We start from the raw sequence: 264,619 nt of genomic DNA, 5'->3' as shown, positions 1-264,619 counted from the left end.
TTTAGTGCTTTGTTTACAATTAAAAGATGTTTTAATCTTTTTGTTGGTAAACTCCTGTTTTATGACTGTGCTTTGTTTTTAGTGCTTTGTTTTTTACAATTAAAATATGTTTTAATCTTTTTGTTGGTAAACTCCTCATTTCAATAAGACAATTCTCTATCCAAGACTTGTTTTCGCTCAAATGTCCTACGCTTATTCTTATTTTCGCTCAAATGTCCTAAAATTTAGGCGCTCAAATGTCCTATACTTTGGCGCTCAAACGTCCTTTTTTTTTCGCTCAAATGTCCTGTCAATGCGCTCAAATGTCCATTGCCGTTGTAGACATAGGTTGAATATATTTTTATCAAATGTTGGCATAGGTTGAAGACATCCGCTATTGTATAACTGAGTTTAGCCTTAGGACAATAATCCGATGATTATATTACATAAGATTGGTCAATAATACATATTTTATGAGAACCTTTTATAATGTTTTAATACCCTTAATTAACTTTAAATTAATGTATGTTTTGTAAAATGTTGTTTGGGCAGTCTTCTCCTGGCTTTCAAACAGTACACTTGTGAATAATTTTATATATACTGTATATGTTCCGGACCGTATGAGTATTTGGACCGTACGCGTACGGTCTGGACCGTATGCGTATATTTTCAAAATACGCATACGGTCGGACCGTACGCGTACGGTCTGACTAATATTAAGAAGTTGGTCACGTTTATCAGATACAAATGTATATAACAGATCAACATAGCTTACATCTCAAATTAATGTAAAAAGTTCAATAGTAATTGAAATAAAACAAAATAATGTTATAACTATTTAAAAAAATCACGTTTATTTAATCTGTTAATCTCCTGTATTTAGCATGTCAGTAATTCATATAAGTATGCTAATTAAAATTGAAGTTATCGGAAGTAAACTTAGAGTGGGAGGACAATCGTTTTAGAATATTAAGGAACTTTACAAAAAAAATGCAAAGCAACGTGCATGAACAAATTATGTTACTGTAAAAAAGTCAGTGTCACCTTAAGTACCAAAATAGGAATCACGGATATAAAAATAAACACATATTTAATTTCAATTGTTCGCTTAATCATTTCATCCATATACATGTAATAAAATCAATTTGTATAACTAAAAATAATGATTTTGATAAATATTTGTTTAAATTTAACCAATATGATCCCAAAACATCAGCTGGACCGTACGCGTATACTCATACGGTCCGACCGTACGCGTATGGTCGGACCGTACGAGTATACGTATACGGTCCGGACCGTACGCGTACGGTCCAAATACTCATATGGTCTGGAACATATACATACGGTCTTGCGTTAAAAGCAGCCAAAGTGTCGATTATAGACCAACTTATGTATTCACAAACCTCGACAGAGGCTTATATCTAAAACTATACGGGCATACACAATAAGTTTTAAAAACTATAGCGATTTGTAAACACCCAACATCAACGTTAAATTTTTCACTTTTTTAGAGGATGGACGGATAGTGTAATGGATAGATGGATGGATACATTGATTAATGGATCATATATCCAACAATAGCAGTTATCACGTGACTTTGATGACGTCACACATCACAAGCCCAAGTAAAATGTATAGAAATGCACAGGGGCTTTCAAGGATCGATAAAATAAAGTACTTTAAGTTCATGATACAAAAAGTGTGGGAATATATAGTAATTCCTCATATATTAATAAATATATTTATGCCTTCTGAAAAAGTTTAAATTTTGGTCTTCTCCCTTCCAAATGCTTTTGAAAATTCGTCTTGCTGCCTCGATAATTTCACACTGTTAATCATCCAACTCCGATAAATATTGGATTTTCTGTCGTGTTAAACCTAAAATTGCGACTTAAACAAAACAGATGGAATAATTGTGGAAATATGTGCTTATTACTTTATTCATAAATATTTGAAATATCGTATATGCAATAGTTTAATTTTTTATTATGTCTCTTCCAAATTGATTTGAAAATCAGTCATTTTCAGAAAATCTGATATTATTTTTCAAGATGGCGACCTCATTGACAGCGTGGGACGACTTGGTAAAAATATATTTTGTAAGATTGTTACATTGAAAATCAAATAACCGTTGGATGCTCGCGTTTTCAGTCATTGTCTTACCTTAAAGCAGCATAGAATCAAACATTGGTTCTTTTTGATAAAGCTGTTACATGCTGTTTATTTTATAAAATTTAGAAAAAAATGGCGACCAAATAATTTTCAAACGTGGACGATGTTCGACACTTATTTTGTACATGCACATAATTCAAAATTTCACTGTTTATATTGCAATTAAATATGACATGTTATAGTCACTATAATGATAGCCAAGGGCATAGCTAGATAAAGGAGATACTAATTAATTAAGTCATAACATCAACGTCATTAAAGATCGAATGGTCTTCTCCCGACCGGCAGTAAAACGCTGGCCGAAGTGGGGCGTCCGTTTGGCTGTGCGGGATGTATCAAGTTGTCAGAAGGGGACGTTAAATCCGATGCCTCGTGTAAAGAGAGTGCTACGCTCTTTGCACGTTAAGAACCCTTGCAACAACTCTTTGAGGGGTCCGTAGGTGGCCTGTTGCAAGGCAAAATTTCTGTCCCTATCCAATATACCCTCCTTTTCCAGTGGCAGTCCAAATTTCTCCGACCATCATCCCAGCTGGCCTCTATTGTATCAACCTACCTATTGTATTTATTGTGAACTTGTTCTCGTCCTGAATATGCATGACATATTTGCCACTGGACGTTAAGCAACCAACAATCAATCAATCTGTAAATCCCAAAATATGGATATATATATTATTGGTAGATCCAAAAGGGGGGGGGGGGTTCCGGTGGTTGGGCCCCCTTTTTTTGGCCGATCAATGCATTTTACGTTGACGTATCCGTACTGTTTTATTAAATGTACATGTATTTAATTGACATCTGATATCTGAAGACAACTCGTGTTTCTATTACTGGCCTCTTATGATAACATCGCAAAGGAACAATATTCAAAGTTCCTTACATGTATGTATATATAAGTAGTACATTTGATTTGTGTGTGTGTGTGTTTATGCATGTAAGATCTTGAAATATTTTTTAACTAGATTATTAAAGGATTGTGTACGATATTCGTGTACCTACCCTACATTGGCTTCTTTTTAAGTGCATGTAAAAGTAGTTGATAGAACCCCTTATTTATTATTTCTACAAAACACCACTTTTGCTAATTATGAAAGTGAATGTTTGATTGTTTCAAACGTAAAGTGTTCTTAAGCTTGGGATAACATAGTTTTTTTTTTAATAAATCTGCAGATGCGGATACGTCAACGTATACGACACGGTTGATACGTTTTAAAATGACCGACCTCTATTGGGAGCATATAGTTGGACCCCCCCCCCCTTTTACTCTGGATTGGGAACCCCCTTTTTAAAATGGCTGGATCCGCCCCTGTATATATCACTATCATATGTCTACATATTATCACACAAAACGCTTTTTTGAAATTTTATTTATAAAAGTTAAACTTTTATTATTAAGTTAAACCTTAAATTTTGGTTACTTAGTATTGGGAAAAGGGAACAGTATACAATTATCGTGCTGCTCAGTTTTTTGTTTTCTATGTTGTGTTTTGTAAACACTTGTTTGTTTGTTATCTATGTTGTGTTTTGTAAACACTTGTTTGTTAGTTATCTATGCTGTGTTTTGTAAACACTTGTTTGTTTGTTTTCTATGTTGTGTTTTGTAAACACTTGTTTGTTTGTTATCTGTGTTGTGTTTTGTAAACACTTGTTTGTTATCTATGTTGTGTTTTGTAAACACTTGTTTGTTTGTTATCTATGTTGTGTTTTGTAAACACTTGTTTGTTTGTTATCTATGTTGTGTTTTGTAAACACTTGTTTGTTTGTTATCTATGTTGTGTTTTGTAAACACTTGTTTGTCTTTTGATTTTTTTCTTTTTAACATGTATGGTGTTTACTTATGAGTTTGAATAAACTCATAGATACCAGGACTAAATTTTATATATACGCCAGACGCGCGTTTCGTCTACAAAAGACTCATCAGCGACGCTCGAATGAATGTCTCTTTGGAATCTTAGCCTCTCTTTTGTAGAAACTATGAATCCAATCTAAACAAATACCGTAGTTTCCAAATGGTGACAAAGGGTTAGTACTTTTGAGAACTTTGTATAAATCCCTTTCTGCAACGTAGTTTCCAAATGGTGACAAAGGGTTAGTTCTTTCGAGAACTTAGTATAAATCCCTTTCTGCAATAAGCTTTATGTTTAGTGATCAGATTACGCGTTGTGGGGATGAACCCGCGCCAGAATAGATCCCCAATCGCAAATTGTGACAACTTATGAGGATTATGTGTTTGCACAATATCAGATGAAAATGCTTTATATATAACTCGAATAATTCTGCGCCCTCTAGCGGCTATAGTGTAGCAATCGGAGATTAGACGGAGATCAGCGGAATATAACGACTGACATTATTTGGGTTACTTTATATATGGATGTAGTATGAAAATAATAAGAGAAGTTGATATGATTGCTTAAAAGACAACTGTCTTAAGTGTAGCAATCAATTTCTAAAAATCTAAAACAAATGTTATACTAGAATTAAAGAACAACGTTATATGTCATCTTAAAGTTAACTGTTACATGATGCCATGAAATATTGTCCCTGAGGAGAGGTTTTGATTGTTTCCCTTATGTGGTGCATAAGAGACTTTCCCAAAAAGAAAGAGACAACAAACGGCCTGCATTCTGATGGAAACAAAACAAAATAACATCAAACAGCAACTATCTTCAACCACTGCATTGCAGGTTCCCGATTTGGGACAGACCTAAAAAAGAATGTGTTGGTTTAAATATGTTAATGAGCACACAACCCCTTTATTATGGGACATCGATATATCAGCACATAGGACAGTGGTGTATCAACACACCATTGAAATGGAACAGTAGTGTATCAGCACAAACTCCTTAACATGGGACAGCTGTGTACCATCAATCAACATTAACCTTGGGTAGTAGTGTTACAGGGGCAGTGGCGTATCAGCATATCATTAGCATAGAACAGTAATAGTGTATCAGTACAACCGCCTACACCTGGGACAGTAGTGTATCAACATAACATTAACCTTGGTCAGTAGTGTATCAATCAGGGACAGTGGTGTATCAGCACATCATTAACATAGGGCAGTAGTGAAACATCACAACCTCGTTAACCTGGGACTGTGGTGTATCATCACAACATTTACCTTAGGCAGTAGTGTATCAGGGGCAGTGGCATATCAGCACACCATTTACATAGGATAATAGTGTATCAGTACAACCGCCTACACCTGGGACAGTAGAGTATCAACACAACGTTAACCTTGGTCAGTAGTGTATCAGCGTAACATTAACATAGGACAATAGTGTATAAGCATAACCTCCTTAATCTGGGACAGTGGTGTATCAACACAACCTTAATCTTGGACAGTAGTGTATCAGCATAACATTAACATAGAACAGTAGTGTATCAGAACAATCTTCTTAACCAGGTTCTTAACAGTGGTGTAACATACAACATTAACCTTGGACAGTAGTGTACCAGGGGCAGTGGCATATCAGCACAACATTAACATATGACAGGAGTGTAGCAGCACAACATTAACAAATGACAGTGTTGTATATATATCACAACATAAACCATGGGCAGTATTGTACCAGGGGCAGTGGTGTATCAGCACACCATTTACATAGGACAGTAGTGTATCAGCACAAACTCGTTAATCTTAGACTGTGGAGTATCATTACAACATTAACCTTGGGCAGTAGTGTATCAGGGGTAGTGGCGTATCAGCACAACATTAACATAAGACATTAGTGTATCAGCGTAGCTTCGTACAGTATTGTATCAGCACAAACACTATTTTTTAACCGGAGGCAATGGTTTACAAGCACAACAATAATCTTGGGCAGTAGTACTAGTGTATCTAAAAAAATCCCTACAACATTGGACAGCGTTGTTTCAGCACAAAATTAACCGTGACCAATAGTTTATCAGCAGAGCCCCTTTGAACATTGGGCAGTCTTAACTGTCAGTACAACCTGAACATCGGGCAGTAGTGTATTAGTAGAGCCCTCCCCCCTTTTAACTAAAAATAATGACGTATCAGCACAATCCCCTTAATCTGGAACAGTGGTGTATCAGCCAACCCTCTTTTATTTGATCGCAAGCAAATGAAATTTTCAGTTTACCGGATCGTGACATTGATAAACAATAAAAATAGCACATGGAAAGTGTGTCAGTTAAGTGAATTGAAACAGCCATCATGACATTTTTTTTCTTCATATTTTTCATGTGTTCCCATTTGTGACAAAATACTCTACTAAGGTTAAATGCCATTTTTTAATTCCCCTCATTCATTATTATATTGATTATTGATATATACACATTTATAGTATTAATTCATTACGTTAAAGTACACCTCTTTGTATATCTTCAAACTTCTATTTCCTCCTAACACGTCTCTATTGTTTTCGATACATTTTCTTCGCTTTTAACATAGATTTTCTATTCTCTTTTTTTATTTATCTTTAGCAAATTTAAACTAACAGCTAACATTGTTATTTGAGTCGGTAAACACATTCTAAAACAAATCTAAGCGGACAATATGGATACGCATATAACTTCTTTGTTTAAAATGTCATACCTTCATCCTGCTACAGAAAACAAAACCATTCAAAGATTTATAAGTACACACAATCAACATGATTAGAGGTCTTTACTACCTAAAATAGATTGGAAAATCAAATATCCTAACACTTTCATAAAGATATATGAGGAAGTCACAGCTAGAGCATCAAATTATAGTAAATCCCTGTTAATAAGTATTTCAAAAGTCACTAAATAACCCTGCCACATTCTGTAGGAATGCCTATCCCAACCCAGGAGCCTTTCAGGGGTTGTCGTTTGGTTATGTGTAACATATTTGTTTTTTGTTCTTTTTTTGTACCTAAATTAGGCCGTCAAGTATAACATTTTGTCTGAAAAACCCTGTTGGACATGTTCATATTACTCAACACAAGTTTAAAGCTATCATTACGGATATTGGCAGTCGTAGACATTTCAGACTTCTTATCAGTGAAACGATCATATACAGATAATCGTTCCTCCATTAATCTTTCTTTAAACTTCGAAGGTTTCAGTTGGAAACGGGGGATATAATATATCAATACAACATTAATTTAATAGAATTATAAATGTTGCAAATTATTGTATTTACCCATTTCACGAATTATGCAACCATAATTTCAACTACAGGCCCATAAAGAGGAGACAGCAAGCGAGGGATCCAATAACAGCAAAAAAGCAAATTGATTTGGCTTAAAACAGATAACAAGGAATTTTAAAAAGGATAAACACAGATAACAGTTGTCATATCTATCATCATGTCTATAAACATGGTCAATATAATCTAACAGTTCTCACGGTACTCTGACCACACACAGAATCTTAACTGCTTTACACGCGTTTTCTGAATTAGTAATGTTTACTGTTGTAATATAATATCTTCATGTGTAGCTAGTTGCTTGCAATAAAAGAGGGACGAAAGATACCAAAGGGACAGTCAAACTCATAAATCTAAAACAAACTGACAACGCCATGGCTAAAAATGAAAAAGACAAACAAACAACAGCACACACGACACAACATAGAAAACTAAAGAATAAACAACACGAACCCCACCAAAAAACTAGGGGCGATCTCAGGTGCTCCGGAAGGGTAAGCAGATCCTGCTCCACATGCGGCAACCGTCGTGTTGCTTATGTGATAACAAATCCGGTAAATAGTCTAATTCGGTAGGTCACATTCATGAAAGGGAAGGGGATTGTAGTTACGACGTAAGGAACATATCCGATATCATTTGTGAAACGGTTATTCCATAACGGTCAACCAACTCGTGATGGCGTCCGTAAAATTTACGGAGTGATGATTTCAACTTCACCATTTTGAACTCTTGGTTTAATAGCTTCCTTGTGAGCAGCAACCCTCTATCAAGAAATTCATGATAGGAAATGCAAGCACGGGAATAAAGTGTAGTTTGAAATAAGTCTTTAATGAATACAGACCTATATATATGCCCATGGTATAACAATATAACAAGGTGCCAGATTAAAAAAACAATTGGATTAACTACCAAAATGGGTCAACTGAACCACCCATAGTCTTAAATACAGAGGGGAATGTATCCGAGAATTGGAGAAAGTGGAAACAAAAATTCCAGTTTACCTAGACGCTAAGTTCAACGAAAAAGCAGAAAAATTGCTATTTTCGCTGTTACTTCATTGTAATGGAGCAGATGCTGTAGACGATTTTAACACGTTTAATATCGTGGAAGTTGATTAACCAAATTGCACCATTGCTTTTGAAATTTGAACAATGGTGCAATCCAACAAAGAACCAGACACATGAACATTATAAGTTTCATACGTGTTCACAAAGTGAAGGAGAAAACATAGACCACTATGCCACAGACTCGAGCCACAGAGCTAAAAAACAGAGCCAATAGTTATTAAAGGTACCAGGATTATAATTTAATACGCCAGACGTACGTTTCGTCTACATAAGACTCATCAGTGACGCTCAGATCAAAATAGTTATAAAGCCAAACAATTGCAAGTACAACGTTGAAAAGCATTATGGACCCAAAATTCCAAAAAATTGTGTCAACAGGAAATTTATTAAAATGAGCCAAAACATGTGAATTTGGACAGTTATGCGACAGTTTTGTAAGAGACAGGATAGTGGTATACTAAGTTACAATGTTCGTGAAAGATTACTAAGAATTCCAGACTTGACACTTGCAAAGTCAATAGACATATGCCGCGCATCGGAAGTTTCAAAACAACAATAAAATCTATAACAGAAGATGAAAACACAGTAAATGCAATGAGGAAAGACTACAAATCATAAAATAAACCTAAAGTGAAACATCAATACAAAGATCTAGAAAAGACAACCCGAAAGAGCAGAAATACGATTCCAAGAAATGCAGAATGCAACATCTACCTACATCAAAAGTTGTCCAGCTTACGAAATAAAAATGTAACCAGTGCAAAAAGCCGAATCATTTAAAGAAGATGTTCAAAACAGAAGAAGGCATGCTATTGAAGAAGAAGGCGACAGCGGTGACGAATTATACACTGGATGTATCGAAAATCAGAAGAAAAGTGAAAATTCTTGGATGGTAATTTTGAATTTGAATGGAAAAAATCAGAAGGTTCAAATTGGATACGGGTGCGCAGGCAAATGTAATTCCGTACAAGGTATTGCAATTAGTGAAAGGAGATATTAAAATTATTCCAAGCAAAACAAGATTAGTCAAATATTCAGGTGAAAAATGGAAGTGCTAGGAAAATGTTACATTAGTGTATCTAATAAAGATAAAATTGAAAGAATGGAATTCGAAGTTGTTAATTTCAATGCTCAATGTATCCATGGTATTTTAGGATTAAGTGCTTGTGATAAATTAAATCTAATTAATAGAGTTATGTCAGTTGAGAAAAGAGCCGAATCTATTTTGAAGGAAATTAGCGATTTATTTGATGGAATAAGTAAATTAGAATGATATAATGATATTTAATGGGATAAATCAATCAATCCTGTTATTCATCCACCATTTAGAGTACCGGTTGCTCTGCAAGAAAAATTAAAATCAGAAATAGTTAGAATGGAAAAATTAACCATTTAGGAAAAAGTTGAACATCCTACTGTAAGGGTTAGTTCAATATTAATTGTAGAAAAGGCAGATGGTAAATTAAGGATAAATTTGGATCACAGGGATCTTATTCGAACAATAAAGAGAGAACATTTCATATTGCCTAGACAGGAAGAAAATACCGCTAAGCTAGCAGGAGCAAAACATTTTAGTAAGCGTGATGCATCGATCCAGTGGATTCTGGAACATAAAATTGGATTTAGAAAGTTCCAACCTATGTGCGTTCAACACCCCATTCGGAAGATTTAAGTTTTTACACGCCCGTTTACGAGACGAATGATTGATACCGTTGTCCGTCTGTCCGTCCACCGTCAACTTGTCGGAGATTAGCTAAAAAATGCTTTAGGAACTAATTTGCATAAAACTTTGGTGAATTGTTTATATATATGGACTTGAGCTCCCTTTCGTTTTTTTTTTTTTTTTTTTTTTTTTATAAATTTGAGATTTTACGTTTATGAGTTATGGGGTTTTATTCATTAAAAAAGGGGTGATTTTCCAGTTTTCGGACCGAAACTTTGGTAAATTGTTTATATCTATTGATATAAGCTCCCTTTTGATTTTCATAAATTTCTAATATGACATTGAGAATTAATTGAACTTTATTGGTTTATAGTCTAACAACAGATTTACTAAGTATTGCACAACAGCACAGTGTATTACACAACAGCACAGTGTATTACACAACAGCACAGTGTGTTGCACAACAGCAAGAAATCTTTAATTGAAAATAAATTCAATTCATAATACTAATTTCAAGTTCATTGAATACATTTATTCAGAAACCTACAATATGTCAAATATTTAATTACAATCCAAATTCAGACCTGTTCAAGTTTGAATGATGTGTCTATTTTAGCCCCAACTGTCCAGGGTTGGACCTCTAAGAGCGTATCCAGCTGCGCTCAGCGAAGCAGTTTATTGAGACTACCATTTGAAATTAAATCTGCTAGCGCCAACTTGCAAGAAGAAATTGTGGTGAATTGTTCATATCTATTGTCATGAGCTCCCTTTCGATTTTTATAAATTTTAGATTTTACGTTTCCGTAACAGAAAAACAGTTACAACCCTTGCCACCTCCATAATGCAGGATCTTGACCTTCTGAAAACACCCATGAAAATCAATCACAATGTAACTCGTCTATGAAGTCTATAACCAATCAATAAAGACAACAGTAGTATACCGGTGTTCAAAAGTGATTAATCGTTTAATTTGGAGAAACAAATCCGGTTTACAAATAACCTTAACATTGTCAATAACATTTCTCTCGAAATGTGGTAAGTTATAGACCGAAATACTATCAGCCTAAATCCATCAAATGGAAACACAACCGTAGTACACAAATGGCTCGTGTCCTGAGGGATAAAATAGAAATTAAACATGCAAAAGGCCACATACGAAGCCTAAATAGTTGTTGCATGTGTTTACATCTCGCTCAGGCAAACGGATACCTCACTTAAGCAATTTGGTAACTTGTAACTGCAGAAAAAATTCATTATAGATACCAGTATTGAGATTTTGTACGATATACACTCGTTTCTTTCTAAAAGAATCATCAGTGACACTCAAATCAAAGGAGGTAAACAGAAATTTGATGGGAAATCATGTGCTCTGGAAGGGTTTGCAGATCCTGCTCTACATGTAACACCCGGCTTACTCATGTAATTAATCCAAATAGGTGACAAGTCTATCTTGGGGATGTTCAATACAAGTAAATTATGATCAACTGTTGATGGCGTCCGTAAAATGTTCGAAGAGATAGCTTTAACTTCAACACTTGAAACACTCTTGGTTTATAAGCTGCAATGGCAAGTTAAGGAATTCCTTATAACAAATGCAACCTCTGGAATATCATATCAGATGGAAAGAATACTTTATGACAATTATGCAGGCTGTGTAAGATTTTTACAAAACATAACACCGGAAGAGATTCCTAGCGAGTAACAGTAATATGTGTATTGTACACTGAATTATCGCCAGACATAACAACTAACAATCAATAAATACACAAATAAAAAACCCAGGCAATCATAATAGGTATTAACTGTACCAAGTCGGAAATATGACAGTTGTTATCCATTCGTTTGCTGTGTCTGAGCTTTTGATTTTGTTATTTGACTTACCGTTTTAAATTTCCCGCTGGGTTCGGTATTTTTGAGATTTTTTTTTCTCGTTTGAATGGTTTTACATTAGTAATTTTAATTGTTCAAACATTCTGTTACCGTATATGTCTCACCGTTTTGTGCAATTCTATTTGTCCTGTACCAAGTCAGGAAATGGCAGTTAATTGTAATCAAATATTAAGTTTCTATGTATGCTGACGTTTGGTTGCACTTCAATGATTCTGTTTGTCTATTGTTTTCATCTTATAGTTGATGTCTTTCCCTCGGTTTTAGTTTGTCACACGGATTTGTTTTCTCTCAATCGATTTATGACTTTTGAAGAGCGGTGTATTACAGTTGGCTTTATTTATTGAACTTTAATTAGTACTAGTAGTTATACTGTAGTGATGGTCAACGTAACAGGGATAACATCATAGTTCCGCAATGGGCATTTCAGTGATACATTTGGTCATTATTTATAATGGTGTTTTATCTACAGCATCGCAAAGGTTTACCATGAAATTAAATAAAAACTATTTTGATCAAAATGAGATGACTTTTACAGCATTTTCAGTCATTAAATGTGCCTTAAAGTGTAATGAATTAAAATCCTGTACTTATTACAGATACAATGCCATTGACGAATTGTGCCTAATTCATTCAGCAGAGATCTTTTAAATCAAATACTACCTGGCGAACATATGAACCTGTTTCAAAAGGTATTAGCATATCTTTTCTGAATAATAATAATAATAATAATAATAATAATAATAATAATAATAATAATAATAATAATAATAATAATAATAATAAATAAATGAAATTGAAAATAATTCGATATATTAATAATTATTATTACACTGTTTGATTTACGATAATCTATAATAAGATTTCTTAAATTTTTGTGCTTTTTTCACATTTTCGAGCGGTGGGATAAATATAGATTCTACAACTGCAACAAGTATATTATATAATATTTCTCCACTCGAGACAGTTAAATTTTAGTATTTAAAGCGCGAGGCTTGCCCAGCTTTTTAAATAATTTAAATTTAACTGTTGAGAGTGGAGAAATATCGTAATACACGAGTTACAGTGGTGGAATATGTTTCTCTAATGACTTTATCCTTCCTTTTTAAAGATTTGAGGAAAGTTGTGTACTTTAAATGTGACGTGATCAGGCATGGTCGCCTTTTTCATGACGTCACAATCAGAAAATTCAAAGGAAAACAAGAAAATTTAACGTCACAATTAAATTTCAACCAATCATTTGCCGAGAACAGATTTTTCACTAGTGAGGAGAAATATTTTTCTCACACCGGTCAGGAATGTGAAAATAGCACAAAAGTTAGAGAAAAATAATTCTCATCACTAGTAAAAAATCTCAGCAAATGATTGGTTGACATTTTTAAATTATGACATTAGATTTTCTTGATTTCTACTGAATAAAAAGAACACAAATTTCTGCAAATGTTTTATTCGGACGGATGAAAATCATAGAGAAACAGATGAAAGGGCCACTATATATAGCTCTATCTTATATTTCTCCACAGTTAAATTGTAGTTATTCAAAAAGCTCGGCTTCAACAGTTAAATGTTAGTTTTTTAAAAAGCTCGGCACGCCTCGCGTTTTAGAAATCAAAACTTTAACTGTCTCGAGTAGAGATATTGTAACACACTTGTTGCAGTGATGGAAACTATATGTAATAACCAGGTTATCACTGATGAATACAAATAGAAGAAATAGGAATTTATTTTAATATTTCCTTTCTTTTATACAAAGTTAACAAATGGGGGACATTAGTCTACAATGCTGTCGCTGGTTCAGGGATAAAAGTGTACGAGTCTTTTACAAACGGAATGTTTGAACCAGAAAAGTATGACAATACAGGAAATTTCCGTTCATCTGCTATAGATACCTGGAACAGTTTGAACATTAACACAGTGAGTTAATATATTCCAAGGTATTTCTTTTAACGATTCTGTAACTATGTACGTATGTTTTCGAAAAAATTAAATATTTCAGGACGTGTGATGTAGGATGCCATTCTAGAAAAGAACGTTGCTCTTGAATGCAACTGCGAATATTGTCTCACGTAAATCATTTTTATTAAGGAATTAATTGCTGTAATGCATGACGTTGATTTCCTGTCCGGGTTAATGTTGCGGTCCTTTTTGTTTCTTTCAGCCTTTTCTTCAAAATCTAGGTGAGAAATTTCTAAATTTTGTCCTTGAATATGCATTTGGTACCTTAATTGTTAATACTTTATGAAGTTTAATTGTATTTTTTGTTGGAAACAGGAAAAAGTATGACTCTAACAATTTTGCAACACTACAGCCATAAAAAAAATCAATCAGGATATGGTCAGGATTTGCATTGATTTGAAATCACATAATGTGTATAATTATCTTGACTTATTTTGCATTTTATATACTTCGTCTTAGTTCTTCTGTTTATTAAAAGAAAATAGTGCAATAAAAGAAATAGAAAAAAAGCTAGAGAGTTATATATAACCGACTTGAATATGAAAAAAAGCAAAACCAGGCAAAAGAAAACGCATCTTGCCAAAGGGACATTTAAACTCATTGGTCAGAAGAGATATTTGATTTTTTTTTTAAATTTGCTGAATTAAGTGTATTTGGAAGTGAAATTGAAGCATACGGGCTGTAAGAGTTTTATACGTAAATACGTAAATGATTTTCCAATAGCCAGATATCAGGAATATTGTTATTACTATTTAAATTTCCATTTTTATCAACTGTAATTTCAATAAAACAATATCCATACATTTTCTTGCCCGGTCATAAGTACAAAAGAACTCATCATAGATACCAGGATTAATTAATATATTTACGCTAGACGCGCGTTTTGTCTTCAAAAGACTCATCAGTGACGCTCGAATAAAAAAAAATGTTTACATGGTATGTTCGGAAATGATTTTTTTTGGGATTTTAAATAATATCTTCTGAAATTTCCGTTTATTGATTTTCAATTTATAAAAGGTTATACGATTCATTTTTTAAGTACAAATATTTGATATCAATGAAATAAGTTTTGATAATAATTTTCAAACAAATTTCGTTTGACAGTTTTTGTTTCAATTCAAATTATTATTTATTTTATTAATATTTACGTACGTTCTATCATCTGCACGTATTTCTACGGACTATTCAATTTGCTTTATCTCCAAATGTAGGAATAAACTCACCATAGTTACCAGGATACCAGGATGAAACGTTGTATATGCGCCATAGGCGTGTTTCGTCCTCAAGAGACTCATCAGTGACGCTCAAATAAAAAGTTAAACATAGCTATATATGCTACGAAATCATTCTGATATATGCTATTGACTGTAACGTACCTTTTCCGATAGTCTAATATGAATTAATGTGACTGCAGTATACCTTACCTGATTATCCAGAAACAAATTGAAATATCATATAAGTAGACTTTTTTTTGGAGATTATGTATCAACTATGACACCATTTCAAAAGTTCTGAAATTCGACGAAGAATCATCGAATACACAAGAAAATTGCTTAAATCTTACATGGTTGCATTTTTTGTTTTTGTTTTAATCCCTTTTGCAATAATGTATAACTGAAAGGGAAAATATTTTAGATAACATCGCAAGTAGCATTTTGTGTAATATCTAATAATTATAAGTATAATAATTATTGGGAGACGGATTTATATAAGTTTTTCCAAACGTGTTTTCGAATCCCATATTTGAACTTCATGTAACATTGAAATATTTTATTCTTGTAAATATTTCATTAACAAATACTGTTTAAACTAATTATAATATAGCTATAAAGTACAGGGCATGGAAAAAAAATAAAGGCGATCTTTACATTTTTTGTAAGGTTGCTTAAACATAGACACATTTTCTTTTCTTCATAAAATAAATACATGTTTACTTAAAATGCAGGTGATTGAAAACATTAAAAAAGAATTAGGGTCAATATATAGTGAAATTATTTCATACAATTTTCATAATGTCTTTCAATCTGTATTTAAATTCACAGCATTTGCTTATTTCAAAACAGATCAGCAAAGTATGTACGCCACAAGAAAGCCTGATACATCAATATTAAAAATGTAAAAGAAGGCCGTCGTTAACCAAAACCAAACATACGTTTGAAGTAAAGATAACCGGTATATATGTTCTTTCGGATACAAATTTATTTTTATAGTGATAACTGACGTTCTTTAATGTAAATTTTAACAAAAACATGCACTATCCACATGTAATTCCTTTCATAGCAATATGAAGCTCTGAATAATATTATGGTTTTATTGAAATTTGTTAAATTGCAAAAAATTAAGTATAATTCAAATACTTTCTGGTATCTACGATGAATTTATTAAAGCATAATTCAAAGCCTGTTATGTATGACGAGTTTGATTAAGTATGATTTGTACTCTTTGATATTAAATTTCATGTAGGAGTCGACAACCTTTATGCTTTGATCCCTTTGAGTGAGATAAATACAAAGGGAAATTGACACTACCTCTTTGAGTTAGTTTTAAACTAACTCTCTGTTTTTTAACTTTTGTTGATTGAAAAAACAAAACTATCTTTCTCCTCATTATTTATTGCGATTCCTCAGTGTTTTACTCTTCCTAATCGTTTGACGAGTGTTGAACATAGGTTACTTATAGACGACTGAATTCATTGTTAAATATTAAAGTCTACCCATAACATGTATTAATAATTTATTTAAGGTTTACATAGTTATCCATACAAATAGCTTACCAGTTGTTGAAATGCGGTTTGACATTCCACCAGGCACCAGTAACACTGACTGGTTCTCCCCAACGTATGTTACGACCAATGCATGGAATGACTTACCTAATTATTTATACGACTACTTGTACTTCTCTGTTCAAGGGTAAGCATATTAGTTAATCATATAAGTACATTTAGTGGTGAACATGGCTCAGAAGATAACAATGTAATAGTTATGATACCAAAAGAGGGGCGACAGATAACAGAGGAACAACCAAACGCATTGATCGAAAATAAACCGACAACGCCATGCCTTGAAATGAAAAATACAAACAGACAAATAATAGTACACAAGAATATGCAAAATATGCTGATTAGTACACAAGAATAACCAAAATATGCGAATTATTTACATTACATAGTTATTTTCGCAGATTGTTCAATGAAAAGGAAATAGAAGAGTGACATTTTCAGACAGTCATGTTCACGACACTGTATGGTCACAGTATAATACGTCAATAGCGATACAATAAAATATACATTTACTATTTTGTTTAATATTAGATTAAGAAACATTTAAAACGAAAAAAAGATTTTATAGAGGTAACAGAGAAAAGGGAATTTAAGAAAGAAAATGTTATAAGCCATATACAAGATTATGTCTGAACAGTCAATTAATCAATTATATCAAATTTTTATTCTAAAGGAAATGATATAAGATAAAAAAAAAAATTCTGTCTCATTTGCAAAGGATGAACACCACCTCATTAGTATCCTGACTTAAAGGGAAAGGGTTGTGTTGTGTACAATACAACAAAAGAAGATAGTTTGTTTCAAGTTTAAGGATGATGCATGCATAAATGAAAGAAAAAACGAACTCTAAGGAAAATTCAAAACGGAAAGTCGGTAATCAAATGGCAAAATCAAAAGCTAAAACACATCAAACGGATAGATTACAACTGTCACCATCCTTAATTGGTACAGACATTTTCTTATGTAGAAAATGATATATTAAACCTGGGTTTTATAGCTAGATAAACCTCTCACTTGTAAGAAAGTCGCATAAAATTTCATTATATTGACAACGATGTGTTAACAAAACAAACAGACATAATAAGTAAAAATGTCAAAATTAGGGGTACAGAAGTCAACAAAAAAAAGGCATATATATAAATATAAAAAAGAAAATGTGGTATGATTGCCAATGAGACAACTGCCCACAAAAGACCATAACAGACATTAACAACTATAGGTCACCGTATGGCCTTCAACAATGAGCAAAGCCCATACCGCATAGTCAGCTATAAAAGGTCCCGATAAGACAATGTAAAATAATTCAAACGAGAAAACTAACGGCCTTATTTGTATAAAACTATAAAGCACATTAGCAACGTCTGTTGTGTCGTAGTTCTCCTCTTATAATTGATGTGCTTCCCTCAGTTTTAGTTTGTTATCCGAATTTGCTCTTTTTTCAATCGATTTATGAATTTCGAACAGCGGTATACTACTGTTACTTTTATTTACGCTGTCTATGCTCCTATTCTCGCTATGAAAGAGGGACGAAAGAAACCAAAGGGACAGTCAAACTCATAAATCGAAAATAAACTGACAACGCCTTGGCTAAAAATGAACAAGACAAACAGACAAACAATAGTACACATGACACAACATGGAAAACTAAAGAATAAACAACACGAACCCCACCAAAAACTAGGGGTGATATCAGGTGCTCCGGAAGGGTAAGCAGATCCTGATCCACATGTGGCACCCGTCGTGTTGCTTAGGTAGCAATAAACAGTAAGGAAAAAGTATTAAGATTTCCCCTCATATATTTTACCATCCCCTTTTCATTGCTTTCTGGCAATATTAAGCTTACTGTTTGTGTCATATATGTGCATATATATGTAATCAGAATCTTCCATAGATTTTATATCCAGTATATAAAATGGTAAAATATAGTTTCAGTTGGGTGTATCCATAGCAACAATTTGCATTATTTGTTATAAAATATTGCAAAAAGGGGGGAAAAGATGTCACATATTTCCCCAAAATTTGGCTAAAAGTAGAATTTTAATCCCTTGAAATAATACCTTTTCTGAAACTGTGTACATATATCATTCAGTAACTCCAATGAAAATCATATGTCTTTCATCACATTTTTTTTTTGTAAAATTGCGTCAAAAACTGCGTGTAGAAAAAAAGTGTTTGTAAACATTACATTAATTTCTGGACCGATGGCTGGTCTAGCTATGAAAATTCGGATTAGCAAACAAAAAATGGCCCATAAAACATGTAAAAAATAATCTTGATGCTCTTATAAATCATCTTTGAAAGCGAAATTAGTAGTCAGCTGTCTAAAAATCAATTTTATTACACAATAACTTCCCTATTTAAAAAAATCCACCGGGGCCAAAATGCGAAACTTAACTCCTAACTGTGTATTGTTACCTTATGTGATAACAAATCCGGTAAATAGTCTAATTCGGTAGGTCACGTTCATGAAAGGGAAGTTGATTGTAGTTACGACGTAAAGAACATATCCGATATCATTTGTGTAACGGTTATGAAGTAGCAAATTATTATGAAATTTGAACTGTGATAAACTATAGCTATTCAAATTTAAACAATAAAACAGAATTGACTCTTGCCTTGAAATTGTCCTCTACAATACAACATTGTGTGCAATTTTATTATTTACCTTGTATTAGTTAATTGATTAATGAAACTAATTAGATAATATTGATTGATTATCTGTTGCTTTACGTCGAGGGAAAAATATTTTATACAAGTTCAAAACGAAAACTTATCAACAATAAACACAAAAGGTAGACACTTCCATGGAGGTCGTCGAGGTCTTAGGACGGAACATTCGACTGCAATTGGAAAATGAGGGTATATTGGATAATAAAAGGTGTTTTTGCCTTACAACAGTCTACATACCAACCCCTCAAAGGGTTGATGCAATGTTTCCTAACGCAAAAATCCTGGCACTCTCTTTACACAGGGCATCAGATTAAATTTTATTCTAAACCGGCTGATCTTGAGCAAGAGTTATTAAGTAACGAAATGCTTTTAAAACGCATAAGCAAGTCTATCATTTAGAACAATTTGATAATAAAACATATTAAACAAAGCGAAATTGTTTCAATTGTGGGGATGTTTAGCTTCGTCAAATACACATTAATTTCGTATTTTAATAAAACTTTAAAGTCATATCATTTCAAATTTCAAATATTGTCTTCCCGTACTCTAAATTACCGACACCTTTTTCATATGCAGTGACCTTAACTTATCAGCTCTAGTTAAAATTTAGCAACCCCATAGTGGTGTGCGAAAGGGAAAGAAAAGTTTAAAAAATGTGGAAAGATGATTTTATAAATTGACTCTGATTTAAAAAAAAATAGTAGATACACCAAAGTATTTTACAACTGTTATAACAAGGTTTTATTACCTAATTGGATCGTATGAACAATACCTATAAAAATTGTGATTCTATGAAGACTGCTTATGCAAGTCACAACGATAAACGACCTGGTCCTAACCGGGAGCCTGTAGTTGAGTGGTTGCCGTCGGTTCATAAATGTCATATTTATTTTTCGTAATTTTTATTGTTATAAATTAAGTTTTTATTTTTTTCTCAATTGAATTGTTTCATATTAATTCATGTTTTGGCTTTGGCCGACTATACGCTATGATTTTTTCTCTCATCGATTAAGGCCGCATATGATTGCCTATAATTGCTTACATCCACTTTCGTAATTTGATGGATAGTAATCTCATTGGAAATCATACCTCAACTCCGTAGTTTTCATATTAAAAAGAATATAAATAACAGGCAAACGTTTCGATAAATGTTCATTGAATAGCATTTTTTGTATATTACATGTTACGAATTCGTACTTAAGCCGTATGCTATGAGTATATTTTATTAACACTTTAATCGCAAGAAACTGTTGTCATATGATTTAAGCACATGTAGGATTGAATACCTTCCAGAATATTTAAAGAATATTTCGATACCTTTTCAGGGATAACTCAAGGAGGTTTTTCATATATAAGAACTACAATTTGTGTTCAGCAACTGAATTAGGATGGTTTGTCGTGGTGGACTTCTATGGTTACACCTGCAATTTTGACACTGCAAATAATTACCCAGTGTTTAGATACACAGAAAACACGGTCGGTAGTTTCGACTATGATGGTACTTATGTAACGAGTGTATACGATATAATTTATATACTTATGTAACGCGTGTATACGATGTAATTTATATACTTATGTAACGAGTGTATACGATGTATTTTATATACTTATGTAGCTAGTATATACCATTTATTTAACAATTAAGTCAAACTAGCAATTGGATATCTGGTGCCTTTTTGTCTGTTCAAAATAATGTTCTTCATCGATACGTTTCTTAAATGGTTTAAATAAATGGAGGTGTATTTTACGTAATTTAGAATGCAAAAGCTTCACGCTCCTAAGTAAATATAAAAAAAAGTATTTATCGAGAAACATGAGTTCAATTATTTCTTATAAAATTGTCGAATAAAGACAAATGTACATGATTTTCAAATTATTATTTTATGAGTAGTCAGATCGTTGGTTTGGTATGACGTCGCTAAAGATGATAAGATGTCCCAAAACTAAACTGCCACCTTTAAAAGTAATTGTTTCTGTCTTGATATATAAATACGATACTAGAACCTATTCATGAGTACATTAACACTAATACTTGCACGATACGCTTTTCTAGTTACCAATGATATTTAAACAAATCACCTGCAATTGTAACGAACAGCTCAACTGTAAATCAGCTTACATTTTTCGAATAAGATAGATACTTTTGCCACTATTGAAACAAATGTGCTTAAATCGATAAGATATCAATAGTATTCAGAACCTACATGAGGATTTTTGTAATCTAAAACATAGCGCAACAATTCAATGCTATGTATCATTTCTTAAAGTCCGTGTAAATGATCTGATAACAAGGAAACTATAATGACAAGGGCCAAAAGTTAAGCAAAAGTTAACAAATTTCATAGACACAATTCACCGTTTCAAATTCTAATGCACCCTGGGAAACATTTTCAAAAGCGTACACCGAAACGTCGTGATTGGTTAATAATTTCATAATCAATGTCAATTCAACCATTGACGTGACGTTATTTTAATTTTGAGGTACGAACGATGAAATTACCCATAATTTTTAAGATTCTGAATTAAGTTGACCACAGATATATCTTTAACTGATGTCATGTCATTTTCATCAGTGGTCTTGACACCACCAACTTCTTATCTTTACAAGACATTATGTGTAGAGCGGGTTCCTTTCGAGCATACCATACCTTTTAAGTTTTAGAAATGAGCCAAAAAGATTTTTTTTAAGAACATATCGTCAGTCAATAAAGAAAACTGCAATAAGCCGCTGAAGTATACGACATTTGCTCATATCTAATTTTACACAAAGCTATGTTTTTGACAAAGTTCAAGCGCCACAAAGAAATTAGTCCGAAAATGTATAGATAATGATATACTATTCATTTATGAAAATAACCAATCTGAAATTTAAAGGTTTGAAGATATTTGTTTTTTTTTTGCAACTCAAGGAGTAAAGTCATTTATTTCGTCATTCCTTCTCCATTTGAAAGAAAAATAAATGGAGCGAAGACAATTGATACACACACGGTTACTTTCAAAGACAACACAGATAAAGTAAAACCGCACACTATTCAACACTGAAGCCATTCCATCCACTGTGAAACAAGAGTACGAATGAAGGGATAAGGAAGTATCAGCAGTTGATGCTCGGCCATCAACATTCATTTTCATTAATAAAATATAAAATTAATACCTTTTATTTCTTTTATTAATTGTAATTGTATTTTTTCACTGGTTACCAAGATGGAGACGTATTTTCGATTTTCATTTCGTGACTATCAAGACATTTGTTATAAAGAAGAAACACATATTATTGATGACAAAAGAATCTACTTACCTTTCTGGAAAAATCGAGATTACACTCAGCTTTTGATTGCGTTCGTGTTGCTTTGTTTTTGGTTTTATATGTTGTTTTGTTTAGAGTTGTTTGTCTGTTTATCTTTTTTTTAACCATGACAATGTCAGTTTATTTTCGACTTATGATTTAAAATCTTTCTTTGGTATCCTTTGCCTTACTTTTAGTATATATATATCACCATTTCGTTATATTTTCAATTCGTCGAACTTAAATCTTAATTATGATATTAAGATTTCATAGACAAATTTAAGGATCTGCTATGATATTTTTTCTATTTTTGGCTTGCTCATGAAGACATATTTAAAAAAAAAATGTTTACTTGTTATTAGCACTTTATATTTTAATAAATATTTATCCCATCACAATATCCTTTCGAGTCATAATAATAGATAGAGGAAGATGTGGTATGAGTGCCAATGAGACAACTCTCCATCCAAGAATCAATTTATAAAAGTTAACCATTATAGGTCAATATACGGCCTTCAACACGGAGCCTTGGCTCACACCGAACAGTAAAGCTATAAAGGGCCCCAATAACTACTAGTATAAAACAATTCAAACGGGAAAACCAATAGAGCATTTTCCATAATACAATTTACAACGATACTTGAGTGTTTGTTGCACCAGAGTTTCATATCCAGAGTTCAAGGCAGTAAGTTACCTTATCGGTCAATGTCATTTAAAGCATTCGTACATTCTATGCCCAGGAACATCACAAAGTGTCAGTAATAAGCAGCTATTCAGTCAAGCTCTTGTTACATGAACCTATACAAGTCATTATTAATCCCTTGTAATTGATTTATCAATCGCTAGGCGAACCTTGACGTAGAAAATCTAAATCGCATGTATCATTTAAGTTACAATTTGATTTATGAAAGCGAATAAAAGCAATCAGCCTGATCTAAGCGATTACTTTTAGAAATCAAAAGTTTTAACAATAAAACATATCTCATTGATGTCATTGGTATTGCAGGATCGTGATGTCGTTCTTTTTTTTTTACCAAATCAACGCCTGAATAAAGAGTAAAATGATAGTAATTAGTACATCCACCTGTAAGATAGTGTTTGTTGGATGTTTGTCGGCCACTGAAAGCTTTATTTTTGTAGAGCCCAGGTGGTCGTGTGGTCTAGCGGGACGGCTGCAGTGCAGGTAATTTGGTGTCACGATATCACAGTAGCATGGGTTCGAATCCTGCGAGGGACGAACAAAAAATTTGCGAAAGCAAATTTACAGATCTAAAATTGTTGGGTTGATGTTTAGACGAGTTATATATATATATATATATATATATATATATATATATATATATATATATATATATATAAGCTAATGTGACATGATTGCTATTGGTACGTTTATTAATACGACACCGAACGACATAGATATGTGTTAGCAACCACAGTACTTTTTTTTAAATACAAGATTGCAAGCGGACAAAAACCCGGGTATGGCAAGATTTAAAACAATTTAATATAGAAAAACTAACGCCTGAATTCTTCTGTAGTAATTAAAGGAAAGAAAATATTACAGACATCAACCAACAACAACAACTAAATTTCAGGTTTCTGATTATATACATGCTCATGTTAAACACTCTAAAAAAAACCGGGACACTAGTGTAAAAACAAAAATAACTGTAATGTTTAAAGGGCTTAACTCGTCAAATCTAGTACTCACTAGTATTCATTTATGACGTTTTCTGTTATGGTTTCGGTTGGATAATCTGTTATGTCTTATTGATTTGAGTCCATATAATTATAATGTTGCCTTTCCATGACATCATTGTAATGAAATTCTTTGGACAAGTATTGTGAAAATAATTAAATAAAGTTCGAAAATGCATGTAAGTTACGTAAGCGCGTGACTGTTTTTTATATCCTGTTGTGTTTGTCGTTGATTAATATGTTCGTTGTTGTTCTACAGTTTGCATGTTGTGCCGACTATAATATTATTTGTTTCTGCATTTCTCTGGAATGAATGTTCTTGCGTTGTTTCTGCTGTATTTCTATCACGTAGTGTTGCCATTTCCGCGATATTTTTTAACATTGTTATAAAGCTAAAGCTATTTAACCAGGTTCAACCCATATTTTGTTCTTAAAATGTCCAAGTCAGGAATATAACAATTGTTATCAAATAGTTCGTTTCTATGTATGTTGGCGTTTGTTTTTGTTGCACTTCTGTATTCCTGTTGTTTCTTTGTTTTCCTCTTAAAGTTAATGTGTGTCCCTTGGTTTTAGTTTGTAACCCGGATTAGTTTTTTCTCAATCGTTTTTATTTACTTTTAAAAACCGGTATACTACTGTTGCCTTTATTCGTATGATTTGGATATAACCGACGTCAGATAAAGACAACATTCAAAGATCGTACTTCAGTGTTCAATTGATAACTTTTTATAAGGATTATATAATACCAATATAAGAACGTTTAATCATTCACTTCGATATTCAAATTTTATAGACTGTTTTGTTATGTTAATATATGAAACTTAATCTGATAGAGATAATGCTTTACAGATTATAATATTAACGTATATTTCGGTCAACAGTGTGCTGACCGGTGTCTATTTTTGTAATGAGTATTCTCGATGTATTAATTATGAAATCCCATTTATACATCAATCGCTTTTAGATATCAAATCAAATAGAACACGTAAAAACGGTCTTAACTCGTCTATGTTGGCATAAATTGCTAAAGCAATATTTCTAGACTCAAAAGTTAAAATTGAATTATATTCACATTGAAACAATTGAAAAAAAAACAGTGTAAAATGAAATGGAAATAGTAAAGTTATATATATGGTCTACAAATATAAAAATAAGATAAGAATTACCAAAAACCTCATACTACGACAGCAATTGACAAACACACATTTTAGATCCCCAAAAGGGAAAGAAAAAATAGAAGAATTGTTTTAGCAACAATGTAGTCTATTAGATAAAGCATCTTGTTCATCTAAAAACCTATGGAACGGTAGTTAATCGATGTAAATAAAGTAAACGGTAGTATACCGCTGTTCGAAATTCATAAATCGATTAAGAAAAAAATCCTGGTTGGAAACTGAAACTGAGGGAAAAAGTATCATTTATCGATTAAGAAGATACAGCAAGATAAAAAAAAACCCAGAGGGAATCGCATTTTTAACAAAAATGGAACGAGACCAGGGGCATATACAGGTTTAACATTGCTTGCTATTCATAAAATAAAATTGAGAATGGAAATGGGGAATGTGCCAAAGAGACAACAACCCGACCATAAAGCAGACAACAGCAGAAGGTCTTCAATGCAACGAGAAATTCTCGCACCCGGAGGCGTCCTTCAGCTGGCCCATAAACAAATATATACTGGTTTAGTGATAATGAACACCATACTAAACTCCAAATTGTACACAAGAAACTAAAAGTTAAAATAATACAAGACTAACAAAGGCTAGAGGCTCTTGACTTGTGACAGGCGCAAAAATGCGGTGGGTTAAACATGTTTGTGAGATCTCAACCTTCCCCCTATACCTCTAGCCAATGCAGAAAAGTAAACGCATAACAATACGCACATTAAAATTCAGTTCAAGAGAAGTCCGAGTCTGATGTCAGAAGATGTAACCAAAGAAAATAAACAAAATGACAATAATACATAAATAACATCAGACTACTAGCAGTTAACTGAAATGCCAGCTCCAGACTTCAATTAAACTGATTGAAAAATTATGTTTTCATCATATGAATATCAGGCACAATCCTCCCCGTGAGGGGTTTAGTATCATACCATCATAACATATATGAGAAGAACATAACCCGTGTCATGCCAACAACTGGTTTATTAATAATAAATGTGTTTAGTTCCGATGCAAAAACCCTATAAGTGAATCAATATTAACGCCAAAATATGCAATCTTTAATGACCTGACAACAGTATCGTAACTATATCCCTTCTTAATAAGTCTATTTAAAGGTTTTGTTAGCTTCTGAGGTGAATACTGACATTTTTGTGCTTTATAAAGAATATTTCCATAAAAGATTGGATGTGAAATACCTGAACGTATAAGAAGTCTGCATGTTGAGCTATATTTACGAATGATGTCCTTATACCGATGATAAAATTTAATAAATGTTTTGACTAGTTTGTGATATCGAAAACCCTGTTGTAATATTTTTTCAGTAATACTTAATTTTCTCTCGTTAAAATCTAAAACATTGTTACATACACGAGCGAATCGTACAAGTTGAGATATATAAATACCGTAAGATGGTGACAAGGGAACGTCACCATCTAAAAATGGATAATTAACGTTAGGAAATGAGAAATCATCTCTTTTATCATAAATTTTAGTATTAAGCTTTCCGTTAATGATATATATATCAAGATCGAGGAAAGGGCAGTGGTCATTGTTTATATTAGCTTTATTTAAAGTAAGTTCAACAGGATAAATTTCTTCAGTATACATACTGAAGTCATGCGAATCCACTAAGTCGAACTGATATCGATAATGAATTCGGATAAACACATATCGGATTGTTTGACCAAATCCAAATGGTGACCGTAAAACTTATATGGGATCAGTTTTGTTTTTTCTACCCCATGTTAAAGTACAAACATGAACTATGTTCATGCAATAAATCGGGTTCATATTGTATATATGAAAACACCTTTTTTTGACGAACTGATCCTTTTTTTTTGTTGTTCTTTACAAAAGAGGGACGAAAGACACAAGAAGGACAGTCAAACCCATATGTTTTATATCCGTTGTTTGTTTTTTATTTAACAGAGTCCGAAATTCCGTCATTTTACATATTTTTTTATTTGGTCTGTATGATTTTTTTCTACATTATAAATATGCGCGGAGATGTGATATCAATGCAATTGAGATATCTATCCACAAGAGTTATAATGAAGTGGAAGTAAATAAAGGCAACAATAGTATAACTAAAATCATAAAAAACTGGAAAATTCAAAATGGAAAATCCTTAATCAAATAGAAAAATCAATAGCTTTGAGTTTTGAGTTTGTCAGTTGATTAAGGAGTTTCCGTTTGACATTTTCGGAGTTAAATATTTTTGTGATTTTACATTCTATAAATTTGTGAACATTTGTTTTTCATTTTTGCTAATGTGCTTTGTCTTTCTGCCTTTTTGTGCTTCTTTTTTTTAAAATTTGGGTTTTTTTGATATAGTGATAAAGATTATAACACGATGTTTACTGCTGTAACCCTATTTTTGACATTTTTACCTTTTATGTCTGTTTGTTTTGTTCACACAACGTTGTCAATGTAATGGAATTTGATGCGACTGTCATACAAGTGAGAGGTTCATCTAGCTATTAAACCAAGTTTAATCCACCTTTTTTACATAGGAAAATGCCTCTACCAAGTCAGGAATATATGGTGGCACCATTCGGCCATTTCGCCTTTTCGCGTTTTCGTGTTTTCTCCTTTCAATTCGCAAACGCGAAATCGGGAAATCGAGAAAGCAAGAAAGCGAAATCGAGAAATTGAAAAATCGGGAAATTCGGAAATCGGGAAAAAGGGAAATGAGGAAATCGAGAAATCGGGAAATCGAGAAATCGAGAATCCAAGAAAGCAAAAACGCAAAAACACGATAGTAAAACGCGAAAACGCGAAATGAATTTCTCGATATCGCATTTTCGCTTTCTCGACTTCCTAATTTCCCTATTTCTCACTTTCTCGATTTCTCGATTTCCCGATTTTCCGATTTTCGCTTTCTCGATTTCGCATTCTCGATTTTCCGATTTCGCGTTGGAAAAGTGAAAGGAGAAAACGCAAAAACACGAAAAGAGGAAATGGCCGCATCCGGCCACCATAGGAATATGACAGTTGTTATCCATTCGTTTGATGTGTTTGAGTTATTGATTTTGCCATTTGATCACGTGTTTTCCGAATATTAAGTCAGTCAGTATTTTTGTGGTTTTACTTTTTCGTCATAGATAGTAAACAATTATAAGCCACCATAAGACGTTCAAGAATGCAAAATCTGCGATAATCGGCAATGAAAGGTCCCAGCACGAAAAATGTTAAAATGAAAACTTACGACGTTAGGTATAACAAAACAATTTCCGAAACATAAATATTGCAGACTTGACCCTCTTCGGTGAATTTTTGCTTACTATTTTTCAAAAGCAAACGTACTATTCATCCATTATACATTCTCTGTAATAGATTTCAATTCATTGATTATTTTTCTGTGATCTATAGACTATAAAGTAATCGTTGATCATAACATCACATGGCATAAGTATAACCATCACATGTTATAGGTTTTAAACTATCGAAAGAGTGTGAAGATTGCACAGTTGTCACGGAAATTTGGAAACAATGAGATGTCTAATTTGTATTTCGTTCGCATTTTATATCTGTGTTCTGTGTACAGCGTTGCAGAAATTCGTTATGAAATATGACCAGAGTTATTTAGAAAAATATATTTCAACCATTCGAGTATCCTCGGTTGTTCAATGTGCTGTCAAATGTTATGAACATGACTTGTGTACTTACTACAGCTACAGTTCTGTTGACGAATCGTGTTTAATTCATTCACAAGAAGTTCATGAAGGAAAATTTACCTATGGATCAGATTCTAAATGGAAAATATATGAAAAATATCCAAAAGGTATAAGTATTCTATTTTTTTTTTTAATTTAAATGTAACCAGTGCTAATTGATGAACGAATGAACAGTAATTTACACAACAATAGAGATAATTTTAAATAAAGAATATCAAATCATATATACAGTGTATGTGTATATATATATATATATAAGAAAAAGTTAAATAAAGTCCAGTGAAAGTTCTAGTAAAAAAGTGATGCATTGAAACCGTTATTATCTTTTAATAATTTTCTTACGAGAACTAGTATGTATGTATTTTTGGATATTTACGTCTTTCCTTTTTTCTCCGAAGTCAACAGATGGGGAAAACTTGTCTTCAATGCTGTTGCAGGCTCAGGGATTGACACATATCGAGCATACATCGATAAATTGTATGAACCAGGAAAGTATGATAATACTGGCAATTTCCGATCATCGGATATAGACAACTGGAACAGTTTGAATATCAACAAAGTGAGTATTGAAGTAATCATATGAATAAATAAATATATGCTGTTTTAAGTATAAGGGAAAAAATATTTATTATATTGGTTGCAATGAATTATATTGATTTCCCAGTGAAATAAAAACCGAAAAGTTTGAGCCTATTTGATTTCTGTGAGGTTTATGATGCTCAAGTTTTTATTTCTATTTCTAGTAATAACATTGACGGTATCAATTTTCCTGCACAAGATGCGCATTTCGACAATAAATTTCTCTTCAGTGATGCTCGTGGTCAAAATATTTGAAATCCAAATGTTCTGTAGACTACTGTTTGTATTTTCGGTGTATTTCGGTTGCATGTCGTTGTCGGTTTCGTTACTGTTTTTACTAAGTCTGTAGATTCAGATAAGCATTTACGACGTTGATCATCTGCCTCTTATTGAGGTAGAATAATATAAAAGGAACAGTCCGACCGAAGATTTTGATTTGAATATTTTTAAAACATATGTGACGCTGTAATTGTTTTTGTTGATGTGTATGTCTGATTTGTTCGAGGAGGATCAAAACAGTAAGGCAGATTAAGCAAAAGACGAGTGGCATATGGAAATAACTGAAAATATACATCTTTTAAAAAAAGGGGGGACTGACGACGATTCTGCTACCTACATCATAGACGATGAAGATAGGCATTGCTCCAATTCCCATTCGTCTTACTAAAGAGAGTAATGTACATCAGACATCTGAATCGAGATCCGTTTATTACTCAATTATAAACTTAGTATATAATAATAATAAAAAAAAGATAAATCAAATACCCTGCATAATTCGATTGTGATAATAATATTTGAAACAGAAGAATGAATAACCTAGGTTCTTTGATTGTAACCATTATATTTGAAAACTGATGGCTTACAAGCTACATCTAATTAAAAAATAGATGCAAAGCAAAAGAAAAAGACAAAAAGTGGAGGAATCGGTTTCTCGATTATTCTCAGACGATTTATTAAAAAGACTGCATTAAATTCTTTTAATGAAATCTGCAAAATTATTTTCTTTTGTGTGATGTCATTAGGCCTTTTTACATACTGTCATTTTATATTTGATTATGATAAAGTTAATTTATTTGAATAGATGGTAGAGCAGTTATATTTATTTAATATAATACTTTGTATATATTATCATTCTTCAGGTTTTTGTTGTTATTCATGCAAACAATAAACCGACTGCCGAGATAAGGTTTGATATACCACCAGGAACAAACAACGTAAACTGGTTCTCTCCATCATATGTTTCGACAAATACATGGAATGACCTGACTTATTCCATTAGTGACTACCGGAAGTTCTCCATCATAGGGTAAGCTTAATAACAGATATTAAAAAAAAATGTTTTTATAAAACATATTTCACGATGGAACATTATCAAAGGAGCAGTTAACTTATTGTTGTTTTTTTTAAATGAAAGAGTTTGCTCTTTTCGATTTTTTTTATAGAATAATTTGAATATGAATTAAGTTTAAAGTACTTCCAATTATTAGTTTTTCTTTTGTGTGTTTATCTTTTCAAATTTGTATATATGGTTTATGGTTATGCATTAATATACTGTATTGGTATCACTATCTCTCCTAAGGGAGGCTAATAGAGATATATATAATTGAAAAAGATAAGGAAAATTGCTAGCATAATGATCGTAGAGTTATAATGAATAATCAGAATATATCGGCTATATCTCACAAACATGTATCGTCTACTTTTTGAAGTTTTGTTTTAAGGTCTTCTATATTGAAGTGTCATCTAAAGATTGTATTCTTTTTTGTTCTTTTAATGCTTCAAATACGGAAATATATAGACACTCTGTAGGGTTTCCCTTGTATACTAGTAGTTAAGTAACAGTGAAAGGACAATATAAGCTGAAGAATAAAAGAGCAATCAAAATGGGTTTTTATGATCATCAAGTTCTTTTTAAACATTTTACAGGTCATTTTCTGTTTGACAGTCCGTATTTTCACATCGGTATCACCCGTAGGTTCCGAGACTATTGTAGTATTATTAAAATAATTTCATTTGATGTATGTTTCATTATTGTACGTTATTTTGATTGGTTAACAGCAATCTCGCGTCATTTTTCATTTCAAAATTAATTGCATGAATTGAAATATGCATGATAGCACATCTCTCCACAATAAAGTGTACAGATAAATAAAAGATAAAAACTTGATGGTTATCGTGCTTTCTTGATCATAGCGAAACAATGTAATTATAAGTATTGAATGCTTCTTTTAATAACTTCATAGGGTTGTCAAAGAGTTGACCGTGTGTTGATTTTAAAAAATGAAGCGCTTTTGCGCTTCATGCAAAATGTTCTTCGGTCAACGAAATTACAAAAAGAAGCATTCAATTCTTGAATATTATATTAATGCTAGCGAACTGTTTAGTTCAATTTTATAGAAAATGATGCGAAATGCTTATGATCACTTTGAATCTCTTGATAGATAAATTTTAATGTCTTCAGAAAAAAAATATCACTCTAATGGATTATAATTCTACCTTTGACAACATTTGGTGAACTTTTGTGACATTTCTATTCTCTTTTTTGCAATATTTTGTATCAAATAATTGCAAACTGTTGCTAAGTTGACGCTGAAAAGAAATTATATTTCGCCATTTTAACTATCGGAAATAAAATCTAGGAAAGATGATGTTGCCATTCATATGCACATAAATAGCACAAATATTAAGCCTTATTTATTAGAAAGCAAGGAGTAAAGGGTAATAAAAATTATGAGTGTCAGTTTCAAGTTTTTGTATATTTCTATTCAAATAGATTTAGATTCAAAACAAACCGGACATAGTTTTATAATATAGTTAATTGCTACCCTAATTTGATATTAATAAGTATTAAAATGTGCTTTGTTATTAAATGCAATATCAGTTTTAGTTCTAATATATAATCTTAAATCAATCCTAATTCTATCTTATTCATTCTTATGTGACGTCATTTTTCATTTTTTGATGATCTGTTTTACAAATTCAAATGACGTCATTTTTTCGTCATTTTTCAGTTTCAAATAGGACGTCACTTGGCGTAGAGGTTTAAACTTATTCGGATGTGTCTACTTTTGTGTTTAAAATGTCTGGTTATGTAAATGTATTTCAGTTGTTTCCTGTAATTAGTTAATACTTCAGTTTTATCATGTACATCTTTTGAATATTCATTTTATAAAATTTACTGTTTGCAAAAGTATAAATTATTCTAAATTATAGGGATCTTCTGGTAACTAACAGAAAACCCTTGCCGTTTTTGGCACAACCTTTTTGATCTTTTGGTCCTCGATGCTGTTCATCTTTGTACTCGTTTCGGCTTTTAAACTTTTGTATCTGGGCGTCACACGTAGGTCTTGTGTGGACAAAATACACTTCTGGCGTATTAAAATTTTGAACTTGTTGCCTTTTGTTGGCTGTTCGTGTGATTCTTTGTCAATTGTGTTCTCCAATTTATTTATATTGTAGTCCTGTGTTGTCATTTTGATGTTATATTCCACATGGCCATAAAAGTGTGAGGTTTGGCATGCCACAAAACCAGGTTCAAACCACCATTTTTTCCTTTAAAAATGCCCTGTACCAAGTCAGGAATATGGCCATTGTTATAATATAGTTCGTTTCTGTGTGTATTAGATTATAACGTTGTGTCGTTTGTTTTCTTTTATTTTTGAGTGTAAATTCACATTGCGATAAGACGTGTCACGGTACTTGTCTATCCCAAATTCATGTATTTGGTTTTGATGTTATATATATATGTTGTATTTGTTATTCTCGTGGGATTTTGTCTATGTGTGTTACATTTTAGTGTTATGTCGTTGTTCTCCTCTTATATTTAATGCGTTTCCCTCGGTTTTAGTTTGTTACCACGATTTAGTTTTTTGTCCATGGATTTATGAGTTTTGAACAGCGGTATACTACTGTTGCCTTTATCTACCTTAATGATCATTACGGCTGTTTGGAAGATTGTTGAAATCAAATTTGTTCACACCTATATGCATGCTGTTTTGTGCAGTATTAGTCAGATGCAATAGCGCATGCATACGAAAATGTTTATTTTGTTTTCAACAAACTTATGCCGTGTTCCAACTGTTAGGGATTATGTTTACATGCACGAAGTTTCATTTGATAAACACTATTTTCACATTAACTTCTTTATCCTCTATACATTGCTTTTAATTACCTGTATATGGGAATAATTCACATGAGTTAACTAAAAGTAATTTCAATGTTATTGAATTTCAAATAACGAAAAAATATATGCTATAGCAATTATAAAAACCTTTTATTCTGATTTGGATTAGTTGTATAGATTTAAAATGTCACGACAACAAAAACAGGAAGTCTACATCACGTCCATGTGAACTATTGATAAATTAACAGGAACGGTTAAGGCAAGTGCATAAATGCCATTTGTGATGTCTCGGAAATATCAGTTACATGAAAAACCAATACACACATATCCATTGGTTGACAACCAATACGATGTACACTGATACAAAAAAGAGGTGAACATTCGATTGGTTATCTTCCAGTGATGGTTACTGCAATGAAATGTTATGTAACATTTTGTTCTGGACATGACTTTATTCATGCCAAGTATTTCGTTATTTGAAACAAAGAAAAATTTTGCAAGTTTTTTGAAAAGTGCAAATTTAACAAAAACCTATATCGGTATTCGACATTTTCATAAAAATAATTTAAAATGTAGGCCGCTAGATGTTTGTGAACAAACAGTAATCAATCAAAGCGTAAGTATGCAAATAATATACTTTTCATGAGAACGCGTTTATTTTGTTTCTCCATGACCAATATCTCAGTATATACGTAGTCTGTGTCTCAGTGTGCTTGAAATCTAAATAACGTCTGGCTTGTTTGCACGAAGGCAACGACCTGCGCGAAACATGACGAAATATCAATTGTGTTTTTTTGTAATTCAGATGTAGATACGATTTAAAACAAACATTTCTCTTTTACCGTGTTTACTGTCTTAGTGCATGTTTTTTTATTTATTGCTGTTTTTTTATTTATTGCTGTTTGTTTTTTATTTATTGCTGTTTTTTTTTATTTATTGCTGTTTTTTATTTATATTTTATATTTATTAGTTTCATAACCTTTCTAGTTTTACAGAACATTTATATGATAAGATATATAAATCTAGCTCAGGCTGTTCGTCACTGCAGTCATTGTTATCAAGACCATGACACTTGGCAGCAGTTAAAGAGATTGCACATTATTTAGAGTTTTATGTATATCTGCACAGTCAGTAGTAATTTATGCCACAGTCAATAGTAAATTATGCCACAGGAGAGGTGGGTTAATTAACATGGCAATGAATCAAGCAATACCAAGGCAACTTCCGCCAGATTTGACAATTCTGAAATGGAATATATAGGTTAAAATTGCTGCTCACAATATCAGTTTTTCCGGAATCTGTATATGTTCTCGTTGGTTAAGTGACGCTACATAATTATCTATGTCAAAGTATGAATTTATCGGACTATTACATCGATAAATTTACATAAGAGTAGTGTTAAAGCGATACTGACATTTCATTTAATTTAAGCACATTTCTATTCCAAATTAAACAATTTCTATTCCAAATTAAACAATTCTATTACAAATAAAAGCAGAAAATTTGTTTTTTACAAGTTTTTATGTAATTTTTCGACTGATTGTATTGACACAAATCGTTCCATCTTAAAGTACCTACACAGTCCATGGCTTAATGCAAGAGTATTGAATAAAAAATGAAATGATTTTTCTGCTCTAACAAACAACTATTCCTCTTTATTCTGAATTAAAGAAAGATCGAACGAAAAAGTCTAGATATGCTTTATCAAAAGACTTACGAGGTAAAGACACAAAGCCTTATGTTTAGAAAGGAAATATCATAAAACGGGTAACAATTTTCGCGGATTGAAAGAAACAATTCGTGGATATTTTCATTTCGTGAATTTGCCAAAGTCTCCATAAGAGTTTTTTATTTTTAGTCATGGCGCTGTCGATATATTTTCAATCCATGAGTTTGACTATCCCTCTGATATCTTTCGTTCCTCTCGTTCCTTTACAATATTGTACTTCAGTGAATATCTAAATTTGTAGATACACTCATCATAGATACCAGGATTTAAATTTCATATTTACGCCAGACGTGCGTTTCTTATCGTAAAGACTCATCAGTGACGCTCCAATAAAAAAATGTTAAATGCCAAAGAATGTACGAAGTTGAAGAGCATTGAGAATAAAAAATTCCAAAAAGTGTTGTCAAATACAGCTAAGTTAATCCATTCCTGAGGAAAAAGTTCACCTTTACAAAAAAATCCCCCTTTACGAAAATGAGTATATACGAATATAAATGAATCCACTTTAACTAAGATGTTTTTAAAATGGACAACATATTTTCGATGTTTGCTGAGTTTCCGTATATCTTCAAATTCAATATTCATGAGTTTAAAGTGACGTCTGTCTCGGATTTCAAAGAACAATTAAATATTCAAATACTTAACATTTGTTTACGGAATATATAATTATCATCAATTGATAAAGATAAAATTTATTAATTTCTATCCGAACTATCAACTTTTTCTCCATAAGGAAATGTCTGTAGAAATGTCAGGAATATAACAATTGTTTTCCATTTGTTTGATATATTTGAACTTTAATTTTGCCATTTAATAAGGGACTTTCTGTTTTGAATTTTCCTCTGAATTCGGTATTTTTTTTATTGCGGTTCAACTGGTAGGAAGGTATTGTTAATGTTGAGTTTCGTTCAAGCGATTACCAATGATAATCTGTTAATCGCTATACATGTATTACCTATGACGATGTTGTCATTTTCATTGTCAATTCGTGTGCCAATTGTTTTTAGCGATATTTTTTTTAACAGTCTACTGTGCTGAAAATGGAAATTATCAGTCAATAAGATCAATCTAAAAATTCGTAAAACAGTGATAAAGATAGTTATCTAGAATTTATTATATATCTTTAGAGGAAAGAAGGTAAACCAAAACGCGACTTACGTTATTCAGGGAGTGTACAGCTTGTAATATGGTAAATACACTTTTCTTTAAGCCCGTCTGAATTTGCAGTGTAATTAGTTTTCTATCCATGTTGTGGTCTTTATTTGGATCGATATGAAAAGCAGCAATAAAAGCGTTGTTGTTTTTTGCTTTTTTCATTTACGCGTTATAAAATTGTGTCATGAACTTTTTATACACAATATATACTATTTTATTTCCATAAGCTTAATAAGTTAATATATGTACAGCATCCTTTGTTATGAATAAAAAGCGGACAAGAGTTCTCAATTTTTTTGAAATATCAAATATCCACTCAATCATGATTCAAGCTTGGCCGCACGCATTTGATCAGGCATAAAAGAAATAAGTGAATGCAGATTTAATTTGATTAGTTAGAAGTTATTTCTTCCTTCTTAGTCATTTGATCTCCGCATACTTAGAATAATGGAATTGTTAGACTCGTCAAATTGACAATTAGATTGTATGTATATCAAAATTGAAAAGGTATTTCAGTCATTCTCATGAACAAGAGCAGAGATCTGAATTTGAATATTAATTTTATATACTACTATGCTAAAAAAAATCCTATCTACATAAAATCAGATTTCAACAAAACGTAACGTGTTGTTGATAAAAAATTTTAAATGTATCTCAATATTGCACTTAGAAAGACATGCATGATACATTTTGTATAAGAAAATAAAATCTAAAATGACTCCCAATAGAACGTTGGTTTTGATTTTGGATATACTGGCACATATTGTTGCGAAATAAAGAATAAGAATATACCAAACTTTATCAAAATTTGCTGTCTGCAGGCCCTAATAATATGGTCCTTCATTTAAAAATAAGTCATTCAATAAAAAAAAAATACTATTTCCAACAAAAAATAATGAAAGTCAGCGTATGATATCCTAATGACAAAATAAATTCAAATTACCAAAGCTATGAATAGAGAACTGGTATTATGATATGAGTATTGAGTGAAAGATTCAGTTGTTGATTTGTTTTGTTGAATTTTACTTCATATGAAAAGAAATTTATCCAGCAAGGGTACATACTGTGTCTACATTGGAGTAGGAATTTTCTGATTGGAGGACGAATCATTCAAACGTCATATATTTTGTCGACCACCTCCAACTCTTGATAATTTAGTAATATATTGTGTTGAGTAATTCTTTACGTTTTTAGAATTATGTTGACTGAAAACCAGCAGCTATATCCAGTGAGTTTGTATTAAGGTTTATGACCTCTTCTGTAGCCATTTTGTACAAACTTTTCAAACTTAAATAGTATCAAAACTACAGATATAATGAATAAAAGAGATAGGCCATTTTGTACATACACCAAGGGGAAACTTGATGCAAAGCATTATTATTTACTGTTTCATTGCATTTAATAGAAAAAGTGGACTTTGTGGCAAATAAACCAAGATTTTTATAGAAAATCCACAGCCTTTAATACAGAGATTTCTGTTATAAAATTTGAAACATAGATTACTCACTTGCTTTTCTATGGTGTGCAAGAATTAATTGTTTACTAAAAGTTCTAAGCAACCTGTAAATTCCAAAACACCTCGTGCTGAGTCACTAAAGTCAAGCGCACCCTAAAAGGTGTACTTGATTTGGTCCATATTTATATTTGTTTTCTTCTTCTTCTTCCGAATACGGGAGTAGACTCCTAGGTAGGAGTGTAAAACTTCCCGGAACTTGTGTGCTATGTACATATGGACTTAATTTAAAAATAATATGACAAGAAAAATCGTTATCAATAACATATATACATTATGTACAGTGGCTTTAAAGTTTAATAAGTTGCTGTGGATCCTTCAAATGTTAGAGTGGATATGCCACTTTTGAAGGATTCCAGGGTGTCTGACATACCTATTGCTTCAGGTAGTGAGTTCCAGTCCGAAATAGTTCGAGGATAAAATGAAAATTTATAGAAATCTTTATTTGTTGATATTTGCCTAAATTTATGTTTCCCCCTAGTGCGTCTATCAGATATTGTTAAGTTGTCCTTAGGAACTTCAACTAACCCCCAATTTATTTTATACAGCATAGTTAATCTAGCCTTTTTCCTTCTTAATTCTAAATTTTCCCATTCCAACGATTTTATTAAATTTGAAACTGCTCCAGGTGATCTGTCTTTATAATCATTGAAGACAAACATGGCTGCCTTACGCTGTACCTGCTCAACCTGAGTGATGTGTTGTTTTTTGTACGGATCCCAGACAGGAGAAGAGTATTCGACGACCGGACGGACAAGTGATGTGTACGTAAGGTTTTTAACCTTACGTGTGCAGTTTTTTAAGTTCCTACGAAGAAAACCTAAGGTTTTATTTGCCTTACAAGTAATATTGTTTATATGTGTTCCCCAATCAAGATCATGGCTTATAGTTACACCTAAATATTTACTGTCTTTTACTGCTTCTAAAATATGATTATGCAATATATAATCAAAAGTGGAAGGTTTACTTTTTTTAGAAATATGAATAACATAACACTTCTCAGGATTAAAATTCATTTGCCAATCCTCTTCCCATTTTACTAAACTAGACAAATCTTTTTGAAGTAATTGTGCATCAGAACTATTATTTACATTTCTATACAATAAACAGTCATCTGCAAAAAGTCTTGCATTGCAAGTTACATGTTCGGGTAGGTCATTTATAAAGAGTAAAAATAATGTTGGGCCTAAAACTGTTCCCTGAGGGACACCAGAATCAACTGCTAATTTTGAAGATTTTACACCGTTTAGTAGTACTTGCTGTTGCCTGTCAGCTAAAAAGTCATTTATCCAATTTAAATTTTGATTTCTTATACCATAAAATTCTAATTTCTGGGCTAATCTTTTATGGGGGACTTTATCGAAAGCTTTGGAAAAATCTAAAAGTATGACATCTATTTGGTTACCATAACCCAATGATTTAGCAAGGTCTTGTATGCTGATGATAAGTTGGGTCTCACAAGACCTTTTGCTTCTAAACCCATGCTGACTATCATTTAATATGTTATTAATTGCAAGGTGTTTCCTTATGTTGCTTGTTAAAATATGTTCTAAAATTTTGCAACATATTGCAGTTAATGAAACTGGTCTATAATAAATAGCGTTATGCTTGTCACCTTTTTTAAATATAGGTACAACATTAGCCTGCTTCCAATCATTTGGGATTTTACCAGTATCAATAGATTTTTGGAAAAAGAATGTCAAAAATGGAGACAATTCTTCTGCAAAATTATGTAAAAAATATGCTGGCAGATTATCAGGGCCAGTGGCTTTATGTGGATTTAAGTTTTTAAGTAACTTTAATAAGCCATTATTACTAATAAATATGTCTGGCATAGTGGGGTGGGGACTTGTACCTTTATTTGGCATAGAGGATGTATCTTCGGTAGTAAAAGCCTTTTTAAATTGTTCATTTAGGATGTTAGCTTGTGTATTTGGCTCACTATACAATAAACCATCCTTTCCTCTTAATGGTGATACTCCAGATGTTTTAACCAATAACTACATTAATAAACTTGTTTAAAGGAAATAAATGCTAGCACTGCATGCAAAAAGACTATATCTTTCAGTCACCAAATTACCAAATATGAGAGTACAAGGATAAAGGCTGTGGATTTTCTATAAAAAAAATCCATATGTTTAGCATTGAATCAACACAAGGGTATATAATCCTTAAGCTTGTATACATATACATGTTATGCAAAATGAAGTATTGTACCAGGGGGGAAACAACTATCAGTTAATCAATGTGTTAATTTGATTTTTTAAATTATTTTTAGGGACAGACAAAGGAGATTTTACATATATAAAAACTATGACTTTTGTTCAAAATTAGAAAAAGGGTGGTTGGTTGTGGTAGATGCTTACACCTTCGATTGTAAATTTGACGAAGCTGACAATTATCCAGTGTTCAGACACTCTATCGACACAATGTGCGCCTTCAACTTTGATGGTGAGTATCAATTATCCAGTTCAGACGCTCTGTAGACACAATGTGCGCCTTAAACTTTGATGGTGAATATCAATTATCCAGTGTTCACACACTCTGTAGACACAATGTCTACCTTCAACTTTGATGGTAATTAGTTATCAAAGGTACCAGGATTATAATCAATGTCCGCCTTCAACTTTGATGGTCAGTTTCAATTATCCAGTGTTCAGACACTCTGTAGACACAATGTGCGCCTTCATCTTTGATGGTCAGTTTCAATTATCCAGTGTTCAGACACTCAGTAGACACAATGCGCCTTCAACTTTGATGGTCAGTTTTGATAACAAACTTATCAAAGAGATTGGGCTTATGCTTTTATGAAACAGGCGTGTTTCGTCATTAACGACTCGTCAGTGATGCTTCCATAAAAACGTTTAAAGAAAAATTAAGTACTAAGTTGAAAATTTAATCAAGAGCAAAATTTCATTTTCTCTGAAGTGTTGAACAGACAGTGGATATTTTTACCACAGATTTGTGTAGTACATATCATATCGTTAGAAGGACCAACTTTGTCGTATTATTTGATAAAGCAGATATTGTATATTGTCATACCTCACGTTAAAATGCAAGATTGTAATTGGCTAATACGAGAGAGACAATTTACTCTGTCGGCTTAACGGGAGACAATTTCTTGAATGTCGCACTCTCATGCAGACCAATGAAAAATCGATAATTTAAAGGACAATTAATTAGTACTATTAATTAAAAACAATGCTCAAGTTCTACGTTTTGTTCTCAGAACTTTTTCATAGACTGTTGAATAGTAAATACAATTTGCTTCACTTATTACTAATAACTGTAATGTTGTTTTGTACGTGACGTCAAAGTTGAGTACTTTTATCCCTCTTGCTGCCGGAGGGACACATAAGTCCACACGGGCAGTGCATGGTTAAATTTATACGAGCTTCTCGTCAATGCTGTATCTGTTTTAATTAAAAGGCCGAAGATTAAACAGTGTTATCTTTTTCTCCAACGGGTCTTAAATGTAACGGTCATTATGTCGTGACGTCATAAATCAAAAGACGTCGTTGTTTAGCATGTCACGTCACAGACGTCGAGCTGCTGTATCTACGGCATATGTAATGCAACCTTGAAAACGTTCGGCAGCAAGAGGGTTTAGCTAAAATATAACTGTAAACAACTATAATGATAGAACATTTAGTATTATAAATTAATTGAATAACACATAGCTGAGAGGGTGATAGAGCAGATTTGACAATGTTTTTCTCGGAATAAAAATCTGATCGATCACCCTCTCATCTAAGTGTTAGTCATTTAGTTACACTCGTGAATACTGTACATTTCTGTACGACAATTATAAAAAAAAATAATTACTAACTCCATTACCTATTATTGAAAAGTTTAGTCAATAAGGATTTATTTTCTCTTTTTTCTTTGCAGATTATGTAGAAGGAGAAACATTTTCGATATTTATATCGTGAGCGAAATATTAAAACATTGACACTTTGAAGACTATGTGGAAAAGGAGACCGAATGAAAATTATACAGAGTGCAAAACCCCACGTATTTTTTTTATTTGAAATTTGAAATATAAAGATGACATAGTTTTCTCCACCTTTCTTTCTATGTTTCTTTGATACATATATGACGTTGCTCTTACCTTAAACATCCTGTCATTGTGTTATTGTTCTATGATAATTTTGTATTTTTGTCTTTAATTTTTGTTAATCTGCTTGGTCTAAATGCCGTTTTATTACATATTTGTTTTTTTAGTGATTGCGATTGTTACACATTGTTGACTGCTGCATTTTTGACACTTTTACCTATTATGTCTGTTTGTTTTGTTCACTCATTGTTGTCAATATAACGGAATTTGATGCGACTGTCATAAAAGTGGAGGGCTTAGCTAGCTATAAAACCAGGTTCAAACTACCATTTTCTACATCAGAAAATGCCTGTACCAAGTTTCCGTTTTGAAATTTTCTCGGAGTTTTTGTGATTTTACCTTTTTCTTTGTTATTTGGTGATTGAAATAATATGAACATAAAACATTGGAGGATGATACATAAATGAAGATATAAAATGAAAATAACAATATCGATACCTTGTCTACGTTCCAAGGGATTCATTTAGTAATTGGATCATTTGCATTCTTTTAATAATATATGGAAATCGATCATATATGTCACTGATGAGTCGTATGTAGACGAAACGCGCGTCTGGCGTACTAAATTATAATCCTGGTACCTTTGATAACTATTTATATGTGATTGATTCAGTACATAGAATGCAGAAAACATTTTGTATGGAACTTTGAATTGAAAGGATTATATTCAAATTATTTATCATACGTTGGTAAATTTTCTTACAATAACTGTTTTACACTTGATAGCAAAATGTAGAACATAGTTTCTATTATACCTCATTGGTGTTGTCCCTTGAATTATTCGAAAATCAGAAGAATTTAAAATGTATCAAATGGCAACCTTGAGACAACAGTCTGTCAGACATCATTGCTTTTTTTTTAATTTTTAAATTTTCTTAGATATTGTCATTAGGTAGCCACACTTCTTGAATTCTTGTATTTATTTTTTTAGTGCAAATCAGCATCATTTTGAGATCCTAACATTAATTATTAAATACGAGCAAGAAATTTATCCCAACAGATAATGTACGTGCTTAAAATGATTAATACAACATGTTTTTTTAGGGGTAAAACTATGCGTTAAATTGCCATTTCAGACCAAGTATGTAAATTTTGACAGTGTATGACGTCAAAGTAACATCGTAATTGACCTTTGTGTATATTAATTCCATTACAAAAGTCTTCTCCTGAAACAACTGTGACAAATTTAACCATATTTGGCCACAATCAGCAGTAGGGCATCTAGTTTAAAAAAAATTGTCGGATGACCCTGACTGTCAACCAGACAAGGCTTTTAATACAACATAGGGGGAAATGCAGTTTTTGACTTATATCTCTGAGACTAAGGCAAAAGTACAATGGTTGCATTATTTCATGCATGAATTGTAAATAAAAATATCACATGAGCGACACAGGCTCCTTGGAGTCTCTAGTTATTTTATTAAAATGAAATTATGTTTACACTCGTATGTATTAGAATAGTTTTATATTGAATTTATTTTACAGTCTCTCATAATCCTTCATAGAATAGTACTGGCATTTTATATTTGTAAATTGTCTGTTTTATATTGTGTATATACTCTGCCTGTACTGTATATGAATGTATTGCAAGTAGTGCGACTATAATAAAATATTAAATACGATGTTTTTTGATGAATCATTAATGAAAATGATATAGTGAAATTATAAATCGCTTTTAGCAGCCAATTTGGTTCAATTTTGTCAAAATAAGCTAAGAAACATGGCTGAAGTGTTATTCGCGTGCAAGTGAATAAATCGACCTCAATGAATCCTTCTTCTATGTGACCTTCAATTCATCCCTTAAGATGGAGATGGGTTACGCATCTATTCAGAATGTCAACTTTGAAATTAAAACGAAAGGGATGAAACACATGGTTGAATGATTCGTTCCACAAAAAGATCATTTGTATACAGGTAAAAACAACTGTAAACATAAACTTGTATATATTTGTTTAGGGGCCAGCTGAAGGACGCCTCCGGGTGCGGGAATTTCTCGTTACATTGAAGACCTGTTGGTGACCTTCTGCTGTTGTCTGCTCTATGGTCGGGTTGTTGTCCCTTTGGCACATTCCCCATTTCCATTCTAAATTTTAATCTAACCTTAAAAGTTGTTCAAATTGTACAATGTCAAATGTGTTTGAGTCCTAATGCCAAAGAAGAGCTTAACATTATAATCCGCAGATTTAAATTTTTGTTTGAAAATGAGAAAAAAACATTGAGAGGATTACAATAACAAAAGTAAGTAAGTAATGGCTTTCTTGACATTTCTGTTGTATTTCAAATTATTCAACCTAAACATGCTGTTTAACAGTCCTGTTTAAAGGCTGCAGTAAAAGAGGGCAGAGGGTTGAGTTGATACATATGAACACCTTACAAAATACAGTTTTGTTGCAGGTATATAAGCTTGAATAGAGAGGTCTTGAAAATCTCATAAAAAAGAGAAACACAGAAATATGATAATGTGAATCTAAACATCATCAATTTTTATAGTTTTAGCTGTTTTGTCAATGGAATTTTATTAATGTCATAGGGCAAGTTGATCTGATTGATATTGCAAAGGATACATGATGGAGATTTTAATTAAAATATGCAATATCAAGATCATTAAATTAAATGAGTTAGTTCGGCAAGAGCCATATTTTGCCGGATTATAAAATTATAAAAGCTATAAAAAAAAGTGGTGTTTTTTTATAAGGCTTAATTAAATGTCTATCCTCAAAAAGAGCTGGCGAGGTGGCTAATCAACTTCTAACAAGTGTATTTCAAAAATTTTCATTTATATCATTGTCTTGCATGCATATATGATTTTTGGCGAGTTTCAAAAATAATAAAACAACAATTTTCTAGTTCCAATTCACAAACAAACTAGAGACCACGAAGTCTTGCAGGATATCTGATTCCTTAACACTTAAGTAAAGCCTTCAACCCTATCCACTTACTTTCTTATTTTGTTTCTTGAATTATGTCTTAAATTTAAAAAAAAAAAAACAAAAAAAATCTCTAGCTAGTAAATAGCTTTAAAAATGACAAAAAACAAGTATGTGTCCGTAGTACACAGATGCCCCAATCGCACTATCATTTCTATGTTCAGTGGACCGTGAAATTGTGGTCAAAACTCTAACTTTGCATGGAAATTAGAAAGATCAAATTATAGGGAATATGTCTATTAAGTTTCAAGTTGATTGAACTTCAACTTCATTAAAAACTACCTTTGACCATAAACTTTACCCTGAAGCAGGACAGACAGACAAACAAACAAACAGACAGACAAACAAATGGATGCACAGACCAGAATACATAATGCACATAAATGGGGCATAAAGAAATCAGTGAATACCTGTAATCACAGAAACAAACATTAAATACATGTAATTATTAAATTGATTAGCAATTACAGGTATTTACTTAATAGTTTAGTAATTATGTGTAATTTCTAATTCCAACTATTTACTGTTACATATATATACATTATCAGAATCTTATGTGCTAATTTAGAGCAAAAGATATAATTTTTTTCAGAACAAAATACAATTTGTACAATTTAAATACTTAGAAACATCCTTTTAACAAATTAAGGATGTCTGCTTGTCATGTTTTGGAATTTTTGTCAGATTTTCGACATCCTCTGGTTTTATCCATTTGAATGCCTTAAAAAAATTTCCCCATGAACCCCCATTTTTCTTTTTATAAATCTTTTACATGTATAATTATAAGTCATTTGTAAAAGTCTTTTAAAATTTTATTTATTTTTTAATAGTATTTGAGAACTTTAACTGGTCAATGATAAAGCTATGAAAAATCAAGAGAGAACATTTTCCCGCCAAAATTCCAATGGCTAATATCTCGAAAACAAGCACATGGACCCCTATATTTGTTTTGCTATTTTGATTCCTTAATTTATTCCCTATTAATACATACTAATTTTATGAATAGACTCTTGAATTTTAAGAGTAAATAGGATGAACGGATCATATAAACCGGAGGGAAAATATGATACAAGCCATATATATACACCAAAATTCAAACTTGATCTGTGTATTGTGGTAATAAGCATTGTGTACAGGTTTCATAACATTTGGTTGAGGTAAACTTAAGTTAGAGAAGGGAAAGGAGCATAATTATAGAACGGTAAAAGTGATGCCACCAAAATTCCGACTTGTTCTGTGTTTTTGTGGTAAAAAGCATTGTGTATAAGTTTCATAACATTTGGTTGAGGCAACTAAAATTAGAGAACAGAAACCAATTTTGGGACGTACGTACAGCTCGACAAGGGTTAAACTTAATGCCCCTTCCACTATGGCAGGCGCATAACAACACAGACTGACATGGCAGGGTATTTGTACATCCTTAACAACAAAAGACACAAGGTACAGATCTGAGAGTTCTCGCAATTACTGACAGCTAGCACAAAGCCAAATAATAAATTTATTTATTTAATAAGGGAATGCATGAACTGAGACACAATAGTGTATTGAAATTAACTTTTATTGTATTCATATCATACAGTAGTTCTAATTATAAACTTATATAAAAATAATGAATATTCAGATAACATAACAACTGAGTATTACATGTAACAAAACATGTGTAAAAATTAAAATAATGCCGTCTGATATTGTATGTTTCTGTGGAATACAAATAAAAGATATGCCCTGCTCAAACAGTCCATGTTTGAAAATCTGCAAAGTCTTGGTCAAATTTATTTTAAAACTTATATCAAAACGAACATGTGTATTGAATTTCTAGTTCATGTGAGCATAACTTCATGGTAAAATAACTTGAACTATAACTATTACCTGAAAAAAAATTGTAAGGGTTCTGCAGAACCCAGTGTCTCGACTACTTTATGAATCTAACAAATGTTTTAATAACTACAACTGCAGACTGTAAGTTATGTTAACTGAAAGAAAAAGTCAATTTATAAGTAACATACAAAAAAACATAAAATATATTTTACAAAATTTCCTTCTAGACACTAGCTTTTGATCACAAAACAAGTTTCTGTTGTGTTTGGTAGAAATCCATGATAGTTTCAGAAAATTATTAAAATTTAAAAAAACTTTAACCACAGAGTGAATATTTGTGGACGCCACGGACGACAGAATGTAGTAACCCTATGTCTCGCTTTTTCGACAAAAGTCAAAGGCTCGGCAGCAACATAGAACAGGAAAGAAATATAGATTCCACCACTCAACAAGTGTATTCAATAAACGTATTTACACGTTTGGTATAAAGATATATTTTGCCTCCGAATGACCTTATATCACCTCCGAATAACCTTTTGACGTCAAGCAACAATCACTTTTTAGTTATGACGTCAAATGTTTTGAATTATGATGTCAAAGTTTACGGGAACCTGTGTGATTATATGTAATGGCCGACAAATTTGCATACAAGTGTAAATACGTCTATTTTTCTCCACTCTCAACAGTGAAATTTTAATATTTAAAGCGTGAGGCTTGCTGAGTTAATCAAAATTTAACTGTTGTGAGTGGAGAAATATTGTAATACAAGAGTTAGAGCGGTAGAATCTGTTTCTCTAATGATTTTTTGAAAGTTGTGTTCTATATAAGTGATGTCATCAGGCATGGTCATCTTTTTTTAAATATCCATTGTCACGAGAGGAAATTCAGGAAAAAAAATTATGTCATAATTAAATTTTGACCAATCATTTGCTAGTGAGGAGAACAATTTTTTGCACAATTTGTTGGGAAATGTGAAAATAGAGAAAATGAGCTGTACAATTAAGGCAGGGTAGATGCAATACAAACTCAAACATATAACATATGTATTCTATTGTAATTTAAGAAATGTATTTTCTAGCTATCAGCTTATAAAAGCTTATCTTAATTAGTAGATTTCCAGAAAAAATGTGTTGCACTTAAAAAAAATTGAAACAAATTGTTGTTTTTAGTGATGTGCATTAATGAAGATCAAGTCTATTATGCTTGGTTTATTGTCTGAATCATAACTTTTTCTTATATGAAATTGTTTGTAACTTCTGCATATTTTATACATAAAGGCATGCAACAATTGCTACACATATAGATAAATCTATTTACAAAGGATAATGACACATAACACAACACATGTCAATCGGCAGTAAAACAGAACACAACCATGACAAGTTACTTTGCCGTGAAAAGAAAAATAATGTATATGTAAAAAGTAGATAAAAATCTAGGGGAAGGCTTTTCTGAATAATGTCAAAACATTAATATTGACTAGATAACAAAAAATGATTTTCATTACAATGGTAATTCACAAACTTTTAATACATTGTGACTTGGAAAGAGAGTTGTCTCATTGGCACTCGCACCACATCTTCTTATTTATATAAATTAATCTGCCTCATATTTTAGTAGAGTTTTGAATTAGTATAACTAATATACATTTGGTTTTCATGAAACTGGAGAAAAACATTTGTTTCAATAGTCTCATAGGGTTCATTACATTAGTAATTGACTAGAAACAACACAAGATTGCAATGCAACTTTAAATATATTTCATGTAATTTTGACAACAGAATTATTATCATATATTATATGATAACTATGACCTTTAAATGTCTTTTGGTTATTTGTATCGTTGGGTTTCTGACATTGATATATACCCAATATTTTAACTTTCAAGACAAAAACCAGAAAAAAAGCCAATTAACATGTTATAGTTTACCCATTAGTGACCCGCTGTTTTCTGCTCTTTGGTTGGGTTATTGTCTCTTTGACATACCTCCCATTTCCATTCTCAATATTGCAAAGATAAACTTGTGATTTTGAATAAAACAAGTCTATTTATGGACCCTTTTGGTTTTCAACTGAAGAATAATGGCAATAAATTTACACCTCTTAAGTCTGGTAACATCAAAATATATATGAAGTCTCTGATTAACAGCTAGCCACACATGTTTTCTAAGCCTTAATTTACAAAATAAAGATCAAAGTAAACTCCAATCCCTTATATATAGGTAGACTTTTGGTCTCAATCACGATCATATCTTATTAAAATTATTGCAAAACATACGACTGCACATTGAAATATACAAAATTTACATTCATTTAACAGCATATAAAATATGTTCTTATCATTTCATCTCTTATATGCTTTGATTTGTTTTACCATTTTGATGTTCATTTTCATTTTTGAGCTGTTCTGATTACAAATATCACATGTGACAATCACATAAGTCACATGACAATCACACAAATCACATGATGATAACATAATAATAAGTCACAAGACAATCACATATTAAGTTACATGACAATCAGCTGTTTATCCTTTCTGTATTAATGATAATTGGTGAGTCACTGTTTTTTCTTGACGGTTCAGATGACACTTGGTAAATTTCACTGTCATAACTAAAACTGACTGTATCTCCCCTTATGTTGATTAAACACTGAGCCTACAATACAATAAAAAGTAAATAGTTTTTAACAATTTTCTAAGCTTTTGCTGTATTTCACAGAGTTTCAGCCTCTTGAGCTCTACCACTTTTTATTTGATTTGATCTTAAAACTGTTTTACCAACCGGTCTTATGAAGACATAAACATATTTGGGTACAAAATTTAGGCTGCAATGATTTTTTCTATGAACAAGAAGAGGAGAGGAAAGTTGCTTGTTACATAATTCAAACATATTTCAATAGTTGTTCTTCCATCTTATTAAATGCAATAGCTTTCAAAAGAGAAGATACATAAACTCTAAAACTGCTTGTAGCAAAAAAATATTTTGTCAACTTTGTGTTAGTTTTTCTATACCTACTAATAACAATAAAAACAGTTTGTGTAATGTAATAATATTGTTCAAATGTCTGCAGCCAGGCTTTATATGTTACAATTGTAATAATAAATCCGTTATAAGCAATGGATTGAAAGAAAAAAAATGCATTTTATCAGATCCTTTGACAAAAAAATATTGGACTATTTCAAATGTTTACCTGATTTTTATGTGGATTACACATCAGGACACATTCTGTCATCCTATATGCAACCATACCATTGCCACCCAATCCTGCCACTGTGGCTCTGACATTGGCTAGCACTTCAGCTATAAAGCTTTGCATGAATCCACCAAGGCCACCAATCTAAAATACATTACAAAGCAACTAATCAAAAAGTTTAAAATCAAACAATTATATTGAGAGAGGCTGTGCTTATTCTCATGCTTAGCATACCCTTACTCTAAATCAAAGTATTGGTGAATAGAAAGAAGGAGTAAAAGTCAAACAAAATCTTAACATAGGTTCATTGTAAAAATACACATACAGAATATTCATTTTTATTAAAGCTGCCTACCAGATAAAAAAAATCTATTATTCTCCCCCTGTTTATTTAGAAATGACATTTCTCTACAATACAAAGTTGCTACATACCTCTCTAAGGGAACCAGTTTCTCTGATAAAGAAGAAGTTATAGTGCCCTAAGTATCTTTCAATTCTTCCTCTAGGAATATATGGCAGAGGTGTCAATTCAATACCCACTCGATGTTTTGGAAATACCTGTAAATCATCAGTAAATGAATGTGACAAATTATCCCAACTACTTGAAATACTTGTCTATGTTTTTACTGGAATTCATATTTTCCAAGTCAGTTTTAAGATTTGAAATGATCTGCAGCTGCATGCATCCTTCTTGTTTTTTTTTATACACCAATCTCATTCATTTATTTTGGCTTTTATTCATTAACACTGGGACTGATTCATATATCTTAATAGGTACTAATGAATCATACTTTTATGGTTTAACTATTTTGCACAGAAGATTCTTAGCAATAACCAATTAAGTGTAAATCTGCATAAAGAATCAGACAGTGACATACATGTGATTCTTCCGGCGGGAGTTAAAATCTCCCGCTTTTCAGACCCTCTTCCGTCATTCCCGTTAAAATTTGAAATCTTCCGCTTTTTGAAAATGTCAATCTCGAAAAAATTTCAGTAGACATTTCTGTTTACAAAATAGATACGGACAGGGAAAAAGTCAGAGAAACTCTAAATTGATATGGGAAAAGTCCGAGAAAAACGAAAGTTTCCTGTACCGGAATTTGTGTCAAAAAGGTAAATAGGAAAATAGCCTCAAGTAATCAATGAAAGTGTTAAGGATTATAGACTGTATATACAACAATAAAAGATGATTGGCATTTACCTAGTAATCAACTAGCTAGTTAAATATACATGTCTGGATGATTAAAAGTGATACTGACAATGGAACAGTTGTATAAACATCGACTTTAATAAATTGTGATGCTGTTGAAAAAATGGAACAGACTTAGTTTATACTTAACCTCAAAGACAATAAAATCAACTCAAATATGATGTTTATGTCTTGTCTTCTATCTAGGCCAATGGAATACCTATATAAGTGTGTTTGTCTTATAATTTGACAAAATACAAACTATCATGTTATCACCAAATACATGTACCCAAGCATAATATTAAAGAAGACACAGTATCTAGCCAAATTTAAAAATGATGCAAGTCCAGTGCCAAGGGTCAAGACAATGCTTACTACACTTCATGCAAAGCTGACTATGGGGCCCTTATTACTTCACCAAAAATATGGAGACAGTTACCCACCAGAAAGCCCACAACTCTATCAATTCAACACCTTCTTTTACAAACATGTTCAGTAGTGGTACTAAAGTTGACAATGTGGTTAAAGCAGAAGTACTTTTTGCCAACTATGTATGATGGCTGATCACTTTATCTTTGAACTATATGTGATGGCTGATCACTTTAACTTTGAACTATATATGATGAATAAATATTTGACCCCCCCCCTTTTATCTTCTATTTTACTTAGTAAAAATGGCTATGCAGGTGCTTGAAGGTATGAAATCATTGGGTTTTTTTTAACAAAAAAGGAAGATATGCAGTTTAAACACACACGAAAAAACCATTGCGTACGTCGATAAAAAATCTCCAGTTATGAGGCCCAAACTCCAGCTGAAAATTTTCAAATCTCCAGTTGTGGCTTGACAAATCTGTCACATGTATGCAGTGATGAAAACATAACTAACATAATCACACTCCAGTTTACACTAATCAAAGTTCTAAATGTATAATGATACAAATAAAACATTGGTTTCTCTTTCCTTATCTAGTATTACAAGATATAATTAGGTTAAAATGCACTAGAAATTATCAATTAAGGGGAGATAATTCTGTAATGGGCTATAGTTCTGACAAAAAGTTATCTGGAGAGTGTAATGTGCTATAGTTCTGACAAAAAGTTATCTGGAGAGTGTAATGTGATATAGTTCTGACAAAAAATTATCTGGAGAGTGTAATGTGCTATAGTTCTGCCAAAAAGTTATCTGGAGATTTCTCAGATTACAAAACATGCAAAAACAAAAGACATTAATCAGATTCTTAAAAAGACAAGAACTTTAATAATATTCAAATCTATTAACATACAAACATTATTTATGTATGTGCCTGTCCCAAGTGAGGAGCCTGTAATTCAGTGGTTGTCGTTTGTTTATGTGTTACATATTTGTTTATTGTTCATTTTTTTTATATAAATAAGGCCGTTAGTTTTCTCGTTTGAATTGTTTTACATTGTCATATCAGGGCCTTTTATAGCTTACTATGCGGTATGGGCTTTGCTCATTGTTGAAGGATGTACGGTGACCTATAGTTGTTAATGTCTGTGACATTTTTGTCTCTTATGGACAGTTGTCTCATTGGCAATCATACCACATCTTCTTTTTTAAATTATATACATTAATACCATTTTAATTAATAAGAGTGAACTATCTTACCACAGGAAAAAGTCTTGTTTGTTCTGACTTTGTCTGTTTTGGTCCTGAAAAAAGCAAACAATATTTACCAATCTTTTTTTCTCAAACTGTTTTGTAAAATACTTAGAAACTATTTTGATTAAATAACTTCTTGACAATAAACACACTAATAATTTATAGATGTTTTAACATCTATCTAATATTATAGTGATATTAACTGGCTGTTTCTGTACTGGCCCTGTTATAGATTCAAGGTTAAATGTATTGTGCCTGGAAATCAATAGTCAAGGGCCAATTCAATTTATCAAGAATATATACTATGTTGCTGATAATAGTAATATTTACCCTTCAGAAGCCCCTGTATACTACACGATGAACTGTCTCACCCTAGGAATATTTACCCTTCAGAAGCCCCTGTATACTACACGATGAACTGTCTCACCCTAGGGATATTTACCCTTCAGAAGCCCCTGTATACTACACGATGAACTGTCTCACCATAGGAATATTTACCCTTCAGAAGCCCCTGTATACTACACGATGAACTGTCTCACCCTAGGAATATTTACCCTTCAGAAGCCCCTGTATACTACACGATGAACTGTCTGACTCTGGGAATATTTACCCTTCAGAAGCCCCTGTATACTACACGATGAACTGTCTCACCCTAGGAATATTTACCCTTCAGAAGCCCCTGTATACTACACGATGAACTGTCTGACCCTAGGAATATTTACCCTTCAGAAGCCCCTGTATACTACACGATGAACTGTCTGACCCAAGGAATATTTACCCTTCAGAAGCCCCTGTATACTACACGATGAACTGTCTGACCCTAGGAATATTTACCCTTCAGAAGGCCCTGTATACTACACAATGAACTGTCTGACCCTAGGAATATTTACCCTTCAGAAGCCCCTGTATACTACACGATGAACTGTCTGACCCTAGGAATATTTACCCTTCAGAAGCCCCTGTATACTACACGATGAACTGTCTGACCTTAGGAATATTTACCCTTCAGAAGCCCCTGTATACTACAGGATGAACTGTCTGACCATAGGAATATTTACCCTTCAGAAGCCCCTGTATACTACACGATGAACTGTCTGACCATAGGAATATTTATCCTTCAGAAGCCCCTGTATACTACAAGATGAACTGTCTGACCCTAGGAATATTTACCCTTCAGAAGCCCCTGTATACTACACGATGAACTGTCTGACCATAGGGATATTTACCCTTCAGAAGCCCCTGTATACTACACGATGAACTGTCTCACCATAGTAATATTTACCCTTCAGAAGCGCCTGTATACTACACGATGAACTGTCTCACCCTAGGGATATTTACCCTTCAGAAGCCCCTGTATACTACACAATGAACTGTCTGACCATAGTAATATTTACCCTTCAGAAGTCCCTGTATACTACACGATGAACTGTCTGACCCTAGGAATATTTACCCTTCAGAAGCCCCTGTATACTACACGATGAACTGTCTGACCCTAGGAATATTTACCCTTCAGAAGCCCCTGTATACTACACGATGAACTGTCTCACCCTAGGAATATTTACCCTTCAGAAGCCCCTGTATACTACACGATGAACTGTCTGACCATAGGAATATTTACCCTTCAGAAGCCCCTGTATACTACACGATGAACTGTCTCACCATAGTAATATTTACCCTTCAGAAGCGCCTGTATACTACACGATGAACTGTCTCACCCTAGGAATATTTACCCTTCAGAAGCCCCTGTATACTACACGATGAACTGTCTGACCATAGGAATATTTACCCTTCAGAAGCCCCTGTATACTACACGATGAACTGTCTGACCCTAGGAATATTTATCCTTCAGAAGCCCCTGTATACTACAAGATGAACTGTCTGACCCTAGGAATATTTACCCTTCAGAAGCCCCTGTATACTACACGATGAACTGTCTGACCATAGGGATATTTACCCTTCAGAAGCCCCTGTATACTACACGATGAACTGTCTCACCATAGTAATATTTACCCTTCAGAAGCGCCTGTATACTACACGATGAACTGTCTCACCATAGTAATATTTACCCTTCAGAAGCCCCTGTATACTACACGATGAACTGTCTCACCCTAGGAATATTTACCCTTCAGAAGCCCCTGTATACTACACGATGAACTGTCTGACCCTAGGAATATTTACCCTTCAGAAGCCCCTGTATACTACACGATGAACTGTCTCACCCTAGGAATATTTACCCTTCAGAAGCCCCTGTATACTACACGATGAACTGTCTCACCCTAGGAATATTTACCCTTCAGAAGCCCCTGTATACTACACGATGAACTGTCTGACCATAGGAATATTTACCCTTCAGAAGCCCCTGTATACTACACGATGAACTGTCTCACCCTAGGAATATTTACCTTTCAGAAGCCCCTGTATACTACACGATGAACTGTCTGACCCTAGGAATATTTACCCTTCAGAAGCCCCTGTATACTACACGATGAACTGTCTCACCCTAGGAATATTTACCCTTCAGAAGCCCCTGTATACTACACGATGAACTGTCTGAAACTAGGAATATTTACCCTTCAGAAGCCCCTGTATACTACACGATGAACTGTCTGACCCTAGGAATATTTACCCTTCAGAAGCCCCTGTATACTACACGATGAACTGTCTGACCCTAGGAATATTTACCCTTCAGAAGCCCCTGTATACTACACGATGAACTGTCTGACCCTAGGAATATTTACCCTTCAGAAGCCCCTGTATACTACACGATGAACTGTCTCACCCTAGGAATATTTACCCTTCAGAAGCCCCTGTATACTACACGATGAACTGTCTGACTCTGGGAATATTTACCCTTCAGAAGCCCCTGTATACTACACGATGAACTGTCTGACCCTAGGGATATTTACCCTTCAGAAGCCCCTGTATACTACACGATGAACTGTCTCACCATAGGAATATTTACCCTTCAGAAGCCCCTGTATACTACACGATGAACTGTCTGACTCTGGGAATATTTACCCTTCAGAAGCCCCTGTATACTACACGATGAACTGTCTGACCCTAGGAATATTTACCCTTCAGAAGCCCCTGTATACTACACGAAGAACTGTCTCACCCTAGGGATATTTACCCTTCAGAAGCCCCTGTATACTACACGATGAACTGTCTGACCCTAGGAATATTTACCCTTCAGAAGCCCCTGTATACTACACGATGAACTGTCTCACCATAGGAATATTTACCCTTCAGAAGCCCCTGTATACTACACGATGAACTGTCTGACCATAGGAATATTTACCCTTCAGAAGCCCCTGTATACTACACGATGAACTAGGAATATTTACCCTTTAGAAGCCCCTGTATACTACACGATGAACTGTCTGACCATAGGAATATTTACCCTTGAGAAGCCCCTGTATACTACACGATGAACTGTCTGACTCTGGGAATATTTACCCTTCAGAAGCCCCTGTATACTACACGATGAACTGTCTGACCCTAGGAATATTTACCCTTCAGAAGCCCCTGTATACTACACGAAGAACTGTCTCACCCTAGGGATATTTACCCTTCAGAAGCCCCTGTATACTACACGATGAACTGTCTGACCCTAGGAATATTTACCCTTCAGAAGCCCCTGTATACTACACGATGAACTGTCTCACCATAGGAATATTTACCCTTCAGAAGCCCCTGTATACTACACGATGAACTGTCTGACCATAGGAATATTTACCCTTCAGAAGCCCCTGTATACTACACGATGAACTGTCTGACCCTAGGAATATTTACCCTTCAGAAGCACCTGTATACTACACGATGAACTGTCTCACCCTAGGAATATTTACCCTTCAGAAGCCCCTGTATACTACACGATGAACTGTCTGAAACTAGGAATATTTACCCTTCAGAAGCCCCTGTATACTACACGATGAACTGTCTGACCCTAGGAATATTTACCCTTCAGAAGCCCCTGTATACTACACGAAGAACTGTCTCACCCTAGGGATATTTACCCTTCAGAAGCCCCTGTATACTACACGATGAACTGTCTGACCCTAGGAATATTTACCCTTCAGAAGCCCCTGTATACTACACGATGAACTGTCTCACCCTAGGAATATTTACCCTTCAGAAGCCCCTGTATACTACACGATGAACTGTCTGACTCTGGGAATATTTACCCTTCAGAAGCCCCTGTATACTACACGATGAACTGTCTGACCCTAGGGATATTTACCCTTCAGAAGCCCCTGTATACTACACGATGAACTGTCTCACCATAGGAATATTTACCCTTCAGAAGCCCCTGTATACTACACGATGAACTGTCTGACTCTGGGAATATTTACCCTTCAGAAGCCCCTGTATACTACACGATGAACTGTCTGACCCTAGGAATATTTACCCTTCAGAAGCCCCTGTATACTACACGAAGAACTGTCTCACCCTAGGGATATTTACCCTTCAGAAGCCCCTGTATACTACACGATGAACTGTCTGACCCTAGGAATATTTACCCTTCAGAAGCCCCTGTATACTACACGATGAACTGTCTCACCATAGGAATATTTACCCTTCAGAAGCCCCTGTATACTACACGATGAACTGTCTGACCCTAGGAATATTTACCCTTCAGAAGCCCCTGTATACTACACGATGAACTGTCTGACCCTAGGAATATTTACCCTTCAGAAGCACCTGTATACTACACGAAGAACTGTCTCACCCTAGGGATATTTACCCTTCAGAAGCCCCTGTATACTGAATCCGGGTCTGTTCGCGCCCAATCACGTTCGCACCCTTCCACATTCGCCCCCATTCACTTTCGCACCCCACATGTTCGCACCCAAATTTTGCGAAAAGTTCGTTCGCACCCAATTTTACCAATTTTTTGGAGGTGTATTGGTATAAATATATATGCCATTGTTTCTAAATAATTCGAGATACTGACAAGTTTTTTTGTGTCATGACAAGTTTATAAAAAAAAAGTCCTTGTTTTTAAGTCAGATTATGTTATTCTGACAACAACTATTTCATTTGTGTGTTGAATAATTCTTAATCGTGTTTTGGTTAGTGTATTGAAATAATTTGTTTTTCACTGTTTCTAGTCAATTAAGTGCGAATCTGACAACATGTTGAACAACCATGACAACTGGTATGCATGGTAAGTGTATTGCTATAATTAATATTTATTTTATTAGTATTTACATCAAAGCAATTTAAAACAACAATCATGATTTATAAACAACAGTAAACAATAACACCAAGTTAGGCTGTTTATAAATACCAATTAGCAATAATCATACATAATCAACATTTAATAATTAATCATCAGATTGATAAAAAAAAATCTATTCAATAAATTCTCAAATTTTATTCAAAAAGAATACAATTATTTGTTATATTCATATGAATAATTTCTAACAATTTAACTTAAATTTTATTAAAAATTGGGCGCGAACATGTAGGGTGCGAACGGACGTGGGGGGCGAAAATGTGAGGTGCGAACGTGTAGGGTGCGAAAGTATATTGGGCGCGAACGGACCTGATACCCTGTATACTACACGATGAACTGTCTGACCCTAGGAATATTTACCCTTCAGAAGCCCCTGTATACTACACGATGAACTGTCTCACCATAGGAATATTTACCCTTCAGAAGCCCCTGTATACTACACGATGAACTGTCTGACCATAGGAATATTTACCCCTCAGAAGCCCCTGTATACTACACGATGAACTGTCTGACCCTAGGAATATTTACCCTTCAGAAGCCCCTGTATACTACACGATGAACTGTCTCACCCTAGGGATATTTACCCTTCAGAAGCCCATGTATACTACACGATGAACTGTCTCACCCTAGGAATATTTACCCTTCAGAAGCCCCTGTATACTACACGATGAACTGTCTGACCCTGGGAATATTTACCCTTCAGAAGCCCCTGTATACTACACGATGAACTGTCTCACCCTAGGAATATTTACCCTTCAGAAGCCCCTGTATACTACACGATGAACTGTCTGACCCTAGGAATATTTACCCTTCAGAAGCCCCTGTATACTACACGATGAACTGTCTCACCCTAGGAATATTTACCCTTCAGAAGCCCCTGTATACTACACGATGAACTGTCTGACCCTAGGAATATTTACCCTTCAGAAGCCCCTGTATACTACACGATGAACTGTCTGACCCTAGGAATATTTACCCTTCAGAAGCCCCTGTATACTACACGATGAACTGTCTGACCATAGGAATATTTACCCTTCAGAAGCCCCTGTATACTACACGATGAACTGTCTGACCCTAGGAATATTTACCCTTCAGAAGCCCCTGTATACTACACGATGAACTGTCTGACCCTAGGAATATTTACCCTTCAGAAGCCCCTGTATACTACACGATGATCTGTCTCACCCTAGGAATATTTACCCTTCAGAAGCCCCTGTATACTACATGATGAACTTTCTCACCATAGGAATATTTACCCTTCAGAAGCCCCTGTATACTACACGATGAACTGTCTGACTCTGGGAATATTTACCCTTCAGAAGCCCCTGTATACTACACGATGAACTGTCTCACCCTAGGAATATTTACCCTTCAGAAGCCCATGTATACTACACGATGAACTGTCTCACCCTAGGAATATTTACCCTTCAGAAGCCCCTGTATACTACACGATGAACTGTCTGACCCTGGGAATATTTACCCTTCAGAAGCCCCTGTATACTACACGATGAACTGTCTCACCCTAGGAATATTTACCCTTCAGAAGCCCCTGTATACTACACGATGAACTGTCTGACCCTAGGAATATTTACCCTTCAGAAGCCCCTGTATACTACACGATGAACTGTCTCACCCTAGGAATATTTACCCTTCAGAAGCCCCTGTATACTACACGATGAACTGTCTGACCCTAGGAATATTTACCCTTCAGAAGCCCCTGTATACTACACGATGAACTGTCTGACCCTAGGAATATTTACCCTTCAGAAGCCCCTGTATACTACACGATGAACTGTCTGACCATAGGAATATTTACCCTTCAGAAGCCCCTGTATACTACACGATGAACTGTCTGACACTAGGAATATTTACCCTTCAGAAGCCCCTGTATACTACACGATGAACTGTCTGACCCTAGGAATATTTACCCTTCAGAAGCCCCTGTATACTACACGATGATCTGTCTCACCCTAGGAATATTTACCCTTCAGAAGCCCCTGTATACTACATGATGAACTTTCTCACCATAGGAATATTTACCCTTCAGAAGCCCCTGTATACTACACGATGAACTGTCTGACTCTGGGAATATTTACCCTTCAGAAGCCCCTGTATACTACACGATGAACTGTCTCACCCTAGGAATATTTACCCTTCAGAAGCCCCTGTATACTACACGATGAACTGTCTGACCATAGGAATATTTATCCTTCAGAAGCCCCTGTATACTACACGATGAACTGTCTCACCCTAGGAATATTTACCCTTCAGAAGCCCCTGTATACTACACGATGAACTGTCTGACCCTAGGAATATTTACCCTTCAGAAGCCCCTGTATACTACACGATAAACTGTCTGACTCTGAGAATATTTACCCTTCAGAAGCCCCTGTATACTACACGATGAACTGTCTCACCATAGGAATATTTACCCTTCAGAAGCCCCTGTATACTACACGATGAACTGTCTGACCATAGTAATATTTACCCTTCAGAAGCCCCTGTATACTACACCATGAACTGTCTCACCTAGGAATATTTACCCTTCAGAAGCCCCTGTATACTACACGATGAACTGTCTGACCCTAGGAATATTTACCCTTCAGAAGCCCCTGTATACTACACGATGAACTGTCTCACCTAGGAATATTTACCCTTCAGAAGCCCCTGTATACTACACGATGAACTGTCTCACCCTAGGAATATTTACCCTTCAGAAGCCCCTGTATACTACACGATGAACTGTCTCACCCTAGGAATATTTACCCTTCAGAAGCCCCTGTATACTACACGATGAACTGTCTCACCATAGGAATATTTACCCTTCAGAAGCCCCTGTATACTACACGATGAACTGTCTGACTCTGGGAATATTTACCCTTCAGAAGCCCCTGTATACTACACGATGAACTGTCTCACCCTAGGAATATTTACCCTTCAGAAGCCCCTGTATACTACACGATGAACTGTCTGACCATAGGAATATTTATCCTTCAGAAGCCCCTGTATACTACACGATGAACTGTCTCACCCTAGGAATATTTACCCTTCAGAAGCCCCTGTATACTACATGATGAACTGTCTGACCCTAGGAATATTTACCCTTCAGAAGCCCCTGTATACTACACGATGAACTGTCTGACTCTGAGAATATTTACCCTTCAGAAGCCCCTGTATACTACACGATGAACTGTCTCACCATAGGAATATTTACCCTTCAGAAGCCCCTGTACACTACACGATGAACTGTCTGACCATAGTAATATTTACCCTTCAGAAGCCCCTGTATACTACACCATGAACTGTCTCACCTAGGAATATTTACCCTTCAGAAGCCCCTGTATACTACACGATGAACTGTCTGACCCTAGGAATATTTACCCTTCAGAAGCCCCTGTATACTACACCATGAACTGTCTCACCTAGGAATATTTACCCTTCAGAAGCCCCTGTATACTACACGATGAACTGTCTCACCCTAGGAATATTTACCCTTCAGAAGCCCCTGTATACTACACGATGAACTGTCTCACCCTAGGAATATTTACCCTTCAGAAGCCCCTGTATACTACACGATGAACTGTCTCACCATAGGAATATTTACCCTTCAGAAGCCCCTGTATACTACACGATGAACTGTCTGACTCTGGGAATATTTACCCTTCAGAAGCCCCTGTATACTACACGATGATCTGTCTGACCCTAGGAATATTTACCCTTCAGAAGCCCATGTATACTACACGATGAACTGTCTGACCCTAGGAATATTTACCCTTCAGAAGCCCCTGTATACTACACGATGAACTGTCAGACCCTAGGAATATTTACCCTTCAGAAGCCCCTGTATACTACACGATGAACTGTCTCACCCTAGGAATATTTACCCTTCAGAAGCCCCTGTATACTACACGATGAACTGTCTGACCCTAGGAATATTTACCCTTCAGAAGCCCCTGTATACTACACGATGAACTGTCTCACCATAGGAATATTTACCCTTCAGAAGCCCCTGTATACTACACGATGAACTGTCTGACTCTGGGAATATTTACCCTTCAGAAGCCCCTGTATACTACACGATGAACTGTCTGACCCTAGGAATATTTACCCTTCAGAAGCCCCTGTATACTACACGATGAACTGTCTCACCATAGGAATATTTACCCTTCAGAAGCCCCTGTATACTACACGATGAACTGTCTGACTCTGGGAATATTTACCCTTCAGAAGCCCCTGTATACTACACGATGAACTGTCTCACCATAGGAATATTTACCCTTCAGAAGCCCCTGTATACTACACGATGAACTGTCTGACCCTAGGAATATTTACCCTTCAGAAGCCCCTGTATACTACACGATGAACTGTCTGACCCTAGGAATATTTACCCTTCAGAAGCCCCTGTATACTACACGATGAACTGTCTCACCCTAGGAATATTTACCCTTCAGAAGCCCCTCTATACTACACGATGAACTGTCTGACCATAGGAATATTTACCCTTCAGAAGCCCCTGTATACTACACGATGAACTGTCTGACCCTAGGAATATTTACCCTTCAGAAGCCCCTGTATACTACACGATGAACTGTCTCACCCTAGGAATATTTACCCTTCAGAAGCGCCTGTATACTACACGATGAACTGTCTGACCCTAGGAATATTTACCCTTCAGAAGCCCCTGTATACTACACGATGAACTGTCTGACCCTAGGAATATTTACCCTTCAGAAGCCCCTGTATACTACACGATGAACTGTCTCACCCTAGGAATATTTACCCTTCAGAAGCCCCTGTATACTACACGATGAACTGTCTGACCATAGGAATATTTACCCTTCAGAAGCCCCTGTATACTACACGATGAACTGTCTGACCCTAGGAATATTTACCCTTCAGAAGCCCCTGTATACTACACGATGAACTGTCTCACCCTAGGAATATTTACCCTTCAGAAGCCCCTGTATACTACACGATGAACTGTCTGACCCTAGGAATATTTACCCTTCAGAAGCCCCTGTATACTACACGATGAAGTGTCTGACCCTAGGAATATTTACCCTTCAGAAGCCCCTGTATACTACACGATGAACTGTCTCACCCTAGGGATATTTACCCTTCAGAAGCCCCTGTATACTACACGATGAACTGTCTGACCCTAGGGATATTTACCCTTCAGAAGCCCCTGTATACTACACGATGAACTGTCTGACCCTAGGAATATTTACCCTTCAGAAGCCCCTGTATACTACACGATGAAGTGTCTGACCCTAGGAATATTTACCCTTCAGAAGCCCCTGTATACTACACCATGAACTGTCTCACCTAGGAATATTTACCCTTCAGAAGCCCCTGTATACTACACGATGAACTGTCTCACCCTACGAATATTTACCCTTCAGAAGCGCCTGTATACTACACGATGAACTGTCTCACCATAGGAATATTTACCCTTCAGAAGCCCCTCTATACTACACGATGAACTGTCTCACCCTAGGAATATTTACCCTTCAGAAGCCCTGTATACTACACGATGAACTGTCTCACCATAGGAATATTTACCCTTCTGAAGCCCCTCTATACTACACGATGAACTGTCTCACCATAGGAATATTTACCCTTCAGAAGCCCCTGTATACTACACGATGAACTGTCTCACCATAGGAATATTTACCCTTCAGAAGCCCCTGTATACTACACGATGAACTGTCTGACCCTAGGAATATTTACCCTTCAGAAGCCCCTGTATACTACACGATGAACTGTCTGACCCTAGGAATATTTACCCTTCAGAAGCCCCTGTATACTACACGATGAACTGTCTGACCCTAGGAATATTTACCCTTCAGAAGCCCCTGTATACTACACGATGAACTGTCTCACCCTAGGGATATTTACCCTTCAGAAGCCCCTGTATACTACACGATGAACTGTCTGACCCTAGGAATATTTACCCTTCAGAAGCCCCTGTATACTACACCATGAACTGTCTCACCCTAGGAATATTTACCCTTCAGAAGCCCCTGTATACTACACGATGAACTGTCTGACCCTAGGAATATTTACCCTTCAGAAGGCCCTGTATACTACACGATGAACTGTCTCACCCTAGGAATATTTACCCTTCAGAAGCCCCTGTATACTACACGATGAACTGTCTGACCATAGGAATATTTACCCTTCAGAAGCCCCTGTATACTACACGATGAACTGTCTCACCATAGGAATATTTACCCTTCAGAAGCCCCTGTATACTACACGATGAACTGTCTGACCATAGGAATATTTACCCTTCAGAAGCCCCTGTATACTACACGATGAACTGTCTGACCCTAGGAATATTTACCCTTCAGAAGCCCCTGTATACTACACGATGAACTGTCTGACCCTAGGAATATTTACCCTTCAGAAGCCCCTGTATACTACACTATGAACTGTCTCACCCTAGGAATATTTACCCTTCAGAAGCCCCTGTATACTACACGATGAACTGTCTGACCCTAGGAATATTTACCCTTCAGAAGCCCCTGTATACTACACGATGAACTGTCTCACCATAGGAATATTTACCCTTCAGAAGCCCCTGTATACTACACGATGAACTGTCTGACCCTAGGAATATTTACCCTTCAGAAGCCCCTGTATACTACACGATGAACTGTCTGACCCTAGGAATATTTACCCTTCAGAAGCCCCTGTATACTACACGATGAACTGTCTCACCCTAGGAATATTTACCCTTCAGAAGCCCCTGTATACTACACGATGAACTGTCTGACCCAAGGAATATTTACCCTTCAGAAGCCCCTGTATACTACACGATGAACTGTCTGACCCTAGGAATATTTACCCTTCAGAAGCCCCTGTATACTACACGATGAACTGTCTGACCCTAGGAATATTTACCCTTCAGAAGCCCCTGTATACTACACGATGAACTGTCTGACCATAGGAATATTTACCCTTCAGAAGCCCCTGTATACTACACGATGAACTGTCTCACCATAGGAATATTTACCCTTCAGAAGCCCCTGTATACTACACGATGAACTGTCTGACCCTAGGAATATTTACCCTTCAGAAGCCCCTGTATACTACACGATGAACTGTCTGACCCTAGGAATATTTACCCTTCAGAAGCCCCTGTATGCTACACTATGAACTGTCTCACCCTAGGAATATTTACCCTTCAGAAGCCCCTGTATACTACACGATGAACTGTCTGACCCTAGGAATATTTACCCTTCAGAAGCCCCTGTATACTACACGATGAACTGTCTGACCCTAGGAATATTTACCCTTCAGAAGCCCCTGTATACTACACGATGAACTGTCTGACCCTAGGAATATTTACCCTTCAGAAGCCCCTGTATACTACACGATGAACTGTCTGACCATAGGAATATTTACCCTTCAGAAGCCCCTGTATACTACACGATGAACTGTCTGACCCTAGGAATATTTACCCTTCAGAAGCCCCTGTATACTACACGATGATCTGTCTGACCCTAGGAATATTTACCCTTCAGAAGCCCCTGTATACTACACGATGAACTGTCTGACCCTAGGAATATTTACCCTTCAGAAGCCCCTGTATACTACACGATGAACTGTCTCACCCTAGGAATATTTACCCTTCAGAAGCCCCTGTATACTACACGATGAACTGTCTCACCATAGTAATATTTACCCTTCAGAAGCCCCTGTATACTACACGATGAACTGTCTGACCCTAGGAATATTTACCCTTCAGAAGCCCCTGTATACTACACCATGAACTGTCTCACCCTAGGAATATTTACCCTTCAGAAGCCCCTGTATACTACACGATGAACTGTCTCACCTAGGAATATTTACCCTTCAGAAGCCCCTGTATACTACACGATGAACTGTCTGACCATAGGAATATTTACCCTTCAGAAGCCCCTGTATACTACACGATGAACTGTCTCACCATAGGAATATTTACCCTTCTTAAGCCCCTGTATACTACACGATGAACTGTCTGACCCTAGGAATATTTACCCTTCAGAAGCCCCTGTATACTACACGATGAACTGTCTCACCCTAGGAATATTTACCCTTCAGAAGCCCCTGTATACTACACGATGAACTGTCTCACCCTAGGAATATTTACCCTTCAGAAGCCCCTGTATACTACACGATGAACTGTCTCACCCTAGGAATATTTACCCTTCAGAAGCCCCTGTATACTACACGATGAACTGTCTCACCCTAGGGATATTTACCCTTCAGAAGCCCCTGTATACTACACGATGAACTGTCTCACCTTAGGAATATTTACCCTTCAGAAGCCCCTGTATACTACACGATGAACTGTCTGACCCTAGGAATATTTACCCTTCAGAAGCCCCTGTATACTACACGATGAACTGTCTCACCATAGGAATATTTACCCTTCAGAAGCCCCTGTATACTACACGATGAACTGTCTGACCCTAGGAATATTTACCCTTCAGAAGCCCCTGTATACTACACGATGAACTGTCTGACTCTGGGAATATTTACCCTTCAGAAGCCCCTGTATACTACACGATGAACTGTCTGACCATAGGAATATTTACCCTTCAGAAGCCCCTGTATACTACACGATGAACTGTCTGACCATAGTAATATTTACCCTTCAGAAGCCCCTGTATACTACACGATGAACTGTCTGACTCTGGGAATATTTACCCTTCAGAAGCCCCTGTATACTACACGATGAACTGTCTGACCATAGGAATATTTACCCTTCAGAAGCCCCTGTATACTACACGATGAACTGTCTCACCATAGGAATATTTACCCTTCAGAAGCCCCTGTATACTACACGATGAACTGTCTGACCCTAGGAATATTTACCCTTCAGAAGCCCCTGTATACTACACGATGAACTGTCTGACTCTGGGAATATTTACCCTTCAGAAGCCCCTGTATACTACACGATGAACTGTCTGACCCTAGGAATATTTACCCTTCAGAAGCCCCTGTATACTACACGATGAACTGTCTGACCCTAGGAATATTTACCCTTCAGAAGCCCCTGTATACTACACGATGAACTGTCTCACCATAGGAATATTTACCCTTCAGAAGCCCCTGTATACTACACGATGAACTGTCTCACCATAGGAATATTTACCCTTCAGAAGCCCCTGTATACTACACGATGAACTGTCTGACCCTAGGAATATTTACCCTTCAGAAGCCCCTGTATACTACACGATGAACTGTCTGACTCTGGGAATATTTACCCTTCAGAAGCCCCTGTATACTACACGATGATCTGTCTCACCCTAGGAATATTTACCCTTCAGAAGCCCCTGTTGACTACACGATGAACTGTCTGACCCTAGGAATATTTACCCTTCAGAAGCCCCTGTATACTACACGATGAACTGTCTGACCCTAGGAATATTTACCCTTCAGAAGCCCCTGTATACTACACGATGATCTGTCTCACCCTAGGAATATTTACCCTTCAGAAGCCCCTGTATACTACACGATGATCTGTCTCACCCTAGGAATATTTACCCTTCAGAAGCCCCTGTATACTACACAATGAACTGTCTCACCCTAGGAATATTTACCCTTCAGAAGCCCCTGTATACTACACAATGAACTGTCTCACCTAGGAATATTTACCCTTCAGAAGCCCCTGTATACTACACCATGAACTGTCTCACCCTAGGAATATTTACCCTTCAGAAGCCCCTGTATACTACACGATGATCTGTCTCACCCTAGGAATATTTACCCTTCAGAAGCCCCTGTATACTACACAATGAACTGTCTCACCCTAGGAATATTTACCCTTCAGAAGCCCCTGTATACTACACCATGAACTGTCTGACCCTAGGAATATTTACCCTTCAGAAGCCCCTGTATACTACACGATGAACTGTCTCACCCTAGGAATATTTACCCTTCAGAAGGCCCTGTATACTACACGATGATCTGTCTCACCCTAGGAATATTTACCCTTCAGAAGCCCCTGTATACTACACGATGAACTGTCTGACCCTAGGAATATTTACCCTTCAGAAGCCCCTGTATACTACACAATGAACTGTCTCACCCTAGGAATATTTACCCTTCAGAAGCCCCTGTATACTACAAGATGAACTGTCTGACCCTAGGAATATTTACCCTTCAGAAGCCCCTGTATACTACACGATGAACTGTCTCACCCTAGGGATATTTACCCTTCAGAAGCCCCTGTATACTACACGATGAACTGTCTGACTCTGGGAATATTTACCCTTCAGAAGCCCCTGTATACTACACGATGAACTGTCTGACTCTGGGAATATTTACCCTTCAGAAGCCCCTGTATACTACACGATGATCTGTCTGACCCTAGGAATATTTACCCTTCAGAAGCCCCTGTATACTACACGATGAACTGTCTGACCCTAGGAATATTTACCCTTCAGAAGCCCCTGTATACTACACGATGAACTGTCTCACCCTAGGAATATTTACCCTTCAGAAGCCCCTGTATACTACACGATGAACTGTCTCACCATAGTAATATTTACCCTTCAGAAGCCCCTGTATACTACACGATGAACTGTCTGACCCTAGGAATATTTACCCTTCAGAAGCCCCTGTATACTACACCATGAACTGTCTCACCCTAGGAATATTTACCCTTCAGAAGCCCCTGTATACTACACGATGAACTGTCTCACCTAGGAATATTTACCCTTCAGAAGCCCCTGTATACTACACGATGAACTGTCTGACCATAGGAATATTTACCCTTCAGAAGCCCCTGTATACTACACGATGAACTGTCTCACCATAGGAATATTTACCCTTCAGAAGCCCCTGTATACTACACGATGAACTGTCTGACCCTAGGAATATTTACCCTTCAGAAGCCCCTGTATACTACACGATGAACTGTCTCACCCTAGGAATATTTACCCTTCAGAAGCCCCTGTATACTACACGATGAACTGTCTCACCCTAGGAATATTTACCCTTCAGAAGGCCCTGTATACTACACGATGATCTGTCTCACCCTAGGAATATTTACCCTTCAGAAGCCCCTGTATACTACACGATGAACTGTCTGACCCTAGGAATATTTACCCTTCAGAAGCCCCTGTATACTACACAATGAACTGTCTCACCCTAGGAATATTTACCCTTCAGAAGCCCCTGTATACTACAAGATGAACTGTCTGACCCTAGGAATATTTACCCTTCAGAAGCCCCTGTATACTACACGATGAACTGTCTCACCCTAGGGATATTTACCCTTCAGAAGCCCCTGTATACTACACGATGAACTGTCTGACCCTAGGGATATTTACCCTTCAGAAGCCCCTGTATACTACATGATGAACTGTCTGACCCTAGGAATATTTACCCTTCAGAAGCCCCTGTATACTACACGATGAACTGTCTGACCCTAGGGATATTTACCCTTCAGAAGCCCCTGTATACTACATGATGAACTGTCTGACCCTAGGAATATTTACCCTTCAGAAGCCCCTGTATACTACACGATGAACTGTCTCACCCTAGGAATATTTACCCTTCAGAAGCCCCTGTATACTACACGATGAACTGTCTGACCCTAGGAATATTTACCCTTCAGAAGCCCCTGTATACTACACGATGAACTGTCTGACCCTAGGAATATTTACCCTTCAGAAGCCCCTGTATACTACACGATGAACTGTCTGACCCTAGGAATATTTACCCTTCAGAAGCCCCTGTATACTACACGATGAACTGTCTCACCCTAGGGATATTTACCCTTCAGAAGCCCCTGTATACTACACGATGAACTGTCTGACCCTAGGAATATTTACCCTTCAGAAGCCCCTGTATACTACACGAAGAACTGTCTCACCCTAGGGATATTTACCCTTCAGAAGCCCCTGTATACTACACGATGAACTGTCTGACCCTAGGAATATTTACCCTTCAGAAGCCCCTGTATACTACACGATGAACTGTCTCACCATAGGAATATTTACCCTTCAGAAGCCCATGTATACTACACGATGAACTGTCTGACCATAGGAATATTTACCCTTCAGAAGCCCCTGTATACTACACGATGAACTGTCTGACCCTAGGAATATTTACCCTTCAGAAGCCCCTGTATACTACACGATGAACTGTCTCACCATAGGAATATTTACCCTTCAGAAGCCCCTCTATACTACACGATGAACTGTCTGACCCTAGGAATATTTACCCTTCAGAAGCCCCTGTATACTACACGATGAACTGTCTGACCATAGGAATATTTACCCTTCAGAAGCCCCTGTATACTACACGATGAACTGTCTCACCATAGTCATATTTACCCTTCAGAAGCCCCTGTATACTACACGATGAACTGTCTGACCCTAGGGATATTTACCCTTCAGAAGCCCCTGTATACTACACGATGAACTGTCTGACCATAGGAATATTTATCCTTCAGAAGCCCCTGTATACTACACGATGAACTGTCTGACCCTAGGAATATTTACCCTTCAGAAGCGCCTGTATACTACACGATGAACTGTCTCACCATAGGAATATTTACCCTTCAGAAGCCCCTCTATACTACACGATGAACTGTCTGACCCTAGGAATATTTACCCTTCAGAAGCCCCTGTATACTACACGATGAACTGTCTCACCCTAGGAATATTTACCCTTCAGAAGCCCCTGTATACTACACGATGAACTGTCTGACCCTAGGAATATTTACCCTTCAGAAGCCCCTGTATACTACACCATGAACTGTCTCACCTAGGAATATTTACCCTTCAGAAGCCCCTGTATACTACACGATGAACTGTCTCACCCTAGGAATATTTACCCTTCAGAAGCCCCTGTATACTACACGATGAACTGTCTCACCATAGGAATATTTACCCTTCAGAAGCCCATGTATACTACACGATGAACTGTCTCACCCTAGGAATATTTACCCTTCAGAAGCCCCTGTATACTACACGATGAACTGTCTGACTCTGGGAATATTTACCCTTCAGAAGCCCCTGTATACTACATGATGAACTGTCTGACCCTAGGAATATTTACCCTTCAGAAGCCCCTGTATACTACACGATGAACTGTCTGACCCTAGGGATATTTACCCTTCAGAAGCCCCTGTATACTACATGATGAACTGTCTGACCCTAGGAATATTTACCCTTCAGAAGCCCCTGTATACTACACGATGAACTGTCTGACCCTAGGAATATTTACCCTTCAGAAGCCCCTGTATACTACACGATGAACTGTCTCACCCTAGGGATATTTACCCTTCAGAAGCCCCTGTATACTACACGATGAACTGTCTGACCCTAGGAATATTTACCCTTCAGAAGCCCCTGTATACTACACGAAGAACTGTCTCACCCTAGGGATATTTACCCTTCAGAAGCCCCTGTATACTACACGATGAACTGTCTGACCCTAGGAATATTTACCCTTCAGAAGCCCCTGTATACTACACGATGAACTGTCTCACCATAGGAATATTTACCCTTCAGAAGCCCATGTATACTACACGATGAACTGTCTGACCATAGGAATATTTACCCTTCAGAAGCCCCTGTATACTACACGATGAACTGTCTGACCCTAGGAATATTTACCCTTCAGAAGCCCCTGTATACTACACGATGAACTGTCTCACCATAGGAATATTTACCCTTCAGAAGCCCCTCTATACTACACGATGAACTGTCTGACCCTAGGAATATTTACCCTTCAGAAGCCCCTGTATACTACACGATGAACTGTCTGACCATAGGAATATTTACCCTTCAGAAGCCCCTGTATACTACACGATGAACTGTCTCACCATAGTAATATTTACCCTTCAGAAGCCCCTGTATACTACACGATGAACTGTCTGACCCTAGGGATATTTACCCTTCAGAAGCCCCTGTATACTACACGATGAACTGTCTGACCATAGGAATATTTATCCTTCAGAAGCCCCTGTATACTACACGATGAACTGTCTGACCCTAGGAATATTTACCCTTCAGAAGCGCCTGTATACTACACGATGAACTGTCTCACCATAGGAATATTTACCCTTCAGAAGCCCCTCTATACTACACGATGAACTGTCTGACCCTAGGAATATTTACCCTTCAGAAGCCCCTGTATACTACACGATGAACTGTCTCACCCTAGGAATATTTACCCTTCAGAAGCCCCTGTATACTACACGATGAACTGTCTCACCCTAGGAATATTTACCCTTCAGAAGCCCCTGTATACTACACCATGAACTGTCTCACCTAGGAATATTTACCCTTCAGAAGCCCCTGTATACTACACGATGAACTGTCTCACCCTAGGAATATTTACCCTTCAGAAGCCCCTGTATACTACACGATGAACTGTCTCACCATAGGAATATTTACCCTTCAGAAGCCCATGTATACTACACGATGAACTGTCTCACCCTAGGAATATTTACCCTTCAGAAGCCCCTGTATACTACACGATGAACTGTCTGACTCTGGGAATATTTACCCTTCAGAAGCCCCTGTATACTACACGATGAACTGTCTGACTCTGGGAATATTTACCCTTCAGAAGCCCCTGTATACTACACGATGAACTGTCTCACCCTAGGAATATTTACCCTTCAGAAGCCCCTGTATACTACACGATGAACTGTCTGACCATAGTAATATTTACCCTTCAGAAGCCCCTCTATACTACACGATGAACTGTCTGACCCTAGGAATATTTACCCTTCAGAAGCCCCTGTATACTACACGATGAACTGTCTGACCATAGGAATATTTACCCTTCAGAAGCCCCTGTATACTACACGATGAACTGTCTCACCATAGGAATATTTACCCTTCAGAAGCCCCTGTATACTACACGATGAACTGTCTCACCATAGGAATATTTACCCTTCAGAAGCCCCTCTATACTACACGATGAACTGTCTGACCCTAGGAATATTTACCCTTCAGAAGCCCCTGTATACTACACGATGAACTGTCTGACCATAGGAATATTTACCCTTCAGAAGCCCCTGTATACTACACGATGAACTGTCTCACCATAGGAATATTTACCCTTCAGAAGCCCCTGTATACTACACGATGAACTGTCTGACCCTAGGGATATTTACCCTTCAGAAGCCCCTGTATACTACACGATGAACTGTCTGACCATAGGAATATTTATCCTTCAGAAGCCCCTGTATACTACACGATGAACTGTCTGACCCTAGGAATATTTACCCTTCAGAAGCGCCTGTATACTACACGATGAACTGTCTGACCCTAGGAATATTTACCCTTCAGAAGCCCCTGTATACTACACGATGAACTGTCTGACCCTAGGAATATTTACCCTTCAGAAGCCCCTGTATACTACACCATGAACTGTCTCACCATAGGAATATTTACCCTTCAGAAGCCCCTCTATACTACACGATGAACTGTCTGACCCTAGGAATATTTACCCTTCAGAAGCCCCTGTATACTACACGATGAACTGTCTCACCCTAGGAATATTTACCCTTCAGAAGCCCCTGTATACTACACGATGAACTGTCTCACCCTAGGAATATTTACCCTTCAGAAGCCCCTGTATACTACACCATGAACTGTTTCACCTAGGAATATTTACCCTTCAGAAGCCCCTGTATACTACACGATGAACTGTCTCACCCTAGGAATATTTACCCTTCAGAAGCGCCTGTATACTACACGATGAACTGTCTCACCATAGGAATATTTACCCTTCAGAAGCCCCTCTATACTACACGATGAACTGTCTCACCATAGGAATATTTACCCTTCAGAAGCCCCTCTATACTACACGATGAACTGTCTCACCATAGGAATATTTACCCTTCAGAAGCCCCTGTATACTACACGATGAACTGTCTGACCCTAGGAATATTTACCCTTCAGAAGCCCCTGTATACTACACGATGAACTGTCTGACCCTAGGAATATTTACCCTTCAGAAGCCCCTGTATACTACACGATGAACTGTCTGACCCTAGGAATATTTACCCTTCAGAAGCCCCTGTATACTACACGATGAACTGTCTGACCCTAGGAATATTTACCCTTCAGAAGCCCCTGTATACTACACGATGAACTGTCTCACCCTAGGGATATTTACCCTTCAGAAGCCCCTGTATACTACACGATGAACTGTCTGACCCTAGGAATATTTACCCTTCAGAAGCCCCTGTATACTACACCATGAACTGTCTCACCCTAGGAATATTTACCCTTCAGAAGCCCCTGTATACTACACGATGAACTGTCTGACCCTAGGAATATTTACCCTTCAGAAGGCCCTGTATACTACACGATGAACTGTCTCACCCTAGGAATATTTACCCTTCAGAAGCCCCTGTATACTACACGATGAACTGTCTGACCATAGGAATATTTACCCTTCAGAAGCCCCTGTATACTACACGATGAACTGTCTCACCATAGGAATATTTACCCTTCAGAAGCCCCTGTATACTACACGATGAACTGTCTGACCATAGGAATATTTACCCTTCAGAAGCCCCTGTATACTACACGATGAACTGTCTGACCCTAGGAATATTTACCCTTCAGAAGCCCCTGTATACTACACCATGAACTGTCTCACCCTAGGAATATTTACCCTTCAGAAGCCCCTGTATACTACACGATGAACTGTCTGACCCTAGGAATATTTACCCTTCAGAAGGCCCTGTATACTACACGATGAACTGTCTCACCCTAGGAATATTTACCCTTCAGAAGCCCCTGTATACTACACGATGAACTGTCTGACCCTAGGAATATTTACCCTTCAGAAGCCCCTGTATACTACACCATGAACTGTCTGACCCTAGGAATATTTACCCTTCAGAAGCCCCTGTATACTACACGATGAACTGTCTGACCCTAGGAATATTTACCCTTCAGAAGGCCCTGTATACTACACGATGAACTGTCTGACCCTAGGAATATTTACCCTTCAGAAGCCCCTGTATACTACACCATGAACTGTCTCACCCTAGGAATATTTACCCTTCAGAAGCCCCTGTATACTACACGATGAACTGTCTGACCCTAGGAATATTTACCCTTCAGAAGGCCCTGTATACTACACGATGAACTGTCTCACCCTAGGAATATTTACCCTTCAGAAGCCCCTGTATACTACACGATGAACTGTCTGACCATAGGAATATTTACCCTTCAGAAGCCCCTGTATACTACACGATGAACTGTCTCACCATAGGAATATTTACCCTTCAGAAGCCCCTGTATACTACACAATGAACTGTCTGACCATAGGAATATTTACCCTTCAGAAGCCCCTGTATACTACACGATGAACTGTCTGACCCTAGGAATATTTACCCTTCAGAAGCCCCTGTATACTACACGATGAACTGTCTGACCCTAGGAATATTTACCCTTCAGAAGCCCCTGTATACTACACGATGAACTGTCTGACCATAGGAATATTTACCCTTCAGAAGCCCCTGTATACTACACGATGAACTGTCTGACCCTAGGGATATTTACCCTTCAGAAGCCCCTGTATACTACACGATGAACTGTCTGACCCTAGGGATATTTACCCTTCAGAAGCCCCTGTATACTACACGATGAACTGTCTGACCCTAGGGATATTTACCCTTCAGAAGCCCCTGTATACTACACGATGAACTGTCTGACCCTAGGAATATTTACCCTTCAGAAGCCCCTGTATACTACACGATGAACTGTCTCACCCTAGGAATATTTACCCTTCAGAAGCCCCTGTATACTACACGATGAACTGTCTGACCCTAGGAATATTTACCCTTCAGAAGCCCCTGTATACTACACGATGAACTGTCTCACCATAGGAATATTTACCCTTCAGAAGCCCCTGTATACTACACGATGAACTGTCTGACCCTAGGAATATTTACCCTTCAGAAGCCCCTGTATACTACACGATGAACTGTCTGACCCTAGGAATATTTACCCTTCAGAAGCCCCTGTATACTACACGATGAACTGTCTGACCCTAGGAATATTTACCCTTCAGAAGCCCCTGTATACTACACGATGAACTGTCTGACCCAAGGAATATTTACCCTTCAGAAGCCCCTGTATACTACACGATGAACTGTCTGACCCTAGGAATATTTACCCTTCAGAAGCCCCTGTATACTACACGATGAACTGTCTGACCCTAGGAATATTTACCCTTCAGAAGCCCCTGTATACTACACGATGAACTGTCTGACCATAGGAATATTTACCCTTCAGAAGCCCCTGTATACTACACGATGAACTGTCTCACCATAGGAATATTTACCCTTCAGAAGCCCCTGTATACTACACGATGAACTGTCTGACCCTAGGAATATTTACCCTTCAGAAGCCCCTGTATACTACACGATGAACTGTCTGACCCTAGGAATATTTACCCTTCAGAAGCCCCTGTATACTACACTATGAACTGTCTCACCCTAGGAATATTTACCCTTCAGAAGCCCCTGTATACTACACGATGAACTGTCTGACCCTAGGAATATTTACCCTTCAGAAGCCCCTGTATACTACACGATGAACTGTCTGACCCTAGGAATATTTACCCTTCAGAAGCCCCTGTATACTACACGATGAACTGTCTCACCTAGGAATATTTACCCTTCAGAAGCCTCTGTATACTACACGATGAACTGTCTGACCATAGGAATATTTACCCTTCAGAAGCCCCTGTATACTACACGATGAACTGTCTCACCATAGGAATATTTACCCTTCAGAAGCCCCTGTATACTACACGATGAACTGTCTGACCCTAGGAATATTTACCCTTCAGAAGCCCCTGTATACTACACGATGAACTGTCTCACCCTAGGAATATTTACCCTTCAGAAGCCCCTGTATACTACACGATGAACTGTCTCACCCTAGGAATATTTACCCTTCAGAAGCCCCTGTATACTACACGATGAACTGTCTCACCCTAGGAATATTTACCCTTCAGAAGCCCCTGTATACTACACGATGAACTGTCTCACCCTAGGGATATTTACCCTTCAGAAGCCCCTGTATACTACACGATGAACTGTCTCACCCTAGGAATATTTACCCTTCAGAAGCCCCTGTATACTACACGATGAACTGTCTGACCCTAGGAATATTTACCCTTCAGAAGCCCCTGTATACTACACGATGAACTGTCTCACCATAGGAATATTTACCCTTCAGAAGCCCCTGTATACTACACGATGAACTGTCTGACCCTAGGAATATTTACCCTTCAGAAGCCCCTGTATACTACACGATGAACTGTCTGACTCTGGGAATATTTACCCTTCAGAAGCCCCTGTATACTACACGATGAACTGTCTGACCATAGGAATATTTACCCTTCAGAAGCCCCTGTATACTACACGATGAACTGTCTCACCATAGGAATATTTACCCTTCAGAAGCCCCTGTATACTACACGATGAACTGTCTGACCCTAGGAATATTTACCCTTCAGAAGCCCCTGTATACTACACGATGAACTGTCTCACCCTAGGAATATTTACCCTTCAGAAGCCCCTGTATACTACACGATGAACTGTCTGACCCTAGGAATATTTACCCTTCAGAAGCCCTGTATACTACACGATGAACTGTCTCACCATAGGAATATTTACCCTTCAGAAGCCCCTGTATACTACACGATGAACTGTCTGACCCTAGGAATATTTACCCTTCAGAAGCCCCTGTATACTACACGATGAACTGTCTGACTCTGGGAATATTTACCCTTCAGAAGCCCCTGTATACTACACGATGAACTGTCTGACCATAGGAATATTTACCCTTCAGAAGCCCCTGTATACTACACGATGAACTGTCTGACCATAGTAATATTTACCCTTCAGAAGCCCCTGTATACTACACGATGAACTGTCTGACTCTGGGAATATTTACCCTTCAGAAGCCCCTGTATACTACACGATGAACTGTCTGACTCTGGGAATATTTACCCTTCAGAAGCCCCTGTATACTACACGATGAACTGTCTCACCATAGGAATATTTACCCTTCAGAAGCCCCTGTATACTACACGATGAACTGTCTGACCCTAGGAATATTTACCCTTCAGAAGCCCCTGTATACTACACGATGAACTGTCTGACTCTGGGAATATTTACCCTTCAGAAGCCCCTGTATACTACACGATGAACTGTCTGACCCTAGGAATATTTACCCTTCAGAAGCCCCTGTATACTACACGATGAACTGTCTGACCCTAGGAATATTTACCCTTCAGAAGCCCCTGTATACTACACGATGAACTGTCTCACCATAGGAATATTTACCCTTCAGAAGCCCCTGTATACTACACGATGAACTGTCTGACCCTAGGAATATTTACCCTTCAGAAGCCCCTGTATACTACACGATGAACTGTCTGACTCTGGGAATATTTACCCTTCAGAAGCCCCTGTATACTACACGATGATCTGTCTCACCCTAGGAATATTTACCCTTCAGAAGGCCCTGTATACTACACGATGAACTGTCTGACCATAGGAATATTTACCCTTCAGAAGCCCCTGTATACTACACGATGAACTGTCTGACCCTAGGAATATTTACCCTTCAGAAGCCCCTGTATACTACACGATGATCTGTCTCACCCTAGGAATATTTACCCTTCAGAAGCCCCTGTATACTACACGATGATCTGTCTCACCCTAGGAATATTTACCCTTCAGAAGCCCCTGTATACTACACAATGAACTGTCTCACCCTAGGAATATTTACCCTTCAGAAGCCCCTGTATACTACACAATGAACTGTCTCACCTAGGAATATTTACCCTTCAGAAGCCCCTGTATACTACACCATGAACTGTCTCACCCTAGGAATATTTACCCTTCAGAAGCCCCTGTATACTACACGATGATCTGTCTCACCCTAGGAATATTTACCCTTCAGAAGCCCCTGTATACTACACAATGAACTGTCTCACCCTAGGAATATTTACCCTTCAGAAGCCCCTGTATACTACACCATGAACTGTCTGACCCTAGGAATATTTACCCTTCAGAAGCCCCTGTATACTACACGATGAACTGTCTCACCCTAGGAATATTTACCCTTCAGAAGGCCCTGTATACTACACGATGATCTGTCTCACCCTAGGAATATTTACCCTTCAGAAGCCCCTGTATACTACACGATGAACTGTCTGACCCTAGGAATATTTACCCTTCAGAAGCCCCTGTATACTACACAATGAACTGTCTCACCCTAGGAATATTTACCCTTCAGAAGCCCCTGTATACTACAAGATGAACTGTCTGACCCTAGGAATATTTACCCTTCAGAAGCCCCTGTATACTACACGATGAACTGTCTCACCCTAGGGATATTTACCCTTCAGAAGCCCCTGTATACTACAAGATGAACTGTCTGACCCTAGGAATATTTACCCTTCAGAAGCCCCTGTATACTACACGATGAACTGTCTCACCCTAGGAATATTTACCCTTCAGAAGCCCCTGTATACTACACGATGAACTGTCTGACTCTGGGAATATTTACCCTTCAGAAGCCCCTGTATACTACACGATGAACTGTCTCACCCTAGGAATATTTACCCTTCAGAAGCCCCTGTATACTACACGATGAACTGTCTGACAACTCTTCCATCTGAAACATCATGTCCTCTTGTTCACTACCTTTACTTGTTTCACTTACAGCTGTAACAAGATGTACAAAGATAAGTGGAATTAACCAATCACTGCAAAATACAACTAAATAGGAAAATGAATAGGAACAAATTTTATACCTTTAAAGTTTGCAACAGTTTAACTACAATTAAGAATTTTGATATTACACCTAGGCTTTAGGGCTGTAGAGTGAACACAAACATATGTGTTTTTTTGCCAATATTGCAACTGTGTGAGTATTGCAATGATAACAAGAATGTGTCCCGAGTACATGGATGCCCCATCCGCACTATCATTTTCTATGTTCAGTGGATCATGAAAATGGAGGAAAATCTCTAATTTGGCATTAAAATTAGAAAGATCATATCATAGGAAATATGTGTACTAAGTTTCAAGTTGATTGGACCTCAACTTCATCAATAACTACCTCAACCAAAATCTATAACCAAAACTTTAACCTGAAGCGGGACGGACCGACGGTCGCAGAGACCAGAAAACATAATGCCCATAAATGGGGCATAAAAAGTGGCATTCTGATATCAGATACATATGTCTGTTTACATATGTTTCAGAAATTGCAATAATAAATCATACATTTGTGTCAATATTGTCAATTCTTCAAAAATTGTAATAATAAATGCACCCAATTATTTCTGAACTTACAGTATGAAGTATTTGTCACTTTTATGTATAATCACCAAAAATCAATTGATCATTGTATTGAAAAGATTATCACTGTTAAACATTCAGGTTTTCAAACTTGTGTTGTATTAACAAACCTGTTTTCAGCAAACTACTTTTGCTGACTGTAGGTAAATCAAGTACAGAAGAAGTTCTGGTGGAAACATCAGATAAACCAATACATACTCCTGTTAAATTTATCTGAAATCACAAAGGAAAATACATAGTCCAAACATCAGATAAACCAATACACACTCCTGTTAAATTAATCTGAAATCATAAAAGAAGAATGTATAGTCAAATTAAATTAATCTGGATGGGTTAAACCTGAAAAACAACTTTTAATCACATGGAATAGACATTGACAAATAAACTTCAAACAGAGAGAAGACGTAAAATTTCCACTTTCTATATCTATGAAGCAACATTCCAATAATCTCTGAATGTGGAGTATCCCAGTAGAAAATATATGCTGAGGATGCTGATTAAAAGAAAGAAATAATTTAATCAAGCTTCTCAATCTTAAAGCTTCATTCATCCTCTTCAAAAGAACATTTTAAGTAAACCATGGTTACCATAATTTGGTTGGCTATTTTGGAATATCTGTGTACACAAAATTTATACCTCCTTTCTCTTTGAGAGGTTTAGCTCGCTATAAAACCAGGTTTAATCTACCATAAGGGCAATGCCTTACCAAGTCAGGAATATGACAGTTGTTTTCCATTTGTTGTTGGGGCTTTTGATTCTGCCATATGATAAAGGACTTTCTGTTTTGAATTTTTCTTAATGTTTTGGTATCTTTCTGATGTGACTTTTTATGATATCACAGAATGAGACTTACCATATTTTTTGTTTTACATGCGTATCAGGAAAGACGTCACTAGTGAAGCATATATGTCGATTCCCTGTTTTTTTATGGTTGTATTGAAATAACTCTTAGGGAAAAATTTTAATTCACCACAAGTTGTTTTGAATGAATAAAAAATGTTCTTAATAAATAGGAAATTGTTGACATTTCTGCTCTATGTTGTGCAAAATTCAAGAAATCACACTACAAATGAGAAAGAAATTTCTTCCGGTTTAATCATTTTCACAGATTATGTGAGAAAAAAAAAACTTTTGTTCTTTATGAACTCCAAACTCGACTTATTTAGACAAACTAAATTTATAATTCCATACCTGTATTTCATTTTCCTCTGGAAGGTCTATGTTAAAGTCCAGATTACACACACAACAGGGAGCCATTTTTCTCAACTTGAAACAAATTTTCTGTAAATAAAAAAACAACAACTTTGTAATGGTTTCTAGAGTTCTGTATCTGATCTTCAGATAAAAAGGCCTCATAAGTTCTTCTAGACCACAAGACATAATTTCATTATAAGAGGGTAAACCAAATCCAAACTCTTATTACAACTGAAGGTTACTAAATTTATCAATAACTATGAAACTTATAAACTGTTACTTAGGACACAAGCATATTTTGGATGTTAAGATTAAAATTTGTTACTGATGCTCATGCCAAATGACATAAAAAATTTCGATAAAAAATTATAATTATGGTAAATTGAAGTCTGTTTAAATTTCTTGCTAAACCGTAATCAACCATGTATAGTATATCCAAGTTGTATGGTACCTGGTAGTGGATCCATTTCTCATCTACAATTATAACACATGCTCTTATATATAAGATTAAAAGTGTTCAATATTTATTCCTACTTACCCTAATGAGGTTCTCAAACATATCTGACAGTGCACTGTTACTTGTTACAGCAGGGTTAAACTCTCTCCGCAAAACCTGGGTAAACATCTAAAAAAATAAAAAACATACCATCTTTGGACATAAAACATATATTCTTGCATCTTTTATCAACTTTAAGTTCTGTAAAGGACATACATTTAGGTCAGGGCCGTAACTACCTATGAGGCAGGGGGAGGCAACAATGCCTCCCCTGAAATTTCTACACAAAATGTTTTTTTTGAAGTAATAAAATGAAATATGTACACAAAGAACTTGAATTTATATTATAAACAACACAAGTTTACAGTTTTAACAGTGTTATCATTATACGTGATATATCTGTCATTTTCCAGATTTTTGATCGAAAGTTAACCGTTTCAGTATAGTTTTATTTAGTTTTTCGTGTGGCCGTCTGTCTGTTATACAGTATATATTCGTACGATAAAACATGAAACTTTGCTTTCGACAATTTTGAATAAAACTTAACTATTCACATTCTTTTAGGGGCTCAATTAAGCAGAGGAAGTTCCCTTCGTATTGTGAATCTTTTATGATATCGGAAATTTGTTACCGGCTGAATCAGCTGTTGGATCTTTTTTCTTAACGTCACCCGATCGTACGAGAACATTATGGTCAATGCCTTAGCAGTTATACACTCCCATTCGTTGTAGCAGGGACTTCCTATACTAAGTATATACTTAGAATAGAAAGTCCCTGGTTGTAGTTATATACATGTCTGTTCAGCTTACAGCGATATTGAAATTCAAGGTCCTCGATAAAAAAAAAATATCTTGCGTTCTATGATCTTGCTTTATATGTTTTTTTTTTTAAACTTACCAGTTTGATTTCTAACAAAATTATCTTTAAATACAGATAATAATTGTTTGCATAAAAATTGCTTCCAGGATCCAGCAATACTGATGTGTTTCTTAAAGTAAGGAAATCGAAGGAAACGGGTGATTTTTAGACATTTTAGAGAAAAAAATTGGCGGTCACAAAGTATTAAATGTTAATAATTATAGGTCAAAGTACGGCCATCAAGACGGAGCCTTGGCTTACCCCAAACAGCAATCTCAGGCTCAGACAGCTTGCTTTTGCATAAAAATTGCTTCCAGGTTCAAGCAATACTGATGTTTCTAAAAGTAAGGAAATCGAAGGAATACGGGTTATTTTTAGCCATTTTACCGAGAAAAAAATCGGCGGCGGGCTGTGCCCCCCAACCCCCCTCTCTTGGGGGCTTCAAGCAGCGGCCGCCAAACCACTTTGGTCATGTTGACTTATTTGTAGCTTTTACTTTGCTACATTATTGCTGTTTACAGTTTATCTCTATCTATAATAATATTCAAGATAATAACCAAAAGCTGCAAAATTTTCTTAAAATTACCAATTCAGGGGCAGCAACCCAACAACAAGTTGCCCAATTGGTCTGAAAATTGTAGAGCAGATAGATGTTGACTTAATGAACAATTTTATCCCAGCAGATTTACTCTAAATGCTGTGGTTTCAGAGATATGAGCCAAAAACTGCATTTTACCCTATGTACTATTTTTAGCCATGTCAGCCATCTTGTTTCGCAGGCAGAGTCACCAGACACATTTTTTAAACAAGATACCCTAGTAGTTTCAGAGGAGAACATTTTTGTAAGATTACAAAAATTTACAAAAAACTGTTAAAAATTGACTATAAAGGGCAATAACTCCTTAAGGGGTCAACTGACCATTTTGGTCATGTTGACTTATTTGTAGCTCTTACTTTGCTGTACATTATTGCTGTTTACAGTTTATCTCTATCTATAATAATATTCAAGATAATAACTAAAAACGACAAAATTTCCATAAAATTACCAATTCTGGGGCAGCAACCTAATAACGGGTTGTCTGATTCATCTGAAAATTTCAGAGCAGATAGATCTTCACCTGATTAACACTTTTACCTCTGTCAGATGTGCTGTAAATGCTTTGGTTTAAGAGTTATAAGCCAAAATCTTCATTTTTACCCCATGTTCTATTTTTAGCCATGGCAGCCATCTTGGTTAGTTGGCCTGATCGCCGGACACTTTTTTTGAACTAGATACTCTAATAATGATTGTGACCAAGTTTGGTAAAATTTGGCCCAGTAGTTCAGAGGAGAAGATTTTAGTAAAAGTTTACAGACGACGGACAACAGACGGCAAGTGATGAGAAAAGCTCACTTGAAGGGCCAGGTGAGCTAAAAATCAAATCAAATAAAAAACCACAACACCCAAAATTAGTCTCCTTAATACATCAGAAGGAAGAGGTAGAATTTAGAAATTATGATATTTTTTTTACCTAAAAATCATAACTAAAAATATGCTATCCATAAACTGAGACCCTTAAAGTAGCATTGCAGCCCCATTACCTTTATACTTTCATTGTAGTTTTCTGATAAATAATTGTAGTTGCTTGTAATGTATTAACAGTCTAATGTCTGTCAACAAATATCAGCTTTTGTAAAATATCTTTTCTTATATTAATTAAGTAACTGATTTATAAGTTTGTTCAGAAACAGAAACAATTGTGAGTTACCTGTAAATTACAAATCATATTTTGGTCCGTAGTCCCAGGCATTTTCTGTGTGTTACACATCTGGACCCAATCAGGCAAGACAGAATCTCGCAGTAACGAAGCAATGTTTTGGTCCCTAGTGTCATCCACCTATAATAAAAAAATCTATCTAATGTTATTTTTTTCTTGTTACAAATTGTCTCCCTTAATGAAATGATGATTGATTTTCTAGGTGGCTTTTCCAAGACAAGTATATAAATCGGACTATCAGGAGCCTGTAATTCAGTGGTTGTCGTTTGTTTATGTGTTACATATTTGTTTTTTTTCCATTGTTTTATATAAATAAGACCGTTAGTTTTCTCATTTGAATTGTTTTACATTGTCATATCGGGGCCTTTTATTGCTGACTATGCGGTATGGGCTTTGCTCATTGTTGAAGGCCGTACGGTGACCTATAGTTGTTAATTTCTGTGTTATTTTGGTCTTTTGTGGACAGTTGTCTCATTGGCAATCATACCACATCTTCTTTTTTATATCTTCATAATTTGATAGATCTGTCTTTATAGAAGAGGGGAATCTTTGAGCAAATAATTCATTTATATTAGTCAGTGGCTACAAATCAGGTTTCATGTAAAATGTAAAAACAAAATGTTATCTCTCATTCTTAGGTGAATTATCTTTTCAATAACCAATATGTGGTTCCCTTTTTCATCCATTGTGAAGTGAAATGATGCCTAAATGTCACTGAAAGTATAAGAGAAACAGATATAATTCTGTGGTTGTTGTTAGTTGCTGTATAATAAAAAAAAAATCATTCAGTATTTTGTACTCTAATCAGTCCATTAGTTTTCTTGTTTGAATTGTTTTACTTTTGTCATTTCAGGGCTTTTTATAGCTGACTGTGTGTTATGGCTTTGCTCATTGTTAAAGGCCATACAGTTTACTTCTATGTCATTTGGTCTTTGGTTTAGTGTGTTCTCATTGGCAATGGCATACCTCATCTCCACTGAATCTAAGGTATTAGTATATGTCAGACAGAAAAATATTAACAAGCCTCACATCAATGATTTGAAAGTAAACAAATAAACTGTCTAGAGCAGAAAAAGGTTACATTCCAATGAAAACAGTTGAGGAATCTATATTTACACATTACTGTACCTCTAAAATGAATGTATCTTTGTTCCCTGTAGATAGTTCCAGCTCGGAGACATCATCCTCACTATCATCTGTTAATAAACTTCTAGGACTCGTCTGACCAGTGTCCTGTAAAGAGATACAATTGTTTAATTAATTCCAGTTGTGAGGCAATACAAATGAGGGGCTAAAGATATAATTAAAAGATACAAATAAAGCTTGCAGAGATAGGCTGGAAATAAAGGCTGGTTTGACAAATATTCTGTAAAAGACAGGAATTTAATGTATACTCTAATTACTCTATGTATCTAGGCCCCTTGTAAACAGTTCTAGTACTTCTACTTAAGTTCAGATACTAAATGATTGGATATATACTGTTTTAAAACATTCTCAAATAGTGATGCTGAAGTTATTGTCTATATTCATGTCAGTTTCCAAACAATAGTTCAATAACCTTACTTTCATCCTTAATTTCTAAGAACTTTGGTGTTTTAAATTGAATAAATGTTTCCTGGTGTCTTATAATCTAACACATCTGATATTTGTTCTAGTGCCTTTCTGGAAGCTTCATTTCTTAGAATACATATATGTTAAACTATCTAAAAGTCCCCTTCCTCATTCTTCACACATCAGCAGAGAAAATGTGGGCTGATAATATAGGAGAGGCCTCTTGTGATGAGAATTGTGAATCTTGTTTCTGATTCTTTACAGAGAGATAACTCTTGAGATCACTTCTGTCATTTGTCTAGTCAGTGTACTGTATGTATAGCACTGACCTTCAATATGATTTTGTTTTACTCTATTTTTCATAAGGCAAACTTATTGTTCAAAAAAAATTATTCTTTAAATATTATCTCCTTTTAAAATATTTTACAAAAAATAATTTATCAATCATTTCTAAAAACAGTTGTCACTTTGGAAAAAAAAGAATTAAAGTTGTCTACCATAGAAATGGCAAAAACAGTAACCATGTTTATATATGATCAATTAATCACCTATATCATATCTTATGAGGTTAAACAGGTGAGTATGTATGTCTTTAAAACAACTGATTAGTACTGATAATGTGTTTAGATATATTCTGGTGAGCTCAAATTGTACTCTGCCAAATACTTCTCTTTTAATATTTATGTAATTAAAACATTAGCTTTTAAGCATGTTCTCGCATTGAAAATATATGAAATATTTGCTGCTGGATATTAAACTAGGCTTCAATAACACAATTAGCTCCCAGTTAATCCAATGATAACATACATTAACCACCAATAATACATATTTATCAGAGAGAATTATCTGATTTCATGTTCACTGTCATGTGATTTATTACTTATATGTAAGTTAAATTTGTAGGAATGTTGGTCTTCTATGTGAATGTATCTAGATGACTGCCCATTCAGACTTCACTGCAAATGGCATAATGATATATCTTTCAATTCAATCAAATTCACCCATAATCCACATATCTGGCCACACAAGTATGTGTTTGATTAGATGGGATAAGAATTTGGTTTCTGTTCCCACTCCATGTGACTTAACTTCCACCAGCCCTAGTAATTCTTAAACCCCTGTGTCTGTCTCATTTGGTTCTATGATAAATTAACCCTTATACACCTTGTAAAATATACCTCGATGAAATTTAAAAAAAATCTAACAACTTCAAAAGTGGTTAACTAATCAACTTATTAAGAATTTAGTTTTAAAAATATTTACTAAGAATGGTTATGTATTTACTCTTTTACCAAGTGTTTATACTGGAAAATCATAATATTTTGTAAAATATGTATACATTTCACATCACTTTAAAAAAGGTGCTAAGAAATAAAATATTGTACTTCTTAAAATTAAAACATAACATTCTAGAATTTTCCATTTTCTTGAGAGAGAGAAAAAAACAAACAATTAAATACACACTAGTTTATAACTTTCTAAAAATTCGTGTTGAACTGTATTTAAACCTCAAAATAGACCGTTAAAGTATTCAATGAAAAAAGGACAAGCTGATGACAAATTGCACATTCAAATGCATATTTGTGATCATCTCCCTATCACCAAGGACGATGTCTATGTAATTATCCCCTCATAAAAACTGAATGTACAATCCCTTTCTATAAACCCCCATCATTGTGAAAAGGTGTATAATCAAAGTAAATATAAATAAGTAAATGCATTGGAATACACAGGTTCATTATAATATTAGGATCAAACTGATTAAGAATGTATAAGGTAAGATTGGAAGAAAAAAGGGGGGATGACAGTTATTACGTACATTAGATGCCTTCTGGGTATTTATGTCAATTGGGTGTTGTCTCATTGTCATATCCTCACATTATTCAATATCTCTTAGTTCTAAATGTCATATCATATTTTTAATTATATTTTGGTACAATTTTCACATAACTTATTTTTTGTTTACAAAAAAATGAAAAAGAAGTGAAAGAAAAGAAGTAATAAGTGATAAATGTGAAAATATTTTATCTTAAACTTTCTTAACAAATTTAGATGAGTAAATTAAATTAATTTTGAATATTTTTTTTGTTTTATTATGCATTATCATTACTTAATCAAAATCATTATCACTATTTACCTATAATTATCATGAATGATTATTTCTATTGTTTTTATTTAAATCTTAATCATATAATTCATTGTTTCACACAATTAAGTCATGTATAAAATTTGATATACAGACAATACTGACTACTAAATACACATGTAAAGTTTTATGTTGAAACATGGCTTCCAGCAAGGACCTTACAATCCGTTAAGACATGCACCATGAATAATCATAAACATCTTAATCCACACCCAAAACTATTTTTATAAGTACATCTACCTTAAAAGGTGTTGTTAGGGTCAAAAATATTTAAAAATCATTTCAATTCTAATATCCAAAATATTGCAAAATTTCAATAAAAACAATGAAAATTCTCTCTCTAAAAATAATACGCATTTTCACATTTATCAAAGGATAAATTAAGGATGTCTGAATCACTATATTTGATCTTTGTCAAAAAGTACAATATAGCTAGCAGCTAGTAGTCAACATCTCTGCGTCCTGACAAATATATACCTGGCAGATACGTTTATTACATAGGTGTGTTGACAAAGGAACACTGTAGAAGCTAAGGTATGTCTCAGCATCTAAAATATCACGTTATTTCCTACTCAAACTTAATTCATAAACTAAACTATTCGTCCTAGGATTAAGAAATACATTGGAAGGTATGTTTCAGCAACTAAAATATCATGTTATTTCCTATTCAAATTTAATTCATAAACTGAAATATTCGTCTTAGGATTAAGAAATACATTGGAACAGTTAGGAGATTCATAGACTTTTATTTCTAATTCATGTACATTATTTGTATGTAACTTTACTTACGGAATTCAAATCAAACATCAAGTTTGGTAAGTTCAAATGTTTTTAATTTTATTTCTACTTCATATAATGGTAACAAATTCAGAATTTTTATTCGAATTCTAGTTATGACCATCAAGGGACTTAGAAGTCTAACATTAGAGTATAAGAGAAATACAAGTTGTTCATTAGCCTTCATGAGCTTCTTGGAGGGAAAACTATTCAAATTCGTCTTTTAATTGAAATGATTTTTAGAGGTATATGCTAAAACAACAGAATATAAAATCTTGATGTGACTGAATAATGATACATGTATTACATGAGTATACTTAGATGAATATTAATTTGAAAATTCAAGACATTTTTAAATAAAAAATTTAATGAAACAAATGTCAAATACAAATGTATATATAAAAGTTGCGTTAAATTGTTTGTTTTATTTATCAAGTTTTGTCATGTGGGCAAATTATAAAGGGGAAAAGGTATTCAGGTCAGATTTCCTCTCCTTCAACAAAGATCATACCTTTTTATCAAGACTTGTAAGCATTTTACAGGAATGAATATTTTGAAACAAATGATTTATTCTGTTTCTTACTTTAAATAAAGTTTCTAAATACTGAACAGATTAAGAGCAAATAGTTGATAAGTTTATTCATTACTATACATTATATTTTCATGTTGAAATTAAATTAAAAGTATCATATATTCAGGCGCATTGCATTTGCGCCAATTTTTTAAAAATAAAATCTTTCAATTGCGCCACAAGGCTATATTTCATTTGCGCCAAAATATAAAAACTTAATTTGCGCCATTTCACAGGTAATACATTATACAGGTAACATATAGTGGAGAGTTAAATATTCATTGCTGTATCGTGAATACGATTTGTTTCTACAGTATTTTTCCTGGATAATTGTTCATAGATATAAGAAGATGTGGTATGTCAGTGCCAATGAGACAACTCTCCATCCAAGTCACAATTTGTAAAAGTAAACCATTATAGGTTAAAGACTAAAGTACGGTCATCAACACAGAGCCTTGGCTCACACTGAATAAATAGCTATAAAGGGCCCAAAAAATAGATATTGTAAAACAATTCAAACTGGAAGACCATGGGATCATACTCATTTCTAATACAAAACTGAGGTTTATAGTTATAAAGTGTTCACATGCTTGAGGTGTATAGATGGACATTGTCAGTTCAGAGACAAACAGAGATATATAGAATAATAGGTAGTTTCGTTTTTGATACTGACTATATCATGTAGAATATCTAGACGAGCCCGTTAGGGCGAGTTGAGATATTCCACATGATGTAGTCAGTATCAAAAACGAAACTACCTATTATTCTGTTTATCGGTAATTATGACGTCACACAATGTATTGCCTAATATTTTCAGTGATACAGCCAGTACGTTGATACTCGAAAATATTAGGCAGTAAGATCAAAGGGAAAATATACGGATTACCGATAAAGGCATTTCCACAGCCATAAACACATGACCATCCAAACTGACCTGTAGATGGATGTCTTTTTTTACTTGTGTCATTGGGTTACTGTCCCATTCTTGTATACGCCTAGACATTCCATTTTTTCATGTGTATTTGTTTTAGTACATTTTGGAAATAGCAAAATAATGAAATGATTTAAAATGGTTATTTAGAATCTATTAAACCTTTACCATCCATGGGAAATAATTCCTTAACAGTGAAATTACTTTCATGTTATCCTTAAGTTTAAATGTAAACTTAAGTGTAATAATTATTATTTTCAATTATATTCATTTCATCTTAAGAAAGCCATACATCGTTTTATTCATCTTTCAATACATTATCTGGAATTGGTTTTATCCAATAGTTTATTCCAAGGGGCTTAACTCATGAATCTTTCAAATGTTCATAGGAAAAGCATGGCTAAAAAGTTATATTTGAATGTAGTAAAAAAATGAACGTTATTTATCCTATAGATGCAGCAAGGCAGAAAGATGGATGACCAGATGGCCATAAACAGATGGGCAGGGTGAGCACTTGTTTTAACAACCAAATTAATATTGTGTGGGGCGGGGGGGGCAAAAAATATATGAATTTAAAAATAAAAGAATATGTGCCTATAAGACACAGATTGCCCTGCTCATAAATATGCATTTTCAGTGTCAGTGTACTTATTTAAACCTGCTGACATTTCGTTATCTTTTAAACTTAATGACATTTGTTTCTGTATGTTGTCATTATAGATTGCTTGGGGGGTTTGAGTGCTCTCAAAGTTCAATATCAAAAGTAACTAAAGTGAAGTTAGAGTGTAGAAATGGCAAATTTGCCAAGTTTTCCATTTATAAATGAACATGCAAAAGTGATGCAACCATATTGCCTTCTATACATGGTGGTAATTAGCATTGAGTATAAGTTTCTATACCCGTAGCCAGTTTTTCTTTTGTACCAACCCCATTCCCCTTCAAAACAAATAAGCACAGTTATAGACACTGTTTTGTTTGAATTGTGACTGTTAAAGTTGAGTTCGTGAGTCCAAATACCCCCCCCCCCCCTTCTGGAAATCGAGGCTATGGCCCTGGTTTCATAACATTTGGTGAAAGCAAACTGAAGTTAGAGAATGGAAACCAATATCAGGACTGAATAAAAACCAAGATGATCAAAAGTTGTCTTGTGAACTGATTTTAAAATAATATTTTTCATTATTGAAAGAGATGCTTATAATTCTATAACACGTTATAAAAATCATGATATACTGCTAATTTTGAACACCATAAAAATGATGCACATGTGAAAACTTATCCTACTTAAATTGATATAAAATAGAAATAAATAAAAAAAAACATGAAAATTTAAAAAAAAAAAAGTTTGGTTGCTGTTTGTAACCTGTAATTGCTATTGCCATATGTTTGAGTAAGATGTTGTGTTTACCCTTTCGCCAAGATCTGATCTTTTGGTTATATTTGAACAGTTTGAGAGCAGACAACATGAGTGCTCTTGAAGAAAGGGCTACAGTTATGCTGTGGGCAGCCTTACACAGACAGGACATAGGAGCTGTACAAAATATGATCCGAGACGGAGTAGATGTCAATGAACCAGATATTGTAAGTCATATCAAATAAGGACTTGATGTCTTTCATAAGGAAAGTGTCAGATAACAGTTCAGTATTGTCTTATACATGTAATACTATATAAATATAACCGTGTTGGTTGAGGTGTGTATTGCCCACTGAAGGAAAGACAAAAAAACGCTAACTCAAATTCGCAGATCTAACATTGTTGTGCTAAATTTGAGGTGAATTATATTCAAATATAGTGTTTACTCTGTATGGCCACAGGTTATCTAATGGAGAATGTGGTGAGGTTGTCACTTGTTTAGACGTATATATAATGTATATTTAAACTTACAATAACCAGGGTATGACTAATGTCAGTGACATTTATGCATCATCAATTATGGTATTTTGTTCTATCTCCATAACAGTGTGATCAGACTATAAAATGTAGCTCCCTTATGTATGTTTCAGCCCATTTTTTCAAGTTCTTACAAACATATTAAAATTAGTTGGCATCCTAAACTTTTGATGTTCAATAAAGACAATCTTAAAATTTTATGAAGTAGCAAATAAAAAGACAATAATAATTTCAACACAATGAAAGTTGTGTCCTGTCCCACCTCTGTTTGGAAAACATCTATTGTTTTCAGAAACAAACAACTGATAAAAAGCTAGATTGTTGCTCACAAAATAAGCTTTAAGTGATCCATTTTGATAGTCTTTAAAGTAGTTTCAATGATTTCTACATAAAGAAACACAAATCATTTTTGTAGAGGAGGTGGACTACTAGGGAGGGATTTCTATGTAACATGACAGGGATCTATTACTCAACACATGTTTAAAGTTTATTTTTAAATCTCTAACATTGAATGCAGAGAATTGTATGAAACTGAGTCACAAATAAAATAAATGACAAATGAGTTGTTTAAGGAGTGACATGTCATGTGACATCATATAGTAAATCAATGTACTACAGTGTGTAGGCTTTGATGAGAACGATCATTATGGGAATGTTTATATGTATGAAACATCAGCAGTCATCTGATAAAAGTCATGATTGTTGTGCAGTCCATCAATATTAATAGCCCCATTCATACGTTATCATTATTTCCCTCTAAATTACTCAACACATATCCTGATGTGATCCTATGAATTCACCAATTTAAACATAGATATTAGAAGATGTGGTATGAGTGTCAATGAGACAACTCTCCATCCAAATCATAATTTGTAAAAGTTTATTTGTAATGTATAGTTTCCTGCCAAATCATTCAACAATTATCTTGATGTACTCGTATTAACTCGGCAATTCATACAATATTTTCTGCCAAATTACCAAACAAAAATTTAATAATAATGTGATGTGATGCTATCAATTCCAAAATTCATACATTATTTTCTGCTAAATAATTCAAAAAATATTTTGATGCGATCCATGCTTCTAAAAGTTTGTATTGATTTTAAATTAAATTAGTTTGCTGTGCAAATTGGAAGTATTTGTTAGATTCTTTGCTTATTCTTCTGCTGATTCTCTCCAAATTTCTTCAACAATAAAAACTGACCACCACAAAATAGCCCATAGTGCTGAAGAATGCATTAAACAACTTTTGAATTCACAATATTGCATCTGACAAAGATTTACCATCCTGTATGTATTCAATCCCCTGGTTTTGTACTTCCAATATGAATTTCCAACTTTAATTTCCATAATCAGGTATATTTATAGATTATCGTTGATTTTCTCGCTTGAGCTGGTACAGCGAAAGTGAGAAAAGCAATCGAGTTGAGATGACCAATGATAATCTGTTTATCGCTATTTTACCTATGACGACGTTGTCAATTTCATGTCAATTTCGTTAGCAACGCCACGTGTCCTTAGTTTCTAGCGATAATTTTTCAATCTCAAGCGAGAAGCATGATATGAAAATTATCATAAAAAAAGATCAAAAGAAAAATGCACAAAATAGCGATAATATTTATTATAGATAGTGATATAATGTTTTTTTTTTATCTTGTTTTTCAGAATGGAATGACACCACTACTTGTAGCCTGCTATATAGACAGCATAGACTTAGTGGCTGAGCTACTGAGAGCTGATGCTTGTGTTAACAGTGTTAATAATGTGAGTAACAAACTCTCTAGGGTTATCAGGATTCCAAATATTTACAACTTTTACATTTTCTACCTTGTATGAAAAAAAATAAAGTGTAAAAACAAAGTTTACCTTTATTTTTTCTGGAGTAGTGCCAATTTTAAAAGGTCAATGTTAACATAAGTATAAAATTGGCCATGGAGAAATATAATCACAAAACAAGCACAGTGACTCACATAAATATATTTGACAATCTATTTAATGGATATATTTTAAGTTTAGATTATTTTAAAAGAAGTAAAAATGTGAAAAGTGAAAGTTTGACAAGTAATTTCAGGATTTAACTTTTATCATTTCAAAGAAAGAAATCCTGACATGACCCATAGAAAATTGGTATTATGTCAGCTAAGAGTTATGCTATTAAATGATCAGAAATCACAATATGAAAAATAATGAATTGTTTTTGTATTTTTCAGACTGGCCATTCTGCCTTGTACTTGGCTGCTAAGAATGGTAACAACCAAATAGTTGATTTATTATTAAATTATAAACCAAGAGTCAATGCCATGTCAAAGGTAAATTATAGCAATCAAATGGGAAAAAGGGGGAGGCTTATATTTCAGAAAAAGTTGACTAAGAAACTTTATACCCATAAAAGCCATTTATTCACAAAAAGGTCATTTTCCATAAAAAACCAACACAACTTGTGATGGGCATACATAATTATTTTGTTTTCAATTTTTCCTCTGCTCAGTCAGACCGCCTCAGTTTTCTGGTAGGAGCATACTGGTATGTTGTTGTTTCCAATACTGGCAAGGTCAAACCAAACTTGTAAATTGATATTTTTTATTTCTCTGCGTAGCACACATCATATGAGAGTAAGAGTATAGACTTTTATAGCTGACTATGAGGTATGGGCTTTGCTCATTGTTGAAGGCCATACTGTGACCCAAAGTTGTTTATTTCTGTGTTATTTGGTTTCTTGTGGAGAGTTGTCTCAATGGCAATCATACCACATCTTCTTTTTTATATATATCTGAAAACCAAACCATCCATACCTCTATGTCCAAATCTATTACAAACATTTCTCAAAGTATTAAAAATCTAAATCCAGGGAGATTGGACTCCAACGTATAATATTGAATCCACAGTAATTGCCATATTATTTGTTTAAAGTTGCCAAGGAAACTAGGTTCATTCTTGATCTATTATTGCAAATTAAGCCATGTATGATTTAAATTATATCAATTTTAGAAACAAATGAATCATTAATGTATTGCCTAGGTGCAAGTTTCAAATTCATACTTAATGGCAATGTTTTTTTGTTGTCATCTTTTAAACAAATTATGTAAGAGTAGAAAAAGTACATATTAAGAAGGTTACATAGATCTTTACTTGTAAAGCTTGATAAAAAAATAATTATTTTGTAACTTTTTATAGTTCAGTGGTATGACAGCTCTTCATGAAGCTTCACACAAAGGTCATCATCAGGTCGTACAAACTTTGTTAGAGCACGGAGCTGACGTAAATGCTCTAGATAAGGTGAGTTCAACAAAATTACCAAAAAACAATAGCCTTCATTTTGACCATGATTTGTTTTACTTTAATTCATTAAAGATTTATTTCCTTGGAAAGTAAAAGTTTTTTTCTTTATTTTATTAATTTTAAATTTGTATGACGATCAACATTATAGAAATTTGTATGACAATCAAGATTACACAAATTTGTATTAAGTTCAAAATTAATTACAGAGTATGAACAGACTGGTGTATAAGATTTCAAATAGTTACTTCCCTTTACTGATACAGAAGGGAAATACAAATCTGTTGAGCTATATTTCAATTGTTTTTTTTTAAATTTGTTATTTCATTTCTTTTTTTTTTTTACTTGGTGTTGTTTACTTTTAGATGCTTGGATTACCTGTATGAATACATGTGTTGATAAGTAACTGTCTGGTTTATGTTTGGGTTAAATATATATTAATTTTTAAGATTTAATTTGTAAAAAAGAAATTAAGCAACTATTTTTTGGCTTTAAATGCATTGTCTTTAAAACTTACATTACAGATGAATAAGATGCCCGAATTTTATGCAACAAACCAAGCCACCAAAGATTTATTTAAGAGATTTAGAGAGAGATATCCACAATACAACATCTCACACGAAACAAATGGATTTCGACCGAAAACAGATGATTCTGAGATTGACGCCATCTTGAAAAAATATGAAGAAGAAAGCAAAAATCCACAGGATAGTGGTCAGATTGAGGAGTTATTCAAACCACTTACTTTTGAGGACATGTATAAAAAAAATGGTGATGAAGGATCAAACAAATCATATAAAAGAGACCCTGTCATTCCAAAGCAATTCTCTCTCAATACAGAGCTTGGAACAGAGGGCAAGATTTCTTCAACAAGGGATTTAATCCAGAAAAAGCTAGACGAATATAAAGTGCCACCAAAGCAAGATTCTCAATATACTAAAAGAGTGGCTTCCACTAAGGTGGCACCTATGGAAGATACTCAAAAGGTGGCACCTACAGAAGATACCCAAAAAGTGGCACCAACAGAAGTTACTCAAAAAGTAGCACCAATGGAAGATACTCACAAAATGGAACCAACTGAAATTTCATCCCCAAAAATTGAACCAACCGATGATTCTCAAAAAGTGGATTCAGCAGAAAGTTCTGAGAAAATCAAAGCAAGGAAAATGAATGTTTTTGACAGATTATCTAAAAAGTAGTATATCTTCAGACAATTTGAGAAAAATAAATCGCTCACCCAGTGACAAGGTTCATGTGCTTTTCTCAAAGGAATATTAAGCTTCTATGTACAGATAATTCAAATTCTTCAAATGGATAAATATCAGTTGATTATTTTATAAATTCTTAATAAAGTTGTTCCAAGATTTTCGATTTATATTTTGAAATAAACAGTGATGAAATGATATATGTCAACTAGACAGCAGCTAAATGACACATCACTAAAAGAAAGTGAAAGTATAAAGGGACATAACCCTATCTACCAAATGTAGAGTTATCTCCACTTACCAGATTATTCAATTCATGAATTTCTTTGTTTCTTTGAACTGTTTCTGTGATTTTCCTCTGTAAATCATTTAACTGGTTACATTCTCTGTCTGATGTTACCTGTAAAACAAAATAAACTGTTGACACAAACAAATGTTTTATACTATAAAGAAAAAAGTAAAATCAAAATATCAACAATTTAACTATGCAAATCTATGTAAAACTTGTTATTTAACAGTTAAGTTAATGACTGAGGGTAAATAAGTTGTCTCTAAACAAAAAGATGTGCTGATGTTTATGCAACTGCATACAAAATATCATTGACTTTCAATCTTTGCCATATAATATAAGGAGATGTAGTATGATTGCCAATGAGACAAATATACATTAGGGTTCAAAAAGTTAGTAAACATGTTAAAGTTTGTGACAGGTTAGGTCTGTTTAATAGGACAAGGAAAAATAAATTTGAAATCAATGAACCATGACTTTACTCAGCTGTTGTTTGGTTCTATATATTGACATATATTTGTTTGTATCATTTCCTTTGACCTGTAGTGGACAGTTGTTTAGTTTACAATTAAACCACACTAATCTTGAATTATACCCATCAAAAACCACACTTATAAATGCAACTCCTTTTTACAAGCAATGCCTCAGGAAACTATTATTACAATAAATAAAGTAAAAATATGATAACAAGCTTAGATCTGTATAAGCACAAATGTAATCATCTCTTAGGAAACTTACTGGTCCTGATACTTTAGGTATAAGAGGAGGTGGTAAGGCTGACAGGAACACAGCTGTGGCAGTCTGAAATCAAAATAAGTAAACATAATAAGTTCTAACAGCAAAGTTCTAATATTCATACATGCTTTTCTATGACCCTTGAAATATATTATACACTGCTGGTCATAATAAGAAGCAAAATTCATAAGTATACATATATTCAATATTTGTATTTTTATTCATTGTTTTGAAATAAAAAGACATATAATTCAAAGACAGTAAAAGTGACACCAGCCAAATTTAACTGAATTTGTATTGGGCTGCATATGTTTCTGAACATTTGATTGAGGCACAAAGTTAATTTTGTGTGGAACAATCTATTTAAAAGTAAATTTCTCACTCGCTCATTTTCAATGATTGGTCGCTGCGACCAAGAATTAAAAATGAGTGAGTGAGAGATTTACTTTAATTAGATTGTGTGTGGAAGCAAATTCAGCAATTTTCCATATATAAAAGAAACACAAATTAAAGATTAAGGCAAAAGTGATCACACACTAATTGAAATTTGACCTGTTTTTAGTAATAAGCATTGTGTATAAGTTTCAGAACATTTTGTTGTGACAATGTGTGGAAACTGCAAATTCAACATTGTTTCCATTTTTATGGGGAAAATAATTGAGATTATAGAATGTTACACCACCCAAAATTGGACTTGATTGATGATAATAAGCATTGTGTATAAGTTTCATAACATGTGGTAGAGGCAAACTAAAGAACCTAAAACAATTTTGTGATTGAAAGAAGTAAGGATGTACAGTAGGAGGAGGGTAAACCTAAATGTCCAATTAGCCAAAGAGTGGGTGTATAAAATTACTAAAAAGCAGTATATTAACCTGAAATCATGGTTTAGTGATTAGTCCAAGGTCAGGATTATATATTTCAGTGGTATGCAATTGTTCATGTCTGTCATATTTGTTTTTTGCATTGTTATAAACAAAGCCCCTAGTTTCCTGGTTTGAACTGTTTAATTAGTTATCAAAAGTACCAGGATTATAATTTAGTACACCAGATGCGCGTTTCGTCTACATAAGACTCATCATGAATCTAAACCACCAATGGGAATCATTTTTATGATGTTTTGATACTAAACTGCTAACGGGAATCTATTTTATGATGGTATGATACTAAACCGCTAACAGGAATCTATTTTATGATGGTATGATACTAAACCGCTAACAGGAATCTATTTTATGATGGTATGATACTAAACCGCTAACAGGAATCTATTTTATGATGGTATGATACTAAACCGCTAACAGGAATCTATTTTATGATGGTATGATACTAAACCGCTAACAGGAATCTATTTTATGATGGTATGATACTAAACCGCTAACAGGAATCTATTTTATGATGGTATGATACTAAACCCCTAACGGGGATCTATTCTATGATGGTATGATACTAAACCCATAACAGGAATCTATTTTATGATGGTATGATACTAAACCGCTAACAGGAATCTATTTTATGATGGTATGATACTAAACCCATAACAGGAGGGATTGTACTTGAATTTCATATGATGAACACATAATCTTTCAATCAGTTTAATTGAGGTTTGGAGATGGCATGTCAGTAACTGCTAGTAGTCCTTTGTTAATGTATGTATCATTGTCATTTTGCTTTGTTTCTTGTGTTACTTATTCTGATAATAGACTTAAGACTTTTTTTGTTTGATTGCTGTGTGTTTGTTTAATCTACATTGGCTAGAGGTATAGAGGGATTGACATCTCACAAAACATGTTTAATCCCACTGCAATTTTGCACCTGTCCCAAGTCAGGATCCTCTGGTCATTGATATTCTTGTCTGTTTTTTTAATTTTAATTCATTTATATTTTTCAGAGTTTTGTATGATGTCTATTTTCACGGGCTAGTACAAATTTAGGGGTCAGTTGAAGATCGCTTATGGGCTGCAAGATTTTCTAGCTGTGTTGAAGACCCATTGATGGCCTTCAGCTGCTTTTTTTTTTAACTATTTGGTTGGGTTGTTGTCACTTTGAAAAATTCCCCTTTTCCATCCTCAATTTTATTGATAACAATTTTTGGTGATTTTGATGGTAAACATGAAAGAATTATAATTTACAATGATATACAAAGCTTAATATGCAAATGTTGACAAACTAAAAAATATCATCAGTAAATTTTTCCTCAATCTAAGATAAACTTTTAACTAAAGGAATCCCCAGTATCTAAGAACCAGAACTGATTTTAATGTTTTGTTCTTATGTTGTACTGTTACATCAGTACTGTCCCAGGTTATCAGACGGTTGGGATCCCACTTGCATGTTTGACCTCGCCACATTCTGTATGTATGTGCCTATCCCATACAAGAGCCTGTAATTCATTGGTTGTCCTTTGTTATGTGTTAAATATTTGTTATTCATTATTTTTTCGTACATAAATTAGGTCGTTAGTTTTCTCGTTTGAATTGTTTTACATTTGCCTTTACGGGGGCTAAGCAGTATATCCTATGCTCATTGGTGAAGGCTGTACAGTAGCCTAAGGTTAATAATTTCTGTGTAATTTGGTCTCTTGTGAAGAGTTGTTTTTATATTTGTTCTGTATTTGGTAGTTATATAAGCATTGTGTACAAGTTTCATTACATCTGGTAGAGCCAAACTAAAGTAAGAAAAGGGAAACAACTGCTAAGACATTTGGACATATATCCAGATGTATTAAACAAAATGTAGAGGAAGGGCTAGTGCTTCTAGTGCTATTTTATTACAGTAAGACCTTCATCAAGAAGCAAGATCTAACACCTCAAATCAAGTTCAAGAAAACATTGCATTTGATAGAGAGGAATTCTATATGTGGACCATGCTAATCCTGTAATTAAAAAATAACAAATATGGGGTAATGCAAACAAATATTGAGAACACCTATTAAAACTGTGCCAAAACTTCACCAAAAAAATTTACAGAACCAATGCAAACAATTACAAAACCACATAGATACAATATATAACAAGAATGTATCCATCGTACATGGATGCTCCACTCACACTATCATTTTCTGTGTTCAGTGGACTGTGAAATTGGGGTTAAAAACTCTAACTGGCATTAAAATTAGAAAGATCATATCATAGAAAAGATGTGTACCAAGTTTCAAGTTGATTGGAGTTCAACTTCATCAAAAACTACCTTGACCAAAACTTTCACCTGAAGCAGGACTGGCCGTAGGGCAAATGATCGGACATATGTACAAACCAAAAAACCTTACGCCCTCTACCATCGTAGGTGGGGCATAAAAAGTGCTCACTTTTGATAAGATTCACAAACATAAATTATCTCAAGAATAGTTGCAGTCTCTTCGACATATACATGTAACCCTATTATTTCCTTTAAATTATATCTGAAGAAGTGCCTTGATCATACACAAGCTATAAATTACTGAAGTTTAAACACAAGTTCCTTTTAGAACAAATCAATACATATAATCCTTACCATGTATGTGCATTTTAAACAGATTAGACTTTGGTTTTCCCGTTTGAATGGTTTCACACTAGTAACTTTTTTGGGCCCTTTATACCTTGGTGTGAGCCAAGGCTCAATGTTGAAGGCCATACCTTGACCTATAATGTTTTACTTTTACAAACTGTGACTTAGATGGAGATTTGTCTCATTGCCACTCATACCACATCTTCCTATATCTATATAATTAAACCCCGGAGCATGTTATTCAGTGGTTGTTGTTTGTTCCTGTTTATCATATTTCTCTTTTTTTTTGTTTCTTATTTTGTGTACCTTAATCAGGCTGTTAATTTTCTTGTTTCAATTGTTGCTGACTATGTGGTATGGATTTTGCCCATTGTTGAGGAAAAATATGATTACCTATAATCATTTGTCTTATTGGCAATAATTATAGATTATCGTTGATCATCTCAACGAGATTGATTTTCTCGCTTGAGCCGGGACGGCGAAAGCGAGAAAGGCAATCGAGTTGAGATGATCAATGATAATCTGTTTATCGCTATTTTACCTATGACGACGTTGTCAATTTCATGTCAATTTCGTTAGCAACGCCACGTGCCTGCTTAGTTTCTAGCGATAATTTTCCATCTCAAGCGAGTAGCATGATATGAAAATTATCACAAAAAAAGATGAAAGGAAAAATGCACAAAATAGCGATAATACCATATCTCAACTCTGGACTGGCATTGTTTTAGATTGTGTACAATTTTGGACAATCATATTTTTGTTGACTATAAAATGTGATAATCGTGTTAAAATATTTATGCCACAAGAATGTTTTATAAACAAATCAATTATCATTCATATATTTATTAAATAAAACATCCAATATGGACAGAAACGGTAAAAACAAAACGAAAACATTATTCTAAATTAAGCTCAAATTCAATCACACATATTTCTTACATTCTCCTACTACGTAGCAAACAAAATTATTAAAAAATGTTCAATTGACAATGGGACTAATAAAAAAAATATTATATTATTAGAATAATTAGTTGCCAATTTATACATAATCTAAACCACACATTACATACTCTTGCACACATTTAACCATGAAATTAATAAATACTTTTAAAAAATATACATTCATCTATGTCTTACATACTGGTATATTTACACATGTCTATACACATATACACACTTCATTATTTACACATGTCTATACATATACACACTTCATTATTTACAAAGCACTAACTTATAAAATATTTATTGTATTTTAGGTAAACATGCATAGTTCAGAATCTTCCCTTTATAACAGATTAAGACATATTTTGTTTCTCTCATAATTGTAATTATCCTTTATTCTTACTCAATTCTAATATTTGAATACTTGCTAGAAATTCCATAAAAATCCTCTATATTTAGGCAAGTTATACACATTTTGAGGTCACTTCATCCTTATATAATAAATCTATTAAACTTTTTATGTTAAGAGAACAAAAAGATAAATTGATTAATAAAAAAGTAACAATATAATGAATTTCAAATAAGGTCTTAAATACGTCAAACATTTTGGAAGAAGTCCATACACTTTCATTAATAAAATCAAAGTAAAAACTTTTTAAAAAGGTTTACAGAATAAAACAATAAAATATACTAAAACAAAGCATAACAATATCTAGTGTGATGTCTACTGAATAATACTACTGAAAGTCAATAAATCTTACACTGAGACTTTTGGACAAACTATTGACAATTCCAGTTTATGGCACATTACTTTAATATATTGCTAAGGAAGAATTCCTTGTTGGAGCAGTATTCAGTGATGAAATGTAACAGTTTATCATATTAACCACTAATTAAGTCTGTTCATTAAGATATCAAGGTAGACACTACACTTAAGTTTAACACTGAAGAACTTTCTGATGAGTGTCTTAATACCGGGTACGACGGTATTCTCCCATTCCTTTATACCAAACTTCTGAGAAGTAACAGTCTTTACTGCAGCCATGATGTCAGAATCCAGGGGGAAGAGTGTTGTAAAAGTCGGCATGGTAACACACTGGGACAGCTCAGGTATAGAGAAAAGCTGCCACATGAGATCTCTGGCAAAGAGGTGTGGTTTCTTCTCATTGATCCCTATAAAGGCAAAAGAACTGATCTGTTTGGTTGTGTAATCAAAGAGTTGCCTGTACTCATACTGAATGTCACTGTAGTCCTCCATTAAATATGCAAACTTGGAAGCAGGAAGTCTGGAGTTAAGAATATATGGCGGAATCTTCATTAACCTCTGAATGTTGCGTCGGCTGTTCTGAGCAGGGTAGGAGTTGGTGACCTTCTTACCCTTGTACTTATGACAGATGTAACCAGCAATGGTTGAGGGACTACATGGTGGGGTCTGTATTGAACTTGCTTTCTGTTGAGTGGTAAGATTTGTAGATGAAGATACTTGGTTGACTGACACTGGACCATCACAGCTTGCACAAACCTTCCGTCTTTTCCCGGGAGGTGTGTCTTCACATGACATGTAGTTATCAAAGTTGACATCACATACCATCTTCATAGGTGTGGACTCAAACAGACGTTTGCGAGCTGATTGTCTAGTAGTGACACCTACTAGACTAGTATCTGGTGTTGACTGATCGGTAAGTCCACTAACTTCTTCAGTCTCAACATGGCTACTATACTGTGTAGAACATATTGGTTGAACAGGTTGGTCAGAATGGTCAGAATGATCTGATTGGCAGGTTGAAACTGTTGATGGGGACAATGCTAAAGTGTTTGGATTGTCTTGTTGTCTGTTGACAAGTAGCTTGGTGGTTGCTTGATTTGGTTGTTTGCAACTTGATTGGCTGGTATCTGTTGTAATTTGGTGAATGTCTATACTAGAAGACTGTCTGCTTGGGGCGGGATGTTCATATAAAAGCTGCGCTTCACTATGGATTAATGGACTGCCTTGGTGCACATAGAAGAAGAGATCATCAAATGTAGAGTCAACATTAATGTCTATCAGATCATCATGTAGCATGGTAACATTCTGGTGCTGGTTGTAGGTTTGGTTTAATGAGTTGATCAGTTCATTGTTGATTTGCTGTTCTGTCTTTTCGTTGTCACTAGAGGGCAGTGTTGTCATGGAGATGAAGGAATCTCTTAGGATGCTCTGGAGTTCTGTTGCTTCATCTTCATTTAGCAATGAACTGTGAACAGATAAGTCTGATATACTTGGAGATGACAAACAGACACTTAACATCTGGTCAAGAACTCTTGAAGTTGTCTCTGGTTGATTAAATGTACTGGTTGAGTGGTTGATCAATAGATGACTAGAAGAAGTCACTGGTTGATGCTCTGCGTTGGTACCTTGGGATGGTGGTAACTGATGGCCAATAGAACTCACTTGTTGATCATTAGGTGTTGAAATTGTTGGAAGTACTTCTAGTACAGTTGTGACAGTTGGTAGTTGACTTTCTGGTAGTTTACTAGTACACACGATGTATGTTGGCGGTTGATCTACATCAGCTGTCTCTGTTTGAAGCAAACTAGACGAATCATCTGAGGCTGTAGTTAATGATTTGATGATAGTTTGTTGTCTAGGAGATAATTTAGCTGGAAGAGGAGTTCCTTTACAAGAGGAGCCAGCACTACCTGATGATTGGATCTTCTTCTCGATGTCATTAATCAGATTTCTGACAGACCTAACTGGTGTAGGACTAAGCTGCGGTGTGTTCTTGTCACAAAAGTCACTAGCTCCAGTATAGTATGGTAACTGGAAGGCTGCCACTATTGGATTACTTGATGGTGGTGGTGTCATCACTTTGTTGGTTGGTGTTGTGATGACAGGCTGAGTAGATGTAACATGGTCAAACTCTGAACTATTGTTGAGACTTGTTTCCTTGACATTTGATGAGTGACTTGGTTGTGCATTGGTTGATGGAGACTGGTTTAGTGTAGACATATCTGTTTGGTTGGTCTTTGGTATGACTGACTGATAAGCTGCTACCGGTAATATTGCTGGTAATTTGGCTACAGACATGGTTGGCTGATTTTGGTCAGACATAGGTACAGCTCGAGTATCAGGAAAGAATACAGCTGATTGATGCTGGTAGGAAAATGATTGCTGTGGTAATATAGGTGACAAGTTTGATATGGATATGGTTGACTGATTCTGGAAGCAAAATGATGGTGGTGGTACTATAGGTGACAAGTTGGATATAGATATGGTTGACTGATTCTGGTAAATCTCTGTCCTGTTTGTTTGCATTAGTGGTACAGGTAATATAGGGGAATCTGGTAAGATGGAGATAAATATCTGTGAGTGGTTAGGTGTAGATAAGTCTGGATCAAAGGACAATAGTTGAGAAAAATCAGCGTAGGTGATGTCTTGTGATAGAAGATTGCTAAGTCTTTGATTGGACATGTTCCACTGATTGGTATATGGTGTTGGACACAGGTAAGACATGGTGTGTGATTGTATGGTAGTCATCAAAGTCTGGATTTATCTGAAAATTAAAAAGATATCAGTAATAAAGAATGCTAAACAAAGATTTTATATATATGAACTACAAAATGTTTTTGCATATGTTTGCAATGCTTTCAAAAGAAATATATTTGAATTCAAAGTAAACACCTTCTATTATGCCTAGTCTTGTTAGACTCATTGAATACAATACTTAAATTTACAATATTTGGTTTAGGTGCAGACAATATTGTTGATCTTTTGAACAGACTCTACACAATATGAATAACTTTTCTCTATCATATGAATATAATTTTTGACATTCATCAATGTATCATTTTCAGACAAAAATTTCAACTATAAATTAGCCATAATTACTATTTCAATTAAACTTTAATTCCTGGCACAATTGTCCATGACAAATTAACAAATTTATAACAAAAAATACCAAATATTTCTTCATTCAAGTATAAAATAAGTAATAATTAATCATAAAGCGCCAAAGAACCTGAAAACTTCATGCCATATTGATATTCACGTAAAAATCAGGATTAGAGAATTAGATTCAATGATTGATTGATTGGTCTATTTCGTTTTGGTCAGTTTTTTTTGATGGCCGAATTTCGAATCAATGAGCTGCTGATGAAAAATGTTACTCATATTAAAATTGAGGATATTTTTATAATCAAAATTAAAGTAGCCATATAATGTGAGGTATGAATATTTTTTGCAACTTCCTTCCTTTAATATGAAGTTATTCTATTAGCAACAAAGTGGTTTTATTTTACATAAACAAACACCATGAACACATGATACAAGCTTAAAAACACTAAATTCTTGTATCAAGTTCTTATATTGAATGGCAGGATATATTATTGTTCTGATGACCTATAATTGGCAGGAACATGATTTTTATCTGGACATTATATTTAACATTGAAAACACTACAATGATGGTGTTTAACAACCTTCACAAAGTTGGCCTGTTAAGACTCTGTTGTAGAATCTTTTGTCTTAGAAATAAATATTAAGTAGATTTCAAGCTGACAATACTAGTTTTATAAAAAAAAAAAACCAGAGTTCCAAATCCCTGCACATATTTCATTTATTAAAAGGTACAAGGGCAATACTTACAAAGGCACATTTTTACTGTTTTTTAAAACTTTTTTTTATCAATATCTTGAGTCTGAAAATCAGAGTAAATGCAATGTGATTTCCATTATAATTTGAATTTCTAAGGGGCATAACTCATTAAAAATATTTGATCAGAAATTATTATTGAATGTGCCAAAGACATTGCTGATATTAACCTATGATATACAAGTTTCATAAAATTCTGGATAGAATAGAACACATGAGAGCTGTAACAATACAATTTTTTCATATAATCAATATTTTCAAGGGGGGGGGGGGGGGGGGTATAACTCTTTTCTTTTAAAAATAATTGATCAGCACAAACTTATGAAATCTTCAAGGACACTGATGATATAAACCCATAATATGAATTTCATATAGATCTGGCACGAAAAGTACACATTAGAGCACTCATAAGACAACATTCTGTATAATTGTACCCATGAGAGCCCTAATTATGCTATTTTCAATAAAATGAATATTTCCAAAGGGCACAACTCTTTTAAACATGAAAGCGTTAGCAATACCGATCCGACTAAAAAATAAACTATTGCGCCATTAGCGCATGATTCATCAATAGCATTTTCAAAGAATAAAGTTCAATCACTTCTCAATATCATATCAGAAATTTATTAAAATCAAAAGGGAGCTTTTGTCAATAGATTTAAACAATTCACCAAAGTTTCATGAAAACTGCTGAAAACATTTTTGAAGTATTGTCCGAAAACTGGATAAAAACATCTTTTCATATAAATAAAACCCAATTACTCAGAAACATTAAATCAAAATTTAAAGGGAGCTTACATCAATAGATATAAACAATTCACCAAAGTTTCATGAGAACTTCTAAACGTATTTTTGAGGAAAATCCCCCCTTTTATTAATGAATAAACTCCAATAAGGCCAATTAAAATTAATTGGTAGATTTTCATCCCCGCCCGCCCCTCTGAAATCGTCCCGCCCCGATTTTTTTTATTTAACAAAAATACGATTTCCGGATTTTGGTCATGTCCGTTACTAGGAACCATCGATAATTTCGTTTCATTCGAAACTTCCTGTTTCAAATTTCTTTTTTGTATTTCTTCGCCGGAGTAATCCCATCGAAAATGATTAAGTCGAAATATTCTGCTGCTCTATGATGACAACATCATCTACCGAGAATAGAGATTGATAACGAGAAGGGCATGAAATATTCGAGTTACGAGTAAAACACCTTGTCCTTGAACGCAAATTGCGGTAGTCACAAGTGAATCGAAAATCGTGTTTTTTTCTTTATTTATACAATGACTTTGTGTCAGGAAATTTGGACTGTGAATGATATCCAAAGCGCAAGAATCGTAGAACAAATTGGTACAAAAACATGACTGGATTAAAGAAATTGACACAAGCACGAACTTGTTATGACCGTATATTGGGAAAAAAAAATGTCGACAAACACGCATTTTAATTAAACAAGCCCTTCTATTCACCCATGGCTTTTGTTTTTGTTGACAAACAGCAAACTCCTCTGTTACTGTCCCTACAATCAATTTAGTCATTAAGCCACAACTAATTTTTTGGTTAAGTTCATGTTTTACATCATAATTTCTTTCAACACTGAGTTTACATTTTATTCTGTACTCGCAATACTTGTGTTGCATACAATTGTACCAAAACATTTAATTGATTTTATGACGACTACAAACCATTGCTTATCAAGCAAAATAAATGTGGTGTAGGTATACTAGTAGTCTAACTGAAGACTGAACAGTGGTTGCCAATCAGGGATTTTTATTTAAGAGTTTGAAAAATAGTGTAGGATTTCTTATACAGCATGTATATACATTATACAAGCTTGTTTCCCACTAGCATATACCCCGCGGTATGAAAAACTCATGACGAGGGTTTCATATGAAATAAAATTTAAAAAATAAAATCCTCCCACCCGCCCCATTTTTTTCAAAAATTTGGATGAAAATCTACTAATTAATTTTAGTTGGCCTAACTTATAAACTTAAAATCTAAAAATTTAGAAAAATAGAAAGGGAGCTCATGTCAATAGATATAAACAATTCACCAAAATTACTTGCAAATTGATGAAAGCATTTTGGAGATATTGTTTGAAAACTGGAAAATCACCTTTTTTATTCGGAATAAAAAACCACGTAACTCTGAATTGTAAAATCTCAAATATATAAAAAAACGACTACAGATATATGCAATTTACCAAAGTTTTATGCAAATTGGTAAAGTTGTTTTTTGAGTTAATATCGGACATGTTGACATGGGATGGACAGACAGACAGACGGATCGAGGGACATCAGTATACCATAACACGTCCAGTAAACAGTCTATAATTATAAAAATTTACGAAAAATTGTTAAAAACTTTAAAGGGGAATAACTCCTAAGGGGTCACTTGAAAATTTTAACTCATGTTAACTTAATTGTAGATCTTAATTTGATGAACATAATTACTGTTTACTTTTTATCTCTATAATAATTCTAAATATGAGGTTGTCTCATTGGTCCGAGAATTTCAGGGCAGATGCATTTTGACCTGATGAACAATTTTACTCCATGTCAGATTTGCTTTCAATGTGTTGGTTTCAGAGATATAAGTCAACAATAGCATTTTACCCTTATGTTATATTTTTAGCAGAGTATGCCATTTTGGTTGGCAGGCGGGGTTGTCTTGAAATTTTTTAAAACTAGATAATCCAATGATTATTATGGCTAAGTATGTTTAAAAATTGGCCCAGTTGTATCAAAGTACAAGATTTTTGTAAAAGTTAACAGACAACGACAGACTCCCTAGCCGTTGGCTCTGGTGAGCTAATAAAAGAATAATGTGTTTGCGAAATGGTAAATGGTAATTCACTTAATGCAAAACATTTTAAGTGTTCCATACATTCACAAAAATATCAATAATAGATTAGGATATTTACAAAAACAGCTATGAATATCAAAGCAGGATTGACAGACTAGGTTCAAGTAAAAACTTGATCAGTTTGTGGATAGTATTGAGGGTGTAAATCCATTAAAAAGTCAGCTATGATGAAACATTCATGCCTTGAATGTTTGTCCCTATATTCTATTAACTGTGCATTTGCATTCAGATATTGCAGATCAAATTTATTCGTTCATAGTGTATTAATTTACGTTTTTTGATTGAGTTAAGCCTGCCAATTGATATTTTATGGTGTGTTTGTCTATGTTGTGATGTTATGCTATTGTTTCGGAAAAAGGGAGAAGGTTTGGTACCATTAAAATGTTTAATCCCGCTGCAAATGTTTGCACCTGTCCTAAGTCAGGAATCTGATGTACAGCAGTTGTCGTTTGTTTATGTAATTTATATGTGTTTCTCGTTTCTCGTTTTTTTATATAGATTAGACCGTTGGTTTTCCCCTTTGAATGGTTTTACACAAGTAATTTTGGGGCCCTTTATAGCTTGTTGTTCGGTGTGAGCCAAGGATCCCTGTTGAAGGCTGTGCATTGACCTATAATGGTTTACTTTTTTAAAATTGTTAATTGGATGGAGAGTTGTCTCATTGGCACTCACACCACATCTTCCTATATCTATGAAGACAGGTAGCAGACACTTTGGTTATTAGCATATAGGCAAAAGAGCTTAAGAAACTAAAAAGTATGCTATAGGTTGCATTTCTGTTATATTGACAATGTATTTTCCCATAGGAACTCCCTTTACAGCTAAAACTGTACCACTTTTACTATGAAGTTTTGAAAAAAAATCATATCCTGGAATGGAAAGTTCATATGCACTACTATTTTTTTCAAAGTTCAAATATAGGGCTGTGTGGCATGTTTTCAATGTTTATAGGCCCCAAAGTTTAAACTAACACTAAATTTCTTAACTACCCCTACCTTGACTGTAGGGTTACCACAGATTTCAATATAAATAACATTCACATGCATATTTACTGGTAATATTCCAAAGTTTTGTCTAGATGAGATGCAACCTACAGATCAGAACTGGGAACCAGTATGTAAACAAAATTAATTATCTATGAATATCTCCCCAAAAGAGGCATGGTTTGAGAAACAGCTGTATTTACAAAGTGCAACCTAGAATTGAAATTTTTACTGTGAATCCATTACAAAGTGCATGTCATGTAGACACAAAACCTCCAATCAAATTCAATATAAGTATCTGCCCTTGATTTCAAATATACTTAACAAAACTTATATTATTTTTGTTATTTAATCTTTTCATTTCAAGTTTTAGATATTTATGTTGTATTCTTAACAATATTTGGTCAATAATTTGTAACATGACCAAAATACACCATAACATTGCACCAATTTTGAATATATCATTTGCACCAACTTTGAAAATCAATGTGTAAGGCACATTGCCAACCGTTTGCACCAATTTGATTTAATCAGATAAGGATTTTAGACTGTAAAAGAACAAATAACAGCACTGATTTGTTTCACTCAGACTTCAAGAATCGTTTTTACTCACACCACTCAAATAATTTACATTTTTATGGATGTCACAAATAAAATCCGTACAATAAGTTATGTAAAAATTATATCTATCGTATGAAAACATGAAAAGGAATAAAAATGGACTATGTTAGTGAAAAGTGTCAAGATAAAATTGAGAATGAAAACAGGAAATGTTTCAACAACTTGACCAAAGAGCAGAAACAGCAGAAAAAAACCCACCCATTTATTTAATGGAGAATTGAAACGTTAGCACTCTCATGTATTCAATTCTTGCTAGATTATTTTATAACTTCAAACTTATATCAGTTTTTAAAAAGAGTTATGCCCCTTGGAAACATTTGTTATATGGAAAATTGAATTGTTTGAGCTCTCAAGTGTACATAGGTATTAAACACAACACAGCCAGAAAATCCTGCACTCAGAGGCGAGCTTCGGTTGGCCCTTGAACAAAAATGATTACTAGTTTTAAAACTAAAATTATAAATTGTTTCAGAGCTCCTGACTTAACAGTTTTAAACATGTTTTGTAATGTGTTGTAGAAGTATTGCATAAAAATACTCATATAGGAAAAATTTGCAAATGTGTTTTTGCCATCAAACTGTTTCTATTTTATTTTAAAAATTATCTATTTTAAGAATGATGTAAATAGATTTAACCCCTTTCCACGCCAAAACATCATTTTTGTCGTTTACAGCTAGCTCGCCAAAGCGAGATTTTTGTCGCTTTTTATGAGAACCCACAAAACATTGAAAACGTATGTAAAAACCCACATTTTACTGCTGAAACCATAATAGGTTTGAAGAAAAATAACTGTATTTCTTCTATTTTACAAGAATGATACTCAAAGTCCCAAAAATATGTTGAATTTGTGGTGTTGAAAACAATATCTTTTAGAGGTATTGTGCAAATATTTACACAAGTTTTATATACTCCAATAATAAACTTTGTATGTCTTTGTTTATCGAATTAACCTAGTGAAACTAGTTTAAATGGTTGACTGTGAAAAAAAAAAATTGTTATTTTATTTATATGTTGTAATGTTTTTCCGAATGACGTCATCAAAACTGGTGCTGTATGTGACGTTTGTGCATATAAAAGTTGCAGGTACTTGAAATAACTGCTAATGTTTTGCAGAAGATCCACTGAGTTTTTACCGCTTTTTACAATGTGAAGTATTACAGATTGCATATCATTCGATATTGTTTCTTAAATATATTCAATAAAAACTGGTCAAATAAGAAAGCCGACAGATAAAGTCTGTCGAATTTGGTAATATCTATTTTTGAATGCACTATTTTACCCATCAAGTTAACCTGTTCTTGAGAAACTTCCAAATTTACTGTTGGTATAGACATATTTTGACTTCATTAATTTTAAAAATATAAAAAAATTATTTATAAATACAACAATGTCTTTTAAAATAATTTCTGCGAAGAGCCAATCATACCCTCATTTTTTTATTCATCATTCTAATACTTGATCATTGTATACAATTTTCATACTCCGCCTTAATCATGTTAATTAATTATTGTCCATGTGTCCCACTTTGTTTTCAAAAACATGTTCTATTTTTAGATAAGATCGAGTTTTGAACAATCTATCCTTTATTATTTTATTTTATTATTATTTTTTGTCTTTTGTCAGTGTGTTAGGTTTTTTTTGTGCTTGGTTCAATCAAGGAATTGTATATTTAAATATACAAATCTTTGGTTCAATTCTTACATGCCAAATTCTTTTCAAATGTTTTTTGCTACCGTATTTGTTCTAATGATACACGACGATGGGTACACGACACAGACAGTTCAATAGTTGCAAGTTTAGGAGAAGGGATTAGCCCTACTAAAATATACTGAGCTTTTCCATTTTTAGCCAAGGTCAGAAGGAATCCTTGGCCAAGTGGTTGGGGTTGTCACCCTTTATTTGTAATGTTTGTTTTTTTTTCATCCTTCAATTCTGAAAGCTTTTAAAATGTTTCACATTAAATTGCATGAAGGACAGTCTTGCATACATAAAAGAGAGGCAAAAGATACCAAAGGAATAGTCAAACTTATGAATTGAAATCACACTGACCATTGTGGTAATGTTGACTTATTATTAGATCTTACTTTGCTGAACATTAATGCTGTTTACAGTTTGTCTCTATCTATAATAGTATTCAAGATAATAACCACAAACCGAAAATTACTTTTAAATTTACCAGTTAGGGGGCAGCAACCCAACAACCAGTTGTCCAACTCATCTAAAATTTTTATAGCAGATAGAAATTGACTTGATAAACAAATTAACCCCCTGTCAGATTTGCTCTAAATGCTTTGGTTTCAGAGTAATTAGCCAAAATCTACATTTAAATGAACCCCATTGTTCTACTTTTAGCCATGGTGGCCATCTTGATAGGTTGGCTTGGTCACCACACACATTTTTAAAACAAGATACCCTTACAATGATTGTGGATAAATTTGGTTAAATTTGACCAAGTAGTTTCAGAGGAGAAGATTTTTGTTAACGACAACGTACAAATGACCCAAAGTGACGAGAAATGCTCACTTGGCCCTTTGAGCCAGGTAAGCTAAAAATGGTTACAGCATTTGGGACCATATCGAGTTTACCTAAATTCCAAAACAAACTCTTGCAGAAAAGGGTAAACAGTTAAAACCACAGATACACTTTAAATTAAGATATTAAATGTTGCATAAAAAGTACAGATTTAGCAAAATCAATGGAACTTTAAATGCCTTTTACATGTAAAATATTGACTTAAGTACTAAATAAAAAGCTAATCAAATAATAAGCTTATATTTATATATAAAAAATCAAAATTGATGCTAAACTTCACAACTACTAGTTTAATCAGACAAGTTACATGTCTCAAAACCAAATCGGCAAAAGTAAAAAACTTATTTCAGATAACACATTATCAGAAAAAAAATGAGTGTTGTGAAATATCATGAAATATTTGCCACTGACTGCAGTTGTCATTCGATATATTGATCAATCAACTAAGACTTTATGGTTAAATCATAAGTCATTACAATGCTATATACTAGTATTCTAATTTTTGTGGCAATGAATTATAGTACAAAGTATTAAGTTGGAATCTTCATCGACAGTGCTTTAGTTTAGAAAAAAAAACCAGACGCGACAACTATAAAGAAGCTGAGAACACTGCTCGTCTTTTGAATCTCTCGTTATATAAAATATTACATGCTCTTTTGTATAAAAATACAGTAATTGAACTATATTTTCTTCAACATATCTCTATTGTTTGTAATATTTATCATATTATAAAAACCTTCATTTATTCAATATTGTCATGTTTCTTTTTTAAAGTATTCCAGAAAAAATAAATTAGAAATGTTAACAAATAATTTCGATTTCCAACCCAAATATTTAATTAAAAAAAATTATGTAGAAAGTCTTATAACAACAACACTTTAGGGACTGCTGCAGAAATTTATTGATCGACATGTTTCGGTGCCTAGGGCACCATCATCAGGATAAAAACAATACATAAAATCATGCTGAAATACAAAATCGGGTTGTTAAAATTTAAACGTCACAATGTTACAATGGTAAGAAATTTTATTAATAGCAACTGAAAGTGAAAGTTCATTGTAAGTATGTAAATAAACTATAAATAGAAATTAAAATAAAATAAAATGTTTTTGTTGTGAAAATGTTTGTTAAAATTATTCTGCCCACATGTGTTTGTCCTCTTGCATCGTGGAAAGAATAATACAATAAGTTGTCAGGCTGTGTATAGACTGTATAGGTTGTGTGGTCTGAATGTTCTGTTAACTTTCTTCCCCAAAATAAACGGCATTTTATCAGCAATTCCGTACTGGCTTCCCTTGGCCAGAGGTACTGCTTCCAATCGCTTCAGGAATGCTGTAAAATGTTTTGGTCGCCGAGAGTAAAGGACAAAGTATAAATATCACTAGTCTATGTTGAATTTTAACTATGTGTTCGTTCATCAAACTATCGGGAATGGCCAGTAATCTGTAAATTTAAGTGGTTGTATCTCGAGGGTTGTATGTTTGATTAACATATTTTCGGGAGCATCAGATTGAATTTGAAGAATACGAAATCGGGTGCATTTAATTTCAAATGAATTCTGTTAGAGAAAATAAATTTTAACAACCCGATTTTGTTCTTCAGCATGATTTTATGTATTGTTTTTATCCTGATGACGGTGCCCTAAGCACCGAAACTTGTCGATCAATAAATTTCTGCAGCAGTCCCTAAAGTGTTGTTGTTATAAGACTTTCTGCATTTTATGTTTTTTATCATAACGACCCTGCATACCCTCGGATATCCACTTTATGGACTCTACCGTACTACAGACTCACTAGGCGTTGGTTCACTTTCGTTTGTAATAAAAAAAATTATGGAATATATGCAAGGTCGGCTGCATGTACTAAAGTTTAAAGATTAATCCTGAGGATGATGGAAATTTACCCAAATGTATGACATGTCCAATTAGTTGATTAACAAGGATAATGTTTTGAAGTAACGTCATTCAAATATGTATGGCAAGTAACAATGTGAAACAAGAGTGCACACACTGAAATGTCTCGCCTTCTTTACTAATCATTGATATTATGTTGATACTCCTAAATATAAAGCTTTATTACGACCGTCACATAAACTTAACATGGACCATGAAAATGAGGTCAAGGTCAGTTGAACCATATATATGCCAGGCAGACATGTACATCTAACAATGCTTCCATACAACAAATATAGTTGACCTATTGCTTATAGTTTAAGAAAATAGACCAAAGCACAAAAACTTAACACTGAGCAAAGAACCGTGAAAACCAAGTCAAGGTCAAATAAAACCTGCACGACTGATCATTAAATATTTCCATACACCAAATATAGTTGACCTATGACATATAGTATTAGATAAAAAGACCAAAACTCAAAAACTTAACTTTGACCACTGAACCATGAAAATGAGGTCAAGGTCAGATGACATCTGCCTGCTAGACATGTACACCATACAATCATTCCATACAACAAATATAGTAAACCTATTGCATAAAGTATGAGAAAAACAGACCTAAACACAAAAACTTAACTATAACCACTGAACCATGAAAATGAGGTCAAGGTCAGATGACATCTGCCCGCTAGACATGTACACCTTACAATCATTCCATACATCAAATATAGTAAACCTATTGCATAAAGTATGAGAAAAACAGACCTAAACACAAAAACTTAACTATAACCACTGAACCATGAAAATGAGGTCAAGGTCAGATGACACCTGCCAGTTAGACATGCACACCTTACAGTCCTTCCATACACCGAATATACTAGCCCTATTGCTTATAGTATCTGAGATATGGACTTGACCACCAAAACTTAACCTTGTTCACTGATCCATGAAATGAGGTCGAGGTCAATTGAAAACTGTCTGACGGGTATGACGACCTTCCAAGGTACACACATACTAAATATAGTTATCCTATTACTTACAGTAAGAGAGAATTTAACATTACAAAAAATCTGAACTTTTTTTTCAAGTGGTCGCTGAACCATGAAAATGAGGTCAAGGATAATGGACATGTGACTGACGGAAACTTCGTAACATGAGGCATCTATATACAAAATATGAAGCATCCAGGTCTTCCACCTTCTAAAATATATAGCTTTTAAGAAGTGAGCTAACACCACCGCCGCCGCCGCCGCCTCACTATCCCTATGTCGAGCTTTCTGCAACAAAAGTTGCAGGCTCGACAAAAACAACGTCTCGGCACTTAAAGGATAAAAACTTGTACAGTCCATTTTAATTTATTCCCATCAAAATTCCGCTTTAACCACCTGTTGATAATTTTATCAGCTATGATAGTGATGACGAAGAACAGGTTCGAGTTTCTGAAGATAAAACAGTAAACAATTTCGGAAGGAAACTATTACGTCTTTGCCAATCTACTGGACGATCAATTAGTGACAAAATAGGAAAATTAACGTTTTATAACCATTTGGGATCTAGTGTTATTGATTATGCATTGATACATAAAAATTATTTAAACCTTGTAAATGAATTTGTTGTTATGGACTTTAATATGTGGTCTGATCAGGCACCGGTTCGTTTAACGCTTGAAAAAGCTGATTTTGGTATAAAAACATTCAATTCAAGTGATGATAATATTTTTCACAGCACATACAGATGGGATCCGGACAAAATTACGGAAATGAAAACTAGTTTGATTAGTCATATGGACACAATGAGCAGTAACGTTGAGCAAATGGTGTGTACAGAACAAAGTATTGAGAATACTGTTATAAAACTTACTGAAACATTGAATACTGTCTTCAAACCATTTTGTGAAAAACGTTATTGTATTAAAAGGAATGCTACGAACATTAAAAGCAATAAAAACTCACTGACAAATAAACCATGGTTCGACGATAGATGCAAAGAACTGTATTATATATATCAATGTAATATTAGGCATTTCAATAGGAACAGAAATAATTTGAATCGCCAAATTCTGATCGAGTCAAAAAAGAACTACAAATCGTATGAAAATCGCGTTAAACGAAACTACTTGAGATGTGAAGGAAACCAAATTGACTATTGGTGAAAACATAATCCGAAACAGTTTTTTGATGTATTTAAAAAAGGAAAGAAGAACACTAATTGTAATTTAAAGTCGTCAGATTTTTATAATCATTTCAAAAACCTAACTGTTGAAACCAGTCCTAATATAACCGATGATGTGATGTGATAACCAAGAATGTGTGTATAACGAACTTGATGCGTCTATTACTCAAGAAGTATGTAAAATTTTGTTGAAGTTAAAATGTAACAAATCGCCAGGTGCTGACAATTTGTTAAATGAGTATTTTATACATTTTAAAAACATTCTGGTACCTTTAATTGTGCAATTGTTTAATGTAATTTTTGAAACTGGATATATGCCGAAACAGTGGTGTAAAGGAATACTTATTCCTGTGCATAAAAAAAAAATGTAAATGTTACTGATAATTATAGAGGTATAACACTAAGCAGTTGTTTCTGCAAACTTTTTACTACTATTATTAATGAAAGGCTCACATTGTGGGCTAACGGAAATGACATTTTAACTGATGCTCAGTTTGAGTTTCGACCCGGTCATGGCACAACTGATGCTATTTTTGCCTTACAATCAATTATTACTAAATATTTGGGATTGAAGAAAAAACTTTATTGTTGTTTTATAGATTATAAAAGTGCTTTTGACAACTTGAATAGAAATTTTTTATATTATAAGCTTGAAAAATGTGGTATTAGTGGTAAACTTTTTTCAATTATTAAATCTTTATGATAATTCTATGAGCTGTGTAAAATTTAAAGGTGAATTTTCTGACATATTTTCTATAGGAAAAGGAGTATTGCAAGGGGAACCATTATCACCTATACTATTTTCAATGTTTTTAAATGATTTTGAAAATGAGTTTATTAATAGCTTATGTCTACCAGTAGACATAAAAGAACTTTCATTGTTTTTATTGATGTATGCAGATGACACTGTTATATTTTCCGAAACTATTGATGGGTTGCAAAATATGTTGAATTCACTACATAATTATTGTAAAAAGTGGAAACTTATTGTAAACACAAGCAAAACTAAGGTGGTTGTTTTCAGAAACGGTGGTAAATTAAGAAGCGATGAAAAATGGTTTTATAATGGCAAATTATTGAAGTTGCTGATCATTATTTGTATCTGGGTGTTATGTTATATTACAATGCAAAGTTTAATCAAACTCAGTTAAATATTGCTGCCAAAGGCAGAAAATGTTTATCAATGTTGTATGGTAAAATAAAACATATGTGTTTAAATGTACAACAAAATTGTATTTATTTGATGTCTATGTATCACCTGTTTTATTATATGGAAGTGAAATATGGGGTTTTCATAATGCATCTGATATAGAAAAACTTCATATAGAATTTTGTAAAAATATTTTGACAGTTAAAAAGTCCACTGCTCCCGCAATGGTTTATTCTGAGTTGGGAAGATTTCCTTTATTGATATCTCGGAAAGTAAAAATATTAAAATATTGGATTCGTCTATTACGGACGAGAAATTGTATTCTTAATGCTATATATAATGATATGTATGATGAGTGTGAATCAGGAAATAAGTCATCATGGATTAATAATGTTAAATGTATGTTACTTAGCCTAGGTTTTGGACATGTGTGGTATGCACAGAATGTTGTATGCGAAGAAGCATTTATTATTTTATTCAAAAAAAGGCTTATTGACCATTTTATTCAAGAAAGAAATATGTTTTTCGATTCATCATCAAAATGTACTATCTATAAACACCTTGTGGATAATGTTCAATTGCAGTTTTATTTGACAAAAAATTTAAGTCCACAATTGTATTAGATTTTTAACTAAGTATAGACTGTGTTCACACAAATTAAATATTGAATATGGTAGATTCATTAAAAAAGCAAAAAAAGAAAGATTATGTATCTTATGTAACCAGGGTGACATCGAGGACGAGTTTCATTTTATTCTAAAATGTCCAAAATATGACAATATTAGAAAAATGTATATAAAAAGGTATTATTATACAAATGCATCTGTTTTTAAATTAGTTCAATTATTGTCAACAAAGAATGTTTCGGAATTATCTAATTTAGGAAAATATCTGAAATACGCCACAGATATAAAATTTTCATGACAATCTTCTGAATGATTAATACTATGTAGTCTTGCCTCCTATTGTATTTAAAATGTTCTGTTATGATATACATGTACATATTTATGATATACATGTACATATTTATGATATACCTATAAGCTGTATTGCTTTTGGTTTGAAATAAACTATATTCAAACTGCAACTATGTAATTTCCAAAGTCAAACACAGTGTCCTTGTAACACACTATGCAATTTCCAGAGTCAAACTCAGTGGCCTTGTAACAGTTAGTTCGCAGTGGTGGTTCCAGGGGGAGGTTTCCGTGGGTTGTAATCCCCCCTTTTTTTTGATGCATTTGAATGGGGACACTAAGTTGGAACTCTCCCTGTGTTGGTAACACACCATACCCCCCTTTAAAAATGGCTGGATCTGTCCCTGAGTTAGCAATATCTACACAATCAACTTAAGTGTTGGTACAATGCTTGTTTGTGACATTGAAAATGTGTTTCCCTACACTTATAGCTAGGGAAAGATAATGCATACATTGAACACATTAAGTTATTTAAAGGAAAAGAATGTCAATATAAGGGTTGTTAAAGGTTAAATGGTTAACCGTCAGAAGGACCAAATACCAAAAACACTAACCGGTCAACCAGAATTTTTTTTAAATTTTAATAGATTTGATATAAATATTTATAATTTTTTTTTAATACTTTCGTTCTATATAAATAAATATTGTTTGTTATCAATTTGACAGATCAATTGTCTAGTATATTGATTGCTTTTGTTAATAAAAAACATTTAATTAATTAGAACTTAGACAACTGGTCTATTAGCTGGAGCAATATCTTTAGTAAACCTAATAAGGATACATATTTATAAACAGAAACTTTAAATCAGTAATTGGCCGTTTATATTTTATGATTTTTTTTATGATTTAAATTTTGATCTAATATTGTGTAGACCTACATCTAAAAGTGCAACTTCCATACTGTAAGGATTTGTCATACTTTACAAGAAATGCCAACTCAAAAACTGTGAAATGCAAATCAACTTGAATGTATAGTATACTTGATGAAACAAGTATCGGGCTGAATCAATTCATTTCGAAACATTCCAAATTATTTTCTGCGACATCAAGATAAAATGAAAGAATCACCGTTTTTAGACATTTACAATTTGAGTTCAAAAAGTTTTTTTTCAATCTGAAGTTATTACAAACAACGGACAAACTTCAATTCATTGTACGATAAAAATGTACATTTCTTTGGTACTATAGATAAGGCCTTCAAATATCAATTTAAACTACTGGTTAACCGTTTAATCAGCTAATCAGTCAAACAATTATCGGAGTAAATGGTTAGGTAAAACTGTACGATTTGACAGCATTATTACAAATAAACTTATATAACATTTCAAGTTTTTTCTTTATGTGATAATTTTTTATACAGAATATTGCCCTACATCATATTTAATTCCCAGCTTAGACAATATGATGTAAGCTCAATCAAAAATAATAATGACTTCAAGTCAATATATTACTTGAATTTTGACTATTTTCATGAAAAATGTATTTTCAAAAAAAATAAATATGAGTACAGCTAGTAACCGTAATAAATGCATTTTTAATAACTTTAATTGTTTCAGTAAATCTAATGTGAAAGTCTTGCTAAATGTTTTAATTTTGAAACTATCAACAAGAAATAGTGTTGATCTGCTTCATATTTGTAAATACATTAGACAGAAACAGGAATACATGTCATGTAAATCATTTGAAAACAAAAATCATTTTGAAACTTCTTGACGCAAAACTGTCAAACTAACTTAATTTTGTCTTAAATTGACATAACATTCTTTTAATTCCACAGAAACACAAAAACATCAAAATAAAGGGAAGAAATAAATTAATATTGGCATTGAGTTTAATATTAAATGTACCTTTAACAATTTTTCTGTTACAAAAAACCATGGATGTTTTGGTTTAAAGCATTTTTAAACTAAACATGTTTATAAATATTAATTTCCTAGATATATTATTAGGACGTAATATATCTCATTTACTTGTTTCTTATTTTTCATGTCTAGGTCTTTAATAGATGACTATACACCTTTAATTTCTTATATATACTTCATTTGCACAATTTCTAATTTTATAATGATTATGATTTAAAATTTAAGAAATATTCAAATGTTCCTTCAAATGTTTTACTTTGATTTGGATAAATCTTACCAAATTTTTAGATATCAAATATTTGACCACAGCTGGCAATCTTCAATATTCTTGAAAATAAGTGATTTGTAGAAGTACAATTCTTTAACACAGAGTAATATTTAAAAGGAATATTTTGTTTCTCAAATAAAATGACATTAATCATTTTATCTTATTTGTATCATACTAACTAAGAACATTTTTTTTTAATATATTTTAACAACAATCAACATTCCTTAGTATAAACCTTTTCAGAATTATTAAAAAACACAATCAGCTCATTTCAAATTAATACTAAATTTTAAAAAAATTAAAAGAAACTTACCTAAATCTTCAAATTCTTTGATCTTTTTTTCTTTTTATAGCTTATAACTGTGTTGCATCATCAAAAACAAGTCTTTGAATAATTATAATAAATCTGTAAACTATATAAATATTTTTTGAAACCCTGTCAGTAATACACAGGTACATACTGACATCCCTTAAAACAACACAAAACTTCGAATTATCAATTAATTCCGTAATATACAGGTACACAACAGACAGACACAGAAGCACAATAAACAAATCTGACCATGGATGACAAACAGATCTACCTGTCAGGGGGTCACACTAAATATATGCTTATTGGAGGAGTTGAGGTAGGGTTTCATTTTCACACCTTGACAGCAAAAATGTCACCTTAAAAATTAAATAAAATAAAATATTAAGAGAATTGATTAAAAATTGAAAAATTTAATTATCCAAATTATTAAGGCACAAGAAACTAAAAATTTCATTATGGAAGACATGTGGTAATTGTAACATACTAAATATCAACCCTCCTCCAAAAAAAATAGAGACAAGAAAAATTTAAACACAAAAAAAAACATATACAATTTTCAAATTTTTGCAAATTTAACAAAAAGTGGGACATCAGAAAGCGATGAAAAAAATTAAACAGAAATGCAGAAAAAAAGTTAATCTTTCAAACCAAATTTCATTATTTTTTTCATTACAAATTCAGTATAAAAATTATTTTTTGTAGTATTTCATTTCTTATCTCTTTAAATACTATATTATTAATCAATCTTATTGGTGAAATCAAGGAATTGTTATATACAATTTCTTGGCGAATTTTTTTTTTTTAAAAACCCGCATTATTGTTAATATCTACTTTTAGATTTATAATTTGGTATCTTCAAATATGTGACAGTGATATATCATATCTAGACAGGTAAAAGGAAAATTCAAAAGCCAAATGAAGCCAGCTAATTAGTGTTATAAACTTATTTTGTATAGATGTAAACACTTGACTTCTTAATGGATAAATTTTTGTATGTTCAACAAAATCAGGGAAAGTTATTCATTTGCTGCTAAACATGATAAGTCAAATGTTGACCCTATAGTCCTACAGCTAGGATTCTTAAGTTTGAGATTATTCAAAGAATATGAAGGATTTCACTTATTAATCATGAAATTCTTACCATTTCTTAAAAAAAAAAATGAGATTATATCAGTGATGTTTTTTTTTTTACTTTGTTCTATACCAGATATGATACTTTTTTTCCCTTGTTCCAAATTTGTATTTAAAATTACCAAAATGTTGAAGATAATCTAGAATTATCTCCCCTGTTAACAAGTAACTCCTTAAGGTTTTGAACCTTTATTAAGCCTTTGGTGAAAATATGAGTAAAGCTGGAAGTTTTTTCTGAGCCTAATAGCATATCTAAACCTACAATATGTAAAACAGGAGGAAATAATTCCTGTTTTTCAATTAAATTTTCTTAGATCTTTAGACGACAATATTTTCTTAATTTTTCCTACCTTGGCCCTGCTTGAAAATTTCTTGAATAAAAGGACACATTTTGGAGGTAGGTGAATAAGGGTTGCTCCATTAAAACATATATGGTACTGAGGGAAGGCACTTTAAAATTGGGTAACCACCTATAGAGGCAAATTAAAATTTCACTTACATTTACACTATGTAAAAACAAAGATGATATCAAAAGGCCTTCAGATATCAGAGCAGTCTTATAATAGGGACCAGGAGACAAGTTATAGACAATAAAGAACTGGTTCCTTATTTCAATCTTTCTGTCTCTTGCGACTCTGTTCATTAATTGACTAACATTAAATAGTTATGAATGCTTACAGCTATACCAATAAGATAGGTGTCTCCTACAGATATCTGTATCCTTAATCCAAACAGACCATTCATCCCTCGTAACTGAAAAACAAAGCAATAATATCATATGATTTATCATAAATGCACAACAAAGTTAAAAAATAAATTAAAAAAAAATTAAAAATGTTCATTACCTGGCTAGTTGCAGACACATTATTGGCTTTTAATATCAGGTGAAAAATGCAGAAATCCAATAAAAAGGAATTATTTCAAGACAATTTTTACATCCTCTCAAACACTTGGAAATTATTGTTTTTAACTGTGACTTTTTGTCCTATTCATTTTGTGACTTTGTTTATTAACCTTTATTCTTTTAATTTATATCTTGTTTATCTAACCAGGGTTTCTTATGATAATTGTGTTTAAAGTGTATATATTTCCTCTGAGATCAACACTGGTCATCTAGCAACAATCAGACTTAATTATAATGGTTTACTTTTACAAATTGTGACTTGAATGAAGAGTTGTTTCATTGGCACTCATACAACATCTTCTTATATCTATTAAACCTATTCTTTTACTTTCTGTCATACTTTTTCAAATTTGTACTCTGAACTCATCTGATATCCTATTTCCTTGGAATTTTCATTAATGCTATGCACAAGAAGTTTTGATTTGCATCTATGATCCCTGCTTGTTTTAATTTAGCTTCTTTCACATCCATTCTGCTAAAAACTTGACATGTATTAATTTGATAGAATTCAAAATTTGCAGCTAAAATTGAGAAGCACAAACATGGTCAAAGTAATACAACACAATATTTCAAAAAAGTTCTTATATTTTCTCTTACATCCAACTTTCATTGTTAAATAATATCAAACCTTTAATTTGTTCATCAACTGGTTATGTAGTTCATATTCTAAAAATGGCAGACTCTATAAAATAAAAGACAGAAATCAAATTATTGCTTGCTTTGTGTTAATCTGATGAGTCAAGCCTTTTTCAACTGAATTTTACAGTTTGTGCTTTAATATGTTGTGCTGTGACACCATTGTCCCAGGTAAAGCAAGGATTGCGTGCTCAAAAACATCTTAAAGCCTCACAACGTTCTATTTGTGCTTGTACCAAGTCAAAAGTATTTAATTGAGTGTTTGTTGTTTGTGGCTGTATATCATATTTGTTTTATCCTTTAAATATTGTTTGGAACTTGAATCTCGCTGCTGGCTTTCTTGAATTGATTTGCATTTTTGAATGTCATGGTCTTTAGTCTACTATACCATTTAGGTTTAGCTCATTGTTGAAGACGGTACAGTGATCTATTGTTGCTTACAATACAGTTTCATGCATTAACACTGATGTACTTGGTCCCCACATTTCGGTATATAGAATAAAGACTCACATCACTGACTTCTTTAGCACTGAGTTCACCTTTGGCTTTAAGTTTGCCTTTACATACTCTGTTAAATAACAAAAATCAGGTATATCATATATAGCTTTCTTCATTACTGGGTTCAAATTTTCACAGAATGTTTTATATGAATCAATTTTCTTCATACAATGAAGTTAAAGATCCATAATTTATCTTTTTCAGTAAGAAACTTAATGATTTATGGTAGAGTTCATGTTGCTGTGTCTTTGGTTTTCTAAGCATTTTCATTACAATTAAAGATGAACGTTTTCCCCGACTTAATAACTGTCTTTATTGTGATGCCATGGATTGGAAGCTCACTGTTTTAATTTTGCAATACTGTAAATTCAGAAATTATTTTGTGCATTTATTTTTGAGATTTTGTCATTTCAGACTAAAAATACGATTTCATTTTTTGTGATATTGAGAAAAAATTCTGTTCAATTCATATAAAAAATTTCAAAATGCTAGTTCAAATTATTGCGATCATAACCCTGTCGCATTTTTCACAATAATAAAAACATCGCAATAATTTCTGAATTACAAACAGACAAAAATGAAAATCTTCATTCAACAGTTCTAGGAACAAAATAGACCTTCTAACTGCAGGATATTTTTTGCTGGGACCTGTGTTTCTTATAAGCAGACTTATTTTCTTCTAGTTCTAAGCTTGTATCTTTAACATTAACTCGTACACCTGTATTTCTCTTAAGAGGTTCATTTTATCTGGCTGGTAAAAGAAAATCTTATCCAATTGTCTCTTTCATATTTGTAGGCTGTCATGAAAATTTATCGTTTTAATTTGTATTGCTCGTACATTGACTATTTACCTGGCTTGTATAAGTGACCCTTTTCCATGGGTTTGAATCTCTGTTGGTAGATCTATAGTTGTAAAAAGAACATCTGGAACTTTCTTCTTTCTACAAACATATAAACCACATATTTTCCAAAAATATACCACAATATAAGCATATTTTTTTTTTCTGTTGTATTATATTTATACAAGTCATTTTTTGGATTTAATGATCATGTGTTTAGATTATTCAAACAGAAGACAAAGTAAAACTATCTATATTATTAAACAGTTTTACTATAAGACTTAATTTATAATAATTTTTTTAAAAAATATAAATAATATTTGTTGTTAGGAAACCACCTATTGAAAAGATATTTCTGCCGTAGGATAAGGAATACTACTGAGTCAGAATGATTAGATTAATTTATTAGTGTTTGATTCTGTTCGCTTGCTATATGGAATGTTGATCAAAAATGAACAGGTGCGGTAAGTCATCAAACACACTCCATTACATCCCAATCAATTTCAAGAACAATTTTTTTTCATCATCCTGAAACCATATATATATTCATTTTGCGTAGTGGGTCTACATTTTTTATCCATCAACTATAGTCTAATTTTCAAAATGTTATAGAACCATAACTCTGGAATGTTTAAAGCAATAAACTGTTATCACAGATATATGTCCTACCTTTTTGTAATTTTGATTATTCAAATCTTGAAATTAAAATAGCAATATTTTAACATGTTACATAAGTTATGCAAATATTCAAAGTCAATGAACCATGACTGAGGTACATGGCTAAACAATCTCCATGTAATTGAGATGTGCCAATATCAAAACAACTGCATACCAAATACCATTGACTTATTATAAGTCGTTCCCTTTAAACAAACCTAAACACAAACATTAACTTGTAAACTATGTAAAAGTTTCAAAGTCAATGATTCATGAAGAGGGGATGGGGATATATAATCTCCAAGGAAAAGATTTTTGCAAATGCCAATAAATTTGCATACAAAATATCATTGACTTAACATTAGCAGTTCATATTAAACTGATCGAATCACAAACTAATACATGTAAACTAAGCAAAATTTTCAAAGTCGATAGACCATGACTGAGGGGGGTGGGGCCAAATATTCTCCATGGAAATGAGATGTGCTAATACGTATACAACTGAATACCAATTAACATTGGCCTACCACTAATTGTTCCCCTTGAACTGACCTAATCACAAACTAATACATGTTAACTTAGCAAAATTTTCAAAGTCAATAGACCATGACTTAGTGGGCGGAGCAAAATAATCTCCATGGAAATGAGATATGCCAGTGCTTATGCAACTGCATACCAAATATGATTGACCTACCACTTGTGGTTCACCATAAACTAGACCTAATCACAAACCAATTCATTGTTGACGCCGTTGCCGATACCAGAAACAGCATACCTATACTCCGTCGAAGCGAGACAAAATGACAAAAAAAAATAAAATAACCTGGATTTAGTGGTCCAAAAATCTAATGAAAATTTTATATTATTGCGTTTATTTGTCACAAAAATGAGAGGAACAGATGGAGGTACATGAGACTCATTAAATACTACTTGGATCTCCCCCTTTTTCCATTCAAGACAAGGTTTTAAAATAAATGTCTTCATATTTAATGAAACTTTTACCTGCAGATGGCACAAGATGACAGGTTGACAGGAAATGGTAAGGATGTAGATTTATAAGGTATATGACATAAACTACACTGGAATGTCGGTGATACTTCATCTCCTCTACAAATACATATGTTTATGTATAATTATGTCAGTTCCTACATGAAATCAAATCAAATATGAGTTTGGCTCCTAGACTTAAGATTTTAATGTCAACTATTTCAAGGGTTATGAGTTTACTATTTTTATCACAATTATTCTATACAGTAATAAAACAGTATAGTGAGAATAACATATTTCTCCAGACATAGCAGACTTAAAAACTTTTTAATATTTACCCATTTACAAACATTACCCTACACATGAGTTTTTGTCTGCATGTTCTAGAAGTTGCTTGCTTCAGGTGAACATTCCAAACAACTAAACTGAATTTAATCTTGAATTGTAGTTTTTTACCCCAAAATTAAAATTGTCAGGAAGGGGTGCAGATTATAGAGAACAATAATTGAGAAATCAGAGAAAAACTGGATTTTAGTAAGTTTGTTTATGTTCTACCATGATTAATATAATAATAATATAAAATTAAAAGAGAGGCCCTTATTTCTATTCAGAACTCTTCCACTTCTACTTGATGATTGAAAGCAGGGTTTTCCATGAAAATACAACAAACAATCACACTAGATTTCACATTAGCCAAGTTTAACTAGATTTTTCAACAACTGACAAAAACTTTTTTCCTCCATTCCCCTGTTAAAAAGGGGGTGCGGATTATACATGGCTGATTACGGTACACTATATGATTTTTAATTTCTAAATGCCATTTCTACAATGATTAATTTTTTAATAACTTTTGTTTCAGATAACTCTCAAACACAAAAATATATATTTCTCTTTGGTCTATCTGTAGATATTATTTGTGGATTATCAATTTTCATGGAAAAATAGACATATCACCTGATGATAAACCATAGCATTATATATCAAAAGTTTGGAGAAATAGACATATCACCTGATGATAAACCACAGCATTATATATCAAATGTTTATCAAACTATTCAAAGTTGGTACCCAATGAATCAAATAAATCCACAAGGACACTGGTATACTGTAAACTTACTGTTCATATGATAGTCTATTCTGAGACACTTGATTGGCTAGGTTAACATGTAAACTTACTGTTCATATGATAGTCTATTCTGAGAGACTTGATTGGCTAGGTTAACCTGTAAACTTACTGTTCATATGATACTCTATTCTGAGACACTTGATTGGCTAGGTTAACCTGTAAACTTACTGTTCATATGATAGTCTATTCTGAGACACTTGATTGGCTAGGTTAACCTGTAAACTTACTGTTCATATGATAGTCTATTCCGAGACACTTGATTGGCTAGGTTAACCTGTAAACTTACTGTTCATATGATAGTCTATTCCGAGACACTTGATTGGCTAGGTTAACATGTAAACTTATTGTTCATATGATAGTCTATTCTAAGACACTTGATTGGCTAGGTTAACATGTAAACTTATTGTTCATATGATAGTCTATTCTGAGACACTTGATTGGCTAGGTTAACATGTAAACTTATTGTTCATATGATAGTATATTCTGAGACACTTGATTGGCTAGGTTAACATGTAAACTTATTGTTCATATGATAGTCTATTCTGAGACACTTGATTGGCTAGGTTAACATGTAAACTTACTGTTCATATGATAGTCTATTCTGAGACACTTGATTGGCTAGGTTAACATGTAAACTTATTGTTCATATGATAGTCTATTCTGAGACACTTGATTGGCTAGGTTAACATGTAAACTTATTGTTCATATGATAGTCTATTCTGAGACACTTGATTGGCTAGGTTAACATGTAAACTTATTGTTCATATGATAGTCTATTCTGAGACACTTGATTGGCTAGGTTAACATGTAAACTTACTGTTCATATGATAGTCTATTCTGAAACACTTGATTGGCTAGGTTAACATGTAAACTTACTGTTCATATGATAGTCTATTCTGAGACACTTGATTGGCTAGGTTAACCTGTACACTTACTGTTCATATGATAGTCTATTCTGAGACACTTGATTGGCTAGGTTAACATGTAAACTTACTGTTCATATGATAGTCTATTCTGAGACACTTGATTGGTTAGGTTTACATGTAAACTTACTGTTCATATGATAGTCTATTCTGAGACACTTGATTGACTAGGTTAACCTGTACACTTACTGTTCATATGATAGTCTATTCTGAGACACTTGATTGGCTAGGTTAACTTCTACAAATAGTCTCTTCTCCCTATCTTTATCTAACTGTAAACTTACTGTTCATATGATAGTCTATTCTGAGACACTTGATTGGCTAGATTAACATCTACAAACAGTCTCTTCTCCCTATCTTTATCTAACTGTAACCTATCCATACTGGGGACCAGTGGCTGTGTAGAAGATTTGACTGATGGGATAGTGTCAGAGGTCACTTGTACTCTGGCAGCTGTTCCTGATGCTGACAAAACTATGATTTCATCACTGAAATTAGAAAACAGAGCAATATTATTGGATAGGTTCCAAGATTTGAGTGCTTCTTATTTCATTTTCTGAAGTACATATTTGATACGAGTGACTTTAGTCAAAAATATTTAAGAATATGGTCTGATATTTTCAGTTAAAGATTTATTAAGATGGGTATAAAATGCTTACAAATATTTGAGCAAAGACTATTAGTTGTATTTGACAAAACAGCAGGCATACACTAAAATGAAGACAGCAATAAATGAAATCCAAAGAAGGTCTATGTTTTCCTTTTACCCCTTAATCAATGAAAATTGGTACACCTTGAATAATTATGATTCCACACTATGTGACACAAACAGTGTTTATTCACACCATTTATATATCTTACCAGATAGAGGTTTGTTCAGTGTAACCAAGGACAGCATGACATCCCATTGCCCTCATATGTGATCTGATTTCTGTCCTGATCTCCAACCACCAAACATCTCTTGTTTCTGGCTCCTCTATAATCAAATTGCCAAATCAGTTATTCACAAATAAGAATAAGTAAAAAAAAATTTAAAAACATAGAGATGTATTCCCAAGTCATGAGACTGTAATTCAGTGGTTGTCGTTTCTTGCTATATATTTTTTTTTTCTTTTTTTCATTTTTTGTATATTATTAGGCCGATTGTTTTTTCGTTTGAATTATTTACAGCTGGCTATGCGGTATTGGATTTGCTTATTGTTGAAGGCTGTACAGTTACCTATAGTTGTAAATTTCTGTGTCATTTGATATCTTGTTGGGAGTGGTTTCATTGGCAATTATACCACATTTTCTTTTTTATATTGCTTAAGGTGGCTCGGGCCTATTCAAAGCTTCTATCAGAAGTGCCATATTATTTGTTGTTTTATTCTTTACAGAAAGAAAATCAAATTGGTCGAAAAAAAATAAGGGGTCACGGACCATTTCAGCTCAAAATTTTACTTTTGAACAGGTATGAAAAAGGGACTATTTTTCAATGAAATGATACGGAAAACAGAGGTGTTGACATATTTTTATCGGAACATTAAAAAACGTTCAATGATATTTGGTCCAAAACTGTAATATAAAAAGCTTCAAAGAATGAGCAAATAAAAAACAGGTCACCAAAAAGGAAAACAAATTATTTTGCCTTTAAACCCAAATTTTGCGGGAAAATTGTGAAATTGGATGAAAAGTCATTTTGAGCCTTTTGCTGATATACAAAATAATGATAATATTCTTATAGTGACATAACTACAATAACTAATCAATCAAAATATTTCAAAACAAGAATGTGTCCCCAGTACACGGATGCCCCATCCGCACTATCATTTTCTATGTTCAGTGGACCGTGAAAATGGGGTTAAATCTCTAATTTGGAATTAAAATTAGAAAGATCATATCATACAGAACATATGTACTAAGTTTCAAGTTGATTAGACTTCAACTTCATCAAAAACTACCTCGACCAAAAACTTTAACCTGAAGCGGGACAGACGGACGAACGAACAGACGGACGGACGAACGAACGAACGGACGCACAGACCAGAAAACATAATGCCCATAAATGGGGCATAAATATTGTATCGAATTTACGACACATACTGTTCGTGTGCATTGTAATTGTGCATGAAATTATGTGCAGTTGAATAGTACCGATCCACCTTAAACACCTAAGCATAATGGCAGGCAATTTTGTAAATATTTATTTTAAAATTAAAGTATAACTATGAGCATATGCTACAGAAGAAAATAACACATTATTTGTCATGCTTGGAATAACAAGAAATTTAACCCTAATGTCAAGAGAAAAACTAAAGGTGCTGCAAGCCATGCTCATCAGTGGTGGATCCAAGGGGGAGGGGTCCAGGGGTTGGAACCCCCCCCTTTTTTTTGGACGATAAATGCATTTGAATGGGGACATATAGTTGGAACACCCCCTTGTTTTGGACGATCAATGCATTTGAATAGGGACATATAGTTGGAAAACCCCATTTTTCCTGGGTTGGGAACCCCCCACCCCTCCTTTAAAAATGGTTGGATCCGCCCCTGCTCATATATGCCCCACCAGTACAAACCTGTTTGGTGTGAGCCAAGGCTCAGTGTTGAAGGCTGTACTTTGACCTATAACGGTTTACTTTTTACAAATTGTGACTTTGATGGAGAGTTGTCTCACTGGAACTCATATTGCATCTTTTTATTTCTAATTAAAATTGAGAATGGAAATGGAAAATGTGTCAAAGAGACAACAACCTGACCATAGAGCAGGCAACAGACAAAGGCACAACAACCTGACCATAGAGCAGGCAACAGACGAAGGCACGACAACCTAACCATAGAGCAGGCAACAAATGAAGGCCACCAATGGGTCTTCAATGCATCTAGAAACTCCAGCTAAAGTCCTTCAGCTGGCCCCTAAACAAGTAAGTTTACTAGTTCAGTTATAATGGACGTCATACTAGACTCTGAACTAGATTTGTAATAAGAAAATAGCACATACACATTTTTAGTCATACAACACACCTGGGTTGTGGATCTTGTCCAATAATTTGACTGACTTAGCAGACACAACACCACCAAGATGTGATATAAAACCTACAGGAAAACTGGTCATAGTGAAAAATGGGTATTCCTGAAATATAAAAGGTACAATATATAGAAGTCAGACACTTGCCTTAATTTTTTAATTTTAATTTAATTTTAATTTTTTTTAATTCTTTGTTCAATTGTGTCAATCTAAAGATCCTTTTTCTTTGTTTGTTTATAAAGAAACTGCATTTCAATGTAATCTCTTCAGCCATTACAGTTACATCTCAATCTGTGAGGATGTAGAAAGGTAGGCATGAAAAGCTTCTTTACTATTTTGCTATAAATTCAGTATAATAATGGACTTTTTTGGCTCATGGATGGATACCCCTTAGCCTTGGTTTTTCTATTTCATACCTAAAGTTATGTGCAAATTGCATAAAGTTCAATAAATAAAACTACTAGTATTAATTTCTGAATGTTTGAATAGCTATTAAAATTTGCCATAATTGAATGTCATGCATACCTGCCAACTTTTAAAAATCCATGGGGGTTTTAGTGACACAACAATTTCAAAGGTTACAATTCTTTGAGGTGTTTTTTTGCGTGTGCTGTTTAGTGGTCAAGAAAAGGTGTCATATTTGTGTGATGAGCTTATAAGCCCTTTTCTTCTGTTTATTTGCATGATTCTAGTTATCATCAGTAGAAAAGATAACATGTAGAGAGATAACCAGGATATTTTTTCTTGTGAAAGAGTTTTAATTGATTGTTGACTTTTCCAATTAAAAATTATGCACAAAGGAGGATATTTATTTGGTCCTTGTGTAAAATAAAGAATAGTACATTGTACTTTAGATGATTTGGTATAATACAAAAATGACACCCGAAGTGCATGATATGTTACAGCAAGTGTAATATCAATAAGTTAGTGAGTTATGAAACTACTATTTATTATCTTTATGGTAGTACTGCATCATTGAATTTTGTCAACCAGCCGTGCTTTTATACTTATTCTGTGTAAGAACCCCTTTGCAGATGAAAATTCACCTGCCATGTTCATGATTTTATAATTCTGACACAGAGAAAAACAACACAAGTCAAAGTTTAACATGTCCCAATAATCACAATAGAAAACATTTTTGATCGGCTTTTAATTTGATCATGAGAAACACAGATTCTGATTGGTTGATCATGATTGTCTTCCATTGGGAACAGTTCAAAATCAGGAACAATAATTTTTTTGGTGTAGATTTTCACAAAATCGTGTTTTAGAGCATTTTTCACAATCACGATCGTGCAATTGTAACGTATCCTATCCTATAATTATATTTGTTACAGATCACAATCATTTGAAAATGCCTATACCAAGTCAGGAATGTGATACCTTCTTACATAAAGGAACGTCTTATTTAATTATACTGTATTCATACCATCAAGTCTATACTGGGTTGCTGAGCTGATAACTTAGAAACAGATTTGCCTCCACTTCCTATACCGCTGCCACTACCACTACTTCCTGTTAAACTGGATCCTAAATAAATCAGTCTCATTCAGTCATTACAATTCATAGTGTTCAAATATACCTTATATGGCATGCAACCCTTGATTGATGCAAGGAAATATTAAAATGTATAATTATATTTCTGTCCTACGAGATATATATGGCTTCTGTATGTATTATGTAATACAGATGGTTTCTAACAAGGAAACTTAAAGAGTGTAGTTAAATTTTTACCTCAATAAATATGACCAATAGAACAATAGAAGACAAGATAACTTGACATGTGATTAAATTACCAATGCGAATTAGAACTACAGTACAATTATACTAAAAAATATAATATACCAAGAAAATAAAATCGCAATAGAAAGAATGATGAACTCCTAAAATACATATAATATAATACTAGTATGACTTATTTTTATCAATCAATTGTTCTTCAAGAAATTAAAACTTTTTATAAAACACTCAACATAATGTATGTTTATGCCTTAACAAAGCTTGTAACTGACATAGAAGTTACTGATGTGGATAAATCTTACCCTCTATTTATAAAGCAGAATTTAAAATTTCAACAAATCACTGAATTTGAAAACTAGAGTCTCTCAAGAGCCTGTGTCGCTCACCTGTTACTGTATTTACTGATGTCGGCCATCTTGGTTGGTAGGCGAGGTCATTAGACACTTTTTTAAAATAGATACCCTAGTAATGATTGTGGCCAAGTTTGGTTAAATTTGGCCCATAGTTTTAGAAAAGAAGATTTTTGTACAAGTACAAAAATGACGAAAAGTTGTTCAATATTGACTATAAAGGACAATAACTCCTTAAGGGGTTCTCTGACAATTTTGGTCATGTTGACTTATTTGTAGATTTTACTTTGCTGAACATTACTGCTGTTAACAGTTTATCTCTATCTATAAAAGTATTCAAGATAATAACCAAAAACTGCCAAATTTCCTTAAAATTACCTTTTCAAGGGCAGCAACCCAACAACAGGTTGTCCTATTTGTCTGAAAATTTCAGGGCAGATAGATCTTGACCTGATCAGCAATTTTACCTATGACAGATTTGCTCTAAATGCTTTGGTTTTGAAGATAAGAGCCAAATCTACATTTTACCCCTGTGTTCTACTTTTAGCCATGGCGGCCATCTTGACACATTTTTTAAACTAGATACCCAAGGATGATTGTGGCCAAGTTAGTTTAAATTTGGCCAAGTAGTTTCAGAGGAGAAGATTTTTGTAAAAGTTTACGGACAACGGACGACGGACGACAAGTGATGAGAAAAGCTCACTTGACCTTTCAGGTCAGGTGAGCTAAAAATAGTCTTCAACAGATTGGCATTCTTTCTTCCATACAAATATTAATTTCATTATATCCAAGCATAAAATGTTGCACATATCAATTTTTTATATATAATATTCAGATGCAGTTTAACGAGTTCCAAATACATATAAAAGTACCTAAAAGTCAGATAATCCACCTAATAATATAAGTTGTAGTAATTGTAATAGTTTTACCTTTAGGAGGCGTGTTGGTACTTATATCTGAGTCTGATGATCTTCTGTTGGTCTGTGAGGGCGGTACCATCTTGACAGGAGACGTTGTACTTCTGACAGGCTGGACAGGAGGTGACGAGGGGGCCAAGGTATCCTCAGGCACAGGGGAACTGAAAGCAAAGCTAAATGCTGATTGGCCAGGCAGAGAAGGTGGAGCAGAGGGAGGGGGAGAGGCAGTGGGTATTTTGCGTGGATGTCTAGAGGGAGGAGTCACACTATGTTGGGTGTATCTTGTGGGCGGAGTTACACTCTGTTGGGTGTGTCTATGAGGAATGGAGTACAGCCTCAAACTGTAAATAAAGAAAAGAAAGAAACAGAAAAAACAAAATTAGTCTTGTTAGTACAAAAAATGAAAACATTAAGCTTATACAAAATAAAACAAAACAAAAACAGTGAGAGTTATAATCATGTGATGTTATCTTGTTATTTTGTATCACGGCCCAATTCAAGCAAACCCTTTATCCCAATGCTGTAAAACAGACAGTATATACCACAGTATTTAACTACCGAATTCCTGAAACAATTAGATATAGGAAGATGTGGTGTGAGTGCCAATGAGACAACTCTCCATCCAAATAACAATTTAAAAAAAGTAAACCATTATAGGTCAATGTACGGCCTTCAACACAGAGCCTTGGCTACCGAACAACAAGCTATAAAGGGCCCCAAAATTACTAGTGTAAAACCATTCAAACGGGAAAACCAATGGACTGGTCTATATTAAATAAAAAACCAAGAAACGAGAACAACACGTATAAATTACATAAACAAACTTCAATTAGGTTCTCTTTACCTTTTATAAAGAATCAAATTTAAAATGAAAGAAGAATGTGCATGAGGACACAAGCTTTGAAATTTTCTGAGTTAAAAGGCATAACTATAGAACGGTAAATGGCTTACAACTCTGTCTTTTTTCTTAACCTTCCTCTTTACCACATTGTGACAGGAGTTTGCTTGTTTGAGACCTCTGTGCAAAATATTTCCTTTAGGCTAATGTGACTGAATATAATCCCTAGCTCCCCCCCCCCTCCCCTACAAAAAAAACCCAAAAAAACCCAACAACAAAAACCCATCTTTTCATACATAACTTATGTTTGGCATATCCAAAATTTGAACAAATGGCCATTACATCTTTCATCATTTAGAAAATTAATCACCCTACATGATTATTATAAAATGTCTAAATGAGTGAATTGCATGAATTGTTTTGCAAAATTTTCTTATACGTTAACAAGTCTTCAAAACCATTTTCAAAATATTTTTAATTGAAACAATACTACTATTAATACTGCATTTCTTCTCCCAAAGTATTCATTTACCTAATATTTTCAAACAGTATCAACTATATTCAAATTACAAATAATATCAAATTAATCTTTTTATCTTTACAATTAAATTTTGTACATTTCTATTCTACTTCAAAAGATTTTTGTGCAGGAGCAAATAAAAACAAATTTGTTATTTATGAAAAAAAATCAATATTAGAATTTAAAGCAGTTCTCACACATGCATGCATCTGTCCAAGTCACATAGATAAAATAAAGTCCTGTGAATTATTTTATTTGCACCCTTCCAAGACCTTGTTGATAACAGCCTTTGAAACAAACTTCTTATAAATTTTACAAAAAATGTAGATGAATGCTTACAATGCAATGTTCAACAAGAGTGCACACGCTGAAATGTCTCGCCTTCTATACTAATTATTGATATTATGTTGATAGTCTTAAGTATAAAGCTAAGCTTTATTACAACTGTCACATAAACTTTACATTAACCAAGATAACTAAACAAAGACCAATGAACCTTGAAAAAGAGGTCCAGGTCAGATGAACCATGCCAGGCAGACAGGTACAGCTAACAATGCTTCTATACAACATATATAGTTGACACATTACTTATAGTTTAAGAAAAATAGACCAAAACACAAAAACTTAACACTGTGCAATGAACCGTGAAAATGAGGTCACGGTTAAATAAAACCTGCTCGACTGACATAAAGATCATAAAATATTTCCATACACCAAATATAGTTGACCTATGGCATATAGCATTAGATAAAAAGACCAAAACTCAAAAACTTAACTTTGACCACTGAACCATGAAAATGAGGTCAAGGTCACATGACATCTGCCCGCTAGACATGTACACTTAACAATCATTCCATACAACAAATATAGTAGACCTATTGCATATGGTATGAGAAAAACAGACCAAAACACAAAAATTTAACTATAACCACTGAACCATGAAAATGAGGTCAAGGTCAGATGACACCTGCCAGTTGGACATGTACACCTTACAGTCCTTCCATACACCGAATATACTAGCCCTATTGCTTATAGTATCTGAGATATGGACTTGACCACCAAAACTTAACCTTGTTCACCGATCCATGAAATGAGGTCGAGGTCAAGTGAAAACTGTCTGACGGGCATGAGGACCTTGCAAGGTACGCACACATCAAATATAGTTATCCTATTACTTATAATAAGAGAGAATTCAACATTACAAAAAATTTGAACTTTTTTTTCAAGTGGTCACTGAACCATGAAAATGAGGTCAAGGACATTGAACATGTGACTGACGGAAACTTCGTAACATGAAGCATCTATATACAAAGTATGAAGCATCAAGGTCTTCCACCTTCTAAAATATAAAGCTTTTAAGAAGTGAGCTAACGCCGCCGCCGTAGCCGCCGCCGCCGCCGGATCACTATCCCTATGTCGAGCTTTCTGCAACAAAAGTTGCAGGCTCGACAATAAAAATTACATTTCAACAAGGCACATAAAACCCCATGTAAAATAGCAGACCAGCAAAAATATTCAAGAAAATAATGATAAAACCTTTTGATATCTGTCAAGAATTCTATGTGCCCCACAATGTGTCACAGGATAATTTAAAAATACCTCTAAAATAATCCTCAAGTTAATTTTGTTAAAAGGGGTAAGGATGTCTAATCAACTTAATTATTTTCTGTGCAAAAACTTATATCACATGCATGCATGCAAAAAAGCATAAGTATGTCATGCAAAATTATAAATATAGGTAGATGAGGAAAAATTATAGAATATAGTTAGTAGAAAAAATTTAAAATCAATCATGGCAACTAATAAAATCAGGTACCGGTCGTATATGTAACATAATTTTTTTTAAGACAGGATAGAGAAACATTTTATACAGTTGGTCATTCCAATATTGACGTAAACTAGGGTAAACTCATTGTTAAATTGACAAAACAGGGTTTAATTACAACATACTAAAGGAGGATATTTCATAAGGGGTAACTACCTATAGAAAAGATTCTTAAATTTCAGAAACTATCAGTTTTTGATACCAACTTGTAGCTAAAATATGAAAGTGCATTTCCTTGATCTGACATTTACCCACAGTGCAAGGGCTGTATAGCCAGTCAAGGTTGTTAATAACTTCCATTTGTTTTATCAATCAAAACTATTTTTGCTTGAGAAATAAAAGAAATTCATGTGGTACAGTTTAGATTTTTTAAAAACTATATGGGTTAAATTCTGCTGAAGTTGTATATTTACTTCATAGTGCATTTACTGATATTTCATGTATGCTTTATATCATACACCATTATCCATGTAGTCAAACCTACAATAATAGGCATCTTTCCATACCTTGATTTGGATGCCAGCTCTTATATTTCGTTTGACACTTAAATTTGTGGATAAAGTCATCCACAAAAAAAAACAACAAAGATGGTACCCTATCAATAAAAGTACTTTCACAGTATCAAAAATATTTTAGCCCACCACAACTGAGACATCAGCAGAAAAGGAAAATTCCACTTGGTTGACCAGTATCCGATGGGGTTATTGACTACATACCACAGGCCATTGGTTTTCAGTGGGCACATCATGTTTCCCACATCAAGAAATCTTTATGTCATGAAATGGTAAAAGGTAAAATAAAAATTAAGTTGTTGTTGTTAAATCGAGTCTTTGAATTTGGTATCTAGTTTCTTGTACTTGAACTTTCAATTGTTAGCAAAGAAAATAAAAAAAATTTATGTAAGTCAGAATTCAGATAAATACATGTATAGCATAGGGCCATTCCAGTTAATATCTGACAGGTGGGGATGGATGGGGAGAATTTTTTATCCATATCAGGAAAACATGAACAAGAATGTGTTCCAAGTACATGGATGCCCCATCCGCACTATCATTTTCTATGTTCAATGGACCGTGAAAATGGGAAAAAATCTTGAATTTTGCATTATAATTAAAAAGATCATATCATAGGGAACATGTTTACTAAGTCTCAAGTTGATTGGACATCAACTTCATCAAACACTACCTCGACCAAAAACTTTAAACAAAACTTTAATCTGAAGCGGGACAGATGAATGAACGAACAGACGGACGAACAGACACACAGACCAGAAAACATAATGCCCATAAATGGGGCATAAAACTACCTATCAGATTTATAAAATTTATAATTGTGCGTATATCTACCAGATGAAAACTAAAATTAATCCTACAAGATGTATAAATTTTACACCACTCAGAAAGGACCATCCATCCCCCTATAGCAGACATTAACTGAAATGGTCCATTGTAGTGTAGTATCTTCTTGACCTGTTAATTTTTGTTTAATTTACTGTTTGCTGCACTCAATCACAGTTGTGTATTTGACAGTTAAATACTCAAAATGGGATGTTCTAAGAATTGCTTTATTGGAGCTGGAAAAGTTAATAGGCTTTTTAAGTCACTTGTAATCAAAATGTGTTTGCTAATACACATAAAAAATATGATATTTGGTCATTTTTGAAGAATGTGTTCTTTCAACGTGAAGATATCACAAATGGTTGCCTATTTTGGTTATGTCAAAATTTGTAAAATCCTAGGACAGCAAAAAAATTAGACATCATAATTGAACATTGTTCTGTGAAGAACTGGAATCAAGTGAATAAATCTTTGTTTAATAAGAATTATTCAAACAGCTTTTTGGGAAAAGTTAACCTTGCAAAGATACTATTTAGTCTATTGAAAAAAATGTCATATGAAAATGTTAATATTTTAAATTTCAGCAACAAACACTCTCCAAGTTTAACTACTAGTTAGACTAATTCAATTAAAACAATGGTTACATTACCGTTTACTAAAAAATAAATAAATATGCACTTAAAAAATAGCTATTCAATTCAAGAAATTTCCAAAAACAGAACATTCAAATTCTCTAAAGTTAAAACAAAGATGATGACCTTTTTAGAAAGTAATAGATTTTCTACCCATTTCAAAATTGATGTCAAAGATATTAAGGAAAATTAAAAATTAAAGAATTCTGACTATTCCAATTAACTTAATAAAGAAGTTCAAAGTCTGAGGTCAAAAGTGTTTCATAATTTGGAAATTCCCCTATTATTTCATATATAAATACATTTCTAATAAAATTCTTATGGAGATATTTCATGACGATTAATATTTTTAATCCATTTATTTCAGAAATATCTGTAGTGATATGCAATTCATATGAAATACATTTATAATTATATTTTTAGGGAAAGCATTGTTAAAAACAAAAATGAATTTCTGTGCACAAAAAAAATCATATTTCAGTACTTTATAGGAAACCAGATGCTCCGCAGGGCGCAGCTTTATATGACAGCAGAGGTCGAACCCTGAACAGTTGGGGCAAATATGGACACAACATTAAAGCTTGATACAGCTCTGAATTTGGATTGTGATTAAATAGTTTACACAATATAGGTTTCTGACACAGAATGAATGTGGTCTAAGAACTTAAACTTAAAAACTTAAAAATTTTAAATTGGACATTTACCTATTATGGTCCAATATCCAAAATCTAAACACATGGTTAGATTCAGCATAGCATAGAACCCCAAGAATTCAATTTTTGATGAAATCAAATAATGTTCAATTTTAGACCCTTTAGACCCCAATGTGGACCAATTTGATAACCGGGCTCAAATATTAAAAATCTAAATACATGGTTAGATTCAACATATTAAAGAACCCCATATATTCAATTTTTGTTGAAATCGAATAAAGTTTAATTTTTGACCCTTTGGACCTTAATTAACCCATTCAAGGCGTATGATGCCTTAAGGCATCACCTGTGTACCGCCGTATGATGCCTGAATGCATCACCTTGCTACGGCCGCGTGATGCTTGAATGCATCATGGACAACGAAAAATACTCTGACCTACTTTCAGTTTTAATATCAGATCATTACGTAAAGCTGTAAAGCGTACGTTACCACGATGTGTTAACAGGTTTCAATTTTTAATATTATGTATAAATTTTGACAATAAAAGTCATTGTTATGTCATTTCTTCGTACTTTCGATTTGCGTTCATGATAAAATAATATGCCGCCATTTTTTCAATTTTGTTGACATGTGTAGTCAAAGTGATCGCTTTAAAAAATGAAAGTTCATTACCTTACACACAAAATATTTAAACCATTTATGTATCGCTGTTTTAAAAATTAATAATAATTACTTAGGACTGTTTAATAAAAAAGATAAGCCGGTAATGGCTGTCTCTTTATGTATCATCTTTGCATGTTGTTGATTTACGCTCTGTTGACGATCGGAAGTTTACGGCTTTTGCCGACAAATAAATTTCACACGATGTGCAAGGTGTTCTCCCAAATAAGGAAATCCATATTTTTGTGCAGCCAATCAAAATTTTCTAGGCTAAAAGGCGGTTCCATAGTAAAATAGTTGTGAAAAACGTAGTATTGTCGTCTGGGTGAAAATTAAAAAAAATGTCTGAATCTTCGGATGAAGAGTTTGACGGATTTTCGCAAAATGAAGTTGATGCAGCTGCACAGCAGTACAATGATAGGCTTGCACAAATTGGGATAGGTGAATTACATGTTGTTGATGTTGAAAATGAAAGTGAAAATGATTTTTCTGATGAAAATGAACCCCTTGTTGATGAAGCTGGTGACCGTCCTGCTGAAGCTGATGGGTGGCATGAAAATTTTAATTATTATGAGAGGGGATTACCACACATATTTTTACCACGTGGAAATACTGGTCCTACCACAGTTTTACATCCAGATAAAGAGCCCGTTGATTTTTTCTCGTTGCTGTTTACCAATGCCATTTTGCAATACATCATACAGGAGACAGACAGGTATGCCAATAAACAAATTCGTGATCATCCTGATGAAAATAAATCCCCATGGGTTACCCCAACTGTTGAAGAAATGAAGGCTTTTTTAGGTTTATGTTTCTTGATGGGAATCAATGTAAAACCAGATATAAAATCCTACTGGAGCACAGATGTTATGCTGGAGACCCCGTACTTCAGTAAAGTCATGAAAAGGGATCGCTATATGCAAATTATGCGGTACATCCATTTTTCAAATAGTGAGCAAGCCCCACAGCCAGGGGATCCCAATTATTCTAAACTATACAAAATTGAATCGTTAATGAATATGTTCACAGATTCTATGGTAAACCAGTATATCCCTAAAAGGCAACTATCAGTTGATGAGGTGATGGTTCCATGGAAAGGACGACTGTCTTTTAAGCAGTATATGCCAGCCAAGCCTACCAAATGGGGAATAAAAATGTGGGCGATAGCGGAAGCTAATACAGGATATGTTTCCTTCTGTCAGGTATACAGTGGGAGGATAAATGGTGTCGCAGCTCATGGTCTGGCAAACCGTGTAGTCAAAAATTGTATTGAAAAGGCAAATGTTATAGGGCAAGGGTACCATATTTAAATGGACAACTACTTCACTTCTCCCACCTTATTTACAGACTTGTTTGAACATTTTAACACTGCTGCATGTGGTACTGTACGAATAAATAGGAGAGAGCTTCCTAAAGATATAATGAAGAAAAACCCTGAAGGTGTTACTAATCGTGAGGACATGCAGTTTCGACAAAAGGATGCAGTGGCTGCTGTTGTATGGAAGGACAAAAAAAATGTAAACTTAATTTCAAGTATACACGATTTCTCAGTAGGTGCAGTGCAGAGAAATGTGCAACAAGCAGATGGTATTTTTCAACGACAAGAGATACCATGTCCACAGATGATCTCTGATTACACACAATACATGGGAGGGGTTGATAGGGCTGACCAGTACATCCAGTACTATGTTTTCCAACACAAAACACTGAAATGGCCTAAAAGGATTTTCTTTACAATGATAGAAATGTTGAAATTTAATGCCTTTAGGCTTTTTCTGGCTTCTCCTCATCATCAACCAGGCCCTGGTAAGAGACCATCAACCTTTTTGAAGTTTTCAAAGGGAGTAGCAGCAGGACTGATAGGTGGATACACAGGTGGTTCAGTTCGTAAAGGCCGTCCATCACTTGTACCGGTTGATGACCGTCTTACACAGAGACACTTGCCAGGTTCCTTTGGAAATAAAAGTTGGTGCCATGTCTGTCACATGAGAGTGAAAAATAATCAGCAAGACACACGTAGACAAACAAAATATGGCTGTCTAGATTGTGGAAAGCACCTCTGTCTACCAGAGTGTTTCACGGTGTTCCATTCTGTTAAAAGTTACAGTTAGTATTATAGCTATGTTGTTAGTTCCAGACAATTTTGAATTTATTGACTTTACCGTTTCAATTTGCGAATTTATTTATTTATAAACTATGAACAAAACTAAAGAATAACTGATGAAAGATATATTCAAAAAGATAGTATCAAGAGACATTTTAAAATAAAGAAGGAATTTTATAGAGAGATCAGGACAACAAAATGTAGTAAAATGGACACTGAAAAAAAATTAAAGACTTGAAAAGAGGCAAGTAACAAAAACTGTTATTTTTGTTTGTTATATAACCTTATAGCAGTTTAAAAAAGAAATCAAAATAATATCAATACCTTGAGTAGTTTTTTTTTTGGTCAAATATCTAATTATTCATTTGATTTTAAACTTTTTAAATGTATTTTTTTTTATCTGCTTAAATTGCTATTAGGTTGCATGCCTGTTACTTAGTTTGAAATGAATATTTTCAAGGAAGGTAATTTACTTTGACAAAATGAAATACAGAGATTTTTTGTTTAATAATTGAACAAATACAAATTTTTATTTGTCATAAACCGTAACAAGAAATTCTGTTATGCCCCAAGTGACTTAAAAACATACGGCAACGTATTTAAAAAGAGTTGTCGTCCGCCAAATTACAGTTGAGTTATCTCTCTTTAATTGTTGTTGACATGAACGACGCTTTGCAAATGGCGGATTTCAATCGCTGGTACTTCTCATGTTGTCGGTCGTTTATCGTCTTCCCAATCAGTTATGGTGTTGTCATAGACATTTCATTTTATTCTTTGTAACAAAAAGAAACATTGAACGTAAGTTAATATCTCGGAAAGGGAACGGTCAGAAGAAACTCTCCCCTTCGCAGACATGTATTTGTAAACATTCAGTTATAAAAAAAAACTCGTTCGTCATAGAGCTAAACTGTTGATATTGCTTCCTTTTCATATCGCTCTAACCACACCACAACTCAAAACAAGTAGGGTACGACTTAACCTTAAAATATTTTAACGAAAATCGATCTCAAATAGCGGTAATTGTCGTTTGAAGTTCCAAGACGATTTTTTTGTGAGCACATGTCAAATTAATCCCGGCCACGAAACTGCTCGCGCTAATAAATCTACAGCTATACAAACGCGCCAAAAAAAACAATGCCGTACTGAAAGTGTTAATGTAGACCAATTTGAAAACGGGACAATACTGTGCAAATGAATATTTCTTGCTATTGCGCAAAACTGTACAATTGAAAATTTCTTGCTATTGCGCAATATTGTGCAATTAGATATTTCTTGCTATTGCACACTTGAAAATTTCTTGCTATTGCACAATACTGTGCAATTGAAGATTTCTTGCTATTGCGGAATACTATGCTATTGAAAATTTCTTGCTATTGCACAATACTTAATTTAATAATTTTGGACCCCAATTTGGACCAACTTGAAAACTGGGCCCATAATCATGTTTAGATTCAGCATATCAAAGAACCCCAAAAATTCAATTTTTGTTAAAATCAAGCTAAGTTTAATTTTGGACCCTTTGGACCTTAATGTAGACCAATTTGAAAACAGGACCAAAAATTAAGAATCTGAATACACGGTTAGATTTGGCATATCAAAGAACCCCAATAATTCATTTTTTGATGAAATCAAACAAAGTTTAATTTTGGCCCCTTTTGGCCCCTAATTCGTTGGGACCAAAACTCCCAAAATCAATCCAAACCTTCCTATTGTGGTCTTAAACCTTGTGTTAAAATTTCATAGATTTCTATTAACTTATACTAAAGTTATTGTGCAAAAACCAAGAAAAATGCTTATTTGGGACCTGTTTTTGGCCCCTAAATTCTAAACTGTTAGAACTAAAACTCCCAAAATCAATCCCAACCTTCCTTTTGGGGTCATAGACCTTATGTTAAAATTTCATAGATTTCTGTTTACTTATACTAAAGTTATTGTGCGAAAACCAAGAAAAATGCTTATTTGGGCCCTTTTTGGCCCCTAATTCCTAAACTGTTGGGACCAAAACACCAAAAATTCCTTTTTTGGTCATAAACCTTGTGTTTAAATTTCATAGATTTCCATCTACTTTATTAAAGTTAGAATGTGAAAACCAAATGTCTTGGGATGATGACAACAACGACTACGATGCCAACGTGATACCAATATATGACCAAAAAATTTTCAATTTTTGCGGTCGTAAAAAAATGACACTTGGTTTCAGTTTGGTATCCAAATACTGATTCCATAAAAAAAAAAAAAAAAAAAAAAAAAACTGTACATATTTCCTGATGTACCAAGTCAGGAATATGACAGTTGTTATCCATTCGTTTGATGTGTTTGGACTTTTGATTTTGCCATTTGATTTTGGACTTCGTTTTTGAATTTTCCTCGGAGTTCAGTATTTTTGTGTTTTTACTTTTTATGAGTTTAACATTAAATATTTCATCAAAATCCAACCTCATTAAAGTTTTTGACAATATTCAGAAAACAAAAAAGTTTTTTTGTGAAATAAGTGGAGAATTTCAAACAGTGAAAAACTGTATATGAAAAGCCCTTAGTCAACTTTCAGTAGTTCTACATAAACAATAATTAAACATAACCAGTCTGCACCCAAATCTTTTCTGACTACTAGTCTGAAGACCAATCTGACACTTTTCTTATCTGTCTATACAAAGTTTTGCAAAAACTTGCTAGCACTTATAAAATTTTACTAATCTGGGGCATCAGACTAGTAGCTAATCATTAATGATGCAGACTGCATAACTGGTTGGTTCCTGAAATATTCAGTCTACTTCATCACCATACTACTTTAGTAAGCAATCAGTTATCTACTGACATACCAAATTCCTATAACCATGCAAGGGAGATAATTCCTCCCTATACTTACTCTTTCAGTAGTGGTGACACTCCTTGTGGTGAGGGGGGTTGCTGGAGGATCTTAGCTATGTTAACTACTGTCCCTATACCTCGTGCTACAATTCCTGATTCTCCTTCTAGATCAAAACATTGGTAGTAACTAAAAGTAAAGTTTTATCTATATTGTATAGTTTTTACATATATAAATGTTTAACCGTAACATTAAGGAGGTAAAGGGTTATTTTCGTGCAATGTGTTTTGCCATTTTTATTTCACGTGCAGCTGTGAAAAAGGTTCGTTATTCACCGTGTTTCATGAAATCGATAAAAAGATCAATGTGCAATTAATTTTTAATTGTTTGTTCATGAAATGGCAATTTTATTTTAGCGTTCTTCCATGCAGATACCCCCCTTTACGCTCCTCATTAAGGGGGAAATGCAGTCTAATTGCAACAAAACGACTACTGTGGTTTCATTATTTCCTTAGGTACCAATTTTCGTGGATTGTGGAAACTTGCCTTTTTGTGGATACATGATTTCCTGTTTTTTGCCAAGGTCTGCATACAACCTATAGAAATGTGTACACGTATCAGGGATGGGGTAATCGTAATCTGTAATCGTAATCGATTGTAATTGATTACATTTTTTCTAGTAATCGAAGACATTTTCGATTACATGTAATCGTAATTTAATCGATTACAGCAAAAATCATGATGTAATCATTGATTACTTTTCGATTACATTTCGATTACTTTAGTAAAATAGTTTGATGAAATATAACCTATTTTAAAAGAAAATATGTATATATTCAATATTCATCACTTTGTAGTACAGATGAAATAGAATGTATTGATATGACTTAAAGAATTTTAAAGAATTTTTATTTATTGTCTCAAGCTGCATTATGTTCAACCAGATCTCCTACCAAAAGTTTGAAACAAATGGATTCATGTGCTTGTCAATAGTTCATGATCTTTTATATTAATATAAAAAATAAATTTGAAATAAGAAAATAGATTTAAAATAAGTAATGTTAGGTTCTGTACTACACTAAAGTAGAAAGGTAGTAAGCTTATTTCTATAAAATTCCTTAAAGCATAGAATATAAACAGTTGATTTCTTATAATATTATGACATACATGTATATCAAAATTGAGAAAGTACACAATGAACCAATGACTATGCATTGAATTCTTTTTAGAAATAGATACATGTATCTCTCTTTGACACTATAAATATATTTTGTTTATAATTTGATTTGACAATAAAAAAAAATCTTAACAAACTTTTTGTCTTTACTTATCAAATGATCAATCTCTTCTAATCAATAAGATACAGACTTTGTTTTTATTTCAATTACTGTATGTCTAATTAAGAGGGAATTTTTACATTATTTTTCCCCAGGTTATAAATTGTACGGTGTCTTCCCGATTGTCCCACTTTTTGAAATTACAGGTAAAAAGGTAGTGAAATTTTGTGGGACAATCGGGAAGATGTTTGTGGGACAATTGGGAAGTTTAATTGTGGGACAATCGGGAATTGTTTTGATTGTGATTAATCAGTTTTTGTAGTGTGAAGTAGGTAATTACAGGTTATAACTAACCATTTTCTTGTAAAATATGAAAAAAAGAACATAAAATAATTATTAAATATTGTATTTTGCACATATTAATATGAAATAACAGCAAACATAGAATATAATGTAAAGTCATAAAATATCAGATATCAATCACTACTTATTTCTTCATTAATGCATGATAATGGGTTTCAAACCAGCATTTTAGAACACAATTGATAATATAAAGCACACATATTGTAGAAGGTTCAACAATAAAGCATACATAATACATAAGTATACCATTAAAGTATAATCATACACAACTCAAAATATCATATAAAATTGTAACAAATCTAGTCCAAATGTAACAAGTAGGAGGCAGTGTCTGCAAACTGAAATACGGAAATATCACCATTCTGTAGTTGGGTGTGGCACTTGGATCATCTTTTTCAAACCGCTGTGTCATCCTTCTAAGTGGTTTGTTGTCCTTGGTCCTTCTGTTTGATACTGATTCCATAGCTGGGTGCAAGAAGTCTTCAGTCTTAAGTAGTGAGAAGAATCTGGTATAATTGTACTTTGACTTCCCAGGTAATAGTGCAAAAAACCAGTGGGAACTTCACTCAGTGCATGCAGAGTGTATAGCTGTTCAAAGATTGATGAACATGTGCAGAAGGTACCATCAGATTGTATTGTTGTCGTTCTTTGCCATGTGTTGTATGTTGTTGTCAGTGGCGAATACAAGTATCTTATCGTAGGTACCAGCATTGATTAGCAGAAATCTTTCAGCTTCTGTTGTTTGAGTCCACTCATCCTGGAGGTCAATGTTAAGTAGAGATGTTGGTAGATGTAGTATAAGATCCTCTCGTTGACGATAAAGACTGGATTTCAGAGAAGGGAAATTTGTGAGATGTTCAACCATCCATTGAGTATCGTCATTCCATTCTGGTGTACGAAGCTTGGCTATTTCCTGTTTAAAGATTGCTGGTACATGAGTGGTCTCTGCTCTACATCTTTTCTTTATGTGTTGCAATACTTTGGTGACCTCTAGTTTGGCTGGGTTTGGTGGATGATTGTGTACTAGGTTGAATCCAATTGGTATGTTGTTCAAGGTGCAAATAGTTGAATTTATACTCTTTTTTTTCAATTGTATGCATTATTTTAACTTTTTTTTTTAGAATTTAAACAAAAAATGTTAAATCTATTTCCTTTTTTTTTTAAATGTATACATTTTTTTTATATTTATTTTGAATTTAAACCAAAAAAAAAGTTAAATTAATTATAAATGTTGGTATTTGTATTTGTTTTATAAATGAAAGTAACATTTTAGATATGTTTTCTAGATACGAAATGTTATATTATTTAATGAAAAGTGCATAAATTTCATAATTTAAAAAAAATATCATATCTTTTAATAAATAAAATGGATATAATCCAAAAATAATACTTTGAAAAGGAAATAATTAATTCTTGTTATTTTAACAAAATAAACACAAAGTCTACTGTTTATTTAAGAACATTTCACATAAAAAAATTAATGTGGGACAATCAGAACTTTTCATGTGGGACAATCAGAACTCTAAAATTTTCAAAAGTGGGACAATCGGGAATAAACCAATTGTACTCCATTGGCAGTTTTATAACCTATAATTAGGTTGGTTATACAAACAAAAGGATTAAATTATGCATCTAATTATTACTTTTGATCTTTAAAATTAGGTGAACAAATAAATTATTCTATCTTTTTTATATTTTTTTCAGAGAAAACTTCCAACCTTGTAGAGAACTATGCAAAAATGTACCTGTCTTTAATGAGTAAAAACAATAAAGCTAACTATGTTAGTATAAAAACAAAAATTTGGAGAAAAAAACTTTGATATAAATAAGTACTTGATGAAATGCGATGTCATCTCTCATTTAGTTGAAAGTAAAAGTTTTTTTAATTTCTGATCCTCAGTAACAGATTCCTTCTAGAAAACAACTGCCAACTTATAACTTGGAAACAATGCTTCAAATACTGGTTTTGTAAATTTTCCACTATACAAATGTTGAAGCATGTAATTGACAGTAATCGAAAAGTAATGTAATCACTTTTGATAAAGTAATCGATTGCAATCGATTACATACAAAAATCTGAGTAATCGATTATTAATCGATTGCACATAAATCACTCATGTAATCGATTATTAATCGATTACATTTGTCAGTAATCGTGCCCGTCCCTGACACGTATATAGTTGAACATTTAAATTTGTGGTTCACCTGTATCCATGAAAGCTCCAAAATTGATATCCAAAGAATAATAATGAATCCACATTATCCAGTCAGCCATATTGCTTAATTTAAAAGTTCTGGGATTAACCATACTGTTAAATACTGTAAATTCAGAAATTATTATATGCATTTATAATTGCAATTTTGTCATTTAAGAAAAAAAATATGATTTTAATTTTTGTGACATTGAGAAAAATCGTGTTTAATTCATTTAAAAAAAAAAATCAAAATGCGAGTTTACTTTTTTACATTGGCTAGAGGGTATAGAGAGAGGGTTGAGATCTCATGAACATGTTTAACCCCGCCACATTTTTGCACCTGTCCCAAGTCAGGAGCCTCTGGCCTTTGTTAGTCTTGTATTATTTTTATTTTAGTTTCTTGTGTACAAGTAGTATGGCGTTCATTATCACTGAACTAGTATATATTTGTTAAGGGGCCAGCTAAAGGATGCCTCTGGATGCAGGAATTTCTCGCTACATTGACGTCCTGTTGGTGACCTTCTTCTATTGTCTTTTCTATGGTCGGGTTGTTGTCTTTTTGACACATTCCTCATTTCCATTTTCAATTTTATTAAATTATTGTGATTATAACCCCGTCACATTTTCCGCAATAATAAAAACATCACAATAATTTCTCAATTTACAGAGACTGTTTTTATAAATGTGTTGCATGACACCATCGATAATGAACTTTCAACTGACCTATCTAAGGCCAAAACCTGTCTCAAAATTTACCTGATATACAGTATGAGGAAATTTTTGCTACAAGAAGGTTGATAATCAAATATGCCAATGTGCATAACATATCTTTTATTAAGCAAGTCCTTGGTTCATATCTATTTTTTTCCAAAAACTACTTGCATAATTGCAATTTCAAGTGTGACAATTTCAATGTGTTTATGATGTCATAGTGACATCACAAAGGACCTTCTTCTAAGAAATGTCCATATTATTTTAACCTGTTCATCTATCAATAAAAGAAACCCAATTTTTGAAAGGGTTGATAATTTAAGGATGTACTTAGGTGATCTAAGGTAAAATCAAATAAATTAAGAATTCAAAATTCATACTTTAAGCGGGAAGAGTATTAGTTAAGAATCAATTCAAGCTAAAAATATTGATAGGTCACAGAGCTCCTTTTCGAAATATTTGATTTATAAAATATGGCGGGAAAAGGCTGACTCGGACTTTTACCTTATATTTGCATTGGTATCATTTGGGTCTCAAATCAAAACAAAAAAATTAAGAATCTGCTTGAATTTTGTCAAATGACCTTTAATTAAGCCTTCTGTTAAAAGATGAATAGGTGTTATGGGGCAAAATCTTTTACATTGTATCGTACTGAAAAACACCAAGGAGTCCGAACATTTAGCAAGGTATTCCAAAACCTCACCTAAGTACATCCTTAACCATTTTTGTCAAATCTATTCTCATAACTTACCATGGTATTCAAATTCAGGATGATATAGAACTTGAGCTATAGTATAACTACTCATCTAATGTTGAAGACTGAATGTTAAACTCTGCATGGTATAACTACTCGTCTAATGTTGAAGACTGAATGTTAAACTCTGCATGGTATAACTACTCGTCTAATGTTGAAGACTGAATGTTAAACTCTGCATGGTATAACTACTCTTCTAATGTTGAAGACTGAATGTTAAACTCTGCATGGTATAACTACTCGTCTAATGTTAAAGATTGAATGTTAAACTCTGCATGGTATAACTACCCGTCTAATGTTGAAGACTGAATGTTAAACTCTGCATGGTATAACTACTCGTCTAATGTTGAAGATTCAATGTTAAACTCTGCATGGTATAACTACTCGTCTAATGTTGAAGACTGAATGTTAAACTCTGCATGGTATAACTACTCGTCTAATGTTGAAGATTGAATGTTAAACTCTGCATGGTATAACTACTCGTCTAATGTTGAAGACTGAATGTTAAACTCTGCATGGTATAACTACTCGTCTAATGTTGAAGATTGAATGTTAAACTCTGCATGGTATAACTACTCGTCTAATGTTGAAGATTCAATGTTAAACTCTGCATGGTATAACTACTCGTCTAATGTTTAAGACTGAATGTTAAACTCTGCATGGTATAACTACTCGTCTAATGTTGAAGACTGAATGTTAAACTCTGCATGGTATAACTACCCGTCTAATGTTGAAGACTGAATGTTAAACTCTGCATGGTATAACTACTCGTCTAATGTTGAAGATTCAATGTTAAACTCTGCATGGTATAACTACCCATCTAATGTTGAAGACTGAATGTTAAACTATGCATGGTATAACTACTCGTCTAATGTTGAAGACTGAATGTTAAACTCTGCATGGTATAACTACTCGTCTAATGTTGAAGACTGAATGTTAAACTCTGCATGGTATAACTACTCGTCTAATGTTGAAGATTGAATGTTAAACTATGCATGGTATAACTACCCGTCTAATGTTGAAGACTGAATGTTAAACTCTGCATGGTATAACTACTCGTCTAATGTTGAAGACTGAATGTTAAACTCTGCATGGTATAACTACTCGTCTAATGTTGAAGATTGAATGTTAAACTCTGCATGGTATAACTACTCGTCTAATGTTGAAGACTGAATGTTAAACTCTGCATGGTATAACTACTCGTCTAATGTTGAAGACTGAATGTTAAACTCTGCATGGTATAACTACTCGTCTAATGTTGAAGACTGAATGTTAAACTATGCATGGTATAACTACTCGTCTAATGTTGAAGATTCAATGTTAAACTCTGCATGGTATAACTACTCGTCTAATGTTGAAGACTGAATGTTAAACTCTGCATGGTATAACTACTCGTCTAATGTTGAAGACTGAATGTTAAACTCTGCATGGTATAACTACCCGTCTAATGTTGAAGACTGAATGTTAAACTATGCATGGTATAACTACTCGTCTAATGTTGAAGAATGAATGTTAAACTCTGCATGGTATAACTACTCGTCTAATGTTGAAGACTGAATGTTAAACTCTACATGGTATAACTACTCATCTAATGTTGAAGACTGAATGTTAAACTCTGCATGGTATAACTACTCGTCTAATGTTGAAGATTGAATGTTAAACTCTGCATGGTATAACTACCCGTCTAATGTTGAAGACTGAATGTTAAACTATGCATGGTATAACTACTCGTCTAATGTTGAAGACTGAATGTTAAACTCTGCATGGTTTTACTTTTTTGTTTTCTTGCTGCCTCATTAATGTATACCAAAAAATTTTATTTATATGAATATAATTTAATTTTGGAAGTAACACGTCTTCTGATTGGCTGACGTTATTTTGTTATCAGCCCATAGACATAATTTAGCCATGTGACCGTGATGTCGTCAACGTTTTTTCATGGTTTTCTACAGTTTAAAATGGAATTTAGAATTAAATTATAAGAAATGACTGTAATATTTTTTCTGTCTATTCGAAATAACATAAAAAATGTGGTGCACCAAATTTTTTATGTTATTTCTTCATAGACAGAAAAAATATTACAGTCATTCCTTAAATACTTTATATTATCAAGGATGTGCTTTGGAAAAATAAGACATTTCAACCATGCTTACTTGAAACAAAGTTATTGCCCAAAAATCATTCATTTATAATATTACTTGTGAGATAAATGTTACAGTAAAATAAGATTTCTGACTATAGATAAAAGTTACCCTATAATGGCATTTCCACCAAGATCTAAAACTTTTACTCCAATTTTCCTTTGCAATTCACCTGAAAAAATAAAATGTGTTTGTTACATTTTAATACATTATTGGAACCCATCTGAAAAGTACACACATGGTACAACTTATCTTTGTTGAGCTACTGACCAAATATGAAGACTTGGAGATGATAAAAGTAATATAAGACACATGTGTGTGGAAAAATTTGAAGTGCATTCAACAAAGTACAAGCAAACAGGAAGTATTAGTCTGACAGATTTCAAAGAGCTCTTGTATTGATTGTTACAACTTATCACTGTCGTGCCACAAACCAATTATGAAGTCAATTTGTTTAGTTCTCCTCCTTTCTCTTTTGATATTATTGACAAGTCTAGTTTCATTTAAATCTCTGGAATTATCTTTTTATCTCTTGAGTCTTGACTTAATATACCTACCTGACAACCTAGAAAAGAGTCTCTGTCTAGCCTCATTTGACGCTCTAGGAGTTCTAATTTTGTCAATCCATTTGTACTCTGGGTCATCGTTAACCACAAGTTCTTCAACAAATCCATGTATTATTTGTAGCCTATACCCACTGGGTACCTCAGCAGCTGAAATGAAACATCAACAATATTTTAAGTTTATACACGGTTCCACATAAAATAAAATATGATCATGAATATTGTAATTTTTATACCCTTTTTTTCCCTTATCAATATTTTTTTTAATACAGTTGATTACTTCTCCACATGATTTCTAAACCCTGGGACTATGACTTTAATTGTGAAAAAACAAAGGTTATACTTATACTATAGCTATTAACCTTAAGTATTTTATACAAATATAAAACAATAAAGAAGACTGATTCCTCTGTTAACTTACTACTGAAGAATTGTACCCCACATGATGACTTTCGGAATTTATTAACAGCTGTAAACAATTCTACTCTCACAATGATGTTTAACTCTCCTCTTATACCTAGTTAAGGGGAGATAATCATCTGTTTACTTACTACTGAAGAACTGTACCCCACATGATGACTGTCGGAACTTATTAACATCCGTAAACAATTCTACTCTCACAATGATGTTCAACTCTCCTCTTATACCTAATAAAGGAATAAAGAAAATCAAAGTCATCTAGAAAATACAAAAAGATACAAATAATATATATTCTTATACTATACTATATATCTCTTGCTTTTTGTGTGTAGTTGTCCATTGAGGACCATATGTTGATCTATATATCTCTTGCTTTTTGTGTGTAGTTGGGTTGTTGTCGCATTCAACACATTTTCCATGGATTTTTTCATTCAAAGTTATTTCCTATTAGTTTATTTGAACACAATATTCAGAAACTGTTAAAACTAATCCTGTAGAGTATCGTAGTTAATTTCACTTCAATTTTAGACAGGCTGCCAGTAAGTTGATACAACTATAATATCAGTCTGATATCTCCATGTTATGGATTTAGAAACCAATGTTCTAAAATCACATAAATACAGCTAAATGTTGTGTGTTTATCTACTGACAGCCATTTTTCTTGACTGAAAAATGATTAAAATTGATAATGTGATTTGTTCCTTCTTTTATTATTAAAGAAAATTTTCACTTTGTTGCGCCACACTCACCATGCATAGTGTCATAGATAGGAAACCATCCACTGATCATGTTTGGAGTTTCTTTACTTAGTAGAGGATTCAGGTCGACATATACTTTACCAATTGCATCATGGGCACTATAGGTGTCATAATCTAGAACTCTGCAATACATAATAATTGCAATTAATATAAAAACGTCCAGAAATAAAGCAGGCATTGTAGTTTGTTTGTTGTTTTAAACAGGTTGTAGGTTTTCTCATTTGAATTGTGTTACATGCTATACCATAATATGTTCACATATATATAGCAGAAATTTATATCAAAAGTTCAATACAAAACTGGCATCAAAATTTTAATGTAAGATAAAACATGCTGTAAATGATGGCCTTGAAATATTTTAAGAATATCCTTACCTGATTTCTAGAGGCTCATCCTGTAGAACATTGTCTTCTACCTGCAGATTGAAGCAAAGTAAAAGATGAAAATACAGTATTCATTATTATCGCTATTTTACGAAATTTTCCTTTGATCTTGCTGACTGATAATTTCCTTTCTCAGCGGAGTCAAGTGATATTAAAATTATTCCTAGAAACTAAGGTGGCTCTTAGTGTTGCTAATGGAATTGACATGAAATGGAAAACGTCGTCAAAGGTAAAATAGCGATAAACAGATTATCTTTGGTCATCTCAACTCGATTGCTTTTCTCTCTTTCGCTGTACTGGCTCAAGCAAAAAAAGCAATCTCGTTGAGATGAACAACGATAATTTATATATATTTTTCATCATATTTACACAACACAAATAAACACGACAATCTACATGATCTAACACCATACAAATCAAACTCTCTTAAGCAAGAGTGCAAAAATTCTTTCAATTAAGGAATGACTGTAATATTTTTTCTGTCTATGAAGAAATAACATAAAATTTGGTGCACACTGTTAAATAACCCCCCACAGTCATTTCTTATAATTTGATTCTAAATTCCATTTTAAACTGTAGAAAAGCATGAAAAAACGTTGATGACGTCACGATCACATGACTAAATTATGTCTATGGGCTGATAACAAAATAATGTCAGCCTATCAGAAGACGTGTTACATCCAAAATTAAATTATTGGAATATAATGATTCAGCACAAGAATATTTAAATAAAACCATCCTTAACTATTGGATGATGCTAAATAATCAATAAATATTATTTACCTCAAATATAAACCATTCCGAATTCCAATGTGGATTTAAAGATTTCTTGAACACGTCTGTCTTTACTGTCTCACTGCCAAATTTTACCTATCAAGAGAGACACATAAATTCATAACAGAATCATTAGTAGAATTTCATTTATTTTCTGGATATAAAAGTCAAATTCAATAGTACAAAATGTAAACACATGGATGTCCTTACATTATCATTTATTGTTTTGTTCATCAATCAGACCTTTTTTAAAAGTTTTCTTGTTTGAATTGTTTTACATATTGTGATGATTTGTCCTCTCAAAGCTTACTCTATGATAAGGGTTTTGTCCATTGTTGAAGGGTTGCTTTTAGTTACTAAAATCCACAACATTTGGATTATAGTGGATAGCTGTCTCATTGGCTATTTGTAAAGAATTTTTAAAATTTTTACCAGGTATATATATAATTCCACTCAAGCCAGTGTTATGGGACTGGGTATAAGTCTTAAACTTGCAGTGAGGTAAAAAAAAATACCCCGTGGTGAATGCTTTACTGTGACTTTGAGATGAAGAACAGCAATATGAATGTTGTTGCTATAATTTGCTTTAGATTTGTTCTTTTTCATGCTGTACATATACTGATTTGTGTCATGGATGGATACCCTATATATATCTAGTATTTTTAATTATATATATGCCACTTTTATTTATTGAAAGTATAGTTTTTTTCACTGTTATGTTAATACTTGATTTGATAAAATAATGCAAATCTTACATTAAACAGGCATACATTTAGAAAGTCACATGAGACAAACAATAATCAATTGAAGTGATACCATATTTCTGGTACAAGCAAGAAATTTAAAAAAAAACCATATTCATGTATGTATTTGACTAAGACTTTATAAAAAACAATTCATAAGGTTCATAAGTGTTTCTCGTTTTGTTTTTTTAGGATTGGACCGTTGTTTTTTTATGTTTGAACTGTTTTACACTATATACAGTTTTTGTTCAGGTTCTTTGGGCTAAATATTCATAAGTCCTTGGTAAAATAGTAAAAAATCCTTTTTTTTTTAACTCAAGGTTACCCTAATGAAAAATTGCACCTGAATACAACTCCAGTATATTTAAAGGTTATATACTATAATACAGACCTCCACAAATGCATCAGTAAGGTCTGTAGACCTATCCATCACTGGCAAATCTCTTCCAGCTAAAATACGAACTTTTAACTTTCCAGGCATCTTATTATTCTTACCAAGATGTAATTGTTACTACAAAATAAAAATAAGAATGAAATTTATTAAAAAAATTTTAAGTGTGGAGTGAAACTAGATTCAAATTATCTTTTCACAAAATATCTTACCCCTAAAACAATGTAAAATGGTTGTTAATTATCTCTGATTTTTACAAGCATATTTTTGTGTGATAAAGATTAGTCTTGACTTATTTCAAAGACCACTATGTAATCCCCAAATGATACATAGCTAATAACATATCCATTATTTTGCACATAAAAGAAAAAAATCATGGTTAAGCTGCTAAGACATGTTAGTTTATTAAGCATGTTAAGAATAACAAACTCATAATTACAGTACTACAATGTACTATAATACATGAACATGAGAATAAATATTACAGTATATGTTCCTTAATGGAATAAATGGTATAGGATATTCGTTTCATTGACAAAGCATTTTCATATCATTTAGGCCAAGGTTTTTTAATTTGTTGGTTTACAGATTTTTCATATGAAATAGTAGAGTCGGTCAGTCAAGAAAAAAAAGAATCATATATTTCACACCTTACTAACAAAATGTTTGCTTTACTATCTTAAATTGTCATCTCTAAAATTCTAGTTCCATGAATTATTATTGCTCAGCTATTATAAACATAAAATGCATGCTATCGTCATACAATTTCCAAAAAGGGGAGTTATGTCCAATGTGATACAATTTCCAAAAGGGGGGGGTTATTTCCAAGGAAAGTACGAGCTTGTAAAAGTATGAATGGACTTGCTTCCCTGGAAAGAAAACGGAGTTTGGGTTCAACTTTACAAAAATTATGAGACACAAATCAGACAAATGTTTACTACTACAGGTATCAAAGGTGAGGTCTGACTGACCTGCCCATAGTAAATGTAAATTACCCCCACCTTCACCCCAAGTCCATGATGTCTTAGTCTGGAATAAAATGACAGGTAATTATAAAAACAGTTGGTCAAACATTCTTGGGCTTGAAAGATATGTTTTCTTTAAAATGAGCCATATTAAAATAAAAATTTTTATAGGACCAGAAATAATTCAAAATATAATTAAGGTAAATTCTTTAAACCTTCTTATTTTTATCCATCAATAAAATTTTATAATAAACAAAAAATAATTGTAACAAAATGCTGTTACAAAGTCTCCCAAACAAAGCTCCCATAATTATTCATTCCCATGGTCGTCTGGAATTAAATTGGGCAAGGTCTAGTACACATTGGTTAGGTCTAGCAAAGTGATATGCATATGTGACGCCTATGAGTTTGACCTAGCTTGTATGTCATTCAATCTTTTTGAAATGACAAACAGGAATGAATATGGTTTAAGAGTTTGTATTTCAATCTTTTACAAGTTCTCAAAACACACACAAGAGAGTGTGGGTGACCCTAGGAACTACCCCTATATTTCATTTGATTTTTTATATTGTCCCATACATGAATATTTATGTTTTAGGGGTGGGGATCTCGACCATTATCAAGTTTTCAAACAGGAGGGGGTGGGGTAACCCCCAGGGACTCTCCCTATATTTCATTTGATTTGTTATATTGTACCATACATGAATATATATTGTTTAGGGGTGGGGATCTCGACCGTTTCCAAGTTCTCAAACAGGAGGGGTGGGGTGACCCATAGGGACTCCCCCTATATTTCATTTCATTTGTTATATTGTCCCATACATGAATATATATGGTTTAGGGGTGGGGATCTCAACCGTTTCCAAGTTCTGAAACAGGAGGGGTGGGGTGACCCCCAGGGACTCCCCCTATATTTCATTTGACTAGTTATATTGTCTCATACATGAATGTATATGGTTGAGGGGTGGGGATCTCAACTGTTTCAAAGTTACCAAACAGGAGGGGGAAGAGTGGCCCAAGGGACTCCACCTATATATCAAATGATTTGCTTTACATTCATGTATCATATAATACAGTTGCACTATTTGTGAAAATAAAGTAAGAAACTTCCAGCTATTTTAACTGACCCACCAAAATTGAGAAGAATTTGTCTGGATTTTTTTTTAATTGATTGCCAAAACCCGGGATTACCCTTATCCGCTTCTGGAATCGGATCCAATATTGTAATTGTCTTCTCGCAGCATCCATTTTGTTTTCAATGTAGTTTTTTACAGATACGATTTTACTCGGATTTACACATTATTTGTCGGCAATTTTCTGTATAAAACTAGCGGTTGAACAAAATGAACATCGCTGTCATGAATAATAATGATGAAAATAAGTTTTGAGATCGTTTATTAGGAGACTTTGATAAAAAGGTTTGCAAAGTTATTTTTCTATTTTCTTTCAAGGTCCGTCGGGCATGTTGGTCGTAGCTAGTAACCAAGTCGAAAGTCCGACTGTAAAAGTGGAAGGTCGCAGAACTCAGACCACCGCTAATTTGAACCCCTGCCTCCAAATTGAAAAGATACGAAATTTCATCTTCTTATTCAAAATTGATGCTAAAAGCGTGAACAGTTGAACTAATTTTAATAGACTTCTGACGTAGTTGACTACATATTGACGACAAACAATAAAACAATATTCCTACGACTTTTGCCATTTTGGAAATCTAAAATTTAGCTTCTTGTCTTTAGAAATTTTCGGCAACATATTTCATACATTTGTTCTTTGACATCTTAGCCAAAAGCTCAGGGGATAATAAACTACATAAGGATTCCTAATGTGCTCTACTTCTTATGTGCATCTTCAAAACTTTTGGGTCATTCGATGATCATTTAAGGTTTTTTCTGGTCATATTTTTTGTAATCAAGAATTAAAAGTATGAGAAAACTGTCTAATAAGTTGTAAATAACATAATATCCAGCTAGATAATAACAATGGCACATATTTCAGCATTTATTGGGTAGAACACAAATCCAGGGTGCTCGCATGGGTACCTAACACTACAGGGTGATAACTCTGTAAAATCAGCAGAACGTTTTAATGACGTTGTGCTGTTAAGGGAATATTAAGCTTCTAAATGATCAAAATAAAAAAAATATCTTCCTGAATATTTATTGATGATATATGACAACCGTCAAGAGATATTCATACGCAAACACAATTTTATACTAAATTAGCCATCACCAATAATAAATTTATGAAATGAAGCTTAATTCAGTTATTTTTTATTCAGCAACCTGTGTGATAATCAAATTTTATTCATAATCACTATATACTACAGTCTTCTGACAGGTATCCAGGTGTGTTGATAAGTCGTTATCCTTAGGCTATTTTTCTCTTATTTTTTTCTGTAGACTTAGCTTTCATTTTTTATTACCATGCATTGTCAAGCTTGGTAACTCAATTGTTTCTTAGTAACTCAATGTACGATGCTGTCCCCATACTGAACCTTCTGACCTTGTTTGTTTACAATCAAATTTCAATGGTGTCAAAATCACGTGATGTCAATTCGTTCTACCCAATCAAATTGCTCTACTGTCAATTAGGGAATTTTTTAGTCTACAGCAATTACGTTATTTCTTTGTGGGATATTGCTTTAAAATAGTTTGCAATTAAATTTTTGGTTTTATTCAACAGGAAACCTCATTTTTTGCCATCCCTTTCGACATAAATGGAATGTTGTATGAATATTTACCTACAGTCATGATGGTCAGAATATCGATCTTTTTATAATGAATAAAAAAAACAAATCCATGAAAAAAAAATGTAAATTGTTTTTTATTAACATACTCTATATGGACCATAATTTGGTATTCGGCCTTTGGTTTCTTTTTGTATCCTTTTTTATAAGTTCTAAAACTTTAACTTTTATTCTGTGGGTTGTGTTGGTGTTAGAATAGTTTTAATGGAACAATTGAGGTTTTCAAGAAAAAATTAATACATTTTGATTCACCGTTTACGTGACAGGAAACAAAACAGGAAACCAATCTTTATTTTCTTTATTTTGCACAATATATTTCAAAAGACATAAATGAACACCATTACTAGTGTTACTTGCTTCATGTTAATATTTAAAATCTATTTTCAATGTTAAATTAAAAAGATTTTTTTAAACGCGACAGGAAACAATAAGAAACCAAAAGCATTTTTTTAGTTTTATTTTATTGCAAAATCTGCTTAAAATAATCTGAACAGTATACTTTTTCTTAAAATCCATCTTAAATGTAACAGTATTATAAAACTCCTAAATATGTGCTTGTTTTGAAAACAATTAGTACAATTTATTCAGAAATTTCCATATTTTCTTCATTGATACAGGATACCATAATCGTTGTATCTTGATGTTTTAGCCAAAAAAATGTATTTATACATGTATTTGGTTTTGAAATTCCAGTTATATACAATTTATTCCAAATCATTGGCAATGTAAAATTCTTTAAATCCAGTAAAGAAAAAAACATTTAACTTGTAATTAAAATCTTTAAAATAGGCACCATGTGATATTTGTGACCTGTACACCATCTACATGGTTTCCACATTTAACCTACTTTAGTGGGCTAAAATCAATAAAGTACTTCCTTTCAAGTCATGCATGGTAAAAGTTTAATTCTCCTTTAACAAGTTTATTGCGTTTCTGAAAAGTGTTTGCAGAACATGAATAAAAAAAAATAATTAAAAATTGTGACAAAGATACCAACTTTGTACATTCCAAGTGTAACGGTATATTAACATGTATTTTTTATTAAATTATCTTTATTCACCTAAAATATTCAGTAATATTTACTGCTGAAGCAAAATCAATCCAACGAGCATCGGCACAATGATAAGAGACGTAATGTCGATTGAATTTTCCAAGGACCCTTTACATCGCTATCCGAAAACGAAGTGTGTTATAACGTCTGTCAAATCTGAAATCGATATTGTCAAGTCATTGGGCATTTATTTTCACACAAGATCGTATGTAACATTATGCACATAGGAAAAAATAATAGACCCCCGGCGCAATCTCTTTGAAAATTGTATTTTCCTTTTTTAAACAAGACGAAACAAGTCTACAGATTATGTTTGCTAACATCCCTTTGGAAACAAAAACAATGTTTAGACCTAGCATTTAATATATCCGGCCGTAAGGGTATGATCACATGTTAGTCACATGTTTCACGTATGACCGGAAATGATTAGAACTTAACGACAAAAACAATTTTAATAAAAAAAAAGAAAATAACTGGACTTCTGTTTCATGTGAAATGTAACGCATAACGATAACGTCATTTTCTAACTTAATTATTACGAAGAACAAAACTAGAATGTAAATCATCTCTGATTTACCTGTTTGAACATCTCGCGAGAGTTCATATTTGCATATTGTTATAAAGAATTCTATTACAACAAAGCAGATTACATCATCTAAAATTTGCGTTACGAAATCGGAAACCAAATAACACTAGTGTTCTTACACCTGCTACAGAAATACTTATAGTTCTTGGCATTTTCTTCTGACTATTCTTATTGGTCGATGTTCTTTATTATTTGAAAGCAAAAGTTACGAATTTGCCGGTGACGATTATCTATAAATCAGTCAGCGTTTTGCACTTTGAATGCGAAAAGTAACGCGAGAAACGACACAAAAATACGGTCGTATAATCTTTGAAATTTGTTATTTTCAATTTTTTTTCTAGGGAAGAGAAGCATACACTTGTATGTTGATAAAAATAAAGGCATCTTTAGATGTAGTTACAACTTTTCTTACAGTAATACACATTTTATCACTTTTCTATCGTTATAGGAAACGAGCCCAATAGCAAATTATGGTCCATATTCCGGTACAAAATTATGGCATGGACATCGTTTTTTCATATAGTTTTCCTCTCATTTTGGTTGGGCTTTTTTGGCGGGAAAATCACGAAAGACATAAGGAGCATGTCATTGTAAAATTCTTAAAAATATGATTTGCTTGACCTGTATTGCCTGCCACAAGATTGATGACGCTGAATGTATAATGTACACAAAGCAATGGAGGCCGGAAGTGGGATTTGGTGAAGTTCTAGAATGTTTTTAGACATTCAGAAGTCGGGATTGAAACGGGCATTAGAAAATTGGCATTTTTTAGCAATAATTGAGAACAACAATGAAAACTTACCCTAAGAAATATTTTTTTATTCAAAAGTGCAGAAAAAACGTATTCTGCACTGTTTTTCTACACCGGAAGTAGCATAATGGCATCACTGCGTAGTTTCCCCATGTGTTAAGTTCAAACACAAATACCTAACGAACTGACAAGATGAACGATTTAAGACTACGGTAGGATACTTGTAATGTTAGCAGGATTAAACTCTGTTTTAATTTAATTTTATTTAATAGTTAGACACTAGTTATCAGGTATTTATTCAGAGGGATAATAGTTAGGTGACAACTTCTGTTAGGTCTCTAAAGCAGCCTATATGACAAATTAATATTTGCCTGGGGCTGATGCATGTGAATTTACAAATGATTAGCAGCAGGAATTTCAAGACTGTTGACATACAATTTACAAACACATATTGACAACTATTCTAAATCGTTGCATTTTATACCAACTAATTGATGGTGATGTTATGATGAAAATAACAACCTGAAGTAACTATTCTTTCTCAAGTGAATCAACTAAACGAAGAAAGAGTTTCGTCTGCATGTGCTCGCTTGTAAAGCCATTTTGAATTATTTATTAATAAGAGATGTACGTTCCGAATGGAAAAATTTTAAGAATGTCATCTCAAAGTACACTTTTTTAATACTATATAATTTCCCCTAATTTACCTTTGATTAAACAAAAATAATTTATTTCTGAATGAATTTAAATTAAACTGGTGTTATAGAAACCTCGTCATTACAGTCAATCATTATAATAATAAGTGAAGTTACATCAATGTTTATAAAGATAAATTATACATTTTGAAATAGTCTTTTTATTTTCTAGACTCCACATAGAAGATTTACTAAATCGGAAAGGTCAATAAATATGGCATGCAGAAAAGTTGACAGAGCGATTGCCAGGAAAATAATTGATAGTATCGATAACTTTCTGTTCGATTGTGATGGTAAAAATATTTTTATGCGGATTACTTTGATCTGTTTGCTTTGCATTTTGTCCTGTTACCCACACCTAATCCCATAAAACACCAAAACCAGACAAAACAAATGCAACCAGAGGCAGAGGTGACCTAAGTGTTAGAGTTCTTCTTCCAGGTAAGGAACCGGATTCAATGTTGAATGTTAGTGGTTCCGTGCGAAAACTTTAGGCAATGTCGGGCAACACAGAAAGATTTCTCTTGGCTATTTACAAATTACATTTAAAACGTTCGCAAAATATATACAATTTAAATTATTTACAACTGGTTTTTCCTACTTCCTTTCAGAACATGCCTTCAGGGCAGCTCTGAATCCCTCAATGGTGTTGGTCACTGTAACTGTTGTAATTACTATACAAATCCTTGGTTTAAAGTTTTAGTCTTTTCGAGAAGAGGGGTATCTAAAAATGATAATACATAGATAGAAAATGTAAACAGAAAGTATCTCCAATACAATAAGATTTTCAAATGAGTTATTCAATAGACAAATTTTGAGTTGCAGTAAGTCAAGGATGTATATTAGATGTTATATGTCCTTGATTTAGTCAAACACTTTGATTTAAGTGAGCGTCATTTGTGCGTTTAGGGGCGTCGTCACTTCCGATCCAAATTTGAGCTAGTGGTTGGAAAACTATAATGCTATATTGTACGAATTATTCGGCAAAAATAAATTCTCATAATTGACAATCAGCATTGCTGTCATTACGGAATTGTGATTAAGTACTTGACAAAACAACCATTATTTCTAGTTTTTCTGCACAATGACGATCACTATATGACTATGAAGCTTGATTGAGGTTGATATTGTAGGGATACAGGTGATCCCCTCTATCTGGTAAATGACATCATAAAGGCGCACATAATTGACAATTTTTTTCTGGTGAAGGAAAAACTGGAAAGTGGTCTATTCAATTGACCATCAGACTTTTCATCAATATGACTGAGACCCACATGCATTCCAAAACATGTAGCATTTATACATTTAATGCTAATAGGTAATGTAGTACTACCTAATTTGCTTGGCACTGCAAGATTGGAAGAATTTCCATGAACCTAATATTATATTGGTTTTTTTAATAGGGAGTTTTGTGTTTTTTATTTTTATCACACACAATTGTGGTTACAAGTCTGACATTCTGCACAACCTGTAGCTTGAAAAAAAAACTGTGATGAATACATTTTATTATATTTTTGAGCATAATCATGATAATATACAAACAATTTTTAAAATTCTATATATTTGAATCTAGCCCCCAAATCTGTTTTATTCATGTTTTTTTTTATTTTAAAAAACATTTAACAAAAAAATGATCAGCAGTAAAAACTATAAACAACAAAAATGATTAGCAGTAAAAGATAAAATAACTGAAACAAGTGGAAATAATGATTTTGACTAAAAAATATAGTTTTGTCTGTGATCTAGAAAATGTATTAGATGGATAGAAATCCTAGTTTAGTGCTGACATAATCTTGTTGTTTAAATGCAGCACTGATTTTTGTTTGTTAGATATTGATTTTTAAGTTCACTGATCATGAAGTACAATGTACCCTGCACTTAAAAGTTAGGCATTTGGCTTTTTCCTGTACCTTCTTTTGAAAATCTTGAATGTGTATAAAGTAAAATTAATTTTAAAGAATATAATTTTGAGGGTTTAAAACAAACCCATAAACATGATAAACATGATAAAAATACAATTTGTGTATGTTCCAGACCATATGAGTATTTTTACGCGTATGAACGGGGTAATTAACACTCTGTTACACTCTGTTAGTTTACTTTTTAAACTTGTAACCTATTTAGAAGTTAATTTTATTTCATTTTACTATGCAAAAACTATGATAAACACATGTTATACCGATGGTCATTACCGACTTTTTTTTATAACGAGTGACTTAAAAAAATAAAAATTTCTTGAACTGTTACACAAAATTTGAAGGCACTGGAAAGTAACACAGTTTATTTAATTTGTCTTGTGAATATGGTGTATTGCAGTCATGTTACGATATTTGAGATTTATAGCTTTTTAAAAACACCATAGCCATATCGGAATGGCCTAAGACCTCGATATACGCAGCTACAAAAAGGCTAGCTTTTCACTCGCAAACAAAAGGTGTAGATGAAAAGGATCATACACAACCAAGACTTGCAAATGCAAAAAAGCTATGATACCTTGTGGAAGTAAATGTCACCCCAAGCCTACATACAAGAATGTAATTCTTGTTATTAAAAAATTTTCTGGAAGGTCAAAATACTCATATGGTCCGGCTTGTTAATAACCAAATTAGTATTATACTCATATGGTCGGACCATATGAGTATACACATATGGTCATGACCATACGCGCATGGTCCAAATACTCATATTGTCTGGGACATGTACAAAATTTCTTCTCCAGAGGTAAAAATAATCATTATATTATATAAAAACCATATTTTAAACATGTAGTTTTTTTAATTTTTTGGTTCTTCTATATGTTTCAAAGTTGAGTGTAACGTCCATTTTTTTGCTGAACTAGTATACATTTTTGTTAAGGGGCCTAGACAGGTTTTTTCTCTTTTAAAGTCATCATGGTCATTGCCAATTTCCATTCTCAATTTTACATAAACATGTTTGGAATTAATATCTACCAATTTGAAAAAAATTTTCACCTAATTTCGGTCATTTTTAGATAAATTAATTTAAAGATTAATGCCTTTTTACAAAAAAAACACTCAAACTTCATCTTTAGTCAAATGCAATCTGTGTGTATAGGTATTTTCACCAATAATTTCTTTTTAAGGAGTTTTATGGGAAGCTAGTAAAGAAATTCCTGGTAGTGCTGATACTATTGCTGCTCTAAGGAAGTTGGTATGTATATACATGAATCTGTTGTAATAGAAAAATAAAGATCAACACAAATGTGCACAGACACTGTCTTATGCTTCTGAAAGGGTTGTCACATTAATGCAATGTATCATTAATATTAATATGAAAATAAGGAGATGTTGTATGATTGCCAATAGACGTATTTACACTTGTATGCAAATTTGTCCGCCATTACATAAAATCACACAGATTCCCGTAAACTTTGACATCATAATTCAAAACATTTAACGTCACAACTGAAAAGTGATTGTTGCTTGACGTCAAAAGGTTATTCATAGGTGATATAAGGTCATTCGGAGGCAAAATACAGCTAAAGACCAAAATTGAAAATATGTTTATTAGACAACTATCCACCAAACTTAAAATGAAGTGGATGTAATCAATTATAGACAACCATATGGCCTTAAACAATGAAAAAAAAACCCTAACATATAGTAGGCTATAAAAGGCTCTGACATGAAACATATGAAACATTTCATTTGAGAAAATAAACTGGTTATATATAACAACACAAAACAATTTAAGTAATACAAATATGACACGAACCAAAGACTACCACTGAACTACAGGCTCCAGACTTTGGACCTATAGAATGTGACAGGTTAAACTAGTAATTTTCATTAGTATATTATAAGTATCTGTTGTAAGAAATGTTAATGGTCATTTCAGGGGAAGAAGATATTTTATATTACAAATAACAGTGGTAAAACTAGAAGCCAATATGTACAGAAATGTAAAAGTTTAGGCTTCCACGCTGCTGAGGTATGTTATATGTCAGGATTTGTACATAGATTAATGCTGCATTTACACGTTATTCAAATTCAAGTCGCATTAACTAATTTGAATTAGTTCAATTCACATCGAAACATTTTACGTCCAATCTTAAATTCGAATTGCAATGTACATGAAATTCCCATTACTGTCCGAACGATGTTTACTTTTAATTCGTATTAATAAAAATGCATTTATAATGCGAATTGGTTGGATAATGCGATTTAGCCAATTCGAATTAATAGAGAAGCGTGTGTGAATGCGAGTAGCAAATTTGATTCAAATTCAATTTGAATTAAATGAACGTGTGAACGAGGCATAAATACTCAGGATATATATCATCAGGGTAATTTTAGAAAATCTCATTTCTTAAAAATCAACTTTGCAATTGCATTTAAACTTGTTAAAAGTGTAAAAAAAGGTAAAGTTGATATGGATAAGTTTCCATTTGATTCTAAATTTATTAAAGAAAATAATTTGTTTCAGTAGGGAAGTGAAAAAAAGCTATTTGTTGCCATTGATATTTCAGGCATTTTAGGAATGAAGAATAAAATAAACATTGAGTTTCAATAAACAATCTTCATGATGTTGTATCTGGTTTAAAAGAGGCATTTATACTTGTAATATTGTTTTTGAATAGAAAATTGGAAATATTCTACTATAGACTATAGTCATAAAATTTTAATGACATATAATTCAGGAAGATGTGATATGTACTGGTCATGCTGCTGCTCAATATATAAACGCTCAGAATCTAAAGGGTAAAGTTTACTGTGTTGGTAATACTTCAATGGGAGTGGAATTAGATAGCTTTGGTATCAAACATTTTGGAATAGGGGTAAGTAAGAATAAAGGATGTACATGTACCTGTATGTTTTTTTAACATTTTAATATAAATTTGATATTTAAGAAATTGTGTATTAGAGTGCAATCAAAGTGAGGTATTCCTAATTTTTACTAATACAGACATCTCCCAATTTTTTTTATACTTAATGGTTGAGTGCAGCTGGGTCTTTGATGATTTTGATTTACTGCTTAATGTTCAGCAGCAGATATTACATGCATATTCAGGACAAGAGGATAGTTAAATGCACTTATATTATGTTATGCTCCCTGAAAAAAGCCATCACTTCATAGTTAAGGACACATGGAATGTTTACATAGAGGTAACTATCTGTCCATACATCTGTTTGTCTGTCTGAACCTTCATTTGTCTAAATCAAATAAAAAAAAAATATCATGGATAACTTAAGTATCCCTTCAATAAGAAATAAATGAAATTGTATTTTTGGAAGCTTATTAATTTTGGGGTCAAAGTTCTAAGTTGCTGTTAATAGAAATAGAAAGATCAAGGTCACTAACTTAAAGTAAATTTTAAAAAAGATAGTTTTTGTCTCGCCTTGACAGAGTCAAAATGCGAGACATAGGTATGTTGTTTCCGGCGACAGCGTCAACAATGTTTTAGTTTGTGATTAGGTCTAGTTTATGGTGAACCACAAGTGGTAGGTCAATCATATTTGGTATGCAGTTGTATAAGCATTGGCACATCTCATTTCCATGGAGATTATTTGGCCCTGCCCCTCAGTCATTGTCTATTGACTTTGAAACTTTTGCTTATTTTACATGTATTAGTTTGTGATTAGGTCAGTTTATAGGGAACCAAAAGTGGTAGGTCAATGCAGTTGTATAAGCATTGGCATATATATCTCAGTTCCATGGAGATAATTCGGGTCCACCCCCTTAGTCATGGTCTATTGACTTTGAAAATTTTTCTAAGTTATCATGTATTAGTTTGTGATTAGGTCATTTTAAGGGGAACCATTAGGCCAATGTTAATTGGTATTCAGTTGTATAAGCATTGGCACATCTCATTTCCATAGGGAATATTTGGCCTCGCCTGTCAGTCACAGTCTAATGACTTTGAAACTTATCTTAGTTTGTGATCAGATCAGTTTAAGATGAACTGCTTATGTTAAGTCAATGTTATTTGGTATGCAAATTTATTGGAATTTGCAAGTAGCGTTTCCATGGAGATTATATAGCCCCACCCCTTCTTCATGGTTCATTGACTTTAAATTTTTACATAGTTTACAAGTGACAGTGTTCTCCCCAGACAATTCATATAGCATCTTCATAGACATGGACATTTGAAATACCATCTTATTTCCAAAATTTATAACACCACATCCCTAACACAACTCATAAGAAGTTCAATTCAGATAGCATCACATTTAAAAATACTTTGTATGTTTGTATTTAGGTTTGGGAACGACTTATAATAAGTCAATGGTATTTGGTATGCAGCTGTATTAGCATTTGCACATCTCATTAAAATGGAGATTGTTTAGCCATTTAACTCAGTCATGGATCATTGAATATTTGCATAACTTGTAAGATGTTAAAGTATTGCTATTTTGAACATTTGCATAATCAAAATTACAAAAAGGCGAGACATATCTCTGTGATAACAGTTTATTAGATGAAAGTTTTTGTTTGCTTCTTTGGTTTATAATGAAACTTGTATAGATATAAGATACACAGATGAATCCTTTTTATTTAAACTCATTTTACTGAAGTATATAGTCCTTGCTTGGCCATATTGTTTTGGATGAACACTCAAATATCCAAACATAATTTGCGACACATTTGTACAGATGAAAAAAAGAGCTATTTTAAAATATTTAACTTGTTTTTTTTTCAATAGATATGCAGTTTTGTAATCATCAGTAGGGTATGTCTCTTGTTTTATTTAACTTTTAGCCTGATGAAGTTCCAGGATCTATTGAACAAATTGGAATTCAACAACACGTAAATCTTGATCCAGAGGTAAGCAAAAACTCATTTTACATTACATGAACACAAAATTCTTGAAAATATGCTCTACAGTTTACATGGTCAGGAAAAATGTTATCAATACACATGGGATTACAAAAACCTTAAACAAGATGAAAACAAAACTTGACTGATCGTTTTAAAAAACAAGACTGTTTACAACAGCTGAAACAATGAAATGAGCATATGTCTCAATTTGTTATGGTGGGTGGATGCCCTATTAATGTATACACACATTTATTATTTATATTACACAGTAAATTATTCAGATGACCAGGTGTTCATTTTGTTGCGCACATTTAAATATCCCTTCTCATGTTTGTTTTTACAGGTGAGCTGCGTCCTTGTTGGATTTGATCCACATATAAATTACATGAAGATGACAAAAGCCGCTAGCTATATAAGAAAGAATGGAACATTGTTTGTAGCCACAAATGAGGATACACATTTACCCTTAGCTGGGGATCTAGTTGTACCTGGTAATTAAAGGCTTTAAAAAGGAACAGCAAGGGGTTCCCATAGTATTACAAAATATGCATGGAATATTGTATTGTATCAATAGAGAGAACATAGATTTCATTTTTATTTCTTTATTTTTTTTTAATTTACAAATTATTTTAAAAGATAACAGGAGTTCTGTAAAAATATATTAGCTTTTAGTGGGTTTTTTTAGATTTTGTTTTACAAATTTTTAAATAAGTAGAGTCTTTCTGTATAAACCAGAGTTATAAGAGTATATCATTCATTACTTAGTTTTCTGAATAAGGTAAACATATCAATCTGTACGTGATTTTCAATAGATCAGACTTTAATATTCTAACCTTAAATATTTTGGAATTTTTTATGCCCCACCTTCAATAGTAGAGGGGCATTATGTTTTCTGGTCTGTACGTCCGTTTGTAGGTTGTCCATCTGTTCGTTCGTCCGTCAGTCCCTTTTCAGGTTTAAGTTTTTGGTCAAGGTAGTTTTTGATGAAGTTGAAGTCCGAACAACTTTCACGGCACTGAACATAGAAAATGATAGTGCGAAAGGGGCATCTGTGTACTATGGACACATTCTTGTTTTTACTATAATCTTATCATATTTTGATGTAATATGTGATTTTATTTGTACAATATTGGTTTTAAGATTATAGCTAGCAAGTCTGAAATGGTCTTCACAATTAACCAATATAAGTCCCTGCATGCAGACTCTATAAGCAATGATAAGCAGCCGCATCTTAATAATCTGCAATATGATACAAGTGATATCAGAGTTTATAAAGTGACACATATCAAGTATTTAATACTGTAAATTTTTAAATCATTGTGTGCATTTATTATTGCAATTTTGTCATTTAAGATTAAAAGACGAATTTAATTTTTGAGATATATTCAGAAAAATCCTGTTTGATGCATATAAAAAAATTTAAAATGAGAGTTTTATTAATTATTGCGATTATAACCCTGTTTCATTTTCAATAATAAAAACATATCAATAACTTTCTAAATTTACAGTAACTGCTAAATTCATTATGTAAATAAAGTTAAAAATAGAAAAACTACCAGCAAATGTTTACTCTAGACCCAATGCTTAAATGTATTTTCAATGTAAAAGACTTCAAGATGTTGTTTGGTTTTCTGTCCTTTATGTTGTTGGTTTTTTGTCTCATTGTTGTATACATCATACATCTAACCATTAAATATCTCTGAGAATAGCTTAACCTTAACACTAATCATGCTTACCTAGAATCACTATCTTATTAGGTACTGGTGCTGTAGTTGGTGCCATTAAGATACCTGCAAGAAAGGAACCAGTTGTAGTGGGAAAACCAAACTCTGTCATGTTTGACCTTCTGAAGAAGGAACATAACCTTGACCCTTCAAGATGTATGATGGTAGGAGATAGGTAAGTAGCTATTGTTGTCATAGTGACTTGATTGTGGTACATTGCTTTCTTTAGAAAGTTATAACCTTGACCTGGTTTGACATGATGGTAGATGATGTTTATACATGAATGATTTAGATAACTCTAATGATAAAGTTGTAATATATGTGCAGTTTGTGGACCTACTTTATATTTCCAATACTTTTTATTATGAGTAAGACCAGGGTATGATAAGCATAAAAACATGTGGATCTTTGATAATTATATCAATCAAGCAACATTTATGGTTACCAAAACTCGGACAAATAAAAGATTTTTTAACTTGAGAACATTGAGATTTTCCCTTCTTTTTTCTGCCGTACATAAATTTAACCATTGTTTAATGGAAGGTCATATTGTAAAAGACAGAATAGATAAAGTGTGGGTGTATAAAAGAATTACAATTCAAAGACTAATCCAATTACTAAACCATTTTAAAAAGGGATGAACAGATATTTAGTAAACATATATCTGCTTTCAGTTGCCACACAGATATTTTTGTGGCACAGAAGTGTGGCATGTCAAGTCTCCTTGTACTGACAGGAGTGTCTTCTTTAGAGGATGTTAAGAGATACCAAGACCAGTCTGATCCTGAGTCCAAGTTCAATATACCAAACTTTTACTGTACAGATCTGAAGGAATTTGGCAAACTGATATAATCAGAATGACTTTTTTGTACAATGTCTTTTTATTTTCAAGTATTTTCAGAGGTCACCATCCTTTTTAAGCAGCTTTTTATTTATTTAGTGCAAAATATTTTTACATTTTATTATGTTTTTTTTTTATTTTTTATGTATTTACTCTTATATATAATGTTGATATATTATATATTATATATAAACACATGAACACTTGAAATACTTTTAGTAGATAGTCAGGAAAAGCTTATTTAGGTGCTGTAGTAGTTTGTTCAGTCCTCACTTCCCAGGGAACAAATAAAACATTAATTATACCTCATATATGCAATATTTTTGTTATATTTACTATAAAATTATTTTTGTTCTATTTACAATTAAATTGAAGTCAACTAAACAAATAGTGTTTTAACCATACATGGTTAAGATTCAAGTGCAGTCATTACTATTTTAGTATGAATTAAATAAGCCCCTTATCCATAAATGCCTCCTTAGTTAGGTTTGGTTTCAACCAAACCTTTCTTATCAACCTTCCAGAATTCAAAAGTATTCAAGATTAAAACTGTTCCTTGTTTTTTCATACATTGAATAATAAAAATAGGCGTTTATTTCAATAAATGAAGCCATCAGGCTATATTGGAGATAATGTTCAAATTTAGCCATTTGAACAATAAATCAGATTTAAAAAAAAACTTTCCCTCCATTCAAAAATATATCTGTTATTTTTTTCAAAAAGTTTAGATGATAGTCTGCAATAATGCAAAACAATTGCTTTGTTTTAACTCCCAACTTGAGTCTGAGTGAAAGATATTTGATATTTTACCATTTACAGAAGTGATACTGATATCCATATGGCCAATCTGTGTGGTATGGACTCGTTAATGGTATTCAGTGGTGATATGTCCTATGAAAGATTACAGGCTCTCCAGAAGTCAGCTGATACAGACGACAAGAAACTCAATATACCCAAATATTATTGTGATAAATTAGGTGATCTAGGAAGTTTTATACAACAGTTTATATAGGATTCATAGGTTTTATAATAATTTATTGTTTATATTATCAGATCAACAAAAACCACAAGTACTGAATGCTCCCTATATATATATATATATATGTGAATTTTAGATTTATAGTCTACTTATTTTGTTTTTGTCACAAACTTACTGTTTTTTTATATGGCAATAACTATTTGATTTGAATTGAATTCTATTCTAAACGAACTTTGAAATAACTGTAAACTGGTTTGCTTTTGTAGAACTTGAATATCACAATGTCTATGGTCAAACCAGCTGGCAAGGCTCTTTTAACCTGTTTTCTTGTCAGTGAAACCTTTTAGATAATAACTGTGCAATGGTATATTTTGATTTTTGTGATTCTATCTTGAGGAATAATAAACCACTTGTGAAAATTTTCCAAGCATTTATTACTGATAAAATTGAGAAAGGAAATGTTTTTATGGTTGATAGGACAACAATAAATACATCTTTTTTGGCTTATGTTAATATATTTCAGTAATCTGAGATTTGTTTGCAATATGGCCTTTTTGTTTTTATTTTGTCTGACAGACTTTAATGCTATTTTTGATTTTATACTATAAAGAAACAGAAATTGGATGTAAAATTTATGAAACATGTGAAATGTTATTATGATTCAAAAAAAAATTAATTCATATCAGGATACTTTACAAGTTCATTAAGCCAAATTTTGAATATATGGTGATGTGGAGTTATGTTTCCTGTGTCTAAAGAATAACAAATCGTCCTTCTGGATCTCAGCAAATAAAATAAACATATTGAATACATGTGGTACAAATATATTATATTATGTTTTACAATATATATATATATAAGAAAATTTGATACATATTTTTTAAATAAATATAGATAACCTTTAGTTTTTGAACTGATTAATTTATCTGAAATTAACATAGTGTGCATCATAGCTGACCATGTGCATTCAATGTTTGAATGACACAATCATAAAGTTACAACATTTTATCACTATTTGTTTTTTAAAGTCATTATGATAAGCAAAAGACTAGGTCTTAGAATGGTGTATCTGTCAATTATTTGTTGGGCTAATCCTCTCCTCCTTTGCTGTAAATCAAAATGATAAAAGCCTTCAAATTAACAAATATTTTGTTGTCTATCATGACATCATATCAATGTTACAATGCCTCACCTAATTGTCAGCCTATCAAAATTACTGATTCTAATGAAACATACATCTCATGTAATTTTAGAGCAAATACATTTTGTGATTTTGAGAAGCCATCTGTAATAATGTTTTAAATTAAACCAGTTTTTATAATTTATATGAACTGAAAACCACCTCATGATGTGTTTGTCCTAAAATATTCATCAATTTAAAATGATTTTCATAATTTTATACCAGATTATTGCAATCAACAGAATTTCCTTTTACAACAAGTACATTAAAAATTCGACTGAAGACAACAACTGTCATGACTTTTAACTTGAGACAGATACATGCACAGGAGGTGACATGTTATTAGGTTTGTACTAACATGAGCAACACTACATATGCAACATATCAAGCAGGATCTGCTCACCCTTCACGAGCACCTGAGATCAGCCTAGTTATTAGTGAAGATCATGTTGCTCAGTTTTTAAAAAGTTTGGAACTATTGTACATCAGCCTCCTAAATAACATGTAGCACAGGTCAGCTACTAAATCTACAAATTGTATACACACTGAAATTTAGTTGAACTGTGGAAAATTTGGATTAAATCTTTAAACCAGTTCATTCAAGTATGTGTATCTTTAAGTTTTATCCATTTGCAGGCAGCTATTGTTATTTTTGTCGAGCCTGCAACTTTTGTTGCAGAAAGCTCGACATAGGGATAGTGACCTGGCAGGGGCGACGACGTTAGCTTAATATTTCAAAAGGAAGAACACCTGGATGCTTCTTTGTATAAAGATGTTTTATGTTATGAAGTCATATGTCCATTATCCTTGACATCATGTTCATGGTTTAGTGACTACTTGGAAAAAAAAAGATTTTTAGTATTCTTAATTTTTTTCATATGAGTAATAGGATAACTATATTTGGTATGTCTGTACCTTGCAAGGGTCTTATGGGTGTCTGATAATTTTCACTAGACCTCGAGCGCATGTCATGGATCAGTGAACAAGACTATGCTTTTGTGGTTAAGACCATATCTCAGATACTATTAGCAATAGGTCTATATTTGGTGGTTATAGTTACCTTTTTGTGTTTAGGTATATTTTTCTAATACTGTATGCAATATGTCTACTATATTAAGTGTATGGAATGATTGTAATGTGTACATGTCCATCTGGAAGTTTTCATCTGACCTTGACATAATTTTCATGGTTCAGTGGTTAAAGTAAAGTTTTTGTGTTGTTTTAATACTGTGAACATGCAATAGGTCAACAATATTTGGTGTACATAAAAATGAGACCAAGGTCAAATAAAACATACCAGACTGACATATCCACCTTAAAATACTTTCATTGCTCAATGCTTTTGGTCTGTTTTTCTTATATTATGTGACTAGGTCAACTATAGTTGGTTTATCGAATGGTTTTAAGGTGTCTATGTCTGGCAATTATCATCTGACCATGACCTCATTTTCATAGTTCATTGGTCAATCTTAAGTTTTCCTTGTTTAGTTTGTTTCTTAGACACTATATGCAAAAGGTCAACTATTATATTTGAATGATTGTAAGGTATACATGTATTTTCAGTGCGGTTTATCTGACATTGACCTCATTTTCTTGGATCATTTCAAACTGATGTGATAGTTGTAGTAAAGCTTTATATTTAGGATTATTAACATAATATAAATGGTTGGTTAAGATTTGCGAGATATTTCAACATGTGCGCTCTTGTTTTGTGGTCAATGATCCCCGAACTAAGCGGTCACAAACATGGAAAACCCTTCCTCTTTGCATCTTTTATGTCAGGAGCTAGTGATTCGTTGGTTGCTGTCTACCATATTTATTTCTTCTTTTTTGTTTGAACATAAATCAGGCCGTTAGTTTTTTCTTATGAATAATTTCCCATGTTATCATGCCAGGTTTTTTTTATACATATATATTAGCTTACTACACAGAAAATTTCTACCATATAGATTTTGCGACCTGTAGTGGATTACATCCCTGCCAATTGGCAGATGGACAGTTGTCTAACTGGTAATCATACAACACCTCTTCATTCTTATATGAATAAAACGTAAGGTGTACCTATTGCAAAGAATTATAAGTCCTGATTTTACCTAATGTCTGCTAGTGACAAACATGCTGATTTTAAATTATGCTTTTAATATCGGTATCCTTATTAACTGGTGTATACCATGGACCTGTGTTACTAATATTGTGGCTTAAGGTTGAAAGAAAAGACAGACCGTAATATTTAATATATTACACAGAAATAGATACCTTTCTAAATGGGTTATATCATGTGAACATTTTGTTCTCTATTAAATATATTCACTACATATTCAGATACAATTGAGAGGATGATGTGAAGTCTGTCTTCTGTTGAAAATAGACTTTTCATAGATTTCTTTAAATATGCCCAAAAGGTTTGTAGTATTTATGAAGTATACATCACATCATCGCACATTCATTTGATAAAGATACCCGTTCACAAAACACATGGTACAAGTTATTTTGAGTAATAATACATATAACACACCTCAAATAAGTCTTAGATTAGATCTGAGGCTTATGAACGTAACCTTTAGAATCATGGCCAATTATTTTTGGTAACGGTCATCCAATATAAGTTATATGGTTCGCTACTGACCCCGTACGGATCCATAGAGGGTTAGTAAAATCCATAGGGGTTGAGGCCGGAGGCCGAGTCCCCTATGAATTTTATTCACCCTCTATGGATCCGTAAGGGGTCAGTAGTTAACCGTATAACGAATTTATCGGACGCTGGACTTTTTCTGCGGCGTTTTGTTGAAAAATAAACATATGAAACACAACACTAATAGATGACGTCGCCGCATTAACGCGTCATGAACCCCACATGAAACTTACTAACCCCATACGGTCTCATAGGGGGTCACCACGTGACGGCATTTAACCAATCACAACGTGATAATTCATCTGTGGTCCGATAATGTATATTAAGCTTTTACAATCACAAAAAAGTATCTGAAGCATAACAAAAAATATGAAAGCTGTTTGTAAATGTAAAAAAGAGGTGAAAGATACCAAAAGGACATTCGGACTCACAAGTAAAACATAAACAGACAACACCATGGATAAGAAATAAAAAGATGAATAGACAAATAATAGTACAACAAAAACAACATAGAAAACTGAAGTCTGAGTAGCATAAATCTTACAAAACACGGAGATATCATATGCTCTGATAGGGTAAGCAGATCCTGTTCCCCGTTGTGTTGCTCATGTTAGTGTAAACCCGGTAGGTCATATTCGGATAAAAGGAGAAGGGATTGTAGTCACAACATTTGAGACATACCCGCTATCATCTATTAAACGGACATTCCGTAACGGTCAACCAACTCGTGATGACGCCAATTTGATTATGAAGGTAAGCTTGTCATGTATTTTACTGTAAAATATTGTCTTTAAAAGTCTGTCATTGTCAGTTTTAGTTTTATGTAAATGTACCTGGGTAAATATTGGTTAGAATTTCAATAACAGTCAAAGTAAGAGTTTTATAAATTTTACGGACATAAATTCAATGTATTAGCTTGTATAAAAAGGTTTATGGTACACGCGTCATTAGACAGAAAACTTATCACACAAAATACGAATGAAGACATAGATGGGGCATTAGTATGGTTTATCTCAATGATTAAGCACACATAACAGGCTCTTAACCGTAATGTAATTGCTTGTCTTTGGTCAGGATGGTTTGTAAAATATTCATGCCAACGAATACAGTTACATGGCACTTTAGATCACCCCCAGTTTTTAGTAGTGTTTGGCAAGTGTTGCTTAAGTCTTTGTTTTTCTATGTTGTGTTTTGTACTATTGTTTGTCTGTTAGTTCTTTTCTTTTCAGCGATGTCTTTGTCAGTTTATTTTCGTTTTATGAGTTTGAATGTCCCTCTGGTATCTTTCGCCCCTCTTTTTCAATGTACAAGAATGATATCAGTTGATACTCTAAAAAGTGAAAACTCTATTTTGGAAATACAACGCCAAACAAACAAATGATGTTATCATTATCAACTGACAATGATAAAATGAAATATAATAATAATCAATCCAACTTTTCATGATTTCAGTTTTATTCCACAGTTACACTATATTAAGATCTCTTGATGCAGTGAGTGTGGTGCCTATAATAAATAAGAAAATATAAAAATATTTCTGTAGCAAATAGATTAATGCAAAATAAATGAAATACAAAAGTTATGTGAAACTACAACATTTAAGAGTTTCTCAGTATTTAAAGGTCGTGATTATTTCAACCTTGTTTCATTTGTGCAGAAAAGTAACCGCAGAGACATATACTAAATATTTTTGTATGACGACTAATACCTACCGTATTTCATAATGGACAATACAGTAAGGTCCACTAGAATAGTGATATGGATAACATTCAGGAACACCTAATTTCAAAATGGATTTTTGGTAAAGTTGGTGTCCTTAATTCTTAGTTTTTAGTGTTGACTATTGTTCGTCGTTTCGTTCTTTTTCTTAAGTAATAGTGTTATCCGTTTCTTCCTTACACTTTTTTGGTTTCCTTTTAATATCATTTTTTTTTTGTTTTCAATCACAATGGAAGGAGTATCATTTTTTTTAAAATATTTCAGACTATTTATTTCTTTGTCCGCGAGATAAGTCTGAGATATTATAATTAAAAACTTCTAGAGACAACTTTATTTTTTCACTACGTCAGCAGATGTTGAGAAGAAATGTTGTCTCTAAATAATGAAGGTATGTTTAGATATCGACTTCATTGTTCTAGTATATAATACATTAATTTATTCATAATCACGACGGGTGCTTTGTTTTTGGTTGTTTTTGTTTTCTAAATAGTGATATTGCATTCCATTGGTTCCCTTTTAATTTGTATAAACTTCTCAATTGTTTCGCTCGTTTGTAGTGATGTTAATGTTATATTCTAATTAAGATTTTCTTTACAGCAGTGAAACAGGTCATAAATATGTTAAAACGTGGATGTTGTTTTGTAACACAAATAGTAACTTATTGAGGTAGTAGGATTCTAAAAGCAGGTTGTTTGATGAAATCTTGATTTAGAATGCTCATAATTATATTGATAACGTTCGTTGTTATCGTTCCGTGTTTTTTTTTTTTTTTTCATTATTAAATTTATAGTTGACAAGAAAATATAATCTTTCATTATAGTTTTCCTTTATTGAAATCAAATACAAATTAACGTGGGTATTACAAATAATCGAATTTCTTTTGCACCTTACTAAATGTTGTATACCTCGATGTACTATTACCGTGAGCGTATGCAGACATGACTTCTATATTAACAAGTACTCTAACACATCTTACTTGCAATCAAAATTGTTGTACATGCTGATACTGAATTGTTTGTTTTTATATTAGTCGCATCTGGTTTTATTACTATTTAGTATTTTCATACCATTTTAATAAAATGTAGTATTTTTTTTTTAGAATTGTAATTTATTCTATATTATTATAACATATCTAAGTACTTTTTGTCATTTCATTAATTGACTATAGGAACAATACTCAATCCACTCAGAATATTTTTTTTTGTAATGTTTCACTTAAATGCATGAAATTTTAACAAATGAGAATACTAGTACCAACTAGATTTGGCTGAATTACCACATTCACTATGAGATACTATTCACCACCCACACTATGATGTACTACTGACCACACATACAATGAGATTCTACTCACCAACCACACTATGAGATACTACTTACCCACTACAACATGATACACAAATAATCACCCATAATATGACCTATTACTCACCATCCTTTTCTTTTATCCACGGCCTCGGCTACTCACTACAAACAAAAACACAAAATGTTATAAGAGCATATTCTTGTATCACAACAAGTGGACTCAATCGCTCAATGAAATATTTGGAAAGGTAAATTTCTTTATTGAACTGTTTACACAATTTTTTATTGAACTTTATTACAAATTTCTTTTTGAACCGTTTACAACTAGTTTGATGTTTCTCTCATTTAAGTTCACACTGCCGATCAGACTTTCTAGCACAATCCCGATTAAAAACGATTCAGCGACCGGGAGACTGGTCCGACTCGGTCGACAAGCATGCTCGGGTTGGTCTACCTTGCTCGTCATCGATCTAACTTTCTACCCCAGAGATTTTGATTGCAGTAAGAATCGAGAAGGTAGTCACTCGAGAAGCTGAGATCAGTAATTCGTCGAGTAGCGATCGATATGATCGAGAAAGGATCCCGTAAGGATGAGTTTAATCGGAATACAAATATTTTATTCTTCCAGTACAAGATCATCTCGACCTTTGCTTGACTAATATCCGACCTTTTCTCGATCAATGATGTCATCTTGAGTGATCTGTGTTTCAGATTAACTCGTCCAATTCTCGATCGATTCACGATCACTGCGGCTTTTATTATTTTTTTTTTATCCTAGACCAACTCGACCAATACCCGATCTCTACTCGACAAAATTCGACGACTTTTTTTTTTTTCTTTTTTTTTTATCTTTACTCGGTTATACACAAGTATGCATGCCTCCTTCAAGTTTCTGTTAAAGGGTGTGTAGTTCCAGATACGGTTTTTAGTTGAATTTGTCATGTTACTTCTATCACCATGTGACAAAAATTTAGGCATCGTCATTTCAAACACAGGTTGAGCAAACGGGTGAAAGTTTAAGTGTGTACTGCACAAAATGGATTCGGGTACTACTAAATGCCTGCTCCTTTTCGGCGGAGCAGAAAACAATCAGACGTCTTTAAAATGAGATTGTATATAACCGACCCATTGTCGTCTATCCATACGACCCATATACGATCAATTTTATCTGGTCTGGTGGAGATCGGGCTGACTTCGAGCATTGTTGATTTGGTCTAGCTAGTCGAGTAAGATTTTGTAGAGATTGTTAATTAGTCAGAAAAGTCTTATGTAATTGATTATGCAAAAAGGTATGTCATCACATGTTTTTTTCAAATATTCAATTTGTGTTTTGAGATTTTGCACATGCAAATTTGTAACTAGTATTTTCATTTGCAAGTCTTCACTATAATACTTTTTTTTTCAAATGAAAATGTGCAACTCAATTCCTATTGTTTTTTTTTTTTTTTTTATTTGTTTCATTTAAATCATGCTTTGTGATTCTCCCTACTAAAATTTCAAATCCCAATTACTTTGATCTTAAATGCATTTACATTTCCATATTTTTTCTAATTTTTTTTTATTATTTAATTTTTGCTTCTGGAGATCTGATTATGAATTACTCTTCTAAGATTTTGAAGAAATATAAGTTATTGAACATTTTTTTTTAAATTAACTTTGAGTTCATTTCAGGGCAATTTTACTATATATGCAATATAATATAAGCCCTATTTTCGCATGTCTCTCCAGTTACTACAATAAAGGTAAGGTATATATTGTTTTAGCTTAATCCATTCATTATACTTTAATAGGAATTAAGAAAAAATACAGACATAGTTATTGGCCAGATTTTTTACAATTATTTTAGATTGGGCCTTGTTAAATGCATGTTAAAGTCCTGTACAATCGGAAAGCGGTCGAACAGAAGTCGTAAACAGGTTCAATCAATAATTTACACCATGGTTGCATTTAAAAATGTAATCATTTACAGCTGATTACGATAACCCCATACCTGTTACACAACAAATGGATTAGTATACAAACATCACAAACAATCTTTGTCTAATTGTATCATATATTTGAATATAAAAAAATGATTAAATGATTATGCCTACTCGAGTATATGCACTTCTTCTGTATTAATGATTTACTACCTTTTATTTCATTTCTACAGGTTGTAGGCATCCCCATGGGCACTGATTGTGCCCCTTTAATATTAGACTTGTTTTTGTTATGTTACGAATCACAGTTTATGACTAAACTCAGTGAAGACCCGTCGAAATTGCATGTCATTGATAAATTTAACAACACTTGCCGTTATCTTGATGATATTTTTCGTTAAATAATCAAGACTTTTCTCAATATACTGATGAAATTTACCCCAAGGAACTTACTTTTAAAAAATCAAATTTATACGGTAATAACTGTTCTTTCCTTGATTTAGGTATTTCGGTTTTAAAAGAGAAACTCCACACTAAAATTTACGACAAAAGGGACGATTTTGTCGTTCCCTATTGTTAATTTTCCATTTTTAGACGGTGATGTTCCTTTGGCACCATCTTACGGTGTTTATATTTCACAGCTCGTTCGATATTCCCGTGTCTGTTGTGACGTTTTTGATTTTAACATACGCAATCTATGTATTACTGGTAAATTATTAAACCAGGGATATCGTTACCATAAATTACTTAAAACCTTTACTATGTCCATAGATATGAAGATTTGGTTTTGAGATTTGGTTGTACCTACAGAAAACTTATTTCAAACGGGATAGCACATCCTCATTTTTACGGAAATGTTGTTAACCGTGCCCGGAAATTTAGAAATACTCCTTGTAAACTTATCGCTCCTTTAAATAAACTTATTCTAAAAGGTGAGTAATTCAACACTGTAACAAGATCATTGAATATTGTTTTTATTGGTATAAACATTGATTTTGTTATTAGAATATTGAAAGCAAACTAAATATAACTAGTATGTTATATACATATAAACATTCATGGATCTACAATCTGTCGATAACTGTAACTTGGCATTGTACAATATCGTGTTTTTCTCTGACTGTTTATGACGTCTTTACACTCAATCCATTGGATGTTGGATGTGTACAGATTGATAGTTTAGTTTTAGATTCATGATTTCTTTTTTATTAGTTATTAGTGGCTTTGAACTAGATGTCAGATAACTGCGAGTACTCTTGGATCTGTTCCTAGTGTCTTTTTGTTGTCGGGATGTACAAGTACCCGGCCACGTCCACTTGTATTTTTGTCCATCTGATGAGTTAAGCCTTTTTTAACTAATTTTTAAAGTTCATTCTTATGTTGTACTGTTATACCACTGTCCCAGGTTAGGGGAGGGTTGGGATCCCGCTAACTTGTTTAATTTCGCCACATTATTTATGTATGTGTCTGTCCCAAGTCAGGAGCCTGTAATTCAGTGGTTGTCGTTTGTTTATGTGTTACGTATTTGTTTTTCGTTCATTTGTTTTATATAAATAAGGCCGTTAGTTTTCTCGTTTGAATTGTTTTACATTGTCATATCGGGGCCTTTTATAGCTGACTATACGGTATGGGCTTTGCTCCTAGTTGATGACAGTACGGTGACATAAAGTTGTTAATGTCTGTTTCAATTTTGGTCTCTTATGGACAGTTGTCTCATTGACAATCATACCACATCTTCGTTTTTATATATACCTTATGTACTATTATTAGTCTGTTTGTCTTTTTTTATTTTTTAGCCATAGTGTTGTCAGTTTATTTTTAATCTATGAGTTTGATTGTCCCTCTGATATCTTTCGCCCCTCTAGATCTTTTACAGATAAGACTTAACTTATAGGCAAAGATGTAAAGAAACATGACTGTACCTTTCAAAATCTTTTGTGCAATGCTTTTTCTGAACGGCCTTTTTCTCAATGCAGCAAAATTTGCTGCAGCGAAACGAAGACTTATATCATCTTCTATGCACTCGAGCTCTTTTTCGTTAATTTTTCCAATAGGAATAGAAATAATTATGCAACCTTCACCCTCATCACGTAACCTTCGAGCTGCGATACAAGTACATTGTTGGTTGTCAGACCCACCATCAGTCATAACAAGAGCGATGTTTTGTATCCCTGGTCTATCTCCTGAAAAATGATAGTTTAAAATACAGATTATTGAAAAACCAACTTATTTTCACGACTTTCGCTAGTAGAAAAAATAACGCTAAAATTAATCGTGGCGAATATGTAAATCTTGAATCTTTCGTTATTAAACTACATCAAGTCAATTAAAAATCGCGAAATGAACTAGAAAGGATAATACGCAAAATAAAGTATCAGCAAAAAAAGTTGGTTTTTAATATGTATAAACGACGAAAAAATAAACTAAATAAATAAATAAAGTTTTTCAAAGGGGCATAAGCTACGGGATATAAAAAGAATTGATTTTTTTTTGTTCAATCATTAATCAAAGTGAAATAGTGAAATAATATTCGCTTTAAAAAGCCAGTTTGGTCCAAACCTTTCGAAATAGGCTCAGAAACATCACCTATGAATTATTTATTAGCAAGTGAATAATCAGACCTCCATGAATCCGTATTTATGTGACCTTTAATATAATTCCTTGGTTAGAGATGGGTAACGCAAGAATTAGGCGTTTTCAGTTTAAAGGAAACTATAGTATTGAAAGCGAAATCATTGAAAGTCATTTGGTTGACTTATTTGATCTACAAAAACATATTCTAATACAGGTAAAATAATTATTAAAAGATATATGTTTAACCTATAATACGGAATCAAACAGACAATGATTAATACAATTGCACGAGTTCTCTATTTATTTATATCTCTATTTATGTTGATATCAGGTCACCTCGATGATTTTTAAGATGGCTCGTACACGAAAATACACGCGAAATGCTGATACATATTTTCGAGCCAATGCATTGTGTCGGGATGTATAAGTACCCGACCACGTCCACTTGTAGTTTTGCTCATCTGATGAGTTTAGCCTTTTTCAACTGATTTTTATAGTTCGTTCTTATGTTGTACTGTTATACCACTGTCCCGGGTTAGGGGGAGGGTTAGGATCCCGCTAACATGTTTAACCCCGCAACATTAGTTATGTATGTGCCTGTCCCAAGTCAGGAGCCTGTAATTCAGTGATTGTCGTTTGTTTTTTATGTTACATATTTGTTTTTCGTTAATTTTTTTTTACATAAATTAGGCCGTTAGTTTTCTCGTTTAATCTGTTTTACTTTGTCTTATTGGGGCCTTTTATAGCTGACTATGCGATATGGGCTTTGTTCATTGTTGAAGGCCGTACGGTAACCCATAGCTGTTAATGTCTGTGTCATTTTGGTCTCTTGTGGACAGTTGTATAATTGTCAATCATACCGCATCTTCTTTTTTATATTGTAAATTGTTTATTTAGGTATTTTTTTCGGTATGTCATATTCGAGAAGAGAGGACGAGATTTTGTTACGACATTAATAATATGTGAAACAGTTATTCCAAAACGATCACCCAACTCGATGGCATCCGTAAAACTTACGAATAGATGATTTTAACTTCAACACTTGGAACTCTTGATTAAAAGATTGTGAGTAGCAACCCTCTATCAAGAATACCTGATAGTAAAAATACAAGCCCTTGAAAATCGTATCAAATTGGATATTTATTCTCTGTATGCAGGCGCTGCTGGAATGTTGCTACATAAAACTGGAATGTCCACAAATAGAAGGTAGCACCCCCCCCCCCTAATACATCTAGCGAAAGAGGAATAAACAAACAGACAGCAACAGGCACAGTAATACTCATTTTACAAGAAGCCCAAGTCCGATGTTAGAATAGGTAACAGAAGAAACTAGGAGACAGATTTGTAAAAGCAGATTTGCTAGTTTCTGAATTCTTCATATTTATTTGATTTGTATAATATCGTTTAATGTTGATTTATCTGAATAAATATTGTTTAACTAAGAAACTAAGCAAAATGGCAATGCTCAACATAAATTAACGAAGGACTTCTAGTATGTAATAATATTCCAGCTGCATACCTCAATTGAACTGATTGAAAGATCATGTCTTCACCCTATGAAAATTAAGGACAATCCAGTCTGTTAGGGGTTTAGTACCAAGTCATCATGAATTATAAGAGAAGAATATAACCCGTATCACGTCAACAACTGGTTCTAGAATAAATGTGTTAATTTCCGATGCAAAGACCTTTTGAGTGAATAAATATTATCATAGTTCAAAAATGCCATCTGTAAGTCGGGTTCGTGTTGCTTAGTACTTAGTTTTCTATGTTCTGTCTTGTGTAACTATCATTTTTTCTGTTTGTCTTTTTACTTTTTAGCCATGCTCTTGTCAGTTTATTTTCGATGCATGAGTTTCACTGTCCCCCGGGTATCTTTCGGATCTCATTTAATGACTTGATTACAGTATCATCGGTACAGTAAAATTTGATTATTACATTGGTTGCAATTTCACTCCCTGATGTCATACAACAATAGGCGTTGTCAAGACTTTGATAACGGCGTATCAAAACAAATTGTGAATGCGTAGAATATATATATATTTCCTTACATGTTTTACATTAATTTCTTTAAAAAAAAAGCCATTTGCCAAAGTAAATAAAAGAATAACTAATTAAGGGACGACATCAAAAATTCAATGTAGGATGAAAAACTTAATTCACATAGTTTTTTTCACTGACCCCCTCCCCCCCCCCCCCCCTTTGCAACCATCGATCTTTTGATTTCGTCCCTAAAGAATTCAAATATTGAAAAATATTCAACTCGGTACCGAACAACACTGATAACTAGTGAATTGATGTGTTGTTCGTTCACTCTATCTAAACTCTCCATTAGTTATTCAATAAAGACTACTTGCCATTCTTCTTTGTAAAACTGCTCTCTCTGGCATGATCTAGTGCAAGATATGTTTTTGTTCCACCACTGCCATACGGGATCTTTTTGATAAAATGTTTAAGAACTTGTATCAAATTCAAACTTTTCAATTTTATTTCTGTTCTGAAACCTGTTGAAAATACATCTACGCCGACTTGTGTGTCTTTCTTACTGATCTTGAATTGATCTGCTATATTTGCAGCAGTGTTTTTCATGATTGTGAAATTAGCCTTTCCAATACTACCTGACGTGTCAAGAATAAACAAGACATCTGCTTGTGTCTCAACTAAAAAGAGAAAGGAAAATGTTAATTTTCACGAACGCTATCATAACTCTCAAATCGATAATCGTCTTACTAAATTTGGTACAGACTGAATAAAAAACATTACACAAACGTTCGTGAAAATTTATATCTTCAAGGCTTTGCACGATGTGAGTACAACAATAAAGTACTAATAGTTGTTCTGCATATATATCATGTATATGCGACTAAAAGTAACTATACTGGATTCGATGTTCATTTTATCATTTTATAAAATTGTGATTTGCAATATTTTGTCTTTCCATAATATGAATTTGATATTACGGAATGGTGTTTTAATAAAACTGAATATAATATAGTCATTACTAAAAGATATTTATATGGTCTTAACATTACTTGATATGTATGTGAGTTAATGTATTAATGTAGTTGGTTTATATCATGATGCCAATTCTTAAAATGGTTTTAAAGATACATGTATATAATACGGTTTAAAAATTTTACGATTTTGATGTGTTTGTTCCAATAATTGATATGGTTATCACATTACTTGATGAGGTAAAACCATGTTACCCTTTGGGGAATTTTTTTTTCAAAATCCGATGTCCATATTTTATGCACCCCAAAAAAGTGTGACCATCCATCGAGTTAGAGTTCAAATTAAAGTTCTGGTTACTGTTTGAGTTAGTCTTCAGTTTCGAGTTATAATTCAAGCCGTACTTAGAATTTAGTGTAAGCATTGAGATTAGAGTTTAACTTCGAGTTTAAGTCGCGTTTTGAGGTAAAGTAATTGATCTTTATTTTTTGGCTCTAAAATATGTTATATAGGAATAGAAAAAAAGGTAACTTCTGAATTATATAAGGCTATATGTTCAAATCAAGGTGATTTTTTGCAACATTAACTGGTATATTATTGAATGAACTAGTATAAGACTTCGTAGCAAAGAGAACTTTTTTTTAGCTTTTTTGGTCAGATCTAAAATACTGTGAGAAAGATTTCCATTATTTTTAATCAACATTCCTAAACAAAATCTTTATTTGTTTCTGAAATTGGAATATATTTGCATGTTGCAAATGAGTTAGCTGTTTGGGAACAGTTCCGCTTTAAAATCATAGTTTAAGTTTTATTTACATTTACACTTAATTGCCAATTATTACCAAAAACACTTAAATTGTTTATAAACTACTTTTTTTTGTAATCCCTTATAAGCTTTAAATATTACAAGAAGAGCATCTGCTAATAGGAGAGAGTTAATATTAAAAGAACATAATGTTACTGGATCTGAATTTATTTAATCTAATTTGGTGATTACATCTTTAAAAAAAAAGGTCGGACTCAATAAATCCCTTTGTTTCCTCTCTCTTGAAAAATTAAAATATCTAGAAAATTGACTTTTATATTTAATTGAAGATTCTGTTTTATGATTTTTCTCTTGTATTTCACTGAAAAGTTTCCCAAATTTCTAAACAAAGCGCCATTCCATAATTATACTATTTCTCTTTAGAAAATTATATTTGTAGAATGAAAGCTTTAATTCATATCTTTCGTTTCATTCATAAAAATATTATGGCTTTGTCCAATTTACAGTTTGTTGGTCAATTGTAGCACATGTGCGTTATACAAGAAATTAATCTATTCTTTATTACACTGACTATATGTTAATTTAAAATGCATTCCGATCATGAACGTACTGGTTTGCTGTCTTTATGTAACTTCTGTATGTGTCTGAGGTTATGAATAAAATCTTGAATCTTGAGCAAATTTAAATTATATATTATCAAGTATGGGTTCGGAATTGTGATATTCATTTCTATATTCTTAAAATTTTAAGGCATTTGTTTTCCATTTTTCTTAACTTATGTTGCCCATTAATCTCAAGATGATTGACTCTAACATATCCAGACCCTCAAATTATAAAAAAAATAGTTTAAAAACTTTGTATCTACTGTTGAAAAAAAAATTAAAAGCGTAATGATTAATTCTTAAGGGCTTGCGATACAGTTACAGGGGTGGTAATGACGTAGTTAACGTAAATTGTTGTTTTCGCGACGTCAAACTGACTTATCGGGGGGGGGGGGGTCAGTTTTCGACTGATTTTTATCATTCAAACTTAAAAACGAGTTCATGGACCCTCTTTTTTTAAAATGCCATTTGGTTTAATAACGTTAGAAGATAATGTGTGCCAATTTTTACAAAAAGTGCATTTTTTTTACATTTGATACATATACAGCAAAAAGAAACACGTTTGTGTTCTACATTCGTGAACATTTGATGAATATGAGTTATTTAAAAAAGAAATTGCACAAATTTAAAAGACAATTATGTAAAACAGAATTTACGAAAAACTTTACCAAAAAAAAACCAGAAAAGTAATGTATTTCTGTCGAAAGGAAAAATACGTCCACAAATCCGAATTTTGAGCAAATATATAAAATTTGGACCTAATTTTACTCAAAAAGTAGCACATAAAGGTATCATTACATATTTGAATAAATTAGGCAAATTGTCAGTAAAATTTCAATATGGGATCAAAACTGTATCGTATGTCCTTAACAGGTCATGGAAGATCAGAAGAAAGATAAAAGAAAGATAAAAACTAACCACGATTTCTCAATCTTCTAGACCTTCGTGGACCAAATATTGTCGAGGTGGTTCTACTTTGTACGTAAAATTAAAAAAAATTGTGTGTGTAGGCGTAGGTGTACTTGTGTGTAAAAAGGATGGCCTGATTGTACTTCTTTTGCCTAAACAGTACATTTTTAACATATTTTTTTATTGACGGTAAACGAGATTATAAGTAGTATAGATACCTGATTGAGTATGTATACAACTTTGTGTTATACTTACGTAATTGCAGACTCGGTTTGACCACTAGTAACAAACAAATTAGGTTTGTTATCAATATCCTCATGATCACGAGTTATAACACTGCAATAGAATAATTGTTTGCATTATAAACTCTAGGACATCAAAGTTTCTTAAACAATTTGCATCTTCTACTCTCAAAAAGTTCTGATTTCTCAAAAATCCAAGTAATTGTCAAGTATGAAGGTGTATTGAGTAACCTGGTGGAACCACCTCTCAACATTCAGTGTAGCTATTACTTTGACCAAGTTGTGAGTTTATTATAAAATGCCATAAGTCGAAAAAAGACAGACAAATAATGACCAAAAAGACGAAATTTTAACGTATTTGGTGTTCAAACATTGGACTTAAGCAAAGCTACTAACATAATCATACCTAAAGTTTAAAAACTTTTAGCTTTGCACAGTATTCCGCAAGCAAAATTGAGAAATCGGCTTCAGTTATTATTCAATAGAGCTTTTATCAAAACATAACAATATATTCTATGTTTTAGTAATGAACTTATATCAAGCTTCGGGCGAATAACATTGCAATGCTATGCATTATATTACAATTACTTTGACAAAAGCATGCATTAAATTACAACTACATGCATTTACCAAAGTTATGCATTATATATTACAATTACGTTTGCAAAGTAATGCATTGAAAAACACAAATCATTTTGAAAGGATATTATTAACAACAATCAACAATTTTGAAAAACAACATGAGGTCACAAAAGATGCTAGCATATGCAATAACTGTTCTGTTTTTAAGTAACAAGTAAAAAGTATATTCATTACAAAAATTGCATTTATAAAATCATAGGGGTTTCAAGGTAAACATCTCTGGGTTTTCTCTAAACAGAGATTACAGAGATAAAGTTTTATTTCTTTTTTAACTATGTTTACTTCATTTTTATTAATATACATTAAATTTTTGTTTTATTTATTCCAATTAAAAATATATATGCAAATTGTTTCTTAATTATATAATAAACAAAGAGCTTAATTTATGACTTATTTTAATTTAACGCTCGTGCATGCTCACACTATACAGGAGTTTTGGTTTCATGTTTTAGGTTGAAAAATAAGTTATTAGTTTTTTGGTTGAATCAGTGAACGAAAATATTCACATTTGTTCACTTTCAATGTTAACATTCTTTTCCTTCAAATGAATGAACACGTCTAATGCATGCTTAACAAATCTATAGTTGAGGGGTCAAATCGAACGTCACATAAATACGGAACAAATGAGGTCGAATTATTTACTTGCAAGTGAATATTTGTTAAGTGATGTTTCTTAGGGTACTTTGACAAATTGAACTAAACTGGCTGATAAAAGTTAATCATTATTTTACTATTTTGCTTTTATAAATGATGAAACGAAAAAAAAAAATGTTCTATATCTCATAGCTAATGGCCCTTTAAAACACATTGTATACAAAGTTGATTTTGATTTTGATTTTTTTTCCGGATAGTTTTTTTTTAAGCGTGTTTTCCTCGAGTATTTGAAGTTGTGGGTTTAAATCCTGGACGAGTCAATCTTCGAATTTTCGAATTTGAATAAAAAAAATTGATTTGCTGCTCCTCCACAAGGCACACGACATTTATTATTTAGAGCATACACTGGTCTACTTGGAGTCAGAATAAGGTGTCTACGTAGGCTGACATCGCTTAATGTGGACTGTTACCTTGTGAAAAGGAAGTAAAGAATAGACGTGCATCAGTGCTGATTTAATTAGTCATTTCTTTTACGTCAAAACAGAGACATGATCAAAACATCTAAACGCTCACATTCGGAGATGGTTACTATCATGAAGACAATTTAAGAACGACAACGATGCATTTGAATTTGATGCGACTGTCGTACAAGCGAGAGGTTTGGCGCTATCAAACCAGGTTCAATCCACCGATTTCTACATTTGAAAATGCCTGTACCTTGTCAGGAATATGATAGTTGTTGTCTATTCGTTTGATGTGTTTTATCATTAGATTTTGCCATTTGATAAGGGACTTTCCGTTTTGAATTTTCCTCATCAGATGGATACACAAATGAATACATCTAACACAAACACAAAGTGGATGTGATGATAAGCCGGATTTTAAACACACTGTTCTTATTCTAAGCCGACCAGTTTATGCTCTTTGTCAATATAAATATCGCATATATTTAGCATAGGAGCAGAATAAACAATCTTCAGATTTAACCCGTCTGAGATTCAAACAGATGACATTAACAACAAGACACCACGTGAAAACACTGCCGTCTAGGACTTGGTTAAATTTGCATATAGTTTGATTTATTCTACTATGATTTAAATGGTATTTTTGTGTCTTTAATTTTTCATATCATGAAGATATTAACAGACAATAAAGATAGAAAAGCATATTTTTTTCCCGTATATAATTGTAAATAAATTAAATATTCTGTGATAAAGTCGTAGCAAAATAAGAATTAATAACCCTTCCTTAAAATATGTTAACATTTATCGTTTTGTCATTCGGTATGTGTTTTTTTTTTCTTCACTTTATATATGATATATAGCTTGAAAACGTGGTATAAAAATTACGTAGCATGCGCAAAATAATGTTCCATATGCAAAAATAGTATTTTAGCTCTGTCAGTAATGTTAAGCTTAATTCTAGGTAAGACGATCAATTTAAGATAATATGTCTATCTGCAATTCAACATGTTCCGTCTTTTTAAAAAAAATGCATATGGCATAAAATCGGATTTAAAGAGCATCAATTATATTCTTATTAATAATAAATAATGGTAAAAAATGCATCAGGTTCAATGCATATCATATTATAAGATAAGGAAGTGGTAACATAAACTTTTCTAAACAAAATAAGGATATGTATGCATAAAATCTCGTAACAGTTTGAAATAAATCTCCACTCAGAAAGTTAAGTGTTTCTTTTATGAAGTTTTTCACAGAATCAAAGGTTATAATGATACGTTCAGCTTCTTGTTTCGTGTTGAATTCCATATTATATCGGCCTCAGATATTTGTTGTAAGGTACTTAAATCATCTACTAAACTATTTGGGTGACATTTAAAGTTTAAGCAAGTATATATTATCACGTCCGTAACACATACTTATGGGAACGGATTTCCATTTTCTTTGTTGTTTTTTTTCTTTTTTTTTCAATTTTTATTTAGTAATTATTCTTTAATTTTAACATATTTTGACTTGTTCTTGTTCCTATCTAAATGATGTTACTTTAAAGTTGTATGCCGTTGATGCCACTTTATTCTTATTTAAGTGACAAACAAGAACAGAAGTGCATATATATATTAAAAATTCAACATTTCCGTAGCGCTTGTGGTCTGTAATGAAATGATTTATGTACTTCGGATTAATTTAAAAGATGCAAAAGGTTTCGTTTTTGTTACTTGTGTTTGTGCTTTGTATAAAACTGATGAGGAAAGCCCTTTTAACTGCATTTTGTAGATAATCTAGTTTATAATGAAATAAAGCATTACGATAAATAAAGATATATAGTACAGACAATACATAGAAATTTATTGATAGCATTTATTCAATGAAAGTTGAATACGATAAACTTTTCTGAATTTTTTGCATGATTGTTAAATTAATGCAGACGCAACATGCGCAACGTAAATAAGTGTTATGTGCAATTCATGTCTGCAGTGGCAGCATCCGTTTCTTACTCAATCCGTTTCATACTAAAATGCACTAAAAGCAATGCAATGCTTTTCTAACACTAGTAGTAGGTTGTTGAAAGTTATTTTTTCAAAGCTAGTAAGATGTTTGATTAAAATGTCGATTTTTTAAATGTGTTTGAATGCTTTACTTAATGTGTGTTTTTTTTCAAATATCATTTTAATATTTATGCATTGTAAAAATGTTAAAAAAAAAAATACATACTTTTAGAGACTTCGTATTCAGTAAAGAATATCAATTTTAATATGTACAGTTTTGTACAATTGTCTTAAAGAAGACCTATTTGTTTAGGGATTTTATTATCAAATTGCATGTTTCTATATTTATTTTTTTATTTCTAAGAGAGGGACGAAAGATACGAGAGGGAGAGTCAATTTATAGATAGAAAATAAACTGACAACGCCATGGCTAAAAATAAAAAGACATACACTCCTCAGAGAGTCATATAGTAAACAAGCATATCACAACCACATCAAAGCTTAAGGCTTCTTCTGAACATTTGAAGGTCCCTACTATGTATTGGCTACCTAAACTACACAAAAAACCATTTAAATATCGTTTCGGGCTTTTGATGGTCCTTTTGATTCTGTTAATAGTTTTGATTTTTCCACACTATCTTATTAAACAAAAGTTTTCCTATTTAATTAAATGGTCGTTTGGTAAAGCTGAATGTAGATATATTTGCTGCAACTCATTTAAAGCCTTCTTCTCTAATGAGAAAGGTAAATATGCTAGATATACTTACTGGAGGTGTGATGAGATGATTGAAGCTGTTCATTTTCTCCTTGATAATATTTATGTACGTTTCGGCAACAAAGTTTATCGACAGGTTGTAGGTATCCCCATGGGCACTAATTGTGCCCCTTTAATAGCAGACTTGTTTTTGTACTGTTACGACTCACAGTTCATGACTAAACTCAGTAAAGACCCGTCGAAATTGCATTTAATTGATAAATTCAACAACACTTACCGTTATCTTGATGATATTTTTTCGTTAAATAATCAAGAATTTTCTCAATATACTGCTGAAATTTACCCAAAGGAACTTACTTTAAATAAATCAAATGTATTCGGTAATAACTGTCCTTTCCTGGATTTAGATATTTCGGTTTTAAACGGGAAACTCCACACTAAAATTTACGACAAAAGAGACGATTTTTTGTTCCCTATTGTTAATTTTCCATTTTTAGATGGTGATGTCCCTTTGGCACCATCTTACGGTGTTTATATTTCACAACCTGTTCGCTATGCTCGTGTCTGTTGTGACGTTTTTTATTTTAACGAAAGCAACCTATGTATTACTGGTAAATTATTAAACCAGGGATATCGTTACCATAAATTACTTAAAACCTTTACTAAATTTTTCCATAGATATAAAGATTTGGTTTTGAAGTTTGGTTGTGCCTGTAGAAAACTTATTTCAAACGGGATAGCACATCCTCACTTTTACGGACATGTTGTTAACCGTGCCCGGAAATTTAGAAATGATCCATGTAAACTTGTCGCTCCTTTCAATAAACTTATTCTAAAAGGTTACCTATTCAACACTGTAATAAGATCATTGAATATTGTTTTTATTGGTATAAATATTGATTTTGTTATCAGTAAATTAAAAGCTAACTAAATTTTACTAGTATGTTATATGCATATACATATTCATGGATCTACAATCTGTTGATACCTGTAACTTGGCATTGCACAAGGTCATGTTTTTCTCTGGCTGTTTATGACGTCTTTACACTGAATCCATTGGATGTTGGATGTGTACGGATTGACAGTTTAGTCTTAGATGCATGATTTTTTTATTAGTTGTTAATGGCTTTGAACTAGCTGTCAGATAACTGCGAGTTTTCTCAGATCTGTTCTTTGTGTCTTTTTGTGTCGGGGTGTATAAGTACCGGGCCACGTCCACTTGTATGTTTGTCCATCTGATGAGTTAAAGCCTTTTTCAACTGATTTTTATAGTTCGTTCTTATGTTGTACTGTTATACCACTGTCCCAGGTTAGGGGGAGGGTTGGGATCCCGCTAACATGTTTAACCCCGCCACATTATTTATGTATGTGCCTGTCCCAAGTCAGGAGCCTGTAATTCAGTGGTTGTCGTTTGTTTATGTGTTACATATTTGATTTTCGTTCATTTTTTTACATAAATAAGGCCGTTAGTTTTCTCGTTTGAATTGTTTTACATTGTCTTATCGGGGCCTTTTATAGCTGACTATGCGGTATGGGCTTTGCTCATTGTTGAAGGCCGTACGGTGACCTATAGTTGTTAATGTCTGTGTCATTTTGGTCTTTTGTGGATAGTTGTCTCCTTGGCAATCATACCACATCTTCTTTTTTATAAATAATAGTACAGAATACACAACATAGTAAACTAAATATATATTGCACAGTCAGCAATACGAACCCTTCTAAATGGGTTATCTCAATTCAACATTTGGTATTCTATTAAATACAATTACAAAAGAGGTCGACGTAGAGCTGGACACCTGGTTTTTTTATTTATTGAAAAAATCGCATTTTGATAGATTTCCTTAGACATGAACCGAAGGTGTATTGTGTTTATGACGTATACACCAAATATCCGCATATTCATCTGATAAATTTGACACCCGTTTACACAAGTTATTTTGAGTAAAACATATACATAAAGATAACAGTAGTATACCACTGTTCAACAGTAATACATCGATTAAGCGAAAAAGAAAAAAAAATCAGGATAACCAACCAAAACCGAGGAAAACACATCAGCTATAAGATGAAAGCACATATGTCTAGGATTGGATTTAAGTCGGATGTCTCCTTTGGAATCATTACCAAATATTTTTGTAACGGGCACCCAATGTATACTATGCTTCTTCAAACATTATTAAAAGGATCTGGAGCATAACTTCAAAATATGAAAGTTATTCGAGAATATAAAAGAGAGGCTAAAGATACCAAATGCCCAATTGAACTCATAAGTTAAAAATAAACTGACAACGCCATGGCTACAGAAAAGAAAAAGACCAACAGACAAACAATAGTACACAAAACACAACATAAAACACTACAGACTGATCAACACAACTCCAAACAAAATCCCAGGTGCTTTGGAAGGGTAGGCAGATTTTTCTCCAACATACAAAGGAATTTATCAACGAACAATGATTAAATTTAAAGTAAAAAGACGAATTACAATAAACCATGATCGGGATGGTCTATCATTAATTGTTATTATTGATTTTAGCTTTATAGATTCGTCAGGCCACAAAACCAGGTTCAACCCACCATTTTTTCCTTTAAAAATGTCCTGTACCAAGTCAGGAATATGGCCATTGTTATATTATGGTTCGTTTCTGTGTGTGTTACATTTTAATGTTGCGTCGTTTGTTTTCTCTTATTTTTTAGTGTAATTTCACATTGCGATAAGACGTGTCACGGTACTTATCCATCCCAAATTCATGTATTTGGTTTTGATGTTATATTTGTTATTCTCGTGGGATTTTGTCTGATGATTGGTCCGTTTCTGTGTATGTTACATTTTAGTGTTGTGTCGTTGTTCTCCTCTTATATCTAATGCGTTTCCCTCGGTTTTAGTTTGTTACCTCGATTTTGTTTTTTGTCCATGGATTTATGAGTTTTGAACAGCGGTATACTACTGTTGCCTTTATTTAATATAGATGCAATTATTTTTAAACTTTTTTGGATTCGAGCGTCACTGATGAGTCTTTTGTAGACGAAACGCGCGTCTGGCGTATATACAAAATTTAGTCCTGGTATCTATGATGAGTTTATTTAAAAAATAGGAGCATATTGAAAGGTTAAATAAAGTTGTCTTGATAAATTTGAATAATAACACTGCCGGATAGACTTCTTTGGTTAGGGTTTGTTAATAAAATAATCAAATTTCATACGAATTAATGAAAATACAATAATTATCAAACCAAACTTTCATGACTTAAATTTTATTCCACAGTTACACTGTATAAGATCACTTCTTGAAGGGACTACGGTACCTAGAATAAACAAGAAAATGTAATTCTATAAATAAAATTATACATTGTATAGATGAATAAATGCTAGATAAAACAAAAAAAAAAAACGTTCTGTTATCTACTAAATTTAAGAGTTTCTTGGTATTTCAGAGTCATGCTTATTCTTACTGTTGGTGAAGAAAGTAATATAAAAGACATATAAATCATATTTTTGTATGACGACTATTTTCTATCGTATTCGAAATGGACAATACAGTAAGATCCACTTATATAGTAGTACGGCTAACCTTTCAGGAACACCTAATTTCACAATAGGTGTTTGGTTTAGCTGGTATCTTTAATTGTCAGTATTGACCATTGACTGTCGTTTCGTTCTTTTCCTTTTGACAATGGTGATGTCCGTTTTCTCCAAACACTGTTTTTAATTCGTTTTAATCCACTATTTCTTATTTTCAAATACAGAGGAATGAATATGATTTTAAAACAAAAAAATATTTTAGACTATTTATTTCTTATTCCGCGAGATACGTCGTAGATATTATAATTAAAAAAACATCCAAAGACAACTTTATTTGTTCACTACTTCAGCTGATGTTGAGAAGAAATGTTGTCTCTAAATAATGAAGATATGTTTAAATATAGACTTCATTTTTCTAATTTACACTGCAACAATTTATACATAATGAGACGACGGGTACTTTGTTTTTCTTTTCTTCTAAATAGTGATAGTGCATGCCATTGGTTCCCTTTTAATGTGTATAAACTTCTCAATTGTTTCGCTCGTTTGTAGCGATGTTAATCTTATTAAGATTTTCTTTACAGCAGTGAAATGGTACATGAGATAAATATGTTCAAACTATTATATTGTTGTGTCACAAATTTTGAAACCTATTGAGGTAGTATGACTCTAAAAGCAAGTTTTCAGTTGATAAAAGTAGTTATCAAACGTACCAGGGTTATACAAAAAAGTAAAACAAAAATACTGAACTCCGGGGGAAATTCAAAACGGAATGTCCCTAATTAAATGGCAAAATAAAATGGTAAAACACATCCAACGAATGGACAACAACTGTCATATTCCTGACTTGGTAAAGGCATTTTCAAATGTAGGAAATGATGGATTGAACCTGGTTTTATAGCGCTAAACCTCTCAATTGTATAATAGTTGCAGACATAATAGGTAAAATTGTCAAAATAGGGGTACATCATGTCACAATCTCAATCAGAACAAAAACAAAAAAATATTTAACCAAGAAGCACTAAGAAGCTTATGTTTTTCTCTGACTGTTTATGACGTTTTTACACTAAATCCATTGGATGTTTGATGTGTACGGCTTGATAATGTAGTCTTAGATGCACGATTTTTTTTATTAGTTGTTAGTGGTTTTGAACAAGCTGTCAGTTTATAACTGCGAGATCTTTCAAATCTGTACCTAGTGTCTTTATATTGTTGGGATGTACATGTATCCGGCAACGTCTACTTGTATTTCTACCCATCTGGTGAGTTAAGCCTTTTTCAACTAATATTTATAGTTCATTCTTATGTTGTACTGTTATACCACTGTCCTAGGTTAGGTTATACTGAGAGATGGTTAGCTGATTGCGTTCAGTGTTTTTTCTTTTTTTTAAATTTAAAATTACTTATTTATAGTTTATATACACCCACACTATGATAAAATATTCACCATTCACACTATGAGATACTACTAACCACACACACTATCAGATACTACTAACCACACACACTATGAGATACTACTAACCACACACACTATCAGATACTGCTAACCACCCACACTATGAGATACTGCTAACCACACACTATGAGATACTACTAACCACACACACTATGAGATACTGCTAACAACCCACACTATGAGATACTGCTAACCACACACACTATCAGATACTACTAACCACACACACTATGAGATAATATTCACCACCCACACTACGAGATACTACTATCCACCCACACTATGAGATACTGCTAACCACCAACACTATGAGATATTGCTAACAACCCACACTATGAGATACTACTAACCACCCACACTATGAGATACTGCTAACAACACACACTATGAGATACTGCTAACAACCCACACTATGAGATACTGCTAACCACACACACTATGGGATACTGCTAACAATCCAGACTATGAGATAGTACTAACCACACACACTATGAGATACACCTAACCACACACACTATGAGACACTACTAACCACACACACTATGAGATACTGCTAACAACCCACACTATGAGATACTGCTAACCACAAACACTATGAGATACTGCTAACAACCCACACTATGAGATACTGCTAACCACACACACTATGAGATACTGCTAACCACAAACACTATGAGATACTGCTAACAACCCATACTATGAGATAATGCTAACCACAAACACTATGAGATACTGCTAACAACCCACACTATGCGATACTGCTAACAACACACACTATGAGATACTGCTAAAAACCCAAACTATGAGATAATATTCACCACCCACACTATGAGATACTGCTAACCACACACACTATAAGATACTGCTAACCACACACACTATGAGATACTGCTTACAATCCACACTATGAGATACGGCTACCCACACACACTATGAGATACTGCTAACCACACACACTATGAGATACTGCTAACAACCCACACTATGAGATACTACTAACCACACACACTATCAGATACTGCTAACAACCCACACTATGAGATACTACTAACCACACACACTATCAGATACTGCTAACCACACACACTATGAGATACTCCTAACAACCCACACTGTGAGATACTCCTAACCACACACACTATGAGATACTGCTAACAACCCACACTATGAGATACTACTAACCACACACACTATGAGATACTACTAACCACACACACTATGATATACTACTAACCACACACACTATGAGATACTGCTAAAAACCCAAACTATGAGATACTACTAACCACACACACTATGAGATACTGCTAACAACCCACACTATGAGATACTGCTAACCACACACACTATGAGATACTGCTAACAACCCACACTATGAGATACTGCTAACCACACACACTATGAGATACTGCTAACCACAAACACTATGAGATACTGCTAACAACCCACACTATGAGATACTGCTAACCACAAACACTATGAGATACTGCTAACAACACACACTATGAGATACTGATAACAACACACACTATGAGATACTGCTAAAAACCCAAACTATGAGATAATATTCACCACCCACACTATGAGATACTGCTAACAACCCACACTATGAGATACTGCTAACCACAAACACTATGAGATACTGCTAACCACACACACTATGAGATACTGCTCACAACCCACACCATGAGATTCTGCTACCCACACACACTATGAGATACTGCTAACCACACACTCTTTGAGATACTCCTAACCACACATACTATCAGATACTGCTAACAACCCACATTATGAGATACTATTAACCACACACACTATCAGATACTGCTAACAACCCACACTATGAGATACTACTAACCACACACACTATGAGATACTGCTAACCACACACACTATCAGATACTCCTAACCACACACACTATGAGATACTGCTAACAACCCACACTTTGAGATTCTTATAACAACACACACTATGAGATACTGCTAACAACCCACACTATGAGATACTACTAACCACACACACTATGACATACTGCTAACCACACACACTATGAGATAATATTCACCACCCACACTATGAGATATTGCTAACAACCCACACTATGAGATACTACTAACCACACACTCTATGAGATACTGTTAACTACCAACGCTATGAAATACTGCTAACAACCCACACTATGAGATACTACTAACCACACAAACTATGAGAGACTGTTAACCACCAACACTATGAGATAATGTTCACCACCCACACTATGAGATACTGCTAACCACACACACTATGAGATACTGCTAACAACCCACACTATAAGATAATACTAACCACACACACTATAAGATACTGCTAACCACACACACTATGAGATACTGCTAACAATCCACACTATGAGATACTGCTAACCACAAACACTATGAGATACTATATACCATCCACACTATGAAATACTACTCAGCATCCATACTATGAGATACTACTAACCACCTACACTACGAGATACTACAAACCACCCACACAATGAGATGATACAAACCACCCACACAATGAGATACTACTTAGCACCAACACTTTGAGATACTATTTATCACCCACACTATGAGATACAACTAACCATCCACACTATGAGATACTTATAACCAGCCACACTTTAAGATGCTACTAACCACCCACACTCTGACATACTACTAACCACACACACTATGAGATACTATTCACCACCCACATAATAAGATACTACTAACCACTCATGCTATGAGAAACTACTAACCACCAATACTATCAGATAAGACTCACCATCCTTTGTCTTTCATCCCTAGCCTTGGCTTGTCACTACAAACAGGAAATACAAAATGTTATTACAGCATATTCTTGTATCACAAAGAGTGGATTAAATCTCACAATGAAATACTTGGAACTGTTTACAAAATTATACAACACAAATTTATTCTACATGCCAACCTTTGTTATACCAAACTTGTTATTTTATGAAAATAGGATCAACCATATAGAACCACGACCAACCATAGTGAAAACTAGTTTGATTTTTTCATTCAAGCTTCGCATTTTTTTTCTTATGTTGTATATGAAAACTGGTTTTCATATACCAATTTGTTATCATCAAGTAATGATATGTCTGATATGAATGTAATCTTTAAGTAATCTCAAAGTAATCACGATAATTAACACCTGGTTTTATTTACATTGTAATCGATTAAATTACTATTGCTTGAATCAGAAATTACATGATAACTGATTACATATGATTACATTGAAAAAATGTAATCAATAATCTGATTAGGATGCATGGCACACAACAAACGGATTAGTATACAAACGTCACAAACAATATTTGTCTCATTGTAGCCTGTATCATACTGAGGTATCATATATTTGAATTTAAAAATAATGATGACGTGCTTCTGCCAACTAGTGAAACGCATCTGTAAAAGAGAACTTAAAATTTCTCTTAAATCGGTTTTGGAGAAATTTCTGATGAAAGAGAGCTCAATGTGCTTTATTAATCTACTAAGATTTGACCAAAGACAGTTCTTGAATCGTTTTTTGTTGTTGTCTGAAATCTGATCTAAAAATATAACAAGTTGAAGCGGTATATCCATTCGTCCATTCTTCTACAAATAATCGTGAACTTTTAAAAATGTTAGAAATTTGTTTTTGTTGAGTAAAACTAAACACATTTTGTGAAAATTTAAATTTTTCATCACTAGGTTCAACACTTTACTTTTAAGTACATAAAATGCTGAACTTGAAACTTTTTTTTATTGCGCTTTTTCTATATTAATGATTTACTCATACTTTCTTTCAATTTAACAACGACCAAAATGACAATGTTTTAAACCCAACACAAAATTCATTTTCTAATCGAATAAAGTTTATAAAGATAGTCTTAACTTATGGGCAAAGGTGAAAAGTGAAAATGAACATCCATACCTTTCGAAATCATGTTTGCAATGCTTTGCCTGAACGACGGTTTTTTCAATGCACCAAAAGATTTTGCTGCGAAACGGAACGTTGCATCATCTTCTATGCACTCAATCTCATTTTGGTTAACGTTATTTCCAATAGGAATAGAAAAAATTATAACACCTTCACCCGCTGCGCGTAACCTTCTTGCTGCCTCACAAGTGCGTTTTTGGTTGTCAGACCCGCCATCAGTCATAACAAGGGCGATGTTTTGTATTCCTGCTCTATCTCCTGTAAAATAATAGTTCAGGTTCAATTACATTTATGCGTCAAAAGAAACATAAAAAGAAGTTATGTAATTTGAAATGGGAACTTTTCTTTGCATGTAAGCATTTAATTTTCATCAAGTATTAAATTGCAATAGCAAAATAAGTTGAAGGAAGATAGACACTATCATGTCCTAGAGAGAAAAAAACCCAACCAAAACGTTTACAAGACACTATACAAAAAACAACGAAACGAAAAACTGGAATCTCACCAAACGTTTGGGAACACAATGTCTTAATTATAGAAAAGAAGAAGTAATATAATTGTAAATGACACAACTCTTCACAAAAGACAAAAATGACACAGGAATAAATACATATTATGTCACCTTCAACAATAGGCAAAGTCCATACCGCATAGTCAGATATAAAAGGCCTCAAAATGACAAATGTCAAACAATTCAAACGATAAAACTAACGGGCTAATTCATGTAAATAATAATGGACAAAAACAAAATATGTAACGTATAAACAAACGACAACCACTGCATTATTGATTTCTGACTTGGGACAGGCACATGCTGAATGTGGCGGGGTTAAACATGTAAGCGGGCGTCAAACCCTCCTTGTAAACTAGAACAGTGGTGTAACATAAGAACAACCTATAAAATCAGTTGAAAAATATATAGCTCATCAGATGAATACAAACAGAAATAAATCTAGCAGAAACACAGAATGGACATGGCCAGGTACTTGTACATCACAACAACAAAAAGAAGCTATTAAGTACATATGCAGTAACTGACAGCTAGTTCAAATCCAATGAAGACAACAGTAATATACCGCTGTTCGAAATTCATAAATCAATTGAGAAAAAAAACCGGTTTACAAACTAAAACTGAGGGAAACACATCAAATATAAGAGGAGAACTACGATACAACAGAATAACACCTAATAAATAAATCATGCCAGGATCTCCTGTAAAAGAGAGGCGAAAGATAACAACGGGACATTCAAACTCATAAGTCGAAAATATACTGACAACGCAATCACTGAAAAAGACCCCCACCAAACACTGAGTTGATCTCAGGTCCTCTGGGAGGGTAAGAAGCTCCTACTCTACATGTGACAACCGTTGTATTGCTCATTTTGTACCAACCCGGTCTCGTAAATACTTTTAAAAATGTACATACTGAAAAGAACTCATTCGGCTGAATACAGAGGTAATATACTCTTTTTGCAGTAATGTTTCTTTTAAGGTTCAGTAAATCTATTCCTAAAGAAAAAGAAGCCTCCTTTTATGAACTTGAATTGTGTCATTTGGATAGGGTACAATTTAATTGTTACTTCACTATATGGTCTTTTATCTTCAGATGAAGCTCTAATTTTCATTTAATATATTTTCAACAGGAGCCATTCTCAAATATTTGGTTTTTCATTCATAGCAAACTAAAGACTGAGCAACACGAACTACACCAAAATATGGGGAATCTAAGGTGCTTTGAAAGGATAACCGATTCTGCTCCACATGTTGTACCCGTCGTGTTGCTCATCTTTGTACAAACCCGGTAATGAATCTAATTCGGTAGGTTGCATTCGGGAAAATAAGGGCGGAATTATAGTTACGACATAAAAAAATATCCGCTATCATCTGTGAAATGGATATTCAATAACGATCAACCTACTCGCGATGGCGTCCGTAAATACAGCAGTAAATAAAGGCAACAGTAGTATACCGCTGTTCAAAACTCGTAAATCTATGGACAAAAAAACAAAATTGGGGTAACAAACTAAAACTGAGGGAAACGCATTAAATACAAGAGGAGAACAACGACACAACATCAAAATGTAACATACACAGAACTCACTCAGTTTAAAAGAAGCCCAAGTCCGATGTGGTTTAAGTAACAAAACCAAAAACTAAGCAACATGACAATGATACATAAATAAACAAAGGACTACTAGCAGTAACTGACATGCCAGCTGCAGACCTCAATTTAACTGATAGAAATAGTATGTCTTCATCTTATGATGATTAAGCACAATCCCTCCTGTTAGATATTTGGTATCATGCCTTCATAATTTATAAGAGAAGAACATAACACGTATCATGACAACTGGTTTTAGAAAAATTGGGTAATTTCCGATGCAAAAACCCCATGAGTGACTCATTATTAGTTCATCAATGCCATCTTTAATTACTTGACAACAGCATCGTGAGTAGATCCTTTCTGAAGAAGTCTGTATAAAAGTTTGGTTAGCTTTTGAGGTGAATAACGACATTTTTGTGATTTGTATAGAATATTACCAGTGAAGATGGGATGTGAAATACCTGAATGTATAAGATGTCTGCATTGTTGATTTATATTTACGAATTATGTCCTGAAAGGAATTTTATCATCAATAGACTACTTGCCATTCTTTTTTGTAAAACTGCTCTTTCTGGCATGATCTAGTGCATCATAGGTCTTTGTTCCACCACCTACATACGGGATCTGTTTGATAAAATGTTTAAGAAGTTGTATCAAATTCAAACTTCTCAACTTTATTTCTGTTTTAACATTTGATGAAAATACATCCACGCCGACCTGTGTGTGTGTCTTACTGATCGTGAATTGACCTGCTATATTTGCTGCGGTGTTTTTCACAGTTTGGAAATTATCCTTGCCAACACTACCTGACATGTCCAGAATAAACAAGACATCTGCTTTGGTGTCAACTAGAAAAGAGAGAAGACAATGTTCATCTTAGAGAATGCAGTTCGTGAATATCTATAACATTTTAAGTATGAGTACATCAATAAAATAATAATATCTGTTCTGCAAGTGCGACTTAAAGATGTTATAGTAATAATATTGGCTTAGATAAACATTTTAACCATTTAAAAATTGTGATTTGAAAACATAAGTCACTATTTTTATGAATTTTCATTAGTTTTTGGATACAGTATTGCGTTGCCATTATCAATGTATAGAGTTTGAGGTGTTAGTTTTGAAAATAGACAAAATGAGCGTCTTGCAAATGTCTAATAATATAAGCTTTCCCGTCATTTGAAGACATATATATTTGTCATCTCTCAAAATGAGTGTGTTTAGGCTTTAAAAATGATAATCTTAATTATTGTACAATGTCGGTATTAACGTGTTATCATCTAGTCGGCTATGATAACACCGACACTTGAAAAACCCTTGTGGAGTGTTGTCTAAAAGGCATTCATACCATATACACATTTGTTCGTGTTTTTTTTTGTTTTTTTTTAGAGTTTAGAGAATAACACAAACGTACAAGAAAACGAAAAGTTAAATTTTATTCCATATTAATGCAGAATATGAATTTTTATAAAACTAAAAACGAAGGACATGATAACAATTGTAAACCGTTAAGTAAAATCCTTGTGATTCAAAAATTCCATTCCAATAGGGAACATATATTACATTATTGTAGTAATAAACAAATTTTCAAGACGTTTCGGCCATTGACCTTCTTCGGTTTCTTTATTTTTCTTCTAAACTACATGGTAGACAATTTTTCTTTTACAATTATTTGAAAAGATGTTATGGTTATCCATCTTTATCTTATAGTTAATTAACTTAATTCTATCAATGCATGTAATAAAACATATGACATCATTAAGAGTATGCAGTAATTAATTATTCAAACATCATCATGCATCATTAAAAAAACAAAAGATAAAAAAATAAATTGAAAATAATTTGAACTCTTTTTATTTAAAGTGACATTAGCTACGAGATATATAAAATATGAAACATGTATTGATATTGTTTTTGTTCAATCATTAATAAAGTTAAATAGTGAAATAATAATTCGCTTTTAGAAGAGGGACGAAAGATACCAAAGGGACAGTCAAAATCATAAATCTAAAACAAACTGACAACGCCATGGCTAAAAATGAAAAAAGACAAACAAACAAACAACAGCACACACGACACAACATAGAAAACTAAAGAATAAACAACACGAACCCCACCAAAAAACTAGGGGTGATCTCAGGTGCTCCGGAAGGGTAAACAGATCCTGCTCCACATGCGGCACCCGTCGTGTTGCTTATGTGATAACAAATCAGGTAAATTGTCTAATTCGGTAGGTCACATTCAGGAAAGGGAAGGGGATTGTAGTTACGACGTAAAGAACATATACGATATCATTTGTGATACGGTTATTCCATAACGGTCAACCAACTCGTGATGGCGTCCGTAAAATTTACGAAGGGATGATTTCAACTTCACCATTTGGAACTCTTGGTTTAATAGCTTCCTTGTGAGCAGCAACCCTCTATCAAGAAAATCATGATAGGAAATGCAAGCACGGGAATATCGTATCAATTGGGAGATATATACCCCGTATGCAGGTGCTGCTGGAATGTTGCTACTTAGAAATGGAAAGTTCACAATTGGAAAGCTGAAATCATCTCTTTTGTCGTAAAGTTTTGTTTTCAACCGACCCTCATTGTCAATTTCTAGATGTAAGTCAAGATATGAGGCCGACTTAACTGTATCTGTAGTATCCTTTATCTCTAGCTCGATTGGATAGATGCGTTCCACATAGTCACCAAATTTTGAATTATTTAGTGAAAGAACATCATCTATATAGCGAAAAGTAGAGTTAAAGGATAGTGCTATCTTCTTATCTTTCTTCCTAAGAAGTTCCTGCATGAAGTCAGCCTCATAATAATAAAGAAACAAGTCGGCAAGTAGAGGGGCACAGTTTGTTCCCCTTGGAATGCCGACAGTCTGTTGAAAAACACGTCCTCCGAACGTAACAAATATGTTGTCAATCAAGAAATCAAGCATCTTGATAATATCAGTTTCAGAGAATTTTTTGTTCGAATCAGAGTGATCCTTTACAAAGTAGGATTTATCCCTCCCTAAGACAAGATACTTGTATCTACGTTGGCCATTCTTTTTTACGAAGCAAAGCAATACCAACTCTTTCAATTTGTCTTTTAGTTTGGAATGTGGAATACTAGTGTACAGAGTAGAAAAGTCAAATTTTAGCAGCCAGTATGGTTCAATTTTGTCAAAATAAGCTAAGAAACATTGATAATGAATTAAAGCAAATGATACACTATGGTTGATGACACCAAGTACCTATTAACAAAACTGTCACTGATTAGCTGTAAAATGCATTATCTGTGAAAAAAATAATTTAACAAATCAACAAAAACAATTGAAATTCAGGAGCATTAGGGGTCGGGACAAATTATATTTCTGATACAATCATGAATAATGATATCATTAAAGGTCGGTATCATCATGACTATGAGAGTTGGTTGAGTTCTTACAATGTATTTATCAATGTTATAAAGAACACGTGTATTTGATTAACTGTACTGTCCAGGCGAGCTGATATCCAAAATAGTGGGTTTTTTTTTATAAATATTTTATGTTCGTTTGAGTCGACGAACAAGAACATAATTTGAATTATTTCATTGTGATTTTTTATTTAATCTAGGTAGCAATATTTCAACAGCCAATGCATATTCAGTCATTATATTTAAATACATTCAATATACAATTGCATCGCTTATGGTTTAAGATTAAACCTCTTTAAGAGAGTTGCCACCATAAGAGGTAACAACTAAACTTAGATTTATGTTTTTTTTTAAACCCTTCTCATATTTCCTCTCGTTTTTTTTTATAAATTACTGTGCCATGACAAGTATTCAGACTATAAATGACAGAAACTGTTATTAAAAATTGAAAAGTTGATAAAAATGTAATAGCACAATGAATATTTCTTTCCGGATCATGGAAGATCATGGAAGAAAGATAAAAAAAATAGATCTTTGGGGTCCAAATTTTGACGAAGATGTTCTACTTGGTACGCGAAATATATACTGTGAGTGTGTATATAAAAGGGGAGGGTGTGTATGTGTGTGGTTTTTTTTTTTTTGCATAAACAGTTCATCTTCACCATAAACCTTTTATTGACAGTAACAAGATTATAAGTAGTATAAATGCACATGAGCTTCTTTACAACTTTGTATAATACTTACTTAACTGTAGACTCGGCTTGACCACAAGTAACAAACAAATCAAGTTTGCTATTAATATCCTCATGATCACGAGTTATTCCACTGCAATATAAGAATTGTTTGCATTATAAACGCAAAAATGCATGTCAAGTATGAATGTCGACTGCAAGACCCGGCGGAACCATCTCTTATTATTCAGTGTCGCTGTTGTCTTGACTATTAGTAGATTCGTCTCATATAGGACCACATTAAACGGAGTAGAGTATAAATTCACAATATTGGCCAAGTTATGAGTTTATTAAAAGATGCCATGAGTTGAAAAAAAGATAGACAAGATAATGATAAAAAAGGGGGGAAAGCTTAAACTTAAGTGTTCAAATATAAGGGTTTCAACCTCGATCTGCAAAATTTACTTTTGACAGTGTTATTAGACGGACTTTTATCCACATTTCAATATTTTTGAATCTTACAAACATTTTACGTATTTGGCTTCCTACCATTTACATTTACATCCAATTTGTACCATTAAATATAAAAATAAGGAGATGTGGTAAGATTGCCAATGAGACATCTATTTACCAAAGTTCAAATGAAGTGAATGTAAGCAATTATAGCCAATAGAACGGTCTTCAACAATGAGAAAAATTCAGTCCTTATGGTCAGCTATAAAAGGCCTCGACATTTAAAGTACGAAACAATTCAATTGAGAAAAAAACTGCATAATTAATAACAAAGCAGTTTACGAAAAACAAATATGACAAGCATGAACTAACGACAACCACTGAATAACAGACTCCTGACGTGGGACCGGCACATATACAACGTGGCGGGATTAATTAAGTGTGAAAGCGCCAACCATTCCTAACCTGGGACAGTGTTGCAACAGTGCAACATAAGAACAAACTATTGAAAAACAGTTGAAAAGGGCTTAACTCATCAGATGGATACAAATAGAAATAAATTTAACAAAAATACAAAGTGGATGTGATGCTAACCTGGGTTTAAAAAACACTTGATTCATTTTCGACTAGAATTATGCTCTTGATCATAAAAGATATCAAAAAATATATTCAAATATTTTAAAGCACAGAAAAAGACAATACAAATCTACAGATCTTAGGTTTGACCCGTCTGATATTTTAACCCACGACCTCCACAATGCGAGGTTAGCAAGCTACCACGAGATCACACTGCATTTAGAGTTTTGTTAACTTTTTCATAAAAGTTTGAAGAATTCTTTGATGATTTAATTTTATTTTGTGTATTTAGTTTTGTTTATATCCTTATGATATTAACAGCCAATAAAGATAGAAAAGAATATTTTTTTTTGTATATAATTGTAAACATATAATTGATACTGTGATTCAGTCGTAGTGAAATAAAAAAATGATTACTCTACCTTCAAATATAGTTTACATATATCGTTCTGTGATTCAGTGTGTTTTTTTTTCAGTTTGATATATTATATATAGCTTGAAAACGTGGTTTTAATTTTACATCGCATGCGCACGAAAATAGCAATCGTTTGTGGTTTTTTTAATTGCAAAAAAAGTGTTCCATATGGCAATCATAATATTTTGACTCCGGCAGTAATTTTAAGCTTCTAGCTAAGACGATCAATTAAGATAATATGCATAACTGCAATTTTTCATTTTCAAACTTCTTTATAAATGCATATGGCATTGAATCAGTTTTAAAGTGCATCTATTATATTCTACTGAAATGCATTATGTCAATAAAACAATCAAATGTTGACTTATTTATAGTAAATAATGGTAAGATATACATAATATTCAATGCATATCAATATATAATGATAAAGAAGTAATATATGATATAATCTAATAACTATATTGTTTCCTGAAAACGTCATTCATTGGTTACATAAAAAGTAAAACTTTCCAAACAAAACAAGGAAATTTTTACATAAAATATTATACGAACTATTCGTAACAGTTTAAAATTAATCTCCACTCAGACAGTTACATTAATTCTTACTTTTATGATGTGTTTGTCAGAATCATAGGATTTATTTCTAAGTGGAGAAGTAGAACAGAAGGGCATATATATAAAGCATTCAACAGTAGAAAATGTGTTATGTCGGTAAAGAATACTACTTAAAAGAAAACGGTCAACCACAAAAAAAAATATTGAGGAACAATGGTCCATCCCCTTAGCGCCTGTGGTCCGCTCATGAAAATATTTTATGAACTTTGCATTTATTTGAAAGATGCACAAGATTTTCGTTTTTGTTAATTTTTATTTTGTGCTTTGTATAAACTGATATGCAAAGCCCTTTTCAACTGTTTTTTTTATAGATGGTTATATGCCGCTCAATCACTGACCAAGGTTAGGGGAGGGTTTGACACCAGCAAACATGTTTACCATTCATGTTCTTGTCCCAAGTTAGTAGCCTGTAAATGAGCGGTTGCCATATTTAGCTGTTTTTTATATTTGTTTTGTTTATTGTTTTTCTTATGTTGTACCATAACACCACTATCCTAGATTAAATGGGTGACTCCTTTAACCCAGCCACATTATGGGTCCTTCCCTAAGACAGGAACTGTAGTGTATGTCGTTCGTTCATTTCGGTCATACTTGAAGATTGTTTTGTTATAGATAAAGGCAACAGTAGTATACCGCTGTTCCAAAGTCATAAATCAATTGAGAAAAAAAATATCCGGGTTACAAACTAAAACCAAAAGAAACACAACCGTACGAGTTATTTTTCAATAAAATATTTTCATATTTTTCTTGTTGGAGTTTTTTTTTATTGCCGAGTATATGGTATGGGTTTTGCTTATTGTTTGAGGTTGTATGTTGGCCTACTTACATTAACTTCATTTGAACTTATATTTGCGTCATGGGCAATCAAACCCCATGTCATTATTTTTATAGTTTAGGATTATTTTTTGCACACATAAGCTTGGTTAGGTTCATGAATACTCACCAGTATTTCATATTGTAACTGGTACCATTGCATACACATTTAGATCATAAGATTATAGTAAAAAAAACATCAGTCATATATGTACAAAGCATTCAGTTGTTGGCTCCACTCTCCTCAGTACAAGATGAAATATATCTAAATTTCTGAAAATGAATGAAACTTGTTAGTCTTCAGGTTCCAGACTCTACCATAATTTAATCGCCGGTTTAAGGTTTCACATCATGGGCTCAAGCCTTTAATCCATATTTGTGTATCTTATGCTTCACTAATAGTGCATGGTTCTATTGATAGGAAACGGACTCCACTGAAAGGGCTCCGAGTTTCTGAGGTAGAAATAAGGCCCAATAAACTCAGCCTTGGAGCTCGAGTTAATATCCCGCTATTCTAGAAGTTGCCCTAAATATGACGTCTGTAAAAAGAGCAACTTGGTTTTTTTAAATGTCATAGATAACTGTGATTTTGTACTGTATCAGTACCGAAGTACGTCAAATGGATATATGTCTGTGTAGCATGTGTTAGCTCTTGAATACCGAATGAGTTTGGAAATGTAAATCCCGTATACAGGTAAAGTTTGTATATTACTGCTAAGGTGTGGAAAGGGGGCGGGGGTATTTTTTTCAAAATTAAAATCCTTTCATTTGTTATGCATTCTTGTTCTAAGATGACCGTATATGTCAAATTCGAGGATTAAGCTTAAAATGAGGAAGATTAAGCCGTTTCTAAGGTTTGTTGAATTTACTATTGTTGAATACATATTAATGGAACCATATCAGAAAAGTTTGGATTGTTAAAGGAAAGAACATCATCAATATATCTGGTTGTGAATTTAAAAGAGCTGGCTTCTTTTGTGTTCTTGTCTTGGCACTCTAGTGAAAAAATATGAAGAAGTCGGCAGGGAGAGCCGCACAGTTCGTTCCCATACAAATGCTGACAATTGTTTGGAAACGTCTACCTCCAAATTCAACAAATATGGTTTCAAAATTAAACTCTAGCAGACCTAACACTTGTTCCTGTCGTTTTACTTTATTGTTCTCTGTTGACAAAGTATCGGTATCCCAAATGCAAATTTATAGCATCTATTATATTTTTTTTATTTAAAAGCATCATGGGTTATTTCTTTTAAACATTTTTTTCAATTAGACATGCAGAATGGTGGTATAAAGGGTTAAAAATCAGGGGTTCTGTTAGAAAAGTCAATGTCGTTTGCAGTTCCATCATCATTTTGTTAGAATTAATTTCAGTGAAAGAACGAAATTTAAACTTACCAGAAGTTCTTAATAGTTGGTTTTTCAGAATTCACTCATGGTTAATACCTCTACGAGTGTGTTTTGTATGTGCTACTTTGTGTGTTTCTTTGGTTCATATGACGTAACTCTGTACTTTTAAAGATCTCGCCTATGTGTTATTGTTCTATTATATGTCATTATGTCATTGTTCTATTATAAATTTGAAAATACGTTGCACAACAAAATTATTTTACTCGCGTAGTGGTATTAACCATATGTGGATTCTTAAAAATTCTAAACAACTAAAGAACTTCTAGGTAATTTTAAATCTCGGTATGTTTCTTAAATTAGTTTTCAACCCTTCATACCACCATTCCCCATGTGAAATTATATTTTTTGGAAAATACTTTGAACGACAAAATTATTTTATATTTCTTCCAATGTGACGTTTACACTTTATGACGTCAAACACGCAAAGCAATAAAACAATGATCGGGTTTTGAAATTTGATAGATGCTTTTTTGTGCCTTTTTGTGAAATAATTGTTTGTTTTGAGATTGTGATACAGGGATGACTGTTGTATCCATATCTTGATTATTTTATCCTATTAAATCTGTTTTGTTAAAGCATTGTTGTAAATACAATAGAATTTGATGCGACTATTATACAAGTGAGAGGTTTGGCGCTATAAAATCAGATTCAATTCACCATCTTCTACAATTGAAAATGCCTGTACCAAGTCAACAACAGTTGTTGTCCATTCGTTTGATATGTTTTATCATTTGATTTTGCCATTTGATGTAGGACTTGTCGTTTTGAATTTTCTTCAGAGTTCAGTATTTTTGTGATTTAACCTTTTTTTTTACGGTATTTCTGAAGACGTTTTTGCTGCGGGCAGAATATTTGCCAATCCAATGTACAATTTATTTGTAGAGCATGTAGATGAGCCTACAATGTACCGTTGTTTATATGGAATTTTATGAAGCTTAGATATCTAACGGAAACATGGTAAGCCCTCATATTTGGTGTTCAATGTAAATCAATTGTTCAACGAAACAATGAGGTCCTTGTGATTCGCAAATCTCTTTCCTTGTGAAGTAATAGGGATTACCCGAGTGCTTATTAAATTATGATTCTTTGACAATAAACTCGAAGAAATGCAATTTATATTAAAAAAAATATATTTGAAGCTCTGTCCAAAGGAATTCAATATAATTATCTCGAATAGAGGAAAGGCATTTCGTCGCTTCTTTGATATTGAAAACGTACGTTGGTCGATTATTTACACAGTATTATAACTTTTGGATTCAACGTTTTGACAGAAACCCGATAGTTTTAACCGATTCTGACAAAGCGTCCAGTTCAAATTCTTCTCTAAAATATCATAATGATATTGGAAAGTACTATTAAATTTCCGAAATAATTCGTAATTATTGAATGCGTATATCAGGCTTCAGAATGGTTCTTTATTGTATTCACTATATTATACTCACAGATTGCTTTAAATGTACGAATTACTAAATTGCACTACGTGATGAATACCAAAATATTTATTGCACTTGATACATATAAGCTTTATTGGTTTCGAATACATAATATATTGTATATACATTCTGAGACCAAAATATGATTTCAATATAAAGAATAAGAAGCTGTTGTATTATTGCCAATGAGACAACCATGCACCTGAGACGACAAGCCGAAGAGGTTAAAACATCGTAAGGTTAGTGTACGACACACACACGCATACACTTTTGTTACAAGTAGCTTAAAAAGAAGTCAACGATATAATATTGCCTGGTTCTAGTACTTCATAACCTCTACATTGTTAAGCATAAAAATAAGTCTATCTTATCACTATTGATCACTATTGCAACTTGATTGATTATGGCAGTGTTTCAGCAATTCGATCGATTGTATAGGATTATTAGGGTTGGAATCTGTTCTGCTGTGATGTTATTGGTGTTACTAAAACAATTTAAAAACCAGGTAGTAATTCAAATGTGTGATCAAAGGTAAACTTTAATTGTTTCAAGTGCTTGTTATAATTACTTGCATTATCAAGAAATTAATATTCACATTTGTCATTGTTCATATAAATAGTCACGTACATTGATGCTTGCTTATCACACAGTAACTCTCTCAAATTTTGGTGAACAGTTATCGACAAAACATCGGCTGGTATATACTGTTCTGTCGACGTCAAGGACTATTTGGGTTGTTCTTCTTATACGTCGTTGTTAACCACTTACAACTATCAAGATTAAGACAACGATACGACTGCAGCTTTCTTAAGCTTATGTTTGTAGTGTCCCCCTTATCAATGTTCCTTACTAGTGTTCACTCAATCAATATCTCTCTCTGTTAGATTGTCAATAAGATTGGTGTATTCTTTTTTCCTGCATTATTGCTGTCTAATCAAAATTCTTTTACTTGAATTTCTATTTCTATAAATTATGTACACAATAATAGCAAAAATGAGTAAAGATAGTGTTTTCATTATGACTCCGCGCTTGAACCAAACGATATATATAATTTTACCGTCCCAGCTATGCCATGATGACGCTCGGTGATGTACTATATATTCATTGTTATAAGGTAATGCTGATACCGCACATTTGTTTTCAAAACTTTTGAAACGTATATTGAAATAAGCTGTTCCTGTAGTGAGCATATTATTCAAATATGGAAGCAAGTATTTTCTTTTAGCATAAGGTAAACCAGCTATGACATGTTCTAGAAGCGGATGATTGGCGGTCGCAGCAAAGAAGTCAATTGCAAACCTATCAAAATTATCGCCACTTTTAAAAACAGCTTGTTGATTTTGATTGTAGACGTTTTGAAGAAGCGACTTTATATTTTGAAGACATTCTATATCATTGTCAGCATATATTCCACCATAATGATGAATGATCGTGAATTTTCCAACGTTGATTTTACTTATCCATGCTGGAAGGTTTGAGTATAATTTGAAAATCCCTGGGTAATATTTTTTTATTAAATCGTCAACCATAGATTGGTTCCAGAGAGTATACTTGAAGTCAGGACACAATTTTGCCCAGGTTTGTTGGGCAAATTGGTATTTCTGTAGATGTGCTTGACCGTCTTTGTTAATGTCAAAATAAATTTGATGAATATGGCGTGGAATCTGTGAAATATCATCTCTCTTTCGTAAGTCTGTTTCTCGGCATTCTTCTTTTAATTGTGATTGGTCATTATTTGTTAATGAGGGAATCACATGTATGATGCATAGGATAATTAACACTGTCCCACATGCACAAAGTGCTGACATCTCTTTTGCCGTCACTATCATTTCTGCAACAACTGAAATAAAGATAATAGATAACATTACTGTACAGACATCTATATCGGGTTTCTACATAAACACTAATCCATCCAATTGAGTCTAAGTTTGTTTTTTTTATATTAATTTTGAAAGTTTATTATTATGGTATGCCATATTTGCACACATACCGAAGACCTCTGAATGCGGAATATGTTTGAAATGTATCGAAATTTGATAACAGCCAGGACTCTGTTATTCAGTGGTTGTCGTTTGTTGGTGCTGTTAATTGGAATTTATCAGTTTTCGTATCATTTATAGATGATACCGTTAGTTTTCCTGTTTGAAATGTTTTACACTAGTCATTTGTGTAGCCCTTATAGCTTGCTAGCGAACACATCGGAACAAGTAATTCATAAAGGTCAAAGACACCGATAGAGAGAAAAAAATCTAAATATATATAGACATTTTTTGGAAAATACCATTTTTCTCATCCAAACAAATACAGGGCCGTGTCATCGAAAGTGTCCTAGGATTTGTCTTAGGACACTTTCGATGACAATCTGAGGACTGTCTTATGAAATATCTCATTCAAATGAAAAAGTATATCATTTAGATAAAAACAAATATGACATTTAAATGAAGAAATATACCAATTAAATAAAAATATTGCATTTTAATGAAAAATATCAAATTTTTGCAACCAATACCATGTCATACTAAATGATGTATACGGTATTTTTCTACCGCTTATTATGTTAACGATACATGTAGTAAACTTCACGTTTGCCATTTTTTGTTACTATTATATAAAGATATATAAATATTTCTTTATACATGACGTGTTATGTTTTTGATTAAGATCTTATTGATATTATGTGCATTCAAATATCTATACAAGCAACGTGCATTTTAATTATAAAAGGTGTAAAAGAGTTTTATTTGAAAACATATAACAGCTTTATTTCTTAAGAAATATATATAAAAAAAGATCATCGTTTAACAAAATTGTTTGATTGAATTATATCTAAAATTAGGTTCACAAACATCCGTGTACTTTTAAAGAGAAAGCCTGACTGCTTCAAGAATATTTAAACAAATTGCTTGATTTTAATTTAAGATGTAATGCATGTTCTTTTATTCTTTTAAACGAGGAAACGATGCACATGGCCTAGGGTGTTTAAAATCCATAAGTCGGACTCCACCATGTTAAAAAGGGAATAAAGTCCACAAAAACCTCACAAGGAAACATAGAGTTTATTTTTTCATGACGATTTTAAAATTAACTGATTTTGACGAATCATGGTATATCTTTTCCTATTATAACGGTTACGTTTAAAATAATTGAGACCTCTGACAAATATAACTTGACAAACCACAATATAAATTAGATAGACTACAATTCTTAATTGCTCATTGCAAATAATATTGGTCTAAATAGTATACGACAAAAATGGTTGATTTAAAGAAAAAAGTCAATTCAAAGTGAATTCGTCGGATTTTCATTTAAATGTCATTCATAAAATTCATCGATGTAAAAGATATGGTCGATTATTTTGTATAGTATTTCCTGTCCTCGCTAGAAATTATAGTGTATTGATTAACTCAAATAAATAATTATTCAACACATTTCATTTGATCTACAAATGATTTTATGATCGAAATTCAATGTTTATTGATCCTTATGTATATGCTACTATGGAAGCATTATATTGTCAATACTACTGAAGCTCGTACTGAAGAGATTTAATCATGGCCATCGTTCGTACTTTCACACATGATAGACAACCATGTGAACCATGGGTTACTGACCTTTCTAAACTCAAAGAATTAACGACACAGTGGTTTTATTTTAAAAATTATTAAAAAATTTTGAAAATCATCAATTGAGATTTTTTTCTTCAGAATGTGTGGTATTAAATAATATAATTTCACGACACCCAGCAGAGTGTCTTTATTTTGCGGGATTTTTTTCTCAAAAACAAATGTGTCGCCAACTCTTATTAATATCTGAATGAAAATAAATGCTCTTCATAATGATATCATGATTTTTCGCCCTGTGTAAGCTTTCATTTTCCACGAGGGTCACTACCTATTAATGGATGTACGGGGATGTGCCAAATACATGGGTCATAATTTTGCTAGATTTATTTGTAAAAAATATCCTCTTTTTTAAAATATCATATACTAGTATTAAATTGCATTTACGTTTGAACTGTTTATTGTTTTGGGGTATGTATGATCTACATATCACTATATATATACAATTTTTGTACCCATAGCAGTGCCATTTGTCTGTAAATAGTGTTCTCCTTGGAATGTGAAGTTGTTCTTTTTCAAGACCATAGTAAGCATTTCTACTAAGCAGTCAGTAGGTGGAATTTTAAGAGATCAAGAGTCCCAAACTTCTCTACATGCTTAAATGCCATCCGCATGGGGAATATTCGTATAGATGGAGGTGACATCCGTTGTGACACTGCTATGGGTACAAACATGGCTCCATCTTATGCCCATATATTCATGGGTAAAGTTGAAAAGCAACTGATCGAGTGCTCCATTGAAGAAAAGCTTTCCTGGTATCGATTCATTGATGACGTTGACATGAAATAGGACATGGGAGACCAAGAATTACAAACTTTTATCACAAATGCTAACAATCAACACCCTACCATCAAATTCACAAATAAAACATCTAATTCCACCATAAACTTCCTTAATACATCTAGCACCTTCTCTGTAGGTATAATAAACACAGATATATACTCTAAACCTACAGATACTCATCAATACTTGTCGCCTGAAAGTTGCCATCCTCCACACTGCACGAAGAGCATTCCATACAGCCAAGCTCTCAGAATAAGGCGAATATGCTCCTCTGAAGACACTGCTAAAAGCTCAAAGGACATTTGAAAAGAAGGGGATATAAACACAAAAACATCAAAAATAGTTTTCGAAAAGCGGAATCCATCCTCAGAAGCAGTCTGCTAACTTACAAAGAAAAACAGAAAAGTAAAAGAATCCCATGTGTGCTCACTTACCATCCATGCCTGAGAAATAGTTTCAAGACCATTCGTGATCATTGGAGAGCAATCGAGAAACATTTTAAATTATCAAAAATCTTTCCTGAGCCTCCCATGATAGCCTTTAAACAACCTAACAGCCTGAGAAATATACTTGTCCGTGCTGACCTTTCCAAACCTCACCATATTGTAGGTAATTGCCAGCCTTGTGGGGATAAGTGCTGCAAATGTTACCACCAATTCATCAACATTTCATAGTAAGACCACAGAAAAGACATACAAGATCTTCTGCAATGTCAACTGCAAAAGCTCAAACGTAATTTACGTTCTTGAGTGTCCTATATGTGGTCTCCAATATGTCGGTGAATCTATGCAGCCATTTCTCAAACGCCTTAACGGCCACAGGAGTGACCTCACAAAAAAAACCCCGTATATTCCTGTCAGCCAACACTTCAGGTTACCAGATCACAATCTGAAAGATTTTGAACACATGAAGATCATTGTGTTCGAACAGGATTGTACATGGCAAAATAGGCAAAGAGAGAATCGGAAGAAGTTTTGGATTAAAGAACTGGGTGTCCTCCATCCAGAGGGAATCAATAGAAAGAAAGAATTAAATTTACAGTCTAATGTTTGTATTATGATATTCAGGATTTTGGATTAAAATCAATCGACCAAAACTTACCTGTATCATTACTGATATCTTTTTACACCTTATACATTATGTATCAGTATTGTTAAAACTTTTCACATTGATGAAGGCCATTTGTTGAGCCGAAATATTTGCAATTATTGTATAATTTATATCATCTGTTCAGTTTTTCCATCTTTGTGCGATGATATTCAACACTTTTTAGTGTTTTGTTTTCCATCTATTTATCGGTATTGTTACAAAATCTTTTAGACTTATATAATTTTTCCTGTTTTGTAGTATTGTCAATTTTGATGATCCAATACCTATTAAGTTTATTGGTTGGTAGATTTTTATAGACTCTACATGGTCAATTATTAATCAATTCATTTGAAAGTTAACCTTTAAAATAAGTTACTAAATGAACTCTGGAAATTTGTCTCCTGATTTGTATATAAGTATATGTTATTCGTTCTTAAATATTTATATAACTATAGGTACCAAATTTCAGTTACATGATGTACAAATAGTGTAAAATTGTCCTTCAAGGGCAATAAATCCGTTTTTTGTTTTTTTTTTATATGTTCACTTTTTTGTAGGTCTTACTTTCCGAAACAGTTTTGCTGTGTTACAGTTTATCTTTATCTTCAGTAATATTTGAGATAATAACCATAAACTGCCCAAAAAACATTAAAATTAACTATTGTCTTGTCTGAAAATATAGATTATTAAATAGTACTAACCTTTGTCCCGATAGTAATGAAATCGAATCAATTATATCCTTAGTTTTTAAATGAATTAAATAACATTTTTGTATTAGCTGTGGAAAAGTCGCCGGTCAAAATGTAGGTCGCTGGATTAATTATGTGAATGAATGATGACGTCATGAAATAGAAGTTTCTTTAAACGGTCCAACTAGGTGAAAGAAATAATTAGCAATACTGTTTCCACGGGATTAGAATACTGTTAGAATACTGATAGAATTTACAGAAGCTATGATTAAAATGTATTCTATTTGATCCTTTCACTCACATGAATTTCGAATTTTTTTAATGATCCTTTTTCGCAATTTTCCGCTGTATATCTTTTAAGAAATATTACTATAACATTATCACTTGTATAATAAAATGTTATAACTTTTCCTTCGATTCTCCTAAAATGAGATTTATGATTTTTTTTAAACGAAATAAATGAAAATATAAGTTACCTTTACGTGAAGAATTTGTAGAAACTATGATTAAAATGTTTTTACCAATTGAATAAATGTGTGTTCACTCTTCCATTTATATGTGATTTGGTCTATATCATTTAACTTGTTATATTTACTATTAAAAGCACCGTGGGTCCTGGTAACCGTAAACAAAACGCAAACATTTTATCTTTGCAATATCATGATATGAAATTCAAAATCACAGCTACCAATAGTTGAAAATTATTTTATTTATACTTAATTCAAAAGCGATTTAACGTTAATCGCTACTATTTACAAAAATGATACTAAATGATTTAAAAAAAAATCCTTTTCGCTTTATTGCGGTCAGTTTAGTTTAAACATATTTATATAGAGTAGATTTGGAAAATTTGTACTATATTTTGTTTTACAAAACAACGTTCTATTTGATGACTTTCCTACATTTTGACCTGGATCGATATAACCAACTTTTTAAGGCGTAATACTTATTTGTTGACGTGATTCATCAGTACAAATGAATTTATGTAATTAGTGCACTGCGGGACGACTAATTACGGTACGATATATAGGACATTAAAATGTGTATTGTATTCCACTGACATAATGTGAACTTGATCAGTATACAAAAACGGCATTATAACAAAAAAATCGGTTATTGTGACGAACATTAACCCCAACGACAATGAAATTAGATAACCATTTATACACCACAGTAGGACAACCTTAGACTACTTTAAAACTATATGTTGTATTCGTCTCCATCCTTGTTTTTTGGGCAAGGCTTTTCATTTCTTATCAGTATATCATTCAAAATGAAATCTGGTTCATTTTTGCAAAAATCAAAGTTCCATGATTGTGATGTCAAACGTTTTAAGCTTTACTACAATATTTGTTTTCTTCAATATTTGAGTATGCAAAGGAACCAAAGTTAGTATGGCTTGACAGTGGGCTAGTTTCACAGGTCGAATATTTTAATGGTGTTTTTTTTTTTTGTATTTTAACAAAAATCTTTCTTTTGTAATTTCGAAAAAAACAAGCTTCAGAAAATTCTATGAAAATCTATATAGAAAGCTACCATATCATTTCTCAGAGTGTATTGATGAAAACTGCATGTAAATCGATTGTAAAATGAGTTCAAATTACATTCTTATTTTTACAGATTGAAATAAGATATATGTTAATATATATGTACTGAAAAGTAAAATCACAAAAATACTGAACTCCAAGGAAAATTAAAAAAGGAAAGTCCCCAATCAGTGGTAAAATAACTTTTGTTTACATTGTCGCATCTATAGATTATATACACGAAAATTTGACCAGTAAACTGAATTTAAAGCTAGTGAGCGAAAGGCCTATATCTTACACATAGATAACTGTTTCTACTAGAGAGATTTGGCGGCATAATTAAAGTATAACATGTAGTTCTGTCTTGTAACAGGTAACCTCGGAAGGACTTGTTCAAATCCACCACTAAGGGTGATGGGTCCTCCAACATGGTACAGTGGATCTGCGCCTAGTAGTCAACTAAAACAAACTTGAACAATAAAACACGTGCTACATAATGACTTCCCTACATTTTGACCGAATCAAACGGAGATTAATTGAATTCCCGTTCAACATAAACGTATTGTATACAAAGATTAAGTGTCGCGATGATACGACTAAAAAATTAGATCCCTTGCTTTAAAAAAAATCCACACCAAAAGAGTTCTACCCTTGCACACTGACAATCCTACAAAGTCGAAAAACGCTCATTTTGAGCTTGTAACCAGAATAATTATACTCAATTAAGTAAAACTCCATTTTATACAGCTGACTTACCAATTAAGCAATTCTGTTTTGTTGTTTCACGTCTTTTCTGTAGAGACGAGATGAACAAAGAAAACCGTCCAAGGTCGTCACGGAAACATATTTGTCACCTACCCTGTATTAAGTATCTAGTATGGTTGTCATAGAGATATGTGTCGTGTACTCTGTATACAGTGTTTGGTATTTGGTTTCATAGAAACATGTCACGATCCGTGGGTTCACAATCTTGCAATGGTTGTTATAGAAACATATGCCATGTACCATATATTTAGTATCTAGTATGGTTGTCATAAAAACATATGTCATGTACCCTGTTTTACTGAGTCATGATTGGTTGTCATAGAAACATATGTCAAGTACTCCGTATACAGTTGCCGGTATTGGTTGTCATAGAAACATGTCATCTACACTGGTTTTAGAATACCAACACAAAAGTAGCTGAAAATTTCGATGCAAATCGTAAACTATCTTCTCGCAACGCGCGCTATTAAACTTTTTATTTAAAAAATACGAAAACAAATCTGTTATTCAGCATCAAACGACAATCACTGAGTTACAGACTCCTGATTTTTGACAGGCACATACAGTTTGTGTTCGGGCACCCAACCTTTCCCAACTTTAAACAGTCACGGTTGTAACAAACTGTCAAACAGTAAAACTGAAGATCAAACGAGATAAATCTGTTGGAAAATAGTTTACTCATAAAAACGACACACACACACACACACACACACACAAAATCTTCGGTTTTTACCTATAACAAACCCTGAATAAATAGATTAAATATTATTATCTTTGCAAGTTTTATGCATCTTGAACTAATCGAAAAAAGTGTTGAAGTAAGGGATTCCCAGCTTTTCCGAACATCGACAAAAGCCCAACACAAACTCTGATTGAATAAAACAAACAAAAAAGACATACGTACATACAAATATGAAATAGATGTGTGAAACAAATTGAATAAAATCTTCAAATTTCTATCCAGAAGGAAAAACTTTCAATGGACGATCTTAATACATTTAAACAGATTTGTGTTTATATCACCACATTATTTGAATAAAATATATATATATGTATGGTTAGCTATAACTGTTATATAGGAATTATTGTCATGTTTAAAAAGAAATTTGTGTAGGAGACATTTTTTGTCGTTGTATAATAGTATGTATACCCATAAGATTTTTCCATTGAAAAATTTTAAAAATTTAAATTGTTTGTCATTGAATATGGTCTCGGAAATATTAATATAATTTCTAAATATAGGTCGGTATTTCTTTAGTAACAAATGATGGTGAAATATATAACAATCTTAGAATGAATTGTAGGTCATTATAAGGTGGTCATGGCACAAAAGTAAATATTACTTAACACAAATATTTGTACAAGAAGTGAAGGTGGTATAACTATTTACTGTTAAACTCAATCATTCAATGTTATTTCAAAAGAAAGGCAAAATTAATATGGTATCGTTAGTACTTGGAAGTATTATATTTCAATTGACCTCGGTTTTTAAATGATAAATTATATTTAAAAAAACTATTCTTGTCATCTTGTCCAATAGATTTTTTTAAATTCAATTCCACACGGTTTGTTTTTATCAAACTTGTGATAAGAAATTTCACAAAAAATAGAAAACATATATAGCACTATAATTGTATATGTTTAAAGATCTGACACAAACTTATTGTTCAAAGTTTATATGACAAAAAATTTTTGAATTTGAATTTATAATACATTTCATCTGTCTAAAGATAGTACGTGACTTCTTTTGTTAAAGGGTATACTAAAACCGAGGGGACGGTGGGGTTGGGTGGAGGGAGGGGGATGGGATGGGGATGGGATGGGGATTTGATGAATACTTCATAGTTGTGTTTTTATATAAAAGATACCTTAAAGAAGTATTCCCCTTTTTTAAAGGATGGAAAACAGAGAAGAAAAATTTTTATGAACAATGTAGAACCGCAGATATTTTGGTAAATTAGATTATAAGGAAGAGAGGAATTATCGCCCTTTAACCAAGGTCTAGTGGTGAATAGCTCTGATGAAAAAATCATAAAAAGTGTATAGTTATAGAAGAGTAAGTCATAAAAACAATGTCTAACAATCAAACAATGCTACCAGAACAACAAAATGAAAGCAACAAGCAAGATTTAGATGGCAAATAACCAGAAATTTACAAATATCCGTCCGGTGGTAGCGAAAATATTTCGACGCCATCTTTCTCCAATTTTGTCAAACATCATAGTGCATATTATCAGGCCTACAGTGATCGTGAACCAAAGCTTACAGGAGTCAAACCTATCTTCATTAAAAAATCGACTTCTTTGGCAACAAATCTCCACCAAAAGAACTTTGGATAACACATGTTGAAATCTACAAAGCACGTAGTTACAAGATCAAACCGCAGTTAGTAAGAGGCATACAAAGAATAAAACAAATGTGGAGAATATATTTAGACACTGAGGGAGACAGAATGCTGTTGCTAACAGAAGGTATCACCCTAAGAAACAAGACGATACCCCTGCATTCTTAAAACCCATACTATCAAAAGGATGAGTGGTTAACAACAACAATAAGAGTTAAAAACATCCCACTATCAGCAGATGACGGTCAAATTGACAGAGAATTAAGACAAAAAAACATAGACGTCATCAGTATAAACAGAGAAAGACTCAGGGTTGACAACTTGGTTACCCACTGTTGGACAGGTGACAGAATAGTGTTATACAAAAAGTTTGACAAACCACTGTCAAGGTTTCATACAATAGGTAAATGCACAGCAAGAGTATATCACTTTGGTCAATTGAAAGATACAAACATGTTCTTATGTAACAAATGTCAACTGAAAGGACATACTATACATACTAAATCTAATACTAAATTCCTGTGATGTGTTTTAATTGCTTTTAGCCTCTGATGCATGATTTTTATTATTATTAATTGTTTTTGCCGTTTAACTAGCTGTCAGTAACTGCGAGTACTTTCAAATCGTATTTACTTGTTAATTCGACCTGTTGATAATGTTTATAATGCTTGTTTGTTATTTTATATTTATATGGATCTTGTCTATATACCAGCTTTGATTATTTGGAATATCACTTCTTCTTACTACATTTGTATAAACTTCAAAATTTACCAGTATTTTTTTTAAACCGTTTTTTTTCTTTCTAAAGTGAATATTTTCGAAGGGTTAAATATTTCGCAGTGGTGTCTTGACATGGCTTTGTTTGTTTGCTTTTTGGCCTTGAATGTTTGTCCCTAATATTTTATTAACTGTGCATTTGCATTCAGATATCGCAGATCAAATTTATTCGTTTATAGTGTATTAATGTACGTCTTTTTGATTGAGTTAAGCCTGCCAAAACCACAGTCAAACTCATAAATCTAAAACAAACTGACAACTCCATGGCTAAAAATAAAAAGAAAACAAACAACAGCACACATGACACAACATAGAAAACTAAAGAATAAACAACACGAACCCCACCAAAAAACTAGGGGTGATCTCAGGTGCTCCGGAAGGGTAAGCAGATCCTGCTCCACATGTGGCACCCGTCGTGTTGCTTATGTGATAACAAATCCGGTAAATAGTCTAATTCGGTAGGTCACATTCATGTAAGGGAAGGGGATTATAATTACGACGTAAGGAACATATCCGATATCATTTGTGAAACGGTTATTCTATAACGGTCAACTAACTCGTGATGGAGTCCGTAAAATTTACGAAGGGATGATTTTAACTTCACCATTTGGAACTCCTAGTTTAATAGCTTCCTTGTGAGCAGCAACCCTCTATCAAGAAAATCATGATAGGAAATGCAAGCACGGGAATATCGTATCAGTTGGGAGATATATACCCCGTATGCAGGTGCTGCTGGAATTTTGCTACTTAGAAATGGAAAGTTCACAATTGGAATGCTGAAATCATCTCTTTTGTCGTAAAGTTTTGTTTTCAACCGACCCTCATTGTCAATTTCTAGATGTAAGTCAAGATATGAGGCCGACTTAACTGTATCTGTAGTATCCTTTATTTCTATCTCGATGGAATAGATGCGTTCCACATAGTCACCAAATTTTGAATTATTTAGTGAAAGAACATCATCTATATAGCGGAAAGTAGAGTTAAAGAATATTGCTAATTTTTTATCTTTCTTCCTAAGAAGTTCCTGCATGAAGTCAGCCTCATAATAATAAAGGAACAAGTCGGCAAGTAGAAGGGCACAGTTTGTTCCCATTGGAATGCCGACAGTCTGTTGAAAAACACGTCCTCCGAAAATAACAAATATGTTGTCAATCAAGAAATCAAGCATCTTGATAATATCAGTTTCAGAAAATGTTTTGTTTGAATCAGAGTGATATATATCTTCATGTTAATGTTACTATTGACAGAAGTATCTTTGATAATACCAAAACAAAAAATGATACAGATAAAAACAATTATATTAGAAAAGTTAAACTGTATGAGTTCTATTTAAAACCTTTTAGAATTAGAACTTCTATCTATAGTAGACGTACTCAAAAATATCAAATCAAAAGAAAAGATTTACCTACCATAACATCTCTTCTTAGAACATCTCCACACCATAAATCATATAAAGTAACTGAAAATAGAAAAAAGGAAAATATTAAGAAAAAATGAAATAAACACTGTCAAAATGTTACGAAAAACAAAACATCAAAAACAAGCAGTACATTACTAGAGTTTCATAGATTTGAAATTATTTACACATTACTAAGTGAGAAAACTAATCGATAAGCGTTGCTTATTGTTTGTGACATAAACATAGTTTATGGTCCATGTGAGAGTTCCAGTTATTTATTTGATAAATATTTTATGTTCGTTTAAGTGAAACGAATTAGAACATAAAGTGATAAAACTAGAGACAGATTATTATTTTTTCACTGTAAAAACCATACATTTGTTTTAGTTTGCAAACAGCAAAACATGTGTCATTTTGTAATTTCAGTTATTATAGTTATGTATACAATGCGTATTATATATTTCAAGTATGTAGTAATTGTGTATAAGTATGTGTTATATGCTGTTTCAAAATTAACATCTCGATATCGGTCAAAACATAATCGTGAAACAGACTATAACAATATTTTTATAATACAATTACAAAAACGAAAATTGGTTAAAGTAATTATTTTCACAGGTAACTCCCACGTTAAAAACTACGATTAAAAGTAGGAGAAATAAAGTTTACCTTAAAAAAGTACCCAAACGTAAAGTACGCTCACTAAGTAAACGTAATAAAAAAGTCGAACAACTTTTAATAAAAATATGCTAAATAACGTACACATTTGTACAGCAAATGTTAAAGGACTTCGAGATTAACAAAAGAGATTGAGACTTTATCAATGGATAAAAAATCAGAAATGTAAAATATCTTTTATTCAAGAAACTCATTTCAATACATCCCTAGAAAACACTATAACGATAGAATCAGATCATTCTTGTTATTATAGTCACGGAACGACTTTCAGCAGAGGAGTAGCAATGTTAAATAATAACAAACTAGACTATAAATCAATAGACGAGTATAAAGATTTAGAAGGTCGAATAATTATAATAAATATTGAATTTGAAAATATAATATATTCTCTTATAAACATATATGCCCCAAATATAGAATCTGAACGAAATAGCTTCTACAAAAAACTAAATGACTTTTTAAACAAAAACGCAATAGGTACAATAATTTTAGGAGGAGATATGAACGATGCCCTTAAAAATGTAGATAGGAAAAGTTAAAATATTCGTAAAAAAGCAAGTAAACCAGTCAATAGCCTAAAAAAATTAATAAAATCAAATGATCATATAGATATATGGAGACACGTTAACCCTCAAAAGATCCAATATACATGGAGACGTAAAAATCCAGTTCAGTCTAGTCGAATTGACATGTTCCTAGTTAAAACAGATTTCGTGTTAAACGTAAAGTCATGTGATATTAGACATATTCTTATTAAAAGTACTGACCACCAAGCAGTATTACAATTACAATCTGTATCATCTGAAACAAGATGCCCGGTGTATTGGAAAATTAACAACGGTTTTCTCAACGAGCAAGAATACGAAGACAAAATAAATAAAATTATACAAAAACATAGTAATGAAATGAAAAAAATGAAATAGATCCTAGACTTCTGTGGGACTCTCTCAACTTGGAAATAAAGGAATACAATATTCAGTATAGTAAAAGTAAAGCTAAACTTAGAATAAATGTAACGCGTAATTTAGAACTACAATTAAAAATATTATATGAAAAATCTAATAATGAAGATAATAATTTTATAAAAGAAAAAAATATCCACTTTAGAGAAAGAGCTAGAAAATCAATATGAATACAAAGCTAAAATAAGCTCAAAACAAGAGTGGGTAGAAAAAGGAGAAAAAAAATAATGCATATTTCCTACGTCTTGAAAAATCTAAACAAACGAAAAAGACAATACTTGAACTAAGAAACAATAAGGGGGTAATAGTAACAGATCTAGATGAAATATTAAAGCTTGAAAGAGATTTTTATGCTAATCTATACGACACTAAACAAAAACCGGATATAGATGTTAAAAAATACATTTCTGAAACAAAATGTAATTATAAACTGTCAAAAGAAGAAAGTAAGTCTTGTGACGGGAACGTAACGCTAGAAGAATTATCCATTGCAGTCAATAATCTAAATAAACAAAAGTCCTGGAATGGACGGAATAAGTATAAACTTTTATAAAAAGTTTTGGGAACTTCTTGGACCGCTGCTTGTAAATATTTTTAATTTTAGCTTTGAAAATAAACATCTGCCATTTACGTAAAGACAAAGTTTACTGAGTCTTATTTATAAAAAAAATGATCCTTTAGAACTTGCAAATTATAGACCAATATCATTATTAAATAGTGATTACAAAATACTCTCGTACACTCTAGCTTTAAGAATAAAAAAGTCTTTAATTTAATCATTAATGCTGATCAAACAGGATACATAAAGAACAAATTTATAGGTTTCAATTTACGCCAAATACAAGATGTAATAGATTACGCAGATAAGTTTAATATAGAAGGAGCAATTTTATTCATAGATTTTTCGAAATCTTTAGACACATTAGAATGGAATTTTATATATCATACTTTATAATATTTTGGTTTTGATAAACCCTTCATAAATTGGATCAAAACCTTGTATATCAATATAAATAGTTCTATATTTAATAACGGTTGGATATCTGCCCCTTTTAGACCCCTAAGTGGTATTCGGCAGGGATGCCCGTGCTCTTTAGTTTTCGTAATGTCAGTAGAAATAATGGCTAACCAACTAAGGCAAAACAAAAATATAAGAGGCATAGAACTAAAAATTGATAGTAAAACACTTGCTTAAAAATCATGCAAGTGGCTGATGATACAATTCTATTCATAAAATCTAAAGAAGAAATCCGAACAGCATTAAATATAATCGAAATTTTTGGAACTTTTTCTGGATTACAACTTAACAAAAATAAAACGGAAGGAATTTGGATTGGTAAACTAAAACATTGTAGAGATAAAGTAGATGAAATTAATTTCACGGACAAACCTGTAAAAGTGCTAGGTATATATTTCGTCATTAATAAAAAAGATTGTAAAAAATTAAATTGGGATACTAGATTTGAGTCGAAATCTGATTACATCGTGGAAAAAAAGAAACTTAACCATTTTAGGTAAAATTATAATAGTTAAAACTCTCATTATACCACAATTTACTTATTTAGCAAATGTTAAGTAACTCAAAAATACTTGATATAGAAAGAGAAATCTTCAGTTTCATATGGAATAGTAAGAAAGACAAAGTTAAAAGACATACTTTGGTAGCAGATTACAACCAGGGAGGGCTCAAAATGACCGGCATAAAAAGCTACTTCTCCTCTCTTAAAATAAGATGGGTCTCTAGATTGCTACAGGCAAAACAAGAAAATTGGACATTGATACCAAAGCTATTTTTAAATAAATTAGGAGAACATTTTCTCATTTTAAGAATGAGTTTAAACAACCAAACTTTAAAAAGACTAGATTACATAACTAAGGACATTCCAGAATTTTACTTAGAAGTAATAAAAAGTTGGATTTTATTTTATGAAACGAACAACACAGAATTGAAAAACTTTGTCGAAATAAGAAAGCAAGTTATCTCGGGTAATAAATTTATAAAATTTCAAAACAAGCCGCTTATTATGCATAACTGGATACACAGTGAGTTTATTCATATCAACGATATTATTGACGATGATGGAAAAATTGCCCGAGATGAAATATTAAAAAACTGCGAAACACTAAAAAATTGATAGCAGACATTTCAAAAGTCAAAAGCTCAATTCCAACCTCATGTCTAAAAATGAAACACTCTTAAGATATTTATAGGACACTCTAACTAATATAATCGCAAAACTCCATGTCAAGTACGCATGTCGACAGCAAGACCCGGCGGAACCATCTCTTAATATTCAGTGTCGCTTTTGTCTTGTCTATTAGTAGATTCGTCTCATATAGGACCACCTCCATGCATTAAACGGTATAAATTCACAATATTGACCAAGTTGTGGGTTTATTAAAAGATGTCATGAGTTGAAAAATGATAGACAAGATAATGATAAAAAAAAATGGAAAAAGCTTACTCAAGTGTTCAAATATAAGGGTTTCAACCTCGATCGGAAAAATTTACTTTTGACAGTGTTATTAGACGAACTTTTATCCACATTTCAATATTTTCAAATTTTACAAACATTTAACATATTTGACTTCCTAACATTTACATTTACATCCAATCTGTTCAATTAAATATAAAAATAAGGAGATGTGGTAAAATTGCCAATGAGACATCTATCTACCAAACTTCAAATGAAGTGGATGTAAGAAATTATAGTAAATAGTACGGTCTTCAACAATGAGAAAAAATTCAGTCAGTATGGTCAGGTATATAAGGCCCCGACATTTAAAGTACGAAACCATTCAGATGAGAAAACAAACGGCATAATTAATAACAAAGCAGTTTACGAAAAACAAATATGACAGGCATGAACTAACGACAACCACTGAACTGCAAGTTCCTGTCGTGGGACCGGCACATATAGAATGTGGCGGGATTAATTAAGTGTGAAGACGCCAACCATCCCTAACCTGGGACAGTGTTGCAGCAGTGCAACATAAGAACGAACTATAGAAAAACAGTTGAAAAGGGTTTAATTAGTTATCAAAAGTACCAGGATTATAATTTAGTACGCCAGACGCGCGTTTCGTCTACATAAGACTCATCAGTGACGCTCATATCAAAATAGTTATAAAGCCAAACAAGTACAAAGTTGAAGAGCATAGAGAATCCAAAATTCCAAAAAGTTGTGTCAAATACGGCTAAGGTAATCTATTCCTGGGACAAGAAAATCCTTAGTTTTTCGAAAAATTCAAAGTTTTGTATCAGGAAATTTATAAAAATGATCACATTATTACTCATCAGATGGATACAAATAGAAATAAATGGAACAAAAATACAAAGTCGTTGTAATGCTAATCTGTATTTTAAAAATGATTACCCTACCTTCAAATATAGTTTACATAAATCGTTCTGTGATTCAGTGTATTCTTTTTTTCACTATGATATATTAAATATATATAGCTTGAAAGAGGGACAAAAGATACCAAAGGGACAGTCAAACTCATAAATCTAAAACAAACTGACAACGCCATGGCTAAAAATGAAAAAGACAAACAAACAACAGCACACATGACACAACATAGAAAACTAAAGAATAAACAACACGAACCCCACCAAAAAACTAGAGGTGATCTCAGGTGCTCCGGAAGGGTAAGCAGATCCTGCTCCACATGTGGCACCCGTCGTGTTGCTTATGTGAAAACAAATCCGGTAAATAGTCTAATTCGGTAGGTCACATTCATGAAAGGAAAGAGGATTGTAGTTACGACGTAAGGAACATACCCGATATCATTTGTGAAACGGTTATTCCATAACGGTCAACCAACTCGTGATGGCGTCCGTAAAATTTACGAAGGGATGATTTCAACTTCATCATTTGGAACTCTTGGTTGAAAACGTGGTTTATATTTTACATCGCATGCGCACGAAAATAGTAATCGTTTGTGTTTTTTTAAATTGCAAAGAAGTGTTACATATGGCAATCATAGTATTTTGACTCCGGCAGTAATTTTAAGCTTCCAGCTAAGACGATCAATTAAGAAAATATGCATAGCTGCAATTCATCATTTTCATCCTTCTTTATCAATGCATAATGCAATTAATCAGTTTTAAAGAGCATCTGTTATATTCTACTGAAATGCATTATGTCAATAAAACAATCAAATCTTGACTTATTTATAGCAAATAATGGTAAGATATACATAAGATTCAATGCAAATCAATTTATAAAAATAAAGAAGTAATATATGATATAATCTAATAATTATATTGTTTCCTGAAAACGTCATTCATTGGTTACATAAAAAAGTAAAAGTTACCAAACAAAACAAGGAAATCTATTATATAAACTATTCGTAACCGTTTGAAATTAATCTCCACTCTATTAATGATGTGTTTGTCAGAATCATAAGATTTATTTCTAATTGGAGAATTAGAAGCGAAGGGCATATATATAAAGCATTCAAGAAGTAGAAAATAGGTTATGTTGGTAAAGAATACTACTTAAAAAGAAATGGTAAACCACAAAAAAAAAAAAAAAATATTGAGGAAAAATGGTCCGTCCCTTTAGCGACCTCTGTACTTTCGTGGTTGTCATTCGTTCTTTTCTGTCATACTTGCAGATTGTTTTGTTATAGATAAAGGCAACAGTAGTATACCGCTGTTCCAAAGTCATAAATCGATTGAGAGAAAACAAATCCGGGTTACAAACTAAAACCGAGAGAAACACAACACCTATAAGAGTTTTTTTTCAATAGAATATTTTCATAATTTTTCTTGTTTGGTTTTTTTTTGTTGCCGAGTATATGGTATGGGTTTTGCTTATTGTTTCAGGTTGTATGTTGGCCAACTTATATTTACTTCATTTGAACTTGGTGGATATTGGTGGCATAGGCAATCAAACCCCATGTCATTATTTTTTAAAGCTTAAGTTTATCTTTGAACACGATCAGTATTCTATTGGAAAACATAAGAATCAATTTATACAGCTGATTGTTTACTTCTACTTGCCGTTTTTACATCTTTTTTTTTGTACACATAAGCTTGGTTAGGCTCATGAATACTAACCAGTATTTCATAAACTGGTACCATTGCATACACATTTAGATCATAAGGAAATAGTAAAAAACATCAATTCATATATGTACAAAGCATTCAGTTGTTGGCTCCACTCTACTCAGTAAAAGAGGAAATATATCTAAATTTCTGAAAATGAATAATGGTTTCACATCATGGGCTCAAGCCTTTAATCTATTTTTGTGTATCGTATGCTTCAATAATAGTGCACTTGGTTCTATTGATAGAAAACGGACTCCACTGAAAGGGCTCCGAGTTTCTGAGGTAGAAATAAGGCCAAATAAACTCAATTAAAAGAAGAGCCTTGGAGTCCGAGTTAGTATCCCGCTATTCTAGTAGTTGCCCTAAATATGAAGTCTGTAAAAAAGGGCAACTTGGATTTTTTAAATGTCATGGATAACCGTGATTTTGTACTATATCAGTACCCAAGTACGTCGAATGGATATAACCAAAATTGACTAAACAGTAGAAATTATGATTTAATAAGGGAATTCAAAGAATACCATAACACTTTATTAAGAAGATAAACAACGTCAGTACCCAGTAATCAAAACTAAAATCATTTCATTTGTTATGCATTCTGGTTGACCGTATATGTCAAATTCGAGGATTAAGTCTAAAATGAGGAAGATTAAGCAGTTTCTGAGGTTTGTTGAATTTACAATTGTTGAATACATATTAATGAAATCATATCAGAAAAGTTTAGATTGTTACTGGAAAGAACACCATCAATATATCTGAATGTGAATTTAAAAGAGCTGGTTTCTTTTGTCTTCTTGTCTTGGCAAATGTCTGACTCGGACTCTCGTGAAAATAATTAGAAGTTGGCAAGGAGAGGCACATCGTTCGTTCCAATACAAATGCTGACAATTGTTTGGAAACGTCTACCTCCAAATTCAACAAATATGGTATCAAAATTAAACTCTAGCAGACTTAACACTTGTTCCTGTCGTTTAAATTTATTGTTCTCTATTAACAAAGCATGTCGTACGATATCCCAAAAGCAAATTTATAGCATTAACTGTATACATTTGAAAGCATTATGTTCTTTTTTTCTTTTTTAACATTTTTTTTTCAATTTGACATGGGGCATGGTGGTATAAAGGGTTAAAATTGCGGATTCTGTTAGAAGAGTCGACCGTAGGAGGGCTGTCAAGTTAGTTTACAGTTCCATCATCATTTTGTTAGACTTAATTTCAGGGAAAGATAGAAATTTAAACTTTCCAGAAGTTCTTAATAGTTTGATTTTCAGAATTCACACTTGGTTAATGCCTCTACCAGTGTGCTTTGTATGTGCGACTTTTTGTGTTTCTTTGGTTCATATGACGTGTACTTTTAAAGATCCCGCCATCATATTATTGTTCTATAATATGTAATTATGGTATTGTTCTGTTATAAATTTGAAAATACTTTGAACAACAAAATTATTTTACATGCGTAGTGGTATAAACCATATGTGGATTCTTAAAAATTCTAAAGAACTTTTTGATAGTTTTAAATCTCGGGCTATTTCTTAAATTATTTTTAACATAACTTTTGTCTTTCAACCCTGTATACCACGTACCATTCCTCATGTAAAATTTCAAATATTTTGAAAATATTTTGAACGACAAAATTATTTTATATTTCTTCCTATGTGACTTCAAACACGCAAGCAATGAATGTGGTTTTAAAATTTGATAGATGCTTTTTGTGCCTTTTTGTAAAAAAATTGTTTGTTTTGAGATTGTGACACAGTGATGACTGCTGTATCCATATTTTGACTGGTTTTTTTTCACGCAACATTGTAAATATAATGGAATTTGGTGCGAATGTCATACAAGTGAGAGGTTTGGCGCTATTAAGTCAGTTCAATTTAACATTTTCTACATTTTAAAATGCCTGTACCAAGTCCAGAATATGACAGTTGTTGTCAATTCGATTGATGTGTTTTGTCATTTGATTTTGCCATTTGATTGAAACTTTCCGTTTTGAATTTTCCTCGGAGTTCAGTATTTTTGTGATTCTACTTTTCTTTAAGGTATTTCTGAAGACTTTTTTTTTTTGCTGCGGGCAGAATATTTGCCAATCCAATTTGTAAAGCTTATATATCTAATGCAAACAAGGTAAACCCTCATATTTGGTGTTCAATGTAAATTAAATGTTCATTGAGGCCATTAGGTCCTTATGATTCGCCAAACCTTCTTGTGAAGTAACATGCATTTGTATGTGGAATTACCCGAGTGCTCATTTAATTCTTTAACAGTAATTTCGAAGAAATGCAATTTATATTTTAAAAAAATATATTTGAAGCTCTGTCTTAAGAGGAATACAACATAATTATCTCGAATAGAGGATATACATTTCGTCGTTTTTTTTTTGTCTCTGAAAAAGTACTTTGGTCGATTATTTACACAATATTTTAACTTTTGAAATCGACATTTTGACAGAGACCTGATAGTTTTTACCAGGGGCAGGAAATTTAAGCGAAAATTAAAACTACTAGGGGACATTTGACCGCCGACATTAGAGCCCATTTAAGCGCCGAATTAATCCGCTCACCTGTATTTTCGATAGCCCATTTTAGCGAAAATTTACCTGGTTGAATAATGCTCACCTTACTATATATACCATGAAGAGTAATTTATATTGGTTTAATGATTAAGTTGTTTATATTTTCATCATACTATTATAAAATTACAAATAACAACATATATAGAGATACGTAGTGTAGAGGAATGTTAACCACAATCGAGACAAGATAAAGAAAAAGAACAGTTCCTAATGCCATTCTATGAACAATATTGTACAGGGGGTATATCTAGATCCCATTACGTACGTTCTCTAGGTTATAAATTCCAGGCTTGAACAGACTTTTAACATTTGAGTTATAGCTCTTCTATGAAAGCATGCAAAACAAAACTTTCATAATCTTGCTTGCTATGTTCGCTTGGATGTTTGCAAACAATAGGTAGGCAGAGTTTCAATATATACTGGTATTTGATTGGACATGAGTTGATGTTAATGTTTATTGCCCAATCAAATTCCAGTATATAGTAAACAAACTACCTACTGTTGTTTACAAACAGCCAATCAAACATAGCAAGCAAGGTGATCAATAGTTTGATTTACATGCTTTTATAGAAGAGCTGTTACCTTTTAGACTTTAAGTGCTGTATTTTACTTGAAAAGTTTTATATTGTTTTATGTTGTGCTGTCTTGAGTCTATTAGTGCTGTATTCTAATGGACATGTTTTATATTGTTTTATAATATATTATTTATTTACTAAAAAGGGTTAAAAATATTTCGCTAAAATGGGCTTTGACAATTATAATTTTCGCTAAAATGGGTTAAAGATCTGGCGTTCAAATGGGTTATACTTTGGCACTCAAACGTCCTAATTTTTTTTCGCTAAAATGTCCTATCAATGCGCTCAAATGTCCTCCGCCGTTTAACCCATCCTGACAAAGCGTCCAGTTCAAATTCTCTAAAACAGCATAATAAAATTAGAAAGTACTAATAAATTTCCGAAAAAATTCGTAATTATTGAAGGTGTATATCATGCCTCGGTATGTTTTTACGTTGTAATTATTATTCTACACTCAAAGATTGCTTCTTAATGTATGAATTACTAAATTGTACTACGTGATAAATACCAAAATATTTATTGATACATGTAAACTTTATTGGTTTTCAAATAAATAATATATCGTATAAACAATGTCAGAAAAATACATAAAGTAACGATGAAAAATAAGCAGATGCTGTATGATTGCCAATGGGACAACTATCCAGCTGTGACGACTTGCCGTAAGTAAAACAACTATAAGCTAGTGTACGACACATAAGCATAAACACTTTTAGCTCAATAATACGTTTACGAGATATTATTGTTTAGTTCTACCCCTTCGAAACCTATTCATGGTAAAACATAAAAATAAGTCAAAGTAAGCGATAATAAGAGACCAATGAAAACCAATTAAACTTTTTAGCGTTATCTGATCACTTTTGCAAGTAAGTAGCATTTTAGCAATTTGATTGTTTTGAATTATTGTGTTTTGAATCTGTTCTGTTGTTGGAATGGTATTGGTGTTACTTAAACAATTCCAAAACCAGGTAAAATATCAAATGTATGAACCTGTTTAAACTTTAATTGTTCCAAGTGCTTAATATTGTTATTTGCATTTCAAAGCAATGCATATTCACATTTATCATTGTTCATGTATATGATCTGCCATTGGTGCATAAAGTTCACATAATTACTCTCTCAACATCAGCTGGTGTTAATTGTTCTGTTGATGTCATGGACACTCTTTGGGTTGGTCTTCTTCTTATAAGTCGTTGTTTACCACCTTCAACTATGAAGAATAAGTCAACAATATGACTGCAGCTTTCTTATGATCATAGTGTCCCCCTTATCAATGTTCCTTACTAGTGTTCACTCAATCAATATCCCTCTTTGTTAGAAAAACTGTCAATAAGGTTGGTGTATTTCTCTTTCCTGCATTATTGCTGCCTAATCAAGATTATTTTACTTGAATTTCTGTTCCTATAAAGTATGTACACAATAATAGCAAAAATTAGTAAAGATAGTGTTTTCATTAGGACTCCGCGCTTGAACCAAACGACATATATAATTTTACCGTCCCAGCTATGCCATGATGACGCTCGGTGATGTACTATGTATTCATTACTATAAGGTAACGCTGATACCTCACATTTGTTTTCGAAACTTTTGAAACGTATATTGAAATAAGCTGTTCCTGTAGTGAGCATATTATTCAAATATGGAAGCAAGTATTTTCTTTTAGCATAAGGTAAACCAGCTATGACATGTTCTAGAAGCGGATGATTGGCGGTCGCAGCAAAGAAGTCAATTGCAAACCTATCAAAATTATCGCCACTTTTAAAAACAGCTTGTTGATTTTGATTGTAGACGTTTTGAAGAAGCGACTTTATATTTTGAAGACATTCTATATCATTGTCAGCATATATTCCACCATAATGATGAATGATCGTGAATTTTCCCACGTTGATTTTACTTATCCATGCTGGAAGGTTTGAGTATAATTTGAAAATCCCTGGGTAATATTTTCTTATTAAATCGTCAACCATAGATTGGTTCCAGAGAGTATACTTGAAGTCAGGACACAATTTTGACCAGGTCTGTTGGGCAAATTGGTATTTCTGTAGATGTGCTTGACCGTCTTTGTTAATGTCAAAATAAATTTGATGAATATGGCGTGGAATCTGTGAAATATCATTTCTCTTTCGTAAGTCTGTTTCTCGGCATTCTTCTTTTAATTGTGATTGGTCATTATTTCTTAATGAGGGAATCACATGTATGATGCATAGGATAATTAACACTGTCCCACATGCACAAAGTGCTGACTTCTCTTTTGCCGTCACTATCATTTCTGCAACAACTGAAATAAAGATAATAGATGACATTACTATGCAGACATCTAAATCGGGTTTCTACATAAACACCAATCCATCCAAATGAGTCTAAGTTTGTTTTTATATTAGTTTTGGAAGTTTATTATTACGGTATGCCATATCTGCACACATACCGAAGACCTCTGAATGCGGAATATGTTTGAAATGTATCGAAATTTGATAACAGCCAGGACTCTGTTATTCAGTGGTTGTCGTTTGTTGGTGCTGTTAATTGGAATTTATCAGTTTTCGTATTATTTATAGATGATACCGTTAGTTTTCCTGTTTGAAATGTTTTACACTAGTCATTTGTGTAGCCCTTATAGCTTGCTAGCGAACACATCGGAACACGTAATTCATAAAGGTCAAAGACACCGATAGAGAGAAAAAATTCTAAATATATATAGACATTTTTTGGAAAGTACCATTTTTCTCATCCAAACAAATACAGGGCCGTGTCATCGAAAGTGTCCTGGGATTTGTCTTAGGACAATTATAGGACAATCTGAGGACTGTCTTATTATATACCTCATTTAGATAAAAAAAAAAAAATGACATTTAAATGAAGAAATATACCAATGAAATAAAAAATATTGCATTTTAATGAAAAATATCAATTTTTTGCAACCAATACCATGCATGCCATACTAAATGATGTATACGGTATTTTTCTACCGCTTATTATGTTAACGATACATGTAAACTTCGCGTTTGCGATTTTTTTTTTTACTATTATATAAAGATATATAAATATTTCGTTATACATGACGTGTTATGTGTTTGATTAAGATCTTATTGATATTGTGTGCATTCAAATATCTATACAAGCAAAGTGCATTTTAATTATAAAAGGTGTAGTATAGTTTTATTTGAAAACATATAACAACTTTATTTCTAAAAATATATATAAAAAAAAGATCATCGTTTAACAAAATTGTTTGATTGCATTAAATCTAAAATTAGGTTCACAAACATCCGTGTACTTTTAAAAAGACAACCTTACTGCTTAAAGAATATTTAAACAAAGTTGCTTGATTTAATTCAAGATGTAATGCATGTATATGTAGAATGCAACTTCAGTTACTTTTATTTTTTTAAAACGAGAAAACGATGCAAAAGGGTGTTTAGAATCCATAAGTCGGTCTCCACCATGTGTCCACAAAAACTTCACAAGGAAACATAGAGTTCATTTTTCCATGACGATTTAAAAATTAAATGATTTTAACAAGGCCAACATTAAAAATATCTTTGTTTCCCCTCCCCGACTGGGGTTATCAGGGTATGGGTAGGTAGGTAGGCAAATAATTTTATTTTATTTCTTCATATAATTTTTCTATATTGAATTTTTACAAAATTCAACAGGTAAGATAAGTCAAGTATAGTGGGGTATTCCCTGTATTCAGTGTACACCCCAGTTTTCTGGTGTTAAAACAGTATACAGGGACCTCCTTTTTTCTATTCATTTTATGGTATGAAATCTACAAAAGCACACATTTTTCATGTGAAAACAATGTTTAATGAAAGCAAGTGTTTAATTAGTTAAAAATCAAGCTTATTTCAAGTCAATTTCAAGGCAACCAAGTCCAGAATTCCTTCCAAGATTAGTAGTCCGAAAGCTAGTTCTAGTTCTCAAAATGGGTCCCGGTTTGAAATATTAGCCGAAATGCATACTGAATCTGATTAGGAAACATCGAGAAGTATTTCATCGTTGTCATTTTTGTATTGGAACATTAATGGGGTCTACATGACAAACTGTCTGAGCCTAACTTTTTAAATTATATTTGTTCTTATGATGTAATTATTTTATCTGAGTGTTGGATTGATAATGCATATGATAATGTTATTTATCCCCGGCTTAGTATATATCTAGGATTTTGATTGGTTAACGCACGTCGTTACAAAACCCATAGCCCCTGGGTGTTGCTAACCCATATCCCCGGACGTTGCTAACCATTGTCCCGGGGAACTTCACGCAAGTTTTCCTTCGTTCCATGATTACTCCTTGTGAAATATTAAATTCTGTAGATTATCCATGATGTTTGTAATGAAATATTTAATTCATTACAATTTTGTCCTATTATGTCGATCATTTACACTCATTTCATTAAATGCATCACTTGACTACCACATTTTCAAGGAATTGGACTACTGACCTAGCAATGCAAATGACCCACGTTGACGTCACACTATCTATGACGTAACTCTCACAACATTGAGCGCCAAATTTGACTCAATCAAGTTTCTCTGTCTCCGTATTAAAAACATCTTATATTTGACTACCTGTAAGGTTCTACCAAAGGTAGTACCCTACACCCCGTAGAAACTATGTAAAATTTCCAAATTTCAGTAAAACTTTTTTAGATAATGAAAAAAACGTTGTTTTCACGTTACACTTTGTACCCGAATTTCCATAAAACTCGTCCGATTCGGACTAAGACCGGGGATAAATTCGTTATCTACGTTCATATCCGTAGATATGGATATTTTAACACCCTTCAGTACCCTGTACACCCTTCGGCTTCGCCTCATGGTGTACTTGGGTACTTCAGGGTGTTAAAATATCCATATCTACGGATATGAACGTAGATAACTTATAAGATGGTTATTCATGTAAAGCCGTTCCTTTATTAAAAAGTAAATATAAACAGGGAGGAGGTATTTTCCTCATGATTAAAAACTGTTTTACTAACTTTATTAAAGTTGTTAAAGTTCTCCATGATACAATTATATAGTATCAAAAGATGTGACAATTTGTGGTCAAGATTATTATGTTGGTTGTGTCTATTTACCACCAGTTAGCTCAAATTATTATAAAATGTATGAATGTGATATATTTTATGAACTGATTAATTGTGTTGAAAAATATTCAACTGAGTCTTCTAAGGTATTTTTATTAGGTGATATGAATGCTAGAACTGCAATAGGTAATGATTTTATTAAACATGATAGTTTGTATGGATCAATTTTTGACGATTTCAATCACATTTTTAACTATATGAGTGACAATAATCTACCTGTCCGAAGGAACCCTGATCAAGGTACTAATGAGTACGGAACAAAACTGTTAAATTTGTGTAGAAGTACTGGACTTCGAATTGTGAATGGTCGACACAAAGATGGAACGGCAAACGATTTTACTTTTTGTGGTTCGCGTGGTATGAGTGTCGTTGATTACCTGATAGTACCGTTTGACTATTTTCACATTGTTGAACAGTTTATAGTTAGTAACTTTACTTCGTTCAGTGATCATGCGCCTCTTCACATACGTCTACAATGCAAAACGCTGTCGTATACACATGAACAACAAAACCGTAATGTATCTTCAAGTACATTTGACAGTTTTCGGTGGAACGATGACTTAAAAGAACAGTGTTACGAATCCTTAATTTTGAATAGTGGGTTACTCAGCCAAATAGTTTTTTGTGATGCTAAAAAATCACAAGATGGTATTGACAATTATATTGAAACTTTTACTACTCAGTTAACGGATATTGTTGCTCCATTTTTTAGAATTTCCAGTAATAAATCAATTGACTCTCGAGCTCAACGTACTAGCCGAAAATTTGTATGTAAAACTACTGATAAGCCATGGTTCAATTGTGAGTGTAGAAGGCTTCGCCATGTTTATTTAAGTGCGTTAAATATGTTTAATAAGAACAAAATAGCAGAAAATCATCAGAGTCTAATCTCTACGAAGAGACAATACAAAGTGTTCGAAAATAAGTTAAAACGGCAGTATAAACGTCAAGAAGGTGACATGCTGGAGCATCTACGTAAAAGCGACCCTAAAAAGTTTTATAGAATGTTCCAAAAGAAGCACGCTAATAATACAGAAGTCCCCCTTTCGTCATTTTTTGAACATTTTAAAGAGTTATCAAGTAACACTCCAATAGTCAATGACACACAGAGTATACAAGACACTACATACGAAGAACTTGACCGTGTTATCACGCAGGACGAAATTTTGAAATGTATTTCCAAATTGAAACGTGGGAAAAGTCATGGAGTTGACGGGATTCTGAACGAAATGTTAATTGAATATAAGGATGTGCTGATTCCGTTCTTAGAGGAAATGTTCAACAGGGTATTGTCTTCTGGTTACTTTCCGACAACATGGACAGTTGCGATACTTGTTCCAGTTTTTAAAAAGGGCGATCCGTCTGATCCTGTAAACTATCGCGGCATAAGTTTGGTTAGTAATTTGGCCAAATTGTTCACGTCCATTATTAATATGAGATTATTACTTTGGTCCGATACCTATGACATTATAACTGATGCACAGTTTGGATTTCGGCCGGGCAGCAGTACAGTTGATGCGATGTTTAGTTTATTAACTGTCATTCAAAAAACACTCTCCAGTAAGAATCGTTTGTATTGCTGTTTTGTAGACTACAAACAGGCGTTTGATACAATATGTAGACTGAATTTATGGTTGAAATTGTCAAAAGTTGGTATAACAGGGAAACTTTTATCAATACTAAAATCAATGTATTCAAATGTGAAATCATGTGTACGAATTGATGGTTTTTATTCAGAGCAGTTCACGAGTACAGTTGGCTTAATGCAAGGGGAAGTACTCTCTCCAATCCTTTTTTCATTGTACGTAAACGATTTTGAAATGGAATTTTTAAATAACGGTAATGTACCGTATGAAGTACAGGAATTGTCTCTATTTTTGCTTATGTACGCCGATGATATGATACTATTTTCTGATTCCGTAAAAGGTTTACAAGATATGTTAGACACACTTGTATTGTATACTCAAAAATGGGGTCTAACTAGTACTGTGAACAATGCTAAAACAAAAATAATGGTATTTAGAAATGGTGGTAATGTGAAGGTTGAAGAAAAGTGGTATTTTGATGGTAGTGTTATTGACATTGTTGATGAATTTTGTTATTTAGGTATTCTGTTGAATTATAACGGAAAATTTTTAAAAACTCAAAAACAATTAGCTGAGCAAGGCAGGAAAGCTGTATTTGCCTTGAAATCAAAAGTGTCATCAGTCATCCTTATATTTGAATGTTTTCACATACCTTAATTTGTTTGATACATATATAAGTAGTATTTTATGCTATGGCAGTGAGATATGGGGCTTTCATAAAGCTCCTAATATTGAAAAAGTTCAGTTAGATTTTTGCAAAAATATTTTAGGTGTCAAACAATGTACAACAAATGTAATGGTGTATTATGAGCTTGGAAGATATCCTTTGATATATTCTAGATTGTATAATATTATAAGATACTGGTTTAAACTTTTATCAACGAATAATTGTATTCTTGAAAATTGTTACAAAGAGCAGGTACGGAATCAATGTAATAACAGAAATAGTTGGATTTATCAACTGAAGTATTTATTGTTTAATTTGGGTCTGAATGACTTCTGGTATAACCAAGATAATTTAGTTGTAAATGACACTCTTAAGTATTTTGTCAAAACTAGAATATTTGATCAAGCTAATCAACATTTGAATCAATTATTGGATGGCTCGCCAAAGTGTTTTTTATATAAATACTGTATAAATAATGTTCGTTTACAATTTTACCTTACTAAACATGTGAATTTTAGAGTGTATCTAACGAGAATAAGATTGTCTTCACATAACTTATTTGTTGAAACAGGACGATATCACGGTGTTAATAGATCTGAAAGAAAATGCACTCTCTGTACTTTAAATACAATAGAAGACGAGTTTCATTTCATTTTACAGTGTGATTGTTATAATGCAATTAGAAGACAGTATATTAAGCCATATTATTATAAGCGTCCATCGTCATTTAAGCTTTTACAGTTGTTGAGCACAGAAAATGTAAAAGACATATGTAACCTTTGTAAATTTCTTTTCCATGCATTTAAACGTAGAACAGACATGTTATAACCAATACTTAATATAGATTATTATTCTTCTCGGATGTATTCATTTATCAGTTATGTATGTTTTATGTATTTATTTATGATATATTGTATTTGCATATATATTATATTTGTACTGATGAGCATCATTTGCTCAAAGTAATAAAGAATTGAATTGAAGTCTAATTTGATGCATAACTCACAAGAAAACAATTCCTGTATTCACCAATTCACACCTTGATCATCAATTATGAAATGACAAAAAGATATGTTAATCACTTGGTAATTAAAATTCAATGAATACATTTTTTTAATAGAAGTGATCATAATTCAGTTATGTTCAGTTACACCTGGAGCATGCAACTTGGTCAATTAATTCCTAAACAAAAGATTTGTATGTTTTTTTCGAGTTCTAGAAAAAACAAGGCTTCACTTGTTCATGTTTTGTTGTACCTAGAATTCTTTGAGTATTTACAAATTCAACTGATGTACAACGTAAAACGTGCCCTTTTGTAAATTTCATGCAATAAATTAAAAAATAAAAACACATTTGAACTGGTCTTGTTTACACCAGAAATCAGGGAGGTTCCCTGAAAGCAGGGAATTCACGTATCCCAAATTTTCTGACTTGTGGTCAACCTGTTCGAAGTCGAAGACAAAATAGATTGATTTCAAAGCACGATTCAGACCATTTGTACTCAAAGATTGTATCCTTTAAACAGGAACAGAGGTGAAAGACAAAGCCAATTAAGGTGCACTCAGTGGGTTGAGAGATGCTTCAGATTTTTTATTTTCAAATACAAATCATGTGGCAAGGCTTATGTTTGTTTTCCTTGATTCCGAATCATATAGACGCTTCAATGCAAAAATGCCTTGATTTAAGGATGTTTGCTCCTCTACTTTTTGAATTTTTGCCAGATTTTCGGAATCCTCTGGTTTTATCCATGTATTACCATTAAAAAAAATTGCCCACTAACCCATACTTTTCTTTTCATATTTTTATTACACATTATTTAAAAATCCATATTTGAAAATCTCATGAAATCCTTGTTTTTTTTTCATAGTTTTTTAAACAAAAAAGGTGTCAATGATAAGTAAAAGAAAAATCTAGAGAGAATTATATCCCGCCAAATTTTCAACAGCTTGTATCTCGAAAACAAGCACACGGACCCTCCACTTTTTTCTGCTTAGTAAGTTTATTTATTTATATACTTTCAATTTATAACAGTCTTTTAAAAAGCTTGTTATTTTTAAATAGAGTAGCGAACATCCTTAAAACGTTTGTTGACTACAGCATCGGACAGGTATGACAAAAAAACAAACGCACTTTTACTACAGCGTCAGGAAGATATCACCAAAAACCAACATAGCAAAAAAAATAATTTTGGACAAGAATGGCCAATAAAATTTTTCGAGTCGTGGCGATTTTACCGGGTCGGTCGGGGGAGGGGAAACAAACAATATTTTATTTTTGGCCCAAATCATGATATATTTTTTCCTATTATAACGGTAACGTTTAAAATAATTGAGACCTCTGACAATTTAAGATAGCTTGACAAACCGCAATATAAAGTTGAATCAAATTGACGCTAAAGCCCATTTTATGTACCAATATCAAATTCCTTTGTTCAACTATAGAAAAAACATCATAGGAGTTCGTCTTTTTTTTAAACCGACCGATTATATTTACACTTTGAAACGGCCCAAGATTAAAATAACCATCTGAAAGTGTAATGCTAATCCTATTCATAAGCGTATGATACCGGTAGTTTACGCAAATGTCTAGTGGTCCTGAAGAAGGGACCAAAATTAGGATATATCCTAAGATAAGATCTTTCCGATAACACGACTAAGAGCAAAAAAATCTCCTAAGATGGTCTTAGGACATATATTAGTCCTAAGACTCCTTCGATGACACGGTCCCAGAATTATTACATAAGGTTGAATTAATATATAAAATCATTGAGTTATTTCAAATACACCAAGCCGTTGATATTTTATTATGAGCTGAACGTTAATATTGGTCTAAATAGTTTACGACAAACATGTTTGATTTGAAGAAAATAGTCAATTCATTTAAATTGAAGTCGTCGGATTTTCATTTAAATGTCATTCATAAAATTCATCAATGTAAAAGATGTTATCGATTATTTTATGTAGTATTTCCTGTCCTCGCTAGAAATTATAGTGTATTTATTAACTCAAATAAATAATTATTTAACACATTTAATTTGATCTACAAACGATTTTCTGATCGAAATTCAATGTTTATTGGTCTTTGTGTATTTGGTACCATGGAAGCATTATATTGCCAATATGATACTACTGAAGAGATTTAAGCATGGCCATCGTTCGTACCTTCACACATGGTAGACAACTATGTAAACCATGGGCTATTGACCCTCCTGAACTCAAAGAATTAATGACACAGTGGTTTTATTTTGAAAATTATTCAAAAACTTTTAAAATCCCCAATTGATTTTTTTTTCTTCAGAATATGTGGTATTAAATAATATAATTTCACGACACCCAGCAGAGTGTCTTTATTTTGCGGGATTTTATTTTCTCCAAAAAAAAATGTGTCGCCAACTCTTATTAATATCTGTTGAATAAAAATAAATGCTCTTCATACTGATTTCATGATTTTTCGCTCTTTGTAAGCTTTCCTTTTCCACGAGGGTCACTTCCTTATTAATGGGTGTACGGGGGTGTGCCAAATATATGGGTCATAATTTTGCTAGATTTATTTGTAAAAAATACTCTTTTTTTTATAATATAACATATTAAAAATGCATTTACGTTTGATAACTGTATACTGTTTTGGGGTATGTATGATCTACATATCACAATATATATATATAAATATGCTTTTTGGAATCTTAAATCATAAATTGTCAACTATTAATCAATTCATTTGAAAGTTCACCTTTAAAATAAGTTACTAAATGAACTCTGGAAATTTGTCTCCTGATTTGTATATCAGTATATGTCATTCGTTCTTAAATATTTATATAACTATAGGTACCGTAGGAATTTCAGTTACATGATTTACACAAATAGTGTAAAATTGTCCTTTAAGGTCAATAAATCCTTAAGGAGTCAATTTGCAATTTTTGTCATGTTAACTTTTTGTATGTCTAACTTCACTAAACAGTTTTGTTGTTTACAGTTATTTCTTTGTTTCAATAATATTTGAGATAATAACCAAAAACTGCAAAAAAAAACTAAAAATTAACTATTGTGTTGGTCTGAAAATATAGATTATTAAATAGTACTAACCTTTGTCCCGATAGTAATGAAATCGAATTAATTATATCCTTATTTTTAAATTACCTTATTTATATCAGCCGTGAAAAAGTCTGCGGTCAATATGTAGGTCGCTGGATTAATTATGTGGATTAATTATGTGAATGAATGATAGTCATGAAATAAAAGTTCCTTTATACGTTCCAATTAAATGAAAGAAATAATTAGTAAAACTGTTTCCACGGGATTAGAATACTGTTTCCACGGGATTAGTATAAAAGGGTACAGCATATTTGTTCCAACATGAACATATATTATGGCATTGTTTATAACTTAGTTTCTAAGGGAATTTATGTTGATCGAAACAAATATACGTTGACAATGAAAGGGTTTGAACATTAATTTCATGTATAAATATTGTTGTATTGATTTGACATTTTAAAGGTTGAGATTTTAAGTTAAGGTGGTCAAATGCCTCTGACCCTTATTCAAATACTAGTAGTAATTTCTAAAGCGTAAAATAAACAAGCTTCTAAAGTCATGTAACCGATTAAAATAATTCGCCTGCAACCATACGATGGCTTATAGTTGGCAATTGTGTCACTGGCTAATGGGCCGTAGTTGTCTTACATAATTATTCTGACAATTTATCTAAAAGGTACATTCGTTTCTAAAGAGGATATTACTTAATGTTTGCTTCCTTATGAAAAGTGTAACTCCGTGGAAAAAAATGTTGCTTATTCCATTGCAGACGACACTAACATATCAATAATGTTGTTTTTTATTGTCTGACAGTACACGAGCTGAGATATTGTCGTTAGATTTATTATCTGTGTCAATGATTTAGCGTAAAAAATGTCGGTGTCCATCATATAATGCTTCGTATCAAACCAATAAATGTACACGACACTGTTTTTCATGCATGTTTTTTTGTGCTGAAAGTCAAATTTGAAAAAATCATAATGATACAGTTACTATCAAGTTTCATTTTTTATAGCATTTTAATTGATTAAAATGCATTTGATTTGATACGAAGTATAATATGATGGACACCGAGTATTCTGTTGTATCTTTAGATAAAACTTCCTATAAACAAATAGCATGTATAGTATAATTGTATAGCTTTTATAATCATTCTTCTGAAATGAAATATTATTTTAAGTTAAATGAAAATATAATGTACCTTTACGTGAAGAATTTGCAGAAGCTAGTTTGATTAAAATGTATTCTTTTGGATCCTTTTACTCACAAGAACACTATACAAATCCTTGACAAGAATTAGGATTATTTTTTAAATGATCCTTTTTCGCAATTTCCGCTGTATCTTTTGAGAAATATTACTATTACAAATTCACTAGTATACGGTAAAATGTTATATCTTTTCATGCGCTTATATCCTGAAATAAAATCTAAATTTTTAAAATGAATTAAATGAAAATATAAGTTACCTTTACATGTACGTGGAGAATTTGTAGAAACTATGATTAAAATATGTTTATGAAGTGAATAAATGTGCGTCCATCCTTTTATTTGTACGTGATTTGGTCAACATCATTTCATTGGTCATAACATTTACTATTAAACACACCGCGGGTCCTGGTAACCGTAAACAAACTTCAAAACATTATCTTTTTGCAATATCATAACATAAAATTCAACAGCTAACAATAGTAGAATATAATTTAGATTCAACTGAATTCAAAGGCGATTTAACGTAAATCGCTATTTTAAAAGAAAGAAAAAACAAAACAAAAAAACACACCTAATGGTTTAAAAATAACAATTTCGCTTTTCTTCGGTCAATTTAATTTAATCAGATTTATTTATAGTGGATTGGGAAAATTTGTACTATGATATGTTGTACGAAACAACGTTCTATTTGATGACTTTCCTACATTTTGACCTGGATCGATATAATCAATGGAATTACTTTTTAAGGTGTAAGACTTATTTGTTGACGTGTTTCATCAGTACAAATGCATTTATGTACATTATATAGGACTATTAATGAACGGTTAAAATGTGTGTTGTATTCCATTCACATAATGTGAACTGGATCAGTATAAAATAACCTAAATTTTAAAACTAACAAAAAAATCGGTTATTGTGTCAATCAAACATGAAGACCAACAAGAATGTTAATAATATAACCATAAATGTTCACACAACAGTAGGACAACCTTGGGGGATACTTTAAAACTACATGTTGCATTCGTCTCCATTCTGCTTGAGGTTCTTACCAGGTAATCTCTTTAAATGAAATCTGGTTTATCAAAAAAAAAGTTCTAAAATTAGGATGTCTAATTCTAAACACTTTATTACAAGCTCGAAAGACCAGGGGATTTATTGTTGTTTTTTGTTGTTGACAAAATTCTTTCCTTTATTTTTGAAAAAAAAACAACTTACTAAATAAAACACCTGAATATATATAGAAAGCTCATTACGGTATTCACTTTAACCGACAAAAAAACTATGTCACGTACCCTGTATTCAGTATCTGGTATTGGTTGTCATAGAAACATATGTCAAGTACCCTGTATTCAGTATATGGTATTGGTTGTCATAAAACATGTGTACCGTACCCTGTATTCAGTATCTGGTATTGGTTGTCATATAAACATGTTACGTACCCTGTATTCAGTATCTGGTATTGGTTGTCATAGAAACATATGCCAAGTACCCTGTATTCAGTATATGGTATTGGTTGTCATAGAAACATGTGTACCGTACCCTGTATTCAGTATCTGGTATTGGTTGTCATAGAAACAGGTGTCAAATACCCTGTATCCAGTATCTGGTATTGGTTGTCATAGAAACATGTCACGTACCCTGTATCCAGTATCTGGTATTGGTTGTCATAGAAATCTATGTCACGTACCGTGTATTCAGTATCTAGTATTGGTTGTCATAGAAACATATGTCACGTACCTTGTATTCAGTATCTGGTTTTAGTTGTCATAGAAACATACGTCATGTACCCTGTATCCAGTATCTTGTATTGGTTGTCATAGAAATTTATGTCACGTACCGTGTATTCAGTATCTGGTATTAGTTGTCATAGAAACATCTGTCATGTATCCTGTATGCAGTATCTGGTATCGGTTGTCATAGAAACACATGTCACGTACCCTGTATCCTGAATCTGGTATTGGTTGTCATAGAAACACATGTCACGAACCCTGTATCCAGTATCTGGTATTTGTTGTCTTAGAAACATGTCACGTAACCTGTATTCAGTATCTGGTATTGGTTGTCATAGAAACATGTAACGTACCCTATATTCAGTATCTGGTATTGATTGTCATACAAAAATGTCACATGTCCTGTATTCAGTATCTGGTATTGGTTGTCATACAAACCTATCTCACGTTCCCTGTATTCAGTTTCTAGTATTGATTGTCATAGAATCATGTCACGTACCCTGTATTCAGTATCTAGTATTGGTTGTCATAGAAACATGTCACGTTCCCTGTATTCAGTTTCAGGTATTGGTTGTCATAGAAATCTATGTCACGTTCCATGTATTCAGTATCAAGTATTGGTTGTCATAGAAACCTATGTCACGTACCGTGTATTCAGTATCTGGTATTGGTTGTCATAGAAACCTAGGTCACGTACCGTCTATTCAGTATCTGGTATTGGTTGTCATAGAAACATGTCTTGTATCCTGTATTCAGGTTCTGGTATTGGTTGTCATAGAAACGTGTCACGTACCCTGTATTCAGGTTCTGGTATTGGTTGTCATAGAAACGTATCACGTACCCTTGAATTCAGTATCTGGTATTGGTTGTCATAGAAACATGTCACGTACCCTGTATTCAGTATCTAGTATTGGTTGTCATAGAAACATGTCACGTATCCTGTAATCAGTATCTACTATTGTTAGCATAGAAATCTATGTCACGTACCCTGTATTCAGTGTCTAGTATTGGTTGTCATAAAACCATGTGACGTGCCCTGTATTCAGTATCTGGTATTGGTTGTCATATAAACCTATCTCACGTTCCCTGTATTCAGTTTCTAGTATTGGTTTGTCATAGAAACATGTCACGCACCCTGTATTCAGTATCTAGTATTGGTTGTCATAAAAACATGTCACGTTCCCTGTATTCAGTTTCAGGTATTGGTTATAGAAATCTATGTCACGTTCCATGTATTCAGTATCAAGTATTGGTTGTCATAGAAACCTATGTCACGTACCGTGTATTCAGTATCTGGTATTGGTTGTCATAGAAACATGTCACGTGTCCTGTATTCAGGTTCTGGTATTGGTTGTCATAGAAACGTGTTGCATACCCTGTATTCAGGTTCTGGTATTGGTTGTCATAGAAACGTGTCACGTACCCTTGAATTAAGTATCTGGTATTGGTTGTCATAAAAACATGTCACGTACCCTGTATTCAGTATCTAGTATTGGTTGTCATAGAAGCATGTCACGTACCCTGTAATCAGTATCTACTTTTGTTGTCATAAAAATTTATGTCACGTACCCTGTATTGAGTATTTGGTATTTGTTGTCACAGAAATATGTCATATACCCTGTATTCAGTATCTAGTATTTGTTGTCACAGAAATATGTCATATACCCTGTATTCAGTATCTAGTATTGGTTGTCATGGATATCTAAGTCAATTACCCTGTATTCAGTATCTAGTATTGGTTGTCATAGAAATCTATGCCAATTACCCTGTATTCAGTATCTAGTATTGGTTGTCATAAAAACATGTCACGTACCCTGTATTTAGTATCTAGTATCTGTTGTCATAGAAATATGTCACGTACCCTGTATTCATTATCTGGTATTTGTTGTCATAGAAACATGTCACGTACCCTGGTTTTAGGATCTAGTATTGGTCGTCATAGAAATATATGTCACGTACCCTGTATTCAGTATATAGTATTGGTTGTCATGGAAATATATGTCACGTACCCTGTATTCAGTATCTAGTATTGGTTGTCATAGAAATCTATGTCACGTACACTTTATTCAGTATCTCGTATTGGTTGTCATGGAAACATGTCATGTATCCTGTATTCAGTATCTAGTATTAGTTGTCATAGAAATCTATGTCAATTACCCTGTATTGAGTATCTAGTATTGGTTGTCATAGAAACATGTCACGTACCCTGGTTTTAGGATCTAGTATTGGTCGTCATTGAAATCTACGTCACATCCCCTGTATTCAGTACATAGTATTGGTTGTCATGGAAATCTATGTCACGTACCCTGTATTCAGTATCTAGTATTGGTTGTCATAGAAATCTATGTCACGTACACTTTATTCAGTATCTAGTATTGGTTGTCATACAAATCCATGTCACGTACCCTGTATTCAGTATCTAGTATTGGTTGTCATAGAAATCTATGTCAATTACCCTGTATTCAGTATCTAGTATTGGTTGTCATAGAAATATGTCACGTATTCTGTATTCAGTATCTAGTATTAGTTGTCATAGAAATATGTCACGTACCCTGTATTCAGTATCTGGTATTTGTTGTCGTAGAAACATGTCAAGCACCCAGTATTCAGTATCTGGTATTTGTTGTCATAGAAACATGTCACGTACCCTGTATTCAGTATCTAGTATTGGTTGTCATAGAAATCTATGTCAATGTCCCTGTATTCAGTATCTGGCATTTGTTGTCATAGAAACATTTCACGTACCCTGGTTTTAGGATCTAGTATGGGTTTTCTTAGAGACATATATTACCCTTATCCTATATTCAGTATCCGGTATTGGTCGCCATAGAAATATATGCCATGTACCTGCATTCTGTATCGGGTATTTATTTAAAGTATATGTTTATGAATAAAATAAATAAAAACACATTTTCTTCATAGCACACAGTATATCAGAGAAGAGAAACATAGGAGACATTAAAACAAAACCTTAAATTCGATTACTTATATTATTGTATTTGATTTATTTAATATTGATTTTTTACAGACTGCTCGACAACATACTAAACATATTGCTAATAACTACAAAATTTAGAAAATGAATTACAATATCTCATTAGTTTAACATCAAAATGTTTTATAGCAATTATATTTGGATTTAAATCGGAAAGCAATCAAAACATTTATAAAAGTATTTATATAAGATTAGTCTTCAAAAATGTTTGCTATTGTTACCGTTTGAAACGAAGTAAATATTGTCATAACTCCTCGAGATAAATATTGGATGGCAAACATCAGGCAACGTGATATATCTGTGGAAAAGACTGTGTTTCTTCGCCACCGGAAATTGGATATTATCGAAGTGGAGACAGAAGATACAAAAATCATTTCTATCGATTTTATTGAGTTAATGCATACACAATGTTTGTATGTAAGCTGCTTTATAATTTTTATGAGAACAAATACCAACACAAAAGTAGCTGAAAATTTCGAGGCAAATCGTAAACTATCGTCCCGCAACGCACGCTATTAAACTCTTGTTTTGCGGAAAGCGGAATGTGACAGTTTGGGGTGACAAACTGGGCATGAAACGACTCTGGACCTTTGTTTTAGGTACACCCCCAGGGTCAAGTCCATAATCAAATAATCTGCAAGTTCGGCGCATCTTTTAGCTTCAGACGCAACGGACAAACATTGTATTACAAAACAATGAAACAGTCTTTATGAACCTATCAAAACTTTGATTCTTTCTCTAGTATTCTTAATGATTAAGCTAAAGATGAATTATACAGCACTTAAGAGGGAGGGAGGGTACATAATTCAGGCCGTTATTTTTGTCGTTTGAATTTTTCCACATTAATCATTGTTTGTTTTGCAATAACTTACTTTGAGCTATGTGATTTGTTATTTATTGAAAGCAGTACGGTGATCATCAACCCATATTTATTAAATTGTACGTCGTGTGGTCTCTGATTAGAGTTGTCTTCTTATTTTTGTATTTGCTAAGTTTTATCACTTACGCCTTAAAATTTATATGTTCTGTTTTCAATTGAAATATATAGCCTATATAAGAGCACAATTTAAAATCAGCAGACGTGCAGCTACAGGCCCGTAGCCAGGAATTTCCAAAGGGGGGTTATTTGGCCTCAAAAACTCGACTTTAAGGGCATACGATACAGTTTTGATTCCGTATTTACAACTTGATGAAAATTTCCATATAGGCTATTTTTTGCCTAATTAAATCAAATATGTAATAAAAAATATACTTTCATGTGCTACTTTTTGAGTTAATTGAAGTCGAAATTTTGTATATTTGCTCAAAATTCGGATTGTGGCCGTATGTTTTCTTTCGAAAGAAAGACATAACTTTTTGGTTTTAAAAAATAAACACAAATTGTTTTTTGTTAAATAATTTGTAAATTCTGTATTTTATAAGTATCCTAAAAATTTATGCATTTTTTATTCAGAAATAACTCATATTTATGAAATGGTCATGAGTTGAGAAAAAAACGTAATTTTTTTGCTGTAGATTTGTCAAAATTAAAAAAAAATGCACTATTTACAGTTTTATAAAATTTGGTCCACATAATCTCCCTGCAAAATGAAACAAAATGCCGTTTTAAAAAATAGGGGTCCATGCACTCGTTTTTAAATTAAATCAGTTTCAGTCGAAAAATGCATCTTTTCCCGATATGTCACAGTTTGACGTCGCGAAAATAACATTTTACGTTAGCAACGTCATTACCTCCCCTGTAACTGTATCGTATGCCCTTAACAGTCACAATTCGAACAGAACGTTGACTTTAATTTGTTTTCAAAGGGGGGGGGGTCGTCTGACTGGCTACGGGTATGAGCTAATATAGAACTCCTCAGATTTCCCTATTTTGATAGCCATGATAAATAGAGAGCAATGTGAAGAATTTCGCTCAGTGTAATATATATGTATGATTTTATATGACCTGGTTGGCCGAGTGATCTAAGTTACATTTGTACTTGACACAGAGCAAGGATTTATTTTGGTTATAAATCTTATTATTGCAATGATTTAATTCTAATATTATTGACATAAGAAACAATATGTTACCTACTTCTTACTTATACTTTGTAATAATATAAATGGGTTAAATTAATACATAGTTCACTTCACAACACAATAAATATTTAAGGTGTTACATGGATTGGCCGAACTAAAAAAGCTATACATGTACCTCAATTGAATTATACCATCATAGTATTCAAAGCTGTGACTGACCTTTCAAAAATGTCATGAATGAACATTCAACATACACTTTATGTTAGACAATTTCTATTGTCTTTTTTTGTTGTGTTGAACCTTTGGTTCTTAATTACTTTAAACGTATTTCGCGCTTCCTACAAAATGTACTTCGATCAACGATTTAACACCCATATACAATTTCGAAAAGAAGCAGTCAATTCTTAAATATAAAGAGCCGTAATATTCTTGTTGTGTCTGTTCAAAAACAGGAACTGAAAGGCTGATTTATGTTTTAAAAAAACAATTACCTAAACAAATCTGTTATTCAGCTTCAAACGACAATCACTGAGTTACAGACTCCTGATTTTTGACAGGCACATACAGTTTGTGTTAGGGCTCCCAAAACCCTTTCCAAATTTAAACAGTCACGGTTGTAACAAACTGTCAAACAGTAAAACTGAAGATCAAACGAGATAAATCAGTTGGAAAATAGTTTACTCATAAAAACGACACACACACACACACACACACACACACACACACAAAACTTCGGTTTTTGCCTATAAAAAAAACCCTGAATAAATGGATTAAATATTATTATCTTTGCAAGTTTTATGCATCTTGAAGTAATCGAAAAAAGCGTTGAAGTAAGGGATTCCCAGCTTTTCCGAGCATCGACAAAAGCCCAACACAAACTCTGATTGAATAAAACAAACAAAAAACCCATACATACATACAAATATGAAATAGATGTGTGAAACAAATTGAATCAAAATTTTAAATTTCTATCCAGGAGGAAAGACTTTCGATTGATGATCTTAATACATTTAAACAGATTTGTGTTTATATCACCACATTATTTGAATAAATAAAAGTCGTTTCATATGTATATATATATATATATATATATATATATATATATATATATATATATGTATGGTTAGCTATAACTGTTATATAGGAATTACTGTCATGTTTTAAAATAATTTGTGTAGGAGACATTTTTTGTCGTTGTATAATAGTATGTATATCCATAAGATTTTTCAATTCAAAATTTAAATTGCTTGTCATTGAATATGGTCTCGGAAATATTAATAAAATTTCTAAATATAGGTCGGAATTTCTTTAGTTACAAATGATGAAACATATATAACAATCCTATAATGAATTGTTGGTCATAATAAGGTGGTCATGGTACAAAAGTAAACATTGCGTAACACAAATATTTGTACAAGAAGTGAAGGTGGTATAACTATTTACTGTAAAACTCAATCATTCAATGTTATTTCAAAAGAAAGACAGAATAAATATGGTATCGTTATTACTTGGAAGTATTACATTTCAATTGACTTCCATGGTTTTTAAATAATATTTTTTTTTTAAATACACACTTTTTATATTGTCCAATTTATATGCAGTTTGAATTAAATTCCACACGTATTTTTTTTTTTATCAAAACGTTACTTCAGCGGATTTTTCTTGTATTTTGCACGCTGCTTGCAGCGAATCGAAAGCAGATGTATTGCACGAGACAAGAAGACAGTTGAATAATTGCCTAAAAATACAATTTATTATTTTAATTCTTCATGTTAATTGAAAAAAAACCCAGTAATTTGAGTAAGTTATTTCATGTTCAGCGGCAGATATTACAGTCATTTTCCGAATAAACGATCATTATCTGATGCAGTAAAATCGCTATAGTCAATTAAAAATCAAAAAAACTAGTTAAAAAAGAACAATAAATCTATAATATGTGTATCAAACATCTAAAATAAATTGTGAAACAATAAATTTGCTAATGAAAGAAAGTTACCTTTTTTCTCCCCCTTTCCAGTTGGTGTAGTTTGGGACTATGTGTTACCAGGAAGATTTGGACAATTGGGACCTAGAAATAAAACAATTTCTGACATAATATTTTAAGTGCTATAGTGACAATTTGTTAATCCGTTTAATTAACCTTATACATTTCTTTGTGTTTAACTAATTCTATTGTTTAATATATGTTTGTTGTAATGGAAATCACTTAGACGATGACAAGTTAATCCGTTGGACACTAATCCTTTTCTATAGATACTGTTTTTATGTATACGTTGTCTATGTTATTTTGTGGGAAGTTTAGGTCTTAGGTCTGGTACTGTACCTTGATTTTAAAGTTTAAAGTATCGGTATTGCGCCTTTGAATCACTATAACACGGGAAACTCCCGGTTATAAATTGTATAAAGGGGGCACTGTCTACTTTAACTGCGAAAGAAAAGAAAATCTAGAAAAATCTCTGTATAAAAGTTACCTTTTCGATGTGACAGACTTTTTCATTTTATGATGCAGATTTTAAAATAAATCAAATAATATCGTAAAGAGCTTCATAAGCAGTCTGTGGGATGTTGAAATCATATATTCAAATTTATCTGAAAGCTATAAATCATGACTAAATTTCTTATGTTTAAATTGAGCGTGAAGTTATTCTTAATTATGGATCTTATGTTAAAACATACATCAAAGCAACAGTATTACCCAATAAAATGTTTTGCAAACAAATTTTGGTGTGACCCCCTTTATCCCATCACTACGAGTATCTAACTTTTCTAATGTCAGTCGAATGTTTTTGTTCAACGATCTGTCAGTCAAGTATAAGTTGAAAATTGTATCAGTTGAAAGTATCTGTAGAGTAATATATCGGTCAAAAGTATCTGATGAACAATCTGTCAGTAAAAAGTATCTGTTAAACAATCTGTCAGTAAAAAGAATCTGTTAAACAATCTGTCAGTAAAATGTATCTGTTAAACGATCTGTCTGTAAAATGTATCTGTTAAACAATCTGTCAGTAAAAAGTTTCTGTTAAACAATCTGTCAGTAAAAAGTATCTGTTAAACAATCTGTCAGTAAAAAGAATCTGTTAAACAATCTGTCAGTAAAATATATCTGTTAAACAATTTGTCAGTCAAAAAACATCAGTTGAACAATCTGTCAGTAAAAAGTATCTGTTAAAAAATCTGTCAGTAAAAAACATCAGTTGAACAATCTATCAGTAAAACACATCAGTTGAACAATATGTCAGTAAAAAGTATCTGTTAAACAATCTGTCAGTAAAAAAATATTTGTTAAACAATCTGTCATTGAAAGTATCTGTTAAACAATCTGTCAGTAAAAAGTATCTGTTAAACAATCTGTCAGTAAAAAGTATCTGTTGAACAATATGTCAGTTAAAAACATCAGTTCAGTTTAAACAATTTCCATAAAAATGAGGATGTGCTTTCTCGTTTGAAATAAGTTTTCTACAGATACTACCAAACTTTAAAACCAAATCTTTATATCTATGGAAGAATTTAGAAAAGATTTTAAGTAATTTGTGGTAACGAAATCCCTAGCTTAATAATTTACCAGTAATACATCAATTACGTTCGTTAAAACCAAAAACGTCACAACCGACACGGGCATAGCGAACTAGTTGTGAAATATGAAGGAACATCGCCATCCAAAAAGGGAAAATAAACATTAGGGAAC

The 264,619-nt window shown here is 33.1% G+C and overlaps 5 protein-coding genes and 4 long non-coding RNA genes across 18 annotated transcripts; 4 read left to right on the top strand and 5 right to left on the bottom strand.

The window, feature by feature from the left end:
* The first annotated feature begins 12,543 nt into the window (after nucleotides 1-12,543).
* LOC143082008 (uncharacterized) lies at nucleotides 12,544-20,813 on the top strand. Its single transcript, XR_012980216.1, has 4 exons — nucleotides 12,544-12,597; nucleotides 13,659-13,819; nucleotides 16,604-16,770; nucleotides 20,636-20,813. It is a non-coding gene; the product is annotated as an uncharacterized LOC143082008 (long non-coding RNA).
* An 8,130-nt stretch (nucleotides 20,814-28,943) lies between these two features.
* On the top strand, nucleotides 28,944-43,975 carry LOC143082007 (uncharacterized). Its single transcript, XR_012980215.1, has 5 exons — nucleotides 28,944-29,244; nucleotides 29,536-29,696; nucleotides 30,856-31,022; nucleotides 40,515-40,687; nucleotides 42,128-43,975. It is a non-coding gene; the product is annotated as an uncharacterized LOC143082007 (long non-coding RNA).
* Nucleotides 43,976-46,819: 2,844 nt separating this feature from the next.
* LOC143083829 (C2 domain-containing protein 5-like) lies at nucleotides 46,820-166,353 on the bottom strand. Of its 5 annotated transcripts, none has more exons than XM_076260205.1 (31): nucleotides 166,253-166,353; nucleotides 159,632-159,751; nucleotides 158,507-158,593; nucleotides 157,715-157,755; nucleotides 157,332-157,462; nucleotides 156,714-156,809; nucleotides 156,157-156,312; nucleotides 155,711-155,771; nucleotides 148,219-148,347; nucleotides 136,795-137,123; nucleotides 135,205-135,305; nucleotides 133,772-133,880; nucleotides 131,633-131,747; nucleotides 131,056-131,259; nucleotides 128,738-128,842; nucleotides 127,091-127,180; nucleotides 126,252-126,309; nucleotides 125,734-125,787; nucleotides 124,880-124,954; nucleotides 98,392-98,454; nucleotides 97,666-97,764; nucleotides 86,148-86,252; nucleotides 85,011-85,139; nucleotides 82,447-82,533; nucleotides 81,906-81,995; nucleotides 80,825-80,927; nucleotides 79,974-80,075; nucleotides 53,116-53,159; nucleotides 50,729-50,854; nucleotides 50,294-50,440; nucleotides 46,820-49,758 (listed from the first exon to the last, which is right to left on the bottom strand). In XM_076260205.1, the coding sequence occupies exons 2-31, from the start codon at nucleotides 159,719-159,721 to the stop codon at nucleotides 49,621-49,623; spliced, it is 3,264 nt and encodes a 1,087-aa protein (XP_076116320.1). In that variant the 5' UTR covers nucleotides 159,722-159,751; nucleotides 166,253-166,353; the 3' UTR covers nucleotides 46,820-49,620. The 5 variants fall into 5 exon arrangements, with proteins under 5 accessions (XP_076116320.1, XP_076116321.1, XP_076116323.1 ...); XM_076260206.1 differs by lacking the exon at nucleotides 156,714-156,809 and adding an exon at nucleotides 156,584-156,679; XM_076260208.1 differs by having other exon boundaries at nucleotides 136,795-136,943; nucleotides 166,253-166,352.
* LOC143083830 (uncharacterized) lies at nucleotides 89,118-97,523 on the top strand. 3 transcript variants are annotated; one of them, XM_076260210.1, is made up of 7 exons: nucleotides 89,118-89,250; nucleotides 91,449-91,501; nucleotides 92,441-92,573; nucleotides 94,549-94,647; nucleotides 95,094-95,192; nucleotides 96,058-96,159; nucleotides 96,684-97,523. In XM_076260210.1, the coding sequence occupies exons 2-7, from the start codon at nucleotides 91,449-91,451 to the stop codon at nucleotides 97,356-97,358; spliced, it is 1,161 nt and encodes a 386-aa protein (XP_076116325.1). In that variant the 5' UTR covers nucleotides 89,118-89,250; the 3' UTR covers nucleotides 97,359-97,523. The 3 variants fall into 3 exon arrangements, with proteins under 3 accessions (XP_076116325.1, XP_076116327.1, XP_076116326.1); XM_076260212.1 differs by lacking the exon at nucleotides 89,118-89,250 and adding an exon at nucleotides 89,272-89,345; XM_076260211.1 differs by lacking the exon at nucleotides 89,118-89,250 and adding an exon at nucleotides 89,433-89,531.
* A 249-nt stretch (nucleotides 166,354-166,602) lies between the features above and the next one.
* Nucleotides 166,603-177,256, top strand: LOC143083828 (glycerol-3-phosphate phosphatase-like). Of its 2 annotated transcripts, none has more exons than XM_076260203.1 (8): nucleotides 166,603-166,718; nucleotides 169,529-169,596; nucleotides 170,284-170,376; nucleotides 171,086-171,223; nucleotides 173,146-173,211; nucleotides 173,549-173,696; nucleotides 174,963-175,104; nucleotides 176,590-177,256. In XM_076260203.1, exons 1-8 carry the CDS (start codon nucleotides 166,640-166,642, stop codon nucleotides 176,780-176,782), a joined length of 927 nt encoding a protein of 308 aa, XP_076116318.1. In that variant the 5' UTR covers nucleotides 166,603-166,639; the 3' UTR covers nucleotides 176,783-177,256. The 2 variants fall into 2 exon arrangements, with proteins under 2 accessions (XP_076116318.1, XP_076116319.1); XM_076260204.1 differs by lacking the exon at nucleotides 176,590-177,256 and adding an exon at nucleotides 175,604-175,855.
* Nucleotides 177,257-182,026: 4,770 nt separating this feature from the next.
* LOC143084288 (matrilin-1-like) lies at nucleotides 182,027-193,626 on the bottom strand. The gene is made up of 4 exons (XM_076260698.1): nucleotides 193,563-193,626; nucleotides 190,436-190,738; nucleotides 187,427-187,687; nucleotides 182,027-182,067 (listed from the first exon to the last, which is right to left on the bottom strand). The coding sequence occupies exons 1-4, from the start codon at nucleotides 193,624-193,626 to the stop codon at nucleotides 182,027-182,029; spliced, it is 669 nt and encodes a 222-aa protein (XP_076116813.1).
* A 12,096-nt stretch (nucleotides 193,627-205,722) lies between these two features.
* LOC143084287 (collagen alpha-1(XXI) chain-like) lies at nucleotides 205,723-215,493 on the bottom strand. Its single transcript, XM_076260697.1, is given in 5 exon segments — nucleotides 205,723-205,760; nucleotides 206,880-207,143; nucleotides 209,536-209,838; nucleotides 213,136-213,216; nucleotides 215,460-215,493. Coding segments are annotated over 5 exon segments (699 nt in total). The 3' UTR covers nucleotides 205,723-205,743.
* Nucleotides 215,494-219,283: 3,790 nt separating this feature from the next.
* LOC143083823 (uncharacterized) lies at nucleotides 219,284-225,421 on the bottom strand. The gene is made up of 2 exons (XR_012980889.1): nucleotides 224,968-225,421; nucleotides 219,284-220,614 (listed from the first exon to the last, which is right to left on the bottom strand). It is a non-coding gene; the product is annotated as an uncharacterized LOC143083823 (long non-coding RNA).
* A 17,172-nt stretch (nucleotides 225,422-242,593) lies between these two features.
* LOC143083822 (uncharacterized) lies at nucleotides 242,594-263,015 on the bottom strand. Of its 3 annotated transcripts, none has more exons than XR_012980888.1 (2): nucleotides 262,931-263,015; nucleotides 242,594-243,886 (listed from the first exon to the last, which is right to left on the bottom strand). It is a non-coding gene; the product is annotated as an uncharacterized LOC143083822 (long non-coding RNA). The 3 variants fall into 3 exon arrangements; XR_012980886.1 differs by lacking the exon at nucleotides 262,931-263,015 and adding an exon at nucleotides 254,448-254,701; XR_012980887.1 differs by lacking the exon at nucleotides 262,931-263,015 and adding an exon at nucleotides 253,087-254,145.
* Between the last annotated feature and the right edge of the window lie 1,604 nt (nucleotides 263,016-264,619).

The sequence above is a fragment of the Mytilus galloprovincialis genome, chromosome 7 (assembly GCF_965363235.1).
Source record: "Mytilus galloprovincialis chromosome 7, xbMytGall1.hap1.1, whole genome shotgun sequence".
Classification (NCBI taxonomy): domain Eukaryota; kingdom Metazoa; phylum Mollusca; class Bivalvia; order Mytilida; family Mytilidae; genus Mytilus; species Mytilus galloprovincialis.
Note: the sequence above shows the minus strand (reverse complement) of the source record. Positions and strands in the feature narration are given on the sequence as shown.

Excerpts from the sequence above, each read along its gene's own strand:
- LOC143083830 (XM_076260210.1), top strand. The coding sequence starts at position 91,449 with ATGCAGCAAGGCAGAAAGATGGATGACCAGATGGCCATAAACAGATGG. Across the intron at positions 91,502-92,440 it reads GCCATAAACAGATGGGCAGG|TTTGAGAGCAGACAACATGA; the intron begins GTGAGCACTTGT and ends ATATTTGAACAG. Across the intron at positions 95,193-96,057 it reads GAGTCAATGCCATGTCAAAG|TTCAGTGGTATGACAGCTCT; the intron begins GTAAATTATAGC and ends AACTTTTTATAG.
- LOC143083829 (XM_076260205.1), bottom strand. The coding sequence starts at position 159,721 with ATGCCTGGAAAGTTAAAAGTTCGTATTTTAGCTGGAAGAGATTTGCCA. Across the intron at positions 98,455-124,879 it reads CCTATCTTATTGGTATAGCT|ACTGCCACAGCTGTGTTCCT; the intron begins GTAAGCATTCAT and ends TTTTGATTTCAG. Across the intron at positions 50,855-53,115 it reads AAACAAGACTTTTTCCTGTG|GTATTTCCAAAACATCGAGT; the intron begins GTAAGATAGTTC and ends GATGATTTACAG.
- LOC143083828 (XM_076260203.1), top strand. The coding sequence starts at position 166,640 with ATGGCATGCAGAAAAGTTGACAGAGCGATTGCCAGGAAAATAATTGAT. Across the intron at positions 171,224-173,145 it reads TCAAACATTTTGGAATAGGG|CCTGATGAAGTTCCAGGATC; the intron begins GTAAGTAAGAAT and ends TTTAACTTTTAG. Across the intron at positions 175,105-176,589 it reads TGTATGATGGTAGGAGATAG|AAGTGATACTGATATCCATA; the intron begins GTAAGTAGCTAT and ends TACCATTTACAG.
- LOC143084288 (XM_076260698.1), bottom strand. The coding sequence starts at position 193,626 with ATGAGGATATTGATAACAAACCTAATTTGTTTGTTACTAGTGGTCAAA. Across the intron at positions 187,688-190,435 it reads CAGTTTTACAAAGAAGAATG|GAGATAGACCAGGGATACAA; the intron begins GCAAGTAGTCTT and ends ATCATTTTTCAG. Across the intron at positions 182,068-187,426 it reads TGCACAAAAGATTTTGAAAG|GCACCACACTCACTGCATCA; the intron begins GTACAGTCATGT and ends TATTTATTATAG.